Here is a 261583-nt window from a genome sequence, read left to right as displayed (position 1 = left end):
ATGGTTTGTTTTAGCTAAATATACAAGAATGGCATTTTCCGTTATTCACAACGACACAGAAATATGTATTATAAACTTTATGTTCCAGGTTAATTAGCTTAGTTTCCTTTCACAAGTGACTTTCATAATCTGGAAAAACTATACAGAGAATAAAACTTTATCTTTGTATTGTATTAGTTTGAAAATGAAAATAGTTGGTTAAATCTAGGTTTTACTAGTTCATTATACAGTGATGTAGTCAACCTTATAGCCATGTCACTATTTTGTTCATTTGGAAACATTTGAGACTCAACAACTTTTCATTTTACTTTATAGAATCTAGATAAATGATGCAAACAATGGTTTTGAATTAGATCTTCAGTATATTTCAAGATCAGTCTCCAAAGATATCTAGCTGAGTCTTCTTTAAGCAGAAAAGTATTTACTGATTGGCCACCTGCTAAAATTACAGTGTATACTACAGTAAAAACTCCAATAATAGTGGTTTAAAATGAAATTGATTATAGAAATCTCTGCATATCTAGAGTTTAACTAGCACTATGTCTTGTGTACTCAGCTTGACATATTCAAGTCAGTTCAATTCAGTCACTCAGTCATGTCCGACTCTTTGTGACTCAATGGACTGCAGCACGCCAGGCTTCCTTGTCCATCACCAACTCCCAGAGTTTGCTCAAATTCACGCCATCCAACCATCTCATCCTCTGTTCTCTTCTCTCCTGCCTTCAATCTTTCCCAGCATTAGGGTCTTTTCTAATATTGAAGCTTCAGCATCAGTCCTTCCAATAAATAATCAGGACTGATTTCCTTTAGGATCGACTGGTTTGATCTCCTTGCAGTCCAAAGGATGCTCAAGAGTCTTCTCCACAGTTCAAAAGCATCAATTCTTCAATCCTACTCTCACAACCATACATGACTACTGGAAAAACCATAGCTTTGACTAGATGGATCTTTGTTGGTAAAGTAATGTCTCTGCTTTTAACATGCTGTCTAGGTTGGTCATAGCTTTTCTTTCAAGGAGCAAGCATCTTTTGATTTCATGGCTGCAGTCACTATCTGCAGTGATTTTGGAGGCCAAGAAAATAAAGTCTCTGTTTCCATTGTTTCCTCACCTATTTGCCATGAAGTGATGCGACTGGATGCATGATCTTAGCTTTTTGAACTAAGCCAGCTTTTTCCCTTTCCTCTTTCATTTTCATCAAGAGGTTCTTTAGTTCCACTTCACTTTCTGCTGTAAAGGTGGTGTCATTTGCATATCTGAGGTTATTGACACTTCTCCACGCAATCTAGATTCCAGCTTGTGCTTCATAGTCTGGCATTTAGCATGATGTACTTTGCATATAAGTTAAATAAGCAGGGTGACAATATACAGCCTTGACGTACTCCTTTCCCAATTTGGAATCAGTCTGTTGTTCCATGTCTGGTTCTAACTGTTGCTTCTTGACCTGCATACACGTTTCTCAGGAGGCAGGTAAGGTGGTCTGGTATTCCCATCTCTTGAAGAATTTTCCAGTCTGTTGTGATCCACACAGTCAAAGGCTTTGGTGTGGTCAATAAAGCAGAAATAAGATGTTTTTCTGGAACTCTCTTGCTTTTTTGATGATCCAACAGGTATTGGCGATTTGATCTCTGGTTCCTCTGCCTTTTCTAAATCCAGCTTGATTGAACATCAGGAAGTTCTCGGATGAAGTACTGTTGAAGCCTGGCTTGGAGAATTGTGAACGTTACTTTGCTAGCCTGTGAGATGAGTGCAATTGTGCGGTAGTTTGAGCATTGTTTGGCATTGCCTTTCTTTGGGATTGGAATGAAAACCGACCTTTTCCAGTCCTGTGGCCGCTGCTGAGTTTTCCAAATTTGCTGGCATATTGAGTGCAGCACTTTCACAGCATCATCTTTTAGGATTTGAAATAGCTCAGCTGGAATTCCATCACTAGCTTTGTTCATAGTGACGCTTCCTAAGGCCCACTTGACTTCGTGCTCCAGGATGTCTGGCTCTAGGTGAGTGATCACACCATTGTGATAATCTGGGTCATTAAGATGTCTTTTGTATAGTTCTTCTGTGTGTTCTTGTCACGTCTTCTTAGTATCTTCTGCTTCTGTTAGGCCCATACTGTTTCTGTCCTTTATTGTGCCCAACTTTGCATGAAATGTTCCCTTGGTCTCTCTAATTTTCTTGAAGAGATCTCTAGTCTTTCCAATCCTATTGTTTTCTTCTATTTCTTTGCATTGATCACTGAGGAAGGCTTTCTTATCTCTCCTTGCTATTCTTTGGAACTCTGCATTCAGATGGGTATATCTTTCCTTTTCTCCTTTGCCTTTCACTTCTCTTCTTTTCTCAACTATTTGTAAGACCTCCTCAGACAACCATTTTGCCTTTTTGCATTTCTATTTCTTGAGGATGATTTTGATCACCATCTTCTGTACAGTGTCACGAACCTCCATCCATAGTTCTTCAGGCACTGTATCAGATCCAATCCCTTGAATAGATTTGTCACTTCCACTGTATAATCATAAGGGATTTGATTTAGGTCATACCTGAATGGTCTAGTGGTTTTCCCTACTTTCTTCAATTTAAGTCTGAATTTGGCAATAAGGAGTTCATGATCTGAGCCACAGTCAGCTCCTGGTCTTGTTTTTGCTGACTGTATAGAGCTTCTCCATCTTTGGCTGCAAAGAATATAATCAATCTGGTTTCGGAATTGATCATCTGGTGATGTCCCTGTGTAGAGTCTTCTCTTGTGTTGTTGGAATAGGGTGCTTGTTATGACCAGTGCGTTCTCATGGCAAAATTCTGTTAGCCTTTACCCTGCTTCATTTTGTATCCCAAGGCCAAATTTGCCTGTTACTCCAGGTGTTTCTTGACTTCCTACTTTTGCATTGCAGTCCCCTGTGATTAAAAGGACATCTTCTTTTGGTGTTCTAGAAGTTTTTGTAGGTCATCACAGAATCATTCAACTTCAGCTTCTTAAGCATTAGTGGTTGGGGCATAGACTTGGATTACCATGATATTGAATGGTTTGCCTTGGAAAGGAACAGAGATCATTCTCTAACCTCCCCCCTCCCCCATCAGAACAAAAGCCAGAATCCCCTGCCCATGGTCCCACCCATCAGAATAAGGCCCAGATTCCCTCACAGCCAATCCCTCCCATCAGGAAGCTTCCACAAGCTCCTTATCCTTATCCATCAGAGGGCAGACAGAATGAAAACCACAATCACAGAAAAGTAGCCAAACTGATCATATAGATCACAGTTTTGTCTAACTCAATGAAACTATGAGCCATGTCATGCAGGGCCACCCAAGATAGATGGGTCATGGTGGAGAGTTCTGATAAAACGTGGTCTACTGGAGAAGGCAATGGCAAACCACTTCAGTATTCTTACCTTGAGAACCCCATGAACAGTATGAAAAGGCAAAAAGATAGGACACTGAAAGATGAACTCCCCAGGTCAGAAGTTACCCAGTATGCTACTGGAGAAGAGTGGAGAAATAATTCCAGAAAGAATGAAGAGAAAGAGCCAAAGCAAAAACAACACCCAGTTGTGGATGTGACTGGCGGTGGAAGTAATGCCCAGTTCTGGAAAGAACAATATTGCATAGGAACCTGCAGTGTTAGGTCCATGAATCAGGGTAAACTGGAAGTGGTCAATCAGGACATGGCAAAAATGAACATTGACATTTTAGGAATCAGTGAACTAAAATGGACTAAAATGGGTGAGTTTAATTCAGATGACCATTATATCTACTACTCTGGGCAAGAATCCCTTAGAAGAAATGGAATAGCCCTCATAGTCAACAAAAGAGTCCAAAATGCTTGACACATTAAAAGCTTAATATATGTTCAGTTCAGTTCAGTTCAGTTGCTCAGTCATGTCCAACTCTTTGCGACCCCATGAATTGCAGCACGCCAGGCCTCCCTGTCCATCACCAACTCCCGGAGTTCACTCAAACTCATATCCATTGAGTCGGTGATGCCATCTAGCCATCTCATTCTCTGTCGTCCCCTTCTCCTCCTGTCTCCAATCCCTCCCAGCATCAGAGTCTTTTCCAATGAGTCAACTCTTCGCATGAGGTGGCCAAAGTACTGGAGTTTCAGCTTTAGCATCAGTCCTACCAAAGAACACCCAGGACTAATCTCCTTTAGAATGGACTGGTTGGATCTCCTTGCACTCCAAGGGACTCTCAAGAGTCTTCTCCAACACCACAGTTCAAAAGCATCAATTCTTCGGCGCTCAGTTTTCTTCACAGTCCAACTTTCACATCCATACATGACCACTGGAAAAACCATAGCCTTGACTAGACTGATCTTTGTTGGCAAAGTAATGTCTGTGCTTTTCAATATGCTATCTAGGTTGGTCATAACTTTCCTTCCAAGGAGTAAGTGTCTTTTAATTTCATGGCTGAAATCACCATCTGCAGTGATTTTGGAGCCCAAAAAATAAAGTCTGACACTGTTTTCACTGTTTCCCCATCTATTTCCCAAGAAGTGATGGGACCAGATGCCATGATCTTCGTTTTCTGAATGTTGTATGTACCTTATTTCACAGTTCAGAGAACATAATGAACCAAACACTTTGTAAACTATAAAAAGCTCTTGAAAATGTAACTTCTTATGTGTTTGCATGCTAAATCACTTCAGTTGTGTCCAACTCTTTGTGACCCTATGGACTGTATCCTGCCAAGCTCCTCTGTCTGATGGATTCTCCAGGCAGGAATACTGGAGTCGGTTGCCATGCCCTCCTCCAGGGGATCTTCCTGACCCAGGGATCAAATCCACATCTCCTGTCTCCTGCATTTGCAGGCAGGTTCTTTATCACTAGCACCACCTGGGAAGCCCAAATTCTTATCATACACAACCATAAAGTCAAAAAGTATAATGGAAAGGGCTGAATTTAACCTGATCTCAGCTTGTTTTAGGGCCTTCCCTGGTGGCTCAGATGGTAAAGAATCTGCCTGCAATGTGGGAGATCTGGGTTTGCTCCCTTGGTTGGGAAAATCCTCTGGAGAAGGAAATGGAACCCACTCTAGTATTCTTGCCTGGAGAATTTCATGGACAATACAGTCCATAGGGTCACAAAGAGTTGGATATGACTGAGCAACTAACACTTTCACTTTTACCTTGCTTTTAGGTCATTTGCCTCTTGGATGGAGACAAGTAGGTAGAACCATAAGCCCTGGACTAGGAGTGTGAAGATACAGTTAGTTGTATCTTGAACACGCATTACCTTTGGGTTCTTTGTTGCAAGCTCCTATCCATAAAATAAACCAGTTAAATAAGCTCACAGTTGTGTTGTGATACTCTTATGCAGAGGGCACTGATTTTGCTCCTCTCCCTCTATTTCAATTTTCATACTCATTAATTGTCTGATTTTTCTCTTCCTAAGAGTAGATTCCAATCCATTAGAATTTGATTGTACTGAAACCCTCCCCTGCCCTCCACCCCACACATACCAAAAAAGAAGACAGAGGGAAAGGGAGAAGAGGAAAGTTTCCTACCAAACAACAACAGTGAACAATCCTCTTAAACATCTCAGCATTACCAGAACAAAAATCATCCAAGAAAAACAGTCCCTGAACAGGAGCACACTGCAAATCAATAAGCTAATAAAGGTAGAAATAATGTATGTGCATTTTATTAAGCTATCTGATCTGATAATCTTTATCAGTCTGGCAGGTTGAAAAATTTACCTAATCTGATAGAAGCAGTAAAGGACACTGGATTATTTAAAGCATTTCTGGAGAGGATACGCTACAAGCTTGGAAAACAGGCAGGAACAAGGGCTCTTGGCAGCAGATAAGACTCACCCACAGTCACAGCCTGTGAGGATACTGCTGATCCTGCATGGCCAGCTGTGGCCTTGCACGCTGCTGTTGGGACCATTGCTTCCACTACCTCTGAGAAAAGTGGGCACACTGTATTGCAGTGCTCCCTATACCTGCCACTTGGCTTCAGTAGCTCCTGTTGCTAGGCCTAGGTTGAGTGTACCTGATTGGTCCAGCTTGGATCTCAGGCTACAAATGCTACCTGCAAGGGAGTCCTGAACGTGCAACCTGTATCTGGCACTGTCAGGCTTTTAGTGATAGGCCATCTCTGCCTCCCACCTAGACTTAGGAAGGGCATTTTGAACTGGGCAGTCAAAAGCATGACAAAACTTTGTTTCAATATTTGATACTACCTTACTACAATCATCATTTCCATCCTCATTAATGAAAAGACTTCCTGCTGTGCCAGGTGAGGGACGGGTAATAATTACAACAGCAGCAGATAACATTTATCAAGTGCCCCCATTTCCTAAGCCCTATGTCAAGCCCTTTATATGCCTTTTAAATTCTCATAATGATCCCATGTGTAGTTATTATTATTTCCTTTTTACAGTTGAGGAAACTGAGGCACAGAATATATAAGTAACTTCTGTAAAATTTAGTCAGTAGTGCAGCTGGAATTTAAACCCAGGCAGTCTGGCCTAAGCCTCTTTCTGAAAGAGCAGAACTGACTTGTCATCTGCCACTTCAGTTTCGAGGAATGATGTCCATCATGTGAATTTCACCAGGCCACCTGCTTGCCAGCCTCCTTTTTCTTCAGTATACATTTTTGGGGAGTCCCTTTTGGCATTATGCTAGAGGTAGAGGTAAATGGGTACAATGGGAAGATTATCCATTCCCATACATTTCCATAAGTAGAGGCTTGAGGTTATTTTAACCTATTTCTTTGGTTTAGGTAAGAACAGAGTGAATGAGTGAAAGTTGCTCAGTTATGTCTGAGTATTTGCAACCCCATGGATGGTGGCCCACTAGCCTCCTCTGTCCATGGACATCTCCAGGCCAGATTATTGGAGTGAGTAGCTGTTCCCCCTTCTCAAGGGGATCTTCCCAACCCAGGGATTGAACCTAGGTATCCTGCATTGCAAGAGGATTCTTTACTGTCTGAACCACCAGGGAAACCCAGGGAAGGACAGGGAATATGGAATAGGAATACCAAGCATTCTTCTTTCTGATCTGGGTATGTGTATACGTGGAAGGAGGCTTCCCTGAGAAAGGATAAACTACTCAGGGGTTATGTTGGGCTACCATTTGTCCAGCTGCATAGCCTCTAGCAGTAGCTGTCACTGCACCTCTTTCCCCTACACCTCTCTAATCCACATGCTGGACTATATGGAGAGAGAGGGAGGGGTTGAGGGCAGTGTCTCCTTCCCAACCTCTATCCTGTGCCTCCACAGGAAACTCCAAAAAGGTTCAAGCATTTCTTTATTCAAGACTTCCAATGTTAAAGGCTTCCCTAGTGGCTCAGACAGTAAAGGATCTGCTTGCAGTGCAGGAGACCTGGATTCAGTTTCTGGGGTGGGAAGATCCCCTGGAGAAGGGAATGACCACTCACTCCAGTATTCTTGCCTGGAGAACTCCATGGACAGAGGAGCCTGGCAGGCTACAGTTCATGGGGTCGCAGAGTCAGACATGACTGAGCGACTAACACTTGGGGTTTCCCAGGTGGCACTAGTAAAGAACCTGCCTGCCAACGCAGGACATGTAAGAGACGTAGGTTTGATCCCTGGGTTGGGAATATCCTCTGGAGAAGGAAAAGGCAACCCGCTCCAGTATCCTTACCTGGAGAATCCCATGGACAGATCCAAACCATACAAACTAGAGGTTTGGGGAAGGTGTGCAAAGTCAGCTGTTGTGGTCACTAGCTTTACCAGCAGACTTACATTCACATGTACTGTCAAACAATGTGGGGGCCCTGAAGCCCACATCTCCAGTGTTCTCTCCACGCAGACATTTCCCTGGATCTCAAGAGGTCTCTGTCCCCACACTTCCTTATCTATACTCCTTCTCCCTTCTGCTCCTCACTGCAAATGCAAAGGAATAGCAGTTGTGGAAAACAACGAATTCTACTGTTTTCAAGTCCTTTTGGGTTAACTATCCAAGTAGAAATGTCCAGCAGACACACAGGTATAAAACATGGAGCCTAGAAGAGACGTCTGGATTTGGGAGTCAGCAGTTAAGTTATAGAAATCATTGGAGTCAGTTAAGGAGGGAGAGTATGTGTAAGCACAAGGAGGGTAGAAGATAGAACCCTGGTGAGCATCAACACAGGGAGGAAAGATGAAAGGGCAACAAGAAAGGCAGTGAGGGGGAGGAGGAGGAGACACAGGCCTCGTGGAGGAGCTCATTTCAAAGAGGACACAGCCACTTTGTCTTTTGCAACTGGAGATGTGAGTGCAAACAGCCTCGGAGGTTAACAGTAAGGATGCAGCACAGAGGATGCAGAGATGAGAGAGGAAACGATTCTTTGAGGATGAAAAGAGAAGTGACAATAGCTCCAGGGTACCCAGGGTAGAGGGAAGGTTTGTGTTCTTTGTACAGGCTGGAGGAAAGGTCAGTAGAAAGAGAGAACAGATGACACAGGAAAGAAGTGGGTCGTGATGAAGCAGACTTCCATGGATGCTACGCCATGGGCTGAAGGGTTGCCTCTTCCTCTGATGCAGGAAGAAAAGATGAAAGGCCTGCTGTCATAGACATAGATGAGTATGAAAGCAAAAGAGCTTTGTAAGCTTTCAAATTCATACAAAAGTAGGACTATTAACTATCATTTTATTTAAAACATTTGCTTCCTTAAAAGGCCATCTCTACATTTAAAATATTTTGATGCCTTAATTTAGTAAAAACTAAGGTCAGGGACATTAAACAAGAACCAAAACTTTCCCATCTCTGTAAACAGTTTCTCTAACAGAATGAAAGGAAGTAGTTTGTGCCTAAAACTCTCAGCTATTATCAAATCAACCATTATACGAAGTTAGGACCTCTTAAGATACAATTAGTTATAGAAATAAATATAAAAAGCACTGGTTTCAAACTGGCTGACTAAAGCACTGTAGAATTTGAGAGGGAAAAGGTAAATACAGTGGATTGCAGATTTCTCCCAAAGTAAAAATGTAGACAATGAATGTAAATAAACTCAAACAAATAGGGTCATCAAATCAAAAGTTTCTCAGCCAAGGCAGGAGCCATAAGTAGCTAAATATTTATCATAACAGTTGGCTATAGAAAATTTTGCTACATTCACCCTTAAAGCAAATATGAAATACTTTTCTCAGTTAAAGGACAACACATAATTTTTTAAACTCACAAAACACATATTTCTCATTCTCAAAGACAGGAGACCTCACTGACCACAGGTGAACAGAAAGGCCCCTTGGAAGTCAAAGAGAAGTGATGTCAAGGGATGCTCTACCCATAGGCCTTTGAAGTAGAATTCATCTTGGCTAAGAGATGTGTGCACACACATGGGAGAATCCTGAGATATGCTAAACATGGACTGTGAACAAGGCAAATAAAAATGATTAGCCAATAGAAACCCCGGAAGAAATGCCCCATAAAAGTAACTTAAAATGCCATGAGGGTATGACTCAGCAACTCTCTGAGTCCACCTGTGTGTCTACCCACACATACTGTATACTCTGCCTCCAAATAAATACTGTATTTGTTTCACTACTTTCCATCTTTGTGGGAATTTTTTTCTCCAAAGCTGAAGGACCAGGGCCCTTGTCACTGACCACTGGTATAGCGGCTAAGATTTGGTGCTCTCACCACTGTGACCCAGCCTCAATCTCTGGCTGGGAACCCAAGTCCTGCTCCAAGCCATTGCAGGCTGAGGTCACCAGAGATCATTTCAAGGTGGATATTTAATTCTCTTTGGGGTTTCTGTTGTAGTTTTTTTTTTTTCTTTTCTGCTTTGGGGTAGTTTTTTTTTTTTGGCGAGGGGAAGCACTTTTTATTAGTTGAAGTTGTCTTGTTTTCTGTTTTCTTCTTGTAACAGTTTCGTGTATATTTACTGTTTTCATCTATTCATTTCAAAGATTTTTGAAAGGTTTTTCTTACTGGATGGTTCTTATGTGTATATGCATCTATGCACGTGTGTATGAGTGATATGGGCTAAAGTGAAAGTGTTAGTTGCTCAGTCGTGTCCTACTCTTTGAGACTCCATGGACTGTAGCCTGCCAGGCTCCTCTGTCTATGGAATTCTCCAGGCAAGAATATTGCAGTGGGTTGCCATTCCCTCTTCAGAGGATCTTCCCAACCCAGGGATCAAAACCAGCTCCTGCATGGCAGGTGAACTCTTTACCGTCTGAGCCACCAGGGAAGCCCATGGACGTATGGGCTAACAATTGCATATTTTCACAGCTTTGGATCTCTTTTTTTCTTACCTGACCCTAAAATTTCCTTTTGCTTCTTTTCTTCTTCACCAGATTCCAAAAGGGGCCTCTCCATTCCATTTTTCACTTCTATTCCAGAAGCAAGGGTTTTACACACTGTCCCCTTGAAGTACATCCATCTTTACTTTTAAAAAACATATCCAAGTGTTTTGATCCTTCCCAGTATCTTAGCACAAAAGTGGACTTTCTCCCTTTTGTGGTTATCTTAGACCAATCATACAACCACCAGTAGTCTTCTCTTCTATGCATTTTCTCTGTACTGTCCCTTATTTCTCTGTAAGTTTGCAGCAGGAGAATGGGACACAGCTTGCTGAGATTTGGTGTTTATTTTTCTACTTCGAGACAATCTGAAGTTTGGGCATTCTCTTTTAGTTATGCAGATGACATGGGTTTTGTGCAGTTTTGTTATCTATTTTGTTTTCAGTTTTATGGACAATGAGTTCAGATTTATGCTGCAATGGCTGCTATTATCTTGGCTACTCAGGAATTCTACCCCTAGCATTATTTTGATAGAAGTGTGGTGATGCTAGTGGTAAAGAACCCACCTGCCAATGCAAGAGACTTTAGAGATGCAGTTTAGATCCCTGGATCAGGAAGATCTCCTGGAGGAGATCATGACAACCCACTTCAGTATTCCTGCCTGGAGAATCCTATGGACAGAGGAGCCTGGCAGGCTACAGTCCATAGCGTTGCAGAGTCGGACACAACCGAAGTGACTTAGTACACACGCACATGCCCTCTGCACCAGAAATTTTTAAAAGAAAAACAATGCAATTCACTCAGGTTTTGCGAATAAAGGAACAACCAGACCCCTCATTCTCTTTCCAATACTTTGTCCTGGCTTGGAGGAAGAGGGTTGCTTATGGTTTGGGAATCTTTTCTTGAAGGATGAACATAAAGTCATTTACTTCTCAAACATGACAAGTTCCTATCTTTCCCATTCCAGGAAGAGCCAGAGAGGGTAGTTTTGAGTCTGATCAGGTCTGTGACTCAGGCTCTTCCTATCTCCCTTCTCCTCAAGCTCCTATGCATCAGAGCTAGGATTGTCCTTTACTTCTGGGAGAGCTGGTGGAGGGAACAGTCACCCAAAGGCTTTCCTAATGCTTGGGTTCCTTGTAAGACCTGCCCATTCACTCTGTTTACCATAGAATTGGAAGCAGCCAGAGGGTGACCTCAATAACTACTGAGGCCATCCAATACTGCTAAATATCTGGATTTTGGCTTTAACTTGAAACTAATAGAACATTAGGACTGTTGTCATCATGGTTCACATCCCTGTCTACCTTAATCCTCCCAGTAATTCCAAACCCTCAAGTTGTCCACTGTCACCTGAGCTTCTGTTCCCATATTGCCAGTATGTCCATCACTCTGAGCCAATCTCCTACTCTTTCCATTTCTCTCAAACATTTCCACTGAGCCTTTAAAATTCCCTTTTTAAAAATGTCCCAATTTTTTTTTTTTTTTTAATGAGAGTTCTCTGCTTCTAGTGTCTGTTTCTCCCATTTGAACAGAAGTAGGCAAATTCTGACCCATGGGTAGCTCACACTCTAGGAATGGTTTTTACATATTTAATGGTTTTTGAAATATTCAAGAATATTTCATGACACATGAAAATTACATGAAATTCAAATTTCAGTATCCATAAATAAAACTGGAACACTCACTCTCATTCGTTTATGTATTATCCATGGCTGCTTTAACACCACAACAGCAAAGTTGAGTAGTTATGTATGGCCCACAAAGCCTAAAATATTTACAGACAAGGTCTTCTGACAACTGCACTAGAATGGAAATGCCATGAGACATTAGGTCAGGGACACTGATCAGGAACATTTTTTAGTCCTTCACTTCCAGGGCCTACTTCATAGTTCTGTTGTTGTTGTTCAGTCACCCAGTCGTGTCTGACTCTTTGCAACCCATGGACTGCAGTACGCCAGGCCTCCCTGTCCCTCACCATCTCCTGGAGTTTGCCCAAGTTCAGGTCCACTGCACCCTGGACATGACAACGGACAATATAATTGCTGAGTGCTAGTTAACTAGCTCATAGCTAGCGCTCAATTGGAGAAGGCAATGGCACCCCACTCCAGTACTCTTGCCTGGAAAATCCCATGGATGGAGGAGGCTGGTAGGCTGCAGTCCATGGGGTCGCTAAGAGTCGGATACGACTGAGCGATTTCACTTTTACTTTTCACTTTTCCTGCATTGGAGAAGGAAATGGCAACCCACTCCAGTATTCTTGCCTGGAGAATCCCAGGGTCGGGGGAGCCTGGTGGGCTGCCTTCTATGGGGTCGCACAGAGTCGGACATGACTGAAGTGACTTAGCAGCAGCAGCAGCACTCAGTAATTATAAGTTGAACAAACCTTCTCCCTCTCCTGCATACTATCAATATCTGAGGGGTAGGTGGGCTCATCTCACTCTTATTCCCTTCTAAGACCCAGTTAGAAAAATTAGGAACCAATTATTATTGAGTCCGGGAAAGTACTTTGAGAATAGTACTGTTTTATCCATTTTGAAATACCTAGCAAAGTCTCTTGCACAAGTTAGATTGCAGTTGGAAACCAAAAGCACTCTTGTGGTTATTGTTAAGAGAAAATTAGTGCATGCAAGGAATTTAGAAGAACCTCAGGTATACAGACGTATTCAATAAATGTTTGCTCCTGCCTCAGTGTTCCTTTCTGTAAAAGGAATAACAATACAGGACTGTCACACAGCTAATTTAAACAAGAATCCTCTGTGTGAAACAGCTTTGTAAGCCATAAACACCATCCAAAGGCACAAATATTCCACTGCTTGGCATGGCATTGAGCAGCCCAGTTTGGAGGGAAGGGCCTTCATCTAGAGGTGAGAAAACCTAACTCAGCCTCTTACCATTATGAACTGACCCTGGACGATTGCAATTTCGGCTTTGTTTTCTTCAAGTATAAAAGTAGCCTCTGAATGGTCAAGATCGTTCCTCGGGCATCCAGACTGCGTCTCCCTCCTGTGACCTTTCTTTTCCCAGCAGGATAGGGAGACTGGGGTTGGGGCGGGAACCTCCCACCATCCCCTCCGCAGCCTCCTCTGCGGCGGCTGAGGGGCCGGGCGCTGGAGGGGCGTGTCCCGGGAGTGTCCCGGGCGGGGCCTCCTTTCCCAGGCTCTGCCGGGACGCACGAGGGCGCCGCTGGGCCCGCACTGCTACAGGAGTTGCCGAGCAGCAGAGGAGGCGCTCACTTCCGCGTCGGGCCAGGCGGCGTCCGGCTGCGGCGGCGCCCACGGCCAGGCGGGCCGCAGGTCAGTCGGGGATGCTGCCTACCCTGCCTCGCCCCTCCGGAGGAGCGGGGCGCTGGGTGGGCCTCACGCCCGGGAGGCGGCGCGGCGCCGCGCCCTGATGAAGGGCCGGGGCCTCGCTGATAACACGGGCGCCCTGGGCTGCAGACTCGGCTTCCGGTAGATTCGGGATCCCCGGAGTGCGGGAGACCCCGGCGGGGCTTTGTGGTGTCCCAGCCCCTCCCCTTTCGTCCAGCGTCATGGGAGGAGCTCGAGGCCCTTGAGCCGCGTTTCTCAAAGTAGGGTCCGCTGGCGGACTCCTGACCCCACCTCATACTTTCTGAACCGGAGTCTCTATCGTGGTTGGGCAATCTGCATTTTCATCAAGCCTCCCTGATGGTTTTGATGCAGGTGGTCACAGGACTGCACTCTGGGAATGCTTTCTTAGAGGACTGGGCACTTCCGACTCCTTCCGACCCAGCAGGGAGTCCAAGTGGGTCCATTTGAGGATAGGGCCCTATGACTGGCCTTGAAGTGGTGGTCCTCTGTCTTGGGGGTTCTCTTGAATCCTTGCGCTCAGGGTGCTGCTGTGTTACTGTTGCCATCAGCAGGAGTCTTCAGATGGACAGATGTTTAGTAAGTGACGTGCCCAGGTCAGGAGCCTTAGTGAGAGTGCTGTGTGGCGTGCTGCTGGAAGAACTTGGAGTTGGTCCAGCTGTCCTGGATTGGGGCTGACTTCACCATTTATAGCAGGGCGCACATTCTTGTATCTTTCTCCAGTATCCTCACCTGGAGAAGGAAATGGCAACCCACTCCAGTACTCTTGCCTGGAAACTCCCCTGGCGGAAGAGCCTGGTACGCTACAGTGCACGGGGTCGCGGAGAGACCAACAGGACTGAGCGACTTCACTTTCCATGCATTGGAGAAGGAAATGGCAACCCACTCCAGTGTTCTTGCCTGGAGAATCCCAGGACGGGGAACCTGGTGGACTGCCGTCTATGGGGTCGTACAGAGTCGGACACGACTGAAGCGACTTAGCAGCAGCAGCAGCAGCAGTGCTCTCATCTGTCAGTAGGGACAGGAACGCCTACCCAGTAGGACTTTCCTGTGAATTAGGTACAGTCAGTCCAGTGACTCCTACAGTGGCTGGCACATAGCACTCAGTAAATGGAAATTGTTAAGGGTGATGCTAAGGGTTGGATGGCATCACCTACTCCATGGACATGAGCTTGAACCAACTCCGGGAATTAGTGAAAGACAGGGAAACCTGGCGTGCTGCCTGCAGTCAGTGAGGTCTCAGAGTAGGACACAATTTAGCAACTGAACAACAACAGAGGTGATGCAATTTATAGTTCCCCAAGCCAGAGATTAGTCAAGTGGAATAATATGTGGAGAGGGGTACAGAGTATATCTGGAGAACAAAGATTCTAACTGGGGTTGCTTGGGAAGTTCATGTAACAAATGAGGTTTGCCTGCAGCTTTGAAGAATAGACAGGATTCCAGGGAGCTGATAACAGGGACAGCGTGAACCAGTTCCACTCCAGGCCTCAGAAGTGCTTCTTTCACATGGTTTGTTGCTGGGCTGCTGCTTGGACTTATAGGAAGTGTAGGAAGTCACACTGATAAACGGATTTTGAAAGCTGGACTGTTGGCCCATAATAGTTTCTGTCTACTGATTATGTTTCACACACATGATATTCCTCAGACTCTAATGGTCTCCTTCTCTTATTTCATTGGAAGTTGGGTAAATTGAAGCATCTACGAAAAGATCATAGTTGATGGCATAGGTGAATGGCCATGGATGCCATGGGTGTAGTTGAGCCTCTTGGCAGCCATTTTACACTTGCTATGAAAGGTCCAGATACATTGGGAGTGCCTTTTTCATCATGGCATTGTTTTAGGTTTCATAGAAACACTGCCATCACCTGTGGTTCACCTATCTCCAGAATGGGTTAGGAAATAAAATCTATAAAATGTCCCCAAAGCTTCAGCTGTTTTGGAGGGAAGAAGCCAGATGATTTACAGATATCATTTTGTTCCTCTAGACCAGTTTGTCTTTTGGTATACATGGAATTCTAACCTTAGTTGGCAAATTATATTTGCCTAATTTAAGAATTGTTGTTACCATTATTAGTAATGTCTGCCCTTAGGTTTCCTTAAATCTCTGGAGCCAATATAACATCTTTCAGTGTATACGTTCTGGTAAATTTTTATATGATTATAGATGCTATTTATCATTTATTGAGTACTTACTTGGAGCCAGAGACTGTTCTACATACTTTTTAAATTTTCTGTCAGTCATTCCTCTGATAGTCCTTTAAGGGAAGCATCATCCTTACCTCCAATTTAGACATGGGGAAACAGGCAAAGGAGGATTAATGTTTGCCTAAGGTCCCAGGATAGTAAGTAGTAGCGTCTAGCAGCCTAATTCCATGCTACATGCTCATAACCTCTGCAAGTCTACATTGCTCCCTAAGACTTATTATAGTTTGAAAAGATGTGTGAATACAAGAGATCATAAACACACCTCACCTATGCTCTAAATGTAACAAACAATGCATTAGTTACCTCGTTTAATTCTTTAAGCAATCATCTCAACACCTCGATTTGGTTATAATAGTTTATTATCATTTACATACTTGGGGACAGAGTTTTCCAGCTTCTCAGAATGTCTGAGACTTCTTTTCTGTTATATAAAATCCTTCAATTCAGTATTGCCAGTGCTGAGGAATTTGTTTAAAATCACATTTGAGTGTATACTTTTTAATCTATTTCATGTATTATTGGAAATGTCACTGGTGATTGATTGTCCTTTGTTTTTACAGAGGGGGACTGAGACCACATTGTTTTGCAGTTTCTGAAAGTATTTCAAGGCAGAACTGTGGGTGTTGGAGAGAGCAATGGAAGGTCAAAAGGCAGAAGAAGAGGTGTTAGATATTCTTCGACTGAACGTGGGTGGCTGTATTTACACAGCCAGGCGGGAGTCCTTGTGCCGCTTTAAGGATTCAATGCTGGCATCCATGTTCAGTGGTCGTTTCCCTTTAAAAACAGATGAATCAGGTAAATACCTCAAGTCTGTAAGCATGATCATGAATATTCATTAAAATAGTCTAGTTTAAATTCCCTTTAATTTTTCTAATTACAACAGGATGTATTAGCTCAGTATGCTGATTACTAAGATCATTAAGACTGCATGGAGTTTCATTAAGTACCTGGAGAAATTAAATACCAGTTTCTAGAATCTGTGATGCTGTCACTAAAAGTTGACAAAAAAGTGAGTGTATATAAAGGTCAAAAAGTGAAACTGTCCAACTCTTTGCAACCCCATGGACTGTAGCCGGCCAGGCTCCTCTGTCCATGACATCTCCCAGGCAAGAATATTGGAGTGGGTATCCATTCCCCTCTTCAGGGGATCTTCCAAATCCAGGGATTGAACTCTGGGTCTCCTGCATTGCATTGTCCAACCATGGATCTGATTTGGGGGATTAATTATATTTGGAAAGGTGTTACATTCATGCAACTCAGTGGGTCTTTGTATTGAGCTTGATTAAATATATTAGCTTCTGTATGTGTTCTTCAAGTTAAAAATTGTGTTTCTTAGAGAAAGCAGCTGCCTTCATAGCTGAGGGCAGTCATTGTCAGTGTAGAATTAGTGTTAAATTCACTCCTAGTCCAGCTGCAGAGCCTTGTGTGGGCTGACATGCAGGCCGCAGAAGACGTCAGTGCAGTGATGAGGTCAGTCAGCCATGGGAGAGGACTGAAAATTGGTGTTTCAGAAGAAACTGGAAAACGCAAGGATTAGGGTCCTGGTGCTGCTCTCTGCTTCAAGTGTTTTGGGGTACACTGAACCTACTGCTGGTTGTAAAAAAAAAACTTCAGCAATGCAAGTAGGGCTTTTTGTACATCTGAGGGATTCTGGGGCTCAGAGCACCCACTCTTGCTTCTGTGTTAGGTTGAGGAGTTCTGAGCCTGAAGGGCTGTTAGTATCCCTGGGTCTTGTTTGCCAGACGAATGGCAGTTGAAAGAATGAAAAACTCACTGATGTGTGGTGCCCAGGACTTGATGTCCATCTGGACAGAAAGGCTGTGGTGAAAAGGTGGTCAGTGGGAAGTGAGTTGTTTCCTCTGCTCCAAAGCTTATACCTTCTTAATCCTTTTATTCTAAACCAATCAAGGGAGAAAAGGAATTATTGAATAACCTCATGGTGGTGGTTTAGTCACTAAGTCATGTCTGACTATGACCTCATGGACTGTGGCCTGTCAGGCTCCTCTGTCCATACAGAAGTATTTTTTTTTTAAATTCTGCTGAATTGTCTAAGAAAAGCCCTTTTTTATAAAGTAGTACCCGCATAGCATTTCTCTTTTAAAGTTTAGTACAAAAGGACAAGCCTAGTAAGTCCAAGGTCATGTGTCCAGGTCTTGGAACCGTGGCTTTATATGTCAGTGACACTGCAAGTTGATTTGTATGATCACTGACATATGAACGCCAGACATAGTAACGAGCACTCACATACCCTCATTAGGGAAGAACTCCATACACCTCTCCTGGCCCAGCCAGGCTGAGGTTAGGGGTAAACTTAGAATTCTACCAGCAGTCTGAGGCTTCCATGGTCTTTGTGGTAGCCAGCAGTGGGAATGTGGTCATTGTATCCAAAATTCCTGATGGAGCTCAGAATACATTTTCCTATATAGTAGGTGTGAATACAGAGGATCCCCAAATTTGACTAAATCTACTTGAACACATGATATTAACTTTCTTATGAGAAAGAAACATTTCTACTTGTAGAGGTCTTCAGTCTAATTTTAGTTTGACATGTTGAAACTTTATCATGGTTATTTGTATCTATGCAATAATTTTTGAACTGAATGTTTTCTAGGAGCTTGTGTTATTGACCGTGATGGACATCTATTTAAATACCTTTTGGATTATCTTCATGGAGAAGTTCACATTCCCACAGAGGAGCAAACTCGGGTTGCTCTGCAAGAAGAAGCTGATTACTTTGGCATCCCTTATCCATACAGCCTGTCTGACCACTTGGCCAATGAAATGGAGACATATTCTTTAAGGTCAAATATAGAACTTAAAAAGGTCTTGGCATTTTCTTAAGCTTTAAAATACATATATGAATATATAATATTCATTTATTATACATTTATTATTCACAAAGCACTGTATGTTATTTTGCATAGCCTGTGTTGTAACATAAGCCACAATGAGACAGTTTTACATCTTACAATTTTTGAAGTTGTGTTTCTTAATTACCAGTATTCATTTTTAGGCCAAAATTCTGTTCTAGGAAAGTATATTACAAAGCCACTCAAAGGTTTATGGAGTTTTTATTCCTTGTTGAAAATTTACCACTTTTTGATGGCTTTTTATTTTTAAAAATAGAACTCTTCTAGAAGTTCTCCTTAAATTAAGAGCAGCACTGTAGTATGTAAAGATATAGTGGTAATAATTTCTTTCTCAAAATGATATTTTGAAAGGATAAATATGTTAGTCGCTTAGTCGTGTCCAACTTTGTGACCTCATGGACTGTAGCCCACCAAGCTCCTCTGTCCATAGGATTCTCCAGGCAAGAATCCTGGAGTGGATTGCCATTTCCTCCTCCAGGGGATCTTCCTGACCCCAGGATTGAACTCATGTCTCCAGCATTGCAGGCAGGTTCTTTACCATCTGAGCAACCAGGGAAGCATAACTTTAAAAGGATGGTGATGATAAATAAAAGATGGAATAAAATCTTTCACCTGATTGAATGAGTGTAGCAGTTGATTATTAAGTTGAAATATGATTAGTTCACCTTGGGATCAGTAAATCTTTTTTTTTTTAAGCTGCTTCTATTTTAAATCACATTTTAAAGGTGTTTACATGACTTGAACGGCTTCATCTGTTTTTTTCTCATTAATAAGTATCATGTTTGCTATTAATTAGCACTTTGGGGCATCTAAGAAAAATGTTTTTCCTAAATAATTGTGCTTAGTGAAAACTGGTTTGAATTGGTCTGAATTCTGTTGACTTAGACGTCAGTGTTTAGGAGAGCAAGTTGATGGTATAGTTATTAGGAATGCAGCATGAAGAGAAAGTTGATTTGGCTCCAGATCCCCTTTGGGAATTTGCATGGTTGTATAGATTCTGCTACTGGAGTTATTTATAAATTGAGTTGTTAAACAGTCTCTTGGTACTGTTTGTCGCATCTGCAGAGTGGGGCTAAAAAAAAAACCTAACTGGGGTTAGTTGGGGTGGATTAACATTCACCTTTATAGTCTTTCATTCCTGGTTTGTATGCACAAAGGACAGAGCATGCATACGTTCATTCTGCCAGCCAACTCGTACTTATTACACGTAAGACACTCTTCTGGGGACTGTGTGGGACATTCAGTTTTTGCCCTTGAACAGTTTCTAATGCAGTCGATGATTTTCACTGATGTGCAAGTGAAGATAAAAGCCAATTCAGGAATTAGATAGCAATATTAAATGCAGTACACATTAGGGTCCTCTTTTCCTTCTGTGAGTCAGTAAATAGTAAGCATCTCCTGTGTGTCAGACCATTTTCTAGGCCTTTGGGATACAAAACCAGCAAAACATTATTGCTCACAGCAGTAACGCCGTTTCTCCCAGGGAAGGTCTTGCTCTGTGCCCCTCAGCACCTCGTAGGCTTTCCTGGTAGCACTTATTACACTGTGTGCTGATGACTTATTTAATGTCTGTCTGCTCCATCAGCTATAAATTGAGGAGGGCTGGGACCCTGTCTCCAGGACCTTATATACATAGTATTCACACTTAGTATTCAAGTGACTGAATGAATAGGTGGATAAATGCCAAATGAGTTCAGACAGTAGGCATTTAGTTTCATATATTCATATCCTTCAGTGTGAAAGAACAAGTTAATCTGGTTCATCCATGATTGGATTTTGAGTTCAGAATAAGCATCCACCATGGGGTTAGTGAATAGAAGGTAAAAGGAAAATTGAGTCAAATGGAAAATTTGGAGGAAAAGAAAAAATTCTAACTTTTAGTGATCATATGAAGATTTTAAAATGATGTTGGTAGTGAGTCTAGAGGAGGAGGAAATGAGGCATAATTTCCTAGTGGAAAAGGATTCTCTAGATGAAAAGGTTTGGATTTTGGGATAGTGAAATGCCCAAGCCCCCTCTACAACACCCCAAATTCAACAAATGGTTTGTTTTTTAAAGGCATAAGAAGTAGATTATATGTTTAGTCTTTTTATTTCCCTCACAACCAAGTGAAATGATAGCTTTACAGGAAAGTAATAAAACAAATTCATTTTTACTTTGCTCCAGAGTTAAATTCAAACTTTATATATATATATTTTTTGCTTCAGGCTTTAACAGACTTCTGTGATTCGTATGGTTTAGTATGCAATAAACCAACAGTTTGGGTTCTCCACTATCTTAACACATCTGGTGCAAGCTGTGAGAGTAGAATTATTGGTGTATATTCCACAAAAACTGATGGAACAGATGCTATTGATAAGCAGCTGGGAGGAAGAATTCACAGTAAAAGCATTTTTAAAAGGTATGTCCGTATTTAAATATGAAAAGGAACAAAATAAAGTCTTGGTCTCTTCTAAGAGGTGTTATTGAGTTTTATATGTGGTTGACTGGGAAAGACCATCAATACTTCTCAACAGACAGAGTGAGTTTCATAGCTGTTGAGATAAGCCTGCTTCATGAAGAGATTGCAATTCAGGCCATTTGTTATCTGTAGAAGCAATAGGCCATCCACCTGGTCTTACAGAAGTTCTCGGCTGGGAACAGTCATCAGAATCCCCTGAAAGGACTTATACAGAGAGAAAAGAAAGAAGAGAAAAGCCACATGCCTGGGTGTCTCCCATGGACTGCAGTCCACGAGCAGAACCCTAACCTAAAGTCAGCAGGCCTGCTGGGTGACCCAGGACTGGCCTGTGTCTTGGTGTCCTGGTTTAAGAAATGCCAAGAGTCGGACATAACCGAGCGACTGAACTGAACTGAAAGGCTTTTCATCCAGTCCCGTCCCAACTTGAAAATTCTATACCTTGAGCATGTTAAATTCTTAAGGGTTATTCTGTTAATGTTTTCCTTGTAATCTTATTTATACTGGTCAATTCATCTAGCAGTTTTTTTTAATTCTCTGGGAGATTGGATTGGGTCACATATTAGTGACTAATGCATGACCACATGAGCTTGCTTTTTAGACAATTAATATATCATCATTTTCTAAATTATTTACAGACAGAGATGTTTGTATATAAGTACATGGCATAGTGTTAGAAAAGTTTTAGTCAAAGTTGAACCTTTTCTAACTTTGCTGGAGTTAGGTGATTTTTTAGAAAACTTATTTTAAAGATTTATTAGTTTGTCTACACAGTTTATATTGTGGAGTTAACAAATACTTTGCCACAGTAAAAAGAGATAAAATGTAGATTAGTATGTAAGTTTAGTTGATTATAATAATATAGCATGTCATACATATATGCTTAAGGATCACAGAAGAACAACTTTACTCAGTACCGACATATTTTTTTCCTTAATTAGCAAGCACTTATTAAGTATCTTATTTGCTGTATACATATAGATACATTCATACTTATGTAGTATATTTTCATTACCTTTTGTAATATTTCTAGGGAGGCGGGAAATAATGTTCAGTACATTTGGAGCTATTATTCAGTAGCAGAATTGAAGAAAATGATGGATGCCTTTGATGCCTGGGAAGGAAAAGGTACAGTACAATTTTTCTATTTCAAGGCGGAAGGTAGACTTTTCCTTAATAAGACAAAGCAAGGTCACATACTGAATTGCTTTTTTAGATAATGTAAATGGTGTGGGTCCAGGTATTTGTCACCTCATAGTAACATTGAGGCAGTTTACTTAAAAATTTTTAAAACTCATGCATTACTGGATATTATTAATAATTTATAGTTCAGTAACCTAAAATACACTTTTATTAGTTATGCTTACTTAATTCAATTTAAAAAGAGTTCCTGTAGCACCTTTTGGGTTCCTAGCATTGTCCTAGGAAGTATACATCTGTGTTAAGCATAAAATATATAATCAAAAGGAGAGAGAGAGAGAGAAAATGAAAATAATGCTGGGAAGATAGCTAAAGAGACCTTAGAAAATAAAATATTCTTTAAATGCACACTTTGAAATTTGACCATTTTTACCAAGCTGCTAACTTGAGTTGATAATAATACTGCTACTTGATATGCAGTGTGATACGTAGTTTACACTTAGAATCTGTTAGTCCTAAGACTATGTGCTGTTTACCGTTTATTGATAATGAAAAGAAGTCTCAGAGAGGCACGCCACTTGTTAAAGATGGCAGAGAGTTAACTGTTCTATGCTTAAGTATTTTTTTCTTACTTAACATGTATTGATGTCTGTTAGGTGCAAGCACTATGATAAGTCCTAAAATTATCCCAAGATAAGTAAGACACATCTTAGTCCTCAAATGATCTTAAAAGCTGGTAGAGACGACATTGCAAGTCACATAAGATTGAATAGAGAACAGAAGAGCCTTTTTTAAAACTCTTCATCAGCTGTTCCTCTTTCAGGCGGGATGCTGGTCCCAAGCCTTTTTTTCCTCAGTACCCCCACTTTTCCTCCTTTTTCTTTTCATATCATGCCCCTCAAACAGATAGGATGAAGTGTAATGAGCAAAGTGCTATTCTCTCTAAGCTTATTACTTGAGACTTAATTGACTTTGAGACACTTGGGCTTAAGTTGAGGAACACCCCTGCTGGTGTTCTCAGTCTCCTTTTGTGCCCCTGGACTGGCAGGCTGCCCAGGAAGCTTTGGGAGGGCCTGGCTGGGATTCCTTCTCCACTGACTCAGGAAGCTGGGATCTCTGACTCTAACAAAGCATGTGTGTGTGACTGACTTTAACTTTTTAGAAAGCATGTTATAAAGTATTACTGTTATCTTACAAAAGTTCTGGAAGGCCTGTGGAAAGCCATAATACAGGAAACAGAAATGAGAGAAAGAACTATTGAAAGGAAGAAGATGAAGGTGAAAAAAGTGTGAAAGTGTTAGCTGCTCAGCTGTGTCTGACTCTGCTCCTCTGTCCATGGAATTTTCCAGGCAAAAATACTGGAGTGGATTGCCATTCCCTTCTCCAGGGTATCTTCCTGACCTAGAAATCGAACCTGGGTCTCCTGCATTGCAGGCTGATCCTTTACTGCCTGAGTCACCAGGGAAACCCTAAGAAAGCCTTAAATACCAATAAAAAAAGATAGGTTATTTGAGAAATATGCTTGGGAGAAGAACATAACTTTAACCTCACAGCATTTATCAAAATACTACCAGTATTGTGAATTTTTTTTCATTATTTCATTATGAATGAAAAATGAAACTTCTATAAACTATAGTAAGATGTAACCAAATAACTGGTTTCTTAATTGGAAAAGAAATTATAAGCTTAAAATGAAACATAAAGACAAAGATAAATTTGCTTATACAATATTTAATGTATTAACTTTAAAGCATGCTGCTGCTGCTAAGTCGCTTCAGTCGTGTCCGACTCTGTGCGACCCCAGAGACAGCAGCCCACCAGGCTTCCCCGTCTCTGGGATTCTCCAGGCAAGAACACTGGAGTGGGTTGCCATTTCCTTCTCCAATGCATGAAAGTGAAAAGTGAAAGTGAAGTCGCTCAGTCGTTCCCGACTCTTAGCGACCCCATGGACTGCAGCCTACCAGGCTCCTCTGTCCATGGATTTTCCAGGCAAGAGTACTGGAGTGGGGTGCCATTGCCTTCTCCGACTTTAAAGCATGAAATGTTATAAATAAAATTTTAAAACTAATTTAAAAACTTGTATAAAAGTATTACGTTAAGCAAAGATTATACTTACAATAAATAGAGTTTATTTAAATTGACTAGAAAATCAGTTCAACCCTATTACAAATAAAGGTATAAGATTCATGACCATAAAATTCCCAGAAAAGGAAATAAATGTGGCAGAGATTCAAACTCATTATTAATGAAATATGCATTAAATGAGAACTATTTTTATATACCAGATTAGTAAAGATCTCATGCATTCTTGGCAGGAGTAAAATTAATATTACTTTTTTGGAAATAATTTATCAGTACATATCAATAGCATCAATATTGTTCACATCTTTTGACTCAGTAATTCTACTTCCAGAAATCTACCTTATGGACATAATCAAATGCAGAAAAACGTTTATGAACAGACATATTCAACTAGGCATTTTATTCATAATAGAGAAAAAGTAAAAACAATATAAATGTCTATAATACAGGGCTAAATACATATTGGCACATCCACAAGATATAGATGGGATATAGCTATTAGAATTACTTTGAATAACTTTTTACATTGATGAGTGCCTATGATTAAGAAATGGTCAAAGTAAGAAACAAAATTAAATATAATGTGTTTTTAATTATGTACATATCATATAAATAGAAAAAAGACTCAAATGAGATACATCAAAATGTCATGAGCCATAACTTCTAATCCCTTAATTAGAAGTGGTTTTTATTTTTTATATATACTTTTCTATATTTTCCAAGTTTTATACAATGAACAAGAATCATTTTTTTTCTATATATAGAAAAAAAATAAAAGTTTTAAAAACAATTTGCTGTGTATCCATATAATAGAGTTCTACTCAGAAATAAAAAGAAATGACTATTGATACATATATCAACATGGATGAATCTTCAAAGCATCGTAAAGAAGCCAGACACAAAGGGCTACATACATAGTGTATGATTCTGTTTATGTGACCCTCTGGAAAAGGCAAAACTAAGGAATGGAGGGCAGGGCATTGAGTGTAGAAGGGCACAGGGAACTTTTGAGGGTGACAGATATGTTGTGTATCTTGTTTGTGGCCGTAGTTACATGACTGTACACACTTGTCAAAACTCAGAGTACTTAAAAAAGGTAAATCTTATTTTATGTAAATTACATTTCAGTAAACCTGACTTAGAGATGAAAACTTACTGGATGAGATTTAGGGATGTTTTTGTGGTGTTTAAGTAGGTTTGGGATTATGATCAAGCAGTTCTAGAAAGTTGTCTTAAAATGAGGTCCACAGACTTTGAGTATTGGACACGATATATATAATAATTTATGGGTTCACCTTGCTAAGTTGGTTGTTATTACTGGACCTTTAATGATGAAAAAGAAAGCGCCAAATTCTTTCTTGGGATTTAAAGATTACGTTTGTTTTTAATGCCAAGCAATTTTTATTCAGCATCATTCTTTAAACTTTTTCTGATGTGTCTATGTATAATTTTTAGGGTTCTTTTTTTAAAAATTGAGGTGTAATTCACATAAGAATTAAAGTACACATTTCAGTGACATGCTGCACCAACAGTGTGTGTAACCAGAACCTCTGTTTAGTTCCAAAATGTTTCCTTCACCTTAAAAGGAAATCCAGTATCTATTAAGCGGTTACTGTACGTTCTCCTCTCCCCTCAGCCCCTGGCAACTACCAGTCCGCTTTCTGTCTCAATGGATTTGCGTATTCTGGATTTTTATATAAATGGAATCCTACAATCTATGACCTTTTGTGTCTGGCTTCTTTCACTTAGATAATGTTTTTAAGTTTCATAAGAATACATTTTCAGCTTTCAATCAGAAACGTATCAAACTGTTACCTATAGAATAGATAACAACAAGGTCCTATTGTCATGAATCCTGTGATAAACATAATGGAAAAGAATATGAAAAATAATATATACATATATATGTATCACTGAATCTCTGTTGTACAGCAGAAATTAACACAACATTGTAAATCAAGTGTACTTCAATAAAATAAATTTTAAAAAGAAACAGCAGATTTAAAAATTAAGTGAATTTGACTGGAATCTTGGCTTACCACATTAACTCAGATTATTCTTTTTTCTTTTTCTGAAAAGATTTATTTATTTATTTCTGGCTGTGCTATGTTTGTTGCCGCGTGTGGGCTCTCTCTAGTTGCGGTGAGCAGGCTTCTCACTGTGGTGTCGTCCCTTGTTGACGAGCACAGGCTCTAGGCACATGGGCTTTAGTAGTTGTGGCGTGAGGACTCTAGGGTGCTGGCTTAGTAGTTGTGGATCACGGGCTTAGTTGCTCCCTGGCCTGTGGGATCTTCCCAGACCAGGGATTGAACCTATGTTTCCTGCATTGGCTGGTGTATTCTTAACCACTAGACCACCAGGGAAACCCCTCAGATTATTCTTGTTTGAACAGGTGCCTATAAAGTATTGACGACACCTGTTGTTCATATAGTGGTTGCCTTTTATAGAGTGGTTCACAAAATTTATCTGAATTGATGATCACAGCAGTCTGCTGCTGCTGCTAAGTCGCTTCAGTCGTGTCCGACTCTGTGCAACCCCATAGATGGCAGCCCGCGAAGCTCAGCCATCCCTGGGATTCTCCAGGCAAGAACACCGGAGTGGGTTGCCATTTCCTTCTCCAATGCATGAAAGTGAAAGGTGAAAGTGAAGTCGCTCAGTCGTGTCTGACTCTTAGCGACCCCATGGACTGCAGCCTACCAGGCTCCTCCGTCCATGCGATTTTCCAAGAGGTAGAAAGGGCAAGTGTTAGAACCCCCACTGTCCAATCTTTTCACGTTACTACCAACACTGTGACTTACGATAAAGGTATTGAACATCTCTTGAGTGCTAAATTCTAGGCATTTTGCTTGTATTTTCTCATTTAAGGTTTGAATTCTCATCATCATTTCACAGATGAGGATATTTGGGCACAGAAAAGTTGTTAACTTTCCCAAGGAGTTATGATTAGCCAATGATAGAAATGGGATCCAGACCCAGGCAGTCTTGGCTCCAGAGCCTGTGGCCTTAACCAGCATACACTCAGTTGCCCAGGTCTATATAATGACCTGCTGATTATCAGTAGCAGAGCTGGGCTCGGAGAAGGCGATGGCGCCCCACTCCAGTACTCTTGCCTGGAAAATCCCATGGACAGAGGAGCCTGATGGGCTGCGGTCCATGGGGTCGTGAAGAGTCAGACATGACTGAGCGACTTCACTTTCACTTTTCATTTTCATGCACTAGAGAAGGAAATGGCAACCCACTCCAGTGTTCTTACCTGGAGAATCCCAGGGACGGGGGAGCCTGGTGGGCTGCCGTCTCTGGGGTCGCACAGAGTCGGACATGACTGAAGCGACTTAGCAGCAGCAGCAGCAGAGCTGGGCTGGTAGCCAGCTCTTCGTAAACCCAGGTCATGAGCTGTGTCCCTGCTGCCCTGGCTCTTCATGTGAGCTTTTCCTGTGTATACTTTTCTTTGTTAAACAGGAGGCATGAACTTTAAGGTTTTCCTGGCCAGTTTTATACAAAACAGTGTTGCTGAATCTTTGGCAGTGGACAGTGGTTCTCTAAATTGTCTTTTATCTTCCAGGTGTTAGCTACTGGCGGGTGCCTCATGAGCTGATAGAATGCTGGACTCTGGAAGAGCGCCCTTTACTTGGAAGCCTGAGTCACATGGCTCCAATTCGAAAGAGGTTATTTGTTCTCTGTTGGTTTATTATTATTAATCTGCCACCTTTATTTTTACTGCCTTTATTGGGGGAATAAATAATGGTTCTTAACCTCACTGAGCTTACTAATCACCTTGATAAATATTCTAACTTACCATCAAAATATAAATCTAGATAAATGCAAAGTTACCAGAACTATGTAAAAAGTAGAAGTAATTCTTTAAAACTGAGTTATATGGTTTGTTGTTATTTGGGCAGATTCTGATTTTAAAAATACTACTGGACACAGTAGGAATGCTGTGGTATTTTTCCCCACTAAAGTGAAATCTCAGGCTTTATTGGCAATAGTTAAAAAATATATTAGACTTAATATTTAAAACTTCCTGTGATTTACTCTGAATTCTTTTCTGTAACCACAAATACTAATAGCATTTTTATTTAGTAGTATTTTCTTATGTTCTATGAAATAATTAGCATTAAATTCACTGCATGTCTGTGTCTTTCACTGTGTTTTACATACATTTAAAATTACTTCATTTTCATTGTCTGGGTATTATTCTTGGCTTTCTGATGTTCTAATTTCTTGATCATCTATTTTAGACTTTGTTTCGGTCCTCCTATGAAATTTCAGACTGCTTTCTTTTACTCTCTGAATCTTTCACAGAATGCAGAGAATTTTACTTAGTTTTTAGTATTAATCCTATATTATTAAAACAGATCTTTTTTATTAAGGGCTCTCATTTTATTATCATAATTTCTTTTTGCCATTTGAACTTACAGCAAGCAGATATCATTTGGGTCTAGAGCAGTAGTTCTCAACCAGAGGCAGTTTTGTTATCCAGGGGATATATTTGGCAATGTTTGGAGACACTGTAGGGTGGGGGATGCTGCTGGCATTTAGAGGGTTGCTTCCTAGAAGGCAGAGGGCAGCCCCTCACAGCAAAGAAATATTGAACCCCAAATGGCAGTGGTGCTAAGGTGGAGAAAGACAGGACTAGAGTTCAGTGAAAGATGCATGTAAATGCAAAGCAAGCAGAAGGGGCTTTATGGAAGCTCTCCTCTGTGTTGGTTGTCTTTCCTCTGGGATTGTATTAAGCATTATTTTTGATTCATGGTCAAGATGGTGATAATGATGACTTAGCAGCACTTGTGAGGTCCCAAAGAACCATTTTTCACCTACAAAATTTCAGTTATGTTCAGTTGAGTTTAAAGGTCAAATATATTATATTCACAGTTTTCAAATCAGTATGCTATTATGATTCCAGTTCTAAGAATCTGATGTTAAGTACAGATACTCCAGCTTTCTTTTGTTTTCTTTTGGTTTTTGTGGAATATCTTTTCCCATCCCTTCACTTTTGGTCTGTGTGTGTCCTTACATCTAGAGTGAGTACTTTGTGGGCAGCATATAGATGGGTCCTATCGTGTGATCTGTTCAGCCACCCTATGTCTTTTGATTGGGGAATGCAGTCTATTTTCATTTAAAGTAATTATTGATAGGTATATATGTACTTAATTACCCTAAAGTAGGAAACAGCTGCTCTATTATTGCTCCAGTATTCTTGCCTGGAAAATTCCATGGACAGAGGAGCCTGACAGGCTACAGTCCCTTGGGACGCAAAGAGTCAGACATAACTCAGTCAGACTGAGCACACATGTACTTATTTCCATTTTGTTAATTGTTTTCTGGCTGTTTTTGTAGTTCCTCTCTGTTCCTTTCTTATCTTGCTGTCTTCCGTTATGGTTTGATACCTTTCTTTAGTGGTACGATTTGTACCACTAAAGAAAGTTCAGTTCAGTTCAATCGCTCAGTCGTGTCCGACTCTTTGTGACCCCATGAATCGCAGCACGCCAGGCCTGCCTGTCCATCACCAACTCCCGGAGTTCACTCAGACTCACGTCCATCGAGTCAGTGATGCCATCCAGCCATCTCATCCTCTGTTGTCCCCTTCTCCTCCTGCCCCCAATCCCTCCCAGCATCAGAGTCTTTTCCAATGAGTTAACTCTTCGCATGAGGTGGCCAAAGTACTGGAGTTTCAGCTTTAGCATCATTCCTTCCAAAGAAATCAAGTTATCAAACCATAAATCTCAGTATTTGTACTATCCCATGCCATGTTTTATGTTTTGATGTCATATTTTTATACTGTTTCTTAACTGATTATTTTAATCATAGTTATTTTTTTACTTTTGATTTTTAACCTTTATATCAGCTTAAAGTGATTAATATACTACCTTTACTACATATTTACCTTTCCAGTAAGATTTATTCTTTCATATGTGTTCTTGTTACTAATTAATGCCCTTTCTTTTAAGCTTAAAGAAGTTCGTTTAACATTTCATGTAAGGCTGGTTTCAGTTCAGTTCGATTCAGTCGCTCAGTCATGTCTGACTCTTTGCGACCCCATGGACTGCAGCACGCCAGGCCTCCCTGTCCATCACCAACTCCTTGAGTTTACCCAAACTCATGTCCATTGAGTCGGTGATGTCATCCAACATCATAATTTCATGGCTGCAGTCACCATGTGCAGTGATTTTGGAGCCCAAAAAAACAAAGTCAGCCACTGTTTCCCCATCTATTTGCCATGAAGTGATGGGATCAGATGCCATGATCTTAGTTTTCTGAATGTTGAGCTTTAAGCCAACTTTTTCACTCTCCTCTTTCACTTTCATCAAGAAGCTCTTTAGTTCTTCACTTTCTGCCATAAGGGTGGTGTCATCTGCATATCTGAAGTTATTGATATTTCTCCCAGCAATCTTGATTCCAGCTTGTGCTTCATCCAGCCCATTGTTTCTCATCGTGTATATAAGTTAAATAAGCAGGGTGACAATATACAGCCTTGACGTACTCCTTTTCCTATTTGGAACCAGTCTGTTGTTCCATGTCCAGTTCTAACTGTTGCTTCCTGACCTGCATACAGATTTCTCAAGAGGCTGGTTTAGTGGTGATGAACTCCTTTAGCTTTTGCTTGTTTGGAAAACTATTTCTCCTTCAATTCTTAATAGTAACTTTGCTGGGTAGAGTATTCTTGGTTGGATTTTTCTTTCTTTTACCACTGTGACTATATTATGCCCCTCCCTTCTGGCTTGCAAAGTTTCTGCTGAAAAAAATCTCTTGATAATCTTATGGGGGTTCCTTTGCATATCACAAGTTATTTTTCTCTTGCTGCTTTTAAGATTTTCTCCTTTAACTTTTGACATTTTAATTATAATGTGTCTTAGTGTAGGTCTCTTTGGCTTTACCTTATTTGGAATTCTCTGGGCTTCCTGGATCTGGATGTCTCTTTCCTTCTTCATCTATGTAATTTTCAGCTATTATTTTTTCAAACAAGATTTCTTCTCCTTTCTTCTTCTGGGAGCCCTGTAATGTGGATGTTAATTTGGTGGTGTCCCATAAGTCCTTTCAGTGATCTTCAGTTTTTTTACTCTTTTTCTTTCTGCTGATCTGATTGGGTGAATTCCACTGCCCTGCCTTTGAGTTGAGTGATTCTTTCTTCTGCTTCATCTGGCCTGCTGTTGAACCCCTGTAGTATATTTTACAGTTCAGTTATAGTATTCTTCAGCTCTGTGACTTCCTTATATTTTTCATATCTTTGTTGAAGTTTTTCACTGTGTTCATTCATTCTTCTCCCAGTTCAGTGACCATTTTTATGACCATTATTGGACTCCTTATCAGCCAAATTACTTAATCTATGTTTCATTAATGTCTTTTGGTGAGGTTTCATCTTGTTCTCTCATTTGAAACATTTTCCTGAGTTTTTTCATTTTAGTTGATTCTCTGTGTTGATGTCTGTACAGTAGATGAAACAATTATCTGTCCACCAGTGTTCCCACTTTAGGCTTTTTATAGTGAATGGTAACTCAGTTCAGGAATCTTTGAAGGTTTGTCCAATACTTCTCGAATTCGAAAGCATCTAACTGTACCGTGGGTTTTACTAGTCTAACAGTTCCCAGAATGTGTTCTGTGGCATGCTAATTTTACTGGGTGCCAAAGGTTACATTACAGAATGATTGGTAAGTGGAGTCAACAAAGCTAAACAGGTGTCTTCACTATAGAACCTTTGTTAACATAGAGTTTAAAACTTCAGTAGAATAAAATACACACTTAGCATTTCTCAAGTTTATTTGTGAAACCCATTTTTTCCCTTAATAAATCTCTTGCAGCTGCTTTTCTGGGAAAAACAACTTGGGACACTCCTGGCTATCCTCTGGATTGCATCAGGCTTTCTGAGAACAAGTCATGTGTTATATAATTCTAGTGTGACACTTCAGATTTTAACTTATCATTGGTATTAACATTATGCATGAGTTTAAAAGAATGTATTTAAATTGAAACAATCTTCTGCAACCTTGCTAATTTATTTATTGACCTTAGTGGGCAATGAGAGATGAGGTAGGTAAGTTGATACCGCTAAACCTCTTGACTCAAATTCTTGACAAAAACCTTTTTGTTCACCTTGAAGTTAAACTTTGGAGACATTTTCATTAGCTATTAAACCTGTAAATGCTGACAAGCACCCACTTCTGTATTTACAGGCGACTAATAGTCAATGAAGAGGAAGAAGAAGGTGTGAACTGTAAGACTGGTCCTAAGCCAGTCCGATTTTTGGGTCCTTCCACCAGCACCCAAATTAAGGTCAAGAACTCTGCTTCCATCAGGGTGTCTCCGGCCAGTGCCCCCCCACCCTGGCCCCGGGCAACAGCAAACCTGGCTTCAGGAGGAAGGGCAGCACAGCGCTCTGCCCGGTCAAAAGTGCCAACCCCGGTGGGGACTGGGCTGCCTGGGCATCCCCAGGCTGCACAGGGGACTGGGGCTCCTGAGAACGGGGTCACACACCTACCTCCGGCTAAGGTTCTGCTCTCGGACAAGACAGCCACCCCGCACCGAGTGATCAAACTGAAACGGACTCCACTGTGTGCCACTGGGTCTTCCCTGCCTGCCTGCACCACACCCAGGCTGGCGGGTCCCCCGGAACCGCCCCCTGACACCCTTAGCCCACTGGGCACGTGGACCGAGAACAGGCAGGACCAGACCAAGTGATGGAAACGGGGACTTAGGACCGTTTGCCTCTCCAAGCTTCCAACCCCGTTAATACAAACAAGCAGCTCTCTTTCCCAATACTGTCCAGGTGAACACTTATGTTTCTATTTAGGATGATTAGTGTGAAGCAGGAATGGAGGAGGGAGACTGTAGGTGGTTGGGCCTATGTTTACTTCTCATTTTCCCAACGTTTAAATTATTTGTCTAGGGACAGTTTTAATTTCAGGTTTTTTAATGTGTAGTTTTTTTATTTTTTTAATGTTTAATTGGTATTAAGGCAACAAAACAGCTGGGCAAAGTCAAACCTAGGAAGCCTACTTTGTTGCTGAAATAATTATAGATTTTAGGCACTTATTTGATGTTACTCATTTCAGCGGAGAGATAAAAGTGAAATTTGAGCTTAGCTCTTCCTGCCGGTGAAATAGAGAGGGTGATTAAGTGCTTCCCTGTGCTACATGCCAGATGGGGAAGATTTGAGAGAAAACGTAGATCAAGGTGAACTCCCTGCAGGTGACTCTCAGACTCAAGAGGTAACATGAAAAGAAATGATGGGGAGGGGAAAAAAAAGTAATTTGAGATCACACTTTGACTCTCACTTAATGGAACAGTTTTCTTTCCTAGATTGACTTTTCTTACTCTTTTCCCTTAGCAGATTTATTTTATACATCACAGGAAGATTTCTTGGGTTTAGAATTATATAACATGTTTTTGGACTGAATTGTGAAAGTTTTTTATTTTCATTTGGATCGTGAAGTTTTGAAAGTACTTTGAAAAAGAAAAAAAATTCAGCTTTTTAACTAAAGTTAGTATTTTTTTCCCAGAAATGACTATTAAAGAGTTACTCTGATTATACAATATGGTTTTTATGCATAAAATTTCCACATAATTTGAATTTAATATTTTAAAACAGTATTTTGATTAATCTTCTATTTTTTCACAGTTCAGTTGTATGTGCTTACACATACATGTTATATTTTGTAATTGGATCACGTGTTTCTATCTTTAGTGAGCAGTATGTTTTCAGTGTGTTAAAAATAAGTTCATACAGCAGGATACTTTTTACTCAGTGCTTATCATTGTATTTGCATTGGTTTAAAAGACTAAAGTAAATATACTTAAAACATTGCTTTCTATTAAATAAAGCAAAACCTTTCCATAAAAAGTGATATTTTTCTTTAACTGTACTTATTTTTAAGTCCTGGAGCCCTTTAGTAGTTTGAAAGTTTGTTCATTTATATCTGTTTCTGCTCACAAAATTGCTTTCTTGTATAGTTGATGCATGAAATAGTTAACCCAATTTGGATAGCTGTCTGAGTACCCTCAGCTTTTTTAAATAAGTGGTTTACTTGGGTAGAAAAAGTGAATATTTAAAAATTCATGAATGATAGTCCCCTGGGAAATACATAAAATATGTAGTCACCTTGAAAAATACTAAAATCCAGGTCTTCTGAAAATTAAAGACCATAGTAAGTTTTAAGTACTTTCATTTAGGGTATTATTCGTATTGCTTGATCTATGACATTTTGAATTGTGGATTCATATAAGAAGATTTTATAGTAATAGATGTGTATTTTATACATAGTAAACATTTGTCTGGAGAGGAAACATGTTGAAAGTTCATCATGGTTGATTCGGTTGACAGCCTGCCTTTCTTTGCATCAAGTAGTTTAAGGGACATCTATTGAACAGGTGAGTTTTTGGAATAACTACTGGGCCATGGCACAGCTAAAGTGGAAAGGTACAAAACTTTCCCTTATAAATATCAGGAGTCAAAATGCTCCTGGAACTTGAAAATTACTTTATTTTGGTGTGATTGGGGTTGGGGGGGGTATGTTCATTTTGCATAAAGAAACATTTTACCTAATACCAGACTCTGCAAACATATGAGTTGGCAACTCATCATAACCCATGGCCCTTCCTGGAAAATAAAAAATTTTTAAATGAAAGAATGCTTTATAAAATAGTAATTCAGTATCATTACTTTGGAAAAGTAGGTTTGTGCAATTGTTGGGTCAAAGGACACAATAGAAATTCTGAATGGGGTGAGTAGGCTGAGTATTGTTCATTATCTTTTTTATGAAAAAGATAATTAACTATGCCCTTCTAGGTAATCTGTGTTGAAAACTGGTTTGCCCTGATTAAAACTGGTTAATTATGCAGTGGAAAGCCTAAGGCTGACAGTAGGAATCTACTGAAACAGTTGTTTCATTTGTATTTTTAAATACCAAGGTTTTGTTTCAATATTGCCTTATGTTATCGTTTATAAAGTATTTTCATATATTTTATTTCATTGTGTTTATTTTACTTTTTAGTTTCAGGACCACATAATGAAAGTTAGTCTTTCCTAGTCCTTTAAAGATTAGGAAGATGAAGTTAAGACTGTACAATAATGACTGCGCTACTCCCAACACACATTTTAGCTTCATAATCTAATTTTCACAGACTGACACAGCATCACTGACCAAAGGAAAAGCTAGATGTAACTAACTTTACATGTCTATCTTCTCCTAGAGGGACTCTGCCACCTCTATACTTGCAATGCCTGGTACATAGTAGGCCTCTAGTATGTTGCTGACAGTTAGGGCAACTGCCCCACCCCACCCCTTCTTTTACCCCAATTATTTTATAAAATGTATATGGTAAGACAAGGCAATGGCACCCGACTCCAGTACTCTTGCCTGGAAAATCCCATGGACAGAGGAGCCTGGTAGGCTGCAGTCCATGGGGTCGCTAAGAGTTGGACACGACTGAGCAACTTCACTTTCACTTTTCACTTTCATGCATTGGAGAAGGAAATGGCAACCCACTCCAGTGTTCTTGCCTGGAGCATCCCAGGGACAGGGGAGCCTAGTGGGCTGCCGTCCATGGGGTCGCACAGAGTCGGACACGACTGAGGTGACTTAGCAGCAGCAGCAGTCTTCATGGGGTGCAGAAACTGATTTCTGACCTTGCAAAATGTATCTTGTTGAACAAAGGAGATGCTTGTGGAAGTCCCTTAATTTGATGATTGTTGTTAATGACCACAGTTACCATTAGTAATGATCATTACAATTACATAGCTTGTCAAGTTGTTTAAAGTAATTCAGAGATGTGGCTCATGAGACCCCAGAGAGGTCAGACAGATGCTGCCTGACTTCTGAGAAAGGAAAAAAGCAGCCTGGCTCCTCCCCTCCTGCCTTACTGCCCCTGCTAGAATTGCTGATGCAATTTTTCATTCACAGACTGAATCCTATATGCTTCTTTAGCAGCTACTAACATTGAAAAAATTGTTGATTCACTTCAAAGTCTATGGTTAAATACAGTATAATTATTATCAACCATACTTTGATTTCTAAAGAAGGAATTGATATACAAGCATATTTGGCCTTCCCTGAGAAATCGTTCATACAGGAATTTTTATTTAAATAGCATTTTGAATGTGCATATAGACTTGTGGTAGTAAATTGTGCTGTAAAGGGAAAAATGCTAACCTTTATATGAATATGAGGTGCCTTGTAAAGGGTTGCCCTATTTATACTTTCAATCCCTTTGAAGAGCTTTAATCGACATTTGTTAGGATGTTGTTTAGAAACTAAGTGGAAAGTATGGACTTCATAAAACGAAGGGAAAGAGCTTCTGCTATAGCAAGTGAAAAATATTTTAAAATGATTTACATATGTGTATTCCTAAGTTAGCCAGGAACTTTTTAATTATGGAAAATACTGTCATTCTTCCATATGCTGAAGCTCTCCCTCAAGAACTGTCAACAAGTTGCTGAATTCCTCAGCCAGCGAAGAGTGGATGAATGATTCTTGAGGGCTGCAGTTTTCAATCAGATGAAATCAAATGCAGGATTTCAAGCAGGTAGTACAGTCAGGAAAGGAAACATCATGAATAACTAGCAGAAACAAAAAAAGATTGGTTTCCAGCTGTTTTCAGAATTGTATATGCACGGAATTTGGTTGGTGGTGAGGCCTCAAAGGGACCGTTTTCACTTATAGTTCTCGCAGCCTCATGAGCTACACATGGTTTACGTTGTTACAGAAAAGCTAATTTTTCTTTGTTCACATGTGTTGCCTCAGACAGCCCATACGCATTTTAGATTTGCTGGCTAGACACTTCCTGATGCAAGCTGTGGCTAAGACAAACAGAATTTTACAGTAACTGTCAATCAGTACCCTGTCCTACTTGTTTATTTAACAGCTTTTCATTTTATAATGTTGCTTCTCATACTTTCCCTTCTTTTACCCTAGACCTTCCATTACCTTAGTAAAATTTTGTTCAGCTACAGGAATAAATTTGAGGGCCTGAAACTTAGAAGCGAAACATTTTAAACAGAGAGCACTTGATGGAAGAAAAAGGTCGTGTATTTGCTAAAGTTGGAAGAAGACGAACATTGCTTCTTTCTGCCAAGGTTTCTTAAAAATTTGGACATTCTACTTCAGTAGCACTTCTTTCAAGAACTTATGCCCTAATTTCTGGGTTTGGAAGATGTGGGAATCCAGCTTCCATGTAGATGACATGAATAGCCCAAAGACATCAGAGAGTATACATTGAGATTCCAGCTGTGGGCCAGATGGTCTGGATTTGGTAACATGGGCTGAACCAAGTGGGAACACAGCGCAGCTGGAGGAACAAGGCAGGATGTCCTTGCTCATCTGCTGTTTCTGTTTTCTTTCTCCAGAGCCCTTGGAACCTCCAGATCAGGGTTTTCAGGTGTGACACTTTTGGACTAGATAACATTTTTGGACTAGATAATTCTTTATTGAGGACGGCTGTACTGTGCACTGTGGGGTACTGAGCAGCACCCTGGCCCAGTTGTGACAATCAAAATGTTCTCAAACTTCCAGATGTCTCCTGGGGTTGGAGGGTGGACACAAAATCGATGACCCCAAGTTGAGAACCATTGCAGTAGTTGAATAACTTAACCTGAGCAAAATACTGGTGGCTGCCTCTCCTAATTGGGAGGTGTGGATGAGTAAGGGAACTTTAGAGCTGTCAAACGCTGGCAGGAATGGAGCCCTGGGAATTGAGGGGGTAATAATAAAGGAAGGCTGTCCCAGGCCTGCCAATTAAAAAATTCGATCCCGTTAGTTCTCACATTTCTGGCTTTAGTATAATATTAGAGACATTTTTGTTTGCTGTTATAACCAAGCAACTATTAATATCTAATAAAAACTAAGATGTATCTTTCTAAGCCCTTTATATGTTAACTTAATTGAATACACCAACCCTATGATGTAGGTGTCTTATTATTATCTCCGTTTTTCAGATGGGGGAAACTGAAGCACAGAGGGTCTGGTAAACTGTGTTGCATCTAGCAGGATTCACATGCATGTCACATGCAGGCCTTTCAGCTTTATTCTAGGCCTCTTATAGGAGCATGACATTGCTTCTGGAGATGAGCTAGAAGGACTTAGTGCGTCTGTGTGTCTCACAGCTATGATATATTAATCAGGTGCTCTTTTAGTGCTTTCTAAGGGTATGTGGGTGCTGTGCTTAGTTGCTCAGTCGTGTCCGACTCTTGGCGACCCCATGGACCCCATAGCCTGCCAGGCTCCTCTGTCCATGAGGATTCTCCAGGCAAGAATACTGGAGTGGGTAGCCTATCCCTTCTCCAGTGGATCTTCCTGACCCAGGAGTCAAACTGGGGTCTCCTGCATTGCAGGCGGATTCTTTACCAGCTGAGTTGGTAAGCCCTTCTAAGGGTATGCCAGGTTTCAACTCTTTGCCTCTTGATTTCAAATCTGCTCTTCATTGTCCTGTTTGTGATCCTAGAGCTGGACCCCATAAGCACTTCCCTTTAGCCAGCTGACTTTGCCACTGGAGGGACCCTGAAGGAAGAGGAGGCTTTGTTGAGTGAGTGTCCCTGTGTTCTTGTTGCTGCAACGAGTGCTCAGTTAGGGTGTGGAAAACCCATGGGCCCAAGTTTCAGCAACAGCAGGTTCCAGTCCCACAGGTCTCCTTGCTGGCTCCACAGTTAATTCAACATTACTTCCTGCAGGAAGCTGCCGGGGTCCAGCCCCAGTGGATCCAGGGAATTCGAAGTGGGGACGGCATCCGCGAGGATCAGGAAACAATTGCTTAATTAAATGTTAATTAAGGATATAAAGAGTGGTTAAATAAGGATAGCTCAGTGAGAAAATTTAGTGGAGAAAAGAGGCTGAATAATTCAGCCAGAAGGTGAGAGACAGAACGACACGGGGAGACCAAGTTTCGGTGAACAAGGCCCACACTTTATTTTCCAAAGTAGTTTTTAAACCTTAAGTTATGCCTAGAGGGTAATGGGGGCAGGGGTAGAGTCCTGCAGTAAGCCAGGCTTTCTTCCTGCAAACTTATCATATGCAAAAGTTTAGGTGATTTGCATCATCTGGCCCGGAGGCCTGTTAACATTTTAAGACCCTTTCTTCAGAAAACTTATTTTTCTCTAAAGGTGATTAGTCAGGCGCCACCCTCCAAAAGCATTAGATAAAGTTGCATTCCTATAGGGCAAAGGTGTGGTGGGCTATAACAAGAAAAAGAATTAACTCAAGGGTCCAAGATTACAAGCATTAAAGCTACTACTCACACCAATTATATTAATCAATACACTGCCAGGGACACAGCAGGTAAGGGATATGGAAACTTAGCAGCAAACATTGGCCCAACAAGTGAAAAACCCTTCACCAATACAATTTCTAATCAATCTTTTAACTGCTCAAAGGAATCTGTATTCAGACAGTTTAGAACATCTCATGCCTCTCACAGTTGGGAGGCTCTGAGCAATCACATGTGGCCGGAAAAACCTATTCAAGCAGGCTAGAGGACTTCCAAAGGAGTTTGTAGGTTGAAACACTGTCACACCCAGGAATTATTAACTGGAGCTGTAAGTTAACTCTTTTTTCAGAGAGAGGTAGTGGGGGACAGCCCCCCGTAAAGTCAGAGGTGTAGGTGAGAGCACAAAGCAGAAAGTAGGCAGACTCTGGTTTTGGAGGTAGATGCTCGAGAATTTCCAGGGGGACTCCTGAGGCTCGATCCTGCCTTTGCGTATGCCGAGCCTCCTTCCTCATGACCTTTGCCAGGGGCGGAGCTCCTGCTCCCGGCAGGAAGCTTCCTAGCTGGTGCCCAGCAGGATTCCCAGTGAATTCGGTGGCATCCCTGGGGTTGGACCCCTGGTGAGTTGACCAGCCTGTCAGGAGAAAGTTCCTTGGTTCTCCAGTGCCCTGTGGGGAGCTTCTCTCTTGTTAGCACCTCAGGGAGCTTCTTGACCTCTACTGGAACCATAGCCATACCCTCCCCAACAAGGTCAGAATCTCAGCCTTGGAAGCAGGGCTGGTGGGTGGTGGTGGTGAGCTTTCGCAAACTTGATTCTTTCCTCTGCCTCAAGCTCTAACAGAAACCATCCCAGTGTCTGCTATTCCTGTTTTCTTTAGTAGCTACTCCCATTACTATTTATAACTTCATATATACATACATTTTTCTCTCTATAAAGCTTCCCCATATAAATTTATAAAGCATTCAAATTACTCTGTCTCTGTACAAAGTGCCAGGCATTATTCCAAATTATTACTTTGCAAATATTAACTTATTCAATCCGTGTAGCAACCCTTCAAGGTAGGTATGGTTATTAGTCCCATTTACCTGTGGAGAAATGGAGATATTGAGCTGTTTAGAAATGTGTCCACACTGACACAGCCAGGAGGTGATGGGACCCTGATATGAATCAAGATAGCCTGCCCCAGGGCTGGGACTTCAGCTGCTGCTCCCTTCCCATCTTCTCTAGAATTGACAGACTGGATTATTTTGCACAAGTCATTTAGATTCCAGAATTCTCTAGCGCATTGGAGTTGGTCATTCTTTCATAGTTGCTCTTTCTTCCTTGTATTTATTGAGTACCTACTATGTGCCAGGTCTGATGTTGAAGCTGAAACTCCAATACTTCGGCCACCTGATGCCAAGAGCTGACTCATTTGAAAAGACCCTAATGCTGGGAAAGATTGAGGGCAGGAGGAGAAGGGGACGACAGAGGATGAGATGGTTGGATGGCATTACTGACTCAATGGACATGGGTTTGGTGTTGGACAGGGAGGCCTGGCGTGCTGCAGCTCATGGGGTCACAAAGAGTCAGACACGACTGAGCAACTGAACTGAACTGAACTGATGTGCCAGGCCTTCCCTTTTAGCTCATATGGTAAAGAATTTGCGTGCAGATGGAGGAGACCGGGTTTGATTCTTGGGTTGGGAAGATTCCCCTGGAGGAGGAAATGGCAACCCACTCCAGTATTCTTGTCTGGAGAATCCCATGGACAGAGGAGCCTGGTGGTCTACAGTCCATGGGGTCACTAGAGTTGGACATGACTAAGTGACTAAACCACCACTATGTGCCAGGCACTAGCAGAGGAGTAATGATGTTATTGGGCAGCTTAATGGTAATTTACAAAAAGTACATGTTCTCCCAAAAGACTGCTGCTGCTGCTAAGTCGCGTCAGTTGTATCCGACTCTGTGCGACCCCATAGACGGAAGCCCACCAGGCTCCTCTGTCCCTGGGATTCTCCAGGCAAGAACACTGGAGTAGGTTGCCATTTCCTTCTCCACCCAAAAGACTAGGAATAGGTAAATCTAACTCAAGTTAAAAATAGAGTAGTTTTCTGTCCATGACAGGAAGTCTTTTTTATACTTATTTTCTGTAGAAGTGTCTTTGGTCATGGTTGCAATCATGGTACTAAAATACATTTTTTTTTTTTTTTGCCAGAAATCTATGCACACTCTCAGGCAAATATAGTAGACAAATTTGCCACTAAATTTATGTATTCTGTAAAAACTGTGTGTGGTTATTTCTGCTCTGAAACTTGAACTTAATAGTAACACTGAAAATGCTTCTGAGCTGTAGGAAGAAGCAGAGTTCACAAATAAGGGGACTTCTGAGAATCAGTCACCAGAAAGAATTAGTGAGAACCTTGTGTGTTTCTCTGACAGCGTGACCGAGTCCACGCTGGAGTGCCTTTGCCTGAGGGGCTGCTATAATGAAATCAAACTCTGATTTGGGCTAATCTGCCTCCAAGGATCAGGGGCCTGGTCCTTGGAAACTAAGAATGGACAGAAAACTTCTTTAGGATTTATAAAGCTTTGCTGGGAAAAGCAAAAGTACGAAAAACAAAAATTCCTTTGAATAGTTTGCAATGAGTAGTATTAAAATTGTGCCTCAAATGAAACCCTGGCTAGCAACTCTTCCTATTTTTTTCTCACCAAATTAGATCAGTTAAGATGGCTCAGTACTTTCTGAAAAATGCTAGAGCAAAGTTTTAGTCACTGAACGATTATTATTTATTATTATCTTTCACTATGATATGGGCTTCCCTGGTGGCTCAGATGGTAAAGAATCTGCCTGCAATGCGGGAGACCTACATTCAGTCTCTGGGTCAGGAAGATCCCCTGGAGAAGTGAATAGCTACCCACTCCAGTATTCTTGCCTAGAAAACGCCATGGACAGAGAAGCCTGATGGGCTACAATCTATAGGATTGCAAAGAGTCAGACATAACTGAGTGACTAACACACTTGCTATTTTATAGTTTAGGAATTTGGAAGCAAGTGACTGTTTCTTTCACCTTTATTTTATTGTTTGGCACCCGAGGGCAGTCTGGAATCCTAGCCTACCTGTGCCTGAATTTGAGGTATAGGCTCTGAATCTAGTGTGGTTATTAAAAAGGTGCCATTATATGTTTTATGGATGCTGTCACTAGAGTGTCTGCTGAGAAATGAAAATGTTACCATATCCAGACACAAGAGGGCACTCTAAACAGGCCAAGTAGGATACAGTATTGACAGGGAGGGAAGGAGGAAGCTTAGTCAAAGGTAGTGTTGAATTCAGGCATCCCTCTGTCTCCATTGTTCCCCCTTCTTCCCTCTAAACCACCCCACCCCTCGCAACCCTGCCTCCAGTTTGCTCTAGGAAAAGAGCTGTTCAGGCCCTAGATTACCTCTTCACATGGTTAGATCGAGATTAAGGCTTTCAGAGTCAGAATTCCCAGATCTCTTACTTTAGCAAAAATCTGCATGTTGCCTTTGCTCTGCTAACTTTCCCCATTGGCCTCATTGGATAGTGCTTCGCTAAGAATGTTAAAATGGAATCTTTTTTTCTGATGCCAGCAGAATTGAACTGCTAGCGAACTGAGCTTTACATTGGATATAGAGTGTTATTTTTTCCCTACCCACTCTCCCCCCTCCCCCAGCTCTTGTAAGTACAGCCTTTATTAAGGATGAATTTTATACAAACTTGTGTTTGACCCTCTGAACCTTGCTTAGCCCCTAGAATAGGCTGGATGACTGAGCTGGAGTATGGAGAGATTCTCAAATGAAATGTAAATTTGGAATGTAATTGGTAACCCAACTGAGAGGTTTGTCTTTAACAGATGGGAGTCTTGGTGATACAATGTAGGTGAGTTTTGAAGTTATTCAATCTTCATGGGTATTAGAATGGTTTAACCTCTACTAGAGAAATGTTTGAGAAAAAATAATCTATTCTTCTGGCTACTGTGTATTAAGTAGAGAGATTAGAGTGCTCATAGCCCATGGAATTTTTTTTTTTAAGTTTGACACAGTTTAAAAGAATCTCAGAATTTAACCCAGATTTCTAGAATCACACCAATGATTCCATCAGAATAGATGAAGATATATATATACACACACACACACACACACACACAGTATTTCCATGGACTCACACTGGCACTAAAATATTGAAATTACCATTTCAAAAAATGTACATTGGTAAATGTTTACATACCTGGGTCTACAAGAAAGGCAAAATCTAGGAAAAAACATAAACAGGTATGCATATTTCTTAGCGTGCTTTCTTGTTTCTTTTCAGTAACTTGGAGCATTTGTTATGTGCTTAGGAACGAAAACATAAACAGGTATGCATATTTCTTAGCGTGCTTTCTTGTTTCTTTTCAGTAACTTGGAGCATTTGTTATGTGCTTAGGAACGTGACTGCGCTTTCTTAACCCTGAGAACAACATGATGGGTGTGTCAAGGTTGAGAGTCGTGTCCACCCTTGACAAAGACAGGTGTGCCCCTGACCTGGCAAAGCCATTATTTTCCTGTTGCATGAATCACTTGACTCCTCTTTGAAGCTGTCACATTTATTTAAACTGACATTTTCTGTGGTGAGCCAAATCTTGGTACACAAAATTTGTGCAAAGTCCTTCTGTCTTGTAAAATATAAATCCAGGGTCTCAGATAGACTGAACAGAGATTGCAGGCCCAAATGTTTATCTTTCTTATTTGAACGAACAACCCTTCCTTCCTTCCCGGAATGTGACTTAACATTTAAAATTCCTATTAAATCTCTGGATACACCCAGAGACCTCAGAAAGTTCTCTCCAGACAGAGCAAACATCCTCCTTGTATTTGGCAAAAGAAGAAACGGATGCTTGCATGGTGTGCAGACTCAGCTGCTCAGGGCTGCTCTTTGGAAGAGAAGCCCACTGAACCTGGGCTGCCAGAAAAAATGTTAACATTGAGCTGAAAATAAGCATTTGCTCTTGAAAGAGGCCAACAAATCTGCAGGATACATGGAAGTTCGATGGAAGCGGTAGCCAAACTGAGTCACCTTGCACTCAAAGACTGGGGTACTTGGGGCTACTCGGGGTGTGGGTCCCTGGTATCCATTCTGTATTCCTCAGGGAACAGAAGCCCTGCTCCAGGCAGCCCCAGTGCTTCTGGGGAGCCTGCAGCAACCCAACTTGGAGGTGGACTCTGATTAGTCTATGCCCATTAGCACATCTCATTTGCTGATTGGTTGAGGGACAAGCCTACCCGCAATCTGGGGCAATGATATGCAAGACCCTCCCTGGTACTTTTGAGAAAGACACTTGCTCCTTGCCGATGCTACCTGGAAAGCTTTTCTTTTTTCCTAGACCGTGTTGGGGATGAACATGAATCTGAATCTTAGGATCAAGGCACGTATTTTACCCCATTCTGAACACAATGTCAGTTTAAGGAGGAAGGGAGAGCTAAGATAATCAGGAGAAAGGAGCTAGAATCCTGATTCAGTTGGACCCAAGGCATAATTTTATGCTGGGTTTTTCAGCCACTGAACTAATCATTTTCTTTACTGTTTAAAGTAGGCTGAGTTGAGGTTTATATTACTTGCAACCAAGGTTTCCAAACTGCCAAGTCGTGTCCAAGATGATTGGGGTACACGTGCATCTGTATATGTGTAAGGTACTGGCAAGGCTATGGTAAGGAATTCTTTCTTCCAAAAGGACCCTTGTTCCAAGAGAAAAGAGCGTTGTTCAAAGCTCTGTGCCACAACCGCTTTAAGTTTTCTTGAAAGTACTACATGGTGCATTTTATGATAAAGTGGGCTTCAATTAAAAAAAAAAAACCAAGCCAGGTGTCAAATGCAGCATATTTTAATTTGTTTCAAATAAAGCAATATATGTATATATATATATATTTCAGAAAAACACCAGATGTTAAACTCTACAAAAGCGCATGTGTCTTCAGCAGATCATGTTTGTCTGATCAATAAGAATTTTGTTTCCAACATTAACTCTCTAAAGACGATCAATGGACTGACATCACTGCTACAACATAGGTTGCTACTGAGCCTCTGATCTTTAGCCACATCTTGATTTTCCTAACAAATGAGTAAATACTGCCTGGCTAAAATGCTGCAATGTGTTGATGAGAAAAAGCGCCAACAGATCAAGCAAAGCCATGAAAGTTATGAAGCAAGCTAGAGCTGATTATTAGAATTAGTAAAAATGATTAAGAGAGGATGACACAGCCGTACAGGATTTGTGTATTCAGATTGACTCTCTTTTGGCAGCGAATTGGGTCAGCACCTCCTGCGGGGGAACCGCAACTGAGTGAAAACGGCCTTTTTTCCCCTCTCTCCACGCTCAGGCCACCAACGTCACAGCCGGGACCGAGAGAACCGTGGCATCTGTGGAAACTTCTATTCTGGTGGGGCAGAGGTTGCACTGGGAGACCCTGGCCACGTTGCCCCGGAAAGGCCTGGCGTCCGCGTTGTCCGCGGCGTGCTGCCTTCGCCGGGGCTTTTCCGGGTGGGCGGGGGCCTCGGGGGTCTTTGTCCCCAAGGAGGCCTCTTGGTTTTTGGCGCCGCCTTTGTTTTTGGGACGGAAGCCGTTGTGTGGCTGTCTTCTGTGTTCGTGGCGGTTGTTGCTCTTCGCCATCAGATCGACTTCATTACCACTGCCCTGGGGCTTGGCAGACCCATTTAGCCTGTTGTTGTGATACTGCGGATTAAATCTTCGTCTTTGGCTAGAAGACCCATTCTATAAAAAGAAAGAAAGAAAGAAAGAAAGAAAAGAGGTAGATATTAGATGCCAACAAACCCCAGGTGACATCAAACCAGGGAAACCAAACCTCTAAGTCACAGGTCACCTTTTTTTTTTAACACCCCAGAAGAATGTGACAACATGCAAATAAGGTCAAGCTGATAAAACCCTCAAGCTTAAAAGAATGGTGGACTGTCTTGTAAATGGAAGTTCAAGAAAATTGCTGATGTTCAAAGAGAGGTTACAGAAGTGTAAGACAGACAATTGCAGAACCAGGCCAAATAAAACCCATCAAGTATAAACCTGAAATAAATCACAAAGAAATGTAACACAGAGGCAGGGAAATGATGGTTCTCTACCATACATATTTCTGGGACATTCTGTATGGACTATATATATGCATTCTCATGATCACATTAAGAGTTTACACACCCCTAGGTATAAAGGGTGATTATCTGTGGAGGTGGGGACGAAGCTTAGGTGTGCAGGCAGTCGTGTCCACATTCCTGTCTCTGTGCACAGCTCCCTCACAATGTGGGATGAAGCCAGAGTTGGGAAGAGACAATATTCAGACACATGGGACGTGGGCCTCTGCCTTTGTACTCCTGCCCTGGGCCCTGAGTTACTAGCGGTGGGTCTGTCCTAAACCAATACCATCCAATCACAGTGCACAAACTAAGAACTTGATATATTTGTAACTTATGATACATCCAGGGAAGTAGCCCAGACAGACCCTGAGAATAGGCTTGGGACATTTGGGAATAGAATTCCAGGATCTCGGGTATTTGGAGAACTTTGCAGAAGGGAGAGTGTAGATTCTGGGTAGTCACCTCTTAGTCTCACTCTGAAGGGAAGGCCATGGGCCATGGCTGGGGAGGGTCACAAGGGTTTACTCTAAAGCATGGGGCCCAGCACAAGGGCCTTTCTTGGACTTAGATATATTTTCAAATTTAAACATGCTGTCACCTGAAATGCTTTGCTGAAAATAATAAAACAGTGAGCGCTGAAAAGGTATCTATGTGGTTAACATTTAATCTGGCCTCCTTTGTTTTTAAATAAATTGTGACAGAGAAATTCAAACTAAATTTTGGACTTAATTTTAGCATGGGGTTTAATAATGAGCAAGGAACAAAATCTGTGAAGGTGTATTTCAACGACAGTGAAACAAATTTGTTTATGATCTTGAATCAAGGACTGTATGAAACACTCCTTGTCAAAGTGCGATTTTAAAGTTCATGAAGACATCTGGGGCTAGAGAAATGCCTGTCAGAGTTACTAATGAGAATTCTAACAGACCAAGACCACAAAAGCCAACAGGGCATCTGTTAGAAAACCAGCATTTTGGAATGCTTAAAAAAAAGTCTCTTTATTCAAGCTCTCTTTCTGAAAGATGATGAAAAATATCTTTATAGCATGCCCAACTTCTGAATCATCAAATCCCATTTCATGGTCATTCTTTAATAAGCAGGGATTACTTCTCAAGAATATATGGAGAAGCAGAAGGAGAGAAGACTGTCCTTTGGATATTTCTGTTTTTAAGGGTCATTGTAATGAGAATTAATAATGTCATTTTGAAATGCATGCTGAAAGCCCAAGAGAAGAAAGAGCAGTTTGAACTAACTTTGGCCTCTTATGGATAAATTAAAGATAAATGGGATTAAAGGATCTTAAAAAACATGCCAGATTTCTTCTCACTAATGGTGTCAATAGCCTGGTTCTCAATCTTGTTCCCATGTCTGTGAGTCCTTTCCATGTGTGGGCCAGTTACCAGTACCTGGGTGGCACTCAAGTCATGAGAAATGCCATCTCATGTAGAAGGATTCTTTGTTAATGCTGTCAAGTGTGTGAAGACCACTTCCTCCACAGGGGAGAGTGCCTGTGAGGGGACCAGATGGACTAGGGGAGCTCAGGGAGGCTGGCCAGGCACATGGAGGCTCGACAAGTCAGGCTGCTGCTGGGGGCAGATGGAGCCTAGGGGTGACTAGCAGTGGCTATTTTCTCCCACTGCAAATGGGTGGTTTCTTGCCCAGGCAAGGCACCAGGGTCTGCGGGACCCCTGGAGGTTGGGCAGCGTGGCCTCCTTGGGGCAGCTTACCTGCTTATTAGCCGGCACGGCCTGGTGAGAGCTGTCGGCGGTGCTGGGAAGGTTGCTCGCCATTTTGGGGTTTGCTGCTTTACCCTCGGAGGGCTTGTTGTGACTCGAAGACTTTCGGGTAAAGTTACTCTGTTTCCCAGAGGTGGCCGCGTGAGCGCTGAGCAGTGGCAGCAGGGAGCTGCAGGGAGTTCTTGAGGAATAGTTGTTCTTTGGATGTGTAACTGCAACAAGAAGTGCTTGGTGTTAGGGGCTGTGCCTCAGTGGGCTCCCCTGGTGGCTTAGATGGTAAAGAATCTGCTTGCAGTGCAGGACACCCAGGTTCGATGCCTGGATTGGGAAGATCCCCTGGAGAAGGAAATGGCAACCCACTCCAGTGTTCTTGCCTGGAAAATCCCATGGACAGAGGAGCCTGGTGGGCTACAGTTTGTGGGGTTGCAAAGAGTTGGACACAACTGAGCAACTAACACTCACTTGCTCACTTACTCACTAAGTAACCTGTTAGAAGATGAGAGGTTGGCAGGAGCTTCATAAAAACCATAAGGGAAGACTTTTTTTTTAAAGATGTCTTTGAAAAAGCACTTAGGTGCTTGGAACCACAAAATGTCTTCTGTGGGAATCAGTGAATAGCATAATCATTCAAGCTGGGAGACATTTGTAGGAAAACAGACAAATCTGAGCAACTTTAATATTGTTCTTTAGGTTGAGAACCACCTGGGGAAGAGGGATAATGAAACCCCAAAGTACCCTCTCAGCCCTGTCCACAAATGCCCCTTGGGTTCCCCATTACCAAACCCATTCTTGCTGTTCTTGTCAGATCCCTAGACCAGCAGGCGCTGCAGAGATGAAGAGCAACCTAGGGGCACATCCACACTTGGCCAGTCAGAGCCACGGTGTTCTGAGAACATGGGGATGGAGTGATGCTGGGTGTCAGGGATTTTGTCACCCTGGGTTTGTCACCCCAACTTTAAGGCCAGATCTGCCAGCCCAAAAGATGCATCTTCTGTCTTCCATTAGAGCTATATTATCATTTTTTGTCAACTCTAGAACCCCACTGCAAATCTGCAACAACTCCATTGCTAATGTCAGCCCGGGCTCATCAGACAGGTTCCCAGCAGGGATCAGGCAGGTCTGTTCAATGTTTACCATCACCCCTCCCGCTGGCTTTTGAAAGGGGTGGTTTTGACGGGATGGTTTCTACGTGATTATGCTGAATTGGGGCTGGAGGGAATCAACTCAGGGATATATTCATGACCTTCCTGTCGTAGTTCACCAGAATTTGGCTGTCAGTCTGGACAGCAAGACCTTTGGATCTTAAAAATGGTCACCAGTTTTGAAAAGCAATTTTCTCTGCTACCTGTGTTGGCTTGGACTTAATCCCACCATTCTTCCTGAGGATCTGGAGCGTGGGTAGGGATCACAGCACATTAGAAATGGAAAGGACACGGATGCATCTCCAGGCCCTTCATCTGACAGGTCAGGTGTGATGGCATGTTGGGGGTTGTCCAAACAGGACCAGGGGATTTTAGTGGCTCTTTGCTAACGATGTTCAGTTTTCTAGGGGTCATAATTAGGGTCATTTTCTAGGGTTCAGTAGCTGTGGGATTCCAATGTGCTCTCAACAAAGCCCAGAAGTAAAGGGCCTTTTGAGGAGCACTGTCTCCCAACACGGGAGGCTGGGTTCCAGTGTGGACACTTGGGATTTGGTGAGGGATGGCTCCTCCCACTAGGTGGCACTGGTGTGCTCTGGAGGAGAGCAGGGGATGCTGCACTGCCCTCCCCTCCTCAGATGGTGGGGTCACTTGGCATCAGGGGCTCGCCCATTATCAAGCTGAGGTGGAAACTAGTCTGCGTAGTTAAATTTCCAACTGTGAATCATATAGTCTGGCTTTTTTCTACAAAATCTGGGGATGGAGAATGGCAAATAGAGTAGATTCTTTCATAAGAGAGGAAGTCTATAGAAAAAAAAGAAAATTTAAAAGAAAGGCAATCAGAAATTCAGATATTTGTCAAAGATAGGTGAGCAAGGATGCTCACAGCAATGTTATTTTAATGGTGACAGATGGAAGCAACCTAAATGGCCACAATCCTGGGACTGTTTATGTCAATTATATTTAAGTAAATGATGGGTTAAAATATATTGACGTGGAAAAATGTCAACCATATACTGTGAAATGATAAGAGCAAATTCTCTTACTATATATGTATGTCATGTAGTATAGTAAATAAGATGCAGTATAATTAAATACACTGCATAATTTACACAATAGATTATATGTGCATAAAAGTGTGAATGAGCCTCAAAAGTAATGTCATGTTCTATTTAATATGGCTGTGTAATTTTTAGATCAAGATTGTATTTTTTAGACTTAGAGAAAAAACGCAATTTCCACTTTGAAACAAAAAAGTGCAGTCAGATCTCCATTTCTTAGCTCGCTAAGAGGCTGTGGATATTCCATGTCCTTCATCTGTCCTTCCTACCTCCTTCTAACTGTCCTTGGAGCCACTTTAATGCAGGTCCCCACCTCCCTCAGTGGGTGGGCTGGAGCAGGGGGGAAAGAATCAGCCAATTTTGTTGCACGTTAACTGCTCTAATTAAGGGAGAGGCTTGGGAACTGCTGAGCAGTGCGTGTGTCACACACACACACACACACACACACACACACACACACAGCTGGGCCTTTCACGACAATAGCCCATTGTTCCCAGACTTATTAGGGAGACTTGCTCTTCCCATAACAGGTCTCTGTAGAACCAGACTTTTGAAATCAGAGACACTTGATCCGGCAATGCTTAAGAAAAGTTTGCAAAAGGTATAAACTAGTTGACCTGTTCTGTTCTGCTTAATAAATCCTGGGGATTTACTGAGGGGCAGTGGCATTTGAAGACTCGAAGTTCAGATCTTGACATTTTTAGTGACTCGTGTCATGACCTTAGATCATTAAACCTCTTTAGACCTCACTTTAGCCCCCTGGGGGACCACACACCTGACATTTCCCATATTGACGCCAATAGCGCCAGCCTTACTCACACAGAATTATTTAGCAAGTATGCAGAACTCACTTTCTCCACAGAGCATGATTTGGGCCTTGAGCTGTTCAATGTCACAGGAGAACCGGGCAGCTTTCCCGAGCTCTTCATCATATTTACGCTCGCTGACAAAGTGCTGCGGGGAAGAGACAGAACCCCATGATGACAGAAATGACTGAGACACGCTGTTGATCCATTCTCTCTGTTCTCCTGCCCCTGCTGTCAGTGTGAGAGCATCACCAGGTGGGGAGCAGGGCAACTCTGTGCTGGGAGGTGCCTTTCAAGTGGGCTTGGCTTTGTCCTGGAGCACGATCACCTTCTTGTTTTTGGGAACTCGTGCAGGTCCTGTCTTTACCCTATCTGGGCTTAGACAAAACTGTGGTTCAGGCAAGATGAGTGTCTGGACTCATCTACCTAACCTTTCAGCATCCTACACCCTCTTTCTGGGACTTCCTGTCCTGTTGTAAGTTATGGAGTTGCCTTCTGGCCCTCTTACTAATCTGCCCAATGGCCTGCTCAGCTATCATTCCTCATGAGAAAGTATGTCAACCTTCCTAGACATCCATCTCCATTTTTAATAGGGGACCAGGAAGTGGTAAAGAACCTGCCTGCCAGTGCAGGAGACATAAAGACATGGGTTCGATCCCTGGGTTGGGAAGATCACCTGGAGGAGGTCGTGACAACCCACTCCAGTATTCTTGCCTGGAGAATCCCACAGACAGAGGAACCTGGTGGGCTATAGTCCACAGGGTCGCAAAGAGTCAGACACGACTGAAACAACTTAGCACACTTAGTAAGTCCAAAAAGCCTTTAGTAACTAGAAACCATTATCTTGAATGGTAGAATTTCAAGTGCTGTTAAGGGAAGTGGGAAAGAGATTACTTCTCAGTTCATTTAAAATTAAGATCTATGTGCAGATGACAGAGGGAGAAATACAGAAATAACTATGACTCAGTCCCTCTGTGAGTTTACCAGGGAGTTCACCATGTGGCAAGAGAGACAGATACCATAAAATAAAATATAAGGTAGAATGTAGTAGATGCTTTAGAAATATGAAAGGGAAAGAAATTATTTCCTGCTGAGGGGAATTAGGGAAAGAGTTATGTAAGAGGAAGCATTTGAGCTGGAACATTAAAAAAATATTGAGCACTTACCAGACATGGGCCAAATTCTTAACAGATAATCTCATTTTTATCTGATCACATTATTATGAAGTCAGTACTGTTATTAACTCTGATTTACAGAGGGGGAAATGAGGTTCTAAGAATCTAAGAGAATATGTAATTAATCCAAGTTTGCAAGAGCTGGGCTATTGCATTCCAAAGCCTGAGCTATCCACCATTTTACGATGAGTAGGGTAGAAATAGGTAGGTAGAAATGAAACTTAGAAGATGAGTGGATTTCAATAGAGCAGGAAGCTGGCAATTTCATAGTCATCAAAATAAGTGTTTGTTATTTGTTTTGCCTTCCAGGATGTCTTTCTGGGTATCAGGACAGGTTTCACCAACCAGCCCTACTCTCTATTCTAATCTACTTTGGGACCAGAGAATGTCTGTGACATTGGAAGTGCATCTGTGTCCACAAGATGAAGGGTTTCTTCTACTGAAACTAATTAGCAATGGTCATAACATACTGGGGGTTCCTAGGTAGCACTAGTGCTAAAGAGCCTGCCTGCTAATGCAGGAGACGCGGGTTTGATCCCTGGGTTGGGAAAATCCCCTGGAGGAGGGCATGGCAACCCACTCCAGTGTTCTTGCCTGGAGAAGCCCTGTGGATAGAGGAGCCTGCCAGGCTACAGTCCATGGGGTCACAAAGAGTTGGACATGACTGACATGACTTAGCACACATGCTCACATAATGTATACTGGAGTCTGGTGGTGGATTTTGTTCTGAATGGAAGAGTAGACCTCAGTGGGGAAGACCAGATCTGCTCTAACAACTCCAGTCTTAGGGTGAATGGCTGAGCTGGAAGACAGTGGAGGCAGAAAGGCTGGTTGGGGAGGCCATTACAATCGACTGGTTGGAGGCAACAAAGACCAGGAGGGCAGGTGAGAAGGGAAAGACCTCTAGAACTTCTCAGAAGCTTCAGGGGAAGTCCTCATCTCCACAGGGCTCCCTTTCATGTCTAACCAGGACAGAGGGGACCAAAGAGTCACTTGCCACTTTCTATTATCCCCAACCACTTTTATGCTGGGATGGGCAGACAACCCTACTTAAAAAGCTAGCAGCAATTGTGTCTGCCTTCAATGTGGGAGACCCGGGTTCAATCTCTGGGTTGGGAAGATCCCCTGGAGAAGGAAATGGCAACCCACTCCAGTATTCTTGCCTGGAGAATTCCATGGACAGAAGAGCCTGGTGGGCTACAGTCCATGGGGTCACAAAGAGTTGGACACGACTGAGTGACTAACACACACAAATGTGACTTCAGAGCTCCCCAGTTCCCTGGAAGTTGATCAGAAGCAGGGCTGCATGTGTATATGTGTATGTTTAGTATACTAGAGAAAAAGAGGGTACAGAAAATTTATTAACTGTAACTTCCTATCTTGTTGTAGATACTTTTTCTGTCTTTCTGGTGACAACTTCTCCTTCTGGTAACTGTACTCCAACACAGTTTTGAAGATTCACAGCATTGGTGGATCTGTCAATCAAGACCTCTCTTGGCCAAATGGCGGATGTGACCCAAATGGAGGCAGTTCAGAATCTCTCTCTCTGGGATTTGAATCAAGAGGGGGTGGCTCAGGGGGTGATGACATCTGGAGGTCACTCACTTGGATGGTGCCTGGAAGAGTGTCTGGTAATTACTGCTGCCTACATTCCTGCCCAGTTGTAGCCCAGAGTCTTCAGAGCACACTTTGCTTTGGGGAGCTACTTTCGTATTTTTTCCAATTCTACTTGTTCCAGAGGTTAGCAGAGTCAGCTTCTGTTGTGTGCCATTGAAGAAATCCAATAAATACATATTTGTGGGTGGTATTCTTAATAAAAGGGCAAGTAAGCTAGAAAAGGATACAGGGAAGAAGTTGCCACATATTGTGCGTTCTTTAGAATCCTCACTATTATACTAGGTTCATACTTTGTGTTCACATGTGTGCGGTTTATAAGCATAAATTACATATGGTGCAAATAATATCCCCTTTCCCAGATATAATTTATGGTTGAATACATTGTATTTGGGTCACTTTCAATAGCCTGTACCTCTCCTCTGTAATGCTATATCCCTTAAACCCACAGTATATTTAAATACAGTGATTAGGTGGTTCTTTACCCTTCTGTATTCTCAATTTCAACCCTGTGAAAGAGAGCGGGGTGTCTGATTTAGATCCTCAGAGAGCAGTGCTCTGTGGATGCAGAACAAACATAATAGGGATCAGAACTCTGGCTCAGGGTTCAGGCTGTGATATTTTAGAACTGACCTTAATTTCTGCCCTGAGTTCGGCCAGCTGCATCTCTGCCATCTGACTGGCTAGATCAGTAAGTCTTTTTAGTTCTTCTGCTTTCTTTTGACGAGCAGTCAGGATTTCCACTGCCGAATAAGAAGGAATAATACGTTAACGCCAAGGATTTAGACATATTAAATGACCTAATTTCTTGGATCAGTTTTCCGTCTGCAGACTGATCACTTTGTTGGGCCATGGCTGTTTTCTGAATTGGTCACTGAGGTGGGCTGTCCCTGGGTGCTCAGCACCAACCACTCATTTCCATATGTCTTTATCCACCAAGCGTCAAACCAAACATGGTCCTTTCTGATTCACTGTACACCCACAATCTTCTTCATTTTCCACACTGGCATCTGATCTCACTTACTTAATTTGGACTTTCAGATTTGTGCATTACTCAGAACAACAATCTCCAAGAAAAGAAACATACAAATCCTATCTGAATGATACTGCAAAGACAGGAGTCCACTAAGCAAAAGCCATTCTTCTGTGTGTTGAACATTGGACTCTCTGAACTTAACACATATTCATGTAGGGCAACTAGCTGTGTTATTGAAATATGACATAAAAGTTTTCCTTTATTAGCTTTCTGTGAGCTAGAAAATGCCTCTGCTTTTGCTACTCTGCAGATTTGTTTCCATTTTGCAACCAAAGAGAAGTTGCAGACCAGAGTGTCTTGTTTTTGTTACGTGTCCACAATGGAAAAATTTCCAGAGTGAGTCAAAGCCTGCTTGAACTGAATTCACGTGCACTCTTTAGCATCTGCACATACAGAGAAGACACAAAGGAGTTTTCAGCATCACATTTCACACACTTGCCAGATGAACTAAAGGTTCAAGTAGATGTACAAGCCCACAGGTTAATTTGTAATGTTTGTGTATGTTCCCCAAAAGATCATGGAGCTCAAAGCAATCAAAGCAATGAATACAAATACATTGGGTGAGATTTTAAATAAGAAGTTTGATTTTATAATACAGAGACTTGCAGTTCTCTCATTCCAGTCACATATGAATTGCCTTCATTTCTTTTGGACAAAGATTTTGAGTTATAACAAAAGAAAAGTCCATCTAACTAATAGGATATGCACACGGAATTCACATTCCTATCTCAGCTGAACAAAGGTCAACTGCTTTATTAGACCAGATTCACAGAGCACATGCCCAGCAAACAATGTGATTTCCCATTGTAAGAGTTCTTAATTTATAAATGTCCAAAATAGTCACTTCAAAAACCCCCAAAGATGTTCAGAATCAATCAAGAGTTAATATTTCCTGCAAACCATAAACCATTCTTCAGACAGGCTGAGAAACATCTTTTTTATGCTGATATCAGTGTCAAGATGTCAGTAAAATAACTGATCTGTAACTCTTAAAGCCTAATCATCTGTCAGACTACTCTAATCATGCTTTGATTATTTACTGGGATGCCCCCTGCCTCCCATTTACAATACCATGTAGCTGGGCAGAGGCTGAGCTGTGCCTGGTAGCATTTCAGGATACAGAGGAGCTGGAGAAAGCTTGTCCTGATGATGGGAGGCAAAGGAATTTTCATCGTATTACTGAATGATGTCCCAGGTTACCCAGTCACACTGGAAGTCACAAAAAGGTAGCCCACTATCACTTTCGGTGACAGGGTACATATATTTTGTTTGGTCCACACATTGTTGTTGTTCAGTCGCTCAGTTGTATCCAATTCTTTGAGACCCCCATGAACTGCAGCACGCCAGGCTTTCCTGTCCTTCACCATCTCCCAGAGTTTGCTCAAACTCATGTCCATTGAATCCGTGATACCATCCAGCCATCTCATCCCCTATTATCCCCTTCTCCTCCTGTCCTCAATCTTTCCCAACCTCAGGGTATTTTCCAATGAGTCGGCTCTTTGCATCAGGTCCACACATTACGTTTACAAATAAATTGCCCATATCTGAAAATTAAGATATTCCATTCAAAAGCTGGATTTCTGGCTGTTATTTCTGGCCACAGTTGGCCAAGCATTCCCATATCAAAACCATTAGAGCTGAGGGGTCGCTGCCATTTTTACATGGAGCATGACATCCAGTGTGCCCTAGTCCACTGCTCCTCTGCCCCCACTCACCCTGTTTGACTCACTAATGTTATCTTCCTGGCCCCTGTGGGCATTTCCAATTCAGAAACTGCACATTTAGTTCTTTGTATTTATGATTACTAGGACCTAGTACACTAGTGGGTGCCCAATATGTTTGCTGAATGAAAGATTCCAATGAATGGATCAGTGCATTACTTAATAGGAATATGCAAAGAAAGGCAGAAGTTCCTTTTCTACAGGGCCACTTAAGAATATCTAGGACTCATACCTTTGATTGGGCTTCCCAGGTAGTGCTAGTGGTAAAGATGTCCAATGCAGGAGACATAAGAGATGCAGGTTCAATCCCTGGGTGGGTAAAGTCCCTGCAGAGGGTAATGGCAACCCACTCCAGTATTCCTGCCTGGAGAATCCCATGGACAACAATCCATGGGTCACAAAGAGTTGGACACAGATGAAGTGACTTAGCATACACTCACGCATACCTTTGATTAATCAATTATTTCCCTTTATAATTCAACATATGGATGGGACTGAAGCCTAGAGAATGAGAAAATGATTCTTGAGTAGGAAGATGAAATGAGGTACTTTCCTCTGGCAAAGTAAGATAAATGAGAAATTCTGAAGGTCCAGATTTGATGAGCAGCTAGTAAGGGGTCAGTAGACCCAGAGTGACTACACGGTTAAACAGATCTGACTTTTTCTTAACGGATCATTTGTGGGACTGGTGACAATTAGGGGTGATTGTTCTTTTTGATTACGTAGAATTTGGGCATTCATACCAAACAAAAGATTTGGTAGAAATAGATATAAATGGGCCCTAAAATAGGAATGCAGGTGCAAGATCACCAATAAATTCCGTGTTTACACTCATGCAAATGTGCATGGGAATGAATACTTTGCATCAGCAAGTGTTGGGATGAGTTTTACATATAGTCTCATTAACATTTCAAAGATTTCCATTATGAAAAAGCCCTAAAACTTGAGATCAAAAGCCAATATTCTCTTGGGGGAAGTCAACATTTTCACCTCAGAAAAATCAATGACAGAAACAGAAAGCAAAACCAAAACAGGTCAGTTCCTAAAATTCATTGACCCTATAATTTAAAATAGAATAAGTATGCTTTGAAAGCACCATCCTTTCAGAAACTTGTAGAAGGAAATAGTTCCATATGGCTTTAGATTTTCACTGCATTCAAGACTCGATTAATATTATTTATGTAGTTTTATAAACAGTCATCTGGTATGCTGAAATCCATTTCCTCAATAGGATTTATACTTTCCTTCAAGTTTCTGGAATACATTGGAAGCTTGTTCATATTACCTGAACCATAGAAAATTTCAGGGCTTCTCGAATAATACTCCTTAGCAGAGGGTGTGCTTGAAATCCTGGGGGGTAGGGGACCAGGAGCTGGGGCAGAAGTAGCTCTTTAAACACAAAGTGTCTTTGAAATCCTTTTGATTCCTTAAAAATTCTGGTGAATTTTGCATTTTGCTTCATAATAAATCTGTGTTCCATTAATATAATGTCTTCTTCCAATTTCTAGTAAATTTGACACTCTGGGAACATGCTTGTCTAGACCTCCAATTCCCTGGGCAGCCAAAGTTTGAGATCATAGCACTACAGCATCTTCAGTTTCTTCATCTGTAATATGTAATAACTGTATACCCCTCACAGGATTATTATGGAACTAAGGAAATAGCCTATGTGAACTGTTTTGACTAGTATACTAAAAAACCCTAAATAAAAATACTATTAATAAAGTGAGATGTATTTATCTACTCTCTTATTGCAGTTGCATTAATGCTCAGTAATACTGGATCCCACAGCCCATGGATACTGAATTAACTATAATGATTCAGTTAACACAATTAAGTACTTACAGTCTTCCCAGCTTTGTGTTAGGTGTGATGAGGAATGGATAAGCTTACGTTATGATTAGGGAAATGTGGCTAATATCATGTGCAGGAAATGGAAAACGTGGAAAATACCTTGAGACCATAGATAAAGAGGCTCAAAATGGTGGTTGTAATGACAATTTGGGGCTTCCCATGTGGTGCAGTGGTAAAGAACCTGTTTGCCAATGCAGGAGATGCAAGAGATGTGGGTTCGATCCCTGGGTCAGGAAGATCCTCTGGAAGAGGGCATGACAACCCACTCCAGAAATCTTGCCTGGAGAATCTCATTGACAGAGTAGCCTGGTGGGCTATGGTCGACAGGGTCGCAAAGAGTTGGACACGACTGAAGTGACTTAGCACGCACAAAGACAGTTCAGTACTTTATAGAGAGATTTAATGGTTTCTTCTCTCGGTAAAGAAGACTCACGGTTAACATACGTGTGTCACCTGAGAGGCTGCATAACTTACCCTCTGCCCCTGTTTTCTCAGGGGGTTGAACTAACTTCTTTACTAAGATGGGCTTTCTCTTTTGGACACACTGCATCAGGCACTGTGCTAAGTGTCCGACATGTGTCTTCTTCTATCTTTACAGAATGTTATGCCCCCCTTTCATTTTTAATTTTAATAACTTTCTATTTAACCCAGTATATCACAATATATCATTCTTTCAACAGGTCAGCCATACAGAAATTATGGGTGTGATATTTACTTTTTTTTTTTTTTTTAAGATATTCAGTCTTTGAAAGTTAGTGTGCATTTTACATTCAGCACACTTCAATTTAGCCTAGCCACATTTTAAGTGCTTGGTAGCTGCGTGTGTTATGTCCCCTTTTCTGATAAGGAATCTGGCTTTGAGAACATCACAGAATAGTTCAAGGTCACACAGCCAGTAAATGGGTGGAACTTGGATGTGATTTCAGTTCTGTTCACCTCCAAGGTAAGTGAACTGGCTTCCCCAGGGCGTTGGGCAGTTCTACACCAGGACAGATTCTTGAAATTAGGGGTATCCTGTGAGCCCATCTCGCTGTTTGAGCTAGCCTGACGGTTCTGAGTCTGCAGTTCCAGACGTATCTGTCTGCCGTGTGTCCCACTCTCCATCAGTGCTTAGCACATACAGAGCACACAGTAAATGTTTACTGACTGAATCAATTTTAAAAATAGGGATGCTCTCCAGAGATGCCCCAAATCCCACAGGTCTTGGGATCGAATATTATTGTCCCAAGGAGGAAGAATGAACACTTGAAATCTGAAGCCTTCTGTTAAACTCTGAGAAAGTGATGTGCTAGTAACTTTCTATTTTGGTGCTAGAGAAACATTTGTGTTTGCATTGGAAGTTAGCATTTTTGTCATTAGGAAATGGAACTGAAAATAAACTGTACCCAAGAAACAGGGAAAATCCCGTCATGGGGTAATCTACTGCTACTGAAGAAATCAACAAATTCCATAAAAATAAAATATTTTCACAATCAAAGGGATTGTGAAAATATCTAAATATTCCACAGCTTAACCCTGGATCATATTTAGTTTTATTTAATAAAATCTGCTGTATTTTAGATTCTAAAATGTTGTTTAAAATTATTTAGAAAAGTTGTCTAACAAAAATAATGATAGCTATTTTTCATAAAATGACTACTGAATTATGGCCAAGGGCCAGGCAAGAAAAATATTAAAAGAATGAAGAATTTGGTCTGATCCTCCACTGATTTAAAAAAAAAAAAAGCACTGAAGTCAAAAGTACAGGAACTTAGCTGAAAGCTGATTGGGGATGCAGACTACCATTTATCCAATTTATGAGATAAGATTTGGGTAAGGATGAAGAATTTAAAATGCCTAGGAGATAAAAATTGTAAAACTAAATCCCAGCTGAAAAATATGGTCTTAGGTTTCCCATTAATAAAGCAGATGAATTTAAAAATAAAAGAGGGATCAACATGTTCACTTGTGTTGAATTTGACTGAGCAGTCTTGTCTCAGCTGAAATTTCCAACTCATGAATCTCAGCCTATCTGAGATGGCAAATCTACCCTACTGGCTGTTGAACAACTTTACAACAGTGGAAAGGTTTAGAAATAGGTGTAAAAATAGTAAAATAAATCAAACCAGAGTACTAATATTTTGTGTTAAATTTAGAAAAAATGTTGTAATGATCAAGACTGCCTATGTGTGTTCATTATTTTATATATAGAATATTCTGTATCTTAAAGCAATCTCACTTGTGATTTCAATTTAAAACATTTCTTTTGGAGTGTTAAGTTGGTAGGTGTCAGTGAATTTGACTGAGTTTGTAAACAGAATTGGAGTGTTTTAAGAGAATTTCATTTAGTACATCTCTGAAAGTGAAAGTGTTAGTTGCTCAGTGGTGTCCCACTCTTTGCAACCCCATGGACTGCAGCCCACCAGGCTCCTCTGTCTATGGAATTCTCCAGGCAAGAATACTGGAGTGGGTTGCCATTCCCTTCTCCAGGGGATCTTCTGGACCCAGGAATTGAACCCAGGTCTTCTGCATTACAGGCAGATTCTTTACCATTTGAGTCACCAGGGAATTATTAATCTTGTAAGTGTTGCTTAAGAGCTTGGAATACTTTGCTGGTTAGGTTTGTGAGTTTGCCTTCTCAGGTTTCTGAAGTGCTTGAAAAAATAAGCTATATTAAATTTACAAATGTAATTCAAAATATTAAGGGGAATTGAAGTAACTTTCAAATAGAACAAATTTTTTAGGGGAACTGAATTTGGTAAACTTGAGTGAGTTGAAAGAACACATGAAAAGGATTGTATAAGTAAAATAGCAATATTTGTAAACTATAAGGCTTAAAAACTTATATTTTAAAAATTTAATATTCAATATCATTTTAAACCCAGTTCATTATAAGTAGTCCTATTTAGGCACAAAAGTCTCCTGGACTTTAAATAAACCCAAGTGACACCTATTTTTTGCTGCATGCATATTCTGCCCTCTGCTCAGTGGGTGCTTCTGTTCCATCCTTTTGGCCCCCACTCAGAATCTGACTTAGATGGTAAAGAATCCGCCTGCAATGAAGGAGACCTGGGTTCAGTCCCTGGGCCAGGAAGACCGCCTGGAGATGGGAATGGCTACCCACTCCAGTATTCTTGCCTGCAGAAGTTCATGGACAGAGGAGCCTGCTGGGCTGCAGTCCATGGGGTCACAAAGAGTCGGACATGACTGAGCGACTAACACTTTCACTTTTATTCAGAATCTATATCACTGTCATCTGACCTATTGATTACTTCTGATTGGGAGGCTCCTTATTGAACAACCATGTGTCTACTTACTGGCTTCTTCTTTAACTTTATCCATTTCTGCCATTAATGAAACTTCTTTGTCAATGATGCTGGGGGGAAAAAAAAAACAAAAGCAAAGAATGGTTAATCAAAGATAAACTTTTAATAGGCACAGGAAATAAAAGAAAAATTATTTTCATTAAACAAAATACAAGATTACCATAAATATTTCTATGTTACAATGCCAGCAGCAGGCTCTGCCTTTCCAAAAATGAGGCAACATGGAAGGGATGCTCCCAGTGTTACACAGTGACATCTGCTGATTAAATCATTGTCAGCAAATCTAAAAACACAAGCCTTTTCAGACTTTTGGAATTGCACTGCTTTGAATTTCAATTTGGGAGTATTTTTGCCCTATGAATTTTCAAAGTTCCAAAACAATATAATAAGTATCTAAAAAGCTGGCACTCAGGTTATCAAGGCCTGTAATTCTCAAATGTCTCTATGGTTCACTCTGCCAGAATCGGTCTGGGAGGGAGAGAGAGGGCCCAGTTCTGATGCAGAGGGTCCTAGGAAACATGGGTCTGGGTCAATCCATCCACATGTTCTGTATTGAGTCCATGCTTTCTCGTTCACCCAAATAAGCATTTCAAGGTCAAATTAACCTTGTCCATTATATTTAATATACTTATTGGTTAGTCCTTTGAAAAGGTATGATCTGGAAAAGTAATAATTATCTGTCCAAAAGTTCCTCTCTCATCCTAACTCCTTGCTCCCCTTCCAGAATCAACACAGCACAAATCACTTATATATCTTCTCACAGATTTTTATGTGTATATAAGTAGAGATTCCAGACTTTTAAAGTTTTCATCTCAACCATAAATATTTCAATATAGATAGCTCAAAGATAAAAACTTTGGGGGGATGTAACCACAGTATTACTACAATACCTAAAAACATTAACAATAATTTAATGTTATCAGATATATACTCAGTATTCAAAATTTCCTAATTGCTCCATAGTTTGTTTTTTTTTAACTGTTTGAACCAGGATCTAAATGAGGCCTATTCATGACAATCGGTTGACTGTCTTCTGTATCTATTTTAATCTATACATTTCCTCCTATTTCTCTTTTTTTTTTTTCTTTGAAATTTATTTGTTAAAAAAAACCAGGCTATGTGTCCTGTAGAATTATTCAAGGTCTTAATTTTGCAGACTGCACGTCCATGGTATTATTTAACCCAATCTTTTCTATTTTCTATAAATTTGCTACAATATAGAAATTTGATTAAATTCAGATTTGTTTCTTATTTCAGGAGAAATTATTTTATGTTATATACTTCTGTAACAGGACTGGAAAAGGTCAGTTTTCATTCTAATCCCAAGGAAAGGCAATGCCAAAGAATACTCAAACTACTGCACAATTGCACTCATCTCACACGCTAGTAAAGTAATGCTCTAAATTCTCCAAGCCAGGCTTCAGCAATGTGTGAACTGTGAACTTCCTGATGTTCAAGCTGGTTTTAGAAAAGGCAGAGGAACCAGAGATCAAATTGCCAATATACGCTGGATCATGGAAAAAGCAAGAGAGTTCCAGAAAAACATCTATTTCTGCTTTATTGACTATGCCAAAGCCTTTGACTGTGTGGATCACAATAAACTGTGGAAAATTCTGAAAGAGATGGGAATACCAGACCACCTGACCTGCCTCTTGAGAAACCTGTATGCAGGTCAGGAAGAAACAGTTAGAACTGGACATGGAACAACAGAATGGTTCCAAACAGGAAAAGGAGTTCGTCAAGACTGTATATTGTCACCCTGCTTATTTAACTTATATGCAGAGTACATCATGAGAAATGCTGGGCTGGATGAAGCACAAGCTGGAATCAAGATTGCCGGGAGAAATATCAATAACCTCAGATATGCAGATGACACCACCCTTATGGCAGAAAGTGAAGAGGAACTCAAAAGCCTCTTGATGAAAGTGAAAGTGGAGAGTGAAAAAGTTGGCTTCAGATCAGATCAGATCAGTCGCTCAGTCGTGTCCGACTCTTTGCGACCCCATGAATCGCAGCACGCCAGGCCTCCCTGTCCATCACCAACCCCTGGAGTTCACTGAGACTCACGTCCATCGAGTCAATGATGCCATCCAGCCATCTCATCCTCTGTCGTCCCCTTCTCCTCCAGCCCCCAATCCCTCCCAGCATCAGAGTCTTTTCCAATGAGTCAACTCTTCGCATGAGGTGGCCAAAGTACTGGAGTTTCAGCTTTAGCATCATTCCTTCCAAAGAAATCCCAGGGCTGATCTCCTTCAGAATGGACTGGTTGGATCTCCTTGCAGTCCAAGGGACTCTCAAGAGTCTTCTCCAACACCACAGTTCAAAAGCATCAATTCTTTGGCGCTCAGCCTTCTTCACAGTCCAACTCTCACATCCATACATGACCACAGGAAAAACCATAGCCTTGACTAGACGAACCTATGTTGGCAAAGTAATGTCTCTGCTTTTGAATATGCTATCTAGCTTGGTCATAACTTTCCTTCCAAGGAGTAAGCGTCTTTTAATTTCATGGCTGCAGTCACCATCTGCAGTGATTTTGGCTCAACATTCAGAAAACGAAGATCATGGCATCCGGTCCCACCACTTCATGGGAAATAGATGGGGAAACAGTGTCAGACTTTATTTTTCTGGGCTCCAAAATCACTGCAGACGGTGACTGCAGCCATGAAATTAAAAGACGCTTACTCCTTGGAAGGAAAGTTATGACCAAGCTAGATAGCATATTTAAAAGCAGAGACATGACTTTGCCAACATAGGTTCGTCTAGTCAAGGCTATGGTTTTTCCTGTGGTCATGTATGGATGTGAGAGTTGGACTGTGAAGAAGGCTGAGCGCCAAAGAATTGATGCTTTTGAACTGTGGTGTTGGAGAAGACTCTTGAGAGTCCCTTGGACTGCAAGGAGATCCAACCAGTCCATTCTGAAGGAGATCAGCCCTGGGATTTCTTTGGAAGGAATGATGCTAAAGCTGAAACTCCAGTACTTTGGCCACCTCATGCGAAGAGTTGACTCATTGGAAAAGACTCTGATGCTGGGAGGGATTGGGGGCTGGAGGAGAAGGGGACGACAGAGGATGAGATGGCTGGATGGCATCACTGACTCGATGGGCATGAGTCTGAGTGAACTCCGGGAGTTGGTGATGGACAGGGAGGCCTGGCGTGCTGCGATTCATGGGGTCACAAAGAGTCGGACACGACTGAGCGACTGATCTGATCTGATATACTTCTGTCAGCAGACACATAACAGGACACACTTATAAATATTCCTCTTGAAAAAAAAATAAAACCTGAAGGTGCTCAGGTTTCTACATTTCAAAATAAATGTAAAGGAAATACAATGAACATCTCTAATGATTATTATATTAGTAGCTATTGGTGGTCATTGCCTAGATCAACAGGATTTGAAAAATGAGAATATTTGAATTCTCTCAATCTTTCATTTATTTACTGAAAACTTCCCTAAAGAGAAACCTTTCTTTACCAACTATTTGGTTATCATGAAGTACAGTTTGCATAGATGAATCAGGATAAATGCTTGGTTCTCCCCTTTTATTTATCAGTTTTCAAGACAATAGTTGGTTCCTGCAAAAGTAATCAATTAGATGATTTTTTTTTTGCTGGTTTGTATAGTTTAATTATGAACCCATATTTAATGTACTTCAATACACTTATTACTTTATTATACTCAGATTGCTCAGATTGTTCCAACAGATGTACTTTTTGTTCTCCATCAGATGTACTTTTAAAATTTAAAGTGTGTTGAAAGTCTTTTCCCCTTAAGAGAAAATATTGTGTAGTATTTGTCAAGGTAGGAAGTGGTTCCTGGGATGTATCTATGTCTAAGAGTTTAGGGCTCCTCAACCAGTGATATAACCTAAGCACTTAGAGAGTAAGGACTGTTTGCTGAAGAGCTTGGCTCTTTCCAACCAGGAAATCCTAATGGAAAGAGCTGACATGAACAAGGAATGGCAAATTCTCCAGAACTGGGCTTGAAGCCTAAACCATCAAGCGCAGACACGTGGCTGAAGGTCACTGGCTATGACCATTTTGGTGGAATTAACATATTAGGAGGATTGTGCCTAATTTATTGACATTAAGTACATATGATGTCAGTGTGTTAACATAGGAAATACATGATGCAGAAAGATGGACGGCGAGAAGAAAGTCTTTATCCCATCTCTGTCCCAGTTTACTCAGTCCCTGTGCCTGGAGGTATCTCTTTGCTACCAGTTTCTTGTGTTTCTTTCTGGAGATCATAAACCAGCATATGTTCATGAATTGTATGAAATGCTGGGTTAAGTCAATAGGCTTGTACTCCTGCAATTATCAGGTATATTTAGCTTTCCTGTAAAGTTCACAAATGCAGCTACATAGAGGTCAAGTGAATGGAGCGGGCAATTCTATGCTAGTTTAGGAAAACAAGGGTAATGGATAAGCTGGTAGGGAGCTTAGGTGAGAACCTAGAGATCTGGGGTCAGGAGCCCAAATGACGACAACACGCTAAGCTATTCTGCCTGAGAAAATGCTTTGAATTTTTACAGTCAATCCTGAAGGAAATCAACCCTGAACATTCACTGCAAGGACTGATGCTGAAGCTGAAGCTCCAATACTTTGGCCACCTGATGTGAAGAGCCAACTCATTGGAAAAGACCCTGATGCTGGTAAAGATTGAGGGCAGGAGAAGGGGATGAAAGAGTATTAGATGGTTGGAGAGCACCACTGACTCCATGAACATGAGTTTGACCAAACTCTGGGAGATAGTGAAAGACAGGGAAGCCTGGTGTGCTGAAGGCCACGGGTTTGCAAAGAGTCGGACACAACTTAACAACATAGAAAGGGAGATGAAAAGAGAGAGAGTCAGCCAGGACAGTGGGAGCTGTGTAAGGGTGAAGAGGCTGGGAGAAATGACTGGTAGTGAGGTGAGTCAAGGAGCTTCCAGAAGCAGGAGGACCACATGTGCTACTGTGAGGTGTCCACTGTGAGGTGTGTGAGGTAAGCCTTGCTTGGGCCATCCAGACCTTCACCACACTTGTATACACACACACACACACACACACACACACACACACACACACACCCCATAGACCCTCACACACACAGACTGAGGAAGTGGCTGAGTGTCAAGTCTGCATCAGTGCAGGGCTGAGGAGATGGGAAGACGTCACAGCCTGAAGGCAGAGTGCAGGTGAGAATGTGGGGGTCTGGCCCACATCCCTGAACTAACACAAATCTCAGGGCTTTTGACTTTCTGCACACATGGAACTGGAGTCCAGGGGGCTGGGACTCTGCTGACTTATGGGCTGCAGGTCATGTGAGACTTGTTCTCTTCTCTTCATCAGCACGGTGAAGCCGGGTTGCCCAGTTGGGGTGGCTATACAGGATACGCCACAAAGAGCACAAGGAAACTCTAGTCTGTGGAGAGACTGACACATCATTCAGCCACTGGACAGATATTAGCTGAAGGTGAGGCTGGGGATACAGCTGTGGATTAAAAAAACCAGATTCCTGCCATCCTTGTGGAGCCTACATTCTTTTGGGGGAGCTGAGAGGAAGAAGGTGAGAGGACCTGTTGAGCTTATGGGGGAAACAGTGAAACACAGATGGAGAGAAGAGGAACTTAGGATTCCCCACCCTCCATCAACCACAAGGCTAAGACTAGAGTCTCCAGATTCTGAGATAATGCAAGGTGCACGTGATACCAGATGGGGTATCTTTAGATTTCAAGGGACGGGCCGGGGCAGACTGCAGTCAGAAAGCCACGACAGCCTCCACAATCCCCATGGCCTCAGTCCCCAAACAGTACCATGGACCCTGTGGCGTGTCCATGTGCTGGGTGAGGAAGATGGTGTAGGAAGGGGCCTTTGCTAATTTCTTTATCAGCTATAAGATCACAATTAATTTTTGTTGATTAAACTTGTTAACATAATTATGTGCTCAGAGGGTTTACAAGATGGACATTTGGGGTATAATCTGTATCCCTAGGTCTAACATGTATTAAACAAAGCTGGACATTCACACCACGGTTAGTTCAGGCCTCCTGGGCTAGCAATAGGAGGGATGAAGGCCACACACAATAAATTGTTAATCTGTTTAATGCCCACTGGAGGAACTGAACTGAACTGGAGGATGTGAAAAGCCTGTGAAGTTGGCATCAAACTATGCCTCCACTCCTCTGGGTATTTCAACAAAAAGACCGTCCTCAAGCATCTTAGTAATTCAAGCACTGCTATGTATGATTGCTTTCAAAACTCATGCATCAAGGCGAGCCAAGGGATCTCTGCTGCGTCAGGACCCTGCTCAGAATATATGAGCTGGATGCAAAGCAGGATTAAGGTGCTGGCCCCAGGCAGCACCCCAGGACCTCTCCTGTGAGAATCAGTAAGGTGAACCTGAGAATTCCACTGTATTCTTTTGTCCTTTCAAGGCAGCAGGTTTCTGGAAGGGAAGACTAAGGGAAGAGGATGTGGAAGTTGCAAAGGAGGATGGGACAGTGGAGGCTGGCCAGTCCTCTGGCAGGCTGTCAGACAGCAAGGAAACAGCATCATAGCATGCTGAGAGCCAGTTCAAAGGAAGGTCCAAGCGGAAAGGCTGTGTCTAACACCTTTATGGCTGCTTCCTGAGGCTTGCAGGATCTTAGGTCGTCAACCAAGGATCGAACCCATGCAGCGAGATCGTAGAGTCCTAACCACTGGACCACCAGGGAAGTCCCTGAGCCTAACACCTTCTAAATACCCACAGTGCCTGGTGTCATGTCCAACTTTCTGAGCAATTTCATCAGTGCCATTCCCAAGTCCCACAAAAATTTCTTAGAGACACAAGGACAGAGATACACACTGAAGGGGTGTCTGATGGGAAACAACTCTGTGGGCTGGGCAAGGGCAGAGGGTGCTGGGCAAAATCCAGGAGGGAGTGTTAGGAGACAGGGAGGGTAGGAGGGAGGAATGGCACTGGAGAGTTGACGAGCCACAGAAAAATCAGTGTCACTGTCCCATCCCTGCTGCAGAAGCAGAAAGGTCAAGTGTGGGCTTTCAAGGTACCACTGTGTGTAGACAGACAGCAGCCTCCAGATGAGAGCTGTTTGTAACTTACACCCCGAGAGTGTGCCCTGTGCCCCGCACATTAGGGAGAGCACCAGTGCATCACCACAGTGAGTTCATTCAAGTGTCCTAACAAACACCCTGGGAGGTATGAGCTCCTCTCTCCCCTCACCACAGGGCTCTGGCACATGCCCCTCCTGTTGCTGGAAGACCTTTCCTCCCCAACCCTGCCTTTCTTCATCTCCTTCACTTGGTGGCATCCTTCAGGTCTCTGCTTAATCATCCATTCTTCAGAGAAACTCTGACGGAGTTTTAAAAAACTTCCATTCTTAGACTTTATGATCTTAGACTATTGTGGGCTGCTCGACGAAAATGGCTTGATAGTGATGAATGGAAGGGAAGACAGCATATTCATTTTTCTACAGCATAACAGTAATGAAACTCCTTAATTGGTATATTGTAGTGCTTGCATATAAATCATGTTTATGCAAAACTTTATATAACTTTTGTCACTGATGGAATCTAATCATTTGAGACACAAGCTTATGAATAAAAGTACAATGATATTCACAAAACCTCACAGGGTTTGGCTCAGAATCAAAACATGTAGAGAATGATTCTGTTTGCAAATTGGGAGGGTAATAAATTATTGAAATTTGTACTTTCCCCACACTAATCATCTGCGATTCTAGATTTGGGGTATATTTGCTTTTCAAAGGTGACACTTGGAAGAAACACGGAAGTCTTTAATCAGCTTTCTGCTGACCACTGAAAGTTTTCTAAATAGCTGGATCAAGTCCTCAGGAAGGCACCAGACTGAAGACAGACACTATCAAACATGTTCTACATAAACTGAGCTCACAAAAAAACCCATGCTGACCTCACATGTTTCAGACGCGCCCTTTATCCTTCCAAAAACACATCTTCTCATTTTATCTAAACTGCCTAGATAGTAAAATTTTATCCTGTTGCAGTAAAAAAGCTTTTATTATTAAAGCAATAAGGTGTAAGGAGAGGAAGATTACCATGGCCCAGGCTTTAGGGTTTATTATATAGTTAATCACAGAGATAAAGTGTCATTTTATAAAAATGTTTCCACTGTCTTGATTCCTTTCTATAGAGGACTAATCATAACAATAATAAAAAGAATCAGAAAGGCACTTCCGCAGGAAGAGATTTATCACATTCTTCTCTGTGAAAGACTTCTTTAAATGTGGAGGCGAAGACACAGAGAGACAAAACGGCTTCATTTAGAGCTCTGAGGAGCCATGTAGAATCGGGTGTGTTTCATGAATAAAGATGCCCTGATGGGGAGCAGCCACTGGACTGTCACTGGGTGAGAAGCCGGAGAGCAGAAGCTACTGGCAGATACTGAGGAAGGGAAGGTAGGATTTCAAAGGGAGATGAACAAGATCAATCTCCAACAGCAGCCGGAGTCAGATGTTAAAGAGTTAAAACTAGGCCACACTTCATCTTCCTGTGCTAGCCTCAGGGAGGCCGTAGTGAGAGAAACTGCTTGTGAGCATCTGATCCCAGACAATTCTGCTTCACGACCTTCTGGCGGATGAAGGGCTTCCATGTAGAGCTTTAACTCTTGGGCTGCCAAGCAGAACCAAGCAGAAGAAAAAGAGCTTCAGGAAGCAGACACAGCCTGTGCTTGCCGGGAGGATGAGCATGAGGCAGAGCCTCCGGACCGTCGGTCCCTTGAGAGAGAAAAACATTGTGGAGACTGGACTTCCTGGTGATCCCGTGGTGAAGACTCCACCTGCCAAGGCAGGGTACATGCTTTGATCCCTGGTCTAGGAAAATGCCACATGCTGTGGGGCAACTGAGCCCTCGCACCGCAACTACTGAAGCCTGCGCTTCTAGAGCCTGAGCTCTGCTATAAGAGAAGCCGCCACAATGAGAAGCCCACGCACCACAACTAGAGACTAGCCCCCACTCACTGCAACTAGAGAAAAGCCCTCGCAGCAACAAAGACCCAGTGCAGCCAAAAATAAAAAAATAATTTTAAAAAGAAATGTGGAGATGGCTAGGGAGGAAGGATTCTACTGAATGCTAAGGGGATAGCTATGACAAAGCTAGACAGCATATTAAAAAGCAGAGACATCACTTTGCCAACAAAAGTTGGTATAGTCAAAGCTATGGTTTTTCCAATAGTCATGTATGGATGTGAGAGTTGGACCATAAAGAAAGCTGTGCGCTGAAGAATTGATGCTTTCGAACTGTGGTGTTGGAGAAGACTCTTGAGAATCCCTTGGACTGCAAGGAGATCAAACCAGTCTATCCTAAAGGATATCAACCCTGAATATTCATTGGAAGGACTGATGCTGAAGCTCTAATAATTTGGCCACCTGATGTGAAGAGCCAACTCATTGGAAAAGACTTTGATGCTGTGAAAGATCAAGGGCAGGAGGAGAACACAGCGACAGAGGATGAGATGGTTGGATGGCATCACAGACTCAATGGACATGAGTTTCAGCGAATTCTGGGAGATGGTGAAGGACAGGGAAGCCTGGTGTGCTGCAGTCCATGGGGGTCGCAAAGAGACACAACTTAGCAACTAAATTTGTAACAACAACAACAAAAGGGGATGTTTCACCTATCCTTGTTGTTGCTCAGTCACTCAGTCATGTCTTTTCCTGGCCTGTATCAAATAGCTTAAAGCATATCAATGAGAAGCCATAAAGCCAGACTTCCTATATAAACAATTTCCATTTCTTTCACTAAAGAGAAAGGGTAATGTACAAATATCTCCCCTTATCTTGGGCTCTGCTCCTTACTGCGGCATCAGGAGTAAGAACTGTGACCATGGGAGGAAGGCTAGCTGAGTGCCTGGCAGCCTCGTAGTGCCTAGTGGCTGCTGTGTGGACCCTGAGCTGGGAGCAGGTGCTGATGGGAGAGACCACTGGTACTGCTCAGAGTTTAGGCATCTACATCCCTTGCCCTGGAAGAAAGGATTGCGCCCACCAGGTGGAGGGCAGAAAACCTCCCTTTATCCACTTCAGGTGTACTATACTATTACCACGGGAACCATTTCTAGTCCACTCCCCAACATATTGCCAAGAATTCTTGGGCCCAGGGCAAAACTAGTCAGGGGCTTCAGTTCACCCATTTCTCAACTATTGCTGCTGCCAACAAAGGTGTTCCTGGCCTGATAGGCACACACACAGCAAGACTGCATGTGGTTCTCTATTCCTGGGGTCAGGAGAACAGGTGCCCACAAACGGTGCCCACGCTCTTGCATGGCTGCCAGTTCCGTGTTCCTCCTTTCTCCCTTCTGCTCCCTGAAGACTAGCAGAATATGCCACCCCAAAACACGGCACTTTGGTATATTGATTACTGTGAACACTATGGGCAGTGAAAAACAGCAAATGCAGCGAGACATGTTCTCCGATCTGCTTGGAGCTCAGTTGTCATACACCCACCTCCTTTCCCAGGAGTTTTCACCAAACAGGGAGGATGCTGACATCACAGGAGAGACTAGAATTGACACCACAGTCAGACTTTGTCACAAGCTGTCATATACTTCCTGGGCTTCCCAGGTGGCGCCAGCTGAGTGTGCTGCAGTCCATGGGGTCATAACGAGACACAACTTTGTCTTTTGGTAAAGAACCTGCCTGCCAATACTGGAGACATAAAGAGACATAGGTTCGATCCCTGGGTCGAGCAGATCCCCTGGAGGAGGGCATGACAACCCACTCCAGTATACTTGCCTGGAGAATTCTATGGACAGAGCAGCCTGGCAGGTTACAGTCCATAGGGTCACAAGGAGTCAGACATGACTGAAGTGACTTAGCAGCAGCAGCAGCCCTTCCATTTGCTCTTCTAAGGACCAGTTTATCTTTCCTAAAAATCATGCACTCTCCCCTCAGAGATCTACATGCCTCTCCTCTTTCCCTATTAAGATGGTATTTAATCCTGAATTCCAGGCCACGGTGGGGACTTCACTTTTCCCTAAGGGTCTCCCATGTGTACATGAGATGTCCACGTTAATACATGTCTGTTTGTTTTTCTCTTGTTAATCTGTCTTTTATAACAGGGTCTCAGTCAAGAACCCAGAAGGGTAGAGGGTAAGTATTCTTCCTCCCCTGCATGTCCATCCTGGCCCCTTGCTTGCCCTGACTGCTGGTCACTGTTCTCACCACTCACCAGTTTCCACAACACCCCTTCATTCCCACGTGATCAGGTCCTCCTGAGTTATCCCAGAAATGGCTCTCCTAACCAGCTCCACCTGCCAGGGTGCCACTACAGCTCATTATCAAGGAGCCGGCTATGCTCATTTATTTAGCTTTCTGTTGGGATTCCTGAGTCTTTTACCTTCTACTCTGTCCACGTTTGCACCTCAGTTTCACAACAACCCGCGTTCTTCTTATAATTGGAATTTTTTTTTCTGAATGCAGCAGTGATTTGACAATTGATCTAAAGATTTCTTGAATTCCAACGTGTTGTGCAATAAACATACAAAACCCAACACGCATGTCTACAGCCTGTCAGCTGGGGTTGGGATGCAACTCTTTGAACAGCTGCCTAGAAATTGTGACTCTCAGGGAAATAAAGTAGAACGTCTCTGAGCACGAATCGAAGTTAACACGTACGGCAGAGCCACACTGCTCTGGCGGCCAGTGAACATGGCAGCTGGGCTCCATTTGCCAATCAGGTTGAGGCCATTTTTTTTCCCTTTTTTTTTAATCAGAGGTAACATAACCCGTTAATGTTAATACCTCTTAGTCTGCATATTTTATATTGGAATTAGATAATGATTTAAATTACAGTTGATGAATATTTCACCACACCATCTGAGGTGCATAGACATGTGCAGATGAAGCATAATGACTAACTCTCACCACAAAATCCTGGAGTTCCTTACACACAATAGTTAATTGAAAAACGAACAAATACGGACAGGGATTCCTTTTTCTTCTTGGAATTTAAGAAATGACATCAGAGTTGCAAAATCCTGCAAATTCTACAAATCCCACATCATCACATGTTCAATTAAAAAGTATCTACATTCCTTATATACCTCTATTTAGAATTTTACATCTGATTTGACTTAATAATATAATTTCTTATCTTTGCTGACTACTTGTTAGTTTTGTTTCTTTCCATGGCGATCAGCATTCAGGGAAAGTAACTTATCTGTATTTCAGCTTCTATAGGTATAAAAATGATTTGAGTTACTACCATCTCCTTTTTTAAAAAAATAAAAGAACAACAAAACTACATCTATGAAAGAGAAAGCAAACTTCTATCTGTGGTGTTGATTGTCTTACAGCACAAAGGTACCACTTAAGGAAGTAACATTCTTCATTTACTTCATTTTGTGCTAAGTCACTTCAATCGTGTCTCACTCTTTTCAACCCTGGGACTGTAGCCCACCAGGCTCCTGTGTCCATGGGATTCTCCAGGCAAGAATATTGGAGTGGGCTGCCATTTCCTCCTCCAGGGGAATCTTCCCAACCCAGTGATCAAACATGCGTCTCCTGTGTCTCCTGCACTGGTAGGCAGGTTTTTTTTTTTTTACCACTAGCGCCACCTACACCTCTACTTCATTTTACATGCTCATTAAAAACAAAAAACTGGGAAATGTAGAAAGGAAGATAAAACAAATTTCAAAATAAAATCTCTGTCTCATACCCAAAATACAGCCAACCACTCTGAATACTGTTGCATTCCCCTCCAGTTTGGGGGGAAGAGGGCATCTAGGCAGAAGCCATCATAGTGATGAATCACAGTTAACACATACTCATGAACAGAAACTAGAAGAGATTGACAGGGCCAGAAAAAGTCACAGAAATGCTGGCCTACTTCCAACCCAAGGCAGTCAGGCCTAGACTCCACTGCTCTGGCCTCCTGAGGGCTCCTGCATCTTTTGACTCTTTTGTGAAGAGGAGAGAATGTGTACTTCTTGGTTTGGGCCAAAAAGCTCTCACCAGCCAGCATCTCCAGGCTCAATCTGTTGCCCCTCATCTTCAGGACCTGCCCCAGCCAATGGCTTCCCAAATAGGGGCATAAGGAAAATAGTAAACTGCATGTACATACATTTTTAATTTTTTTTTTTTTAAGCTGAGCTATGTGGCATGCAGGATCTTAATTCCCCAACCAGAGATCAAACCTGTGCCCCCTGCATTGGAAGTGCAGAGTCTTAACCACTAGACCACCAGGGAAGTCCCAGTGTTTACTTTTCATTCCAAAAAGTAGACTTTCCCAATCTTCAGTATACAGATTAACCATAGCACACATAAATTATTTATAAATAAATTTTTTGGTTTGAGAGGGATGTGCTCACAATTCACTTCGATGGAGTGAGACCCAGGGCACACACTCCTCTCAAATCATGCTGTGGTCTCTCTTATTTTCTGGTTCCTTGTGTTATTTCTTCTGCATGGAATCCTTTTTCCCTTCCAGGATGACAAATTCCTAGACTTCCTTCAAAGACCAGCTCAAATGTCACCTCTGTGGTCGACCCTTCATTAACCAGGCGGTATTGATTTCTCCTCCTCCAGGCCCAGCTCCATTTCAGTACTTGCCTTTGTGCAGTTTCTATATTCACCCACTAGCCCTGGGGTTCTACTGTATCGGGTGGATGAACGAAGAGAAGGGAAGGGAAGGCTTTGCCTTACATCTCTCTTCACCAGGGAGTAGACAGTAAAAAGCTGTGATGAAATATCCATATCTTATAGCTGAAATCCAGTGTATGCTCAGTAAACAGAAAGGTGGAATGGATTCACTTCCTCCTAGTGTCTTGGTAGAGAGGAAAAGACATTTACTAAATGCTTACCTGAAAGAGAAGAGAACCAGTCTAGACTGAACCTCTATCATGGACCAGGCAAGAAATTTTCTAGAATAATCTGCAGAGTGCATATCTTGTACATAAATCTTCATAAAACTCCAGAAAGAGACAGTAGCCCTGTTTTGCATCGGAGTAGAAGTTAGGAAACTCAACCATATTCGGTACTAGAGTATGTGGAGAGGAGATTTAAATCCTATCCTGTGGAAATCCACACCTCATGCCTCCTAATTAAGTTGTTAATAAACCCAGGAAGATGTCACTTTTGTTCCAATATGGCCTATTAAGTACCAAAGGTAACAGTCACTGGAGCAATAATGTAACATACATGTAAGGAAATCTACTGTATTAGCTTCAGGTACAGCTTTTATATGATTTGTTGCTGTGCTAGACGATTAAGTGTCCCAAATTACTCCTTGGTCTCATTTGACTCTACACTCTCACTCTGCACTGGTCTAATAAATACAAATAAACTCCAAGATGTACTCTGAGACTGTGATCTAGGATATTCCACTTTTCAAACAATAATGTATTTTATATTTATCCTAATATATAGGAACAAATTTGTCTTATTTTCTCAGTGAAAATGGATTATATTTTAAATTTTTAAAAACACACACATACAAATGATACACACTCTCTTGGGATTGTATAGTTAGAACACTTTGCTTAATTCCTTTTTATATTTCCACTCTATGATAAAAACTTAACGATTCCTATTTGGGAGCATGTTCTGAAGCTGATTTGACGGGCAGCCTTCATTTGCTGAAAAGATTCAGAAATCTTTTCAGATTTCAAGCTGAAATCAGAACCAACTTCTTATCCTCTAGCTCTTCTTCTGGGTTTATTATTCTGCAAGAAGGCTGTAGTGAAAGAAAGCTGATTTCCAACGCTAAGTGCGCCGCTGACAAGACGTATGGAGGTAATCACACGTGGAGCTCACAAAGGTTATTAATACAAGGTGCTATTTATGCTGGTTTCCCGGGGACCGTATCCAAACTGAAAAGGCCAGTTCTGTACTTTTTGTATGTATCAGCCTGCTCTTCCTTCATGTCGACTGATTCACTCGGTCCTTGCGGTGGCCCTGGGGAAACATCTAACGCAGAGAAAAACCTTGGGGAGGAAAGAAAAGAGGAAAAGAGAAGCTTTCGCTTCCCAAGAGTGAGCTACCCCTATTTAGAATGACACATATTCACGAACAAGGCAAGATTTGAAATGCATTGTGCCACGGGGACTTGCCATAGACACAAAGTCACAGGAACCTTGAGTTCCTCCATGGTATAAGGTATTTACCCTTTTCACAATTTCAGAAATGGATCCTGGAACTGATTTCTGTTTATTGGACTGGCGCCGAGTGAGGAAAAGGAGTCATTTTGGGCAGTTTGTCAGCTAGGCCAGTGACAGAAAAGCATACATACGGCTCTCTTGAGGCATAAATATATTTATTAGCTTCTTCTACTACTGTCTCGATATCCTTTGCAGGTGTATGCTCATCTCCATAATGTGCGTTCTTTTAATATGCTGGCATAATCTCCAATACTGAGTGTGGGGAGAAGGAATGGATTTGTCTAATTCCCACAGGATAACACAAGTCACTGGCAGGTAGGCACTTGGAAAAAACATCTGATGAGAAGAAAAGAGATTAGTCAGAAAGTCTTGTTTGGATAGGCTTTGATCAATGAAAAGATTGTATTCCCTTGCAGGGCAGAAGGATGTAAAGACTTTGTATTAAACTTCTTGGAAAAAACATAAAATATGTAAACTCTTGGTTTTATCTGCATCATGTATATAGGCTAAGGAGCTGGCAAAATCTAGCAATTATTTAACACATTGTTGATATTTTAACAGGAAACCAAAGGCCTGTTAAAGTCCTCACGTGACAATACTAAGTGACTACAAAGGTTCCTAACGTCAGCCCTCTCTCCTATTGGTAATCCTGTGATAAACATCCTCTGTTGAAGGGCTCAGAGAAAAGCATCACTTTATTACTGACCAACACCCTGCCTCAGACACTCTCGATGCACTCAGAATGCTTCCTATTTCAGTCACACTGTTTTACAATGGAGTCTCAACTCATTACCCACACTGACATCCACATCCTCCACGTGACTGAACTCAAAAGCCAGATTTGCTTGCTGTCATAGCATCTATTCTGAGGCGCAGATCTGATTCTGGGACCTGTTTCACCTAATATATATTTCCCCTGTACTTTCCTATCAAAGTAGACAGAGTGCTTTAATTTCAATATTCTCCTAATTAAAAGAGGGTAATTCTCTTATAATTAAGAGAGGGTCAACAAATACTTGCCCAACCACTACAGCATGGTAAGATTGCAAAAAGACCTTCTGTTGTCATTCAGTTTAAATAGCACAAGGGCAGGCCCACCTGAGGATGTCACTGGCACCAGAGTAGTTGGATATATACCATGTGTAGCCACAAACACCAAGCAATATTGCTGCCTGGCTAAAGCCAGAGGAAAAGAATACCTCCCCAGACAGACACTTAATGGAACGATTCCCTACTGTATATATCTTTACATGCCTCAGATCTTCATCTGAATCCGGGTCCCTGAATCAATAACTGCGTTATTTGGTTTTATTGCAAAACGAGAAAGAAAAAAAAAAGACTCAGCAGAGACAGCATGGTGAATGAAAGTGACTGTCTATCACCAGCTACAACTTTCAGTTCTTAATTTTTCCATTTTCTCCTAAGGACTGACTTGCATTCTATAATGAAAAATAGACAAAGAAGCAAAGTCCTCAATTTTCTACACTTCAGTGTAATTGTTTCTGTTGGTCTTAAGCAAACAAAAACGTAATTTGACCTTTAAAATGTGTAGCAAGAAGGTTTATGTTTCAGCAAGTATGGGAGAAATGCCTTCCTACTGCACTGCTGTGAAAAGAGAAGACACTATGGCTGCATTGGGGGGTATGTGAATGATTTGGGCATGGAAAGGAAATCTCCCTTCTCTCGTCTGCAGTGGTGGATTAGGAGGGCTGCTGGAGGAGGGGCAGACAGCTACTGGGTAGTTGGGGTGGGGGGGAAAGTTGCAAAGGGAGGAATCTCCACCCTTCACTCAAGGAGCTGCAGCAGACCATGCAGAAGGACTGGTGCAGTCTTCCTCTCCCTTTCCTCTTACTCAGGCTTTCTCAGCCTACTGACGTCTTGGACTAGATAGTTCTTTGGTGGGGGTAGGGGGTGGGGTGGGGGAGGCTGTCCTGTGCATACTAGGATAAGTATTAATAGTGGCATCCTGGTGTCTGCCTACTAGAGGCCAGTAACACTACCTCTCTGCAGCTGTGACAACTTAGAAATATTTCCAGACATGCCAACCGTCTCCCTGGGGGAAGGCAAATTCATCTGGTTGGGAACACTGCTCCAGCCCCAGACATATCACCCTCCTTTGCGGGACTCTCAATCCGTGGTTTTCAACCACAGATGCACAAGAGAATCACCAAGGGATCTTTAAAAACAAAAACCTTATTTCTGGGTTCACTTATGCCCAGTGAAATCAGCATCTCTGGGCCTGGTACCAAAGCAGAGGATGACCACGGAGCTCTAGAGTTTGTAATTACAGTGCATACACATATACTTTGGTACTGAGGGAAGTAAATATTAATTCTCAGGCATCGTCTTTCAGTCAATGCTAAGTTATTCACAAAGATAACAAATAAAAAACCTAAAGGGCACAGAAATCTCAGCTTTTAGCACTGTATGGAGAGCCAGATATTAGAAAAGGCAGCTAAAAGTTTGGGGAGTTCGAGCAGGGGAAGGGGAGGAAACAACCAAAGAATAAGAATCCTGTTATGTGATAAATCTGCAAAAGTGAAGACAAATGGTCTCATTTGGACTCAAGCTGAAGTAGTTCTAAGGCGCCTGCTCCAAGAATTTGATGTTATTCAGGCACCCAAGAAGCAGCAAAGTGGGAATATGGGACAGACTGCTGCCTGGCTTGCTCTGAAATCCAACAGCCCCACTGACAATTTCTTCTTCGGGAGGCATTCTCGAGTTCATATCCCAGAAAAAGACACAACATTTAAAATGTCACAGTAGTGATATCTGGTCTGTGTGTGGGGCCACCCTGCTGACCACCCTGGTGGTCTGTGTGTGGTTCTGCTTGGCTACCCACAGGGCTTTAGCAGCAGATAAAGAGCCCTTCTTCAGAGGGGGATTTGAGAGATGCACAAGATATACTTATCTCGAAGTGGCTTTCTCTTTAGCCGGCAATTCTCACATTTAGAGTCATTCTTTTGGCTGGAGGAGAGCTTGAACAGACTCTGTTAGCTGGTTAACATGCAAATCTGTCATTCTGGAGGGGGCAGTGGGCGGGGGGAGGATCACATGGTCATCAAAATGATGAGATTACCAGTGACACAAAATGAGTTTCAGTCATTAAAAGGAAGAAAAGAAAAAGGAGACAGAGAACCCATTACAAGGTCCTACGGTGTAGTAGGGGCTTCCTGGGTGGCTCAGCAGTAAAGAATCCACCTGCCAATGCAGGGGACCCAGGAGATAGAGGTTCAATCCCTGGGTTGGGAAGATGATCTGGAGGGAGGAAATGGCAAGCTGCTTCAGCAAAATTCCATGGACAGAGGAGCCTGGTTGGCTACATTCAGGGGGGTGGGGTGTCACACAGTGGGGTCACACAGAGTTGTTCACAACTGAGAAACTGAACACGCAGGCATAATGTAGTGACTGGGGTTGCCGTGAGGAGCCCCCGGCCTGTAGGGGACAGTAGGAGGCTCACCTGCCCTTGCAGGGAGGGAGTGAACTCCAAGATGGAGGGAAAGCCGACAAAGAAAGGGAAGGTGGGCGAGGGCTTATGGTCGGGGGAGCTGGGAAACTTCTGACCTACTTCCAATTTCCTGGCACTGCTTCAAGAGAAAATAAACACAGGTCCAGGAACATGTCTGGCCACTTTATACAGGAGGCATGCTTTGACTGATTTCCCTTTCCTTTTTGAAAGCAAAGCGGCCTAAACATATTATCCCCTCCAGCCCCCATTCTCGGCAACCTGGTTACCCAGCACATACCCTAACCCTCTGGCTCCTTAACCATCTTCCGTTTTCTTTAGGAATGCTTTTAATTAGATGTTAAACTGACAATAGCACCTAACAATTTTTTTACAGCTCTATTTTGGAATCCTTTTTCCCCCAGCATATGGCAAAACTATCAAGTATTACTCTCCTTCCTCAATGTTTTTTTGAATTTAATGTTTTACTGCTCATTTAAAGCCGTCAACATCAACTTGGCCATGCACACACAGATTTGTGAGAAGTTAGACTAGTCTGCACACAAAGCAATTAAACCTGGCAGCTATGATTCGAAAGATGAATATTTTCCAGTTGTGGTAGGGGGCCAATCATATAGGAAAGAAACCAGCTGCTTCATGTTAGTTCCTGATGTGACTTTTCACACAGACACTCATGTTGCAAAATTTATTTTCTGTGAAGACATATTGAGAGGGTATTGTGTCATCTTTGTTCCCCCTCTTAAATCCCTAATTCTTTCTGGAAAAATGAGAAGGGGCCATGTAATGATCATTTAGCCCTGTGCAACTGTGTCCTGGTTAAGTGCCAACTCTGATATTATAAGTTAGCTACTTAATGGCTTTCTTCAGTAAACATATTGAGCAAAACATTCTTCACAGCCAGATTGGGAAGGACAAGGATTTCCTTCATTTCGCTCAGTACTGAGCATGTGCAAACCACGGCTTTCTCCGAACCTCACACAATTCATTCCGGTGAATTCCAGCCTGGGGGGGAGTTTAGTTACTCGGGATTCACCTCCTGAAGCTGGTGCTTTGGTAGCAAAGTGAATATGAAGGGTGGTTTTTCTTTTTTTAACTGTCTATTTCTAAACTACACACAGCGCCTATTGAGAGCTTAGGTGAGAGAACAGGGTGGCCCCGAGGAAGCGCAGAAGCTGCAGAGGGATGTACTCCACACCCCTGTTGCTTGTGCACCACATGAGTCAACATCTGCCTCAGAACCAGCACTCCTGGAAATCTCCAGAGGACGCCACATCCTCCAAATCTGGACACACTCTATGATACAACCCTGAGGTTTCCATCGTACTAAATGAATAGGGCTGCATTCAAAATTCTCTCTAGTGCCTAGAGTTCGTGATTTCAGCACCACTAGGGAAGTTCATTTTTTAAGCTTTTAAGCTGCCTTCTTCTATTTCGTGACCCACTATTTTTTCAAGAGCACCACAATCCTTAAGATCAGCCTTTGCTCCTCAGAAAATGAGAGGCTTAATTCAAGCACATCGCCCTGTTGCCTGGGCAGCATACTTATTTTGAATAGAGGTCAAGTTTTTCCCTTTGGCATAAATGCATGTTTGTGGTTGTTAAAAAATACTTTAGTTTTACGTTCAAGTTAACATTTGTGTAATTATTTGGGGATTGTTTTGCTGAAGGGTTAGGTCAGAAAACAAGGGGTGGTGTTTTCCCCTTTCACAGCAATACCATACAGGACGTAGTTGGTCTAAATGTTCTCTTGTTCAGTTTGGAGGGAAAATGTCCTTTTGTCAAGGAGGTGACTTTTAAACAGCCGTATTGCTTTGGCAGAGCTCATTCAGAAGCCATCCTTCCCAACAGTATAAAACACGATGTGAATTACAAGCAAAGATACGCATCTTCCCTGGGTGCTGACTTTCCTGGCCCCACACTTCCCGCTCTTGAGGAGTAAAGCACTCAAAGAATCGGTTATAAATCTCAAGACGTCTCATGAGCCATGTGATGTTCATTTTACTAAGGAAATAAAAAATAAAAGGACTCAGAGCAGCTGGAGGAGAGAGGTAATTTGAGGTCATTGCTACACTCCGTCGATTAGTGTGTGAGTCACTCAGAGGGAAGGTGTCACACATGGGCCTCAGGAGAAGACTGTATTCTAAAATGCCGCACCAAAGGAGAAGACAGAGTAATCTGTGAGCAGCCTCCAGACAGAGGCTGGCAAACCACGACCCCCCCCGAGCCAGATTTGGCCCCTGCCTCTGCAGGCTCTCCGGCTGCTTCCACACCCCAGGAGCAGCCCTGAGTACGAGCACACAGACCTTACAGCCTGTAAAGCTCAAGGTTTTTAACCCGCCGGCACTTTACAGGTGACGTGTGCTGACTCTGGCTCCAGAGAACAGGTCTGGATGTTGCGTGTTCTTTTATCTATTTATTTTTAAAACTTTATTTATTTATTTTTGGCTGTGCTGGGTCTTGGCTGCTGCACACGGGTTTTCTCTAGTTGCAGAGAGCAGGGGCTCCTCTCCAGTTGTGTGTCCAGGCTTCTCATTGTGGTGGCTTCTCCTGTTGTGGAACAATGGCTCTAAGGTGCTTGGGCTCAGTTACTGTGGCACTCTGGCCTTGTTGCTCTGCTGCATGTGGGATCTTCCTGGACCAGGGATCCAACCCATGTCCCCTGCATTGGTAGGTGGATTCTTAACCACTAGAACACCAAGGAAGCCCCTGAGCATGCTTTTACATATTAGGGTAACTTGGAAACGGTCAGTTTTCATTCCAATCCCAAACAAAGGCAATGCCAAAGAATGCTCAAACTACCACACAATTGCACTCTTCTCACATGCTAGTAAAGTAATGCTCAAAATTCTCCAAGCCAGGCTTCAGCAATATGTGAACCGTGAACTTCCAGATGTTCAAGCTGGTTTTAGAAAAGGCAGAGGAACCAGAGATCAAATGGCCAACATCTGCTGGATCATGGAAAAAGCAAGAGAGTTCCAGAAAAATATTTCTGCTTTATTGACTATGCCAAAGCCTTTGACTGTGTGGATCACAATAAACTGTGGAAAATTCTGAAAGAGATGGGAATACCAGACCACCTGACCTGCCTCTTGAGAAACCCGTATGCAGGTCAGGAAGCAACAGTTAGAACTGGACATGGAACAACAGAATGGTTCCAAACAGGAAAAGGAGTTTGTCAAGACTGTATATTGTCACCCTGCTTATTTAACTTCTATGCAGAGTACATCATGAGAAACGCTGGACTGGAAGAAGCACAAGCTGGAATCAAGATTGCTGGGAGAAATATCAATAACCTCAGATATGCAGATGACACCACCCTTATGGCAGAAAGCGAAGAGGAACTCAAAAGCCTCTTGATGAAAGTGAAAGAGGAGAGTGAAAAAGTTGGTTTAAAGCTCAACATTCAGAAAATGAAGATCATGGCATCCGGTCCCATCACTTCATGGGAAATAGATGGGGAAACAGTGGAAACAGTGTCAGACTTTATTTTTTTGGGCTCCAAAATCACTGCAGATGGTGACTGCAGCCATGAAATTAAAAGACGCTTACTCCTTGGAAGAAAAGTTATGACCAACCTAGATAGCATATTGAAAAGCAGAGACATTACTTTGCCAACAAAGGTCCGTCTAGTCAAGGCTATGGTTTTTCCAGTGGTCATGTATGGATCTGAGAGTTGGACTGTGAAGAAAGCTGAGCACCGAAGAATTGATGCTTTTGAACTGTGGTGTTGGAGAAGACTCTTGAGAGTCCCTTGGACTGCAAGGAGATCCAACCAGTCCATTCTGAAGGAGATCAGCCCTGGGATTTCTTTGGAAGGAATGTTGCTAAAGCTGAAACACCTGTAGTTTGGCTACCTCATGCAAAGAGTTGACTCATTGGAAAAGACTCTGATTCTGGGAGGGATTGGGGGCAGGAGGAAAAGGGGAAGACAGAGGATGAGATGGCTGGATGGCATCACCGATTCGATGGACATGAGTCTGAGTGAACTCTGGGAGTTGGTTATGGACAGGGAGGCCTGGCGTGCTGCGATTCACGGGGTCGCAAAGAGTCAGACAAGACTGAGCGACTGAACTGAACTGAACTGACTGAAGGATAAATTAAGGAGGAGAAGGGGACAACAGAGGATGAGATGGTTGGATGGCATCACCGACTCAATGGACATGGTTTTGGGTGGACTCTGGGAGTTGGTGATGGACAGGGAGGCCTGGCGTGCTGCAGTTCATGGGGTTGCAAAGAGCTGGACATGACTGAGTGACTGAACTGAACTGAACTGAAGGATAAACTGGAAAAGTTGTGTAACTATAAAATTTAAATATCAGTAGTAATAATAGTAATAATAACACTTTTTATTTGTATAGCATCTTTACCTTCTCCAAGTACTTTCAAACATATTCTTGGAGTTTGCTTTGAACAATTAGTGAGGTTATAATCTGATCAAACAGAGAAGTGTTCCACTGGGTGGAGGGTAAATGATTCCTAACTGAATGATAACTGAAGGAAATGGTTTGTTTTCAACTCCCTGGTGACTGATGCACCCCTGGAATCTCACATTCTAAGTAGCAGATGCTTTAAAGTTTGAGACTTTTACATTAGGTTACTGATTGACATAATCCTTAGTTTTACACTATGCTATAGTCAGCAAAAAAGCACATCAGTGTCAAAGAAAGGACTTAAGAATGGGAAGAATATGCAGAAAGTGTGATCAAACTCTGGAATCATGAGAAGCCAATATAGGGAACATGTTATGTGAGCCTGGACATTGTGGACATGTGTTTTCTTTGTTCTAATTTTCCTCTTTAACACCATGATTTTTCTCCAGGGATCCAGGGTTCTTCACCTTTCAGTTCATGGAGTTCAGGTGGGGTTTTCCCCCCACCCTGCAAATGTCCCACCGCTAACTCTCTGGGCAGGCACATGACTCTGGCCTGGCTAGTGGGAAGACTGTCCCTGTAGCCACAGGGACTGGTTTATAGACAGATATATGTCGCAACCCAGCCAATGGGAATTAGCCCTTTTGGACTTTTTTGTCAGAACTACTGGAAACAAAGTCTTCTCTCAGATCACAGGGCTGAAGATTGTGTAAGCTTGGAGCTGCCAGCGTGTCATCTTTGCTGCGACATGGAGACACTGTACCTAAGAGTGAAGTGAAGAATAAGCAGAACCAGGAGACCGTGGGGGACATTGGTTAAGGAAAGGAGGCAAAGAGAGAGAGAGGAATCTGAATCTTGCTAACATACTGGGCTTAGAACCAAATTTGCCTAAAGGAATTTCCTGGGATTTTCATGTGCATCAGTAATAAATCCTCTTTTCTCTTTAACTCCTGTGATTTGAGGTTTTGTCACTTGAAACTGAAAGTGTCCTGATGGATACACTGAGAACATTTTTATACTGATATTAACTTAATCATTTTTACTAACAGATATTTCACTCTGACTGTGGACATGAGCAAAAGTATAAGGCTGAAAGAAATGTCTTCCATCAAAATCCATTGCAGAGCAGGGCAGGGCAGGACCAAAACTACACTGGCATACCATTTCTTAATTCCAGTCTTCAAGATACCAAGAATGGGGGTCTATCGCTAAGTTTACATAAGCTGTTTCTGAATTTTGTTAAGGGAGCTTTTCTTATTTTATGATGATATCAGGCTGGAAAATATTCTTTCTGAGTAAGCATTCATGATGTTAACCTTTCAGAGATATGTCAAAAATACAGTTTTTGAAGTTTTGTCCTTTACTGAGGTTGTGTTCTACATCATTCATATACTTTTGACCCAACTTCAAACTCCAGCGAATACGTCTATCAGGTTTCCCTTTATTTCAAATTTTCTCTTCTTTTCTATTCCCAAGATATGCATCTGTCAGCAGGGTTTAAGAAAACTCGCCGAAGTGTTGTTCTGTGATGTTTATGTATTAAATAAACAACATTTTCCATCTGATGCTGTTACCTATAGGAACAGCTCAAGTGCCATAAATTGACAGTTTCTAAGTGAAATTACTCACCAGTTGTGTAATTCAGCAAAGGCAGCTTTGATCTTCTTCACGGAGCTATCTACTTCTTCCTTGATCATGACACGGTATCTAGTTAGAGACACAGTACAGCGTTGCAAATCCTTCACCGATTTCTCAATATTTGGGCCTGAAATTAACGTCAAGAAAGAACATGTAGTGAACACTTTATTTTTTTTATTTCTGAGCTAAACAACAATGACAAAGGCAACTATATCCCCTTCCAATAAAAAGAGATCTTCTTTTGTTTTTCAATGAAAAAAAAGTTCCATTAAGAAGATGTTTATAATCCCAATTTTTTAAAATCCAGAGTGGGTGGTTTGTGTGGTCCCTGAGAAGCTGTGATCTCACCAGTGGGCTCTCTGACTGGGCCATTTTGGGCACATGTGTCTCCTTTACCCTTTGCAAAGAGGCTCTGATCATTATGTTCTATTACAAACTGGGGTTTCTTAGAATCTGATATGTCTAAAGACCATTTGTGCTGCTGGCTGTCTCTATAAACACCATTCTGTGTGGTTTAAAGCCAGCAGGGCTTTTGGAAGAGGAAAATGACATAGAGGTTGGGAGAGGTACAAATGAACTAGAGAGAGGACAGAGCATCCGTGCCAGGTACCCTGGCTCTGGCCCCATCAGTCCTGAGCCAGGCTTGTAATTATACCAGCAGTACTTAAAGCAGCTCTGTGGGTGCCAATCTTGCCTGATTTCCTGAAACTGTCACCAGGGTTTACAGATAGTGCAGAGCAAATAGGCAAATTGTACTTATCCCAACAAGGGCATGGTTTCTTAGAAAAAAGAAATCTCTCTCAAGAAAAGTGAGAAGGTATAATCAAACCCAAGCCAAGGAAATCAGATACAACTGAGGCCTGAATGAGAATATTATTTAAATCCTCTGGTAATCAGAAAGGAAGTGATTTAGCCCCTTTCATGTTTAATACTAGTTATGCATAAAGTATCAATATATCAAAGTTCAAAAAGTAATCAAAATACAGGGTGTCCAATATAAAACCCTCTTTCAGTGTCTTTTGTCTGAAAGTTCTAACACAGAACTGAATTTACATGAGGAACATCATATCAGAAGACATGGTTGGCCTCTAAACTCATCTTCAGTCAATGCAAATTCAGAACCTGTATATCAGGGAAACATTCAACATTTACATGGCTAAAGAGGTTCCTGCATTAACATTTGCTTTATAGGATGTTAGGGTACCAAGTGTTTGTGGTGCAAATTTATCCACACCTAGAAAGAGAAGAATGGCCACAGAGAGGCAGACAAAGGGGATATAATTCCACTTAAACATTCAAGACCTTTGATTAACAATGGAGGAATCATATCTGGTTTTCAATCTATGTGGCTCACAGAAAGAAATGCAATTTCAGGTCTAACTCTAAGCGGTATCTTTTGGAAGGTTTTGTCATTCAGATACTTCTCTGTGTGCGCAAAATATGTTGAATCATTTGTGCAAAAGAAATCACTTTACCTCTTTTCTTTGCCAACTCATCTGGCTTTATTTCAAGATGAGCTGCAGGGGCATTGGACTTAACAGGAGATGTTTTTGTCTTAGGCTTGCTTGGGTTACAAGGCTGCTCAGCTGACCACTGTAGGCCATCTGACCTCTCTGGTGTTCCATGTATAGGTTTGGGGTTCCCATCTAAGGACAGTTTCTGTTGCAGTGGTCTGTTGCCTTCTGTAAGAAAACACCAAATAATGACTGTGAAGTGATAAACTAAAAACACTGATGATCAGGTGATGGGGATGCCACAATTTTGGGTTTTGTTAACATGTTGGCAATAGTTCCTTTCACTGCAAACAGTCAAGAAACTGTTTTAATAGACTCCCCAGAAGATGAAGGGATATACTAGAAAGTGCCTTGTACTTGGAGTTAGAAGACCTGAGTGGGTGTTTTGACTCTGGTAATTACTTACAGAGTGACCCCAGGCAAGCTACTTATCTCTGAGTCTTAGTTTTCTCACCCATAACTACCCAGGAAGATCCTTAGGAGCCTTATATGCATGAACAGTTCCCCCACTATTCAGTAAAGGCATAGATGTCTTTAAGTATGATTTCAAATTGAGGCTATAAAAACACAGCCCTCCCATCTCCAAGTGCTACATCAGTGTCTTGTGGTATTTTATTCGGAATTAATGAAGGCAGAAGAGGAGCTAGGGCAAGAATGAAGTGACAACAGGTTCTATGATCATTTCATCTAATTTATGGAAGGATTAAATCAGGAAACATCATCACAATAACTTAACTATATTTAAAATCTAGAGAGTCAGATTCCCTCTGGAGCTTTAACAGATGTGGCAATAAATTAGCAGCACGTTGCTTTCGGCATCCTTTAAAGGTAGGTTCCTATTTAGTTATTGCTGGAGTGGATTAAATGGCACCTTAGTGGCCTGAAAAGGAAATGTATCACACTTAACATCTTACTCACAACCAGAGAGAGCTCTGGGTATGAGAAATAGGGAAGCCAGCCTGCTTTTGCAGGTTAGGTTCTTGGAGAAAGTTGGGTGTAATGGAAAGAGTGTAGGTTTGGCACTTCTGACCTTCCTGATGTCTGGATTACCCCGTATGAATGAGTCCATTTCTCTGGCCAACTATGGCCCATACCCAAACTGAGCACAACATCATCGCTATGAAGCCTGGCCTCTGTCTCACCTCTCTCTACTTCCTGGTGTAACATGGTGCGTTAAATTCAACACAAGGTTTTCATGTCTGCTCCTTCCCTGCAGAGGCTAAGATGCCCTTAAAGGCAGATGCAAAATCTGATTCGTTTTTGAAGCTCCAGTACTTGTGTCTAGCTCAATAGCTATCTGTAGGATTGTGACTGAATTAAAATACTCTTAAAATGATTTCATAGGAAAAAAAAAGAAACAAAGAATACCTTTCCTGACACTGTCACACGCATTATAGAGAATACACTTGGAAAATACAAAAGAATAGAATTTGGTCCTAGTCAGTTTGGTTTTAGACGTTTGCCCATTTATGATGGGTAAATCTGATTTTAGTTGAATCCATCATTTATTACCTATTTATCAAAAAGGCACAGCCTATGTTTTATAGACTGAATATCGAGTGCCTCTTAAAATTTACTTAAAAGGAAATTACAGCACATAGTGGAATGTTCAGCCCAGGTGGTGAACAAAGTAAATAAGTACTGAAAACATCATTTCCTCCAGTAATAAAACAGATTTAAATGATAGTATACAATTTTATCTTTAGTTATACTAAAGTTTGGAACTTTACTGCAGGGGCAGTGGTTGTCAAACTTTAGTGTGCATGACTTTTCCCCTAGTACTTATTGCAAATGCAAATTCCCTGACACCACCTGCAGAAATTTCGATTCAGAAGTGGATCCAGGATTCAGCTTCCAGGTGTTTCTGTTGGGGTGGAGTTGGATGGTACCTGGGTAGTACCCTCACCAGGAGAAACTACTGTGAAAGATGAAAAACTAATTTTTTGATGACTGTATAAATGTTTTGTTAAAAGGGACTAAGTATAGGCTGGTTCCAACTCTCTCTAAATCACAGTTGAGATTCAGGTTTGATGAAATTCAATAAATTAAGACTCTAAAATACAGTTCATTGTGCATAGTGTAGTAAATTACTGTTATTCTTGAAAATAAAGGGGATTTCCATTATAGCCTAGTGGAAATAATGACCTTAGAACAGAAGAAAGAAATTATTCTGTTGAATGCAAAAGCATTTTAAATGGAAGACCAGCATGCAAATGAATTTGGGATTATTAACCTACAGCTGAATATATTTTGTGTATCAGAGAACTGATATGAGGGCTACTGGTTCATTTCATCATTCATCTAACAAATATTTATTGAGATATTTGAGTAGTAGTATTTTTTTTAGGACCTGAAAACTGTCTCAATGGTGGGGTCATTAAATGATGGAAAGATCTGAGTTCTCAAAGACTGCTGCTGCTGCTGCTAAGTCGCTTCAGTCGTGTCCAACTCTGTGTGACCCCATAGACGGCACCCCACCAGGCTCCCCCATCCCTGGGATTCTCCAGGCAAGAACACTGGAATGGGTTGCCATTTCCTTCTCCAATGTATGAAAGTGAAAGTGAAGTTGCTCAGTCGTGTTTGACTCTTAGCGACCCCATGGACTGCAGCCTACCAGGCTCCTCCATCCATGGGATTTTCCAGGCAAGAGTACTGGAGTGGGTTGCCATTGCCTTCTCCGTCTCAAAGACTACTTGCGTATATTTGCACACTGGTAGTACAATTTGTCTCCAAATATAGTAAAACTCTAGGATTCTTTCAGATGAAAACTGGTGAATTGGTGGAGGGTTACAGAACTCTTGACTATAACAGAATTAGTTCATTCTGACCACAGGTCCTGATATTTCTAGCAATAGAATAAAAAGAGTCCTTTCCTGGATATAGCGATTTTCCTCTAACATTATGAGCTAGAAATACCATCAGTTTTCCATCTTTCAGAAACCTACTTGTAAACTTTATTATTTTAATTAGAAATTTTTATGTATGTATTTCTGGCTGCACCGAATCTTAGTTGTGGCACATGGGCTTTGCAGTTGTGGTGCACTGCCCCATGGCATGTGGGATCTTAGTTCCCTGACCAGCGATTGAACCTGTGTTGCCTACAGTGGAAGGCAGATGCTGAACCACAGGCCCACCAGGGAAGTCCCTCCACTTGTAATCTTCAGTAGACTATAGCTGACTTGGAGTTGAATCATATCACTCCCCAATAAGGTAGCCACTAGCCACATAAGGCTAGTGAACACTTGAAACATGGCTTGTCTGAATCGAGTTGGCTCTAAGTGTAAATTACACACTGAAATGTGAAGACTTAAAAAAGGAGAATTAAAAATATTCCTTTGATCAATAAAAAATATTGATCACATGTCAATATGATTGTCAATATAATTTATATAGAATATATTACTCAATTTAATTCACCTGTTTATTTTTACTTTTTAAATGTGTCTACTAAACAATTTAAAATTACATATACAGCTCATACTATTTTTCTATTGAAGAGCCCTAATACAAACCAAAAGAAGCATGAAATTTGTTGGCCTACAATCTATAGTCATTACAAATTTATATTCTAGACTAAGAGTATTGATTTTAGTGAAACCTTAAAATATCCTCTTCAATTTCTACATGAGAAAAGTGGAGACAGTGATGTATGTCTTGTTCATCATTATATGCTTGGTGCCTTGTGGGTACATGATGAATACTGAATGGATGGGTGAATGAATGAATCAGTATTACTTTCATACTTTGCATGCCTGGGGCCTTTCCAATTATAGGGAAGCTAGTTTGATATGAGTCTCTGGCTATGTCTTTATCCAACATTCATCAAATACTTGAACCAAAGTAGCTACTTCTTGGAAAGAGAGTTATCTTTGGAAACACCCAATCTGCCCAGATTTCAATAAAAATTATATTTGAATTTAATCCTTGTCCATGTGTCTAAAAAATTGCTCCTAGAAGCTTATGTGTTTTTGAATCTATTACCTGAGCCTTCCTCTTATTAAAATTACTTATCAAATCCCAACATAGATGTTATATAGCTTTCTGAGTATGGATCTGATTTCTGATTCAATTTAACTCAACAGGCCTGTATAGAATGACCACTACGTGCTTGCCCTGGCTAATTTGCAGGAGTTAAATGGGACATAGTCTTTCTGCCCTTAACAACTAGTAAGTAAAATGCGAAAAAAGAATGTAAGACTCCAGCATGATAAATCTGAGTTGACCTTTCTCCACTAAACTATTTTGTCACCTCAGTTGAAAATTTGTTGACTGTATCTGTGTGTTCTATTGCTGAACTCTAGTCTATTCCACAGATCTAATTGTTTCTCCTCACCCTGATACCACACTATCTCATTTACTAATTACTATATAACGAGTCTTAATATTAAATAATGAATGTCCTTCAATTTTACTCTTCTTTTCCAAGATTGCTTCAAGATCTTAGGTCCTTTGCATTTCAATGTAAATTTAACAATGAACTTGTATATTTCTTTTCAAAAAAATCTGATGGGATGTTAACTGCATTTGCATTCAGTGTATAAATCAATTTGGAGATAACTGGTATCTTAATGATATTGCATCTTTTGAGTACTGGACATTATATATCTCCCCATTTCTTTAGGTTTTCTTTTATTTGTTGCATCATTTTACAGCTTTCAGTGTCTTGTGCATCTTTAGTTTTTATTCCTAGGACGTCAACCCTGAATACTCTTTGCAACAACTGATGCTGAAGCTGAAGCCCCAATACTTTGTCCACCTGATGCGAACTGCCGACTCATTGGAAAAGACCCTGATGCTGGAAATGATTAAAGGCAGAAGAAGAAGAGGGCAACAGAGGATGAGATGGTTGGATGGCATCACCAACTCAATGGACATGAACTTGGGCAAACTCTGGGAGATGGTGAAGGACAGGATGGTGAAGACTGGAGTGCTGCAGTCCATGGGGTGGAAAAGAGTTGGTCACAACTTGGTGACTGAACAAAAATTTTAGATGACATGCAAAATGTCATTGTATGTATAGTAATTTTTTAAAACTTCCTTTCCCAATTGCTGGTTGCTAGAATACAGAAATACAAACTAGCTTTTTATATATTGAACTTGTACCTAAAACACCTTGCTAATTTCCTTATTAGTTTTTTGTTTTGTAGCTTTCTTGTAATTTTCTATATGGGCAATAATGATATCTGTAAATGAAGTGTAATTTCTGTCTTTCCAATCTTTCCTTGCCTTATTGGACTGGCTAGGAATTCTAGGACAATGTAGAACAATTACTTTTGCATTGTTCTTGATTTTAGGAAAACTACATTCAATATTTTATTAGCAAGTATTATATTGGCTATACAGTATGATTTTCATATGTTTATCAGTAGGCTTTCTTATATACTGGGAGTTTTTATTTTATCAAGTGATTTAAGATGATCATGCTGTTATTTTCTTTGATTTCATTACAACATTGGTTGCTTTTTAAATGTTAAACCAATGCTGCATTCCTGGAAAAAACTACTTTGGTTATAGTGTATTAACTTTTTAATATATTGTCCTTACTTTGGTTTGCTAATATTTTGTTGAGGATTTTGCTCTTTTATTTATGAGCAATGTGGTTCCGAGGCTTTTCCTGTAATAATTTTTGTCAGGTTTTGATAAGGCTATGCTGGCCTCATTAAATGAGTTGAAAAGTGCTGACTTCCTTCTATTTCTAAACTATTTCAGGAAATAAAGATTTGTTTAAGACTGCTATTATTTTTTCTTAAATTAAGAGTTCACTGGTGAAGCCACCTCAGCCTGGAATTTTAATTACCAATTGCTTTGATGGATTTAGAGCTATTTCTATTTTCCATTTCTTCTCACGTGCATTTTAGTGATTCATATTTTTAAAGAAATGTGTTCACTTCCCTTTTGGCATAAAATTCTTTTATAATATGCTGTTGCTAGTCTTTAAATAAATAAATGTGGGGTCAGGATCGATTTCATTACCGATACTGGTAACTGGGTTACTGTATTTTCATTATGGTGCAGTTCAAATGATTTTCTAGTATCTCTTGTGAATTTTTTTTCTTTGATCAATAGAGTATTTAATTTTTGTTTATTTATTTTGGTTGTGCTGCATGGCTTGCGGGATCTTAGTTCCCTAACCAGGGATTGAATCCAGGTCCTCAGCAGTGAAAGCACAGAGTCCCAACCACTGGACTGCCAGGAAATATCCCATCAATGAATTATTTAGAAGGTTGATTAATTTCTAAATTTTTGGAAATTTTCTAGATATCTTAGTGCTATTAAATGTTATTTTACTTCTATTTTTGGTCAAAGAACATAATCTAAAGATTTTAATACTTAAATTTTTTTGAAACTTATTTTATGGTCTAGCAATTGGTCTATTTTGGTGAAAATGCCATGTGTCCTTCAAGTGGTTAGGTGTAGTGTTCTACAAATGTCAATTAGGTCAGGTTGGTTGACAACACTATTCAAATATTCAACATTCTGAAAGATTTTTAATATACTTGCTCTATCAATTACTAATAAAATGGTGATAAAACCCGTAAGTATTGTGAATTTGGCCTGTCTCTGTCTTCATGTGTGAAGTGCATTTCTTTAATCAGCATATAATTGGGTCTTGCTACTGGTCTTGCTACCCAGTCTGTCAATCTCTGTTGTTTACTTAAGAGTCTTTTGTCCATCTCCATTTAATATAATTATTGGTATTACTGGGTTATGTTTACCATTTTGAGTTGTGTTTATTCTTTATTTCTTTGATTATTTCCTTACTTCTTTTAGGTGAAATGGTTTTCAAGAAATTCTTAGTCTTATCTTTTTTGTGATACCTCTTCATTCTTTGCTTTTAGAGGTTGTTCCAAGGATTATAGTACTTATCATTAATTTATCATAGTGTCCTTTGAATCAATATTATACTGCCTCATGTATAATGTAACAATCATACAATAATAAATAAATAATTACACATACCCACTTCTATCAACTGTATACTTACAGCCGTATATTTTACCTCTATGTTTGTTCTGAACCTCACAATACATTGTTATTATTTTTGCTTTAAGCAGTCAATTGATTTTCAAAAAAAACAAAGAGGGGAAAAAAAACCACATTTTTCTTTCTATCCATATATTTACTATTTTCAGTGTTTTTCATTTCTTCCAGCAGATTCAAATTTCAATCTAGTATCATTTACTTTCAACCTAAAGAATATCCTTTAGCTTGTTTTGTAGTGCAACTCTGTTGGTGAAAAATTCTTTCCATTTTTGTTTATCTTAAAATATCTTGACTTTATCTTCCTTTTTGAAGGATATTTTCTCTAGATATATATATAATTCCATACTGGCAGTTATTCCTATTATAGATTTCATTCTGGAGTTTGCTGGCCCATATCATTTCTGATGAGAAGTGAACATTTACTCTTCTTGTCTCCTGTTTGTTATGTGTCTTTTATCCTTTGCTTTTAAACTTTTATCTTCATTTCTGACTTTCAGCAGTTTGACTGTGACACGCTTTGGTGTGATTTTCTATCATTTACTCTGCTTGGATTTTGCTGAGCTTTTTGGATATGTGGGTTGTTGTTTTATGTTAAATTTGGAAAAACTGTGGGCATTGTTTCTTCATATGTCCCCCCGTTTCTCCATTCTCTCCTTTTTTCTCCTGAGATTCCAATTACATATCTATGAGAATGCTTGATATTGTCCCTTGAGTCACTGAGGCTCTGCTTTTGTTGTCATTTTGTTTTCTCTTTTCTTCAGTTTGGATAATTTCTTTTGACCTGTCTTCAAGTTCACTGATCCTTTAGTCTTTATTGTCCAAATTGCTGCCAAAGGCATCTGATGACTTCCACAAAACTTCAAATACCGTACTTATTAGTTCCAGGGTTGTCATTTCATTCTTTCCATCTCTCCTGAAATTCTCCTCCTTTCACCTATTAAGTCCACTTTTTTGGGAAAAATTTAAAACATACTGATAATCCTTGTCTGCTGATTTCAACATCTGGGTTGTCTATGGGTCTGCTTCTAATGACTAATCTTTCTCTTCACTAAAGTTCATATTTTCTTCTTGCAATGTCTAGTAATATAGTAATACTTTAAACTGGATACTGAATATTGTGGATGACACTTTGAGAAACACTGGGTTTTGTTATTTTCTTGTGAAGAATTTTGTATTTTATTTTAATGGTCATTAAAATACTAGCATATCACTTTCTGCTCTCCCTACTCCCACCCCTCCCTTTTTACCTTGAAGGCAAACGTTAGACATCTTATAAAACAAACTGGAATGGAATTAGGTAAGGGGATAGTGGACTGTTCCTTAAAATATCTTTAATTACCCTGCTTTATACCTCTCTTTCTAAGTTTGTCCCCCATCCTAAAGGCTGACTCTAGATCTAGAGTTTCCCCATTTTCTGCCAGGCAGTCAGCATCCTTCCTGCCAAAGCTCCCTCCCTCTGAAGTCTGTGCTGCAGCTTCCCATACTCTGCTTCATCAGTCAATCCTCTTCCATCTACTTTTCCTCCTCTAGAAACTGAGGCTGTCTTTTCCCTTTCCTTCATCATTGTGGATTTCTATATTTAAAAATTCCTTTACTATAATTTAGTAGGGTTTGTGATGAAGAAGACACAAATTCTTGCCTTTATTTTTCTTAAAAAATTATTGATATGCTTTGCTAAATTATTTTCTAGTCACGTATATCCACTGACACTCAACTGTAGTGGATGTAATTGTACTTACACTTAACTCTTGTCAATACTGAGAACTATCCATTTTCTAGTTACTAAATCTTAGTATCTACTTACATATTGGACTTGTCCTTGATTTATTTTACAGAGTAAAACATGAACAGTGGTGGTTGTTTTCTATTAACAATATCAAAGAAAACAAATCTTCCTTTGGGGAGAAATATATGAACTTAGAGCCAAAGATTTTCATAATATATGTACAACTATGTATGTGTTCAGATTTGAAAGTCTCTGAAGACTCCCTTGTCTCTTTAGCTTTTTGGTGAAAGCCTTTTATACTTAAAGGTAGACTGAAGGAAGTATACCGGGTATTCAAGTCTAAATTTAAAGGATGTATTAAGGGACTTCCCTGATGGTCCAGTGACTAAGACTCCTTGCTTCCACTGCAGGAGACATGGGTTCAATCCCTAGTGGGGAAACTAGATCCAACATGCTGAAACTAAGGCCCAGCACAGTTAAAAAAATAAAAATACATATTAAAGGATATATTTATTATAGAGTAGTTATAAAATAATTATTTTAACTCACTGAGTTAAGATGACTTCATAGTCCCCTATACAAATGTAATTTCAGTAAATCACACCATCTCATGATGATTAACTTAGTATTGTAAGTGGTCCTATCAAGAAAAAAACTTTGATAAAAAATAATTTTGCTATTATAAAATAATGCCTAAAATTTCTAATGTCTGTGTTACTTAAAGCATTACCATTCTCTTAAAAGTACTTATGTGAATACAACAGTGTTTTCTGATAACCAATAATAAAGTAATTGGTAGTTTTTTGACCATTGATCTTAGTGTTCTTAAATATTCACTAAAGAAGAGATGCAAATGGAAATTAAACACTGCAAAATTCTCCATTTTCCTACTAATCAGTTTTACAAATAAAACAATGAGATTAGTGCAATCTTTTTGGACAGTGATATATTAAGAATTTTAAAAATACTCATACCCTTTGAACCAAATAATTCCACTGTGTAATATCACGTATGAAACGAGTTGCCAATCCAGGTTCAATGCACGATACTGGATGCTTGGGGCTGGTGCGCTGGGACGACCCAGAGGGATGGTGTGAGGAGGGAGGAGGGAGGAGGGTTCAGAATGGGGAGCACATGTATACCTGTGGTGGATTCGTTTTGATGTTTGGCAAAACTAATACAGTGTTTCATGTTTAAAAATAAAATAAAATTAAAAAAAATAATAATAAATAAATAAAAAAAAGAAAGTATGTCAAGAAGATGATTGTTCATAAAGATTTATATACAAAAAATGTTCATTATAGCATTGTTTATAATAGCAAGTGGAAACAATGCATATGGACAATAGTTTGGAAATAATTAAACTAAACGGCAAATTCATAAAAACACAGCGCAGCTATTAAGGTCATGTTTTTAAAGAACAAAATGATATGAGGTAATGTTTATAATGTCATGTTAAGTAAAAAGCAAGATACAAAAGTTCACACACTACATAACATTTGTAAAAATGACCCCTATATATCTATAAATCTAAAACATTCTGAAATGAAATTCAACAGTGGTTGTTTCTAGGAGGTAGGCTTTTTCCCTCTAAACCTTACTGTATTTTTCACATCTCTTCAATTAATATAAATGTCTTTTAAAATCAGGAATACAAAATCCACAATTATCTTTAAAAAGCAGCATAGGAACTTTTAGGCAAGAATACTGGAGTGGGTTGCCATGCCCTCCTCCAGGAGATCTTTCCAACCCAGGGATTGAACCCAAGTCTCCCACATTGCAGACAGAGTCTTTACCATCTGAGCCACCAGGGAAGCCCCAAATTAACCTATACATATCCATTTATTTATTATTAACAACTCAATACAAATCATGAAAAAGGCTTGAATGCTTATTATGTCCAGTTATTGTTCCAGACACCAAAACATAACAGTGGTAAAAGACAGCTGTGGTTTCCATCTCATAGAACTTGCAGCCTCAAAGGAAGACACATAAACCACACCACCACACAAACAAATGTAGAATTACAACTGTGATAAGTTTTATGGGAAAAAAAAGTACATAGTCCTGAAACCTACAATTGGCATGCATTTGGCTTAGGGATATCAAGAATGAATTCTCCACAGAAGAAACAACTAAGCTCACCTGAAACCACATAAAAGACTAATCAGATGAAGAGGAAGAAAACTGCATTCCAGGCAGAGAGTGTTTGAAGCAGTTATCAAATTATTATCTCTTGACTCTAAATCCACCTTTCTTTGCCCTACTTCGTGATAAATAGCAGTGGACCCTGTAAACAATTTTCTTTTGCCAATTGGTAGATTGTTAGCTTTGTTAGTAGAGGGTAACAAAGAGTCCCCTGCAAGGTGATGAGGGCAGAAATACACTTTTGGTTTTGGTCCTTCATCATTATTATTATTCCCTACAGGAGCCAGCAGCCATGCAGAGGAGTTCCAGATGCACGCTCATGCCACATTCCCTGACTCCCCCCAGTGGCAATGGCTTTGAGCAGTTCCAGTCCATCTACACTCTCCGGAAATGGTAGGCTTCTTCTCTAGAACAGCTCGGCCCAGGCCTTATGCCGAGATCTTTTGTCACCACAAGGCTGCGAGCATGTTCCTCTGATAGTCATGACTATTTACTGGAAGGACTGATGCTGAAGCTGGAGATTCAAAACTTTGGCCACTGGATGCAAAGAGCCAACTCATTGGAAAAGACCCTGATGCTAGGAAAGATGGAGGGCAGGAGGAGAAGGGGATGACAGAGGATGAGATGGTTGGATGGCATCACTGACTCATGAGTTTGAGCAAACTCCAGGAGACACTGAAGGACAGGGAAGCCTGGCGTGTTGCAGTCCATGGGGTTGCAAAGAGTCAGACACGACTGAGTGACCGAACAACAAACAACTGGTAGCCACACACTTTATTTGATGAGGTCAGAATCTAGTTTTAGACTAGGGGAATCTCCCAGTCCTACTTCCTTTATTGTCCAGCCTTCTTGGAAATGGTAAGTGTTCGCTTGACAAGCCTAGACCCCTGAGAGTCCTCACTTACCCATTTAGTAGTTAGCCACCTCCTACTGTTTTAGTTAGCAGTTCTTGCTATTACATTCCGCCCATTCAAATATCCAGTGTGGCTTCTGTCTCCTGACTTAAACCTGACTGATGTACACAGCCCCTATGTGGGACTAAGAGGAGACCAGTATGGCTGAAGCAAAGAGCAAGAATCAGCACACCAGATCATGAGGCTGGAACGGGACACAGGGGCCAGAATATGCAAGAAATGGCAACCCACTCCAGTACCCTTGCCTGGAAAATCCCATGGACAGAGAAGCCTGGTAGACTACAGTCCATGGGATTGCAAAGAGTCGGACACGACTGAGCAACTTCACTTTCACTTTCACTTATGGGCCAGAGTAAGACTTTTGGTCTTTATCTTTAAGAGTCCAAATATGTGTTATTTGATGCTGGGAGGGATTGGGGACAGGAGGAGAAGGGGACGACAGAGGATGAGATGACTGGATGGCATCACTGACTCGATGGACATAAGTCTGAGTGAACTCCAGGAGTTGGTGATGGACAGGGAAGCCTGGAGTGCTGTGATTCATGGGGTCGCAAAGAGTCGGACACAACTGAGTGACTGAATTGAACTGAACTGAAGAGATTACAGGATAGAGAATGATTTAGAGGGGAACAGAATGAATGCCAGGTGATTAAGGAATGGATTACTATAGCAGCAGAGACAAGAGAAGATGGTTTGGATGGAAATGTAGAGATCAAGATAGTAAGAAATGGATGGATGTCAGGAATATTTGAAAAAGAAAATCAATAGGACTTGGTGATCAATTGAATATCAGGGGAGAGGAAGATGTCTTAACTGATGCCTAGATTTCTGACTTGCTTCAGGATGGATGGATGGTACACTAAGATCAGAAAGCTAAGACTGGGAAGAGAGATCAGGAGTTTGTTTTGAGCATGATGTTAGAGTGCTTTGAAATATCAAAGTGAAAATATCAAGTAGGAGTCTAAGTTCAGAGAGTAGCCTCAACTGGGATGAGGAGTATGTGAGCCAGCATACACAATCAAAGTTACAGCACGACTGAGATGATCTAAGAAGAGAGAGCTTTATGTGTGAAAGGACTTGGAACTAAACCAGTCGTGATGAGCCTCAACAATTAACAGCCAGTTAGAGGAGATGAACCCTCAAAGGAAACACAGAAGCAATGAAGATGGAGGGGAGAAATCAGGAAAAGTGTCAGGTCATAGACACCAAAGGGAAAAGACATGATGGTTGAGGAAAGAGTGGTCAATAGTCCTGCAAGGAAATGGTAACTTAAGGATTGGAAAATTGTCTGCTAGATTCAATATGTGGAGGCCAGTGGTAAACTCAGTGGGGGCAATTTCTTTGGAGTGATGGGACCTTAAAAAATTGATAAGTGAGAGAGAGGTGAAGACATGGAGACAGTGAGTAAAGATAATTTTCTTAAGATGTTATAGTGATGAAACCCCAAGGAAACTCTTTTCACATTATAATTATTGTATACCTTAATTTGCATCTTACATCATTCTTCTATCTCTAGATGACAGGGTAATTAACAGAAATTCAGAGGAGCCAATAACTTTGGAACAAAGACTTAAACAAATAGGTTCATTCCATTCTGTAAAAATGGACTGGCTCAGATCAAGCTGGGAACTTTCTGACTGGAAACCAGTCTTTTAGTTTATATTGTCTTTACAAGGTCTTAAATGTCATTAATACCTTTAAAGGTTTCAATTCAATTCAGTTCAGTCACTCAGTCGTGTCTGACTCTTTGCGACCCCATGGACTGTAGTATGCCAGGCCTCCCTGTCCATCATCAACTCCCGGAGTTTACCCAAACTCATGTCCATTGAGTCGGTGATGCCGTCCAACCATCTCATCCTCTGTCGTCCCCTTCTCCTCCTGCCTTCAATCTTTCCCAGCATCAGAGTCTTTTCAAATGAGTCAGTTCTTCCTATCAGGGGGCCAAAGTTTTGGAGTTTCAGCTTCAGCATCAGTCCTTCCAATGAATATTCAGGACTTATTTCCTTTAGGATGGACTGGTTGGATCTCCGTGCAGTCCAAAAAATTAATGAAAGGCATTTTATTCTTTGCAAGGAGTGCATTCCATTTAATTAAGTCTGTTTGTAACTGAAACCTTGTAACTAACCAGGTTTGACTGGGAAGTTGGGAAGGTATCAGCTATTCAGAGATGAAGATGGTTTGAATTTTTGCTGTAGGGATGCAGCAAAAGTAGTTTTCAAATGAGAAAGAGAAGGGGGAGGGCTCTGGAGTTCAGTCTACCCAGGTGACAGAAAAGTACCCGAGGGGTTTTATTTATCCCGTGTCCTTGAGTCACCGCATCCTATGTCTGTCTCCTTCTCCTGCTTTATCACACACAGAGAAAGGAAGCAGAGGTCTAAGACACGGGAAACACAGTGTAAGGCTGCCTCTAATATTACCCGAACTATTCAGACACCGTGCTGCTGGAAGCTGAGTTTGAGACTGAACAACACACAGCTACAAACAGGAGTTAGCACTAAGGCATCAGATGCCCAAATAACAGAGTGAGAATAATGATAAATGTGCTTTAAACTTATGTGCTTTAAACTATATGCTTCAAAACGCCTGCTCACATGACCGTACTTAATGTCAGCTATATACCCTAACAAAGCACTAAATCTTTAATTAAAAACCAATGGTTACAACGCTACAAGGGCTTTAGCTAAAATAGTCCTTAATTAAGGTTTAAATTGGAGAAGGCAATAGCAAGCCACTCCAGTGTTCTTGCCTAGAAAATCCCATGGATGGAGGAGCCTGGTGGGCTACAGTCCATGGGGTTGCCACGAGTCGGTCGCGACTGAGCGACTTCACTTTGACTTTTCACTTTCACGCAATGGAGAAGGAAATGGCAACCCACTCCAGTGTTCTTGCCTGGAGAATCCCAGGGATGGCAGAGCCTGGTGGGCTGCTGTCTATGGGGTCGCACAGAGTCGGACACGACTGAAGCGACTTAGCAGCAGCAGCAGCAAGGTTTAAATAAAACATTGGCTGTTTAGACCAAGATAGCCTGATGTCAGAGAACGTGAATGGGGGCTCCCTCAGCATCCACATATCCTCTTCCTTCACCCATTCATATAGGGCCTTATCTGAAGTTGCTACACACACCCCTCTTCCTGCCCAAGCCTCTCTCCTTCTTGCTGCCTTCACAACATTTACTATAATCTATAAACATTTAACAGAGAAGGCAATGGCACCCCACTCCAGTACTCTTGCCTGGAGAATCCCATAGATGGAGGACCTTGGTGGGCTGCAGTCCATGGGGTCACAAAGAGTCTGACACGACTGAGTGACTTCACTTTCACTTTTCACTTTCATGCATTGTAGAAGGAAATGGCAACCTACTCTAGTGTTCTTGCCTGGAGAATCCCAGGGACGGGGGAGCCTGGTGGGCTGCCATCTATGGGGTTGCACAGAGTCGGACACAACTGAAGCGACTTAGCAGCAGCAGCAGCAGCATAAACATTTAAACTTCCCTGGTGGCTCAGATGGTAAAGAATCAGCCAGCAATGCAGGAGATCCAGGCACGATTCCTGGGTCAGAATATCCTCTGGAGAAGGAAATGGTAACCCACTCCAGCGTTCTTGCCTGGAGAATTTCATGGACAGAGGAGCCTGGCAGGCTGCAGTCCACGGGCTCACAAAAAGTTGGACACCACTAAGCGACTAACACTTTCACATAAACATTTTGGTGTATTCTGGTTTACTGTGCATCTCTTCTCCCCATTCCCCACAAAAGAACAGAAATTCCAGGAAGGCAAAAACTTTTTTATTTTGTTTACTTCCTCTAGAAGAATTTCTGGCACATGTTAGACACGTAAGATATTTCCTATATAGACAAAGAAATGACTTCAGGGTTTACTCTGTGCCAAATACTGTGCTAATCACTTTATTTATCTCATTTACTCCTCATCACAATTGCAGAATATTTTGCAGGTGAGACACAGAAGGGTTAGCTTGTCCAGGGTCACACACCTAGTAAGTGACGAGGCCAAGATTTGAATCCAAACATGTTTAATGCTAAAGCCCTGCTTCTTAGCAATGATATTATGTTGCTTCCATCTGAGAGCTGGAATGGCTGAAATCCTGGAATATACATATTTGGCTTTTCTATTAAAGTTCTCGGCAAGCTGCTTTCTTCTTGTTGATCTTTTCAAATCCTCTGGTCCAGTATAGGGTTTAGAAAAGCAGAGGAGATAATCTTGGAGCTAGGGCCAACAACAGGATTAAAAAATCTGCTTGGAAATCTTATAGGGAACCCCATACCACAAAAATATTGTAAAATAGTCTGTTGTTGTTTTCTTCTTTTTTATATGAAGCACAAATGAGGGACAGGCAGCCAACATTCTAAAATAACAGGACCCTTCTCTCACAGTTGGTTCAGTTCACCTAGAGAATAAGAAAGCGGTTCCGTCCCAGAGGCATGCTGCACGCAGAATCTGCATGGCAAAGGTAGACGATGAGGCTGCTCCTGTTCTCCCACACAGGGCAGAAGCCCAGGTCGTGGAGGTCAGTGAACACAGCATGGGGCCTTCTGTTAGAAACAAGTAACGGGTAACAGAAGAGCTGGCTTCCCAAGATGCTTTACAAGACGAGAGGAAATAAAGGAAGCCTGCTGGGAAGAGGAGCTGAAGACAAGGAAAAGTCCCGCCCCCAAGCTTATCTCAGTGGAGCCAGTTGGTGGCCCACAATCCTGCTCCTTTCCTATTGGATGGGAATTGTGTCCAGGGGGAGAAGGACAGCAGAGGAATCTGAATTTCTATTCTAGCCCATGCGGTGATAAACGTATAGACATTTCCGCGATCCGAACCTTAAGGAAAATAGAGCAGGAGCCAAATTTGGGAAAAATGAAACCTAAGGTCATAATGCACTTTAACCATTTAGATAGAGCCTTAGAAATAAAAGTGACCCTTGGCATTACTTCTGTGAATATAAATCTTGATCTACTCCTTGTCTGACTTTGTACTTAGATGCAGATAATCTTCGGAGAAGGCAATAGCACCCCACTCCAGTACTCTTGCCTGAAAAATCCCATGGACGGAGGAGCCTGGTGGGCTGCAGTCCATGAGGTCGCTACGAGTCAGACACGACTGAGCGACTTCACTTTGACTTTTCACTTTCATGCACTGGAGAAGGAAATGGCAACCCACTCTGGTGTTCTTGCCTGGAGAATCCCAGGGACAGGGGAGCCTGGTGGGCTGCCGTCTATGGGGTCGCACAGAGTTGGACACAACTGAAGCGACTTAGCAGCAGCAGCAGCAGCAGATAATCTTGATTGGATTATGTAAAAGATCTAATTTGAGTGGTTATTAAAAATTCTGAAATACAGAAAAAACTACTCCAAGGCTTAAAAAAGTAATTTTGTACTAAGTTTAAATCAAACTCCCCAACTTCAGAGCTATACTCTGACTTGCAGCATTGTCCCACTCGACAGTACTATATTTACAGCCTGAAACGATGATGCTTTTGGTGGTTATTTTTCATGTGGGAAGTCACACTAACACCCCGGAACCACCTGCACATATCTTAAAGCAACTTTTCCCCTACCAGCAAATGATCCTTTTTAAAACCTTTAGAAAGAGAGATCTTGAATGTCAAGGTGTTATAAAAGATAAAACACGCTTTCCACATGTTCACAGCCTGCTGCCCAACTGGGCATTCAGGGCAAGCTTCCCTGAGCCAGTTTCATCACTGGAAAGCTTGATAAATGCTCCACCACCAGCAAACTGGAGATTTCTTCAAGGCTCATACTTTGAACTCACTCAAGTACAGAATATCATTATCTGGTTTTGTTATAATTACTTTTCCCTAATTTTTCAATTATATACATCTTTCAAGAGTTATGGAGCCTGTGGTTTTAGTAATAACTCTCTAATGCATGCATAAAATTGCATGGATTTGAGTCAGGCTTTTGCTAACCAGACAGAGTTACCCATGGGGCACAGATCTGCTCAGCTTCTTGACCCCGGGGGCCTTGGTTTACTCAGCTATATAGTGAGGGGATTAAGGGATCTTTCCCATCCTTCCCAGTTTCAAAGGTCTACTCAAAATAGGGTGCAGTAATACGCAAGATCCGACACTCATCTGTAAAATATTTAGCAGAGATCTCAGGATTTCTGAAAAATTGAACAAAGCACTTCAGAAGTCATTTGATAGTTTTGGCATCAACCTCCTGATGAATCTTCATTATCTTTGGGAAGAAACTTAACTAGCTATAAACTCATTTTAAAATTTATGATCACAAGCTGCTGGTGAAGTTAATGGTCAACCAGGAGAATTCCCTTCCTTTTGCAAAAACTTCTGATAACCTTCCACTGTCATCATTTATTCTTTAACAGAAAGATTTACAAGAGTAATATCTTTGTTTTATTAATTATTAACAAATAATACCGACATACCTTAATGACTTTATGCTAAACTTACAAAACTGAGGGATCTTGGGATGGTTCTTTGTGCAATAAAGTATTCTTTGCCAACAGTTTCATGACAGGGTTCACAAAAGCCCCCTTGTACAGAGAACTCATCTGCTGGGTATTTAACTTTCAAGGCAGCTCTCCACTGTGAAGTGAAGCGCTTCAGTATTGCATTTTCTCTAATGTCATATACTTGATAGAGTTACTGAAATTGTTTTAGGAAGAAGGTATAAATTATAAGTAAATGAACAAATATATGTGCTGGGCTTTTAATGTATGATTGATATCACAACAGCAACCTGAGTAATTAGATTTTGAAAGTAATTCGTGTGAAAGCAATCACAGGCAAAGTTGGGAATGTGCCATTCGATTATTTAATTTCTTTCTCTTGCCCTGACCATAAATCAAAACATTCTCAAAATTGTAGGCAGAGGGAAAGCTGAATTAAAAGATGACTGGAACATCCAGATTCTAAAGAGAAATAGGTTATTTTTGTTGTTTGTTGTAAGATATCATTGTGTAGTAAGGATTTTCTGAATTATAGCACTATTAATAGTGTTGTTAGGTAATGTTTATGGAAGAAAATTAGAGCTTTGTGAGCAATTAGAAAACTTCTTAATGTGTTACACAGTGTCAGTTATTTCATGCTTCCTCATGGTAATCCCTGATTCAGAACAGGTTATCATGTGATTTTCTGTTTGCACCTGTCTCTTCTGCTCAACTAAACTCTCCCCGTAGGTTGTCGTTCTGTTGCTAAGTCATGTACAACTCTTTGTGACCCCAAGGATTGCAGCATGCCAGGCTTCCCTGTCCTTCACTATCTCCCAGGGTTTGCTCAAACTATGTCCATTGAGTCAGTGATACCATCCAACCATCTCATCCTCTGTCACCCCCTTCTCCTCCCGCCCTCAATCTTTCCCAGCATCAGGGTCTTTTCCAATTTTAGTCAGCTCTTCGCATCAGGTGGCCAAAGTACTGGAGCTTCAGCTTCAGCATCAGTCCTTCCAATAAATATTCAGGATTAATTTCCCTTAGAATTGGCTGATTTGATGTTCCTGCAGTCCAAGGGACTCTCAAAGTCTTCTCCAACACTATAGTTCGAAAGCATCAATTCTTCGGCACTCAGCCTTCCTTATGGTTCAACAGTCCCATTCATACATGACTACTGGAAAAATCATAGCTTTGACTATATGAATCTTTGTCTGGAAAGTGATGCCTCTGCTTTTTAAGCCCCTGTTTTTATTCATCTTTGGTTTATTTTAGGAGGTGTTTTGAAAAACTTTTAAAATTTATCCAAGTAATTTTGTATGGGTGGGTGTTGGGGGCAGGATGCTAGATGACTCACAATCACAGGAATCCCACACAACGAAGAACTGCCCAGTGACCTGAATTTTCTCATGTCTTCCCAGACATGTGACATATAAACTCAAAGTATTTTTTGTACAGTTTTCCTATGGATTTCCAAGATTTACTTGGATTTCCAGGGTTCAACTACTATATGCATTAAGAGAAAACTGTACTCTCTGGTGTTTATAACTTCACCAAGAGTTTTTCACCATTTCGAAAATTCCATGGCCAACCACAAAGGCAGTCACTGTATCTGAGTGGATAATCAGCAACTGTCAGTCTGCATTTGTAGCAGCTGCTTTCCCAGTGACCCCATGTCTATATTAAAATATACTTATTTAGTTTTTACTTCACATGTTGAATATAAAGAAGCAGTATTCATGTTATCCAGTTGACTACTATCTCCCTTCCTGTAAGTATAAAGCAATTCATGATAAGTGGGTATGAACATCTGGCCATTTTATTAAGCCTTCTATTTTAGCTATTCTTGAACTTCTTATATCTTTATATTATTGATGTTCTGTTTCTAGGTAGATTTATATTATCTGTGAATTTTACTTTAGGATTTGACATAAAAATGGAGCTTTGGGCCAAATAGTATTGAAGATCACAGATCTAGTAGAGTCCTGTACAGTTGCCTTATTTTACAGAAAGGAAATGGGACACTAGAGATGAAATGGTTCCCTTAAGGTCATACGGTTGATTAAGAAGCAGCCTTTCGTTGAGTAATGAATATATAGCTGTAGCACAAATAAAGAATATTCCAGATTCTAACACCCTGGAAGATTATATTCTATTGCATGATATAAAATACCAGGAGATAAAATAATTTGGTCTACCCTTTAATAACATTTCCTTTGATCACCAATTATCCCTCCCTTATGCCAGCCAAAGTGTCTTTGGAATTTCTATTTTCCTGATGATTCCAATAAAGACTAGAACTATATTTTTTAGATTAAAAAAAAAAAATCCTCTGACTTTTGCAGGGCTGGACTGGACATGTCTTCTCTGGTCCTGTTACTTTCCTCCCGGCCCCTACCATCCTGCCTGAAGACCGTTTGAATCTATGGACAATGTTGCAGGACAATCGTTTCCTTAACAACAACAGTAGCAGTGACTGTCCCAGTGGGTCCCCTGCCATCCTTTTCTTCTATGTCTTTCTAAGCAACTTTACTTAAGAATAACTGACCTGTGACCCCACGGAGTGCCTTTGAAGGTTCCTCGAGTATTGAGATCTTTTTCTCACGAGGGGGAAGGGCTGGTTTTTCACTGGCAGAATCAGTGGATGAGCTGTCCTTCTCACAGCCGTTGATGTGGCCATTCTGTATCTGGGGCGGTGGTGGCTGCATGGGCCCTGCCTCGGGCCGCTCTGCCTTGTCTTTAGCATCTTTGTTGCCTTGATGCTGCTTGGACTTGCTTCGTTTTCTCTTATTGTTCTAGAATGAGAAACAAATGAGAAATGAGTATTATGCAGTTCACAAGCACCTTGAAATAGAATGTGAGTCCAAGAAAGCAAAATAAGATATGTTATCCTTTTGCTTTTTTTGTTTTCTGACTCTTCAAATAAAATGGGTGAAAACACTGATGTCTTTATTAACCACCCAAGTTACTATAAATATCTTCTTTCCCCCAATGAGTTGTATAAACTTTTACCTCATAAACATAGAAAACAAAAAGTTTCCTTTACAAACAAAAAACAGCAGGAAATGGCTTAAAATAGCTGACATATCATTTGAGCAAATTGAGGGCCTACATATCTGAATGGTCATAGAGTAAAAAATCTCATGGTTACTACCCTGGAGGAACTTGAATTCATCTATTGTGCTATTAGAGAAGAGTTCTCATTCCTTATAGAGACCGTGAGGGTGGGAGGAGGGCAGGGAGGACCCTGAGGTTCTACTCCTCTGGGGAGGAGGGAAACTTGAGGGGAGGGTGGAAAATGAATTCCTCATTTTCCTTGCAAAATGAGGAAGTGGAGTCAAATCCCCAAAGTCCAGGTTGGGTCTTTGAAAAGGCACCCCCTCAACCAGGCCACCCCTGGATTGTTGCCACACTGTCCAGGAAGTCCCAGATTCATTCCCATGAACATTCTAGCTGGAGTGGAGAACTGCTACAAAACATTGCCAAACCAACGTGGGCCCACCTGAATTCTGTACCCCTGGAATACTTGGCTGCTAGCTCAACAGCACCATAAGACTTTTCTTACATTTAGCTCAGAATAACACAACTATGCATTTTATTTCATTTCTTATTTATATCTTTTAGTAATTTAATTAATGTATTTATTGGCCACATCTTGCAGTATGTAGGATCTTAGTTCCCTGAAGAGGGATCGAACCTATGCCCCCTGCACTGGAAGTGTGGAATTTTCATCACTGAACCACCAGCAAAGTCCCTACCCCGAATTTTAGATAATTGAAATTTTTTAGACCTTGGTACAGGCTTCAGCCAATGAGAACAGACAAAGGACCTTTCAGGACAGACCCTGGCCTGCCTGCGGCATCAGTGTCCCACCAGCTAAACATCAGCCCGGCTTTGTTCTGCAATATGTTTGAAAAGAAATAAGAAGAAACAATTTTCTCTTGATTCTCCTCCCCATTCCCTTTCTTTTCCTCTGAAACCACAAGCATGGCTCTGCGTAAGGGCTCCTCCAGGGGAGAGAAGTGCAATGACTGGGTGAAGGGAAGGCCCAGGGGCACCTATTCCCACAGGAGGCCTGAGTCTCCTAGGCTAGGGAGACCATCTTCCCATTTAACCTCTAAGAAGAAGGCTTGGTAATGAGTTGGGTCTGCAGCTGCCATCTGCTCTTTTTTTTCCGCATCAGAGAAATTTAAAACCCAATCCACACATCTGAAATTTTTCCATGTAAGTATAAAATACTGCCTTTCAATCACTTGCAAACCATCTTCATTTCATACAGAAGTCTGGGAAGCTATGATTAAAGATAAGCAGACATTGTCAAAGATGGTGGCATACAAAGGTTGAACAAAAAACCTCGTAATTCTCCCTGTTCTCCATGAACAGGGAGGAGAAAAAGGAGGAAAGGATCATTCCAGTAATTTCAGTAATCTTGGGAATTTATGAAAGTAATACTGCTTTCATGTGTGTGTTTGTTAAAACCTATTCCTCGGGCCAGTGATCTTCCCTCAGTGGGAAGAGTATATACTGGGATTCCCCTTGGGGAAGTTACTTTGGAAAGAGAAGCAGACTTTTTGTCAAAGTCATGAAACAGATGACAGGCCTAGAACAAGAAGCCGCACCTCAAAGGAGCCAGTGAGTACCCATAAATGCGCACAAGACCAGGAAGGCCAGTGTGTGCATAGCACACCACATGTGTGCCCAGAGGTTGAAACAGTGTGACTAGACAAGAAAGAAATATAACTTGAATGGGGCAGCTTAAAATCTCCCCTCTGCTCACAAGGAGCAGTCAGTCTGCCAGGGTTCGAAAGAAAGGCAAACAGGTCCCTTACTTACTATGGCTTTAAGGCATGTACGTCCTTTTTTTCTTCCTTTATTAAAAATCTAGCTTATTAGAGCTCAGGAAAAATGTTTCTCGGGGCAGCCCTGCACAGATTCTCTCGGCTGGAAAAACATGTGAAAATATATTTAGAGCTTTTCAAGTATCTTTAAAAAGCTCCTTAATGTTTTCCTTTGTGCTGTGGGATACGTTCAGGCAAGTTAACATCTAGGATCCTTTGAATTCTCTGGTTGGGCTTGCCTTAATACTTAAAAAGAAAAACTCTGGGACTTCTAAAGCACACCTGGTGGTTAAAAACACTTGAACAGAAAACAAGGGCATTAGTAGGGAGGGTGGCTTGTAATTTAAGAGAGTCATGAATCTGGAAGCTTCTTGGGTGTACATATTAACATATTTGAAAGAAGCACAAAATTGGCACCCTTGTTAAAATGATAACAACCACGAAGGTTCTGATGGAAGATGTTACTAATTTACAATCCATATCAATCTTACCTTCTTTTTTCCTGTCATATTCCATTCTTTTAGAACTTGAATTGCACTGCCTAGACAAAGACAAAGAATCTTCAACATGTATTCACATAATAAAACACCACACAAAATTCATCTATGTCTTTCCATCTTAGTAGCGATTTTTTTCCCTGGCTTTTTCATTTGTTTTGATACATCCTACCTTAATAAAAATGCCAGTTTCATTTTTTATTTCCAGATTTTCATTTAATTCACTGCATGATCTTGGTTTTATCAAAGTATTAAGCCCCACTACATGAAGCTTACTTTGTTTTATCATTATGTTGTCTTAGAAAAAATGAAATATATCTTGAGAATTTTCTGATAGCTTCATTGCCATAGGTAGAATTAAAATTGTTCTGTTTTATATATGAATCAAAATACCTATAATCTTCTGGGCCAAACATGGGATTTTGAATATTATTAACCATGTGAATCCTAACTTTTTGTTTGGCTATTTCTGCTCATTTTCTGCCTCTACTCATTATGTTCACAACCTGCAGGGTGACAAGAAGGACAGATGATCTGATGTTAGTTTTGCTCATGTCACTGTGGATAAGGACAGGACGCAGTCTTTGCAAGGTTCCACTTTGAAACAAAAGAAGCTCATTAAATAACAAGTTGAGTCCCAGGTTCTGCAATACTCTTCACGTGCATATGTGGCATGGCCCAGATGCAGAGGAAAAGTCTAACTTGATTAAATTAGAAAATATTTTAAAAGAAATGCTTAACCAGCGGTCAGCTACAATAAGTATCTTCATGTAATCTAAGTTTCTTCACTCACTCCAAGGTGCTAGTGGTAAAGAACCCACCTGCTAACGCAGGAGATGTTAGAGACTTGGGTTCAATCCCTGGGTCAGGGAGATCTCCTGGAGGAGGGCATGGCAACCCGTTCCAGTATTCTTGCCTGGAGAATCCCACGGACAGAGGAGCCTGGTGGGCTACAGTCCATAGAGTCACAAAGAGTTAGACACGACTGAAGCGACTTAGCATGCACTCATTCACTCACTCCAAACTGCTGGGGGTAATTTCAACAAGTTATTGGTAATGAGCAGACCGGTTGTTCTTATTTACATAGGTATTTCTAAAGAGTAGCTCTTAAATGTATTCTTTCAACAATTTTAAGCATTCTCATACAATTTCATTATACTAATAGTTCTCTACAATGAGTGTGTTGGCTAAACAAAGATAAACTTCAGGCTAGTCTTTATAACAAATTTCAAATTAGTAGGGCCCCAATTATTGAGTCTACTGTCACTGTTAGATAAGCAGAAGGCCATATTGCTTTGACTAATGTTTAAAAAGACTAATTATTCCTATCCATTCAGAGTTTCCAATTCAATGCCCCTCGAAGGCTTTTTGCGTTACATGTACTTGAAATAGTAAGACTGCGTTTAAAAGTAAGCTATAATTCAGACTTTTTATTAACTAGGCTGATCTTTTTCTAATTTGCCCAGAGAATTAATGTTTCACAGTATTTTCCTTTCGAAGAACTTTAGGAAGTCACTTTCACTAGGTTACTTCCTAAGTCACACCCGTGGCTAGGAATTATTAGGGTAGTTCTTATTTATAGCTCAACTTCAGTATTCCAAATAAAATTAAGTTAAAAAAACGTTAAAGACTGTTCTTTTAAATCAGAGGAAGGAGGTGAGTTGTTTACTACTTTCAACTGCAATATTCAATTATTCCTCTCATTTTTATATTTGGACATAAATTCTATTTGCAATTTGGACCATGAGCTTTTAGAGGGTAATTCTGAAGAACCTGTGTTTACAGACAATTTTGAAACTGTTATTATTAAACTTTAATCATACTAAAACTGCTTGGGGTTTTTTTTTATATACATAATTTAATTAATTTATTTATTTTTGGCTGTACTGGGTCTTCGTTGCCTCAGGGACTTTTCTCTAGTTGCAGCCAGCGGGGGCTACTCTCCAGCTGTGGTGTGCAGGCTTCTCACTGCAGCGGCTTTTCTTGTTGCAAAGCCCGGGCTCTAGGGCTCCAAGACTTCAGTAGGTGCAGCACGTGGGCTCGGGCTCTGTAGTGCCGATTCCCCGGCTCTAGGGTACAGCTCAACAGTTGTGGCACAGGGGAGTAATTGCCCCAGGGCGTGTGGGATCTTCCTGGATCAGGGATGGAATTTGTGTCTCCTGCATTGGCAGGCAGATTCTTGACCAGCGAGCCACCAGGGAAGTCCTGTTGGGAGCTTTTTAAGCCACTCAGAAAGTGTGCTTTTAGTGTGCCTCATAAATGATTCCTAGTGATTATTTCTGATTTTCAGTGATCTTTAAACACGTTTTCCTATTGACCCCCATCCAAAATGACATCTCAGCAATCGATGAATTTTTTAAAATGAGACCTTAATCCTGACAAGGTGAAAATTTCAAGAAAGACAAGCATGGTGCTCTATTTAAATATAATCAGATTTGATGACAGTCCACCAGTTACTGAGCATCTGAGCATCTCATCAGGGTCACTGTAATAAAAACTTTCAGGATGGAGAATGTGGGGGCCTCACTCCAACTGACGGTGGGGAGGCATGGGGATAGTAACCTGTTTCCTTTCCTAAAGCTTTTTTCCATGTGAGTGACGCTGGCAAGTGAAACTGAAAAGAGAGTTTATCTGAGCCAGGCTGTGCAACTCTCAATTTTTTTTATGAGACAAACTGTACCAAATGTTGCGAAGTTAGATTAGCATCCCATTCTCTGTATTTGTTTCTTACAAATAAAGATTCCATATTTGTTCATACATGAAGCAGGAAAAATAGTCAGAAAAGTTATGCTCTGTGAGTCTGCTTGCAGGTCTATTTTGAACCATGTGTGCTAAGTCACTTCAGTCATGTCTGACTCTTTGCAACCCCATGGACTGTGGCCTACCAAGCTCCTCTGTCCATGGGATTTTTCCAGGCAAGAGTACTGGAGTGGGTTGCCACTTCCTTCTCCAATTTTGAATGATAATCATTTTTAATTCAATTAGCACTCTAAACTCTGACTGCAGATATCAGAATGTGAGTGTGCTATCTGGTTCCAAGACCTTGCCTGAAATGCAATTATAATATATGTAGAAACTTAGGAAGATTATTCTATTTCCAGGAAATTGAGTAAGTTTAACAGAAAGTAAAACTAGTATAAAATGGAGGAATATGCTGAAAGGTATTCCCTGAACTTTTGGTCAGATTATGTTTAGTTAGTCCTTATTAACAAAACAGAAACTAACGCTAGGACAGAAGATATGATATATATATAATATATATGATATCAAAGAACAGGTATAAGATATTTGTTCATAAATGAAATTTGTTTAATTTGTCTAGGAGAGAAGAATTTCCCATAATTTATAGGAAATGTGAAACAGTAGGTTATACATTTATGAAAAAACTACATTCCTGAGAATTTAGATTCTATAACATCACTGGAAATGGGCTGTTCAAAACATCAAAAATTTTTTAGACAGCAAAAAACGTTCTAGAGGTGGATAAGATGAACTAATATTCTGACTAATTAGGAAATTTCAAAATGATAAACTAAGGATATTAAAGACCAAATCAGTCCTCTCAGACTACGTAAGCATTAAGTTCAAGGATTCCAATCCTAAGGCTAAGTAGAACTATGCTGGTTGAAGAGCTGAGAAGGCTTTTCAGATCAGGAGTGAAGTTCATTATCCTCCATTAACAAGGGCATCATCAAATAAAGGACATTGTTTAATAACAGATTGGACAGACTGGTCGACAGTGGCATTAGTAGCATTAGAACAGGTATCCTTTGCAAACTATCTACAGTCTGTCTTCTGTTTTTTCCCAATGAGGAAAAAAGAACTTCCAAATTCTGCTCTTAATACATAGATGTGTTTTTTTAAATGCTGTTTTCTGTGGTAAAATTCACATAATATAAAACATACTGCAAGCTTAGTTGCTCAGTCATGTCCAACTCTTTGCGACCCTGTCGTCTCTAGCCCACCAGGCTCCTCTGTTCATGGGATTCTCCAGGCAAGAATACTGGAGTGGGTTGCCATGCCCTCCTTCAGGGGATCTTTCCAACCCAGGGATCGAACCCAGGTCTCCCACATTGCAGGTGGATTCTTTACCAGTTGAACCACTAGGGAAGCCCAAGAATACTGGAGTGGGTAGCCTATCCCTTCTCCAGGGGATCTTCCTGACCCAGGAATCAAACGGGGGTCTCCTGCACTGCAGTGGATTCTTTACCAGCTGAGCTACCCGGGAAGCCCTGAAACACACTATCTTAACTACATCTAACTGTACAGTTCAGGGGCACTAAGTACATTCACATTGTTGTGCAACTCTCACCATCATCCGTCTCCTGAGTCTTTCCTTTCCTAAACTGAAACTCTGTCCCCATTAAACCTAAGTCCCCATCCCTCACCACCTCCAGGACCCTGGCAAGCACCAGTGTATGTAGACATGTTTTTAAAGCCTAGCATATTTTTATGAAAAATAAAGCATTAGTAAATAATTGGTATTCAATGCATTCAAAGAAGAAAACACAGAATATATGGAATATTTAGTTCTAACATCTACAGGTTCACAGGACATGTATACTCACCATCCACAAAGGCCTGCACTGCTTTATCTACATTAAAATCAAACTGCTGTAGCACCAGGACTATTTCATTATTGCTTTTGTTGGGAACAACTGATCGAACTGCATAGATCTGGAAAGGAGAGAAAAAGAGAAAGGCCAACATTGTGAATGTTTTTCATCCATGAATCTCTCACTGGATAGAAAAAAAAACAACTGTTCGAAAGGCCTTAAAAAGCTGACTAATCTATCTTCTTGCCATCAAGCATACTCAAGGCATTTTGGACCCATAAAAGTTAATCCTGGTAATCACCTTGATACCCTCTTTATTTGAATACACATTTCTACAAAGATTTCCCTGTTAGGACTGGAGTAGCAAGCCTGAAGAGCCAACTCTGGTTTTGCAATCTACTCCCCTCCCCCCCAGCCCATGCCCAGGACTCCAGATGCACACAACATGTGTTTTCAGTGAGCACACAGATAGTTCTCTGTCTCTGGCTCTCTTCTCCATGAGCTCAGGGCCTATCTTTGGAAAATTTACAGAAATAGCTTCATGCCTCAGCTTCTCTTATCTCCACAGTGGAGACAGTCACATTGCGGTTCACAAAAGTATGTTGTGAAACTCCATTAATGTTTATAGAGATATAAAAATGTGGGGCATTGTGTTTTTGAAATGGCAATCTTAGCCATAATACAGAAAAGGTTCCCCAACACACTTCTGAAAATCAAACATTTAAACCAGTGTAAATACATACATGAGAGCTAAGGATTTCAACAGGTTAAGCTAATATTCAATTTTTAATGACCTATAGATATTTCTTAGTCAAATTTTGCACATTTTCTTCTTGCCTAATAGAATTCATTGACCTTTAGCTCACAGAACTTGCAATTACTACAGGATACTTTATCCACTTTAGCAAAACCTGGCTCTCTCCGCTTTCTATCAAGGGGATGACTGCAGCCACTACTGACAAATATGAGAATACTATATGGTGCCAAGGTGAGTGGCATCCACACTGATGATCACAAAAGCACTGCACAATCCTTACTTGTTTTCAGTGAACATTTTTTGAATGCCTACTGTGTGACAAGGCACCAAACTTCTTGTAATTTACTGACTAGAGGGGACATATCAGTATGCACATACTGATCAAATGATCACACAAATAAATATCTATGTACATGTTGCAATAAATGCTATAAATCATGTCAAGGGGACTTGAGTGTATATAGGTATGCTGAAATCTGATGGACAAAAGAGATGGCTGGGAGGTTAAGGGGGAGGCCATCTTAGACGGGACAGCATGAATGAGGAGCCAGGCACAGATGAGGAGGGAGTATGGAGCGGGACAGAGGCTGAGGCTTCCAAAAGTACAAGATGAGGCCAGAGGCAGGCAGGGACCAGATCATGTAGCCCTCAAAGTCATGTAAAAGATTTTGGTCTTGTGAGCATCCCTCAACCACCCTTTTATGCTGTCCTTTCTTACTCATTCATCATGTTAGAAAGATATCTCTTGGGAACTCCCCAGCAGTCCAGTGGTTAAGACTCTGCACTTTCACTGCCAAGGGCAAGAGTTCCATCCCTGGTCAGGGAAATAAGACCCTACAAGCTGCATGGTGCGGCCAAAAACAAAACAAAACAAAAACATTACAAAAAAAGAAAAATAGCTCTTTCCCTCTTCCCTCTCTCTCTGTATGTATGTATGGTATTACCTTCTATATGCAACACTTGTGTTGCTTCCAAAGTTTGGCTCTTGGTGTGTACACACACACACACACACATACATGTACACAATGGAATATTACTTAGCCATAAAAAAGAATGAAATTCTGCCATTTACAGCAACATGATGGACCCAGAGAATATCATGCTTAGTGAAATAAATCAGACAGAGAAAGACATAGACTTTCACACCATATGATATTACTTATGTGTGCAATCTAAAAAATAAAATGAATGTATATAGCAAAACAGAAACAGACTCACAGAGAAAACAAAACAGTGGTTACTGATAGAGACAGGGAAGCAGGGAGGGGCAAGATTGGGGCATAAAATTAAGAAATAGAAATGACAATGTATAAAATACATAAGCAACAAAGATATATTGTACAGCACAGGGAATTATAGCCATTATCTTATAGTAACTTTTAATGGAGGATAAGCTATAAAAATGCTTAATAACTGTGCTGTATACCTGAAAACTAATATAATATTGTAAATCAACTATACTTCAATAAAAAAAAAAAACCACAAAATTTTCAATCTACCTCCACAGTTGTGTGATCAGTAAAGATCAAGAAGTATGGAATAAACATAAAATAGTTGTTTGCCCTGTTTCCAGACTCTCCTCTGCAAAACATTATTTTATTATGTTAAGCCAAAACATGATATAAACCATAGCTTATAGAGATACTTCCTCTTTAACAGGTACACAGCTCTTGCTTGTTACTCTTTAGAAGAAGAAAAAAAATCCAACATGGTAGAATATAGAAAGCATCTATCCTTGTCACTTTATATATCCTATCTCTGAACATATCCTCAGAAAATTGTCAATAACTGAGTTCTGATATCAAATATAACTATGAATATTGCAAATAGTTCCCAGAGGAAGACAATTAAAATAAGAATGTCAAAGAAACTAAAGGAAGGAAAGGAAAAAAAAATCTATTCTTAGATATTCCATAGAAATGTTGAATTCTAGTAAATTTCTTGGCCAAGTTTCTGCTTTAATCACAGTCCTTGGCTAATGTGAAGAGAGTAGCATTGTTTTTCCACCTTCTTATTTATAAATTCACTACATTTGTTTTGCTATGAAAATGTCTTGGAGAAAGAGGGAGGAATCTAGATACTCATATGCATGCATAAACATACAGAAACCTCACAGTGTCACTATTCAAGATGCAGCAGTCATAAGGGGTCTAAGCATTTAAATCTAAAAAAGGTCTTCTTATGAAGGAGCTTTAAAACATAAGGTGTGGATGACAAAGGCAGTGTTACAGGGAGGTTGTGCTGAAAAGCTGCCTTTGCGTTAGGAAACGAAGCTCCTGGAGCAATGGATCAATCAATGCGTGACTAATGGTAGTTTGCATATGGGGAGCTCATAAAATTCTCGCCTGCAGTGGCTGTTTTGCAAAGGCTGTTTCTGGCACCGCTTCACACACACAGCCTTTACGTCGCTGCCGCAGCCTAAGCTGGTGAATCCGCTGCTGCAGCTTCACACTGAAGCCCACTGTTTGAATCTGCACGCGACTGCATCCCTCAAGGGTTCTCACACCATAAAACAGTCTCCTGGGGGGCCGACCAGACGGCAGCACAGGATGCTGGGGGACAATCTGGACCGTGAGTTAGCGGTTCATTTAGCAACTGCTTTACCTTTCCCTAATCACTGTTCCCCGGTTTTGCTTTTACTAATTTAAATGGCAAATTCAATTTGCTATTGACAAATCTGCCTTTTGCACCTCAATAGTTGTTTTGATTTTAAATGTTTTTTGCACAGCAAAGGAAACCATTGATAAAGCGAAAAGACAACCTAATGAATGGGAGAAAATATTTGCAAATGGTATGACCAATAAGGGGCTAATATTCATCATATAGAAACAGCTTATACAACTCAACATAAAAAAAAAAAAAAAACTGATTAAAAAATGGGTAGAAGAGTTGAACATTTTTCCAAAAAGGAAATGTAGATGGCTAACAGGTAAATGAAAAGATGTTTAACATCGTTAATCACCAGGGAAATACAAGTCAAAACCACAATGAGCTATTACCTCACACCTACCAGAATGGCTCTCATCAAAAAGAATACAAACAACAAATGTTGGTGAAGATGTGGGAAAAAAGGAACCTTGGTACACTGTTGGTGGGAAAGTAAATTGGTGCAGTCACTGTGGAAAACAGTATGGAGGTTTCTCAAACAACCAAAAATAGATCTACCATATATGACCCAGCAATTCCACTCATGGGTATACATCTGAAAAAAACAAAAATAGTAATTCGAAAAGATACATGCATCCCTAATGTTCATAATAGCATTCTTTACAATTGCCAAGATATGGACACCATGTAAGTGTTTATCAACAGATGAAGGGATTAAGAAGATGTGGTGTATATATGTATAATGGAATACCACTCAACCATAAAAAAGAATGAGATTTTTGCCATTTGTAGCAATAAGCATGGATTTGGAGGATACAATGACAAGTAAGTCAGCCAGAGAAAAAGACAAACACTGTATGATATCATTATAAATGGAATCTGAGAAATACAACAAATAAGTGATTATCACAAAAAAGAAGCAGACACAAATACAGAGAACCAAGTAGTGGTTACCAGTGGGAAGAGGAAAGAGGGTGGGGGCAAAATAAGAGTAGGGGATTGAGAGATACAAACTATTACATATAAAATCAGCTACAAGGATATACCGCCCAACTGTACAATGCTGCCCAATGTGGGGAATATAGCAAATATTCATAATAATTCTAAATGGAATATAACCTTCAAAAATTGTGAATCACTATACTTTACACCTGCAACATATAATATTGTACATCAACTATATCTCAATAAAAAATAAACATTTAAAAAAGCGTTGTGATTTAACGTAAGCTTTCTAATCTCCCTTTCTCTCCTCTCCCTGGGGTTTTCTATCTAGGATGGCAGGTTTTGCCCCGTTCTGCCTCAGGCCCGTCCTGCTGGCATTTTCTTTTTCTTTATTTATTTTTAAACGTATTTATTTTTTAATTTAAGGATAATTGTTTTATAGAATTTTGTGGTTTTCTGTCATACATCAACAAGAATCAGCTATAGGTACACCCATGTCCCCTCCCTCCTGAACCTCCCTCCCATCTCTCTCCCCGTCCCATCCCTCTAGGTTGTCACAGAGCCCCTCTTTAAGTTCCCTGGTTCATACAGTAAATTCCCATTGGCTATCTATTTTACATATGGTATTGTAAGATTCCATGTTACTCTTTCCATACATCTCACCCTCTCCCTCCTCCCCTCTCCCTGTGTCCATAGGTCTGTTCTCTATGTCTGGCATCTTGCCGGCACTAGGCAGCAGGGCAGTGTGGCTTTCACAGACGCGGTTTACTTCAGCTTCCCACATTAACTTACCTCTCCTGGACCTGATTTGTCTGGCTTAAGAGCTGTTAGCAGATTTCTTCATTCACACTGTGCATTTTTTGAGCCTATCTGTGATGACTCCTTAGAAATTCTCCTTGGCTTACAGATGAGTCACTTAAGACTATGTCTGAGTTTCAAAAAATGGTTCTAACAGAAGTTTTCAATCCACCTACACAGCTGTGTGGTCAGTAAAGATCCAGTATTATCAAATAAACAGAAAATAACAGTTCCCTCTGCTTCTGGTCTCCCACCTGCAAATTCATCCTGAGCCTGTTGCCAGACTACTCTTCTTCAAGTATAATCAGGACTACTTCCCCATCTTCCTTAAGAGTAAAATTCAGTGTCTACAACCTGGCACTCCAGGCCATTGACAACTGGGCACTTATCTACTTTTCCAAATGCCCTTCTTGCTCTGCCCTTTACAGATGAGCACAAGCCCAGTGTTGGCCACTTACCCCTACCTCCATGTGAGTTTTGCCCTTGATAAAAAGCAGAGACAAAAAAAAAAAAAAAGAGTAGAGATGTCACTTTGCTGACAAAGGTGTGTATAGTCAAAGTTATGGCTTTTCCAGTAGTCATTTTATAGATGTGAGCATTGGACCATAAAGGCTGAGTGCCTAATAACTGATGCTTTTAAACTATGGTGCTGGAGAAGACTCTTGAGTCCCCTAGACTGCAAGGAGATCAAACCAGTCAATCCTAAAGAAATCAGTCCTGAATATTCATTGGAAGGACTGATGCTGAAGCTGAAGATACAATATTTTGGCCACCTGATGTGAAGAACTGACTCACTGGAAAGGACCCTGATGCTGGGAAAGACTGAAGGCAGGAGAAGGGGACACAGAAGATGAGATAGTTGGGTGGCATCACCAACTCGACGGATGTGAGTTTGAGCAAGCTCTGGGAGTTGGTGATGGACAGGGAAGCCTAGCGTGCTGCAGTCCATAGGGTCATAAAGAGTCAGACACAGCTTAGAGACTGAACAACAAAAGATGTGTCCACTTGCCCAAATTTTATATTCCAGCTGAAATGCCATGTATCCTGTGAGGTTCTTTGTCTCCACCATCCCTGCCATAAGTCATCTCTGTCTCAATTCCTGCAGACCTTATCAGTGGATGTCTCCTAACCCCAGCACCTTCTACATCACAGGCCTGTCTGTGTAAGGTGCATATTCTAAATGATAAGGAACATGCAGGCAGAATTCTCCTCCCAGTCATTTCTGCATCTTCACCATGCTCACCCAAGTGACTAATAATGTGCACAGATAGATGGATATGAAAGTGAAAATCGCTCAGTTGTGTCTGATTCTTTGCGACCCCATGGACTATACAGACCATGGAATTCTCCAGGCCAGAATACTGGAGTGGGTAGCCGTTTCCTTCTCCAGGGGATCTTCCCAAGCCAGGGATCAAATCCAGGTCTCCTGCATTGCAGGTGCATTCTTCACCAGCTGAGCCACAAGGGAAGCCCAAGAATACTGGAGTGGGTAGCCTATCTCTTCTCTAGCGGATCTTCCTGACCCAGGAATCAAACTGGGGTCTCCTGCACTGCAGGTGGATTCTTTACCAACTGAGCCATTAGGGAAGCCCAAATGTGCACAGGGTAGGTATTTAATAGCAATCTGTTGAATGAGAGAATGTCAATTTGTAGCTATACCAGGCTGCTGTTTTTTTGACATGTTATGCTAATATTTTTATTCCTTTTCCATTAGTTCATATGTGTTATTGTGCTACAGTGGGGTTTTGCTAATTGTATATAAATATGCTAAAAAGCTCTCCTTCATTCTCTACTCTCTAAAATCATTTTTTTAAATTGGCATATAGTTGATTTAGAATGCTGTGTTAGTTTCAGGTGTACAGCAAAGTGAATCAGCTATACATATACATACACCTATTCTTTTTAAGATTCTTTTTCCATATAGGCCATTACAGAATATTGAATACAGTTCCCTGTGCTCTACAGTCAGTCCTTATTCAGGCTACTCTTCTGAGTCAAAGGAATATTCTGCTAGTGTTGGATCATCCCATCACTCTGCATCTACCATCCACAACAATAGACGGGTGAGTCTCTGCTGACTGTTATGTGCCCTAAACATTATATAGTTATGGAGAATAGACACATGCTCTTTAAATTTCAGTAACAGAGATGAGAAGAATATTTATGACATTTCTATATAATAAGATACTCATGGTACTTTGTGGAGGTTTTAAAATAGCACAGTAATCGCCTATCCTTGCGAAGCTCAGCCCAGGTATTGGTTGGGCCTCTACTGGGTACCAGGCCCTGAGGACACAACTGCCCTAAGAGAGACAGCACTGCAGGGCAGCCAGAACATTTGCAGCTGAAAGCATGTGAACGCTGTGCTGCTTGTGTGAGAAAGGCTGGAGTGTCACAGAGAAGAGAGCAGTCAAGGAGGGGAGAATAGAGAGGAAACAGCCAAATATCACGTAAGAAGCTCTGGAATTAAACAGACCTGTTCTCTAACCTTGGCTCTGTTACCTGTTTAGTTCTATGACCTTGGATGAATGGTTGAAATTGTTGAAACTTAGCTCTATAGCTGTAAAATGAGGATATTACCTGCTAGAGTCTCAGTAAAAATGAAAAGAGATGATGCATGTAAAGTGTCTGATATAGAATTTGGCATATATTAGCTGCTCAATAAATTTTAAAAAGGAAAGTGTGGAAGCATTTACATTGGGCCATGAAGGAGAAGGGTGTCTCTAGGTATAAAGGTTGGTATGCCTTTGAAATGGAAAGAATGTATGTCTACCCTGGTGACCAGGACTTATCTGGGGGAGATCATCCTATATACAACCCTTCTTAAGAACATTCCTCCTCAGCCTTGCTGAGCAGTGGACCCAAGGCTGTCTTCAATCTCTCCCTCCCCTGCAAGTTGAGTGGTACCACAAGGAAGCCCACCGGTAGAGTGGCTAACAATATGTGCTCCTGGCCTCCCTCCACCCCACCCCACCCCCTACCTTGGTCTCATTCTTTCATGTATTTATTTACTAAATGCCTGCTGTGGTCAGGATGCAGCAGTACACTGTGTGCATATAGCAAACTGCACTATGGCTGGATACAGCACTCATAAAACAGATATGGTCGCTACCAAACCTAGAGAGGAAAACAGATGTGAAACATACAAATCGAAAAAAAATGTAATTACAACTTATGCTGAGTGAGTGACATGAAGGAAGCAGAGCAAGTGACAATGATGGCAGCAGTCAGGAAGGGGCCTGTCTGAAAAGACAAAGTGGGCCAACCAGGCTCTCTGCCTTGGAGTCTGGACTATTCCACACAAAGGGAGAGAAGCCAGAGCGGAGTTGAAGAAGGGTTGTTTGGGAGCTGCCTCACTTCCTGCCTTTTCTGCTGCTTTAACTTGTTCTGAAGTCCCATGAGTCCCCACTCCATCTTTAGAGTAACCTCTTTTTCACTTGCACTAGTTGCAGAGTTTTCATTTTCTAGAACAAGTAAAGAGTGCCTAGAGACAACATTTGTAACTAGGGCTGGAAATAAAAGTAATAGAGCCAGATAACTAATCCAATTGGCAAAGGGGAGGGGTGGGCAACATTAAAGATAAATCCCGCTAGAATGGGAATGACAGATCAGAGCAGAGAGGCCCACGAGCCTGGTTCACAGCCCTTGTTTAGCACTCACGTCACCCTAATTATTTACTTATGTGACTGTTTGTCCCACTGGAATGTGAGCTCATAAATGACAGGGATCACAGCTGTATATCCACAGGGCCTAGAACAATGGGTGCCATTCAGTAGATGATTCGTAAATGTTCAAATAGATGAATGAACAAAAGGAAGTAGGGAGTCCAGGAAGTAGGGAGTCCAGTAAGATGGTCATTGAAATATTCCACTTCTATTTATCTAATTTTCTTTTTTTCACTGCATCTCTGTAATTCAACATAACATATTGTATGGTGATGAAAAGAATCCAAGCCCCCAAGTGTATGAAATGCCTCCTAGGTCTCAGACATTGCTGGTCCTTACCTTGAGGACCTGGCATCTTAGAGGTGAGCTTAATCTTTTTGCCTACAAAAGGAGAAACAGCCTACAACTTCGTTTTTGCACCAGTGAGAACCAGTTATTTATGGGTTGCCATTCCTTCAATTCTGAAAGGAATTTTATAATCAGCTTTGGTCACATTCTCAAATGCTGATCCTTTCAGAGATGCCTTAAAAACAGCTCATCTGTGTACATTTTGTTTCACTTGCTGGGCCACTAATATTATCTACACACTAATGAAGGCTGTTCTCCTATGAATCTTCTTGAGAAAGAAAATATTCTTTGCGGGCCAGTACCTTTGTATCATGGATAACTTTATAATTTAATTGCCTTTTCTAACATCTACTTTCTGCCAGTAAAAAATATGCATCAAGTGCTGTCATCTTCTTCATGGCTGGCTTTTGGGGAATTAACACCAGCGGTATAAATCAAAATTAACTTTTTTTTTTGGCAGGAAACCGGGATTAGAAGGAATAATGAAGATTTGAAAGTGGGGGAAAAATGCAGTTTTCATAGAATTGTGGCAAGTTTAAAGTAGAGGGAAGCTTACAGGTAACTTACTAGTGACTTCTCAAATGTTAAAGTACATTCAAATCACCTGGGGATCCAATGAGAATGCAGATTCTGATTCTGCGACTTGGGGGAGCAGCCCCATTCTGTTTTTCTAATAAGCTCCCAGGTTGTGGAGATGCTGCCTGTCCAAGGATGTGGCAGCAGAATAGTAGCCCCAAAGCCATCTACCCCACCTAATCCCCCAGAACCAGGGAATACGTGAGGTTATTGGCAAATTAAGGCTGCAGATAGAATTAAGGTTATTAATCAGATGACCTGGAGAAGGGGGAGATTATCTAGATTATCTCAGTGAACCCAATATAATCACAAGTGTCCTTATAAGTAGAAGGAGGATGAAGAGAGTATAAGACTGACTCATTGTGAGAAAGACCTACCAGCCATTGCTGAGTTTGAAGATGAAAGGGGGCCACGAGCCAAGGAATGTAGGCAGCTTCTAGAAGCTCCAAAAGGCAAGAAGACGAATTTTCCCCAAAGCAATGCAGCCCTGCTGACACCTTGATTTTGGCCCAATGAGACCCATTTCAGACTTCCGTTCTCCAGAATTGTAAGATAGTAAATTTGTGGTGTTTTAAGTCATTAAGCTGTGGCCATTTGTTATAGCAAATCCCATCTGTTACAGCCATGGGAAAATACTACAACGGGGCATGTTTTGAGGAACAAATGTCTACTCTTCTCTTCTTCCTAATATGGAGCTACCTTTCCCTTTCTCAACGATGATCCTCTTTTTAAAAAAACATACCTTCCAAGGGGCAGCTCTCCCTCTATCCCTACCCCCATCCCTACCCCTGCCCCCACCCCATGTTTTAAGGAAATTCTAAGCATTCGTTCAAAGCTCTATTTCGTGAAGGAAAATGAGAAGAAATTGTGAGATGAATCTGGCACGGTATTTGCCCCCAAGGAGCTGACAAAACCACAGGAAAATAAGACAAAGTCGTAAATAGCAACTAACTCAAGGTCATTCTGACAACAAAATCCTCTCAGAATCTCACCTGTTCTATATTTCTTCTTTTACTACCCTGGACAGTTACCCTCTGCCTTTCACCTGGACTCTAGAAAAAGCCTTCTAATTGAACTCTCTGGCTTGGTTTCTCCTCTCTCCAATCCATCTTAAAACAATCACCACACAATTAATCTCCACAAAGCACTTGCGTGTGTTCACTGAGGAGGTAAGAGAGCTGGCACTGAGAAAGAATTTGAAGAGAGGAAAATACAGAAGATAAACTATGAAGCAAAGTCCCAGAGGAAATGGAAGAAAATGGTATCAACATCCATGTGGAAATAAAAGCTTTGGAAGCAAAGACAGAGTCTTTCTCTTTCTCAGAATTCTGAGGAAGGAAGGAAGGAGAGAAAGGAAGAGTGAAGACAGAGAAGAAATCTGAGATTGTGAAGAGAAAGTTTAAGGAAACTATTTCTTCTGAGTGAGAATTTTAGAGTTTGCTTTAGGATTAAAAAGTGGGGAAACCGGGACTTCCCTGGTGGTGCAGTGGCTAAGACTCTGTGCTCTCAATGCAAGTAATCCCTGGTCAGGGAACTAGATCCCACAGGCCACAACTAGCACCCGGCACAGTCAAATAAATACTTTTTTTTTTTTTTTAAGTGGGAAAAGGTTTAGAACTTCCTTATGGGAATGTGACAGAATATGGCCTAGCGGAACGAAAGAGCTGAGCCAGACTGAGGGGCCACGATGCTGGATGGTATGGATTTGTCATGGAGCCAACTGGCCTGGCTTTCTCCAAGCAATTCTCAACATGCCAGATGGAGGAGCAAAGAAAAGGAGTGAGCCAAAGTTATGAACCCTAAAAAAACATAGTGGTAGATCCTAGGTCTCAGGGATACGGGGGCCGAAAATCGTAAGGTACCTAATCAAGACATCTGTGGTCTATGAAGGGGGATGATGAACCGGGGGACTAGGGACAGACTAAGGGATGAGAGATCCTGTTGAGAACGCAGAGCAGATGCTCAAGAGAATGAGCAGATGAGAGAAGCTAGCTCTCACCACCCTGGTCAAACTCCTTCGAGTGTATGCTGATGAAATGTGGTTCCATAAATGAAGTACATTGTTCCAGAGATAGTTGGATCAAGGCAGGGGACTGTGGAAACTGCACCTCTTTTGGTGTGGCTCCACTTTTCCATTAAAGGAATCTAAGATGGCATGAGCAGTTCCAGGAGCCTCATCAATTATAGTAAGTCCCTTATATGTGAACTTTCAGTTGAAGACTTTCAAAGATGCGAACCTGAAAACTGGTCAACCACTTGTAAAAGAATGAAACTAGAACACTTTCTAACACCATACACAAAAATAAATTCAAAATGGATTAAAGATCTAAATGTAAGACCAGAAACTATAAAACTCCTAGAGGAGAACATAGGCAAAACACTCTCCGACATACATCACAGCAGGATCCTCTATGACCCACCTCCCAGAATATTGGAAATAAAAGCAAAAATAAACAAATGGGACCTAATTAACCTTAAAAGCTTCTGCACAACAAAGGAAACTATTAGCAAGGTGAATAGACAGCCTTCAGAATGGGAGAAAATAATAGCAAATGAAGCAACTGACAAACAACTAATCTCAAAAATATACAAGCAACTCCTACACCTCAGTTCCAGAAAAATAAATGACCCAATCAAAAAATGGGCCAAAGAACTAAATAGACATTTCTCCAAAGAAGACATACAGATGGCTAACAAACACATGAAAAGATGCTCAACATCACTCATTATCAGAGAAATGCAAATCAAAACCACTATGAGGTACCATTTCACACCAGTCAGAATGGCTGCGATCCAAAAGTCTACAAGTAATAAATGCTGGAGAGGGTGCAGAGAAAAGGGAACCCTCTTACACTGTTGGTGGGAATGCAAACTAGTTCAGCCACTATGGAGAACAGTGTGGAGATTCCTTAAAAAACTGGAAATAGAACTGCCTTATGATCCAGCAATCCCACTGCTGGGCATACACACTGAGGAAACCAGAAGGGAAAGAGACACGTGTACTCCAGTGTTCATCGCAGCACTGTTTATAATAGCCAGGACATGGAAGCAACCTAGATGTCCATCAGCAGATGAATGGATAAGAAAGCTATGGTACAGATACACAATGGAGTATTACTCAGCCATTAAAAAGAATACATTTGAATCCGTTCTAATGAGATGGATGAAACTGGAGCCTATTATACAGAGTGAAGTAAGCCAGAAAGAAAAACATCAATACAGTATACTAACACATATATATGGAATTTAGAAAGATGGTAACAATAACCCTGTATACGAGACAGCAAAAGAGACACTGATGTATAGAACAGTCTTATGGACTCTGTGGGAGAGGGAGAGGGTGGGAAGATTTGGGAGAATGGCATTGAAACATGTATACTATCATGTATGAAACAAGTCGCCAGTCCAGGTTTGATGCACGATACTGGATGCTCGGGGCTGGTGCACTGGGACGACCCAGAGGGATGGTATGGGGAGGGAGGAGGGAGGAGGGTTCAGGATGGGGAACACATGTATACCTGTGGCAGATTCATTTCGATATTTGGCAAAACCAATACAATATTGTAAAGTTTAAAAATAAAAAATGAACTAGTAAAGAAGAAAAAAAAAAAAAAAAGAAAGAAAACATCAGTAGTTCCCCTCCCCATTCCCTCTTTTCCATTCTCCTTCTCTAGGATATGTTATCATTAATTTCTAGTTTATCCTTCTTGTGATTCTTTTTGAAAAAATAAACTGGTGCATGCACAGTTAAAAAAAAAAAAAAGATGCGAACCTGCATTCGCACGTCCTGTCACATAAATTAGTTCACACGTCTGGCGTACAGTGCCTGCATCCTCTACAAGCAGTTGTGCTTTTGTGTACCTTACGCTACAGTACTGAGTGTAGTTCAGTAGCGCAGTATCTTTATCTCAAGACCAGGATGTCTGGAAGCGAGTGTAAGAGCAGCAGTGATGTAGCTAGTACTACTGTAAGGAACTGTACTGTAAGATAAAAAATGTGTTATTTTTTGTGTTTGCTTTTTATGTGCATATTATTTGTGTGAAAAGTATAAACCTATTACAGTCAGTATTGTATTAGTTGGGTACCTAGCTTAATTTTGTTGGACTTATAAGCAAATTGGACTTAATGAACATGCTCTCATATGTAGGGGACTTACTGTACTGGCTCAAACAGAACTTACTATGTTACTAACACACCCTGGACTGTTTCTGTGACAAGTATCTCTTGGATACTTGCATAGTGACTAGAATGCAAGGATAGGATACTGCATTTAGCTTTATTAAATTACAGTCTGTAAGTTCTGACCCATCACTCCAGCTAGCTGTTTGGTTTTAGAACCTTGCTTTCTGCCATCAAACACAGGGAATACGTTAGCCAATCCTTTCAATTTTATATCATTTAAAACAAGTAGCCGTCTTCTACAACTTATTCAAATTGTTGATCTGAATTTTAAATGGGCCATAGCCAAGCACAGAGATCAGTGTATCACGCCAAGAACTTCCCTCAGAGCTGATACGGCTCTCTTAATCCACATTCACTTGTTTATTCATTCATTCAGTCACCAATGGACAGAGGAGTATATGCAGTGACATATACATTTCATGACATGCCTGGGAGCTTATAGCCTAGGAAGGCAGATGTTTGATGAGCCTTCCAGAAGGGTAAGTAAAGATGCTTTGGGCAATTGTAACAGGGGAACCTACCTAAACCAGAGACTGAGAGAAACCCCATCTGAGGCTCTGGAGTCTGTTTAAACTCAGGATAAAGGGCAATTAAGACCAAGCCAGGAGAGGGAAAGGGAAAAGGAGATGGAACATTCCAGGAAGAGTTTACAGCATCTCCTCATAGACAGGACTGAGTATCTGGGAGCATGTTCAAAGGGAATGAAGGCCCAGGATCGCTGGAGCATTAAATGAAGGAATGGGATTTCAGATGAAGCTTGATCCAAAAGGCACGCGGCAAAGTGTGCCAGGCATCACAAGCCATCTTATGATTCTGAATCTTATTCTAAAGGTAGCCATTCAAGGGATTTACTCAGAAGAGTGTGATTATTTGTGTATTTAAGAAAGTCACTGTGGTTTCTATGTGGATGAGTTAGAAGAGAGCAGACAGATGCCTGGCAGGATTTTAATGCAGGGAGAGAATGTAGACCAGGATGGAGCAGTAGAGACAATGACTCATAATTTACTTGAGTGGAAGTAACTGATGTGTATTTAACTAGATACAGGGAAGCCCCCAGGTGACTCAGTGGTAAAGAATCTGCCAATGCAGGAGCTACAGGAGACATGGGTTTGATTCCTGGGTCAGGAAGATCCCCTGGAGAAGGGAATGGCAACCCACCCCAGTATTCTTGTCTGGAGAATTCCATGGACAGAGGAGCCTGGTGGGCTACAGTCCGGGGGGTTGCAAAGAGTCAGACATGACTGAGTGGCTGAGCATACACACACAGACACAGGGAATGAGGAAGACGGAAGATGAAGGAATCTGGATGGTTCCCGGGTGTCTGGCTTGAACATTTTTGTGGACAGTGGTGCCATTTCCTGAGAAAAGGAGTAGTGAGTGGTAAAAATGGAGCATTCTGAGGGGGCTGGGAGACCTCCACTTCCAGATGTTTAGAAAGCAGCTGACTTTATGAACCTGTAGCTCCAGGGAAGAACTGAGCCAGGGATACAGATATGGGTGCTGTTGGCATCCAACAGCGGAGAAGGCAATGGCATCCCACTCTAGTACTCTTGCCTGCAAAATCCCATGGACGGAGGAGCCTGGTGGGCTGCAGTCGATGGGGTCGTGAAGAGTCGGACACGACTGAGCAACTTCACTTTCACTTCTCACTTAAATGCATTGGAGAAGGAAATGGCAACCCACTCCAGTGTTCTTGCCTGGAGAATCCCAGGGACAGGGGAGCCTGGTGGGCTGCCATCTATGGGGTCGCACAGAGTCGGACACGACTGAAGTGACTTAGCAGCAGCAGCAGCAGCATCCAACAGTGGTTCTCAGCCCTGCCTGCAAACTGGAACCACCTGGTGAGATTTAAAATGTACCTACATTCGGGTCCCACCTCAAGCAATTAAATATGGGCCTGGATATTTACTATTTTTTTTTTAAGTTTTCCTAGTGGCTCTGGGAGTTAGTGATGGACAGGAAGCCTGGCGTGCTGCAGCTGATGGGGTCCCAAAGAGTCAGACGTGACTAAGCAACTGAACTCAACTGAAGTGGCTCTAATGTCCACCCACAACTGAAAAGCATGAGTGAGAGATGCAAGGGAAGGCATGACTAGCTAAGGCAGAGTATGGAAACAAGAGAAAAGAAGGTGGCTAGGACAAAACCTCTTTTTAGGTATAACTGCTTACCCTATCAACTAATTTACCTGTGCCTACTATCCACTCATCCACACTTCTGCATAGTTTATGCAATAGTGTCATTTTTAAAATATCAGTTCTAGTTTAGAACAGTTTTACTTTCTGAGAAGGTATTTCAGTTATTTACTGCTGCATAACAAGTCACCTCAAAATTTCATGGCTACAAACAAAAATCAGTTATGATATTTCAATGTTTCTGTGGGTCAGGAGTTGAAGAGGAGTTCGGCTGAGAACTTGGGGTCTTTCAGGCAGACTGAGAGAGGAGCTGGTGCAGTAGGGGAGGGGGCCACTGGTGCAGCCAGAGTCTGGCTGACCATCTCTCTCTCTCTCCATGTATTATGCTCAGGCATTCTCCATGTGGTCCTTCTGGGTTCATCTGGGCTTCCTCACAGCATGGAGGCCTGAGAATAGTTAGACTGTTGACATGGCTGCCCAGAGTTTCAAAACAAGTGTCCCAACTAGTGAGCAAGAAGCTCAATCACCCACTGTGAAAGCCACACAGAGTCAGTCAAAGCCTACCCAATTTTAAGGGGAGGGGGCACAGACCCCACCTCTTAACAGGAGAGATCCTGTTAGAGCCGCTAGAGTACACCATCTGGCTCAAAGGGTTAAAGCAACAACAACCCAGGCTTCTTTCCATCAACTCGGGGTCTATACTTTCTCAAGTCATTGAGCATTTGAGGGGCAAAAAAGCAAATTAATGTAGTAGTTACAATACTAAATGAAAATCGATAGCTTAAAGAAGTTACAAAACTTCTCTGATTCCTAGAAATAAGACTGATAAGTTGACTTGTCTTTGAGTATCTGATACTTAAAAGACACTTTTCAGATGAAGTTGTCTTCAGTTCAGTTCAACTCAGTTGTGTCTGACTGTTTGTGACCCCATGGACTGTAGCATGCCAGGCTTCCCTGTCCATCACCTACTCTTGGAGCTTGCTTAAACTCATGTCCATCAACTCAGTGATGCCATCAAACCATCTCATCCCCTGTCATTCACTTCTCCTCCTGCCTTCAATCTTTCCCAGTATCAGGATCTTTTCCAGTGAGTCAGTTTTTTGCATCAGATGGTCAAAGTATTAGAGTTTCAGCTTCACCATCAGTCTTTCCACTGAATATTCAGGACTGATTTCCTTTAGGATTGACTGACTGGATCTCCTTGCAGTCCAAGGGAATCTCAAGAGTTCTCCAATACCATAGTTCAAAGCATCAATTATTTGGTGCTCAGCTTTATTTATGGTGCCCAACTCTCACATCCATACATGACTACTGGAAAAACCATAGCTTTGACTAGACGGACCTTTGTTGGCAAAGTAATGTCTTTGCTTTTTAATATGCTGTCTAGGTTGGTCATAACTTTCTTTCCAAAGATAAGCGTCTTTTAATTTCATGGCTGCAGTCACCACCTACAGTGATTTTGGAGCTCCCCCAAATAAAGCCTCTCTTTGTTTCCACTGTTTCCCCATCTATTTGCCATGAAGTGACGGGACCGGATGCCATGATCTTAGTTTTCTGAATGTTGAATTTTAAGCCAACTTTTTCACTCTCCTCTTTCACTTTCGTGAAGAGGCTCTTTAGTTCTTCACTTTCTGCCATAAGGTGGTGTCATCTGCATATCTGAGGTTATTGATATTTCTCCCGGCAGTCTTGATTCCAGCTTGTGCTTCATCCAGTCCAGAATTTCTCATAATGTACTCTGCATATAAGTTAAATACGCAGGGTGACAATATACAGCCTTGACGTATTCCTTTCCTGATTTGGAACCAGTCTGTTCCATGTCCGGTTCTAACTCTTGTTTCTTGACCTGCATACAGATTTCTCAGGAGGCAGGTCAGGTGGTCTGGTAATTTAGGATAAAGTTTTTTTTTTCAGCCAGCCTTTTATATCCACACAGTGTTAGGATTTAGGAAAATATTTCTGTTGAGCTTGAGCAACTTTCTCTGATGAAATTCATACTTGAATTTATTAGTGAAGGCAAAAAGAAAGTGGGCATTTTATTTTTACAAGGCATTTTTGTTTTGGTATTTTTTTCTTTTTAAGTTTTAACTGATTCAACTCCCTTTTTTTTTGGCCACACAGTGCAGCATATGGGATCTAGTTCCCTGACAAGGGACTGAACCTGTACCCTGTGCATTGGAAGTGCAGAGTTTTAACCATTGGACCACCAGGGAAGTCAGATTTTTGTATTTTAATCAAAATAGAAAAGTGAGATATTTTAAACTTATCTTTTGCTTGTAACTTAGAATAGTCAGTTACAAGCATAATAATAACTTCCCTGGTGGCTCAGACGGTAAAGCATCTGCCTGCAATGCAGGAGACAAAGGTTCAATCCCTGGGTCGGGAAGATCCTTGGAGAAGGAAATGGCAACCTACTCCAGTATCCTTGCCTGGAGAATCCCATGGACAGAGGAGCCTGGTAGGCTACAGTCCACGGGGGTCACAACGAGTGGGATAGGACTGAGCTACTTCACTTCACTTCACTTCACTTCACTTCACTTCACTTCACCTAGAATAGTCAGTAAAAAATCTTTCCTCATTTCCTTTGGAACTTAATGTCTCCACTCGAGGGAGGAAGTTAATTATTGAAATCTACTCTCCCTGTGGGTATTTCCCCCTGCTCATTCACAAAACTCTTCAGATAAAGAGTACCATGAAGGTACTAGTCACTATTATACTTTGTTGCTGCTGCTGTCACTAAGTCGCTTCAGTTTTGTCTGACTCTGTGCGACCCCACAGACGGCAGCCCACCAGGCTCCCCCGTCCCTGGGATCCTCCAGGCAAGAACACTGGAGTGGGTTGCCATTTCCTTCTCCAATGCATGAAAGTGAAAAGTGAAAGTGAAGTCGCTCAGTCGTGTCCGACTCCTAGCGACCCCATGGACTGCAGCCTACCAGGCTCCTCCGTCCATGGAATTTTCCAGGCAAGAGTACTGGAGTGGGGTGCCATTGCCTTCTCCTTTATTATACTTTAATCAATACCAAATAAAGAAGTTAGTTATCCCTTGTGCATGCATGCTCACTCAGTTGTGTTCAGTTCTTGGCAACCCCATGAACTGTAGCCTGCTAGTCTCCTCTGTCCACGGATTTTTCAGGCAAGAATACTGAAGTGGGTTGCCATTTCCTCCTCCAGGGGATCTTCCTGATTCAGGGATCGAAACCACATCTCCTGCACTGCAGGCATATTCTTTACCACCAGCACGACCTGGGAAGCCCTAGTCATCCCCTTAGTCAATCCCAGAACAAAGGAGTTTTTAATCTCTAAATTATATTAATCTTGGCTATTTCTTCACTGTGGCATGAAGGATGGAGACCATCTCACCACCATGGAAACCAGGAACATGCCCTTTCTTAGGGGAAGTGTGTTTGTTCACCCACATACTTTTTTTTTTTTTAGACTTTAACAGATTTGACCAATTTTAAGAAGGTATGCTGATTTAAACATCAGTAAAAATTATAATCTGTCTGGCCAGATGTTGTTTTCCCAATGATTTTATGATTTTGTTTGCTTTTTCTCTATAAGTGATAAAAGGAGTAAAAACTAGTTTGTGGATTCAGCCTTAGTCAAATAGCTACAATTACAGTCTGAGTCAATAAAAACCTATATGGAAAAAGAATCTGGAAAAAAATGGTTATATGTATACGTATAACTGAATCACTTTACTTATGAAACTAATACAACATTTTAAAGTGACTATACTCCAAAGTAAAATTAAATTTAAAAATAGATTGGAAAAACTGGGAAAAAACCAACAAACAAACATCCACTGATGGATGAGTAGGTAAAGAAAATATGATATATACATACAGAGGAATATTATTCAGCCTTTAAAAAGAAGGAAATCCTGTTATATGCAACAGTGTGGATAAAACTTGAGGACATTATGTTCAATGAAATAAGTCAGAAACAGGACAAATACTGCATGATTCCACTTATATGAGGTATCATGTTAACACAGTCAAACTCATAGAAGCAGAGAGGAAGAACAGTGGTTGCTAGGGAATGGGAGAAAGAAAATGGGGAGCTGCTGTTCAGTGGGTAGAAAATTTCAGTTATGCTAGCTGATTAAGTTCTAGAGATCTGCTGGGCAACACTGCTAGATTAACAACATTGTAGTGAACACTCAAAGAGTAATCTCCTGTTAAATGCTCTCCCTACAATAAAAGAAAGAAAAACGTTAACTTTAAAGTGTATCATGTCACTTCAATCATCATTTCAGTACATTTTTATGGATAATTATCTTCAGGAACTGAGCAACAGACATATTCACTACTATGTATAAAATAGATAATTAATGAGAGTCAACTGCATATTACAGGGAGCTCTACTCAAAGCTCTGTGATGATCTAAATGTGAAGGAAATCCCAGAAAGAGGTGATATATGTATACATGAAGCTGATTCGTTTTGCTGTACAGTAGAAACTAATACAACACTGTGAAGCAACGATACTCCAATTAGGAAAAAAAAAAATGAGCAGCAGAGTTTTGAAGGATCTGTAGACAGTCATCAGACATGCCACACAAGTGAACCATAAATGTAGCTTGAAAGAAAGTTAAGTCACTCAGTCGTGTCCAACTCTTTGTGACCCCATGGACTGTAGCCCACCAGGTTCCTCCATCCATGGGATTCTCCAGGCAAGAATACTGGAGTGGGTTGCCATTTCCTTCTCCAGTGGAATCTTCCTGACCTAGGGATCGAACCCAGGTCTCCCATAATGCAGGCAGATGCTTTAACCTCTGAGCCACCAGGGAAGCCCAAGAATACTGGAGTGGATAGCCTATCCCTTCTCCAGGGGAACTTCCCGACCCAAGAATCGAACTGGGATTTCCTGCATTGCAGGTGGATTCTTTATCAGCTGAGCTACCCAGGAAACCCAGAGAGGTTGTGTACCGCGCTCCAGTGGAGGCCACTGATTTATATCAGGACCAAGGCTGCAATCAGGTTCTTTGACCCATGGTACAATCCCGTTTTCTGTCTTTTATGGTGCTTATGAGGTGAGAAAGTCCATGGATTCATCCATTATTAGAGCTGGAAAGGATTTTGGAGCTCTTCCACATGAAGGAGAGTCCTCATTTGGCAGATAAGGATACTAAAGCCCAATGTACCAAAGGACACACAATTTTTCAGTAAAATTAATGTGTTCCTTTGTTTCCTTAAATGTGGTTAGAGTATACTTGAATGGAAAATGAGACTCCTAAATCATCCCTTCCCTAGAAGTCACGAAGACTCCCTATGCTAGTGGCAGTATGGCTCATCTGCTAAAAGAAAGGAAATTCTAGTAACTGTATTTTAACTTACTAATTAACAGAGGCTCTCAAATGTTTTATGGATTCTTTTCAATAAGCATATAAATCTCATGCTTTTCTCTTACATGATTCAATTCCAAAGTAGTTATTTCAGTTTCCTTTGTAAATCTAAAATTGTGTTATCCTCTCAAAAATAGCCCTTTGCGGGAAACAGAGGTGACCGATGGCCAAGCTACCATCCCTCTGGGTCCACCAAAGCTATGCTCCCCGCACCCAAGCACGTAAGTCACACTCCACCTGGATGCACCATACGATGCCTCAGGTAGGTGGCAGGATACTAGGGGAAGTTCATTACAGGATGAGGGTTTCGGGAGTCCCCTAGCCGGGGTCTGAGGATGCCTCATCCACCTGCACAAACTTCCTCAGAACTGCACTCACTGTCCAGGGAGACTCTTCCTACCCTGTTTTCTTGTCTTCTCCTTCTTCTTTCAACAATAGTGGACCGGCATGTGTGGCAGTCTATAAATTCTCCCTGCCTGCCCCTACTGCTCTTTTACAAGCACCTGCTTAACCTGCTTCCCACCCCAAGAAATCTCTTACTCATGTAATCCCACCTTGGCTTCTGCTTTTGGAGGACTTAAACGAACACAAATATGCCTTTTCCCATCTTTTTCTTACTGACATTCTAAGGCTTGCCCCAACACAGGGAGGCACGCTCCACTTGCTTTTCCTTTCTTCCTGCTGCCTGAGAATCACCGTTACAGAATCTTGGCTCAGTTATTTAGCTAAATAGCGATTAACAAATATTTGGGGGGCATAAATTCTATGATATTAGGCATAAATTCTATGATATTACTACTATAGAAGCTACTGAGTACACAAATAAATTAAAAGCCCATTTATGCTTATAAGAGGCTTGTAATCAAGTTGGGGATAAATCTCAGAGAAAAAGTGGTTTTAACAATAATACAAGCAGTATGCTGTTAAATGCTGACTCAGTCAATCTACCTACCTACCTATTTAATCTATCTGGACAGATTTTTAATGCTCAAGGTCAGAAGAGAAGAAACCATCACAACTTTATCATTTTGTGTGTGTGTGAAAAATAACTAGAATATTGGTAAAGTCCCCGTAAATTCCAAGGGATTGCCAATAGAGGTAACTTTTATTCCTGTCACCAAAGGTTTTAATTTTTACATGCTCTTGTATCGTTTAGCATTAACCATCTATCTTGTATCTACCTCTCAGTCACAGTGCAAAAGGGGCTATGATGAAAGGCTGGAAGGAGGTGAGGGGCAGGAGAAACAGAACAGAAACACTGTGAATTCCGATTGTGTAGCTTGAAAAAAAGCAATGTGATGCTAATCCTACAATAGTAAATTTCTTCTTATCCCCAGAAACTGATGCTGACATTTCCATTTATTCATTCAGTTCCTTTAGACTCCTTGTCAAATCTCTTCTAGTTGCCAAGCAACAATAACAGCAGTTCTGTACATAAGCATTAGGCAATAACTACTGTCAATGTTTCTCCTTTCTTTGAAAGGGAAATTTAATGACCCTTTCCTATGAGAAAATGATGACAAGAACCTATTCATGGTGAAACCTAAAAGCTGTGTGTGTGGTTTGTGTTTTTGCTGCCTGAATCCAAGGACTGGGCTAAACTGACCTAAACACTATTACAAAAGGTTAAAATAAAAATTTGCTCCAATGCTTGCATTGTTTGATCTTTAAAAACAACTGCATATCATTAAAACTTGTCCACATCCCATGAAATGAGTTCTCTATTAAATGGAGTTAACATTTTAAAGATGCATGATGATGGGTCTCTTCTATACTTTCTCTGATCCTGTTAAAATCTCTTTAATCAAACTCTTGGGTTTTTCTGACAATACTCCTCCACAGTAAAGAATCTGCCTGTAATGCATGAGACCAGGCTTCGATCCCTGGGTAGGGAAGATCCTCTGGAGAAGGGAATGGCAACCTATTCCAGTATTCTTGCCTGGAGAATCCCATGGACAGAGGAGCCTGGTGGGATACAGTCCATGGGGTCACAAAGAGTTGGACACAACTGAGTGACTAACACTTTCACACTTTCACTCCTCCACGTAAAGACTTGAACCACATTTCAGTACTTTGTAAAACACAGATCAAGACAGTTATAAGAAAAAATAAAATGAAATGGAACATCTGCCCACCTATTGAGGACAGACTCCAGGACACAGTCTACGTGAGGCACCAGCACGATGGTGGAGACGACCCCTCCCTGTGCCCACTGTGGACTAAAGGCTCCTCTCCTCTTATCTACTCCTCCTCCTCCATTTTAATGAGTCTGTATGATTATTGTTTACAACCCAATTTACCTCTATAACAACAGCTCAAAAAGCTATTCACAATAAGTGACACATTGCAGCAAGGATATTGTAGACTAAGCAATTCCCCATTTCCATATCATCATATTTTCTAGTCTCACTTATTTTTTGTGAGGCTCAGCAATAGCTATAAAAGTTTGAAAAAGTCAAGTCCAGTTTTATGTTCTTTTTCTCATTTGGGATTTTTATTATGTTTTCTTTCTGATCTCGTTTCTGTGTGAATTATACTTTGAGTTCCAAACAAAAACATGAACTCCTTTTTAATGAGCTCTTTTTCCTTTTTTTAAAATAATAAAATACACAGATGAGCTCCCCCGGATGCTCTATAGTTCATAGGATTAAGAGCTTATAAAGTTGCCGTACATTTATTATCGTATTTGATGACTTTGTCAGGTAGGTTTTATTTTCATGTCTAACCTACAGATCAGGAAACTGAGGCCCAGTAAAGTCAAGTGACTTGCTCCAGACCACTCAACTAGTAACTGGGGAGAGGTAATAATCTCTGCTTCTGTTTCCAATTTTGTAACTCCATCTGTAATCCTATTTTACAAACAAGGATCCCTTGGCTTTCCATCACCAAATTGTACTGCTGAATTGTATTCTATTTAAACTGATTTATAATAATGCATGAAAATATCTGACTAAAAATGTTATTTTGTGGATGCCAGTTGCAATAATCTTTCCTTATTCAGATGAGAATTACATCTAAAACTTTATAAATCAATTTAGTTTGGTACCCTAGTGCTTCACGTGAGAAATAATGTAATAGTCATCACTGAGCCCTATCTTTAACTCATCTATGAGTTTCTAGTGTTAAATTTCTTTTTCTTCTTCTTCTTTTTTATTTTTTAAAGGCATTACTTAGTAAAGAGCTGTAAAAAGTGAATTGGCCTAAATATAAGATGCCTGATTGGGTTCCCCAGGTGGCACAGTGATAAAGAATCCAGGCAACATAGGTTTGATCCCTGGGTTAGGAAGATCCCCTGGAGTAGGAAACGTCAACCCACTCCAGTATTCTTGCCTGGACAATTCCATGGACAGAGGAGCCTGGTAGGCTACAGTCCATGGGGTTACAATGATTTGGATGCAACTGTGCATGCACATGAGATCCCTGATTAGCCTGAAGATTTTGTTCTGGTATCTTTCTTTAACAAAGTGAGATATTCTTCCTATTTTTTGGAAAGGGTAGAGTGAGATAAGACTGGTTACTCACCAGAGGACCTCATTTGTTATCGCTGAAACCTACCTGAGACCACCTGTATTTGATAACTGTCTCATAAAGATGCTGCTTTTCTACAGAACCACAGGGAATCAACCTAAGTAACCTAAGCTTGTTTTTAGAAGCGATTTAAAACTTGCTTTATTTAATAGAAAAGAAAGTACTAAAATGAGATGACATTTCCATTAACCTACATTTCAATTTCCAAGAACGCTTGAGGTTTTGCAAAATATTGTGAATGGGAAATTTGTCTATAAAGAACATTAACAATTCAAGCAGGCAGGTTCATTCATTTGTCATCCATTCATTTATTTAACTCATATTGAGGTCAGCTATGTATCAAAACTAAGAATATGAAGACAAGAAAGGCCCCGTGCCTGCCCCCAAGCAGCACACAATCTCCCTTGGGAAGACAGACCACTAAGCATCACAGTACAGGGGCAGAAGGCAGAGAACCCCACTGAAGCACAAAGGAGAACAGTAGAAGGGCCGGCAGACAGAGAAAGGAGGCACCTGAAAGGATTCCTAAAGGGTAGTGAGTGAGGGTTCCTGGGGAGGACATCCCAGAGAGAGGAAACTGTCTTTGCAAAGGCCTGGAGGCAGAAACACTCATGGTCAGGATAGCTGCACTGAAGCGGGAGTGGAGACGTGGCTACAGATAAAGGTGGAAAAACAGACAGGGTCAGCTCACACAGACAGTGGATGTCACACTAAGGACATTAAACTCTGACTTCAAGAATATTTCCAGAACTTTCCTGGTGGTCCAGCAGTTAAGAATCCACCTCCATTGCAGAGGACATGGGTTCAATCCCTGGTCAGGGAACTAAGATCCCACATGCCAAGGGGTTAAGCTCCACAACTACAGAGACCGTGGGCACACCTAAGACCCAACACAGCCCAGAATAAAATGAATAAATAAATAGTTTTTTAAAAAGAATATTTCCAATTTAAATCCTTTCAGTCATAACCCAATCACAAAAAGTGTCAATTGCAAATGTCAATTGTCTTGGATATGAGACCTGAAGTTATGTCTTTGGATTAAAAGCTGCATGAGGACAGAAATGATGCTCTCAACTCTTCCTTTCCAATTCATCCAAGAGTGAACCCACCAGAGATAACTGAGGAAATTATCTCACTGCAAGACTTTAACTAAGTATCTAACTCCCCACAGTGCTTGACTAGATAGTGTATAAACACACCACACAGATTTGTTCTCACATCTCCTAAGAGCTTATAATTTATAATGTAAGACATAACAGTTGTTATTATTCTTAATCTTCAGAACTGAAATGTCACTGCTGTGTGACAGATTGGGAAACAAACTAATCATAAAAAGGCCATAAAAGCTAATAACTAAAGGAAATAAAAGTGCAAAAATAAATCAATGTGAAATTACAAATGATCAGAATTTTCAGTTGTTTATTATGATTTATTTTATTGAGCTAAGAAATCTATTAACCTTTTGATATGGGAAAATGGAATTTACTAACTGAGTTAGAAGAGCTCTACTTTCATTGTCTTGCAGATGGATAATATTTACAACTTAAACATCACCCTCTTTCAAAATAATGCCAACACTTTGATAAGTTACTGAAATGCAACAGCAAAAACACCATCTACTGTTAATCTTCATACATACATGTGACATTGGTCAGGACAAGCAGATGAATGTGGCAGTTAAGCCAATGCATGGAGCATTCACACTGAACCTCTATGGTCTGTGAGATGATGGATCAGCCTCCTCCCACATTTTGACTCGACACTACCTCTATTTTGAATAAGACACTCTATCTGCTGAGCCTACCATATTGGTCTGTCCACTGGCCATGTTTTGTAGGGAATCAATTATTACGGCTGATTCTTTAAAGTGCTTTTCCGTCTCATAACCCAACTTTAAGAGCTGTTTAGCCCATCCATCAACAGACATTTGAAAGGGGCCAATATCTGGTCAGCACTGTGGTGGCAAACTCAGCTTCTCCAACTGGGAACACACTCTTGCCTGAGGGTATGACTGTGAGTCACGGAGAATATGAAGCCACAATATAAAAGGGCACAGACTTCTGCCACTGTTCACTCAGCAGTCAATAAGTGAACACAGTTCTGTATTAATATAATATAGGGAATATATTATGGAATACAATAGATAAAAAATTTGCACCCATTTTTAAGATAACACAGAAGATCCCAAAGAAATTCTATGTAGAAGTTGGTTTTGACCATGTCCCCAAGTAGGAGGTTTGTTCTTCTGTGCTCTCGGGTTATTCTGGTAGAAAACTCTGGGGAGCGGTAATGTAGAGGAAAGAGCAAGAGAAAGAACCAGAACCAGACAGAGCTGAGTTTAAATCCTTGCTCTTTCACACTCCCTGAAAGTCTGACTTTGACCGAATCACTTTATCTCAAGCCTTTGTATCTTCATCAAACAAGTAGTACTTGTTTATAGATCTTCATATTAAATAACTTTTCCTGGTGCTGGGAAAGATTGAAGGCAGGAGGAAAAGGGGACGACAGAGGATGAGATGATTGGATGGCATCACCGACTCAATGGATATGAGTTTGAGCAAGCTCTGGGGGATGGTGAAGGACAAGGAAGCCTGGCGTGCTGCTATCCATGGGGTCACAAAGAGTCAGACACGACTGAGCGACTGAACAACAACAAACCACAGCTGGCAAAGCTGGGGGAGCTTTGAAAAATACACCATATCAGGTCATGTTCCTGTTTAATTCCTTTCAGTGGCTGCTTTTGCCCTTTGAATAAAACCCTACATGTTTCTATGTCAGGTTCTAAATTTTGGGGGGCACAGAACCCCTATGACAGTCTGGTAAAGCCTTGGGGGTCTTTCTCAGAATAATATTTAACTAAAGTACATAGGATTACAGGGTAAATCACTCATATTGAAATAACACTGACATTAATAAAAAGTTTATGCTACAGTAATATATATGTGCTTCTCTGTCAACATCAAATAACACAATAGGGTGGCAAGTTCTGTAACTACAGTAATTCTACAGTGTGTGCTAAGTCCCTTCGGTTGTGGCTGACTCTTTGCAACCCTACAGACTATAGCCCACAAGGCTCCTCTGTCCATGGGATTCTCCAGGCAGGTATTCCTGGAGTGGGTTGCCATGCCCTTCTCCAGGGCATCTTCCTGACCCAAGGATGGAACCCTTGTCTCCTATGGCTCCTGCACTGCAGGCAGGTTCTTTACTGCTGAGCCACTGGGGAAGCTCCAATTTTGCAATAGAGATGAACAAATAGCATTTTAAGATATCTGTAACAAATGTAATTTGATATGAAGATATTTGTGATTTCTAGTTGTGAAAGTCACAGGTACTCCAGCTACTCCTGTGGGTTGTTTTTCTCCCTTGCCTATATTCATGATTGAAGGAAATTTTAAATTTCATTCAGATATGAATAAAGATGAAAATTCATCTTTTCCCATCAAGCTTTGTGGACCCCTGGCTTCCACTCATGGATGCTGTGGAGACTGAGGAACACACAGGTGAGGAGCCAGAATTCTACCAATACTGATTCATGCCCTGCTCTCTGATCTCATCTCCCATCACCATTCCTCTGCCTACCGCACTGTGGTCAACCAGCCACTTGCCCACTTGCTCTTCAAACACGATGAACTTTAGTCCTCCTCAGGCATCTGCTTTTGCTTTTCTACCTGGAACACTCTGCCCTTGGATCATTGCATGATGTTCCTTTCCTGTTTTCTTTATCTCAGCTTGCATCACCTCCTCTGAGACAGCTGCCCTGACCAAGCCCACCTAAGTAGCCACCTACCTGTGCCACCCTGCTGTATTTTTCTCATCGTAACATCATTATCTGAAACGATCGTGTTCATTTACTTGTTCTTGTGTTTACTCTCTGTTTCCCTGCCCTAAAAAGCAAGCTCCATGGGAGAAGGAACTTCATCTACACATTCAGCACCATATTGCGGGCATCTAGAACAATGTAGAGGTCGAAGTAGGCATCTGATACTTCTCAGCTAAATGAAGGCAAAATTACTAAGGATTCCAGCGGTGTTACTTCTCTCGTTGTTCATTCAGTATTTGAGGTACTAGGAGGATACAAAGAGATGAAAGACAAACTCCTGCCCTCAAGCAGTTCACAGCCTAGTGGAGGTGGGAGGCAGCCGGCCATGTAGAAAGCTGGAGGGAGTTCCAGAGGAGGCTCCTCCACTCAGCTGTGTAACCATAGACAAACCTCTGGGAGGGCCTCATTTCCCCTAGTGCAGATGAGTGGTTTGGACAAACTGATCTCCATAATTTCCTGTGATCTACAGTTTATGATCGTTTAAGAGCTAACAGGGCAAGGGAGCAGATACGGCAGGTGAGGGGTTGTGACCCGAAGTGGAGGAAAGTCACAGAGGAGGACAAGATTTGTAAGGACTCTGATATCATCAGCCTTCATCAAATAATAAGGAGGGGGGATTTTCAGACTCTTGAACTCTATGTTGAAAGAAACTGTAAAGGCCACCCAGCATGACCACGAGGTAAGACTTTGGATAAACCTATGAGGCTGTTTTTGGAGATGTAACATAATACCCTTGCGTTTAGATGGAACGTGGTGGGTAAGAGTATCAACTATAGAACGGCACTGCTAGCTTCAAATCCCAGCTCTGTTGCTTCCTAGCTACGTGAACTTAGGCAGAGCACTTACCTTCTCTGTGTCTCAATTCCCTCCTCTGTAAAATGAAAATAGCTACATGGGGTTATAGTCAAGACTAAATGAGGAAATGAATGTAATAGGCGTACATGCTACTTACGATTGTGTGGAATGGTTTTCTCCTGTGTCAAACTTATTATGTATCTCTCACCACCTGCCCCCTCCTCCCCCGAAACCATTTTTCTCTTGTTCCATTATAATTGAGTTTTTACTAGCTAGAGACTACATTATCCAGTTTGGAGTTTCTGCAAACCAATATATAATTATAGCCTACCTTTTCCTTGACATTCACATGAGTATTGAGTTCGGCCATCTTGCTTCTAGTGGAATAAGCCCTACCAAGAAGGAAAAAAAAAAGATTAACTTTTAAAATTGATTTCTCAATGTGTTATTTTTACACTCTCTTCCAATATAGTAAACAATTTCACTTCGCCATAATCATAAATACCAATTTAGAATATAAAAATACTTTCAAGCTAAGCACTTGTCTTAGATACGGTCTAAAAAGCATGTTACAATAATTCCAGATGACAACGTGAAATCTTTTATTCATACTGTACTGACACAGAAAATGACAAAATCAGATGGGTATGCACCTAATCTGTGTTCCTTATTATGTAAAAGAATGGTGGTCAAAAAACAGTGCAAGGAGGAAAAGTGTACCTATTTTAACTAAGCACTGTCATAATCTCTACGGCTTCGATGTTTCTCAATCTCAACATAGCAAACACTAATTGAGTCTTTCCCGCATGTATGTAACTATAAAAACGCTCCAGGAAGAAACAGGAGAAATGGTTTCAGATTAAAACGTAAAAAATACATAACAGTTTTAAAACTTGCATTTTCACTTATCAGGATAGAAATATCCCTCTGAATCTATACATATACACCTTTATCATATTTTAATGACTATAAATTCATGATCTCTAGTCTCAGAGGCACTCTTAAAACTGCCCATAATCATTGTTTCCTAAAGTTCTTTAGGTTTTAAGCCTTTGGTATCCAATCTTCTTTGAGAAGTGGCCCACTATGAGAAGATCTTTATTCTTAATATCTAGCTGTGGCATTACCTTCTCATCTGGTCTAAATCTTTTGCTATTATTAAAGAAGATAGACTGTAAGTCTTTTATAGTTTCAATCTCTTTCTGAAATTGAGCACAAATGACTTACAATGGACAAACAGATTGGTGCAGAAATTAGCAGCTAGATAGGCCAAGATATCAATATACTATCCATTTGCATGTTTTGTCAATCCAGATTTACTTTCTATTTGCTTTTTGTCAATCAAGAACCACTGAAGCTCTTTCTTATATTCTTTGACTTTCGCTACAAAGAGTATATCTAGGAGACTTCCCTAACGATCCAGTGGTTAAGACTCCATGCTTCCAATGTGGCCACAGGTTCAATCCTTGATTGGGGAGCTAAGATCACACCAAAACAAATAAATAAGTGAAACAAAATAGCTTACCTCCAAGCTAGAAAAACCAAGAATGTATCTAGATTTGATACATTTCAAGGTTTAACTTGCAAAAATTCTGATTTCTCCCCACCATTTTCTTTTAAGCTTAGGTCTTAAATAAAGCATAAATTCAGATCTATTACCTTCTGTTGAGCTTGGCAATATGTAACCTTATCACCACTCAAATAAGAATCCATATACTATTATCTATTATTAAATATTAATGTTAGAAACAGTAAAATTTTATTTTTACAAGCTTCCAAATGATACTGCCACTAACACATGAATTTGGGCACTGTGGTGGGGGAGACCCTGCACACTCAATCACCAGAGAGACAGCTCCTTTCCATATACTCTGCAAATAGTGCCCATCCCACTGGATACACCTCCTATTTCACTAACTCTTCCAAATGGTAAATCCTGTATCCTCTGCCTTGGCATAAGGGAGAAAGTAAATAATGCTAGCTGGCAAATAATGTCTGAATTTCATTCTCATGTATTTTTGCCCCTGAGAGTTACTGGTAAAAGACAATAGGATTATTTTCTGATTATCCATAACAGTGAATAGAGATGGTATGTGAAGTATAAGGACAACTATCAGGTGTTTTTTTTTTTTTTTTTTAACAAGCCATAGATGTAAAACCTTTAATCAGTTACCACAGTGCCTGCAAGATGGTCGATAAGCATGATATCTGAAGACATATGAATGGTTGATTTTCTTATTCAAATGGAGGTTCTGGCATTATACAAACATACACGGCTTACACATGGATTTTTCTACATGTGATAGTATATGTATGTGTGAGAGAAAACGAGGATGGGGGAGGTAGTGAAAGAGACCCAGGCTGCAACAATGGAGTAAGGAAGGCTCAAAGGATACAGGAGGACTTGGGGCTGTTTGTCAGGATGGATCTGAGCCACAATTCCTCTCATTAGACTAGATTAGCTAAGTCTTCCAGACACATCTACTCCTGCCATTAAAGAGGTGTGAAATCTGATAGAAAAAGGTTTTTGTTTTTGTTTTGCTTTGATGTCTAAGATTTGAGTGTGCAGCATTTTCTAAAGCCGGAGTGTTGTAATCTACAGAAGAATCAGGGAGGAATTCGATGGAACACAGAAAATTTCTGAGATCTGAGTAACTGGCAGTATGGAATGGTGAGCTAGATTCATAGAAATACACAATTTCCTTGGCAATTCCCTTTCTCATTGACCTCAGCATCTAAGTCAAGGAAGACTCTTCTTTGGTTGTGATGCCAGTAAGATTAATTACAATATTATTTTGCGGTGGGGAGGAAAATGCTGGCTGTGAGGGTAGAATGGGGCTATTACAGGTTCCTCAGATGGGAAGATAAGATAAAAATAATTTGTAAGGAGCTGTTCTTTGTCTATTTTACGCTCTTTTTTTCTTTTTCCCCTTGCGTGAAGGGCTGCCTCTACAGGCGATCCCTTCCAGCTGGACTCTAATGGCCTCTGCATGCCAAGGCTCTCTACTGGTTGGTGTGTAACAGAGAGACTGAAATATCAGCTACAGCTCCAGTTATGGAAACTAGAGGAAAGATTTCAATATAAATAGAAAGTAAATCTGGTTTGCCTTAAAGAATTAAGAGTTTTAGTGGTTAGAATTAAGAGTTTAGATAGTTAAATTGGGTTTCATTAATAAAGACGAACAATGAGGACAAGGCTGATCTTCATTGTCTAAGGTCCTTGCTGAGTGTCCACACCTGGGCTTGGCAATAGCCTGCCCAGAATACTCTGAAGCACGCCTCGCCCTGGCACAGCATCATTTGTTCATTGCCTTTCCTCTGACCCCCTCACTCCTCTGAAAATGAAATTGTGCTATGCCCCTGTTTTCTGGGATTCTGTTCTCTGTTATGAACTGTATCTGGACAGTCACACACACACACAGAAGTCGCTCAGTCGTGTCCGACTCTTTGCGACCCCATGGATTGTAGCCCACCAGGCTCCTCGGTCCATGGGATTTTCCAGGCATGAATACTGGAGTGGGTTGCCGTTTCCTTCTCTAATCTGGACAGTCAGATCCCCTGAATATGACTTGTTTAATTTGTATAGTTAAGGAACTTTTCCTCTAAGAAACAATATATTGGCACCTCCTCCTAAATGACAGGTCCAGAGTTCAGCAACTTGAAACTCCATCCCTCAAAGCTGCAGATCCTTTGGGTTAACCTGAGAAGCCTTGGATGCTGTGAGTGAGGGACAGAAGTCTGGGGCCAACAAATCTCCTATTTCCTCCCCTCTCGCCACACTTGGTCACCACCCTTGATGGTCTATCAGTAACATAGCTTGATCTCAGAGTTTTAAATCCAAAAGAAAGGTACAATGATCCCACACTCTGACTTCCTGGGAAAGAACCTGGTTTCTAATCCTGTTATCACTTAAAATTGCTCTTAGAACAGACCAATGACTGAGGCCTAACTATTCAAATCCACAAACACAGAAACACAAGTCCTGATCCTGGAACAACATTTCAACAGCTTAGGAATGTTTGAAATTTTTTTTCCTGTAATTTTATACTTTGGCTTTCAATTTTACATATAGCCCAGAGAAAAATAAAGATCAAGGAAACTGTTGAAATTTTATTTATGAAATCTCAGATTAATCTCTTACCTCAGTCTAGATGCATGTTCCATAGTCAAAAACTTATTAGGAGAGATATCAGTCCCAAAGGAAAGAATTTCACTGTTTATCACCAATATATCATCTGTATACTTCTCCAGTGTAAAATTAATAATGCACAACTATAGTTACCACCAATCACTTCATGTACAAAGTTATATCAAACTGAACTTACTTATGCAAAAATCTTACTTAATATGCATTAATGCTAGTCAGAAAATCTATTAGTTTGTAAAAAAGAGAAATATTCTTTATGAAAAATAAACCTGACGAGTATAAATTCTGGAACATATGTTTGTTTCAGCATTTCTAATTAATACAATTCAGAGAAGGTTAATATATACAACAACCTGAACAATTGAAAAAGATATTACATATATATTAATATATCTCATGCAATCATATAAATTATAAAAAGCTAAGAGTGTAAAAGAAGCTGTTATTTGCTCAGGCATGTCTTACTGTTTGTGACTGCATGGACTATAGCCCACCAGGATCTTCTGTCCATGGAATTCTCCAGACAAGAATACTGGAGTGGGTGGCCAATTCTCCTCTCCAGAGTATCTCCTGACTCTGATCAAACCAGGGTCTTCTGCATTGTAGGTGGATTCTTTACCATCTGAGCCACCAGGAAAGCCCAGTCTCTGTTTTCGCTTGTTTCACTGCGTAAGCAGTAATGAAAGTTTCACTTTTGTTTCTCTGAAACCTATTACTACTCTTAGACTGACTTTCCTGTTCTCAGGTATCCTATTATTTTTCTGGAATGGAATTTAGAGGCAGAGGAAATACATAAGAAAAAAAAATTTTAATAATCATTTTAACAATTTTTTCAAGGTCATTTATGCAAAGTCCTCCCATGATTTATAAAAACCTAATAGAGAATGTCAGTTGGTATGGGAGGGTGGAGGTCAGAAAAAAGAAACTTACTCATGACATTTACTTGCAAAGCCAGATTTGAATGCAGGCTGGTCTGAACTGGAATGTCCTGTAAAATACTTCCTGGATTTCAAAGGCATGCTAAAGAAAAGGAATGTAAGCTGTCTCAATACTAATTTATGACAATCGTGTGTTGAAATGATAATATTGGATGTGTTGAGTTAAATAAAACATTATTAAAATTTAACTTCACTCATTTCTTTTCACTTTTTTACTGTGACTACTAGGAAAATTTACACGGCCTATGTGGCTTACATCTGCTAGAAGCCAGTGTCCTGGAGCAGTGGCTCTTTGAGTGGGCTTCCCAGAAGAGCAGCATCTGAGAACTTGTTAGAAATGTAAATTCTCAGCCCATTTCCAGAAGGACTGGATCAGAAGCTCTGGGAGTGGGTACAGTGGTCAGTGCTCCAACCAGCCCTCCAGGGCATTCAGACCCACGGAGACTAAACTGTGACCGCCTGGGAATATTAAGAATGGGCCTCTTCTTTGATCCCAGTCACTACACACAACAAATAGACTCTCCAGAAGCCTAGACAGATAAACAGGGTGTGGGGGCTTAGGGGTGGTTTCCTACCAATTACCTTGTTAGGGAATGGTCATTTCACCAACATACTAATTATAATAATAGCAATAAATATGGAGCACTAATATTGTGCCAGGCACTCTCCTTAGTGCTTGACATAAATTTATCCATTTAACCCTTATACCCCTATAAAGTAGAAACTGATTATCTCCATTTCATACACATGAAGGCTGAGCAACAGAGGTTCAGTGACTAACCCAGGGTGCATGGTAAGTGACAGGGCCAGGACTCAGGCACAGGCACTGTGACTCTGGAGCCCAGAGCCACTGTGCTGGAAACACTTCAAAACCATCACAAACAAGTCATGGAGCTCATTACATATGAACTGCAGGAAGAACTCTGCAAGGAGAATAAAACCAGTCCCAGTCACTGCCTTCTCCAGTGAGGCAGGGATGTGATGTATGCCTTGTATTATACATTCACAGGACACACAGACTGCAGAGCGAACCACGAAACTCGCACGGGAATGGGCGGGAATGTACCTATTATAAAGAGATGGCTGTTTTCCTGCGGCTTCTGCCTCTGATGAGAGTGTTAGAAGCTGCATTTAGTGGGCCGTTGGCCAACAAGCTGCTTCCTGGTTCTATGATGCTGTCCAGAGGCGCCACGACATTCCAGGGTCTAATGTTTAACTACTACATCTTTCTAAATTAAAGTAATTAAAGTGTCTCTGTAGCCAATTTTTGTACAGCCTTGACAGTGTTGGGATCACATAGATCCTGAGACGTCATCTTGTGGCTGCCTCAGAGAGGAAGAATCGGGACTGATCTTGTGGTGCTAAGTGCTAAGTCATTTCAGTCGTGTCTGACTCTGTTGTGACCCTGTTGTAGCCCACCAGGCTCCTCTGTCCATGAGAGTCTCCAGGCAAACTCGCAGGGATTGAACAGGAGTCTCATGTCTCCAGCATTAGCAGGTGGGTTCTTTTATCACTAGCGCCACCTGGCAAGCCCTGATCTTGTGGGCAGGAAATCAATTATATGACGTGACTGGAAAAGTAGAAGAAAGCCTCTCAGTCAAAACAGAGCACCCCATGATCTCCCAGAGTGCAAAAGCCTAAGCTGGGAAAATCTCTTAAGAGATATCTACACTCTTACTTAGCTTATGGCATGCTATCATCTCCTGAAGAAAGAGTGACTTCATACATTAATTTATTTCATTCTTTACTGCCATCATTTGGCCCTTAGCAGAGAGTGGTACTCTGAGAGAATGGGAGACAGGACAGGTAAGAGAGAATGGGAGACAGGACAGGTGAGTTTCGATAGAGATCTAGGGAGAGGCTGCAAATTTATCTATGGGGCCATCATTCGTCCTGGTGGAACATCTGAGCAGAGGTTCTAGGTTGTCAGAGTATAGCATGAGGGACTCAGGTCTCCAGCTGCAAAAAATGAGGATGGAGTTCTAGGGGAGGAAAAGTAATTTCCCTCTTACCCTTTGAGTTCTTAGTTGGGACCCCTGTAATAAAAGACAGATTAATACGAGAAAAACAAACACATGCTTATTAACATGTATATCTCATGGTATCGCTCAGTTGTATTTGACTCTTTGCGACCCCATGACTGTAGCCTGCCAGGTTCCTCTGTCCATGGGATTTTCCAGGCAGGAATAATGGAGTGGGTAGCCATTCCCTTCCCCAGGGATCAAACCCACATCTCTTGCATTGCAGGCAGACTCTTTACCATCTGAGCCACAAGGGAAACCCCGTATCTCATGGACACATGGAAGATGGTCAGGAGAAAGTGAAGAATTCTCCCCAAGGTAGCCTAGAATTCAGGATAAATACCATCTTAACAGGGAAAGCAGAGGGGGTACAAGCCTCTGAGGGGACAGCACATGATTTTTAGGAAAGACAAAACAGGTCCTTAAAAGAGCAGATGGGAGCTATGATAGCTTGTGACAAAGTCTGCTGAGTGTGGTGTCAATTCTAGTCTCCTCTTCTGTGATGAGAGTCAACACGCCCCCTGGGAGTTTCACCAACCAGGGAGGGAATTTATGGCAACTGAGTTCTTCTTGGACGATCTGTCTTTAAGCAGAAAAGCGGAATTCAAAGAAAGCCTCTTCCTGTATTTGCTGTTTTTCAGTGCCCATAGCTCACCAAATACACCAAAGCAGCATATTTGGGGGTACCATGCTCTGAACTCCCACAGCCATGTTTTGGGATGGCATCTTCTCCAACCTTCAGAGCACGGGACCTCTGTGGCCCTTTTCAGCTCACAGGTACTCAGGTCTGTAAGGGCCCTTGGGGTGATGGGAGCAGTGAGCATCCAGAGCAGCTGAAAGCTGAAAATTTACCTTAAAAAAAAAAAAAAAAAAGACCTGGGTGCTGTCTCCCATATATTTGGCTATTTCTCTGTAAAGATCATCTTTAAACTGGCCAAGGACTAACTGTCCAGTTGCCTAAGCACAGTCAAGGGGACTGACATGCTAGCTCAAGAGGGAAACAGTGCTCCCTCTATGAAACTGGAACCTTGTCTAAATGTAACAACATACAGGTTTTCCATTGCTCAACTTTTCCATTGCTTAATCTCTCTTCCATTTTGTGCTCTTTCCTTTCACTCCCACCTTTACTGTTCCTTATCTGGTCTTGTAATTACTGAGGTCTCTCATATTCCAAGTACTTCAGCTCTTTCTTCTGTGGTTTAATTCCCACAGTTTAATAAAGGTTCTTGTGCAGTGCCTTGCTCCTTGGAGGAAAGTTGCTTTAATTATTAGGAATGAGGACACATAAACAATGAAACAGGGAACGGTGGCTGAAATACGACTGTCATATGAAGACTCCTAACCTAGATGTTTTTTGTTTAATTTGGAGGGGGAAAAAAGATCTCAAGGTTGCATTTTTATTCAAAGACACTTCAGTGGACTAAACCCACTGTTAGAACAGCTTCACGGAAAAGCATTTTAGGGGCAAATGTCAGGGGAAAAAAAAATTCACATTTAAAAGCCCAGTCTCTCCCTCTTTTGAAAAGCAGGGTTAGCCTTTGGTTTAGAAATGTCACTGCCTACTAAGTTCTTTGTAGGGGGAAGAAAGAAAATTGAATGTTTTCTTTAAACAGGTCATTAACAGTCAATACTTATTTGAAAAATCCTGCTTCCAGAGGCAGATAAAAGCTTCCAATCACTTAGGATATCACTTGAGCACATCCAGGGCAAGATGGGCTGATGCAAGTTTCAGACCTTTCTGAGAGAATGTCTTGACTCAACAGCCCCGGGTGCTTGTAGAGGAGGCAGAGTCATCTGGATTGCACACCCTTGTACACGCTGCACACACAGAGTGGTCTGGGAGAGCACAAAGCAGACTTGATGGCGAGCCCAGCTTTGCATTTTCCATTTTAGTACCGGCAAATGCGTATGAATGAAGATTAACCATTTTTACATAAAGTGCCAAACCACCTCCTCACTCACTGCAGCAGAATGCAAATAGGAGCAAAAGAGCAAAGGACAGCTAAAATAAACGCGTAGATCTCAGGCCCCTGAGAGCACAGGGGGAGGGTGCATGGCAGGCTCTATTAGCATTCATCTGTGGCCTGATTTTTCTATTTAATTTGAAATTATTTCATTGCATAGGTCTCTGACAGCTCGAGAATATAAATAAATGCCTTTTTCTAAAAGTGACCCAATGCTGGCTCCTGGAAGACTCTGCTTCTGATTGCTGGGCTTTCAAGCAAACATGTGTTTCCATAGAGATGTGGGTGAGCGGGGCCCAGTGCAAGTACCCACTTGTATCAGCAATTCAATTATGCTCCGTTCTTTCAAGATGCAATGATGTCAGCTCAAGTCTTTACAACAGGCCCATCCTCAGAGATGCCTTGGGAAAGGTGAAGTGGCTGGCGTTTCGAGGTTCGGAAGAATAAATCCATTCTCTCCAAGCATGCTATAATAAGCTGTCTGCCCACAGATCACACCGTCTTGCCCACCACCCCTCTACTGCCCACGGAACAAATCCCAAACCCCAGAAGCTTTCAGACAAAAGATCAAGCATAGTTCTCCTCACACCCCTGAGCACCAAAGCACCTCACACCAACTCCCCAAATGTTGAAAAGGAAATAACAAGCCTTCTCTTTTTTTTCCCTTTCCCCCAGCTCTTTACCCAGCTATGGCAATTCCTACACAAAGTTTTTTCTTAATATCTGACAAACATTTACTAAACACCTACATGCTGGGCTCTACGGAGAATGCTGGCAATGGTCACAAAATAACACTTATGGAACTCTTCCTGTAAACCCCAGGTGGCTCAGACTGTAAAGAATCCAGGCTTGATCCCTGGGTCCGGAAGATTTCCTGGAGAAAGGAATGGCTACCCACTCCAGTATTCTGGCCTGGAGAATTCCATGGATAGAGTAGCCTGGTGGGTTACAGAGTTGGACACGATGTAGCAACTAACACACGCACATACTTTCCTGTATAGCCAAGTATGAACTTGGGCACTTCCCAAGTATGAACTCATTTAATTCTCATAAAGACCCTGTGGAGTATGTTAACCTTCATTTTATAGAGAAAGAAATGTGAGCACAAAACGGTGAGCTCCTTAAGTCACACTGCAGGCAAGTGCCTGAGCTGGGATCTGAACTCAGACCTCCTGACTCCAGGAGTTCAGTTCAGTTCATTTCAGTTGCCCAGTCATGTCTGACACTGCAACCCCATGAACCGCAGCACTCCAGGCCTCCCTGTCCATCGCCAACTGCCAGAGTCTACCCAAACCCATGTCCACTGAGTCGGTGATGACATCCAACCATCTCATCCTCTGTTGTCCCCTTGTCCTCCTGCCCTCAGTCTTTCCCAGCATCAGAGTCTTTTCAAATGAGTCAGCTCTTCTCATCAGGTGGCCAAACTATTGGAGTTTCAGCTTCAACATCAGTCCTTCCAATGAACACCCAGGACTGATCTCCTTCAGAATGGACTGGCTGGATCTCCTTGCAGTCCAAGGGACTCTCAAGAGTCTTCTCCAACACCACAGTTCAAAAGCATTAATTCTTCGGCACTCAGCTTTCTGTATAGTCCAACTCTCACATCCATATATGACCACTGGAAGAACCATAGCCTTGACTAGATGGACCATTGTGGACAAAGTAATGTCTCTGCTTTTTAATATGCTGTCTAGGTTGGTCATAACTTTCCTTCCAAGGAGCAAGCGTCTTTTAATTTCATGGCTGCAATCACCATCTGCAGTGATTCTGGAGCCCTAAAAAAATACCTGCCCCCAAAGGAGCTTAAACCATGTGACAGAGATAGATATACAAGCAAAAATACGGAAAAGAGGAGGTGGGGGAGGAAAGCAGTATGTGGACTCAGGAAATTAGACCTGGAATTGAACTGGCTTAAGGTTTGGGGCAGAGCACCACTGGGGTTGCGATCAACCCAGCTAGCCAGTCTCATCAGAGGGTTAGGGGCAGACTTGCAGAGGGGGTGGGCTGGAAGTCGGCTTGTTTTTACAGCAAATCTTGAAGGGAAACACTGATACCCATCTCCAAAGAAAACACGCGCTGTGGTTCTGCACTATAGCTCTGGCCTGGCAAAGAAAAGTACTAACAAAACCTGGCAAACAAAGCTCTACCTTCACCGCCAGTTCAGGGAAGTGGTCTCATTTGTCACGGAATAAACATCTGGTAAAGAAAGCCACCATCTCTCCAGAGCATATTCTGGTTCCAAAAACCTTTCTTCTAAGGAACTCACAATATTCTTGCTTCATTAAGTCAGCACCCTCCTAGTAAACACTGAATGGTTTTCTCAAAGTAGCGGAGAAAGTCAGGTCCCTCCTACTTCCTTGAAACATTTGCCCCTGGCACCGACTGAATCAAAACACGCTATGACGGCATCTGCTGGGAGAGAAATGCTAGGGAACTGAGGCAGAAGAGAACTAGAGGCAGCCGGACCCTCTCATGCCTCCTTCCCCAACCCAGTACCATTGCTCCTAAGCCTTTCTCACAAAATCCACCTCGACTCACTTGGTAAGGTGTCCAAATCAGGGCTTCCCATGCCCGGCTTGGTTGCCTTTCTCAACAGACAGATAAGCCTTTCCCCTGAACTGACCACCTTTAGCAACTTGCTTTTACTGTGTCCAGTCATATTAACAGTGTGACTCAGGTAGAGTCAGAGACTGGGTAAGTAGCAGGATCCTGAGTGTGGTGGCTGGATAACCAGGGGTGGGATGGTGGCTGAGGACACCTGAGGCTTGGAGGGACTCACCTTCTGCGAAAATGCTTGTTTCCTTTACGTAAAACTGCCCCGCGCTCTGGCTTTCAGGCCTCTGTTAGCGAATGCTCAGTTTTTCGTTCTTCTCCACTTGGGGAAGGCAGAGCTGTAAGATTGAACTTGGAACTTTTACACCGACTGCCCCAGAGACTCAGAGACAGTGCAGGCGGGACCACAGTCATCCTTCCAAAGGTCAGTTTCTGAGAATGTGAGTCAGTTAAGGGCTTCTAATCTTCCTGTGACACCAGGATAGGCAGGTCAATCAATCAGCAAACATTCCTCACCCTGCACCTCCTCCCTGTTCTAAAACCTGTTCCTGGCTCCAGACCTAACTGGAGGCAACTGCCAGCTAATCTTACACCCAATGAATAAGGTACTACTGTGTCCAGGGGTATATACATTTTATTTGGGGTGATGCTCTCACCCATAGGAATGAAGTTTTTTAAAGTGGATTTTACCAATGAAAAGCCAGTGTGAGGAGCTTGGGGGTGGGGATAACCATTGGAACTCAGAAGAGAGAAGGCTTTCTTGCCTGTCAGGCCTGTGCCACCAACAGGCACCTTAGTCTTATATATGTTTGTTTGCTGGTTTGATATTTAAAAAAAAAAAAAAAAGAAAGAAAAATCACTCGTAAATTCAACACATTCTGAGAAAGGCACTATTTCTCCTTAGGTTCAGGCCTCTCTTTGTCCCCATCGTCTCACTAACCAGTCCCAGGCAGTCAGCCAGAGAGCTTCATAGCCAGCCCTGTGGCAGGGGTGTCTGCATTAATTATGGTCCCATAGTCACCAGACACACAATATCTTTGGTGTTTGTTGTTCAGTCGCTCAGTCATGTCCAACTCTTCACGACCCCATGAGGTATAGCAGACCAGGCTTCCCTGTCCTTCACCATCCCCAGGAATTTGCTCAAACTCATGTCCATTGAGTCAATGATGCCATCCAACCATCTCATCCTCTGTCGTCCCCCTTTTCCTCCCACCTTCAATTTTTCCCAGCATCAGGGTCTTTTCCAGTGAGTCAGCTCTTCGAATCAGGTGGTCAAAGCATTGGAGTGTCAGCTTCAATATCAGTTCTTCTAATGAATATTCAGGGTTGATTTCCTTTAGGATTGACTTGTTTGATCTCCCCTTGCTGTTCAAGGGATTCCCAAGAGTCTTCTTCAGCACCACAGTTTGAAACCATCAATTCTTTGGTGCTCAGCCTTATTTAATGACGACTGGAAAAACCATAGCTTTGATTTAGCTTTGTACTGGCAAAGTGAAGTCTCTGCTTTTTAATATGCTGTCTAGGTTTGTCATAGCTTTTCCTCCAAGGAGCAAGCATCTTTTAAAATTTCATGGCCTCAGTCACCGTCCACAGTGATTTTGGAGCCAAAGAAAATACGGTCTGTCACTGTTTCCATTTCCCCCATCTATTTGCCACAGAATCAGGGTCCCCTAAATGATCACAAAGAGGAAACACTGCCCATTTTCTGCTATTCAGATTCTTCTTTATCTTCTTATGATAGAAAATAAGTAACTGCAATTTACCAAGTTTGAATCTCAACTCTGCCTCTTACTGGTTTGGGGACCTAGGTAAGTTACTCAACCTCTCTACACCTTCATTTCCTCATCAGTAAACTGAGGCTATTTATAGTAACTACCTCTGAGTGTAGTAATGAAGATGAAATGAGTTCATATTTTTCAAGTGATTAAAACAGTGCTTGGGGCACATTATGCACTATAAAATAAATCTAAATAGATAAATAATCTCATCAATTCCTCCAAAGCATATGTGGTTGCTTTCCTCCATCTTCACTTTGCAGGTGAAAAACTATGCCATAAAAGGCTATGGTCATGCATCTGGCCAGTGATGGAGCTGGTCCTTGAAACACAATCTTTTGAGCACAAGTTGCCCTCATGTAGATACACCCTTCCCTCGCCACGGATGCTGCCACTTTAAATGAGGCAAAGGGCAATTCCAGGGAGCTGTGGGTGGCGGCACAAGGCTGAGGCCTGACTGCAGCATCCTGAGAGACTCCCAGGGCTCGGTGTCCACAGAGCCATTTGTTTATCATGTTCTTAAAATTTCAGCATAAGCAAAAGTAAATCCAAGACTAGAACACCTCTTCTTTGTAGAATGACTCAGAAACCCATGCCAGGTCACACTTTCCTGCCCTGTGTTGGCAGGTGTGGTCAGTGCTCTAGTGACCAAGTTGACCTTCAAGGTTCTTGTCTTCAGAGGGCAATGAGCAGCTATAACACGGAAAGGACAAAGTTCAAATAAAGTCTTAGAGCTAATAACAGAACAGCCTAAAAATTATGAAATCTCCTTTGATACGTGCTGATTTTAGGTAATTGTCTCAAGATGGATAAAAGAGAGAATTAACATAATTTTAATGTCCTTGAATTTATTCTAATGCAATCACAGATAATAAAACTCATTTTGACTGATAGGTTCAAAATTCTAGACATCATATTCACTGCCTTAGCAAATTTTATTTCAATTTCTAGCTATAATAAAAAATAAAAATTTGCCAACTGAAATATATGCTGTTTTGGGAAAATTAATAAGTACTTTTAAAAATGAATTACAGAAAGAATCCCTTCCTTTTAAAAAGCCTGTCTCTGACCAATTCAATTTCTCCTTTCTGTTTTCCAAAGTACTTAGGAGAGTGTCCTTGACCTTTGAAATGTTCAATAAAGACATGTGGCAGAAGAGGAATAAATGTCTTCTCACTTTTATTTTTTTCTTGGTTGCAATGATTTATTCCCCAGGTTTCAACATCAAGTATTGGGGAATCACTTAAAACAAGCGTTGTCATCATTAAAACAAGCGGTGTCAAATGCCACTCTAGCCACCTCACTTACACACACTCCAATCCACTCCTTCTCCTTCTCCCCACTTATCTCCAACCCAGCAGTGTTCCAGCGAGTCATGGACACTGAAGCCCTCTCTATCTTCCCATATTGGACCCCATGTATCCCATGTCTTTAACCAGGTAACTTCCCCAACATCTCCTACTTATTTTCTTAACTCAGAGACTTGTATGCAGGATAATCAGGTAGCTAGACTAGCCCTCCCGTTCACCTCCATCAAAGCTCTGTCTGAAAATGTATCTTTTCTATGGAATATGAGGAAAAAAGAGTGGTTTCTAGCCCAATGCTAAACACATTTAACCACTAACCTCACCATTAAATACTCTCTAACTCCACCTATACATATGGATTTTCGTTGCTGTTGATACCCTTATGCACACTATGGGTTCTTTGTAAACCTTCTCACAAACTGTCTGCTTATTTCTTTAGTGTACAACAATCAAAGGCCTGAAAGCATACACCTTGCTCTGAGTCCCAGCCTGCCTATGGCTCAACTCACACTGGGTGAAGTCTGGAAGGTACCAAATGCTTATGACTGTCTATAAGCCACAGCGATATATAGTTTAATCTCTTCCAAATCATTTTTCTAAAGACTGAATGATTCAAAACTGGTTTTTGTACAGTAGTTCAAATATTGTACAGGTCTCTCAAATAAATATAATACCATATATTACTTCCCTTTGAAAGACTTTCTGTTAGTCACCCAATCTACTTTAAAGCAATTTTGAGGTGTAAATGTATTAGGTTTTGATAACTTATCTGATGAAAAAAATCCATCTCTCACAGCCTTGATTCCATTTATACCCATTCTTGGCAGACTGATAGAGACAAACAATCAGGGCTGTCTGGCTTTTTTCACTAATGTTAAACATTTCATTACCCAGCTGTAGAACACATCCTTTGCTTCCATGGGTGGACACTGCATGTGTAGAGGTGTGCCTGTGTGTATTGCTGTGGGAAATAAGACTCAATGCCTATTCCTGAGGTGTGTATATTGTAGGGGTATGAGTGATGCCAGAGCCAAGAGAAATTAGAATCTTAAATCATTCTGAAATGACTACAACCATGTTTATAAAACAGGCTTCTCGATGGGTGAGATGGCTTCAGTTTAGGTGGGTTAATCAGGGGAGAAGAGGTGCTCTTCTGCACTGCTTTGAGAAAGTACTGCCAATGATGCGAATGGCATTTCAGGTAAGAGAAAGAGCAAAACCAAAACCTCTCTGGCATAAATGAGTCAGCCATGCATGAGGCCAAAAAGAAAACCCACCTGTGCAGTCCACAAAACTCAACAAATATTTACTGGGAGTCCATATGTGTTTTGGCTAGATGAGATGTGTTTAACTAATGGTAACTCAGCGTAATTTTAAGATAGGCTCCTGAAGGAGATAAGATTAGCAGGCAGTAAGTAATTAGATGACATCAGAAGGCAGTGTGTGAAAAGGTGTTATGTGCTTTGGTTTCAATTATACGCTTGTCCTGTTCGTAACAGCGAAGAGATAACATCCTTGTTTCGTTTTCCTTTTAGCAACTGGGAGAGTTCCTTCTCATTCCCACCCCACCCCAACTCCTCATCCCACCCCACTGTCAGAAACCAGACTCTATTTTCTCTGCTATTCTTGAAATGCTGAATCAAACACTGGAATTTTGTTGTTTTTTTTAAACCAGTTCAACTTGATTCTTTGTCCTTACAGTTTTGTAAAAACATTAGTTTTAATCTGACTAACACGAAAGGCCTGCAAACAAACAAAAGCTATGAAGCCGAGTTTCACTTAGCTCTAGGAAAGAAAGTCATAAATTATATTAAAGATCATTTGGTTTTATTTTTTACCTGGGAGATGACCAACGGCTAATACTATGTAATTTACCAAATTCAGCCTTGAAAAAGAGATAATTAGACACTGGAAACATATTCCTGTTGTTTTACTGAATGCTTCTTTTAAAAATGAGGAAGTCTTAAAGAGGAAAATGTCTCTGAAAATTAATCTACTTAGAAAAAAAAATCTATTTCTGAATGGCTATCAGCCAGACTTAACTTGGTTTCATTTTTCATTTCAAGCTTTCAAATAATATCTGACTAGACAAAATAAGAAGAATGGAAGTCCTTACCCCATTTTTCTCCGGGAAGAAGTGGGGGAAGAATTGAGGAAACACTACAAAGATGACCTAAAGGTCATAGTTTTACTTTAGTTTTTAAAAAATCCTGAAGCTATGCTGTATAATGGGAAAAAATAAATTTAGTTATGACAAAGCATTCCCCTTCTTCAAATCTGTGAATAATCAGTCTGTTGCTTTAAAAAGACTTCTCATGATAACACTGCTATTCCCAGATAGCTCAGTTGGTAAAGAATCCGCCTGCAATGCAGGAGACCCGGGTTCAATTCCTGGGTCAGGAAAATCCCCTGGAGAAGGGATAGGCTACCCACCCCAGTATTCTTGGGCTTCCCTTGTGGCTCAGCTGGTAAAGACTCTGCCTGCAATGTGGGAGGTTTGATCCCTGGGTTGGAAAGAACCCCTGGAGAAGGGACAGGCTACCCACTCCAGTATTCTGGCCTGGAGAATTCCATGGACTGCATGGTCCATGGGGTTGCAAAGAGTCAGACACGACTTAATGACTTTCACTTTCATCCTTTACTGAACATATTCATTCATTAGGTATTCACTTAGAAAACACTGCCTAGCACCTTCTGTGTCAGGCACCAGCCTACTTGTTGGGGCTACAATAGTGAAGAAAACGAAACCCCCTCAGGCACCATGCCATATAATTTTATCTCTTTATGTCTACTTCCTGAGTCCTCAGGATGTTCCTGCAAGGTAGGTGTTATTGTTGCCATCTTCTAGATGAGGGAACTGGGTGTTGAGACTTTAAGGCCAAGGTCCCAGAGCCAGTTAATAGCAAGAAGGGGACTCAACCTCCGGGACTGACTGCCAAGCTTCTGCTTATTCCACTAGTCTGCTGCCATTGTTTTGGTTCAATGCAAATAAAGGGACTCATTTAAAAATTATTTAGTGGGTTCATTCCACTAAATTGAAAAACCTTAGTATTCCCTAGAACTAGAGTCAAAAATGGAAAGTTGACTTGGTTAAATAAAAAAGTCAAATGGGGTAGAAAATTATTAATGGGAAAAAGAACAATGATTTTAAATTTTGCTCTAAGATTGCATATTGTTGACAATCACACTATTCATTGGTCATGCCGCTGCTGCTGCAAAGTCGCTTCAGTCGTATCCAACTCTGTGCGACCCCATAGAATCCCAGGCTCCCCCGTCCCTGGGATTCTCCAGGCAAGAACACTGGAGTGGGTTGCCATTTCCTTCTCCAATGCATGAAAGTGAAAAGTGAAAGTGAAGTTGCTCAGTCATGTCCGACTCCTAGCTACCCCATGGACTGCAGCCCACCAGGCCCCTCTGTCCATGGGATTTTCCAGGCAAGAGTACTGGAGTGGGTTGCCATTGCCTTCTCTGATTCATTGGTCATAGTGAGCCAATATTAAATGAAACTCCCAAGACTTCCTGATTTGCTATAAGTCCTAACTTTCCAATCTTTACTTTTGCAGTTGATTTATTTGGAACTTGAGTGTATGAGTTTACATTTGGCTCAAATTAATTTTATCTTTATTTACTGGGCTAATTTTTCCATTCTATTATTATTTTGGGGGTGGGGGCACCAAAGCTCTAACTTTACATACCTGTACATTTCACTTTGTTGTTTTTTATTTATAGTTGCTAAGCTGTGTCCAACTCTTTTTGCGATCCCATGGACAACAGCCTGCAAGGCTCCTCTGTCTGTGGGATTTCCCAGGGAAGAATACTGGACTGGGTTGCCATTTCCTTCTCCAGAGGATCTTCCCGACCGAGGGATCGAACCCATGTCTCCTGTTTGGCAAGTGGATTCTTTACCACTGAACCACCTGCGAAGCCTCACATTTCACTTTGGTCATCCACATATTGATGGATATAATTCATATAACTTATGCCATTAAGTAAACCGTCTGGGCTTGAATCTCAGTTCTGCCACCTATAATCTGTGTGACCTTGAGGAAGTTACTTCAACCCTCTGTGCTGCTTATTTGTAAAGTGGAGATAAAAATCTCAACTATATAGGACTATTGTTTTACATAAATGAATACATACAGAGTAACAGAAGAGTTCAACAGATGTTTCTTATTTCTATTATTTTTATCAGAGTAATCATCATTCAAGTCATTAATAAAGGATCTAGAGAATAACACAAGTAGATGTCTATAGATCACCCTTTGATCACATGGACCCATTCTTTAGCACTCCTTGGGCTTGGTTATGCAAACCTAGCTGTGAATCCACTTGACTCTTCTGTTATTCAGTTCATAGTTCTCATTAAATTCATAATAGGATCTTGAGATGTTGTGAAAACTGCCTGGATGAAATCCATATACACCATACCTACCACATTTTCTTCATCTTGCATTCTAGTTACTCTAGTGAACAGGAAAATCATTTAGTCCTGCTTGACTTCTTGGTGCCTAATGGTTGTCTCTTTCTTTTCTGAGTGTTCTCAAAAGTTTCAGAATAAATTTTTGAATTTTCCTGGGATTTCATATTTTCTATTTTTTGTCAATCACCAGGCACTTGGGGGGTTTTCCATTCACAAATGCCTCCAAGGCGGCTGGCTGGAGTGGGACAGTTACAGGCGTGAGTGTTCTCAGGCTACAGCCTGGGCCAGGAGACCCCGATCCACACCAAAGAGCTAAGGATCTGGTGTTTCACGGCTGTGGGCCTCAATTCCCTCTTCTTTACATTTTGTTCTGTCCTACCAGGTGAGAAATCATGATCCTTGATTAAAAGGCAAAAATAGGAAGAGATGAATAGCCTTTCGTTTTTCTCATCAGAAGTCCTATCCATTTCTTGTTCTTTTTTTCTACAAAAGTAAAACGAAAGTCTACCAAAAAAAAAAAAACAACAATAAAAGTATCCCAGTCTTGACAGAAATAATAACTATGTCATTAGCAAAAATGGGCATAGTACTGAACATCACAAGCATCCCAGTTTTCTATGTTTGGCTTATTCTGTCACCGTCATTTTCTGTAGCATTGTTCCTTGCCAGCCTTTTAAGTCTCTTTTGTTGTTTTTAGAATGTTTAACATACTTCAGCTCACTCTGGACTTTAGGCTTCCTGACACTATTCTAATGGGATTATCTCTCTCTTTGGTATTTGTTCTGTGTTATTTGCCTCTCCCTGCATTCTTCTTGAAATGGTCTTTTATATTGTGAGTTACTTTGAGCATGTCCTTTGTAGCCGCAGCCATTTCTTTTCCTCATTAGTTAGAACTTTTAACCCTTTAATTCTAATCATTCAAAAAACTGAACTGTTAGACTTGGAATGTGTGTGTGAAGGTGTACATTATCTTTGATAATCTAGAAAAATATTCAGGATTATATTATCAGAATTTCAGTATTGTTTACTACTTACTTCATTATATATATAATGAATTGTGGGTGTGAGTATATGTGGGTGTGTGAGTGTAAGCTGTGTGCCAGGTACTGTCCTATTTGCTAGGATACAAAGATAAGTGTGAGAGATGCAACCCTGCTTTCTTAAAGCTTAAAGTGAAAGTGTTAGTTGCTCAGTCGCGTCCAACTCTTTGCAACCCCATGGACTGTAGCCCACCAGGCTCCTCCGTCCATGGGATTCTCCAGGCAAGAATACTGGAGTGGATAGCCTTTTCCTTCTTCAGGGGACCTTCCCAACCCAGGGATCGAACCCAGGTCTCTCGCATTGCAGGCAGATTCTTTACCATCTGAGCCACCAGGTAAGTTCTTAAAGCTTAAAGCTTCAGAGTAGAGATGAGTGCGGGGGAATTATGATTGAGCCTGACACTGGACTTGTCAAGGGGTTTTGAGGAGCTTCGGGAGCACATAGAAAGGGCCCTAATCTGAATTTAAGGGTTGGGTTTCTCATTTCCTTTGTCATCTTCTCTTTTAGGGTCTCAGACTATAGAATCACATCTATTTCTTTGATTATTTGAAATTTCCCTCCTAAAGTCCACAGCATGTATGTCACCTGCTCCCTGGTTATCACAAAAGCTAAGATGACATCATGGCCACTGTCTTCCGAGTGCCTGAACACAGCAGGTGCCCACTGAATATCTGCTGAATAAATGGACACACATTCTTTCCACTTCTATTTCACCAAGCAATCTCTTCTTGGTTAAAATTTGATCCCCAAATAGACATTTCCTTCATCTTCTTTTCTTTTCTTTTTAAAATTTGTGTTTATTTTTGACTGTGCTGGGTCTTCATTGCCACACAGGCTTTTCTCTAGTTGTAGACAGTGGGGGCTGCCTCTGGCTGTGGCGCATGGGCTTCTCATCGTGGCGGCTTCTCCTGTGGCGGAGCACGGGCTCAAGGCTGAGCAGACGTCAGTGGCCGCGGCTCTCGGGCTCCACAGCACAGGCTCAACAGTAGCGCACCAGCTTAGTGGCTCTGTGGCATGTGGGATCTTCCTGGATCAGGGGTTGAACCCAGATCTCCTGCATTGGCAGGCAGATTCTTTACCACTGAGCCACCAGTGAAGCCCTTCTTCACCTTTCTAAAGATGAAAATGTCAGTTAGGTAAACTGGTATCTAAGATTTGTCTTCATTTAAACATGAATAAGACTTCTAGTGATGCCCAAAGAGCTTAAGTCTCTCCACACCCCTACTAACTACCTTTGTGTCACTTCTGTACTCTACATCAGAAGAAAATTAGACGCCTGCTTCATATGGTTGGGTAGTCTAAGTTCATTTATTTGTACAAAACTATTTATTGAGTGCTTGCTATGTGCAAAGAACTGTTCTGGGCACTGTATTCTTTCCTGCTTCCTTTTAACTTCTCCAAACACGTCCTTCCCTGCGTTTTTGGCTATTCACACTTCTGACTCTCATAGAACGTCTGGATTCCTGCTCCGTGGGAACAACTCATTTCCTTCTGTTTATTCTCCATCAAAAATACTGCCATGGACCAACTTTTTCTTAACTGCAGATTAGTTAAAACAGGTTTCTCAATCTTCTGATAATGAAAACCTTTCTTATTTTCCTTTAATGCTATTTGAAATTTCAAATTAAGTAATCTAAAAAATCAGAGCTACAAGACAGCATACTACATGGTTTATAAAACAGTCCTGAACTTCCTTGGTGGTCCAGTGGTAAAGAATCCACCTGCCAGTGCAGGGGACACAGGTTCAATCCCTGGTCTGGGAAGACTTCACATGCTGTGGTGCAAATAAACCTGCGAGTCACATCTACTGAGCCCATGCTCTAGAGCCCAGGAACTGCAATACTGAGCCCATGCGCTTCAACTACTGAAGCCTGCATGCTCTAAAGCCTGTGCTTTGCAACAAGACCAGCCACTGCAGTAAGAAGCCTGGGCATCGCAACCAGAGAGTAGCCCTGCTTGCCAGAACTAGAGAAAGCCCACAGGCAGCAAAGAGCCAGCGCAGCCAATAATGAAATAAATAAATTAATTAAAAATTTAAAACCCATATCACTCATTAAAAATAATAATAATAAAACAAAATAGACCCTCACCACCCATCATCAAGAATCACTGACATTAGTGATGGAAATAATTAACATTTTAAAAGAATATGGCCAAATTTAGAATATTCAGTTGATCATCAAAATGATGAGTAACTTTCAAGATTTGAACTATACTTTATTTATCCATATACCCTATGTTTAGCATAAAAATTGGAATTCACTTTCAACAGTTCAGTTCAGTTGCTTAGTCGTGTCTGACTCTTTGCAACCCCATGAATCGCAGCACGCCAGGCCTCACTGTCCATCACCAACTCCTGGAGTTCACCTAAACTCATGAACATTGAGTCGGTGATGCCATCTAGCCATCTCATCCTCTGTCGTCCCCTTCTTCTCCTGCCCCCAATCCCTCCCAGTATCAGGGTCTTTTCCAATGAGTCAACTCTTTGCATGAGGTGGCCAAAGTATTGGAGTGTAGGACATGTAAATATGAGCACTACTTTGTTAATCTGTCTAGCCTACTTTTTAAAAAGTAATTTAAGTAACCTATAATAAAATGCAAAAGCTGTTTCAAATAAACCACCACAATTTTCCACATGAAATAAAGATACACTCTAACTTTCTTAAAAATATAGATTTTCATCAAGGTTTTTGTACCAAGTATTTGAGTCATTAAATCATTTTCACTGGTTGTGATTTAGAGTAACTTGTAAGTAGAGGAACAACAAATGCATTTGTCTTTGGTGTTCTCCTGATGTGCTGCTAAAAGACTGTGCCCTGTCCAAACAAGGTCATGGCCAGCTGACCTGGAAGCAGGCTTTGCTGAGCCACAAGGTCAGAGATCATCATGGATTGCTACATAAGCAACAATATATAAAAGTAAGAGGAAAAGAAAGAGGAAAAGAACCCTGATGGTAATTAGTCTATAAACTAGCCATATACAGTTTTGTCCAAAGATAAAAGAAATTCTGTATTGGACAAGACAACTTTCAGTTAAAAACAGAAAATAAAATATATTTATAGTGAGTTTACCTAGAATACTTATGTTATTGCTGTCTTAACCCATCAGGTATATCATTTTAATAACATTGAATTGAGCAAGGCTTCGTAGTAAGGTTAAGAAATAATTTTGAGGGGTGAGCAGGGCGCGGCCCAGGTCAGCGGGAGCAAGGTTCACGCTGCACACTTGGAAAAAAAATAAAAGAAAGAATTTTGAAATTCAGCTTTTAAGTCTTGAGTTAGTCATAATTACCAGGAAACAGAGAGCAAATTTTAGGAAAAATTAATTGCACCTACGGAGAAGGCAATGGCACCCCACTCCAGCACTCTTGCCTGGAAAATCCCATGGACGGAGGAGCCTGGTAGGCTGCAGTCCATGGGGTCGCAAAGTCGGACACGACTGAGCGATTTCACTTTCCCTTTTCACTTTCATGCATTGAAGAAGGAAATGGCAGCCCACTCCAGTGTTCTTGCCTGGAGAATCCCAGGGGCGGGGGAGCCTGGTGGGCTGCCATCTCTGGGGTCACACAGAGTCGGACACGACTGAAGCAACTTAGCAATTGCACCTATAGAAACTCTTAGTAAATTACTACTTCAGATTACTACACATAAATATTAATGAAATACCTAAACATGTTTAATTTAGTAGCAAGATGTACTTGAGACATGGTAAGATTCTGATTCCTATGGTAATAAGCACTAAGAATGTACGTGGAAGCAGCCTCCAAAATGTTTAAGCTCAAATGCAGTCTTGTAGTTTGACATGGATTCCCGCATAAGGGATAACCCAGCAGACATCATGTGTGAGTCACTGCAATGATTAACATTTCATATTCATATTCTTATAGCTGGCATGTTGGTAGTTCTCTTTTTCCCTTTCATTTTCATATCAAATATTCCACATTGTTAATATATGGTATTATGTCCATTACCAACTCAAGTTCATCAAAAACAAAAAAAATCAGCAAAACTTGAAGATCTTTTTCTTATTTGATAGTGCTGTTCTCATATAATGGCTTATTTAATTACCTTCACTTGAAATTATTAGTACAGTAAAAGATTTCATTAAGCCCCTCTAGGTAAAAAATTAGTGGACATAAGAACAAAACAGTGAACATAAACAGAATTTATCATTTTCTCAGGCTTAAAAGGCTCCTTTCAGATGTTTCTATCAGTATAGATGCAGAGAGTATTCCAGCAGAAAATAAGCCCTTGAGTTAAGGACAGAAAAATCAACACAAGAACAGGTATGAATCTAATGACCATTAATATACATATAAGTGGGTGAAGTGAAATAATCAATCCATGTTCAAGAAATGAATTCTGTGGCAATGCTCCCAACTTATCATTTGCAAGATGTGACTGACTACTGATTTATAGCTTCTGGATGGCTAACGAGTTGCATTAGAATCCCAACATGTTCATGATTGGAAAGAATTTCATATCATCTCAATGAAATTTCTCTTTTCATAAATGAGGAAACTGAGAGCCTACAGTTTCCTACATATAAAGCAAAAGTCACACACTAGAAAGTGGCAAGGCAAAGGCTTCAACAGAGGTCTTTCATTCTCTATTCATTCAAGAAAACTTTATTAAGCACTTCCTGAATATGCAGGCTGTGACAAGTACAAGGTAGAAAAGTAATAGTGAATGAAAGATGGACCCGGCCTCAGAGAACTTTGATTCTGGTGAGGGTTACCAGATAGATAAACAGGACACAATTCAACACAAACTATTATAGAGGAAGCACAAGTTTTATTAGATGACTTTGACTTGAGGGTGGGAGCAAATAACTGAGATTAGGAGGATCAGGAGAAGCTTCCAGATGGATGCTAGGTCTATGTTGTGCCCTGAAATAGACAGATAAATGGGTTACAGTGAAGAGGAAAAAACTAGGAAGACTATGATCTTAGCAAAGGGACCAGAATAAACCAAAGCACACATGCAAAAAAGATTCAGGCCTGACGGAGGTGTTCAATATCCCTAAAACTGAGTGAAGAGAGAAGAGATGACTCCAAAGAGAGAAAGGTTTGTGACTTAAGTAATGGAGCTTCAGCTTTAACCTGAGGGGAGCAAGGTGTCCCTGAGTGGTCCTTCAAGGGAGTGAAATGGCCGGATGCATATTTGAGGAAGAACTCAGGGGCACTGAGGGGATCAGACTGGATGAAGGGCAAGAGAAGTCTGTGAGCCCTTGATTTTGGAAAGAGGATGTCTTTCCTGGTCCTTAGAAAGAAGAAATGCCATATTAATAAAGACATAAGCTTTCTGGCTGATCCATCATCCATAGAAAAACTATGTTAGCCCAAGAATATCAATAGAGTTTGGGTATCTCTGAGCTCACAGAAAAAGTCCAGTGTATGGACCAGCAAGACTAAAAATTAGGTTTTGAAACAAGGCCTCAATGGAAAGGGCCTGCCCAGGCAACCAGCTAGCAGCAGCCCCACACAGTGGGTCACATCGCTGTCCCAGTCAAGCCAGTACAGAAGCCATCCTCCGGACCCCTGGGGCCTCAGCTGGAAATGGGGGTTATGATATCTATTTATTTATTTCATAGTGATATTGTGAAGATACACCCCCTTCTTTAGCAAGAAGTGAGAGTAGTAATATCTATTTTACAATGCTGCTGCTGCTGCTGCTAAGTCGCTTCAGTCATGTCCGACTCTGTGCGACCCCATGGACTGCAGCCCACCAGACTGGAGTGGGGTGCCATCGCCTTCTCCATGATGCTGCAAAGACTCAAAGATAACCACATGTAAACATACATAGTTTTAGCACTTAAGTAGTAAGGGTACAGTTCCACTGGTTTCTTTTCCTGTGATAATGCAAAAGCTGTTCTCTGTGAAAACAACTGACTCAACAAAGAGAGAAAAACCTGTGGCCTTCACTTCATTCACACTAGGCTCAACCCAACTGACTTAATGAAGCAAGTCAGTGAATGCTACATTGTGAGGAGTCTCATTTCAGTGGGATTTTGTCAGTCATTAAAAAAAAAAAAAAACCAGCAAAACAAGAATGAACACACACACACACACACACACACACACACAGAGTCCTTAAGTTAAAAAAAGAAAACAATCCAAGTTCATTGTTCTCAGCACAGTCAGGCTCTAAGTTGGAGTGTCTTTCTGGAATGGCAGCCCACTTGGGACTGCCCCTCCCTCACCAGGGTGCTTGGCAGCTGGCCCTTTTCTCCTCACTACCACTGCTGGGAGTTTCTTTCTCCACCACCCCACCAAAGCTTCAGACAGATCAGAAGAGGGGAAAAGAATGGGGGTAGAACTACTTGAAGGAAGGACCTAAGAGTTAGTGATACTCAAAAGGTGCTCAAAAGAACATCCCCCAGTTGAAACAAAATCAATACATGATGGTTATCTTAGGTCAGTCTCCCAAGGCAATGTAACAAAGCAAATATGAATGGGTCAAGCTGGTTTTAGAAAAGGCAGAGGAACCAGATATCAAATTGCCAACATCTGCTGGATCATGGAAAAAGCAAGAGAGTTCCAGAAAAACATCTATTTCTGCTTTATTGACTATGCCAAAGCCTTTGACTGTGTGGATCACAATACACTGTGGAAAATTCTGAAAGAGATGGGAATACCAGACCACCTGACCTGCCTCTTGAGAAACCTATATGCAGGTCAGGAAGCAACAGTTAGAACTGGACACGGAACAACAGACTGGTTCCAAATAGGAAAAGGAGTCCGTCAAGACTGCATATTGTCACCCTGCTTATTTAATTTATATGCAGAGTACATCATGAGAAACGCTGGACTGGAAGAAGCACAAGCTGGAATCAAGATTGCCGGGAGAAATATCAATAACCTCAGATATGCAGATGACACCACACTTATGGCAGAAATTGAAGAGGAACTAAAAAGCCTCTTGATGAAAGTGAAAGAGGAGAGTGAAAAAGTTGGTTTAAAGCTCAACATTCAGAAAACGAAGATCATGGCATCTGATCCCATCACTTCATGGGAAATAGATGGGGAAACAGTGGAAACAGTGTCAGACTTTATTTTTGGGGGCTCCAAAATCACTGCAGATGGTGATTGCAGCCATGAAATTAAAAGATGCTTACTCCCTGGAAGGAAAGTTATGACCAACCTAGATAGCATATTCAAAAGCAGAGACATTACTTTGCCAACAAAGGTCCGTCTAGTCAAGGCTAATGGTTTTTCCTGTGGTCATGTATGGATGTGGGAGTTGGACTGTCAAGAAAGCTGAGTGCCGAAGAATTGATGCTTTTGAACTGTGGTGTTGGAGAAGACTCTTTAGAGTCCCTTGGACTGCAAGGAGATCCAACCAGTCCACTCTGAAGATCAGTCCTGGATCTTCTTTGGAAAGAATGATGCTAAAGCTGAAACTCCAGTACTTTGGCCACCTCATGTGAAGAGTTGACTCATTGGAAAAGACTCTGATGCTGGGAGGGATTGGGGGCAGGAGGCGAAGGGGACGACAGAGGATGAGATGGCTGGATAGCATCACCGACTCAATGGACGTGAGTTTGAGTGAACTCCAGGAGTTGGTGATGGACAGGGAGGCTTGGCGTGCTGCGATTCATGGGGTCGCAAAGAGTTGGACACGACTGAGCGACTGAACTGAACTGAACTGAATCAAACTTACAAGCTTCTGTACAGCAAAGGAAGCCATAAACAAAGCAAAAAAACAATCTATAAGTTGGTAGAAAATAGTTGCAAATTATGCAAGTGGCAAGGGCTTAATTTTCAAAATATACAAACAGCTCACATAACTTAATAACAAAGAAACAACCTGATCAAAAAATGGGCAGAAGACTTCAACAGACACTTCTTCAAAGAAGACATACAGATGGCCAACAGGCATATGAAAAGATGCTCATTATTGCTAATTATTAGAGAAATGCAGATCAAAATTACGAGGTACTACTTCACACCAGTCAGAATGGCCACCATTAAAAAGTCTACAAATAATAAAAGTTGGAGAGGGTGTGGAGAAAAGGGAACTCTTTTACTCTGTTGGTGAGAATGTAAATTGGTGCAGCCATTATGGAAAACAGTATGGAGGTTCCGCTAAAAACTAAAAATAGAGTTGCCATACGACCCAGCAATCTCACTCTTTGGCATATTCCCAGACAAAACTATAATTCGAAAAGATACATGCACCCCCTCCCCATGTTCACAGCACACTATTTACAAGAGCCAAGACATATGAACAATCTAAATGTCCATCAGCAGATCAATGGATAAAGAAGATGTGGTACCTATATAAAATGGAATACTACTCAGCCATAAAAAAGAAGATAATGCCATTTACAGTAACATGGGTGCAACTAGAGTTATCATACCAAGTGAAGTAAGTCAGAAAGAGAAAGACAAATACCATCTGATATGACATATACATGGAATCTAAAATACGACACAACTGAACATATCTATGAAACAGAAACTGACTCAGGAAGCAGACTTGTGGGTTGTGGTGGGGAGGTGGGGTGAGGGGAGGACAGGGTGAGGATGAGGGGCGAATTGGAAGTTTGAGGTTAGCAGATGCAAACTGAAAGTATATATATCATGCATAAACAACAAGGTCCTCCTATATAGCACAGGGAACTATATCCAATGTCCTGTGATAAACCAAAATGAAAAGAAATATGAAAAAGAATGTATATAACTGAGTCATTTTGCTGTTCAGCAGAAATTAACATTGTAAATCAACTACACTTGAATAAAATTTTTAAAAATAAAATCAATACATGACAAATCTGAGGAGATATCTACAAAGCCCCTTTAAAGTGACAGAGTCAGTTGAAGGTCTGACTGTTGTCAAAATAATCAGAGAAATAATCAGAATAATCAGAAATAATCAGAGAAAGAAACCTGTCAGCAACCTCGGCATGGGAAAGTACACCGAGGGCACAAATGTTGCCCGTACCAGCACCGTCAAGGCTTGAGTGGGTCACTATGTTCCTTATGCTAAGTACCACTCACAGATTATTTTCTTTAATGCTTACAACAAACCTGTGACATGTATCATTCTATTCTTCTCACTGAACAGGAGAGAAAACTGAGTGCATTCATTTTCTACTGCAGTTAGAACAAAGGAGCACAAACTAAGGGTTTCAAACAACACACATTTATTACCTTACAGTTCGGTAGCTGTAGAGGAGGATCTGTTCCCTTGCTTTTCCAGATTCTGGGGTCTCTCCACATTCCATAGCTCATGCCCCCTTCCCCCACCTTCAAGGCTGGCATGGTAGCATCTCTCTGAGTGTCCCGTATCACAGCGCTCTCACTCTGCCACTTATACCCTCAAGCACCAGTTTTCACCCCCATGAGGGAAATGCATCCCCTGTTGAGAATGCACAGTCTACACAGACAGGGAATAATGGTACTGAAGTAGAAACCAATTGCTTTTATTTCTTCCAAAGCTCCCAAGTATCCTTTCCTCTGTTGTGTAGCAGCCATACAGTTTGGGTGCCACCAAGTCAAGGCTTAAACTTTGACCACAGAAATTGGTGCTGGGAAGATATAAATTGAACACTCAGCAAATGAGTTTTTATTATTACCTGATTATTATTTCTACAATAGGCAATGAGAATGTTGATTTTGCATATCAAATACAAGATCAGCAGAAAAACACACTTAAACGGAATTCTTAACATCCCCTATATATTCAAATGAATCCAATACTTAGAACATTATATTTCTTTTTTGTTCCTGTTTAAAATAATGGATGCTCCTGATCTAATTCTGCCTCGGTTTTATATTACTTTTCTCAATAACAAAAGCCAGGGACAAAATCAGATTTGGCTTCTAGCAGTTTAAATAGATAAAAATCAGTGTGACTGTCAAAATCCAGGTTGGTCTTGTCAGGATGAGATGAAAACCAGGGTTATATTTGGAAAAGATGAATGCGGACACTAACAGGAAAAAGCGCCTGGCTAATCAAGTAAACAAATATGACATGCAAGTCCCCGATGGAGTATGTATAGCACTGTATTCATCAGTATTTTTTTCACCATTATTTTCCTAGAACATCCTTAAAGAATGCAGACCTTACAATGGGGTGGTAGCAGTACTACAATTGTTAAACTAAAAATTTTTCACTTACTAGCATTTTAAAAAATTTTATTTTTATCATGACAGGGCTCAAATACATGTTACTGCCCCATTCAGAGAATGATCTGGACCTAGGGGCAAGAGGGCAGCATGGTTTTTATAGCCTGAAATCACTGTAATGGAACCATGTGGGGTCTTGGCTTTGTATTGAACCTATTTAGCCTGGAAACTTCTCCTAGAAAATCTATTTTAATTCAGTCATACAGTAGTAAAAGACATTTCTGGAATTAAGCTTCAATTTCTCTCCCAGTGGCAGGAGAGGTATGCCTTATTGTTGAACTCCAGGCCTGAAACCCACAAGGCTGCAACACCAAGCTTATCCATGAGTCTCAGCTTCTACATCCAGCAACTCTCTCTTTCTTCATATCCTTAGGTATCATCTCTACAGCTTACAAGTTCTCTAGTGAAGTCATGGTTCTCGATCTGAAACATGCTTCTCTAGGCTAGCCCTACCAAGCCAGGTGCAGAGCTAACTGTTGTCTCCCAAATCCATCTTTCTTTCTTCCTCCAGTAATAGAACTTTGCAGTCTTACTTGGGAACATGATCCTCCAGTTCATAGACAGACTTTCCAGCCTCCCTTGCAGCTCGGTGTGTTCATGTAGCTACATTCTGGCCAACAGGATGTGAAAAGAAGGGATACCCAAGCACAACTTCTTGGCTGTACTCTTAAGAAGAAAGACTGGTGCTTTCCACTTCCCCTTGTACCCTTCTTCTAGCTGGCTGGTGTATAAGATCTTGAAACAGAAGCCATGAAGACAGCATGGCAGTGCTAAAATATAATAAGACTGGTCCCTATCACTGTGGGGCCTCCACATCAGCCTGTACACTTAGACTGTTCATAGGCAGAGATCAACTTGCAAGTTTTTAAGTCGCTGTAGTCTGGTGTTTATCACAGCAGCCAAGTCAGAACCCTAACTAATATTTTAGTCAAACCATTTTCTGAACTGGCCTTCCTGAAACTTTCAGCATTCATATTTTTGGATTAAAAAGATTTCTCTGTCTTAACGACTTAGGTATGAATATACTAATACCCTAAAGAAACCTGAATGGACAAGTAAAGAGCTGGTTCTGAGTGAGCATTGTGTTTTTAAAGCTGAGTACATGGGAGAATCACATGGAAACCATCCTATCATCTTAAAAATTTCCACAAATAAAGTGGGAACCAAATTGGGGAAGATATAGACAGGTACCACAGAGATGAATCAAGGTAAACAAAAGTAGATGTATGAATGGACTGGTTTATTCAGTCATAAATCTAGTGGTCAATTGAATATCACTGAATCAGACAAAGGATGGTGATGAACTGTCCTGTCCACTATGGAAAGAAAACCACTTAAAACTGAAGCAAGAAAGCCTTGAAAGTTTCAAGAATGGTGGTCGCTGAGCCCCAGGTTAATCATCTTTGTTTTTAATGTATAAACTACATTTAATTGATTTCTTGTTCTTTAAAAAATTTATTGGAGTATATTTGATTTACAATGTGGCATTAGTTTCAGCCATGAAATTTAAAGATGCTTACTCCTTGGAAGGAAAGTTATGACCAAGCTAGATAGCATATTCAAAAGCATAGACATTACTTTGCCAACAAAGGTCCATCTAGTCAAGGCTATGGTTTTTCCTGTGGTCATGTATGATGTGAGAGTTGGACTGTGAAGAAGGCTGAGCGCCGAAGAATTGATGCTTTTGAACTGTGGCGTTGGAGAAGGCTCTTGAGAGTCCCTTGGACTGCAAGGAGATCCAACCAGTCCATTCTGAAGGAGATCAGCCCTGGGATTTCTTTGGAGGGAATGATGCTAAAGCTGAAACTCCAGTACTTTGGCCACCTCATGGGAAGAATTGACTCATTGGAAAAGACTCTGATGCTGGGAGGGATTGGGGGCAAGAGGAGAAGGGGACGACAGAGGATAAGATGGCTGGATGGCATCACTGACTCGATGGATTTGAGTCTCAGTGAACTCCAGGAGTTGGTGATGGACAGGGAGGCCTGACGTGCTGCGATTCATGGGGTCGCAAAGAGTCGGACACGACTGAGCGACTGATCTGATCTGATTAGTTTCAGGTGTATAGCAAAGTGAATCAGTTATACATATATCCACTCTTAACCATCCTAATTAGTTATTGAGGGTAGTTGTGACATCTTTCTCTGTAGATGTTTACAGATTTTAACTGGGCATATTTTAACCTTCTAGGATATCATGTTAAGAGTTCTGCCCTGTGGGTCAGGGAGGAGTGCGGATGCACTAGATGACCTCAACAAGGTCCCTCGCCTGGGGACCAGAGGTGCTTTCCATGCATCTCTCTCTCATGACGTGAAATTGTTTTCTGATTATGAGCAATGAGAAGCAACAAGTTTTGGTTTCTCTTTGCTTTATTTCTCATGACCACATGCTTTGACCTGTCTTCCCTTCCACAATGTGCCAGAGACTACAAAATTTAATAGTAGCAACAGCTGGTGGCTGGGGGGTGGGTGGGGTGGTGGTGCCGGAGGGGAGTGTGCACAGTGGAGCATGGGCTGGTCCAGCTGAGAATGAGATGGACAGCCACACTATTCTTTCAAAGAAACACATACACAGGCACACAGGGCTCTTTTCTGTGTAATCAACTCTGGAGCAGGGTCACATAAGGTGTTATCTTAGACCTTCAAGCACACAATTCAAAATCGGATCAATGGGATTTATGTGTTTTGCTTTTTCTTGTAGTGAAAAAGAGAAGTGCTCCTTCATAGGGAGATAGATTGGTCACAACAGAAAATCTTACTTATTACAGGTGTCCCTTGTGGTTCAGCTGATAAAGAATCCACCTGCAATGTGGGAGACCTGGGTTTGATACCTGGGTTGGGAAGATCCCCTGGAGAAGGAAAAGGCTACCCACTTCAGTATTCTGGCCCAGAGAACTCTGTGGACTGTATAGTCCATGGGGTCACAAAGAGTCAGACACGACTGAGCGACTTTCACTCACTCACTCACTCACTCAAAAGCTGAAGCAACAGTGGCATACTTATGAGCAGGGACCACCCCCCAACCCCACAGTAACAACTGCCCACCTCTCTCTACTGGCTACCTCCTTTCCTTCCCCCAAGAAGGAGTGGCCTGTCTCATAGGTGCATTTGAAAGAATAAAGCAAACAGCCCCATCCCATCTCTCCCTTCTGTCAGAAGCCACCAGCCTTTGCTGTTGGTCACACAGGAATCTTTGCGTGCAGCCCTGAGTGGGCAAGAGGGAGGTAGAAAAGGCGCTGCATCTGTCTATCTACTTTGCCTGTGACTTGTCTGCTAACCCCTGGGGAGAAATATTAGCAAACCATCCCGGTCCCGATCTAAAGTCACATTTTCCAGGGAACTTTTATCAGAAATAAAACTAAAACTTTGAGCTTTTATCAGAAATAAAACTAAAACTTTCCCCGGCACACTGCAGGGGAAGGGTAAACAAGTTTTGAATGAGAGAATGAGTGGGTCTGGATGGGCCAGTCTGCTGACCTTCGAAAACCACAATGGAATTGTCCTGAATTTGAGGCTTTATATACTTTTTGATCACTCACTATTATTAAAATGGACTCCCCAATATATGTATGTTATTTATTTGTAAATGCTACACATGTATCTCTGTAGTAAATATACTTTATAAAATACTACAAAATAGAAATTTTTAGAGATACCAAAGAATGTAAATAGAAGTTCCAAGAGATTCCTCCTGAGCCCTGGGGTTATTCTGAGCACTCCACTCCATAGTCTTCTGGTCCTTTAAGTACTTAGAAGTTCAGAAGAGAAGGATGTGGCAGTCTGGTGTGGTCCAGACTTAAGCAGTACAGTATGACTCCATTTCACACAGCCTTATACTCCTCACAATACCCTGTGTAAGGTGACTTTCAATTTGATGGCAGGTGCTCAGTTGGCAGGTGTTTACCAGGACTTCCCTGGTGGCTCAGATGGTAAAGAATCTGCCTGCAAAGCGGAAGACCCAGGTTCAATCCCTGGGTTGGGAAGATCCCCTGGAGAAGGAAATGGCAACCCATCCCAGTATTCTTGCCTGGAGAAGTCCATGGACAGAGGAGCCTGACGGGCTACAGTCCACGGGGTCACAAAGAGTTGGACATGACTGAGCAACTAACATATAGCAGTGACTAACATATATATAGCTCAGTCGGTATGTGTTAAATAAATTGAACTGGAAGGAAATGGTGAGTGGATGTCTATCAAGCTATTAATAGAAGGAGAAAGGGAAGGGTATCCCAAGTGAGACCATCTTATTCCAAGTACAGACATCACAGAAATGCAAGAGGCTTGAGCTCTAACACACTGTAGAGAGTAGGAAATAAAGTCAGTTATTGAATGAGAGAGATAAGAGAGAAGGCAGCCGAGTACCCTGAACCATGAAATCTAGGCAGAGACGATCCACATCTAATGTGCTGTAGAACAAAACAGGAAAACACAGAATGATTTTGGGCACCATCATGACATCAATGTTTTCTGAAGATACACGGGGATTAGGATGCATATTGGATGGAACAAAATTGGGATTCGGTTTGATCAGTTCTGAGTCTAGAATGAGGAACCATGCGAGTCTGTCAAGGGGAATGCAGGTATAATAGAGAGAAAAAGTATGAAACTAAAAGTACATTAGAGGGAACAGGATCAAGTGTTGTAACCAATGAGATATGAAGGAAGAAAGAGAAGAAACCAAATAATCCTAGAGGTAATTCCACCATTTGGAAAATGAACAACATTAATTGATTTCTTGATGTTTTCCTCTATCTTGAATTGCTATGATAAGTAACCTCCATGTGGGCTGGTATTTCTTTGCTTCTATTTAAAAGCTTGGGGCTCACCCTACAACCTCAAAGTAAAATTCTTAAACACAGAACATGAACTAAAATGTTTATGAGTCCAAGGTACCAAGTTTTCTGAAAGATGCAATTTAGAAACGGCACTCTGCCTCAAAAAGAAGGGAAACATCATGTATGTGTATATGCAGTTGACAATTGTTGGTTTTCTACACTCAAGTGAATAATCTAGTGAAAGACAAGATTAGTAATAAATCCATGACCTTTTCAGCCACATTTTTCCTTTATGTGAACTCCACGGGATTGTAAGCGACAGAGTTTAGCTCTGGAGTAATTCAGCCTGCTGAATAAAAAAAAAAAAAAAAATAAGGATAGGATAGAGGAGCAGGATATAACAATGCTGGAAGAGAAAGAAACCCAAGCATTTTCATCAAATAGCAATAATTCTGTGGACAGGTTAAACAATGAGCCTACATTTGTGCAGTTCATGTTTTTTGAAATCTATGTGCTTTATCCCTCAATGACTCATTCTGAAAGTGGTCTCCTAAGATGGTAAGAAATGACCAAAAATTACATAAAGCTCACTTTCCAAATAGAGTTCTGCAGAAAATACAGCTGCCATCTGGCCTTCTGGCTAACTTCACTTCTTTCCTTTTAGGCAGATATTATTTAATCCAGACCACACAGTTTGTGTGTCTAGTTGGTTCATGAAAATTTCAGAACATGAATCTGTAGCAGGAATGTTTGGCAAGTGACAGAACATTAGCTGCTTGACATGAGGGCAGTTTCCTTGTCTCAGTGGTTAAGCAGGTCTCTCCCAGGCTCTGTGCGCTTGGGTGCCTTCAGCTATGAAGCCAAACCGATTATCCTTGTCATTTCTCAAAGATGATGTCTGCAGTGCACTCTGAGACAGGTACTGCTCCTGTACACACACTGACGCTTTAAAATTACTAAGATTTTAAAACCCAGGGCCAGTTCACAGTTAACATGATGATGGTCTACTTGAAGGTAAATGGATTTAAACCAAGTTATCGTAGTTGTCATTTCATCCAAAATAGGAATAAAGTTTCCCTATTCTTATTATATAAAATACAACCTGTGCTTTAAAATTTATCCAGGGTGTATTAAAGTAAGGGAAAAGTAATTTGGTCTGGGTTGGTTTTTCAAATCCTGTTTAAGAAAAGAGGCATTTAACAACAATAACAACAAATCACATCAGTTACATAGCTCCTTCTTCCTCTTTCCAGGTTTATCAAAAGGCAGAAATTGTTGGTCTCTGTAACTGCCTACCTGTCTCCAAAGAAAGCGAGAGGGTGAGTTAGTCAGAGCCTGCAAACTCCTGTGACATTTAGATACGGAAAGTCTTTTCAACACACTCTAGGTTTGGCTTAATTTTTCAGTGGTCTCACTTAAGTAGCAGTGCTAAAGACTGCAGCAGAGCCCAAAGCATAAATCTACAGATACTGCCAACGAAATCACCCTTGGGAAAAGTAGTAACCTACCCAAGTGAAACAGATTAGAAGGATCAACCAATGTTAAACAAAACAAAACAAAACAACACCTGGCCATACAATAAAAGTGAATGGAACAGCTTTCAACATTTCTGAAGAATGTTGGAGGATGACATATTACAGTTTTCAAGAAAATATTCAGGTAGAACTTTATACAATTCTAATCAGGAACAAGATTTTAGCAAATAATAATTCCATGATCCTTGAGGTTTTACTAGATATTTATCAAGTTTTCATATTTTCATTTCCTGTTAAATTGAATTTATAAGTTTAGCATTCATTTGTATCATTCCATTTCCTTCACCATTTCATATTCAGAGCATGACATCATGGAGTCAGAGAATGGAAACTGTTTCTATACTTTGGGAGAAAAAATAGCAATGTTTGTGATAAACCAATTTTTTCCTTCCTTCTAAGTTAAAACAGTTATAATCTTTAACACATGTTTTCTCTTGGAACCATTTTTACTTCTGGCTTTATGTAAAATGTGAAAATTCTCTATCTCAGAAAGTGGCACTAGTTCATCTCTTATGACATTCCCATTGTATGTTCACTGCTAGTGAGATAATCAGTTTAGACCCACCATAATTATTACTATAAATCAACCTGTATAGTGTACTTTTATGCATTCCAATCATTTTCAGTTTCAGAATTGTTATTTAGGCCCTGATCAGGAATGTTATCACATGAAAATATTTAATGAACCTGGCTCTCTGGTATGAAATTCAAATACACTTTGTAGCTACCAATAATACTCAGTTACTAAGAGTGGACTGACTTACTATAAGTAATTCAAAACCACAGATGTAAACATACTATCAGTGTTGGAATTAGGTCTGTAAACAGAAATATAATTCATGGATTTTATTATTTAACCAACCACTACATAGGTGTTTCTCAGTCAAGTTGCAAAATCTTAACATGGCTTCTAAGTGTGTTTTGTAGGCACACACAGTACTCTCAATCTCTAATGCTTGTGAAATAAGACCCCCTCATCTAATTTTCACCTTCCAGGTACAAGGATCTTAAAAAATAGCAGAATATCGAGGTCAGACATGGTTTGAGAGTCTCTGAATTGTTTGCTGATCATATGCAAACACATTTGCTTTACTTAAAAAGGCAGAGCTGTGGTCATGTGTATATACAAAAACCCAGACATGTATAAAAATACACACCCAATGGGATATGGAAAACAAGAACTGGATTCCAAATTTGAATTTGCAGTTTCTGAAGTCCTGCCTGCAGCATCTCAAACATTGCAAACTGAGTTACGAGTCTCACCATTTGCAAAGCAGCTGTGAAGAACAGATGCCTGTGGGGAAACCTTTTATCAACAGTGAGATATAAAACACTAAGCAATACTCCAGGGCTGTGTTGGTATGTGTGGTCATCGTAGCTTGACCCAGTTCATACAAACATACAAATGAAAGAAGGCTGCTTTCTCCGTTTCTCTCACAGACATCCCATATCTTAAAAAAAAAAAAAGTCCAAATGAATAAAAGTAAATAGAGCTTAAAAGACTCCTACCACATTAGAGAAAATAATGGGGGCATGCACCTGGCCCTGCCCAGGAGCTGTCTCTGGGGTCAGGCCCAATTGTGCCCATTGTGTTCAGCTTCTTCTCCCACTTTAGAAACCATGGTTTTTCCAGAAGAGCCAAGTTTTTCCATGGCAGTTTCCATGGCAGTGCTGAAATGGCTCTGGCATTGAGAGGACAGGAGGGAGGGGGGTGTAAGGGCAAAGAGGAGAAATGAAAGGGATCCTGAGAACGCGGAGGGTGGAGGAAGGGCAGCCTTTTCTGTCTCCTGGAAACTTGTTTGTCAAGTTCTTGTAAGTCAGGAATTGTATGTATATCCAACCACACTTAACTACAGTTTTTAAAAAAGTCATTCACGGTTGACATTTCCTAAATGTCATGTTTAGCTACAAAACACAACCCTGGCAAGGCGTCAAAGGTACTGCCTTTGTTGCTAAAATCTGGTCTGTTCGGTCACAGCAAATAACTACCAGATTTATGGCTCTGTGTGTGTGTGTGTGTGTGTGTACCCGCATGCTCAGTCGTGTCTGACTCTTTGCAACCCCATGAACTGTGGCCCGCCAAGTCTGTTTGTCCATGAAATTTTCCAGGCAAGAATACTGGATTGGGTTGCCATTGCCCCCTCCAAAGAATTTTTTCGACCCAGAGATTGAACCCACGTCTCTTGCATCTCCTGCATTGGCAGGCAGATTCTTTACCACTAGCTCCACCTGGGAAGCCCAAACTCATGGCTATTTTCTCTTAAATGGAAAAGCATCTTCTCAAAGATCCCAGAAAGTACTTTAAAATACATCTACTGACAGTTAAAAGGTACATGTATTTTCTACAAACTACCCCCTAAGGTGAGAAGAAAAGACATTAGCAAGAATCCTTGGCCATATGTAGCCTCCCGCATCGGTGAGGACCTCAGAGGCTGAAGCAGGTAAGCAAAGGGAGATGGCCGCACGTGACTATACTGGGGCTGGTTAACTGCATCAGTTCTAGAGCTCCATGAGCAGGGTCTCCAGGTAAAGCTGAAGTCATCTCATTGCAGGAAGGTAAGAAGCCTCAATATCTGTTTCTACCAAGAATAAAGAGCCTTCACTAAGCTGTATGGCCTGACCAATACATTTTTTTCCTCTTTGGGATAAAAGATGGGGTCTGAGGTAATGATTGTGTTAAAATTATAGACATAGGAAAACACTTATTCACGGTTAGCTAAGCTTCAGTCTGCTGCAACATGCCTTCCCGAAGCAACTCCTCTCAAAAACAAACTCTCCTGGCAAATGTTTAACTTCATTAAGGCTGAATGACATCAAGAGGGTACATTTCCAGTAGACTCGGACATGCAAAATATGGATCAGGCATCTTTACTGAAGGCCATGTTGATATTTGTGGAATGTTCTCAAATGACGATAAGACCAGAGTGTGGCCAAGAAAATGGAAAAGCTGTCATTTCCTACAATAACATGGTATATTTCTGTTTTAGACTCTAGTGCGGTACTTGGAAAAGTCACTGCTTCCATAAGTGCCGATTACGTGTTTACTTCTCAAGAATAAAGTGGCTGAGTGGCAAACACCTTCAGAATTATTTTTTTTAAGGGATAAGCTAAACGAAGTCAAATTTCTCTGTGAAAGAAGGGATGTGGCAAGACAAATGGTGTTGAGATTTAAAGTCTGAAAATTTGGGGTCTGGTAGCCATTGAGGGTGGGGGATGGTGAAGGCTTTTTGGAAGAGGGTGAGAAGATCCAAGGACCACAGTCACGTGCTCTGGTTTTCCTCTTTAGGGGCAGTGACCTCTTTTGAAAAATGAGAGGTTTATTTTCCTAACAGGCAGTGAGGAATAGCTAGGCAGATGTGTGTGGGCTGGTTCTGGCCCTTGATTAGCAGACAGAAATGATGCTGCCTTTACGTTTCACCAAATATATCCATCCAAACACATACGAGGGACCTCCACTTTAGTTGCACAATCAAGATCCTAAATTTCACTCAGCGATGGTGCTGTTTTAGGAAAGTTTACACGGGACCAAAATTCCATTAGCAGAACCATCCTCAGATGTGGTTAGCAAATAACATGGACTTTTTCTCCCCGCTGTTCACTCCCGTAGTTTGACAAGTCTGAAATCAAGGTATTTGGGAAGTGTTTCTGCGTCTTAGTCAAGGAGGCAATTGATGGGGGCCAGATATAATTCTCCGGGCAAAGTGAAGACTACGACCAGACCCCTTCCTCCATAAACAAGAATGGTCCCCGCCTTTTAAAGACTGTCTCTGTCATGTACAACATGTAGATGCTCTTGTCAGTGTAGCTCGGTTTTTTGACAGTTAAAATTGGAGCGTGGCTTTGAGCACTCACTACAAAGCTCCCTGTGCAGCTATGTTTGTGTGTCAATGTGGGTGTTCCCCCTCCCCCTGCTTTTTCCATGGGTTTTTTCCCTCCTCCTAGAATAGGGGGTTTTGTGCTGTTAATCCTCTTGGAATGTAGCTCTTATCACCACCTAGATGAATTCATTACCCTTTTGCCCTCAGTGCTCCCCAGGCCCATGAGACTTGGGAACAAGAGGGTAATTGTCTTGGGAGCTGCCCCTTGAATTCAGGTGTGCTGGCACTGAGTTACCATGCATCCAATTTTTCCTATAATCAAAAGAGAAGGGGAAAAATTAATCATGCATCCTTCTCCAAAGGAGTGGGAGGAAAAGAGCCTTCAGGAACGTAAGCTGAGGTCCCCTGCCATTAAATCCAGCTATTCTAAAGCTAAATGTTTAAGGGGGGAAAAATGGCACCAGGTTCACAAGAGCATTTTTGTGTTGTGTCTGCACAAGGCCAGAGCAACTGATCAATACAGTGGGAAAAAAACTAGCCAAACCAGTTATCTGGATGATGTTTAAGAGACACAGAGGGAAACACTGTTTGTCTTTATTGTTTTTAACCTTCTGCTGGTTATACAGTGGCATCAAAACCAAAATGTTCTGTATTGTACATAGAGCTTGCAAAACTCATTTTATGTCTTTAAGTGTATGCCCTTTTCCATCATCTTTAAATTGTCAGTTTTGCTCACATGAGAAAACAAAATCAGAAGACAAGCATACTTCTCTGGGTTGTAAACCATGAGATGTTGTCATGTCATCAAGGCAAGAGGTGGGGACATGCAGGAGTGCATTCATCTCTGGTTCTTCCTTCAAGCACATAAACTGAGATACACGCTGACCCAAACCAGAAAGGTGACCAAACATACTGGAGAAGAGATACGAAGGACATTCTTAGAATGCACTAGAAGCCAACAGAAAGCAGCCATTAATTAAACAACACCTAACTAGACCCCCTCTCTTAAAGAACGATGTCAAGGGGGCAGGGATTTATAACCAAACTCCTCAGATTATTCTAGAATCCAGTACTTCCTGAAGAAGTCCACAGGACCACTAAGTTCTACGTTCTTGTTAGCTAAGGGCTTCCCGGGTGGCTCAGACAGTAAAGAATCCGCCTGCAATGCAGGAGACCTGGGTTTGATCCCTGGGTTGGGAAGATCCCCTGGAGGCGGGCATGTCAACCCACTCTAGTATCTTGCCTGGAGAATCCCCTTGGACAGAGGAGCCTGGCAGGCTACAACCCATGGGGTCGCAAAGAGTCGGACACGAATGAGTGACAAAGCAATGGTTTCACAAGGCTGAACTGTAGTTGTATCAAAATAAAACTCAATTTGTGATCCTCACCTTGGGGATGGTCAGGGGAGGAGTGAATACAAAACTTCTCATGCCTTCTCCTTCAGTTTACGGCTATGTAAATCAATTATCAATTCTGAATACAATGTTAGTGAACCCCTCTGGTAACAATAATGTATGTCAGAACACCGGGAATAATGGGGTACTAACTAAAATACATCAGGAGTTGGGTAAAAGTTACTGACAGGCTAATATATTTATTTTTTTAACGGAAAATTTTAGTTCTTGGCAAAATAAAATATGTGCCATTTATTTAATTTTATTTTCTCAGGAGTTTGAAAAGCATCTTGCCTTGTTTATATTGCAAACACATTGCAGGAGTCACAAAAACATTTACCATACATTAAATTTATTCACTTAACAAACACTTCTTCCTCTGCAGTCCTGGTAGGTACACAGGCAGAGGAAAGCTTCTTCTTGCTGGCTGGTGTCTCGAAAAACAAAGACACTGAGAGATGTTCAGCGCTTCTTCCCAGCAAGTGTTCAGCCACAGATGAAATATACAAACACGCCTCTCCCTCAGCAGTTCTCATTGATTCCCAGCCATTGATTTCATAGTGGCACATTTCATTTTCAAAACACTTCCATAAACGTGATAGTGAACCACGCTGGGAGGTTAATTTTTGGTGATAATACAAAACCTGATAAGATTTGTTTTTCAGAAGGTTCTCGGCAGTGAAGGAAGGTATGATGCATTCTTTGCTGAGTGCAACTCCTCACACCCAAGATTTCCTTAACGCATTCTCTGTACTGCTGAGGGCCAAGGTCCTTAACACTCAAAAAAGAAAAAAAATTTTTTTAAACTGCATTCAGTCCTGGTCAGTTACTACCCACTGGGCTTCAGATCCACCTTAGAAACTTGTATTAAGAGAGACAGAAATAAACAAGGTATAAACCCCAAAGGACCACAGATGGTAGAGGAGACAAAAAATGTGACATGACAATTGTAAAAGGTAGAGAGCAAACAGAGGAGCGGACCTGACTCAGCAGAGGCCAGTGAGAAGAATACAAATGAGAAGCCAGCCAGTTAGGCCCCCAAAGAACCCCAGAAGGCCCAGGATGCGGACAGGTCCACACCACTCAGGGCAGCCCAGCAACCATCCCTCCCCAGCCCTGTGGGACACGGAGGTTTATTCTAGAGAAACTGAACCCAAGGAGCTGGAGTCCAGACGTTAGAAGAAGACAGACAGTGCAGGGCACCATGCTGAAAATAAGGGGCTGTCTGGGCAGTAACTGAGAGGCCTTCCATTCAACAGTGAGCATGGGGGCTACTCTTAGACCCCCTCAGTAGGAGCTGTAGGTTCCGTTTGTGGGAGATGACATGGATACAATAGGAAGTCCTACAGATGTTGACACTCTGGGAGGGAGTAAGGTGGCTTCTAACAAACTGAACTTGCTGAAAGGAATGAGTTCCTGTCCTTCAGTTGTTGGATGAGACCAGCAATTAGAAAAAGAAAAAAAAAAAAAGAAAGGGTGGTTTTGAGGATACCCAGGAGTCTAGGGACTACTGTCATCCTTGACCTGGGCATCAGGAACCTCAGGTTTAAGGTCCTGCCTGTGTCATTGACTCTGTGTGTGGCCTTTGAGTTACTTTCTCTTTCCAGGCTGCAGTTCCCTCATTGTACAATGAAGGGTTACACTCCTAGGGTCCTGTTACTCTGAGATGCTCACTCTCCCCAGCAGATGCAAAATGACAGACAGATAGAGTCTCAGGGGTCCCTGGTAAGATACCATGCAGCCGGAGGCTTCACTGACTTCTCAGGTCCTTGCAGCTCCCACAGCAGGTGGTTGTCATTCCTGGATATGATCCAATGACACACTCCTTCCAAAAAGGCTATTTGCAACCAACTTGCATCAGAAGTACAGTACAGGACTCTAAGACACCTACAATATGCCCATATCCACTCTCTATTTTTTCCATATAACAAAGTAAAAGCATCGTCAGGTGGAGCAGACCCAAATTCAACTGTTTTACTGTCACACTTTCTTTTTTTCTTAATGAAACTCAGAAGAGTGAAAAATTCAGCACTCTTCCCTCTTTTCAAGGGACAACTCTGAAAACAGAAAAGTAGTTAATGTTTACTGAGCAAGAAGGATAGGTCTGAGGCATTGGGCTAGAAGCATGTAAATGCCTTCTCTCACTAGATTCTCAAATACTCCCATCTTACAAATGATGAAATCGAGCCTCCAAGAGCTTAAGTACACGTGGAAGAGCCAGTGTCAAACCTAAATCTCTAAACTACAGGGGCCACACTCTCGTTCCTACTGTCTTCAGCCCAGATAGCCAGTCCCCCGGCCACTGCAAGAAAGCTTTCTACAGCCCACACTCCAGTGATGCTTTCCTGTAGCTTCAAAGGATGGACATGATCAGCCCTTCCTTCTCCTTCAGAATGGGGGCATTCTGAAAAATCGATACTGGCTTCTGCAAGAAGCAGCCTTGCCCAAAGCTAACTGAAAGCCATCTGAACATTTTCAGAACCGTGGCCACAGTCATCTGTCTTGTGGTGTGCTGTGTTCCGTCATGCGACTGCAGTAAACCACTTCCAGATCACATCTACAAAACAGCAGCCCATGGTGTTTTCTGTCATTGCCCAGTGACTCCTCCACCTAAACTCAGAGCACTGGAATTATGGTGACATAATAGGCAGCTTGCTGACATTACTATTTTAAAGTACCACTTTTTCAGGGTTTATCACAAGTCATTTTAAATTTGATTTAGCTGTAACTTGTTATATAACTTCATGTTTGGAGACAATGTCCTCGGCTGCATCAACAAGCTATGTTGGAAACATAGTCATTTGGGGGTCTAAAAAATTTTTTTGGGGGGCAAACTTTGATTTCTATCCTTTTAGAAGGCTATAAATAGGGTGGTGATGAAAAAGGGAAGTTATATGGCTTATTGCAAGATGTTAATCTGGAAAACTAAAAGATATATATTTTGATATTTAATCTGGATTTATTGTATGGCCTTCACACTCTAATTTCTTTAACAAAATGAATCCAAAGACCAAATCATTATTGAGTGTAACTCTGCAAGCCAAATGATCATCTACTCAATACTAGAGACTATAACTCAGAAAAGAAACTGGAAAATTTGGTGGGGGAGATATTTGTGGTTTGGTCATCATCCAGTATCTTCCTTCCCACTTCTCCTGGAGCTCCAATGAATCCATCAGCACGTCATTCTGTATGTCTCAGTTATAGGTTCAACACAACTCCAACTGGGGAATCAAGTCAAGGAGAAGCCAATTCAGGGTTTTGCTTGAGCTACTGGGGAATTGGACTTTCTTTCTGCTAGGCTTTAGTAGAAGAAAGTGATGGGACTCACACTGTGCAGTGGTAAAATCATTCACCACCTGCCAATATAGGAGATGAAGGAGACATGGGTTCAATCCCTGGGTAGGGAAGATCCCCTGGAGGAAGAAATGGCAACCCACTCCAGCATTCTTGCCTGGAGAAGCCCATGGACAGAGGAGCCACAGTCCACTGGGTCACAAAGAGTCAGATACGGCTGAGCACAGCAACAAAGCGTCCTCAGCCGCACTGTGCACACACGGAGCTCGGAAGGGAGAGTCCACAGAAAAACAGAGGATGCAGAGTCAATAAATACACACCCCAGTCAACTGCTGCCAAAGAGGTTTCCTGAAAGTCCCAACTAACAATTTCCCCACTGGCTACCCCCTAACTGCAAGGGAGGCTGGGAAATGTAGTCTTTCCCCTTGAATAAAACCAGAGTGGGCTACTAAGGAAGAAAGAATGGGCATTGGGTGGGCAATTAGTAGTCTCCACTGTGGCCTGTTTCGGTTGGGTTTTCTGTGCTTACTACAGAAAACAGATATCCTATATATGTAAAAGAGTTAGTTGCTCAATCACGTCTGACTCTTTGCAACCCTATGGACTATAGGGTCCATATTCCTCTGTCCATGGAATTCTCCAGGCAAGAATACTGGAGTGGGTAGCCATTTCCTTCTCCAGGGGATCTTTCTGACCCAGGGATCGAACCCGGGTCTCCTGCCCTGCAGACAAATTCTTTACCGTCTGAACTACCAGGAGTCTACAAATGAGAAATTAAGTAAAAACACCCAAGTGTTTGATTTATAAAATCTTTCGTTAGGGTAACCTGATTCTTCTTTTACAGTAGATTCATTTGAAATAATTACTCAATTTTAAAATATGCTATCTACAATTAAAAATGCAGGATCAGCAAGCATGAGCAGCAGCCCAATTTTGCATATTCAGTGTATACAGTGAAAAAAATGTTGCTAAAAATGTTAAATATCCTAATTTCTTCTAAATTATAGGGACAAATCATACTACATATTTATGAGTTCACTGTCTCAAGGGAGGAATTTTTCTGTCTCAGATTTGCCTTAGACTTCTATAGGTTAGGTTGGAAATGATAACAAATACAGGAATCTTTGAATTAACATTTAGCTCTCATTTAGTTCTCAGGGCATAGCTTTAAAAACTAGAAAAGCAGCTGCTATTAAGAATTTTTTTTCACTAGTCACAAAGACACATCATACATTAGATATAGAGCATGCCAAAATGAGATGGAAATTATTTAGTGTGGCACAAGAAAAGGAACATAAGCAAGAAAACAGGGTTGGTTGCACCAAGAGAGATAAGAGCCGGATTGTTAACAGACACCCTGCCATGGGTCTAGAGTCATGTAGGCAACAATAAACAGCCTTTGTAGATCATTTTCATATAATTTTAGAGCTGGAAGGGAGCTTGAAAACCACTGAATTCAACCCTCTCACTTTAGAGAGGAGAAAAACTTGGACCTAAAAAAAAAACCTCTAAGGTTCTACAAGTTCATGGCCGAGTCAGGTTTCTTTCCTAACTCGTGGCACAATATTCTTTCCAACTTCCATTCAGAAGTTACAGAATTAGGAAGTCAGTCTGCCAGATGTGTACTGTAATTTACCTCGATGTTGATTGTGAACTCATTCTGAAATTGTATGTTTACAGGTAGGAGGAACTGATTGTAACACTGTGACATCTACCAGAGTGATTAATGAGAAGAAATGAACAACATCGCGCCTCACTGAGCTAAATCTGGCCGAGGACAGACACAGCTCTCCTTGATACCAGAGGAGGAGGCTGTCAGGGTTAACAGCTGGCAGAGCTTTTACCTTCTAGTGGAGGTGAGTTCTTTGTCACTGTCTCCTTCAACTGCTTCCCACCTACTGCTGACGTTCCCCCAAAACACTGGAGCAGTCGCATTATGTGCTCTGTTATGTGACCCTCATCATACACAAGTTCTCCCCAAACACTCAAAACAAGGGTAATCAACATGTAATGGAAAAAATACATCATTTGAAGGTCTCTCTCTCCAAAGTATCAGAGGACAGATTCAAGGACAGTCTTTCAGAGTGGGTTGGTTTGAATGTACTACGAATAATAAGATGAATACTTATTCATACACCTTCATCATATGGCAGCTTGTAATTAGCTCAGCAGTTTCTCTGAATAAAGGATAGACCTAGCATTTGGGAGTAGGAAGAAACCCCAGAGATAATCTAATAAGTTGAGTTCCTTCGTTTTGCAGAGATTAAGAAGAAAACTAATAAGCTCTGCTAAATCAAGTGTAGGAGAGAGCAGTTACTGGTCTCGAATCATGGCATTTTCAGTTGAAAAATGTTTACAAATGTATTCCACTGAAAAGTATCACGAGGTCTCTAGGATCCATCTGGATCATGTGGTTTGACTCATATATTTTCCTTTTTTCAATTAAAAATAAACTTTGTTGGTTCTTTCTTATTAGAAAAGCAATATATGTTTAGAGCAGGAAAATAAAGACAGAAAAAAACAGAGGAACATTTGAAATGCTCATGGATCTTACTACCCAGAGAATCTCTTTTAAAACCCTCAAATATATTTCCAGATCATTTTCTAAGAATATATCCATATATTAGCAAAAATGTGATCATTCTGTGCATACTTGGAGGGATTTTTTTTTAAGAATTGGTGCACTGGGACGACCCAGAGGGATGGAATGGGGAGGGAGGAGGGAGGAGGGTTCAGGATGGGGAACACATGTATACCTGTGGCGGATTCATTTTGATATTTGGCAAATCTAATACAGTTATGTAAAGTTTAAAAATAAAATTAAAAAAAAAAAAAAAAAAAAAGAATTTTTGTTTTTTTAATGGGGGCTTCCCTGGTAGCTCAGATGGTAAAGAATCTACCTGTAATGCAGGAGACCAGTGTTCGATCCCTGGGTCAGGAAGATCCCCTGGAGAAGGGAATGCCTTTTTTTTTTTAAATAATAGGATTTCATCACTTAACAATATATGATGAACATCTTTTCATTATCAATATTTATCTATATCATTAGAGTAGCTGAACAGTAGTTCACTATAACATAATATATATACATATTTATATATACAACTAATCTGTTATTGTGGTACATGTAAGCAATTTCCTATTTATCCTTTTATAAGCAATAATGTGATTAACACCTTTGTGGCCAAAACAGTTGCACATATCTTTGATTATTTCCTTAGCATACATTTCTAGAAATAAAATTTCTGTTATAAAACAGTGAACACATTTTAAAAGATCTTTTAAAAATACATACTGCCTCTACAAAGGTACAAATAGTCAAAGCTATGGTTTTTCCAGTAGTCATGTATCGATATGAGAGTTGGACCATAAAGAAGGCTGACCGCTGAAGAATTGATGTTTTCAAACTGTGGTGTTGGAGAAAACTCTTGAGAGTCCCTTGGATAGCAAAGAGATCAAACCAGTCAATCCTAAAGGGAATCAACCATGAATATTCATTGGAAGGACTGATGCTAAAGCTGAAGCTCCAACATTCTGGCCACCTGATGCGAAGAGTTGATTCACTGGAAAAGACCCTGATGCTGGGACAGATTGAGGGCAAAAGGAGAAGGTGGTGACAGAGGATGAGATGATTAGATAATATCACCAACTCAATGGACATGAATTTGAGCAAACCCTGGGAGATATGAAAGACAGGGGAGCTTGGTGTGTTGCAGTCCATGGGGTTGCAAAGGGTCAGACATGACTTAGCAACCTAACAACAACAAAATTGCTTCTACAAATTGAGTCAACAGTTTAATTTACTTGAGTTACACGCATATCTAGTGTTCTGATCAGTTCAGCACTCCATGAAGAGAAATCTTATAGGTGTGGGCTGGTTAAGTGTAATATATGTGGCTTTTATCTATAATTCTGATGTTTGTTACTGCAAAAACCTTAATCCATTAGATAAGCTTTTCACTAGAAGCTCTCTATTTATATACCCGACTTACACATTCCATTTCGACTTTTTCTTTGGAATTTGATGCTTTTTCTCCCTCCCGTATTAAGTACTCTTTTTACACGCCAATATTCTTAAAGAGATTCTAGATATTTAGTCTCTGACAACATTCTTGTAGAGCGCCGATTATATGCATCAGCTAGAAAATCTATCATCCAAGTTATGCCCCCAGTTAGATGCCAGAACCAGTTTGGAGTTTGACAGTTTAATGAAATGATAAAAATGACACCTGAAGTTCAGGCAAAATCAACAAGTATCTGCAAGACTAAAGAGAGGAAGGAGAATGTGTTGTCAGACCATGTGTTGTACTTTAACTTTTTTATTTACTCATTTTTATTCCACCTGATTCCAAAAAAGGACTTAAGGCAGCTTTTCTTTTTAAATGTGTCTTCTAAATTGGACATTTCACATCACGAGGCTGCCAACCCCTTTCTTAACATAAGGATATTCTTCTATCATGACTACTTGCTATATTTGAAAACTGAATGGCGAGGATATTGTTCTTATCCAGAAAAGAAGAAAAAATAACTCGTTATGATCATGACTCCTGTCTGGAAGCCTCTCCAAACAGCATGCCCTAGGTATAAAATGCCAGTCTCATTAACAAACCAGGAAGAACTCCATTTCTAGGATGCATGAAAGCTCCAACACAGCACAGAAAGTTAGGCCTTTGGGTATTCACTTCTCCCAAGAGACTGTAAGAATGCAGATCTCCGACAATGAATTGTGAGAACATTGTGAGACCCGAAAACTAAAACGCATAGGGGGCCTGAGGGCAGCGAAAGCCAGCCGGGCATCATGGGGAGCGGGGAAGCCTCCCTCTCCCCGAGACCAGTTGCAGGAAACCACCATCTCCTGCTTGATTTGTTCTTCTGAGTCTGCTGTTTCTATTTCATCCCAGGCCCTCCCACTCTTCCAGCACCACCGGTCAGACCTCTCAGGGGTCTGGCTTTGGTCTCCTGTCCTGTGCTTTGAAACACGGAGTTTTTAGCACATGGTCTTTCTAAATCCTCCTCTTGAGACTCAATTTCCATCTGTCTTCCATCAGCCTAAACCTTGTCTGGTATCTCCTGTGTCAGGGCCGCGTGCTGGAAAGACATGGTCGCAGACCCTACACTATACACTGAAGCACCCTTTATGACAAGTACTTGGTATGAGGTAAACAGAAGACTTGGAAGAAAATTAATTTTGCATGCTTTAGGAAAAAAGGGAGGGGTGTTAAGTGCTACATTAATGTTAAAGGGATTAAAGGGAACAAATATTACTGAATGTACTTGGCATATTAAAAGTATAACGCTGAGTTTTGCCTGTGCTCTAAATCAGTGGTCATCAATCTTTTCTGGCACCAGTGGCCAGTTACATGGAAGACAACTTTTCCACAGATTGGTGGGAAGTAGTGGGGGGTGGGATGGTTTGGGGATAATTCAAACACATTACATTTATTGTGAATTTTACTTCTATTATTATTACATCAGCTCCACCTCAGATCATCAGGCATTAGATCCTAGAGTTTGGGGACCCCTGCTCTAAACACTCCCAAATGCCACCATTTAGGAATACAAAGGATCATTTTCATTGTGAGATCTAAGGTTTTCTGAAATTTCCAAAAAAAAAAAAAAACCTCAAGACCAAACACTCAGCATTTTAATAGGGCATCCAGGGAGCATGGACCAGATTCAAACACTAAAACCCACCTATTAGAAAATATCATATCGACAGTTAGCCCAAACCTAACCCCGAGGCTTTAGCGTTTCACAATCCACTGGGCCCTTTCAAATGATTATTTCATTTGATCCTCCCCACAATTTAGTCAGGTAGATGTCACCAGTCCCACTTCAGAGATGAGGAATCAGGCTCCCAGGGGTTACATGATGTGCTTGTGGCACTTAGGCAGCTAGTTCAGTAGCTGAGAATGTGGGCACTGAGGCAGACCCCCAGGTTCAAGTACAGGTCCTGATCACTGTGAACTATGTGAACTCGGGCAACGAACTTCCTTTCACTATGCTTCAATGTCTACAACCTAGAACACAGACAAACAGCGATACTACCCACCTCACAGGGACGCTGTGAGGAATAGTTAAATCGGTGCGTTAAAGAGGTTATAGAATCAGTCTGTCTGCAGGTGCCTGGCACACAGTTATCACTTAAGAACTGTTCACAAGACTCAATTCCCAGAGCTGAGGGTTTTAAGGCCAGATGAGGTATCCTTATCTTTAGCAATTACACTGCTTCTATGATTCATCATTTTATCAGTAGAGAAATTAGCAATTTCTCACCAAAGGAAACGACATGCTAAATTAAGGCAACCTTGCACTGGATATGACTCGAAAAGGAAGGAAAGGGCAAAAGTTCAAGTGTGGCTTCTTAAAAGAACCCCATTTATTTTTGTTTCCAGAAAATTACTGTATGCCATTTAAGTATTTTCAGTCATTTCAGAGCACAATGAAAGGTCAAGTTAAATGGAAGTAATATTTGCGTAGCCCATGGTGACTGTCCGGGAGTCTGTTTCCCATGGCCTGGCCCTGGGTGTGGACAATGAAGCATTTCTCTGGGCGGGCACCCCTCACCCCCAGTACTCCCCTGCACCCAGTCCACTGGAGCTCGGGCAAGACAGGAGGACAAAGATGCAGCTGGCAATGCTGGAGTGCTAAGGAAAAGAGCAATCTGCCAGGAAGAGGGCAGAGGGAATAGCACCAGCACACACTTTCTTGCTTCCAGTTTCTTGTAGCTCTGAAGACCCCAAAGGAGGCTAGAGCGCAGAGAAGTCGTGCTGGGAGGACAGACAGAGTGACCAAGACATCCAAGACACAAGCTAAAATAGCCTGCTGGAGATGCCAAAGCAGCAGAGAGCATCCTGGAAGAGAAGAGCTGGAAAAGTAGGACCAGAGGACCCAAAGGTGGGTCATAAAAGGCCACGAATGAGTGATTTCTCAATCCTCTTCAGGTAGACCTCGAGTGGGACTGGGAGATGGCCATGGTGGGGCTCTTAGCCATCATCTGTAGAGTGCAGCTGTGATGCAAGTCGAGGTTTCTTCCTAGAAATCACACCGCCTTCTAAACCATTATGTGAAACCTGCTCCTCCCGGCACAAGTGTAGTCTGGAGTGTTCAAAAGTCAAGTGCTGTGTGAAGGAACCCAATTAAGGAACTCAGGGAGTCTCTGACACAAGAATTATATGTGAAAAAGGAAATTTCACTTGAAACAGCAACATATTCAACATTAAAACACAAGTTATAGACTGTCATTCAGCTCAGAAGTCCTGCATGTCACAAGTATAAAAATAACGATAACATTCATATTGCACTTTAAAGTTTATAAAGAATTTTTTTGTAGAAGTCTGGACCACGTGGATGTTTTTTATACCCTAACAAGACATGTTCTTCATATTATTATGAGTCCCTAAGCATTCCTTTATACCACTGCAAATACTTTTTTTTTTTAATCTATAAATACTACACATAGAATTTTATCTGAAGTACTATACATAATGCCTGGAGAAGGAAATGGCAGCCCACTCCAGTACTCTTGCCTGGAAAATTTCATGGACAGAGGAGCCTGGTGGGCTACAGTCCATGGAGTTGCAAGAAGTTGGACATGACTGAGCATGCACACGCTCACTATACATAACAGGCAAATGGTGAGTTTTAGGTACTGAATCTATTCTAAAATATCTACTATTTTCCAAGAATGACTAATTAAATATAATTTACGTTAACTGAACTAGGTGTAAATATTGCAATACTCTGCACAGACCATTAAGCATTTCTCATTAAGAAGTTTCTATATTTCCAAACCCTCAGACATTCTGAAGCAGTACTACAGATGAATAATTATTTTTAAAAAGAATGTGCTAAAGGATATCCCTCAAGGGTCTTTAAAAACAGCTCTTAATAGCATAAACAGGAAGCATGCCATAAGGTAATGAAGAATGGTGGAATAAAAATGATTGTGGCCTATTTCCATAAAGAAGCATGGAAAAAAAGAAAACAAGCTAAAATTACTTCCAGCTTGCCGAGTTAAAATGAACTGTTATGTCATTAGGCAAGTGTCTTATTTACTCTTTGCCCTATATACAATAATAACATGTGCTGTTGAGAGTCAAGAGTTCACATTAGCATTTTTTAATTTAGGAAAAACAGGAAATTGTAAATCCTGAGGAACGGTTCTCCGCTTGACACAGTTGAGCATGCCTCGAGGGTGATGTGTATTTTGTACCCAATCTTTATTAAACGTTCTGTCCTTGAGACACAAAGATAACACTTCTGACCCACAATCAGCAGAGCATTCACTCTGAGGTTCTTTCTCTCAGCTCTGACAATAAATTTGTGTTGATTTACCCTCTTTTGGTCATCTGGGTTCCTATGTTACTGACAGCGTACATTTGGGAGACAGCTGCCTGGCTCTGCGAGAGAAGTTGCAGCTTGGAGAAGGGAAGTGAAGCAGAGGGCTAACCCTTGGCCTTGGCACTGAGTGCTTGCCAACTGATGTGTTAAAAGCAAGATTCTGTACAGTTGAAACTGATACCGTCAGTATGGTAAGAACTCTGCAAATGTATTTACATTCAGAAAAGTTGCGATAGCTGGATATGCTAACTTCTAGAGTCAGTTAAGCCTGCTGGAAGGTTGTATCAGTCCTTTCTATATTCCTGAGTATTTGTGTTGTTCCAAGTGTTGGTTTCTTCAAGCCCTTAATTCTCCATCATATTGGAAAATCACAGTCTATGAAATTTAGATATTGAGTCCTTGATCAGAATTAATCTGGCCTAGAGTATGTGCATGCTAAATCGCTTCAGTTGTGTCTGGCTCTGGGTGATCCTATGGATTGCAGCCCACTAGATTCCTCTGTCCATGGGATTCTCCAGGGCAGAATACTAGAGTGGGTTTCCATGCCCTCCTCCAGGAGATCTTACAAACCCAAGGATCAAGCCTGCATCTCTTATGTCTCCTGCATTGGCAGGCGGGTTCTTTGCCACTAGTGCCACCTGGGAAGCTCTGAGTATACCTGGCCCAATATCAGTATCAGTTCAGTATCAGTCAGTCACTCAGTCTTCCCCAACTCTTTGCGACCCCATGAACTGCAGCTCTCCAGGCCTCCCTGTCCATCACCAACTCCCAGAGTTTACTCAAACTCAGGTCCATTGAGTCGGAAATGCCATCTAACCATCTCATCCTCTGTCGTCCCCTTCTCCTCCCGCCTTCAATGCCTCCCAACATCAGGGTCTTTTCAAATGAGTCAGCTCTTCGCATCAGGTGGCCAAAATATTGGAGTTTCAGCTTCAACATCAGTCCTTCCAATGAACACCCAGGACTGATTTCCTTTAGGATAGACTGGTGGGATCTCTTTTCAGTCCAAGGGACTCTCAAGAGTCTTCTCCAACACCAACACCACAGTTCAAAAGCATCAATTCTTTGGCACTCAGCTTTCTTGATAGTCCAACTTTCACATCCATACATGACTACTGGAAAAACCATAGCCTTGACTAGATGGACATTTGTTGACAAAATAATGTCTCAGTTTTTTAATATGCTGTCTAGGTTGGTCATAACTTTCCTTCCAAGGAGTAAGCGTCTTTTAATTTCATGGCTGCAGTCACCATCTGCAGTGATTTTGGAGCCCCCCAAAATAAAGTCAGTCACTGTTTCCACTGTTTCCCCATCTATTTGCCATGAAGTGATGGGACCGGATGCCATGATCTTAGTTTTCTGATTGTTGAGCTTTAAACCAACTTTTTCACTCTCCTCTTTCATTTTCATCAAGAGGCTCTTTAGTTCTTCTTCACTTTCTGCCATAAGGGTGGTGTCATCTGCATATCTGAGGTTATTGATATTTCTCTGGCAATCTTGATTCCAGCTTATGTTTCCTCCAGCCCAGCATTTCTCATGATGTACTCTGCATATAAGTTAAATAAGCAGGGTGACAATATACAGCCTTGACGTACTCCTTTCCCAATTTGGAACCAGTCTATTGTTCCATGTCCAGTTCTAACTGTTGCTTCTTGACCTGCATACAGGTTTCTCAAGAGGCAGGTCAGGTGGTCTGGTATTCCCATCTCTTTCAGAATTTTCCACAGTTTATTGTGATCTACACAGTCAAAGGCTTTGCCATAGTCAATAAAGCAGAAGTAGATGTTTTTTCTGGAACTCTCTTGCTTTTTCGATGATCCAGCGGATGTTGGCAATTTGATGTCGGTTCCTCTGCCTTTTCTAAAACCAGCTTGAACAAAACTGGAAGTTGGTGGTTCACATATTGCTGAAGCCTGGCTTGGAGAATTTTGAGCATTACTTTACTAGCTTGTGAGATGAGTGCAATTGTGTGGTAGTTTGAGCATTCTTTGGCATTGCCTTTCTTTGGGATTAGAATGAAAACTGACCTTTTCCAGTCCTGTGGCCACTGCCGAGTTTTCCAAATTTGCTGGCATATTGAATGCAGCACTTTCACAGCATCATCTTTCAGGATTTGAAATAGCTCCACTGGAATTCCATCACCTCCACTAGCTTTACTTGTAGTGATACTTCCTAAGGTCCACTTGACTTCACATTCCAGGATGTTTGGCCCAATATACAAATCACCAATTTACAGATCATAGAGAAACCTGTCTGAATACATTCCTTCATTCAACAAATACTAATTGAACATTTGTTATGTATCAAGTAGTGGTCACAGCACTGGAAATACTAGTGAACAAAACTTGCACTCAGCTGGTGGTCTATCATGGGGCTAGCTGAATATATCATGCACTATTTTGCTACATCTTTGAGTAGAACAGAGAGAGAGAAGAAAGAAAGAGAACATCAGCTCATTAATCAGAGAGCAAGCTGAGAGGACAAAGCCACATCTCTTTTCACTTGTTGGTTTCCTCTCCCTAACTCTTTGTTACTCTAGGTGAGCAGCGCACGCTTCTTAATTGGCTGCCAGAGCCCTCTTCAAGCTCTCTTTTCAGAAACCTCTGCAAAAGTCTTATAAACAATTCTGCTATTCCAGAAAATGTTAATGCTCAAGGTATTTCTTTGAAAGAAAAGGAAAAAAAATTTTTTTTTTCTCAGTAGCTAGGAATGCAATTAGGCCTATACTTGGCAACTTCGTCAGTTCTCAGAGCCAAGAGATCTCAGGGTTAGGAGAATAAAGCTACCAAGATGCTTTAGCTATTGACTGTGCTGGCCCCAAATTCAAGAGTTAAAGCCCAAGAACATTTTACCCTTTTAATTTCCCATATAAGTAATTTCCAAATACCAAAGCTTAGAGGACCTAGAATGCAAAATCCTTTCCATTACTTTATTGAAAAATTACGTAGGCTGTGATTTATTGCTAATGCTGGACTTTCAAAGCATTAGTTAGGACATCTGCAAACCTTTGGACAACAGCTGCCAATACAATTTTAGCATTTCATGGGTCAGCATTTAAAATCTGACGAATAATAGATCATCCTTATAAGCTAACCAGTGTCAGGCACTGGGTTGGTAATCTATTGAGAGCTGGTTTAAAAAGTATAATCATAGACTATGTTATAACTCAGCAACTTGGGAAAATGGAGACTGGGTAAAATAATGATTGTTTTTACCACATCTCTTTGTTAAGTGGTACTCTTTCTCTAAGAAGGAACTTGTCTTTTGATTTAAAGAAATTTAACTGCGTGTTAACAACCTAAAATTTGGTCATTAACATTAAATCTATATGCTTAAAAAACAAAGAATTTCTGTTCTCTTTATAGCTATATAGTGACTGTTCCTAAGGGGACAATATCTATTTAGGACTTGCCAGGGCAATATTTGATAGCAATAATTAACTTGTTTTGGAAGATATGCATTGATTTCTCAGGGATATAAACATTTTCATCTTTTCCATTATTGGAATATTGCACGTATCTACTTGAGCCCTGATAGAACAAATGGTAAGCACTGAATACCCTTTTGGTGTGAGGGTGTGAGACAGCTATTTATGTCTGTCTAGGAATGGCTGTGATATATTCAAATATACTTTGATAGGCTCACAAGATTGGTATGATGACTTGCCTGTGGTATACAGACTCTGCACCTCTCTTACCTTATTTCCACATTCCATAAAATTTTAGGGCAAGTCAAGCTGTCAGTAAGAAGAGCATCAGCATTAGGAATGCTAAAATTGATTTAATATCTTCTTTCTAACAAGAAAGACTTCCCTGGTGGCTCAGATGGTAAAGCATCTGTCTACAATGCAGGAGACCTGGGTTCGATCCCTGGGTTGGGAAGATCCCCTGGAGAAGGAAATGCCAGTCCACTCCAGTACTACTGCCTGGAAAATCCAATAGACAGAGGAGCCTGATGGGCTATAGGCTACTCTTGCAAAGATTCGGACACGACTGAGCAACTTCACTTTCTTCTAATAAGAGGTAAAGCAGTAGCTAAAGGCAGAAATGGAGTCAAACCTTAGAGAAGTGGCCTGGGCAGGAGGACCCCTTGGGACCTTCAGAGAATTCTCAGCATCTAATGAAAGTGATTTCAAGTCCAGCGTTCACCTCAAGAAATATATGAGAAGCCCAGGCTCAATTAGGTGCATTGACATTGATTGAAAAAAACACTTGTATATACTTCCATACTTGTATTAATATTTCTCTGATTCTTTTAATTCAAATCCCTTAAAGAGAGTTGAATCATTAGTAACTATGGAAACATTAATACCAATGGTAGGCAGAAGTTGACAGGGATGCCTGATTTTCTGAGAGGGCCCAGACATGCAGAGCCAGAGATCCCAGGAATCTTGTCCATCCTCTGTGACCTCATCTCCTCACCTGAGGCTGACTGTTCAAAAGGCGATTCATCAACCCAAGTTGGATAAATTAGATTTCCCCTTCACGGAGCCTCAGATTTGGAACCATGAACCCCAGAGGGCAGAAGTCATCGGCGATCCACCACGCTGACAGCGACGCCTTAGAGGAGAGGCCACAGAGTCCAATGCTAAGACTGCAAGGCCTTCCCTGGCGGTGGCCCTTGTGCAATTCGAAGATTCCACCATCCCTTCAATTCTGTGAGTGCATGTGCATGTTCAGCGTCCGGCTCTTTGTGACCCTTTGGACCGTAGCCCACCAGGCGCCTCTGTCCGTGGGATTTTTCAGGCAAGAATACTGGAGTGGGTTGTCATTTCCTCCTCCAGGGGATCTTCCCAACCCAGAGATGGAACCTGCAACTCCTGTGTCTCCTGCACTCGCAGGCAGATTCTTTATCACTGCACTACCTAGGAAGTCCCTTCAATCCTATAGGTACCCCTAATAAAACAATTCAAAAATAAGTATATTTTGGTTTAAGCTAGCCAGTCAGTTTCTGTAGCTTCCAATAAAAAGAGCTCTGTAAGTTAAAGATGTCAGCACTTTAATAAGAAGTTATAAATGTTGCTAAGTCGTGTCCGACTCTTTGTGACCCCCTGGACTGTAGCCTGCCAAGCTCCTCTGTCCATGGGATTCTCCAGGCAAGAATACTGGAGTGGGTTGCCATGCCCTCCTCCAGGGGATCTTCCCTACCCAGGGATCGAACCCATGTCTCCTGCATCTCCTGCATTGGTAGGCAGGTTCTTTACCGCTAGTGCTACCTGGAAAGCCTGAAATAGAAGGGACAGGACCATAATTCCTTCTGTTCGAAGGAAACTCCATTTTAAAGAGGCTCTCATATGTGATCCCTGTGCCAGGTCAGGGAAGGGTTGCTATCACAGCCCTCATGATAGAGAAAAGGCAAAGACAGCTCAGGGAGGATCCCGCCTCTGTGCTGTGGCCTGGCTGCTGGCTACTGGCAGAACCAGGCTCAGAATCAGGTCTCCTGACTGCTGGTCAAGCACCCTGTCCACTGCACCTTGGTAGGTATGCATAGATGTAACCATAAAGGAATCTTAAAGGGAATATAAACGAAACAGAAAAACAGAGCCATTCTGAGTATACACCTCTTTTCATTTTCTCCTACCCAACTGCAAGCCAAGGGCTTGGGGAAAGTCTTAATAAAGTAAAATATATAAACCCTTGCCTTACTGTTGATATTTACCAGTAAAAAAAATTAAGGCTAAGAAGTGCATCTTTTAGATATGGACAGCAAGTTTACTCTATTCTACACATTTTAACAGTTGGCAAGGAGTAGCCTTTGAACTGCATGACAGTGAAGTTCAAGGTATTTTCATCCTAGATGTTGGAACAAAAACGTTTCCTTGTTTGTTTACAATTCATATATATATGTTATTGTACTAACATGTTATATATCTTATAAAACATGATTAAAATAGAAAAGAATGACAGAATTGATGTACTATTTTGCTAACTATGATGTCTCAAAACAACATACTCAGGACAAGGTTCAAGATTAACCACAGTGGATGTAAATCTATACATCTTTCAGATAATTTAGAATTTTGGTGGTCAGTTTCTTGCCAGATCTGATTCAACTGATCATGGTCATTACCTCATACCGGGGCCAACAAAGTTCATGTTAAACTTTGCCATTTTCTTGCGTGCAAATTTAAAATTATTTTCAATTTATGGGAATTCTTTGCAGACTCTATTTAAGACAGTTTGTGAGGGTTTGTTAAAAGTAAAACATTGAATTTGTAAATCCAGGTGACCAGGTATGATATATTCCATACAATAACCAAGGCAGATGAGCCAGAGGGGAAGCCACTGTGAAGAGGAGGTCTTGCCTCCCTCCCTCCAGATGATACTCGAACATCTGACACGTGGACTCAGCAAGGATGCCAGTGTCAATACAGTTACCTGTTATCATAATGTTTCATGATAATGAGATGAAAGTAAACGCAAGTTCTAATCAATTTCCTTCTCAACCAAATGGATCTTCTCAAGAGCTCCCTGGGGTGCATATTCTACTTTAGAGGCCACTTTGCCAGGCAGGGAGGCAGTAGTTTACTTCTAGAGCCACTTATAACCACAGGAATCTCTTGGCCTAAAACTATGCAGGACAAGGATAAACCAACCTGGGTTGGAGAGAGTTTATTCTGCCTTTTTTAAAAACTTTTAAAATTATGAACTCTAACCTACAACCAGAAAAGCAGATAAAACATTAATGTAATTAATATAAATATAATTAACATTATATATATAATGTTCCCTGGTGGCTCAAATGGTAAAGCGTCTGCCTACAATGCGGGAGACCCAGGTTCAATCTCTGGGTGGGGAAGATCTCCTGGAGAAGGAAATCGTAATCCACTCCAGTATTCTTGCCTGGAAAATCCCATGGACCGTGAAGCCTGGTAGGCTACAGGCCATGGGGTCACAAAGAGTTTTTATATATATATATATATATAAATAATACAGTGTTTTACCCATGCAACTATGTGTGTATGCTCAGCCACTCAGATGTGTCTGACTCTTTGTTACCTTATGGACTGTAGCCTGCCAGGTTCCTCTGTCCATGGACTTCTCCAGGTGAGGATACTGGAGTGGGTTGCCATTTCCTCCCCCAAGGGAATCTTCCTGATCCAGGGATTGAACCTGTGTCTCCCGCTTCTCCTACATTGTCAGGGAAATTCTTTACTACTGACCTGGGAAGACCACGCACCTACAAGCTCCAGTCAAAACCCAGAACATTGCCAGGACTCACAGGAGTCCCACAGCTCTTCTGTCTTCCCCAGCACACTCTCCTTTAGAAGGGATTTGTTCAGCAGTAAATTCCTGGTCACTTTTGTCCATGCCCTTTAGCAACAGAGTGTAGTTTTTGTCTGTTTTCACACTTTGCACAAGTGAAATAAGATTGCTATGTAGTATTCTGTATCTTCTTTCTTTCAACATTATGTCTTAGGATGTATCCCTGTTATTGTGTGTAGCTCCAAGTTTTCTTTTTTCATTGCTGTATAATATTCCATCCTATAATTATAGAAATCATAACTTCTTATTATTACTGCATGGTTTATTCATCTGTTCTACAACTGATGGCTATTCTGTGTTTCTAAGTTGAGATGAATATAAGTAATGCTGCTAAGAACAACTTACACATCTCTGGATATATGTGAGTGCACATTTCTCTAGCATATACACACAAGTGCACACCTGTGCATGCATGAGAGTAGAACTGCTGGACCAACCTTAGTTTCTGGGGGGAAAAAAAAACTTAAGAAAGGTAATTCTGGTGAATCACTTGGCAATCAATTTTAAAATAAACTCTTATGTAGCCATGAGGAAATCTCATTAAATTACTAGATTTATCTTTCCCTAGACTTTTACTCCTACACACTGATTAAATTTGAACTAAGACATTAAATGCATTTAACTGTTAAAAAATAGTATGAAAGTTTCCAATGAATTTACTGAAGTCAATTCCCCCAAGCCTCCTCTCCCCACCACATATATTTTTTACATATCATAACTGTATTTTTCATTTTAATGAGGACCAGTATTGTGCCTACTGAGAGAACAAAATGTTCATTCAAATTTTAAAGCAATTTTACACCAAAAGGTTTCATATTGATCAAGCATGGAAAGCCAAAAATGTTAATCCTAAGCTAAACTGAGGTGTACAAATACAAACAACAGAGATTAATTTCAACCTCAGAGTCCCCAATGTATCATTACCATCATGAGTGATCCCCAAATGGATGACATAAATGGGACAAACTTGGATGACAATATTGTGGCACCAGCAAATCTGCCCATCAGTCTCCTACTGTCTTATGAACAATAAACATAATAAGTAGCATCTATCATAGTGCCAGGGACTGTCTGCATGTTAGTTCATACATGCAATGCCTTTTCAAGCCTTAAAACAACCCTATGAGGTAGGTACTGTTATTCCTCCCATTTACAAAATGAAACCGAAATACAGGGAAAGCAACTTGGCCCAGATCCCATGGCTGTAAATAGTTGAGCTGGGAATCAAAACCAGTTCCTGGTGCCTCACTTCATATTCTACTGCCTGGCAACATGTTAGTTTTGTTATTGTCATTGTTATAATTTTGATAACAACAAGAACAATTCTTTAAGACCATAGCAAATGTGTGAACCATAGGGGGGAAAAAATCTATGTATGCTTGTTTTTATTGGAAAATTCTGTGAAAATGATTATAACCAAGCAACTCTAATTCTGGGAGAACTAATTAAGAAATGAATTAAGGGATTCAATGGATACCCAAATTAGTCATTAGAGCTTGAAGATCTGGAGTTCTGGTCTAAATCCAGCTTTGGCACTTGCATCCAAAATAAACATGACCAGATAAGTACCACAGATCACAATTAAAATGGATTTATATGGCTTATGCATCCACATGGGAGAGGTCGCTTCCTAATTGAATTCGGACACCTCTTCAGTTACTGTGGGTTTCATTTGCCATCTCTCTGTTCTTTTGTAACTGCCGGCAATAGGATTAGGCTGAGGGAGAAATCATTTCCATCAGTGATGTCTGCAGAATGAACATAAAAAGATAGAAGTAAAGCCTCTGAACTATAATTAGAAAATTCCTTAAGTGTGCTCATGTGACATGTTTCAGACTGTGACCAATTGGCAAGATGAGTTACAGAACGGATGCCCAATGTCACTGTTCTGGGATAAGCAGCCAGTAACACTAGTGTTCCAACATGAGACTAGAGTGATCTTTTGCAGGCCAAAACATTTCTGCTTTCTACCTCTAATATAATTAGTGACAGACAGCTGGAGGCATCTCATTCTCCTGACAAAAATATGATCAGAATTGTTTTCAATTGGTACATCTTTCCATCAAGCTGCTTGTTGCCTTCAAGCAGAATAATCAGTTTCTGATTATTTGGTACATTCCAAGAAAACAGGAATTGATTGTGCCCTTGCTTGTCTGATGGGGAGAAGGCTGCCAGAAATTTACATAGTAACTCTTGAGTTGCCTAAGGGAAAGAAAAACTAAAGTGTGTGTGTGTGTGTGTGACACAGAGAGGGAGAGAGAGAAAAATCAGTCAGTAGTTTCCATAATAATTCCCTTTGAACAACAATAAAGAAAATGTTTTTATGGTGATTCAGATTTCAGATATGAGGAAGTAAAATATTCTATTCCATTAATGGAAGACAACCAACTCCCACCAATGTTAATGACTCTTTTCCAAAAAGTTACAATCATCTTACTCCTGAAGTTTCAGGGTTTTAGAAAAAGAATCAAGCTTAAGTATTCATGGAGACATTCACGTGCAATAAGACCTCTTTATTTTGGAATACTTCAATTTGGAATTTATAATCATTTGACAGGTTCTATCAGAGATGATCTTTTCACAATGAATATATGGCTTGCTAAGCAAATTACTTTAAACAAGCAAGACTGCTGGTGGAGAAAATGAAAATATTTCAGGGAAAGTATGTGGAATAAAAAAAAAAACATGCTTTCCCCTCCAGAAAATACTTGTTATGAGCCCATTCAAATATCAATAACTAATAATAATAATTGCCATTGAATTGAATGTCAATCTTATGCAGTCCACTTTACACAAATCCCAACAACTCTTGCAGAGATGGGTATAATTAGCTTCATATTAGAGAGGATGAAACTGAGGCTCAGAGAGGCTGGGGACATGCAGAGACACTACAGTTACTAGGCAGCAGAAGAGAATGCAAAGCCAGGTTGTCTGGCTCAAAAGGCTGTGTCCTTCCACTCCAAGTCAACACTGAGTGAGCACTGAAGACTGCAAACCAGACTTCTAGATTCAGGGAACCAAGCTTTTCAACAACACCAAACATGGTTTATCAGTGCAAGGAGGGAAAACCAAGTAGTTTGGCTCCAGAGCCTGCCTCTCTTAACTATAATTCCTTTCTACAACACAAGGATCTCTAAAAGACTTTTCCCCCTGGCACTCTGAAGTATTTTACATGCATGAAACTACACTACAGAACCGGTGAGGCAGGTGGAGAAGGTGCACGTGGGTGGGGCAGCAGTGCTTCCGGTCCTCTGTTGCTCTCCCCCACGGCCCTCTTCCCACCCCAGCACCAGCAACTTGGCCTTTCAGCTTGCGAACCCATACATAAGCATTCTGGTGCTAAAACCCTGGAATATTGACAGGCTATGACAAAACCCCTGGGAATCAGCGACAGGTGCAGAGGCAGCCGGCCATGTGGGCAGGAGGAGGACACAGAGAAGGGAGGGACTACCTTTGCTTACCTGGGAATCCACGGAGATAGTCCTGAAAGTGGCCAGGGTCTGGAGTGCTCTGGGGGGAAAAAAAGAAATTTGGGAAATCAGATCTCACGTTTCAAAGCCACACTGCTCATCTTCCTCACACTCACATCCAAGCTCAGGCTGTCTTCCCTGTGACTTAAAACTGTGTGGGTGGGGTACCTCTCTGTGCCTCAGTCTACTCAACTGTAAAATGGAGGATAATAATAGCAGCTTCCTCACAGAGATGTTGGCAAGACCGGATAGTATATAATTTGTGCAATGAATTTACTATTCACAGCAGTGATATTTTAATAATAACAAAAGCTAACATTTATTGCTTGGTATTGTTCCAGGGCTTCCATGAGTTAAGTCTACAATACTCTGAAAGAAAGTGAAAGTGTCAGTCGCTCATTGGTGTCTGACTCTGCCATTCTATGGACTATAGCCTGCCAGGGCCCTCTGTCCATGGGATTCGCCAAGCAAGAATACTGGAGTAGGTTGCCATGCCCTTCTCCAGGAGATCTTCCCAGCCCAGGGATCAAACCTGGGTCTCCTGCAATGCAGGCAGATCCTTTACCTTCTGAGCCACCAGGGAAGCCAATACTCTGAGATAACCACTTTTGCCGCTGGCATTGTGCAGATAAAGAAAATGAGGCACTGAAAGTTGAAAGCAGCTGTCTTATAAAAATATACAGGACTAGTGATAGAGCTGGGATTCTGTGACCATCTGACCACAGGGCCTGGACTCGAAACCACAGGGATATCCTGCCTAATTTATCACAAATAGATGTTAGTTATTATTGTTTCTATGATAGTCTCCTTTCCAAAAGATAGCCTGTAATATCCATACAAGCCCAGCTAGTAACCACTTAAGGCATTAGAGACAGCTGCTGGGCTGGTTAGTCAACCAGGCAAACACTCACTAAGTCCACAATCTCTCCAAGCCTTCCCTGAGAATCCCTCTGCATCCGTTGCTCTGTTAAGCTCCGCGTGGGGCTTCAAAAGCTCTGGTCACTGATCCCGCAAAGTCAGCTCAACCTCCCTGAAACAACCAGAGAAAGATGACAGGAGCGAGAGCCGGGAAGGACGGGACAAGACTTCAGGACGCCGGATGCTGGGCCTGGCTTGGTGCCAACTCTCTGGGTGACCTTCCCCAAGTCAGCTGACTGCTCCGGGTTTCATCTTTAAGTGAGAGGACTGACTGAGAGGCTCTTTTAAGCTCTGAGATTCTAATCCACAATTCTATTCTGACTCTCTTTCAATCGGACTAACTTATCCTTCCAACAGTCCATTTCTGAGAGAATATATTGTAACCCTTCATTTTGCTAACATGCTGACTGAACACAATGCCAGACGCTATGAATGTGCCCGGGATATCAACACAAGACAAAGCTTACACTTTGTGATGAGCTCTGAGAGCCTGGTGAAGTCTCAGGAAATCCTGGCAATCGGAAAACCAGGGAAGAGCGCAGCCCTTAGGACAACTGCGCATGCCGGGTGGGCCCCCATTTGTGGTGGGGCCCCGAACAACTCTGAGCCAATCTTAGGTCCCCGGGTCCTGGTGTCCCAGGTGCCCAGCAGTCTGGGAAGAGGGTGCTGTGCTAAGCCGATGGGGTAGATAAGAATGTGAAAAATAAGGCAGAACCCAGACAACAAGGGAGATGCTTGAGTTGAGGGTTAGGTTTGTTTTCTGAAAGCAACAGTGTTGTGTACAATAAACCAAAGAGATGAGAACTCAGCTGGCACTTGACTTTCTTCTTCAACTACTTGACTTTCTTCACTTTAATAAAGTATACCAACGGTCATTTCGATAGCAATCTTTTCTTTTACGTATGTGTGTGTCTGTGCTCATGCACGCCTGCTTCTTTGAGAAACATTTACCTTGACACAAGATGCTACCGACTTTATTTAAAGATCAGTTCATCACACTTAAGATATATTTGCTTTTACAGAAGCTCCTTGGAGGGAAATCATTCAGTGAGTATAACACTTCCATTAAAAAGAAATTGATTTTAAAATGTGCTTTTTCAAACTTCTGACAAAAACAATTCTTTGATTTTCTTTATGTACCACAAAAGGCAAAGATTGTTGTGTGGACTCTGTAATAAATAACATGAGTTGTCAAACAAAATAGTAAACATTTATAGATTTAATTTTTAATAAAGACTTTTAAATATAACCCAAAATGTCCATCAATCTTTGACATGGGAGGAAGTAGCATTTTGGTAAACTCCATCTCCTACCACAACAGAAGTGGCAGAAGATGTTTATGGTCCTTAGAGAGGGTAATGATGGTATTCTTTACAGGATGGTCAAATATTTGCAGCATATAATTTTAGAAGGCACAAAAGTTAGAACATAAAATATATTATTCTGACAAGCATTTAGGGAATGGATACATTGTCTTTGCTATGTCTCTACCAAAGTACCCAGTGCATGGGAATCTACAGAGAATTTAGTACCTAAATTGGCTCTGAAAAAGGTTCTAAAAATGCTTTAAGCAATGGCAACTGTTGTTAAAGAACATGAATACACTTCAAGGATGACAACTCTGAAGAACAATACTCTCTAAGATATATAAATTATAGCTTTCTTTAGCTTGGAGAAGGAAATGGCAACCCACTCCAGTATTTTTGCCTGGAGAATCCCATGGACGGAGGAGCCTGGTGGGCTACAGTCCACGGGGTCGCAAAGAGTCAGACACGACTGAGCGACTTCACTTTCACTAGCTTAGAAAGAAAAATAAAATTTAGTACTGATTATTCTTGGGGTGAAGAATTATGAGTGATTTTTTTCTTATCATTTTGTCTGCTTTCCAAGCTTCCTATAATGAACATGTGTAACTTTAACAATTAAAAAAAAAAAATCTTTTTTCATTCTCAAGACACCTGGTGAAAAAAATGAAAAGGCTTTGGAATCAGACTAACTTGGGTTAAAATCCCTGCTTATACCCGTTCTAGCTTGGTGCCCTCAGATAAGTTATTCAGCAGTTGAATGAACATGAAATGGAAATAATAATACATGCATTAAAGCATCATTTTACTATGAGAGATGAGATGTTGTAAGTGCTTAGCACAGAGTAGGAGCCCAAGAAATGACAGTCACTCTTCTATTCACAGTACAGGCAAGAGAAGCTCAATTTTCTGAAAACAGTAAATACATTTGATGATGTTTATATTGATGCTTCAGGCCATTTGTTTACAGAAACACTGAACTTTTAATAGGTAATTTTCAGAACGCATCTAACAATTAAAAGTTCCAAGAAAGAGTAAGGTAAGAGGCTTTCACCTTACTCTCCCTTCCATCACGATGATTAGATTCCAACAATCTGAGACTCTTGGGTTCATTAGTATTTGCCACTTTGTGGGTATGTTCAGAAATCCTCTGACTGGGACAGAAGATGGGACAGTGTGTTCAGGTGAACCCTTTAGAGCAAAGAGAAAGAAAGCATACCTATCACAATCAAGATCTTATCCATACTGTCATTCCTTATGATGAAAATGAGGGAGAAGACAGAGATTTTCTGTGTGTTTTTTTTTAAGGGTATATTTGTGGATTATTTTCAGCCTATTTATGTGAAAGTAGTTCAATCAAGTAGGTTTATGATAAACTATATACACTTAACAAAAGAAGTCAAATGGGCCTTAGGAAGCATCACTATGAATAAAGCTAGTGGAGGTGACAGAATTCCAGTTGAGCTATTTCAGATCCCAAAAGACGCTGCTGCTACAGTGCCGCTTCCAATATGGCAGCAAATTTGGAAAACTCAGCAGTGGCCACAGGACTGGAAAATGTCAGTATTCATTCCAATCCCAAAGAAAGGCAATGCCAAAGAATGCTCAAACTACCGTGCAATTGCACTCATCTCACACGCTAACAAAGTAAAGTCATGCTCAAAATTCTCCAAGCCAGGCTTCAATAGTACATGAACCGTGAACTTCCAGATGTTCAAGCTGGATTTAGAAAAGGCAGAGGAACCAGACATCAAATTGCCAACATCTGTTGAATCATCAAAAAAGCAAGAGAGTTCCAGAAAAACATCTACTTCTGCTTTACTGACTACACCAAAGCATTTGACTGTGTGGATTACAACAAACTGTGGAAAATTCTTCAAGAGATGGGAATTCCAGACCACCTTAACTGCCCCCTGAGAAATCTGTATGCAGGTCAAGTAGCAACAGTTACAACCAGACATGGAACAATAGACTGGTTCCAAATAGGGAAAGGAGTACATCAAGGTTGTATATTATCACCCTGTTTATTTAACTTGTATGCAGAGTACATCATGAGAAATGCTGGGCTGGAAGAAGCAAAAGCTGGAATCAAGATTGCTGGGAGAAATATCAATAACCTCAGATTTACAGATGACACCACCCTTACAGCAGAAAGCAAAGAACTAAAGAGCCTCTTGATGAAAGTGAAAGAGGAGAGTGAAAAAGCTGGCTTAAAATTCAACATTCAAAAAACTAAGATCATAGTGTCTGATCCCATCACTTCATGGCAAATAGATCGACAAAAAATGGAAACAGTGACAGGCTTTATTTTCTTGGGCTCCAAAATCACTGCAAATGGTGACTGCAGCCATGAAATTAAAAGACGCTTGCTCCTTGGAAGAAAAGCTATGACCAACTTAGACAGCATATTAAAAAGCAGAGACATTACTTTGCTGACAAAGTTCTGTCTAGTCAAAATTATTGTTTTTCCAGTAGTCATGTATGGATATAACAGTTGTACTATAAAGAAAGCTGAGCGCCAAAGAATTGATGCTTTTGGACTGTGGTGTTGGAGAAGACTCTTGAGAGTCCCTTGGACTGCAAGGAGATCAAACCAGTCAATCCTAAAAGAAATCAGTCCTGAATATTCTTTGGAAGGACTGATGCTAAAGCCGTCCAATACGTTGGCCACCTGATGTGAAGAACTGACCCATTGGAAAAGATCCTGATGCTGGGAAAGATTGAAGACAGGAGGAGTAGAGGACAACAGAGGATAAGATGGTTGAATGGCATCAATGACTCAAAGGACACGAGTTTGAGCAGTTCCGGTGGGTGGTGATGGACAGGGAAGCCTGGCATGCTGCAGTCCACGGGGTCGAAAAGAGTTGGACATGACTGAGAGACTGAACTAAAATGAACAAAATAAGGCTGGTAGGGATATGCTGCCCTTGGATATATGTTGCTGTACCTTCACTACAGCAAGAAATATTGATTTAACTGGCTTTACTATCAAATCAAGTATTTGTTGACAGGTGGAAATGAACAGTATAGAGGAAAAGCTTGATATAGAGGTCAAGTCCCATTTCAACTCACTCCAAGGGACTATTCAAAGTCTTCTTTTGCATTGAAATTGTGTTCTAATGATGTTTGCTTCAGTCACAGATAACAGGAATTTTCATTATAATGGGATTTGTTACATAAATGAATGTTGGTATAGATTTTTATGTAGCACAATTTATTACAGAAAATACAGCTCAAAAAAAAAAAATCATTACGCACTTAACTTCTCCCTTTCTCTCAACCCTGGAGACATATTTTGTTTTCTACCTGAGGTGTGAACTGTTCTCTCCTTTTCAATGTTTAATTCCTTTCTGTTCCTCTCAGAGTACCCAGTACAGAGCAGACACTCAAGAAATAGCTGATGAAGAAATGAGATGAATGAAATGCAGTAGCAAAGCAAATAAGGGAAATTTAGAATAGTTGATGCTTGGGGCTGGTGCACTGGGACGACCCAGAGGGATGGAATGGGGAGGGAGGAGGGAGGAGGGTTCAGGATGGGGAACACATGTAAACCTGTGGCGGATTCATTTTGATATTTGGCAAATCTAATACAGTTATGTAAAGTTTAAAAATAAAATAAAATTAAAAAAAAAAAAAAAAAAAAAAAAAAGGAGAAACGGCTTCCCAGGTGGCGCTAGTGGTAAAGAACCGGCCTGCCAATGCAGGAGACAGAAGAGATGCAGGTTAGATCCCTGGGTCAGGAAGATTCCCTGGAGGAGGGCATGGAGAATCCCATGGACAGAGGAGACTGGTGGGCTACAGTCCATAGGTTTGCAAAGAGTCGGACATGATTGAAGCAACTTAGCAGGCACACGCATAGAAGGAGAAACAAAATTTCAAAACCAGTTCAAGATGAGTACAGCAAGCAGGGTTAGCCATTCCCAGGTAGCAGGTCCTTCATGGATTTTTTTTTATAAAACATCTAGCACTTGGCTCACACCACTCCCCTGTCCCCCATCCCTGAGGAATGCCACAGAGACACTTCAGTCATTATAGACCTGAAACACATTCATAAGACATGAGCTCAAACTGGTGGCCAATAAACCAATCCTGTCCTTCTAAAGGACTGAGAGAAAGGGTCACCACGACCAGCCGGGAGGCAAGAAAGGGCAGGGAGGTTAGCCTGAAACATCCCAGGGAAAGGGAGTAAGTGCAGCCCCACAGGTGAGATGGACTCTCTGGCAGCCAGACACAGAAGCAGTTTCTGAGCCCTTGCCAACATTACCAGGGCTGCAGGGGAACCACGGGAGACTTCAGAAAAGTGTGTGTGATGTCCAGTGTCAAAATTCCTAACTTCTTCTCTTTCCTTCTCCCCTTTGGCAAAATGATTGCTTTAATAATCAAAGAGCTGCTTATAATTATTTATAATGCAACCCTGTTGGAATGTTTTCCTATCTGATATCTTTTCTATAAATCTTTTTTATTGAAAGCTAAAATAATGCATCAAACATACAAGTTTTGCTTCTATCTTGAAACAACACAGCAGACTTAAATGCCTGTTTTTATAAAGGTCTATATTGTGTTCAAAGGAACCACCTACTGATGCCAAGGCCTCCTTCCTTCATCAGAGGGATGTGCCATGGGATTGAGCATTCAAGCTCTGAGAGATGCCATGCTCGTTGGGCACCAGGTGCTTCCTGGGCAAGCATGGAGCCTATCCCTATATTATTGCAAAATGTATAAGCAAAGAGTTAGGAGACTCAAGTGAGGTTAGCACCAGGAATGGTATATTTTTACAAATATTCCCATTATTCATTTGAAAATATTTAAAATGGTAAACTGGCTTCTCCTTGGGAGGCAGGACCTGTAACTATTAATTTGTAACTTGGGAGCTAATCATCAGAGCACTTTTGAGTTAACCCATTGGTTGGTTCAATGCATTTAATCCTCCCTATGACCTTTGACTGTGCAGGAATCATTATCTCTGTGCGAGAGCAGAGGGAGCCAAGGCTCAGAGGCAGTAAAGCACTTAGCCCAGCGTTACATAGCTACCGAGGGCTGGATGAAGCCACATCTCAGATCCAATCCGCAGATCCAGAGTCCATCCTCTGTCCACAGTTGTAACTGCTCACTAGTTGTGCAGAGAGCCCACACTCAACTCGCAGGCCCTTCCCACCTGCTACCCGACCAGGGGCAACATACTCTCCACAGCCTGAGCTGGTGGTCATGCTGTGTCAAGATGCAAAACCTTCTTAGTTCTTGGGCTATGAGGGACACTCTTTCTCCCCTGCAGGAACTAAAATGATCTGAAGGGAAACTGAAACAATTATAAGGCAAGTGTGTGTAAGCTCAAGGACTATGAAAATTCAAGAACTCAGAAACCAAAGGTAGCTTTCTTGACTAGACAAGAGCTGGTTATAAACTCAGCAACAAAGTACCTCTTCGATATGAAATATTACTACCGGGGCATTTTTTTCTCTTTCATTTTTCACTAAGAACTGATACCTACAAAATGACAAGCCAGGATTACCCTATTAAAAGACAACTTCAATTGCTCCTTTGTTCTAAGAAACTGTGTGTTAGGTACTGACTGGCAATACTTTCTACCTTGATCTTCGTATTAATTATGCATTTTTCCTACAAAAATTGACTGCCACACTACACACTGTAAGTCAGATTTGAGAGCTGCCAAGATAAATGTTCCGAATGGCTGACTTTTTAAAGACAACCTGTCAGTTCACCAAATAATTCTTTGGAGGTTTGTCCCAGCACTTTTATGTCTCCCTTATACCTATACTTATACCTATAGCAATTGTTTTGGCTCTTTCCTGATATATCATCTTACAATTAAGGCTAAAGATTTTTCCTTTCAACCCTTAATATACAAGTAATGAAACTTATAATCCCTTTTGACAGCATCCATTTACTTTGGCTGTTATTGTTTAATTCCTATACTGATGTGTGTGAAATACTCAGATTGCTAGGGAGGTAAGCAATTCCGGCCTAGCCCATCCAACTAAAACAAAGACGATTTCTGTATTTTTTGACTAAATAAATGTTTTCTTCCTCAAGGTTTGCTTCATCAAATAATCACACCAATGTTTTATTTCCTTTAGTTAACACTTTATTTTAATGAGGCTTGATTCCAAAACATATAAGAACATACGCACATGGGAGGTGCTATATTGAGCAAGCTCAGAGTTCCAGCCAAGTGTCCTATCTTTTATGTGGCACCAAGTAACATTTAGTGAAAAACACAATGGTAACTATTCATCCCGCCAGCCTTAAAAAGATAGGCATGAGCTGCCTGCCAGAATGGAAAGGCTTAAGCTTTGAAATCAGACAGCTGGCTTCACACACCATCTCCACCACCACTGTCTCTGTGACCTTGGGCAAGCTGCTTGTCTCCCATCAGAGGGTTTTCATCCAAAAACTGGGGTAACAGATGTACTTCAACGGGGTTATGGAAGAGTTAAATGAGAATTTTGAGATAAAAAAATCCCTAGCATATCACCTGGCACATTAGCAGATACTAAAGAACTGTTCGTTTTTTTCTGCTTCTCTGTAAAATGCCATTAGTAATTCATTTTGTTGTCTATGCACAGAAATGAATGTAAAGGATATTAACTGTGGCGCTCTTCGTGACAGCAAAGAACTGGAAATGGTCTAAGCATAGAGAAATGATTACATTAAGGTATATTCATGTATTGAAATATATGCAGTCATTCCAAATACTTCTCAAGTAATGTTTTTTGACAAGAGAAATTGCTACTAGAAAATAAAGTGAGGACAAGAGACAAGAAAACCTGTATAATAACAATAGCTCACACTTACTGAGCATTTACTACGAGGCATGTACCATGCTAAGTATTTTATATGTATTATTTTATTAATTCTTATACAATAAACCTAGTAGAGGAATACTATTATTATCCTCATTTTATAGAAGTAGAAATGGAAGTTTTGATAGTTTAAGCAATTTACAGTCACGACATAAGTAGTATAGCCAGGTCTAAAATTTCAAATTGTCTGATTCCAAGCCATTTTTAAGTCATACTGACTGTTCAGTACAAACTTCTCAGGTCCACCACGAAGCTAATTTAAACACACACACACACACACACACACACACACACACAATGTATGCACATACTCACAACCACACATGAATGCATATCTGAAAGGAAAATATACCAGGTGCTAACAAAGATGATCTCTTGGTGGTGAAATTTTAGCTGACTTAATTCTTTTACCCACTTCAGTATTTTTTCCAAATTCAATGATATGCAATTATTTTTATAGTCAGAAAAAAAGTTTTTTTGCAAAAAAACAAAAAACTTGTTGAAAGTATTTTGTAAAATATAAAGCACTACCAAAGAGCAGTATTTCTAGGAAGCAAGAGTTTATTTCTTTTTATTGCAGGTTTGAATTCCTCGGTGCTACTGTTCTTTCACATTATTTCTTTCCATTGAGTCCAAGGTAAAAAGCATGTAGAAGACTATTTTGTACACAAAGAAAACAAAATACAGTACACAAATATTGTTTGTATATTTGACATTTGATATTAATGTAAAAGTCAAAGAGTTTGTGTAGTGGGTGGCAGGGGGTGGGGAACTTTTTCAAATAATACAGAATTTTCCACTTAGAGAAAACACATCCGTTAGCAACATGATGCTATCAGTGCATTCTCTGTCATGGTCACAGTTAGTGAAGCTGTCATGGAGCCATTTACATAGATGCCAGCATGCTGTGTGGACATGCCTCAGTGTGATTCATGTCTGTCCCAGGAGGAGTGAGTATAATGATGTGCTGGAGTGACACCCAAGGTCTGATTTCCCATCCCACCACCAATTAGTTTTCAAAGCAATGATTCCATAAAGAGAACTGAGTGATACACAAGAAAGCAATTCCTTTTAACCAAACAAGCTCATATGAGTTGAAATTAGAGGTGAAGTATGAGTTTACTTTACAAAATTATTTTCTAAAAATAAAAAATAGGGTCATTTACATATGCTCTTGAGTAAACTTTTCAAAAGAAGAATGTATGCAATCTACAAGTTACTCCAAATTAATCTCATTACATTTCATAATACAGGTTCTATGATTGGCAGTAAGTGGATCAATAATGATGGCATCACTAAGGCATCGGATTAAGTCTTTCCTGGTTGTATCCTCCTAGAGAGAGCTTGGGGGCAAGAAAGTAAACCCAAGTGCAAGATGATCAAACTTGTTCAAACAAAGAAACAAACAAACAAAACACAGCTAACAATTCATGTATGGATGTCAAGAAGTCTCGTGGAGAAAGTCACAGAACTCTGTCTTTGGACTGTCTTGGTCCACATTTTATCAATGACAAAGAAAACACCTTTCTCAAAAGTATAATCGACAAACAAGTGAAAGATGTACCACTGAGAGATTAAATTTTTAGAAGTTAGAATCCAAAAATGTCTTGATAGGGAGAAAAAATGATTTGCAAAAAAAGGAACAATTTTCATCAACCTTCATGAAGATACTTCTAGTGCATTTCCATAAGGAACAGCTAAATATGCCTTGCCTTAACAAATGAGAAATAACTACACACAATCCAGAAGATTCAGAAGGTGAAATCCTACCAAGGTTTGGAAATGATAAATTAATGTTGTCATGACCACCTCAGTTGATACCACCCACTGCACCTGCAACAGTTCTTATTCCGAGACTAGGAGAACAATAAGTGAGTTTATATGTTAATGCCACAAACCAACACTAAATAATATTTTTAATGCTATTATTTTTAACAGCATTAAAGGTAGCGGGTTTATACTCTTTGTGAGTGTTCATGGGTTGAATATGACACTCCATTGATACTATAGTATCGCCAGGGGCGATCAATTGCATCCAAGGGCCCCGTAAGCCATTGACAGCCCCTGCATGCACTGAATCCAGCCCATCATTTAGATTTCACAGGATACATACAGGAAAAAGGCCAAAGACCTTCCAGATGAGGACACTAGCAGTCACAGTAGCCAGCATAACATCTTCCACTTTCCCCTTTAAAAATTATAGAACTGCCCCCATTCCTATAATAAACACAAGTCAATCAGAAGCGGCAGTATGTCAGATCCAGCCCTGTTTACGGGTTTCCTCAGTTATGTATTAGCAATCACTACAATACAGGAAAGTTAGCCCACACTGAGAACAACACGCCTCCAATCAAAACCATTCTCTCCTGAGTATACTGAAGCTTTTTCTTTTTGTCAGCAACAAAGGTGACAATAAAAGAACTTCCCAAACACCCACAGTTAAGGAAAGAATGGCTCCAACAAAGTAAGTGTGAAGCCTGTCTCTGGTATCTAATTTGTATATGAATCTTCCTTTTCTGGGTTATTTTAGTGGCTTCCTTTATCTATAATTTATCAGCAAAGAATAGAAATAAAAGTTTATTTTGATGGCAGTGCACCTGACTATTCAGAGATTCAAAAACTTGCTTTGTTTATTCTTATATTATCCTGGCAGAGGATGTAAACATGTCTCTCTCTTTTTTTTTTTTCCCATGGCTGCATGCTGCATTCATAATCCCAGATGAATATTTTCACAAATGCAAACCATTAGGCAGGACTGGCCTTAAGCAAAAATGTGAAGGCAACTTCCTTCTGATCCTTTTTCACCCAGGGATGGCTGAATTCTGGGTCTCTAGACCCAGATTTCTTATCTTCTTCCTTATTAGTCTCAGGAAAGGGTCTGTAAAATCTGGTAAGTTACCACTTCCTTAGCATTGCATTTTAGGCCCTGCTGCTGGGCACTTTATACCTTGTTTTATTTAGTCATAAAAAAATCGTAACAAAGCAAGTAGGTACTATTAATTTCACTTCATAAATGAGAAAACTGAGGTTCAGAAAGATTAATCTTCAGGAAGATTAAGTAATTGGCTCAAGTTCATTACAGCCAGTCAATTACATGAGTCAAAACTAGGCTTTCCAAGCATCAAATCTGCCCTCTTTCTCTTCCAAACCATAGTGGTCTTGGGAAAGAAAACAGAGCTTTTATAATGTAGGCTTTTGCATATTAGAGAGCAAGAAAGAGTAAGTATTGATATTTGAAAAGCTCTTTTAAGTGGAATGAATTCTGAAATCACACCATTATAAAGGCAGCAGCTACCTTTCTAGTCTACATGTAAGACCAACTTTTCCACAGGGAACAAAGAAGCAGATATACCATAATTTAGGAAAATCAGGCTACACTTGCCTTCCCCTTCTCTTCCCAAATTGCATTTATGGTACAAATGGGACCCCAGAGACCAGCAGGGCAGCCAAACTGAGTTTCTGGCCCTTTGCTGGCAGGAGTCAGTTTTGAAGAAGCTTGAAATGGAGCAGCAGGCACTTACTGTAGCGCTTGTAGCTCCGAGGCATGACTATCGGCTTAAGAAAGCGTGGAGGTAAGTGATGGGACCCTTACCAAAGGCAATTTGGGATTCCTACACAAGAACTCAAAGTGAGGACTTGGGAATGTGAAAGAGAACCTGGGGTGCAAAGTGGAAATTTGGTACCCAAGAATGACGGTTCTGGCGTCCCGGGTAAGGGGAGGCAGACTGCACAGTCAGTCCAATGGAGAGTCACTCAGCTTCAGATGGAAAGGAGCTAGAGCCCCTGTTAAGGGCCTGAACTAGTCCCAGATGTTGCCAATGGGAGAGCAGTCACCACACCTGGGTGGTCACCACTTTCTCAGGCCAGTCTCTGTACAGTATGACTTTCAAACTTTTAACACAACCACCTCTCCCCCTACCAGAATCTTATGCCTGATACATAAACGCAAGTCAGAACAACTGCCCAGGGCAGTCTTATTAGAACCAAGGGGTTCAACAGAACACAGCATGCAAACCACCAGAATACAAGCGCTGAGGCCCACTGCCTATCAGCCTCACTGGCATGCGATTCCATGGGACTTTTCCCTTAATAGTCATGGCTTCTTCCCTTTACCTTCATGTCTCTCCTGGCTCCAACCTGATAAGTTCTGCTTTCCTATCACTGTTTGGCTTTTCCACTTGAAGACAGAAAGCTCTGCAAATCTCTCAGGACTTATTATCTTCCGGGTCCTTGTGACAGCTCTATACCTTACTCCAAGCCTTTTAGGCCAAATGATCCACAGACTGCTGCCCCCGGTATCCTAAGGCACAACTGAGAACTTACCAGCTGTTAGGCAGGTCATTTTGTTTGACGCACAGTGGCTTCATCAGGGACATATTATTGAGACTCAAGACAGTGGGGGAGCTGGGACTTCTCCCACTGGGGAAGGAGCCATGGCAGGATGGGGGATCTCAGAGATCGTGGCTCTTGGTGTTCTGTCTGCACCTTACAAGCAGGAGGCTTCCTGGGAATGGGGCACCTCTTGCCCTGCCCTTGCTCCTCCGGCCTACCTCAAAGCCTCCCTCCAACGCAGTCTCCTGCTTCCCTCTCCCGAGGGTGATTGGGGGGTCGGGGGAGACAGATGTGCCTGACTTGGGATTTCAGCCCTGAATACGTGGTACGAAGGGCTCCCTGCTGCAATTTTCACAATCTGTCTCTGTGAAACTGAATGTTATCTAACGCACTTAATATCTCAGTTCAGTTCAGTTGCTCAGTCGTGTCCGACTCTTTGCAACCCCATGGACTGCAGTACGCCAGACTTCCCTGTCCATCTATACCAACTTAGTATCTCTGGATTTATGAAATGGAGCAACTGCTGCTTCTCTACACCTGTAGGGTTGACTTAATCATTCAGAAAGCTTTTGGGAGTGGTTCAAACAGGATGTATCTCCTGGGAGCAAGGAGATGTCCTCCATTGATGCTGTCCAATAGCACTACTATGCGAGCCACGCAGTGAAAGTGTGAAAGTGTTAGTTTCTCAGTCATGTCTGACTCTTTGCCACCCCATGGACTGTAGCCCACCAGGCTCCTCTGTCCATGGGATTCTCCAGGTAAGAATGCTGGAGTGGGTTGCCATTTCCTTCTCCAGGGCATCTTCCTGACCCAGGGATGCCTGCATTGCAGGCAGACTCTTTACCATCTGAGCCACCAGGGAAGCCCAAACACAGGTAGTTTATAATTTCCTAGTAGCCATGTTAAAAAATAAAAAGAAACGTGAATTAACTTTAATAGTGTTCAAACTACTATATTTGAAATGTTACTGTTTTAACATGGGATCAATATTAAAATTTGTTAATGAGTTATTTTACACTCTTTTTTGCATGCTGAGTTTGAATCCGTGATGTATTTCACACTCATATCTCTGTTTGGACCAAGTGTGTTTCAGGTGCTCAGCAGCCACAGGCAGCTAGTGGTCATGGTACAGGACACCACAGCCCTGTAATCTCTTCTCTGTTCCCATACCTCCTCTCATTTCTCTCCTGTAACAACTCATTTCCTTTAGGAGGGATGCTATGGGCAAGGGTAGTCAGTGGGGACCAGGATCATTAGAGAAGACTTTGATACACACCCGAAGGGAGAGCCAGATCACAAAGGAGCTTTTGTGCCAGGCTAGGGAGCTTCGATTTTTATCCTGGAGGAGCAGTGACTCTGCAGAAGGATTTTCAGCAGCAGAGAGTCCGTGATCAAATTTGCCTTTTAGAAAGGCGGCAGTGTGGGGAAGGGATTGGAAGCAGGCCAGGCAGAAGGCAGCGAGACCAGTTACAAGGCTACTGCAGTAACCCTCGAGAGAGTGATAAGGGCCTGAACCAAGGCAGTTGTAGAGGTAATGGCCTGGAGAGGTGAGGGCAGAATCAAGGGTGTGAGAAGATAGTTTTTACATGGCTGAGTCATCAATGAAGAATAGGGGAATAAGAAATAAGAATAGAAGAATAAGAAACAGCTCCTAGATTTTAAAATTGATCAAATGGCTTCATTAATTGAGGCAGAGAACACAGAAGGAGTAGGCTGGCTGTAGAAGTAGAGTTTTGAACTCACTGAGTTTAAGATGCCTGGCACAGGTATCAGGAGAGTTCACAGTCAGAGTTGCAGACTGAGGAATCGACAGCTATAGGTGGTAACAGAATAAAGAAGTAGGTGAGCAGAGAGGGTTGAAGGATGAACCTTCAAGGGTGCTGAGGTTTGGGAGGAAAAGAGGCGCCTGCAGAGAACTCTAATACAGAGCAGTTGGGCAATAGGAAAGAAATCAGGAGAGGCATGACTCAGAAAACAGGTGGGCAAGGTCTCAAGGTGGAGAGATCAGTAACACCAGAGGCAGTGCACAGGTCAAGAATTATAAGAAAATCCTGGGCCATGGGTCTGGCAGTTTGAAGCACAGAGGCAGCTGTTACAAGAGGACAGAGCTGTAGAGGGTGGAGAAGAAAGGGGAGTTGGGGCACGGTAAGTGATGTGTGAGGACCTGTTCTTCAAGGAGATGCCTTCTCAGACCAGGGAGGGAGATGGAACATGACCAGACTGACAAGGAAGGGACCAAGAGGATTTTGCTTGACTTCTCTTGTTATTAAAGAATGAGAAAGATTCATGAATGCTTATGAGACAAAAATGAAGGCTGGTTGAGACCCTGAGGGAAAGAGAGATGATGGAAAGAGACACTTAAGGAAGAAAGAGGGGATGATGTCCAGACAGATGGGCCTCAGAGTACAGAAAGTAAAAGGAAGAGAAGGAGTGAGGAAGAAGACACATTTACAAGGAAGACACGAAAGCACCATTGTGAAACTACTTTCCTTTATTCAGAAATCTGTGTGAAATACAATTATAGTGTGTGCGTGTATTAGTTGCTCAGTTGTATCTGACTCTTTGCAACCCCACGGACTATAGCTCACCAAGCTCCTCTGTCCATGGAATTCTCCAGGCAAGAATACTGGAGTGGGTTTCCATTCCCTTCTTCAGGGGATCTTCCCAACCTAGGGATCGAACTTGCATCCCTTACATCTCCCGAATTGGCAGGTGGGTTCTTTACCACTAGTGCCACCTGGAAATCCCTATTAGGTATGATGTGTAAAATCAGATAAATGCTGAACATAAAAAGAAGGCACTACAGTTTTCTGGAACTCCAGATGTGTCGTCTTGGTGAACTACCAAGCTTTCACATCCCTTCAGACCTTGCCTCAACAGGACCTCATGGGAATCCCATCTCTGAGAAGAATCACAGTGTTGTGTATAGCTGGTGGCCTCTCTGAATGGTTGGTGTCTATGCTGAACTGATAGGTAAATATGTCTGACATCATCACCATGCATTACCTTAAAGGGTGATATGAGAAAACAGCCGCTCATCAACTCTGTAGATTTGATCAATCTATGTAACTTGGCAGAGCTACGGTGCCCCTTCCTTAAAAGGATACATAATCCCTACCTTGCAAGATGGCTGTTAGATTTAAATGAGATGATCAGTGAGTGGTAGCCATCATGATGGTGATGGTTGCATTCTCTTTGTTCTGAATTTCTAGGAATTGGGTGCTGCTGTTGATGAATTAGTGCTTGGCAACAATTAGCAGGATTCTTGATCCCGCAAGGAGAATTAAGACTCGATCCTAGCGTGAGGAAGCATCCTTAAAAATCCTAGTGGCCATCTGAGGTTTGCCCCCTTTCCTCATCCAGTACATATTCAGTCTCTGCTTCCAAACTGCCAGGGTTGACACCTGCTCTGTAATGTACTCACCACTCAGCCTTTCTAGGCTTCAGGATGGCCCATGGGTACAATGAGGTGGGAGGTGGCAATAGCAGTGATTTGAGGAAAGATGGAGATAATGCATGTATGTAGACACTGCCTGGTATAGCCCATGCCTGAATACATTTAGTCCGAGTCTTATCACCTCGTGCAATAGCTCAATCCATTACAGGACCACCTTCCTTATACTGACCCCAAATCTGTCTCCCTGAAACTCATACCCATCTGTCCTAGTTTTATAATCCATGGGGTCAGAATCAGAACCTGGGAACTACAGAACAGCATGTTTACTCATGCTCTGCGAGGATCGCAGTGTCCCACAGATGCCTGGTTACTTAGGACCACGATCAGGGCTGACCTGTTTACATTACTAAGAAAGTTTCAGCCTTCAGTGGTGTTTCCACATTGCAAGAATCCTTTTCAGGAATTCTAGGCAAGCTGGATGCTACCCAGAAACACACCAATTATAATCCTTACAAGATTTATTTTGCGCTTTGTCATGGTCAGTTCAGCACTTGGCACCAAAAGTAACAATTGCAGGTATTCGTATATCCTTTTAAGCTTCATTACTACTACCCAGGAGGGTCCTAGTAGCATTTCAGCTTTGGAGCAGTGGTAGTTAAATATGTAAGAGGACTGATGTTAGAGTCAAAAAACCCTGGGATGCCTGCCCTGCGCTCCTCCCAACGCTGTGGCCATTTCCCCACCTCTATATTCCCAATATAGTTACTGAAATCGCACCCGAAGCCTTTCAATAATCAGCTCAAACAACCGTCATTCTTGGAAGGCCCTCACCACTCCCCAAGCAGCAGGAAATTTTCCCTTCTGAGCTCTCTTAGACCTTTGTTTCTGGGATGCATATGTTCTTTCTCCTGCTGAACTATAAACTCCTTCCCGGCAGAAACAGGGCCTTGTACAAAGTGAATCTTATTAAAAGTTGAAAGAACTGAATTTTGTCCTGATACAACAGAATGGGTGTGGCAATTTTTCCTACCTCACTTTTCATCCTTAGATGGATTCCCGGAGTTTTTTTTAATGTTCAAGAAGCTTTTAAATGAAACGATTGGGTAGCTCTGCAACTGTTGTTGCTGTTGTTTAGTCACTAAGTTGTGTCTGATTCTTTGTGACCCCATGAACTGTAGCCCGCCAGGCTCCTCTGTCCATGGGATTTCCTAGGCAAGAATACTGGGGTGGGTTGCCATTTTCTTCTCCAGGGAATCTTCCCGACCCAGGGATAAATCCACGTCTCCTACTTCACAAGCAGATTCTTTACCACTGAGCCACCCAGGAAACCCTTAGAGCTGATTAGCCTGAATATTTATAGAAATACATGCATGCAAGTTAAGTTGCTTCAGTTGTGTCCAATTCTTTGCAACCCTATGGACCGTAGCCTGGCAGGTTCCTCTGTTCATGGGATTCTCCAGGCAAGAATACTGGAGTGGGTTGCCGTGCCCTCCTCCAGGGGATCTTTCTGACCCAGGGACTGAAACCACGTCCCTTTTGGCAGGTTCTTTACCACTAGCGCCACCTGGGAAGCCCATTTATAGAAATGATAACTCTGTATAAAATACTGGCCTAAGGCCTCAGTGCTTTCATCTGTGCTCACTAATGGGACCCATCACTCCACCTTAAAATAATGACAGCCTCCTTAATTCTAACTCACAACTGCCAGCCTCCATCATTATCTCAACTCTGGAAAATGCCGAGGTCTCAGAATCCTCATAGCTGATGAATGAAGAGACTGATTAGAACCACTGAAAAAAAATGGGAAAAAACTCCTTGACAGACTCTTCTTCAAATGCTGGTCCCTTTCATCCAATGTCAACATTAATTTCTACATTAACAAATATTTATTGAGGTCATGACTAGGTGTCAAGCTGCAAATTAGGCTCTGAAGACACAATGATGAGCAGTACACAGGCAATATCAAAGCCCATCTTTTAAAAAAACAACAAAAAAAATCACCTTTCTAATTTATTGATTCTACAGGTCTACTTGTCAAGGGTGTGCTGTGCCCAAGGCTGGTAGACGATTCAAAGACAGCATACAAGGTCCATCAGTGCCCTCTGAGGACTTGCAGTCTAGTTGGGAAAGCAAGAATTAAGAACACAAGGGTATAAGGGAGTATAAGAGAGAGTATATAAGAGTGTTCTAAAGAATGATGCAGGCAAAAGGGTAGAAGAAGAATCCAAGGACAGTAACATGATTAGGGCAAGTGGACTTAACCTGGAGATTGTGCTTAGGTCAGAGGAAAAAGGAAAAGGCATTCTAAAACAGAGAGCATGAACAAATTAGAAGGGCTGCTGCTGCTGCTGCTAAGTCGCCTCAGTCGTGTCCGACTCTGTGCTACCCCATAGATGGCAGCCCACCAGGCTCCCCCATCCCTGGGATTCTCCAGGCAAGAACACTGGAGTGGGTTGCCATTTCCTTCTCCAATGCATGAAACTGAAAGTGAAGTTGCTCAGTCGTGTCTGACTCTTTGAGACCCCATGGACAGTAGCCTACCAGGCTCCTCTGTCCATGTCCATGGGATTTTCCAGGCAAGAGTACTGGAGTGGGTTGCCATTGCCTTCTCCAATTAGAAGGGCAGTGAGATTCAATTAGTAGGAATAGAAGCTTCATGTTAGAAAAGTAGGAAATAAAGTTGGTAAGTAAAATTTGAGCAAGAGTCAGGTACATTAATGGAGAAGGCAATGGCAACCCACTCCAGTACTCTTGCCGGGAGAATCCCATGGACAGAGGAGCTTGGTAGGCTACAGTCTATGGGGTCGCTAAGAGTCAGACACGACTGGGGGACTTCACTTTCACTTTTCACTTTCATGCATTGGAGGAGGAAATGGCAACCCACTCCAGTATTCTTGCCTGGAGAATCCCAGGGACAGAGGAGTCTGTTGGGCTGCCATCTATGGGGTCGCACAGAGTCGTACAAGACTGACGCGACTTAGCAGCAGCAGCAGGTACATTAAAACCAGGTTGAGAGGTTGGACCAAATGTGGTGGGTAGAGGGCATAATAAATATTTGAACTAGTGAAAAGAGTACGAACTTTGGAATCAGACAAACCTAAATTCAATTCAGTCTTCTCGTGAGACAATCCTTGGATAAGAATTCTAAACAGCAGAGTTTTAGGAACATTGATAAGATGAAATGCTTTGCATTGGGAGAACTCAATTACTGAGATACAGGATGTAGCTGACTATAATCACCCTAGAATAGTGATGGCCGAGGGTCTCGGCTATTGGGGGAGGCAGTGAGGAATGTCGGGGCTGGTTCGGAGAAACTCTTACAAAGGAAAAGTTGACAAGATTTGGTGTCCACTTTGGCTTCCCTGGTGGCTCAGTTGGTAAAGAATCTGCCTGCAATGTGGGAGACCTGGGTTGGATCCCTGGGTTGGGAAGATCCTCTGGAGAAATGAACGGCTACCCATTCCAGTATTCTGGCCTGAGAATCCCATGGACTCTATAGTCCATGGGGTCGAAAAGAGTTGGACACGACTGAGCGACTTTCACTTTCTCTTTACTTAATGGAATGAATGAGAGAGAAGTCAGGATGGTTCCTAGGTCTGAGTCTGAGTGATGAAGCGAACGCTAACAGTAGAAAGAAAAGGAAAGTCTTTTCATGGTGAAAGGAAGAGGTTTAGCAGAAAAATATAAAAAATTGATCAGGCATGTAGCTTCTGCCCTAACTACAGAACATCAATCATGAAAACTATTAAACAAGTGCATAAATGAGAAGAAAGTTTGAGTCAGGACTACAATGCTGCTGCTGCTAAGTCACATCAGGACTACAATAATTGGTACATATAAGGATAGATGACAACATCACATTTAAGAATATTTTTATTAGAAAATAAAAACACTAGCTGTTAAACAAAAATAATGGGAATGATATACACAGTAGAAATGCATCTTCACAGGCTATTTTTCTTAGCTATGGTACTTAGGGGATCCTATCCATTATCACAACATTGAATGAATAAACTTCTGTAGAAATTCAACATATGGCCTATTTACATAACAAGCGTCACAACTTCAAATTAGCCATTTTGATGTGTCAAGGAAATAACACCTTCACAGCAGACTACTTCAAAAAAAAAAAAAAGGAAGAAAAAAAAGAAAGGTTTGTTTTTGTTCTATAATTATGTGTACTGGTGTTTTTTAACTGTTTGTATCATGAAAATCACATTTTAATTGTGTGATTACACACTAAGACAGAACAGTGATGGAATGAATTGATTGGCTGAATTATGCACAATCATTCAGAGATCAATAAACAGACTCCATCACTTAAATCTGCCCATATTATGCAGCTGCCGTCGTGTCCTGTGTCATGCTTGTGAAAGCAACTGTTCTGGGTACAAACACTGAAACAGCCATCTGATTCAATTATCACCTTTAAATAACAGTGAAGGGTCTACAGAAAATGACTAGTGAAGAAGCACAAGGGAGCAGTGAGCAGGCAGTCTCCATGTCACACAAAACCCACTCCACTCTGTCATCACATGGGGAGACACATGGTTGCCGTTTAGATCATACCATGAGCAATCTCAACTTCTTCCACTTATCCATCAAACAGTAACCCAAAGTTTTTGTCCTGCCTCATAAGATGCTGATTAAAGCTGTGTAAAGATAACACAGGTAACAGGTTGAAGATCACCTAAGTGCCTTCAACACAAAAGCCATAAATGAGTATTCATTGATAACAGCACAATTCTATCATCAGAGACAGAGAAACCGATAAAACTTAGAACCAAAAATCAAACATTTCTAAAGCTTGACTTCTGATGGAAAGTATTTCCATCTGCATGGCAAAGTAGGTCTTTGAGATGCTTCCTATTGGCAGAGTATCAAAAACTGCAATGGTGTTGCCTAAGCATTTTCTTTTCCTGATCGTTACAGAGACTGGCTGAGCAGCCTCACAAGCCCACAGAAATCTATCCCCACAAAGGCCACTTGAAAATCAGGCAAGCACAGCAACAGTCAGTTGGAGACTTTCATTAGGGGGCTCCCTAAAACAAAATGAATACAAAAGGAGTCTTGATCATTTTGCCTTAGTAAGTACTTTAAAGTGATTCCTAGAAAATTATTTAATATTTTCACAGGCAAGGATTAAAGAAAGAAAATTGCCAATTAATATACTCCTTTCCCTGATGTTGAGTTTCGGTTTTTTTTTTTCTAACCATCCTCTTAGATATTCTCTGCATTCAAGTGATTGTATTTTTATGCAAATTATCCTTTGGAGCTAGTTGTGTAAGTGTGTAAATGTGTGTGTGTGTGTGCGCGTATGTGTTTAAAGCCACACACAGATAAAGAATTGGACATATTTTTTGTTCTGCTGCTCCATAAAATAGGTTTTAACAAAGCTTGAGTTTAATCCAAAACTCTAGAGACTGCAGCAGCATTTGCCTTGTCCAAATAGAAAATCATTCCCAAAGTTGATTTTCCCCTAGTTGATCTCCCCTAGAGATCCAACAAATATTTTCATACACAGGTATTTTTTTTTAATACTACAATTACTTGATAAAAAACCTGCCCCATCTATACAACACACTGCATTTTAGTTGATATAATTTTATAAAGGCCAATCAAATACTTTATACAAAAAAGCGACTGGAGACTTCATTTCAGAGTTATCTTTCAAAGTAAATGGATTTGTTACTTGGATAATATTTTTTCTTTTTTCAGAATGAAGCAATTCTGACTTCCTGTCTCTTCTCTCTGCCATATTACACATCTGCTTAATCTCTAGAAAACAAAATCAATCAGATACGGCAATGAATCGTTCCTTTAGGACAAACTAAACCAGTCATAAAGGTCACACGACCTTACTCTTTCAAATACTAGCATAAAGCTCTTCTTCTGCATAGGTTCTAAAATTTGAGTCATTTTTTTCTGATGTGCGAGAGGATTGGTAAAAGTTTTTAATGTAACATTTTTTTAAAAATTAAATAAGCAAGTAAAAAATATTGCACATAACATTTCATGAAAGAGGCTGTGTTTGAAGTTCAAGGTTTTTCCCTAGTTCTCAAGCTACAGATTTTGTAGCTCACTCAAAGGAAAATGCTGCACAGAAAGAATCTTTAAAATGTCAGGGCTCCAAAATCTTGGCATTTGCTAAAACCCGGACTACTGGGAATCAAAAGCTCAGGAAGTTCACAAACACACACACCAACCTCCTAAGAGGTGGAAACCTGAAGTTGACAAGATAGGAGGTTTCAGTCGCATCCCTGTCCAGGTAAAAGTCTCAACCCTTCATCTCCCACGTCTGCAATAAGTATTAATCACCAAACAGTGCGAGCGAGCGGGACCGATCTTCCGAGGCACGGAAAAGTAGAGAGTGGGCATAGAGCGGGAAGACCCTCTCGCATCTCCGGAACCACGGCTGTCTCGAGCTCTGGCCAACGTCGGCCGACTCCGGGTCCGCCCGCCCAGTCGCGGCGATGCGAACGCTTACTCCCGCGGCCAAGTCTCCAGGCATCGCCTCCCGTCACCCTGAGGACCACCACGGCGAGTTTACCCGCTCCGGGAGCCGCCGCATCCGGCTCCCACCGAGCACCGAGGGGCGCGGGTTTCCTTGGACCGGCTGCCCCCGGGCCGGACAGCGATCGAGGGCGTGATGCTGCCGGCAGAGGAGGCTCGGAGCAGGAGTGCGGCGGCAGGAGGGGATCGGTCTCCGTCCGCCCGGCGGATGGAAGGGGGCGCTCGCGTAGGGGAGGGCAGGCGAGAGACCGCGGCCGATTCAGATCCGGGGCGGGCGGGTCCACGTCGGAGCGCCGCCACCACACGCTCGCCCTGGGCGCGCGAATGTGCGCCGCACCCGGCGCCTCCTCCCGCCCGCCGGCTCGCTCGCCAGTGCCGGCCGGAGAAAGGCAGGACGGCGACCTCCGCGTCCGGTCCGCGCGGCCAGCCCGCGTCGGCGCCGAGCGGGGGCCACACCCAGCGCCCCGGGAGGCGGCGGGGGCTGGGCGACTCAGGCTGCGGATCTCGCGGCCCGGGCTCAGCCACCGTCCCGGCTGCGCAGGCCCCGCCGCGTCCCGGCCCGAGCCCGGCGGGCGGGCAGGGAGTGGGTCCCGGGAGGCGGTGGCGGCCGGAGATCCCGGGCTTACCTCTGTGCCGAGCGCCGGCCTCTCCGTCCCAGACCGGGGACGGGTATCGGGGGCGCGGCTGCCGGCGGGGGGAGGCGCGGCTGCGGTGGCGGCCCCTGCGGTGCGGAGGGCGGGCGGAGCAGGAGCCTCTGCCTGGGCCGCGCGCCGTCCGGAGCTAGCCCCGCGCTGCCGGCGCTCGCGGCGGAGGGCGCAGCCGGCTCGGCCCCGGGGCTAGATTCCTTCACTGACACAACTCCGGGTCGGCCCGCTCCACGCAGGGACACTCCCGCCCCTCGCAGGCTGCTCCCGCCCGCCGGCCAGCCGGCCAGCCCGCCCCTCGGTGTCACTCACCCAGGCGCACACACCCAGAGCCGGCGCCCCTCGCTCCCGCTCGCACACAGCGCTGCTCACGCCTCTCTCGGGTTTTGTATCCGCTCACACGCACGTTCTGACACAGATCCCTTCCCTCCACACGCCCTCCCTAGCTCCTTTCCCACCCCACTTTCTAGAAGAATCCCCGTACAGCTTCCGCACTTTGCTTGCTTGCCCCACACCACCCTCCTCGCCTTCCCCCGAACCTCTCCCTCACTTAAGCTGCCTCTGTGCGATTCAGAGCTGTTGCCACCACCGGCACGTGTTGCAGGAGAGGCACCCTCCCCTGCCCAGGAGAAGGAACTTTGCTCCCCCAGCACTGTCTATAAACGCAAGAGATTTCTCTTTTTTAGAAAGCACTAAGGCTTTCTAGTACTGAGCCAAGCTCAACATGTAAACAAGGGTAGCCGATTTCCGAAATGACCAGAAGAACCAGCCACGGAAAAAGTAGGGGGGGTTGGGTTGGGTCTGACCTTAGAAACGCTGCTCACCCGAAGTGTCCCGGCCCCTCCCTTTCGCTGCCTTTCACGCTGAGTACTGGTTGCTCTAAACGTGTGTGATAACCAAGTTCCAGATAGATGCCGTGGGCACCAGCCCATGGATTTCTGCCTGAAAGTACAGTAGTCGGAGAGTAAAGGCAGTTTCTCCATCATTATTCATGATGGAAGCACTTTAGATAACACACCTCTTCCAGAGGCAGCAGAGTGAAATGCAGGCAGCTCTCCAATTCAGTGTTTTTTTGTTTTTTGTTTTTTTCTTCAGGGTGACTTAGCCTCCCTTTTTCTCAATACCAATAACTTTCTCAGCGGCTCCTTGGCTGTCAAAACTTAGACATACGCAGGCCAGAGTTACGACTCTCAGGCCCAACACTCGAAGGGGCCCCTGAGTGTTTAGCAGCATGGTACATCATTCAATGTTCAGGAATTCATAATTTGAAATTAGATACAAACACCTTTCTGGCAAAGCTCAAATCTGCTAACGTAGTGTGCTCATGTTGACAAAGCACTATTCTAATAAGGAATAAAGGAGCCGAAAGTGGAGAAACTTAAATTCTCACGCAACTTGTGGTGGTTCTTGCTTTCCTGGATGGGAGTATGGGATCATATAATATAAAAAAAAAAAAATTGTAAAAGCTTTGTAAGTATTAACTCAATTACTCCTTTAAACAGTCCAGTCAGATAGGTAGTATTTTTGAACTTTTTTTTAATAGATAAACTGAGTCAAGGAGAGGAGAAATGGTAGAGGGAGGATTTGAACCTACACAGTCTGGCCCCACCGATGCTACTGAAAAGAAAGTTTGCTTTTAGAAGTCGTATTATATGCAAATATAAAGGATAAACTTCATACTGCTTATCGAATTTAGATGGAAAGGTAACTTGGAACAATTTGACTTGGAATTTGATGCATTTTTTAGGTCCTCTGGCAAAATAATTCACTTAAGTTTTGAGGAGTTTCTCCTCAGAATTCCAAAATGAGTAATAAATTATTGTTTTCCTAGGAAGGGCTTTGGAAATAACATTGAACTCAGTCCTTTCATTCCATTCTTCTACTTCATTACCTCCTGGGACTCCAAAGCCAATTTGTTTAAAAGTCTGAGAGAAGAAAGCCTTCATGACCTGGATATGACAAGAGGGAAGAAAGGGTTTTCAGAGGCCTGTACGTGGCCTTTTACCTTTAAGGGCTATTTCTCAGTAAGTAGGTAGTCACGCTTGCTTAGCCATTTAGTGGAGTTTGACTCTTTGCGACCCAATGGACTATAGCCCACCAGGCTTCTCTGTCCATGGGATTTTTTTCAAGGCAAAGTAGGTAACTGGTATGTGTATGGAAGGTGAAAATATTAAAGCATTGAATTTGATGAAAATTAAATAAATGGAGAATGGGTGTATAGTAGTAGCCACTGTAACACAAATTAGACTAAAGCTGATTCTCTACTGGGAATGGAGGCCTAGTCCATCAAGAGACAATTATAAAGTAAAAGAAAATAATTACAACTTTCATTAGTCACTTAAGGGACCTAGCAAAAGAAGTCAGACTTTTAAAAGTTTATACAAGGACTTCCCTCGTGGTCCAGTGGTAAGACTCCATGCCCCCAGTACAGGGGTCCCTGGTTCGATCCCTGGTCAGGGAACTAGATCCTGCATGCATGCTGTAACTAAGAAGTCCATGTGCTGTAACGGTGATCCTGCAAGCCACAACACAGCCAAAGTAGATAAATAATAAATATTTAAAAGTTTACACACAGTGAGTTTCAAATAAAACTTCAACCTTTTGGTGCTCAGATTAATTTACTCTAGGGGAAAGAAAAGTGAAAACTTCTGTTTCTGAGAGGGAGGGTTTACTCAATAAGCACTCAAATTGAGTATTGAAAAATATGTAAAAATTTCTTGGACATCAAATAACTAACAAAGCAGTATTGTGATGAGTTACCTGTGGCGGATTCATTTTGATATTTGGCAAAACTAATACAGTTATGTAAAGTTTAAAAATAAAATAAAATTTAAAAAAAAAGCGTAAATGATTTTTAAAACATGAGTTAACATTCCTATAATTTCATGGAGATAGAAATATTCAAAGAAGTAGAATATGAAAAAGATATGTATTGGTGTTGGCACCAGATATTGAGAATTTACTTGCAAAATTACATTATTTGAAAGTTTAATCAGAAGGTAATATGTTTAAAGCTATTATGACTTATTCAAAATGATTCTGTGATTATAATCCATGAATCCCATTTTACTATTTTCTAAGCTAAATAGAAAAGTGAAAGTCTTTCCTTAAGCAAACAGAATCGTAAGAGTAAACATTTTCTGAAAGATGAACAAAGTATAGTAGTTTGTATACTATTTTCACACAGGTATTTTTCATCTGTATCTACTGCTTCCCTCCATATAGTCACTTACCCCCTTTATCTGATGTACTTAATTATAAACATGGGGGAACAATACGTATCCTGCAAGGAGGCTGACCTTTTCCTTGCAAGATTTCAGCAAAATGCCATAGTTCTTATTTTCCAGCTTCTAGATTGTCCTGATTCTCTAGGCATGGCCATACAGACATGGACACCACTCAGATCCCAGAAGCCTGTTTCAGGGCGTGGTCAGCTGTCCTTAGGATTTGGGCATCCAAATAAGTGTGAGGACAGAGAGTGACTTTAGTTGCCTGGCTCCAGACCACTGAGCACTGGGCTCCAGAGTGCTCTTCAGACCTGCTGGAAAGCCTTTTATCTAGAGAGCCTTGACTTTGACTAGGTGCAGGGACTGGGTGGTATCTGGCAGATCTCCTTGGGGGAGGAGATAAATGCACTCTGTGTGTGTGAGTGTGGTGTTCATTAGAACTGTTTACAAATATTCCAGCTCTACCTCCTTCAAAGCATATGGGAGGATTTGCCTGTCTGCAGCCTACTAAAGAATCCTTTGGACTGCAAAGAGATCAAACCAGTCAATTCTAAAGTAAATCGACCCTGAAAATTTATTGGAAGGACTGTTGCTGAAGCTGAAGCTCCCATACTTTAGCCACCTGATGCCAACAGCTGACTCATTGGAAAAGACCCTGATACGGGGTAAGATTGAAGGAAAAAGGAAAAAGGGGTGGCAGATGATGAGATGGTTAGATAGCATCACTGACTCAGTGGACATGAATTTGAGCAAACCCTGGGACATACTGGAGGACAGGGAAGCCTGGCTTCATGGGGTTGCCAAGAGCTGGACACGACTTAGCAACTGAACAATAACAAAAGCCTGCTAATGTACAGAGTAGCTCTGGGACTCGCTTCAGCCAGTGAAAAGTAGATGGAAGTGATGAGTATCGGTTCTGGGCAGAACTTAAGAGCTAGTGCAGGTATGACCCTGTTCTGCTTTTCCCTGTAGCACCTAGCCAGCAAGGTGCTTGTGGTGGCTGCTCTGTTGGACTGCGGTGAATGATGACCATGAGGAATGCCATACCTTCCTACCATCCCTTACTGGACCTGAGCATAAGTGAGAAATAAAGTCACTGAAATCTAGGGGTTGTTTGTCTCTGCAGTATAATCTAGACCATTCTGATTAAAAGTAGGGAGGAAAAAAGATATAAATAATTGCAGGGCACATCAAAGCAGAGAATGGCTAATAATTCTACAACTCTTTCCTCCCAGGTGCACAGCTAATTCACATTTTTCAGCCTCCTGTGTAGTGAAGTGAGGCCATAGGACTGAATTCTGCCGAGTGTAATGTAGATGAAAGTTTTGTGCTCCACCTCCAGTCTCCACTGTGGAAAACCTGCATGATCTCTCATCTCCATCTGCCACATGGAAACTAAGGATTCTAGAGCAGGAGTCAGCAAACTTTTTCTATAAAGGGCCATATGGTAAATATTTTAGGCTTTGTGGGTCATGAGTTCTCTGTCATAACTATCTGCTGTTTTACAGGAAAATAGTCATAAGCATTATGTAAACAAATGGACATGGTTGTGTTCCAATAAAACTTTATTTAAAAAAACAGGCAGTGGGTCCACATTTCCTCGGGGTGATTATTTGCTGACTTCTTACCTAGTGGAGGGTAGAAACACAGGGTGGAGGGTAGAAACATAGGGTGGAGGGTAGAAACACAGGGTGGAGGGTAGAAACACAGGATGGAGGGATCCTGAGTCTCTGAGTTCCTCTATGGTATTTACTTGCTGAACACACACATTGAAATGTTATCTGAGTTAAAAAAGCAAACTTCTGATGAGTTAAGCATAATTAATATGCTATCTTATCCCAGATTGCAGAAAAAATTCTGGATGGATTAATAAACAGAGAAAACTGTAAAAGACTAAAAGAAAATGTAGCAAATTCTTTAACAACACTGGTTATCTTTGTAAAACTAGTTAGAAATAGTTTTTATCATGATATAAAACCCCAGAAACTGTAACAGAAAAAAATTAAACAGATTTGACTACAGAATAAACAACCCAAGCATTTTTATACAGTGACAGGTACCATGAACAATATTACTTAAAGGGGAAAAAATAAATGCAACATATATTCACAATAGGAAAGATTAATATGCAAAATACCAAATTGCTTCTAGAAATCAATACAAAAAGGAGAAGCAGCAAAATAAAACAAACACAGGACATGAAGAAGTAATTTTTCAGAAGGAGGAATATGTGCTAATGAACATATGGAAACATATTCAGCCTCATCAACGATCAGAGTGTAAATTACAAGAGCATTTTTTACTTATTACATTGGCAAGGAAATGTTTTAATATAAGATGTTTGTGAGTGCACATTAAAAATACAGCTTTCATATTCAACCGACTGTAGTATGAATTGATGATATAGGATGAACATTTCTGGAAAGCAGTTTGCAGTATCTGTAAATGTTAAAAATGCATATATACTTTGGCCATGCATTTCCACTACAAGTAAGCTATCCTACAGAAATACTTATGTGTGCAAGAGTGTACTTACATGTATGTCTGTTACAGCGTTATTTGTAAGAGAAAAAAAATCAGACTGCACTTCAACACTTATGAATAAAGGAATGGTTAGAAAAATTGAATGTATATACGCTGTGGAATAATAAATAACTTTAAAAATCAGGGAACTATGCATGTGTTGACACAGAATAGTGTTCATGACATATTTTTGAGTGATAAGAGCGAATCAGAACAATATGTACAATATGTGCTCTAAAAAAAGGGGAAAGAGGGTGGAAGTCTACTTATCTTGAAGAATATGCACCCTGTTGACTTTGGTAACCCTTATATTAAAACATTTTTAACTTTGTACACTTCTCTTTTTCCCTTTGTATATCATTTTTATAATTACAATGTCTTTAAAAAGCGAAAGGACCGAAGTCAAGAGAGACTGAAAAAGAAGCCGGTTGTGGAGCCTGGCCAACGCTGAGAGGTTGAGGGGTGGACGGGCATAAGAACAAAGACTTGCTGTAGACTTGCTGAGGCAAATCCACAGGCATGAGTCACTCCCTTGGAGTTCCAGTGGCAGCAGACCGAGTTGTTACGACCTGGAACCAGGGTTCTGCTTGGAAATTTTCCAGGAAAGAGGAACACTTAGGGTGAGAAGAGAAAGGATAACCTTGCTGGCCTAAGGGCAAAACATGTTGGAAACACAAAAACCAAGTAATGTCCCTTGGCTGAACTTTCTTAGTCTATACAGGCGCTAAATATTATGTTATATTTTCATTGCTCCAGATTTTGTTTAGGTTAAAAATCTTCTCAGAAGCTGAAATGAATATATACCTAATAGAAAGGTTTCTTATTTCTTTATTTATTTGGCTTTAAAGTTTCCATGTCACTGTGTATTCTAGGAAGGTAATTCAAGGTTCATTCAACCTTAGTTGTGCCAACAGGAAGACATGGCCCCAGTGTGTGTTAGAGATGTATAGGTTGTCACTCATTCAGGAGGCCTTTCATTCGTTCTCTGATGTGTATTAGCAATTTCTGTTGACCAAGAGTAGTTTTGTCACAAGTCTGATTCTAGTGAGATGGAACTTCATGTATGTTTATTGACCATTTAAGTAAAGCCATGTTGATGTGTTACTTAACAGAAAGTTTTATCTCTTGGGTATAGCTTGTACTCCAAAAGTCCCCGTATTACTGACTGTTACTTTTTACCTTATAAACAAAAGCCCACCATAGGAATGATCCAAAGGCAGATTTGGGCATTTTTCTGGTTGGTTGTACTCTGCGTGCCTTTACCCTTCCCGCCCGTGGGACTGGCCTTGCCTGGGGTGGAACCTGAAACATGGCATATGGTGGTGATAGGGAAATGATGTTTTAGTTTGCTAGGATTGCCATAAGAAAGCAACAGAGACGGGGTGGGCAGCTTTTCACAGGAATTTATTGTCTCAGAGTTTTGGAGGCTGAAAGTCTGAAAGCCTGGTGTTAACAGCCTTGATTTCTCCAAGGGCTGTGAGGGAAGGATCTGTTTCGGGCTTTTCTGCTTGGCTTATAGATGGCTGACTTTTCCCTGTGTCTCTTCACATCATGTCCTATCTATGTGCATCGGTCTTCATGTACAAATTTCCCCTTTTTATAAAGACACCAACCATATTGGTTTAGGGCTCACCCCAATGACTTCATGGGCTTCCATGGTGGCTCAGCAGTAAAGTATCTGCCTGTAACACAGGAGACATAAGAGATGTGGGTTCGATCCCTGGGTTGGGAAGATCCTCTGGAGGAGGGCCTGGGAACCCACTCCAGTATTCTTGCCTAGACAATGGACAGAAAAGCCTGGCAGGGTACAGTCCACAGGGTTACAGAGTCGGGCACGACTGAAGCTACTTAGCATGCACAATGACTTCATATTAAAGACCCCACCTCCAAATGAGATGACATTCTCAGGTACTGGGGGTTAGGACCCCATCATATCTTTTTTCTTTTTTTCTTTCTCTCTTTTTTTAAAATTTTTGTAGGGCACGACAGCAGGGACAATTCAACCACAATTGATGGCATAATGAAGTTAACAGTAAAAGTGGGGTCAGAACCTGGCTGTCTGACTAGTTACCCAGGATTTTTTTTTTTAATCAGACCCCCCTACCTCTGTGTTCCAAGCAGTCTTCCTGCCCCTTTTCCAGGGTTCCTATTGATTCCAGGGCATTTCTCTAATGTAATAATTAGGTAATTGGGCATTTATCTCCCTGGTGAGAGATAAACACTGGCTGCGAGGAGGGACCGTGTCTTTTGTTCCTGGGTCTAGCACAGTACCTGACTCAGACAAGGTAACTGAATGAAGAGCAACATCTGTCTTGTAAAGAGGGCCAGTCCACACTGCCATTTGTTTTCCTGATCGCACAACTAAATATAAGTACCTCCAGACTCAGCCCTGTGAAACAAAGTGACATGAAACCTTGAAAAACTTAAAAATCCTTACTAAGTATATTGAGGCCCATTGTGGACAGAACCTTCTAGATGGGGTGGTGGAATAAGGAAGTCCCAAACAGGAGTCCTTACATATAGTTGCTTCAAAAGCAAAGCAAGTTCAGCCAAAGGATAGTGCACCTGGCTTACATTCATAATGAACTTTAAAGTCTAACTTAAAAATTACAGTTAGATAAAGCAGAAATGCTGCTGTAGAAATTATTCAATGGTTAGTAAATAGAGTTCATGAGGAAGGCCTATGGGAGTTGTGGGTTTTTAAAACCAAGAGAATACCAAGTCAGAAGGGCAACTTTGTAACAGTCTTCAAGTGGAAACACAGGGATGTTGATGAGTTTTTCTGTCTCTGCTGAAGGCAGAACAAGAATAGCTTATGCCACAGCAAGCAAGGGTTGGGTTGACTATGAAGGAAGCATTTCCTGGGGCTGCTGCTAAGTCACTTCAGTTGTTTCCGACTCTGTGCGACCCCATAGATGGCAGCCCACCAGGCTTCCCCGTCCCTGGGATTCTCCAGGCAAGAACACTGGAGTGGGTTGCCATTTCCTGATAGAATACTAAATATCAGGGTGGCTTGGATTCCAATACAAGCTTCAGTTTTGCATCTTTCTATCACTTAAATGAAAACTAAAATATAGGTAGCCAAGCTCTTTCACTTACTAGCCACAAGACCGTGGAAAAGTTACATGTTTTCACTGAGAGTCTGTTTCCTTACTCATAAAATGGGCTTAATTTTTACCTCAGAGAGTAGTAAGAGATTGAATATCAAGCATGTAGTAAGCTCCAAGCACACTGTAAGCACTCCAGAAAGTGTTATTAATGAACTTGAGAGCAAATATTTAAAATTCTGATTTGTTATTCTAAGCATCTCATGTGCTATTTCATTTTGGTTTCACAATAATCGTGTGAAGTAGGTGCTTTTATTTCCATTTTACAGGTGAGAAAAATGAGACACAGAGAAATTAAGTAACTTGCCCCCAAATCATAGAGATAGTAAGTAACAAAACTCCAGAGTAAATCCAGCCCATCTGTCTCCAGAGCCTGTGTTTCTAGTCACTTGACTAGCAACCTCTACATGTTTATAGCAACTAAACATTAGATTTTTAAAAATAAAAATGTGGCGTGCTCTTTAAAAATTCAGTCTAGTGGTCCCCAGCCATTTAATGTCCTTTTTGTTTTTACCTTTCATGTTTTGAATGATTTTATTTACTAAAGCACTTCAGTGATAAATAATAATTTATTTTTCATTGCTGTTAATCAAAGAAGTATGTGACAGAGCTCCAGATCAATATGAAGTAACAGCATGATCTCATAAAAATCTTGTCAGAAGCAAACAACTTGATGTTTTGGTTGGCTCATGCAGTTTTATCACTGCATGGCTTGCACCAAGGTTTCTGAAATACCTGTAATAATTAGCTGGTCTTCCTTCCACTCTGAAGTTCACAGAAGTTAATATCCTGTGATGAATCATCTATGGTACTGATATATGAGTTCCTTCTACTGAGACATCATAGTAAGTAGGTTCCCCCCTCCCCCAAGAATGATTCCTCCATGTGATTAAGTACACTCTGAAGACACAGATGCACTACACTGTTGATGTTGTTCTGTAGCACGCCAGGCTTCCCTATCTTCGTCTATCTCCTGGGGTTTGCTCAAATTCGTGTCCATTGAGTTGGTGATGCTATCTAACCATCTCATCCTCTGCAGCTCTCTTCTCCTTTTGCCTTCAGTCTTTCCCAGAATCAGGGTCTTTTCCAATGAGTTGGGTCTTCCCATCAGGTGGCCAAAGTATTGGAGCTTCAGCTTTAGCTACATTAGTATTTCTCAAATAGTGTGGTCAGTAGTTTTGGATAGGTCTAGTTAAGGTCAAGAAAAGACAATGGCACCCCACTCCAGTACTCTTGCCTGGAAAATCCCAAGGAGGGAGGACCCTGGTGGGCTACAGTCCATGGGGTCGCTAAGAGTTGGACACGACTGAGCGACTTCCCTTTCAGTTTTCGCTTTCATGCATTGGAGAAGGAAATGGCAACCCACTCCAGTGTTCTTGCCTGGAGAATCCCAGGGATGGGGGAGCCTGCTGGGCTGCCGTCTACGGGGTCTCACAGAGTTGGATATGACTGAAGCGATTTAGCAGCAGCAGCAGCAGTTAAGGTCCAGAATGTATTTTAAATATATATATTCCATTACTAAATGTTTAAAGTGAATGTTTTAAACTAGGAAAAAAAAAAGTCACTGGTTTTGGGTGAGTGTGAAAGTGTTCTCTGCAGCTGGAGGCTAAGGTAGACTGAAGAGATGAGGATCTGGCATTAGAGCTGTCCACTGAGTGAGTGCCTGTGTGTGTGTGTGTGTACATGTGCAGCTATGCAGGGGGCAATTATGGAGGAGAAACAAGCAATGGTGTGATAGTATACCACCTTTAAGGGGAAAAAATGGCCCCAGTTGGTAGCATTTACCAATTTCCATGTTATAAATACTTCTACCATGGCCAATTTCAAGCTACCAACAGTTTGACAACATTATTTATTTATATTTATTTTAATATATTTTTGTACTTAACAGTTGGCTCTATTAAGCCACCATAAGCCTCTTCCATCAAATCCCTGGAAATGAACAAACTTGTTTATCAGTAGTCTCAAGATAGAACCTGGAGATGCTATTGATGAGAACGAGCATCTGACCGGGCAGGTGAAGGATAAAGTCAAGAAAACAGAGTTTCTAAGATGAAGCCTATGACTGATGACTTATAGCCAGAAATGACCCCGAACCAAGAAAGCTACAAAGAGGAGACATTTTGGAAGGCAGCAATCTGGTTGCCAAACTGTGAATGAAAGACTTGGATCCAGGGGCTTATCACAGAGAAGATGACTAATCGGACAAGGAGAAGAGGGGAGGAAGATGATGCAGTACAAGTACAGTGAGGATCTGCTCACCCCAGACCAGATGTATTTCTGTACCAATCGAAATTCTTGTCTGATATAGCCAACTTACAAGCTAGATACTAAGGAACAGGAAGAGAGTGGGGATTTCATTCCAAGAATTCTAGTACAGGATGAGGAAGAAGGAGGAAAGACAGTTACTAGGACTAGGACTAGGACTAGGACATAAGACAAAAGCCAAACTAACAACCCTACTCAAAGTCTACTTCTCTGAAAGAGAGTTGTGTGTGTATTAATTGTTCACTTGAGTGCAACTCTTTGCTACCCCATAGACAGTAGCCCATCAGGCTCCTCTGTCCACAGAATTCTTCAGGCAAGAATACTGGAGTGGGTAGCATGCCCTTCACCACGGGGTCTTCCTGACATAGGAATCAAACCCAGGTCTCCTGCATTGCAGGCAGATTCTTTACGGTCTTAGCCACTGGGGAGCTACTTAAATCCAAATCTGAAAAGCTTCCACCAGACATCCCCTTTTGCCAAAAGCCACAAGCGGAAGAACAGATGGTCTACCCGTGGCAGTCAAGTGCTTGCAGCTGTGAGCAGAGACGTGTCCTGTCTCAGTACAAGGGAACAGGTAGGTCATTATACTGAAGAGTAAACTGCATTGGTTGTGAAGACTTCAGACATTTCAGTGTAGTTTTTGTCTGGAAACTCAAATTATGTTTAGCATCTCACAGCCTGGTGACCAAACTCTCTAGGCTACTCCTGGTCTGACAGTACAATCTTTTCCCTGCTCCCCATCATATCAGGACCAAATTTCTGGATGTCTGAAGATGGTGAGTGGTGGAAGGAGTCTGAGGAAATGGAAATGATGGATGTGGACCACTCTTTCTAACAGCTTGAAGGAGAGAGATGGAGATAGAAAGAAATAAGGGACCTAGGGGCTTGAGTGAAGGAGAAAAAGAATAATAAAGTGATGACTGCAAATTAGGCATATGAGTATGTTTATCTGGGGAAAGACAAAGTAGAGAAGTGAAAGCTAGTAGTCTAGACACACAGATGTCTTTCTTTCAGTGCTCCAGTGTGCTGTAACGTCCTGAGAAGGGATGATATGACTGCCCAACTGCTTCTTTTCTGCCTGCTTTATAATAACCAAAGTACAAGGCAAGAGTATTAGAGCATTGGTGTCTTAGAGCATTCACCTCTGCAATGACACGCCAAGTATCTCCCTCCCAAGGTCACCAGAGACTTCCAATTTGCCCAATTCATTTGACAGTGCCACTCTATCTTCCCCAACCTCCTTGAATGATCTGACACTGTCCTCCTTTTGAGAACACATAAAGAATCTGCCTGCCAATTCAGGAGATGCAGGAGATGCAAGTTCAATCCGAGTCCAGAAGATCCCATGGAGAAGGAATGGCAACCTACTGCAGTATTCTTGCCTGGACTATTCCACAGACAGAGAAGCCTGGCTGACTACAGTTCATGGGGTCCCAAAGAGTCAGACATGACGGAGTGAGCACTGCTTCCCTGTGCTGTCACTCTAAGCTGCTCTCCAAGCTCCGGGTTGGTCTCTTTCTGGTCTCACACTGGGGCATCTTCCTCTTACTACTAGTGTCCTTTTTCGGTCGTTTCACTCGTCAATCTATATTTCTAGATTACCTCCTCCATGTAAGTTGTTTCATTGGCTCTGTACAAATGGTAGGTCCAGTATCTTTATCTTTAGCTCACAGCTCTGTCCCTGGCTCTAGACTTCTCGATCCTAAATCTATGTAATTATGTCCCACAAACAACTCCACTCCCCCAGTCCAAAATTAGAACTCTCCATCAACTTTGAAAGACTTTGGAGTATAGACATTACATCTCATGCCTATTTTTATAGCTTCACTGCACACAGGGTTCAGCAACTATTGTCAAATGACAACATGGCTGGATATTTTCAACAAACATTTAAATTTCATTTATTTATTTAATATATTTACTGAGATACAATTGATATACAATAAACTGCACATATTTAAAGTATACAATTTGATGTTTTAATATGTGCATACCTTTCACCACAACCAAGATGGGGAATAAAGTTATAACCTCTGAAGTTTCTTCTTTGTGCCCCTTGTAACCCCTCCTTCTGTCTTCCCTACCCTACCCTCACCGCTAGGCAACCACTGATCCAATTTCTGTCACCATACTAATTTACATTTTCTATAATTTTATGTAAATGGTCTCATACATTATATACTCTTGTTTTTGGCCTGGCTTTCTTCACTCAGCATGATTATTTTAATTGTTCTTGTGCCTCATGTCTTAATAGTTCATGCCCTTTTATTGCCAAATAGCATTCTCGTCTATTGGTATATCACCATTTGTTTATTTATCATCTGTTGATGGATCTTTGTGTCATTTCCATTTTTAGTTATTACAAATAAAGCTGCTATGAATCATTTGTGGGACAGTCTTTGTGTGGCATATGCTTTTATTTCTCTTAGGTAAATAAATAAGAATGGAATGATTATAATATATGTATGTATGTTCATTGCTTGGTTGTGTCTGACTCTTTGCAACCCCATGGACTGTCCTTGTCTGTCCATGGAATTCTCCAGGCAAGAATACTGGAGTGGGTTGCCATTCCCTTCCCCAGGGGATCTTCCGGATCCAGGGATCAAACCGGAGTCTCCTGCATTTCAGGCAGATTCTTTACTGTCTGAGCTACCAGGGAAGCCCATTATAATATATGGTAGGTGTATATTTGACTTTATAAGAAATTGCCAAACTTTCTCCCAAATTTTGAACTATTGTACCTTCCCACTAGCAGTCTGTGATGTTCTAATTTCTCTACATCCTTCACAATATTTGGTATGGTAAGTAGTTTTAATTTTAGCCACTCTAATAGATGTGAAGTAGTATATCATTGTGGTCTTAATTTGCCTTTTCCTATTGACTAATGACGGAGAAGGCAATGGCACCCACTCCAGTACTCTTGCCTGGAAAATCCCATGTACGGAGGAGCCTGGTGGGCTGCAGTCCATGGGGTCCCTAAGAGTCAGACATGACTGAGCGACTCCCCTTTCACTTTTCACTTTCATGCATTGGAGAAGGAAATGGTAACCCACTCCAGTGTTCTTGCCTGGAGAATCCCAGGGACAGGGGAGCCTGGCGGGCTGCCATCTATGGGGTCGCACAGTGTTGGACACGACTGAAGCGACTTAGCAGGAGCATTGACTAATGATGTTGAGTATCTTTTCATGGCTTATCTGCCATCCACATATCTTCTTTGGTCAGGTGTTCATTTCTTTTGCCCATTTGAAAAATGTGTTACAGTATTTTGAGAGTTCTTTATGCATCCTGAATATAAGTTCTACATCAGATCAGATCAGTCATTCAGTCGTGTCTGACTCCTTGCGACCCCATGAATCACAGCATGCCAGGCCTCCCTGTCCATCACCAACTCCCGGAGTTCACTCAGACACACGTCCATCGAGTCAGTGATGCCATCCAGCCATCTCATCCTCTGTCGTCCCCTTCTCCTCCTGCCCCCAATCCCTCCCAGCATCAGAGTCTTTTCCAATGAGTCAACTCTTCGCATGAGGTGGCCAAAGTACTGGAGTTTCAGCTTTAGCATCATTCCTTCCAAAGAAATCCCAGGGCTGATCTCCTTCAGAATGGACTGGTTGGATCTCCTTGCAGTCCAAGGGACTCTCAAGAGTCTTCTCCAACACCACAGTTCAAAAGCATCAATTCTTCGGCGCTCAGCCTTCTTCACAGTCCAACTCTCACATCCATACATGACCACAGGAAAAAACATAGCCTTGACTAGATGAACCTTTGTTGGCAAAGTAATGTCTCTGCTTTTGAATATGCTATCTAGGTTGGTTATAACTTTCCTTCCAAGGAGTAAGCATCTTTTAATTTCATGGCTGCAGTCACCATCTGTAGTGATTTTGGAGCCCAGAAAAATAAAGTCTGACACTGTTTCCACTGTTTCCCCATCTATTTGCCATGAAGTGATGGGACCAGATGCCATGATCTTCGTTTTCTGAATGTTGAGCTTTAAGCCAACTTTTTCACTCTCCTCTTTCACTTGCATCAAGAGGCTTTTTATCCTCTTCACTTCCTGCCATAAGGGTGGTGTCATCTGCATATCTGAGGTTATTGATATTTCTCCCGGCAATCTTGATTCCAGCTTGTGTTTCTTCCAGTCCAGCATTTCTCATGATGTACTCTGCATAGAAGTTAAATAACCAGGATGACAATATACAGCCTTGACTAACTCTTTTTCCTATTTGGAACCAGTCTGTTGTTCCATGTCCAGTTCTAACTGTTGCTTCCTGACCTGCATACAAATTTCTCAAGAGGCAGATCAGGTGGTCTGGTATTCCCATCTCTTTCAGAATTTTCCACAGTTTATTGTGATCCACACAGTCAAAGGCTTTGGCATAGTCAATAAAGCAGAAATAGATGTTTTTCTGGAACTCTCTTGCTTTTTCCATGATCCAGCAGATGTTGGCAGTTTGATCTCTGGTTCCTCTGCCTTTTCTAAAACCAGCTTGAACATCAGGAAGTTCACGGTTCACATATTGCTGAAGCCTGGCTTGGAGAATTTTGAGCATTACTTTACTAGTGTGTGAGATGAGTGCAATTGTTCGGTAGTTTGAGCATTCTTTGGCATTGCCTTTCTTTGGGATTGTATATATATATGATTTGCAAGTATTTTCTTCCAGTCTGTGGCTTATTTGTTTATTCCTTTAACTATGTCTTTTGAAGAGTAGAAAATTTTAATTTTGGTGAAGTTCATTTTGTTCTCTTATGAATTGTGCTTTTGGTATCATACTCAAAAAGAATTTTGCCTAACCAATGGTCACACAAAAAAAATCCTATATTTTCTTCCAGAAATGTTATTATTTTACATTTTACAATTAAACATATGATCCATTTTGAGTTAATTTTTATATATGGTGGGAGCTATGAATTGAAGTTTGTTATTTCAAAAGTGGATATTTAATTTGTTGAAACACATATACATTTAAACAAATTATGAGGGAGTCTGTCCTTATTTTAAATGTGTCCTTATTTAAAAATTTTTAAGTCAAAAATAATGTGCCAGCACTCAAACTGCCTAGTTTTTATAAGCGTAGTCTTTACTTATTCTGTTTTCAAATTAACTCATTAACTTTTAAATTGTTTACAGTTTATTTTATTGGAGTATAAATGATTTACAATGTTGTGCTAATTTCTACTGTACAGCAAAGTGAATCAGTTTCACATGTATTTTTATTTTTTCATATTCTTTTCCATTATGACTTATCACAGGACATGAATATAGTTCCCTGTGCTATACAATAGGACTAATTTTTAAATTTTTATTATAAAGGAATAAATTGATGTTTATGTCTTATGTCCTATTGGCTTATCAGCTTATCAGGTTTGAGTTCTATAAGCTTGTTTTTATCAAGATTATTTTTAGGCCTTTCAGAGTGGGAGAGGAATAATGGGAAGCAGGTTAGTATGAAGTAGGGATAAATGTGCCTCATTGACATCTCATTAAAATGCTCATAATTCTGAGCTGGCACATTGAGGAGCCTCTAGGATTATTGCCTGATGCATCTTTTCTGTACAGATTTTGACTTAGGCAAGAATGGAATACTTTTAACAGTATGTATGTGTCTGTGTATTTTATTAGAAGGCAGGGAGAAAATGGCTGATTATGGATCTTGCTTATTTCAGTTTAGTAAAGAGAAAAATCCTGGGACAAACCCATCTTCCCTCTTTGGAATGACCCACCAGAGTTTAATAAAAAATGACTCAAATATCTGGAGTGGTCTGTGAAGTCCTAAAGCCATTCTTGGGCCAGAGATGACAAATGGGCATTTTCAGCCTGCTCTGTGCAGTTGAGAGAAGTGTTATTGTGGGTATTGGGAAGTAATTTTGACCATTAAAAAAGTATCCACTGTTTAAAATGAGACACAATTTGTCATCAGCATCCTAAGTCTCTTCTTCTCTACTTCCCCTTTGGTAGTTTCTTCTCCTTTCTAGGTATCCGAGGCTCTCATGCTTTCGAGTGCTTTCTTGCTTCCTGAAATCTACATCTGCCCATGATTTATGATTATGTCTGAATATATTATCCTACAAGGGATACTTGCACATTAGTAGAGGACCAAGGCTTAACCAAAGGGCTTTCTCAGCTTGGAATGCTAGGGCTCAATAAACCAATAGAAGTGGTATATCCTTGGGTTGCCATTTAGGCTAGGAAGTGGACATAGGCAGATACTGGGTTACTTCCAAGCATTCATTTCCCACTATGCAATTCTTCATAGGCCCCAATGTCTTTGGGAAGCCATGAACCTCTATGAAAATTGAAGCCACTTCTAACTTCCGGTGTGGAACATTGACAAATTAGCTCTTTCAATGTTCCTAGCCCTTGAGATTGGTTCATGGATGGGAATATTTACATGAGGTGGTTCAGGGGGAGTAAATCCCATGATTTGTGTGGAAACTACCAGAAGTTTCTTAACTATTCCTCCAAGCACCCAATTATAAAACTGTAAGGGTTGAAATCACTGCCACCATGAGAGGAAAGCTTCTATTTGAAACCTGAAAATCAAGCCAACCCTGTAGATGGTTGACGGGATAGTCAATAAGAAAAGTTCTTGGTGGTGTCATTGAACTGCTAGATCAAACTTCACTTGACTACTTCAAGACTGTCCAGTTGTGTAAGGCAGTATGTTTCCTTTTTCTTTTATGCCTGTTGCTTAACTGAAAGATATAATGGGATATCTTAAGGCTGCAAAGAACTGAGATCTGTTGAGGTCTCCTCAGGGTTGTTAGGATAAAACACAATGCCTCAGCAGGTCTTCTGAACAAGTAAATATTGGTTTAAGAAACAGTTAAACTTGCTTGAATCTAATTTTTTAACTTCCTCAGAAATTAGCATCTAATTTTATTCTGGTGCTCAGCTATGTTGGTGATTTAGCTGTTTTCTGCCCCAAATGCTACCAGTTACCCAATTATCTTCTACTCTATTTCACATTCAAATTTTAGTCCAGTCAATTGGTTACAATTCCAGAACCCCTCTCAAACATCACTGGCAAACATAGACATCTGCCTGGCCCACTCCACCCTGGCAGATAATAAGTTGGGGTGTTAAAAAGCATGGTGAATGGTGATGAGGGGGTAAGGAAATCTTCAATTGTTTCGTAAGCTCTGCAAGTGTGAAAGTCTCTCTGAGCTTTCTCAGAAGGGAGTCTTGTTAGGCACCATGAATGGGCTGTGCCAGGCAGTGTGCTTTCTGGAATCCCTGCACTGGTGATGGATCCTAGGAGAGAGCTGAATGAGATGGGGAGCTGAGAGTTGGCAGGGATTGACCATGTGTCTATAGGGACTTCTGGAATGGTCTTGTTGGCAGTTCCTATGTAATCATATAATAAAAATGTTAAAATATGATTTTGACAAAAATCACACTGGAATGTAAATGCCCAGGTGATTTGGGTGGGGCCTTGACAGTGTCCCATATGACTATTAAATAGCTTTCCTGCCTTTGGCTTTCAGTTGGATTCAGTCCAAAGGGAACCATGGTGAAAGGGGCGAGATGGAGGAGAGTGATATATGGGCTATTTATGCCCCTGCTTCCTTCCTATGGGATTGCCTCAGTCTGGCTGTCTTGACCAAAGGTCACTGCTTTGCATTCTGAAGGTCACAGCTACTCCCAAGGTGAGCTTTTCTATATGATTCACTTCTCTCTGGTTTCTGGCAACTGTTGCCTGCCCTCTGCTGTTACCAACTCTGGTCTGGAATTATCTCTCTTGATTTCTCTCTATCCTGATTACACCTTTATAAAAAGTCCTCTGCCAAATAAATCTCAGTTTGTTTTAATTTGTGGCTTATCTATTCTTTTTCTTAACAGTGTCTTTTGATGAGCAGAAGTTTTTGGTTTTGATGAAGTCTAATTTATCATTTTTCCAGAGTAGTGATTGCTTTTGTACCCCAAGAACACATTATCCCTCCCCAAATCTTGAAACCTTTTCCCTAGGTTCTCTTCCTAAAGCATTATGATTTTTACTTATGTATTTACACCTCTGATCCACTGAAAATTAATAACTGTGTCCAATGTGAGCTAAGGGTCAATTTTTTCCTCATATGTATAATCCTGTTATTCTAGTGTCTTTTGTTGAAAAGACTCTTTTCACCATTGAAAAGCTTATATTGACATGGTTGGATTTATGTCTACCATTTTGATATTCATTTTATGTTCTTGTTATCATTCGTTCCTCTGTTTCTCCTTTTATGCCTTCTTTTGGATCAATTGCATATATTTTAGAATTCCCCTTTAATCTACTAGCTATACTTCTTTGCATTAAATGCTTTAACTAATTGCTCTAGGAATTAAACTACCATTCTTAACTTTTTAAGGCCCTCTTAGGTTATTCTTTATCATTTAATGTGAAATGTAGAAAACTTGCGACCATAGAAATTGCATTTACTAGCCTTTTCCTTTATGTTATGGTTTAGTCGCTAAGTCGTGTCTGACTCTTGCAGCCCCATGGACTGTAGCCTGCCAGGCTCCTCTGTCCATGGAATTTATGCTATAATGGCCCTATTTATTGCATCTCCATATAGAGTAAGTCCTCAAAAAGAATGTTATAATTTTGCTTTATGAATCCTTAAAGGTTGAAGAAAAAAAAGGTTTTTCTAAATACCTAGCTCTTTGCTATTCCCAATGTTCTTTATTCCTTCCTGAGGATCCAAGTTTCCTTCTGATATTATCTCCTCCAGCCTGAAGAATGTCCTTTGTATTTCTTGTAGTACAGGACTTCTGATGATGGATACTCTTAGCTTCTTTTTCTTAAATCTGAAATGTTCTGATTTCATTTTTATTCTTGAAGGAAATTTTTGCTGAATATAATTTTCTTCAGTACCTTGAATATGTTGCTGCACTGTATTCTGTCCTCCATTGTTTCAGATACAATGTTAACAATAACCTAGAAGAAATGTGGTATTTATTTCTGTCTCAAGCTACATTCAAAGACTTTTATTTTCTTTTTTAAAGCAGTCTGATTTTCATGCGGGGGGTACAGTTTTCCTTATATTTGTACTGCTTGAGTTTTGCTGAGCTTCTTCAATCTGTAAATAGTTCAATAGCTGCTTTAAAACTCTTGTCAACTAATTCTGATTTCTGAATCATTTTGGTTTTGGTCTGTATTGATTGTTGTTTCTCTTGAGACTCAATTGCAATTTATTGGTGTTTATATGTTGGGGGTATTTGTGGCTGTATCCTAAACATTGTGAACATTATGTTGTAGAGACTGGATTGTATTAAATTCTTCAGAAGAGCTTGACTTTGTGTTCTTTCTCACTTGGCTTTGGTTTATCAGGCAATTGACTTGGCTCGACTCAGACTTCAGACTTCCTATTCCTTAGAAGGCAGTTCAGATCTCAGTTCAGTTCTTTTATTGTTAGCTAGACTTGAGGGGTCTGGCAGCACTGTGTGGAGAGCATTAACTCCATCTATGTAGATACTTTCTGGGATAATTCTCTTGTTTCTTGCAGCTGTATTTCTCTGCACTCTGTCTTCTGGTTGTTCAGAGTTGTTCTGAGCTTTCTACCAGAGTTCTAGCTGTTCTGCATGGTGCCAACTGCAGCCTGTCCCTGGGCTAAAAGCCATAAAAGTGGGAAATTCACCGTATGCCATTCTATCCTTCTACGTGTCTTCTCCTTTCCAAAATCCATGCTCTTTCATATACTCTCTCACCTTCAGATTGTGATACCTAACAATGTAGGTAGCATATTCTATGTTGATTTTTCTCACTCATTTTCTCTACAAGCTGTCCAAGTTTTCTGTTACGACTTATTAGAGCCATTTCATTCTCCAAAGGGTACTTTCCAATTTACGTTTTTATGGGTATCCTATTTATGGCTTTAAGGGAATGCCGTTCAGTACTTCTTGCATCTGAATCCTCTCAAGAAATGCCATTCTGGTTTGCTCCCTGAAATTATGAGTGTTTCCCTTTTACATTTCTTTTGGGCCCCAGTGGCCTCTCAAGAACCAGGAATGACAAAACATCACCCTGTTTTATACTCCCGTATTTCTAACAAGTTAGATTTTCCATACTTCATTGATTGTCTGGCCTTTAGTATATTATTTTTCTCTTCATATCTTTTTGGCCTAACTACTAACTAAGATCCATTTTTTCCCAAGGAAATTTCTTTCTTCTTCCAGCTTAATCAGCCTATATTTCTTTATTTTTCTTTTACTCCCTTGCTGCTCTGTTCTGAAAGTAAGTCAAAGGCATGTTCTAATATTATCTTTATTTTCATAAAAGAAATACACGTATATGTATCAGATAGTCAAATAATATTACAAAGTTTTAACAAACACCAGCTGTTTCTTGCCCACCTGTTTCCTAAGGCTTTTCCCAAATCCCCTCCCCAAAGCAATCACTTTCAATTGTTTTACATGTTTCTTCTGGTGCAATCCTCTATGTTTCTAAACAATATGCTTAAACTCACGTAGTCAGTTACTTACTGATCCTTTCACCCTGTATATGTGCATGCTTAGTTGCTTCTGTCATGTCTGACTCCGTGCGACCCTATGGACTGTAGCCGCCAGGCTGCTCTGTCCATGGGATTCTCCGGGCAAGAATACTGGAGTGGGCTGCCATTCCCTCCTCCAGGGGATCTTCCCAACCCAGGGATCGAACTTGCGTCTCCTGCATTTCCTTCATTGCAGGTGAGTTCTTTTAACTGCTGAGCCACTGGGGAAGCCCCACCCTGTTTATACTACTGGTGTAATTTGGGTGCACCCAGAGGAGACCTGAATCAAAGACTTGAGGAAAATAGTTTATTTGGGAGGTAATCCTTAGAAGTATAGATAAGACAATGGGGAAATGAGACAAGGAGCCTAATAGAGAGTGTACAATCAAGTATATTGCCATCATGGACACTTAGGACTCCATCCTACTGGGGAGCTCTGGGAGATAGCACAGAAGATGCCTTGAAATTATTTCTGAGGAGCAAGAGCCTGAGACAGTTGTCCTTCAACTCCTATCAGTCACTGACTGAGGGGTGCTTTCAGAACCTGTTATCTGTCTGGCACTTTCAGCTGCTCAGTATGCAGGTCAGGTGTATTCTATTGGTCTGAGAAATCCATCAGACAGAGAGTTGCCAGTGCTTTCCGTTAGAAGCTATTGAGTAGCATGCCTTGCAATGGGTGGAGCCAAAATGGCAAGATAATGTAAGTGGGGCTGCAATAGCCTATTTGTATGTCAGAATTCTCTAGAGAAACAAAACCAATAAGTAGGGGCAGGGGAGGAGGGATTTATTATAAGGTATGGGCTCTTATCATTATGGAGGCTGAGAAATCCCACAATCTGCTGTCTGTAAGCTGGAGAACCAGGAAAGCCAGTGGTGTTGTTCTAACGCCTGAGAAGTGGAGAATCCATGGTGTAGGTTCCCGTCTGGGTCTGAAGGCCTGAGAACCAGGAACACCAAGGGCAAGAGAAGACCAAGACATTCAGCTCATGCTGAGAGTGAATTCAGCCTTCTTTTGTCCTATTGTTCTATTTGGGTCCTCAACACGTTGGATGGTGGCCACCCACATTGGTGAGCTCTGTCTAGCACAGTCCCTTGCGCTTTTCTTACACTCTGCTCCCATCTTTGTAAATTGTCCCTTTGTAAATATTTCCTCCTCAAATTATTCCAGTTTGAATGTGCCATCTGCTTCTTTTGTTTCGGGACCCTGATGGGAGAATGTGGTTTGCAACAGCAGCTAAATGGTTTTGAACTAGACTACCCGCTCAGATCCACCACACGAGTGTAAGATTCTCCCCCATGGAGGGTGAGCCTTTTCTTGCAGAAGAGGATAATTTTTTTTCCTGAGGGCTCACCATACCAAAAGCAGAAAACACTAAGCTAGGAACAGTTCTGTTCCTTTCCCCAAATCCATCAGTTAGATACATCACTCCTCATTTTTTGAAGTGAAATGAGGACAGACGCTCTCTTCCCATTACTTCCAAAGAAGTGGACTTTATGGGCCAAGGAAGGAATACTGGGAGGAGGAGGAGAAACTGATCTCTACCACTCAGTAAATCTGAGCTCAGTAAAATCTACACGTACGATGTTTTCACACTCACAGTGCTGTGGGTTTGTAGGGAGGTAGGTTTAGTCACTAAGTCATGTCCAGCTCTTAAAACTTCACGGATGGTAGCCCACCAGGGTCCTCTGTCCATGGGATTTCCCAAGCAAGAATACGGTAGTGGGTTGCCATTTCCTTCTTCAGGGGAACTTCCAAACCCAGGGATCAAGCCCAGGTTATCTGCATTGCAGGCAGACTCTTTACCAACTGAACCACCAGGGAAGCCCCTGTGGGTTTGTCTCAGGTGTCAAAACCTGGTAGCAGACTGAAGTGTTAGTTGAAATGTCAGTTTACAAGCAGCCGATATTGATTAGAAAAGTGAATTACTTATAGTGTGTGACTAATATTAAATAATAAAGCTATTCCTATCACAAAAGGGAATGCTTATAATCTGCATTCTTAGGATTGCTGTAATTTTTACAATTTTCTTTCCTTTGAATGTGCTTGGAATTCACCAGCCTGAGAACATGAAAGAAGTTGCATTTATTAATAATATTCAGCAAGCTCTTTATTCCCCCTTGCACTGCTCTCAGATCTCAGCCCCACCCTCCACTGGAATCTCCTTGAGCTCCCCTGGCTCCCTCCTGGGAGTTCCTAGTTGGTATCCCAGGGTTGCTCAGTTCTTTTGACCCTGCCTCAAGGCTTCCCTGGTGGCTCAGAGGTTAAAGCATCTGCCTGTAATGCAGGAGATCCCTGGGTCAGGAAGATCCCCTGGAGAAGGAAATGGCAACCCACTCCAGTATTCTTGCCTGGAGAATCCCATGGATGGAGGAGCCTACAGTCCATGGGGTCGCAAAGAGTTGGACACGACTGAGCGACTTCATTTTCACTTTCACTTTCTGGGAGGTTTGGGTGGGAGGCAGTTGTCTGCCAGCTACTTGGAGGAGGCAGGTTTTCATGGCCTCTGCTGCTGGTATCCTCACTGATAGTGCCTTGATATTGCCTCCTAATGCTTTCGAGGTCCTCCTGCCACCAAAGCCACAGATGTTCTGAGAAAAAAAATGGGTTGAATGATTTTTTTCCCAACTCTGTGATGACTTTTGTCTTCTGGAGCCCAAATAGTATTACATGAACTTCAAGACTCCGCAGATTCTTGGACAGCTAAACAAAATACCATAGGCTGAGTCGCTTATAAACAACAGAAATTTGTTTCTCATAGTCCTGGAGACTGGAAGTCTAAGGTCAAGGTGCCAGAAGATTTGATGTCTGATAAGAGTCTGCTTCCTGGTTCATAGATGGCTGTCTTTTTGCTACATCTCCACATAGCAGAAGGGGTGAGGGAGCTTTTACAAAGTCACTCCTTAGAAGGGCACTGATCCCATTCCTGAAGGCTCTACCCTCATGACCTAAACATCTTCCAAAAGCCCCACCACCTAATACCATCACATTGGGAAGTAGGTTTCCACATATGAATTTTGGGGAGTGGTGGGACACAAACATTTAATCTCTAGTACCTGGCTTCTAAAACTGATCTAAGACTTTCCCCTTAGATAAACTTTCTGATCCTAAAACAGCCTAATCAGACAGATTATGGCAATATTCCTGGATCTGGGAGATCCCCAAAATCCAATGGTTAAAATAATACTGTTTCTTTCATTCCACCGCCTCTTCCATTCTCTCTTTCTTCTAAAACACACTCATTTAGTACCTAAGGATGAGACTACCAGTTGTGTAGGGTGTATGCTAAGTAGAACATTCTAGAGTTGTGCAGCTCACACTCACACCACATGGCCCAATTAGCACTAAAGCCGTTATTGCTGACCTATTGGCTATTTCCTTGCAGCTCTAGCAATCTATTTATTAGCCACTACATTAAATAAAACCAGTAGAATATAAAATATAACTCAAAGAGTGGACCACGGGAAAAGCTAACCCTTCTACATTGTTGGTGGGAATATCAACTGGCACAGTCACTTTAAAAAAACAGTATGCAGGTTCCTTAAAAACACTAAGAAAATATTTGCCATATGATCTAGCAATCCCATTTCTGAGTATATATCCAGAGAAAACTATAATTTAAAAAAATATATGCACCCTAACGTTCATAGTACATCATGAGAAATGCTGGGCTGGAAGAAGCACAACCTGGAATCAAGAGTGCCGGGAGAAATATCAATAACCTCAGATATGCAGATGACACCACCCTTATGGCAGAAAGTGAAGAGGATAAAAAGCCTCTTGATGAAAGTGAAAGTGGAGAGTGAAAAAGTTGGCTTAAAGCTCAACATTCAGAAAACGAAGATCATGGCATCTGGTCCCATCACTTCATGGGAAATAGATGGAGAAACAGGGGAAACCGTGTCAGACTTTATTTTTTGGGGCTCCAAAATCACTGCAGATGGTGACTGCACCCATGAAATTAAAAGACGCTTACTCCTTGGAAGGAAAGTTATGACCAACCTAGATAGCATATTGAAAAGCAGAGACATTACTTTGCCAACGAAGGTCCATCTAGTCAAGGCTATGGTTTTTCCTGTGGTCATGTATGGATGTGAGAGTTGGACTGTGAAGAAAGCTGAGCGCCGAAGAATTGATGCTTTTGAACTGTGGTGTTGGAGAAGACTCTTGAGAGTCCCTTGGACTGCAAGGAGATCCAACCAGTCCATTCTAAAGGAGATCAGCCCTGGGTGTTCTTTGGAAGGACTGATGCTAAAGCTGAAACTCCAGTACTTTGGCCACCTCATGCGAAGAGTTGACTCATTGGAAAAGACTCTGATGCTGGGAGGGATTGGGGGCAGGAGGAGAAGGGGATGACAGAGGATGAGATGGCTGGATGGCATCACTGACTGGATAAACATGAGTCTGAGTGAACTCCGGGAGTTGGTGATGGACAGGGAGGCCTGGCGTGCTGCGATTCATGGGGTCGCAAAGAGTCGGACACGACTGAGCCACTGAACTGAACTAAACTGAATGTTCATAGCAGCACTATCTACAATAGCCAAGACATGGAAATAACCTAATGTCCATCAATAGATGAATGAAGAAGATGTGGTACATATATACAACGGAATACTATTCAGCCATAAAAAAAAGAATGAAATAATGCCATTTGCAGCAAAAGCATCATCTGAGAACTTGATAAAATGTAGGTGCTCAGGTTTCTCCTAGATCTACCGAATCAGAATTGTTGGGACTCTGTGTTTTAACAAGCTTTCTAGGTGATTTTTATGTTTGAAAAGCACTGGGCTATAATCTACACAATTTCTTGAGTTTGGTTAAGCTAACGGGAGTTGAATATAGGTGAGACATAACAAAGGCTAATAATTGTGTCCATCTGATGTTCTCAATTAAATCTCTTGGAAAATGGGACCAATAGTGAGTTTAAGATCAGTGACCCGCCATTCTTATCTTGGCCTGCCATTTCAGTATCTGCGGTAAAAAGGGAATGATGATGATGACAGAGAACTTACTGGGTTCTTGTGAAAATCAAATGAAAAAATAATGTGATGATTCTTTGCTCCCAAATGTCAATAACTGCTATTAATAACATAAATCTTTTGAGTCACTTGAGTCCCGTTTATTAAATTTCCACTTTAGTAAACTACAATGCTAAGTTGTGTCAGTCGTGTCCTACTCTGTGTGACCCCATAGACGGCAGCCCACCAGGCTTCCCTGTCCGTGGGATTCTCCAGGCAAGAACACTGGAGTGGGTTGCCATTGCCTTCTCCAATGCATGAAAGTGAAAAGTCAAAGTGAAGTTGCTCAGTTGTGTCCGACTCCTAGCAACTCCATGGACTGCAGTCTACCAGGCTCCTCCGTCCATAGGATTTTCCAGGCAAGAGTACTGGAGTGGGGTGCCATTGCCTTCTCCGTAAACTACAATAGTATGCATCAATTTCTCATAATGCCAACTTTCAATCAATCAATAAAAATGCCACTGACATCGCTATTATAAGTTTTAATATTTGAATATATTTATTCATATTTTTTCTCTCTATGGATAATTAAAGAATGTCTTCTTATACTCTATCTTCCACAGATTGCTTGTAGAAGGGACCAGATTTTTTTTTTTTTTTCTTAGAAGATTGGATTTTTTTTTAAGTCTTTTGTCTTAGTAACTATTAGTTGCCAATCAGGATCAAAAAAATCTTGCCCCACTAATAATTTCTATTTTACAGTAACATACTTGGACAATTTCAGTACACTTTAGAGATACTAATAAGTGCTATTACTTTTTAATTGCTATTTTTGCTACACACTCATTAACAATTCAAAACTTGAATTAGAAGTAACCTAAAAATGTCTTACTTTATGTCAATGGAGTCTATTAGATACAAATGAAATCCATTTTTACAACACTCGAAGAAGAACATATCACACCTAATGCAAATCTGTTCTCAGATTTCCTAGAAAATAAGCTGAACAAAGGGAGGACTAAGTAAAATGCAATTTTAATATTGAATTAATATGACAGAAGAGGAGAAATAGAGAGTAAAAATGCTGAACACATTTTCAGTTATCAAGATGAGCCCAGGGGGTTTTATTTTAATTATACACGAGTGGTGATATTTTTAGGAAGTTCAAATAAATACTCATTATTCAACTTGACCTTTAAGTAGGCA

The 261583-nt window shown here is 41.3% G+C and overlaps 2 protein-coding genes across 10 annotated transcripts; one reads left to right on the top strand and one right to left on the bottom strand.

Moving 5' to 3' along the window:
- Positions 1 to 13321: 13321 nt before the first annotated feature.
- Positions 13322 to 35230, top strand: KCTD18 (potassium channel tetramerization domain containing 18). Of its 3 annotated transcripts, none has more exons than XM_006059334.4 (7): positions 13322 to 13478; positions 16280 to 16514; positions 18331 to 18542; positions 20797 to 20990; positions 22081 to 22175; positions 27832 to 27934; positions 32441 to 35230. In XM_006059334.4, exons 2-7 carry the CDS (start codon positions 16355 to 16357, stop codon positions 32943 to 32945), a joined length of 1269 nt encoding a protein of 422 aa, XP_006059396.2. In that variant the 5' UTR covers positions 13322 to 13478; positions 16280 to 16354; the 3' UTR covers positions 32946 to 35230. The 3 variants fall into 3 exon arrangements, with proteins under 3 accessions (XP_006059396.2, XP_044792956.2, XP_044792958.2); XM_044937021.2 differs by lacking the exon at positions 13322 to 13478 and adding an exon at positions 13509 to 13634; XM_044937023.2 differs by lacking the exon at positions 13322 to 13478 and adding an exon at positions 13724 to 13947.
- A 10075-nt stretch (positions 35231 to 45305) lies between these two features.
- On the bottom strand, positions 45306 to 234243 carry SPATS2L (spermatogenesis associated serine rich 2 like). 7 transcript variants are annotated; one of them, XM_006059328.4, is made up of 13 exons: positions 234142 to 234243; positions 209892 to 209940; positions 146038 to 146098; positions 116220 to 116328; positions 111646 to 111695; positions 108865 to 109111; positions 88091 to 88297; positions 86607 to 86742; positions 62019 to 62077; positions 54745 to 54854; positions 51368 to 51470; positions 48308 to 48528; positions 45306 to 46209 (listed from the first exon to the last, which is right to left on the bottom strand). In XM_006059328.4, the coding sequence occupies exons 3-13, from the start codon at positions 146074 to 146076 to the stop codon at positions 45814 to 45816; spliced, it is 1677 nt and encodes a 558-aa protein (XP_006059390.3). In that variant the 5' UTR covers positions 146077 to 146098; positions 209892 to 209940; positions 234142 to 234243; the 3' UTR covers positions 45306 to 45813. The 7 variants fall into 7 exon arrangements, with proteins under 7 accessions (XP_006059390.3, XP_025133740.2, XP_025133741.2 ...); XM_025277955.2 differs by lacking the exon at positions 234142 to 234243 and adding an exon at positions 233812 to 233953; XM_025277956.2 differs by lacking the exon at positions 234142 to 234243 and adding an exon at positions 210812 to 210833.
- Positions 234244 to 261583: the final 27340 nt, after the last annotated feature.

The sequence above is a fragment of the Bubalus bubalis genome, chromosome 2 (genome assembly GCF_019923935.1).
Source record: "Bubalus bubalis isolate 160015118507 breed Murrah chromosome 2, NDDB_SH_1, whole genome shotgun sequence".
Lineage (NCBI taxonomy): Eukaryota > Metazoa > Chordata > Mammalia > Artiodactyla > Bovidae > Bubalus > Bubalus bubalis.
This window is presented reverse-complemented; position numbering and strand designations above follow the sequence as displayed.

Excerpts from the sequence above, each read along its gene's own strand:
- KCTD18 (XM_006059334.4), top strand. The coding sequence starts at position 16,355 with ATGGAAGGTCAAAAGGCAGAAGAAGAGGTGTTAGATATTCTTCGACTG. Across the intron at positions 18,543-20,796 it reads CAAATATAGAACTTAAAAAG|GCTTTAACAGACTTCTGTGA; the intron begins GTCTTGGCATTT and ends TTTTTGCTTCAG. Across the intron at positions 22,176-27,831 it reads TGATGCCTGGGAAGGAAAAG|GTGTTAGCTACTGGCGGGTG; the intron begins GTACAGTACAAT and ends TTTATCTTCCAG.
- SPATS2L (XM_006059328.4), bottom strand. The coding sequence starts at position 146,076 with ATGGCCGAACTCAATACTCATGTGAATGTCAAGGAAAAG. Across the intron at positions 111,696-116,219 it reads AGTGCAGGCCTTTGTGGATG|GCAGTGCAATTCAAGTTCTA; the intron begins GTGAGTATACAT and ends GTCTTTGTCTAG. Across the intron at positions 54,855-62,018 it reads TAAAGTTAAAGAAGAAGCCA|TGGAAATCCTGACTGCTCGT; the intron begins GTAAGTAGACAC and ends CTTATTCGGCAG.